A 275,214-nucleotide genomic window follows, 5' to 3' on the forward strand; every position below is an offset into this window, starting at 1 on the left:
GTGCTGGCACTGGAAGGGAAGCGCCCTGGTGAGAGCCGTGGGGAAGAGGCTGGGACTGGAGAGCCTGGGTTTCCCAGCAGATTTAGGCAGCAGGATCTGGGCAGCCTCAGGCTGGTGGAAGCAGAAAACCTTATTGCCCTTATGACTGCTGTTCCATTGTTCCTAGTTTTGCTTTGCATTGATGGTCACAGGCTTACTCGTTTTAACTGAGATGCTGGAAACTGCTCCAGTGATAAGAAGTCTGTCAGGGCAGGAATGTATACGTTCATGCTGTGATTTCCCCACTTTGCCCTTCCCAAAGGCCTCAGGAATAAGAAAGGCAGGAAAATGAAGTACCACAAATTCACACTTTGAAAAACTTCTCTGTTCACCTAAAATAAGGGGCAAAGGAGCCTGAGTGTGTTTTCCCATCCTCCCCAGGGCAGCCCACAAGAGTGAGGCTGCCTTGAAGCTGCCCAAGCAGAGATGCAGGATTTGGGACAGTGCAGGGGATTAAGGAAAAGTCTCCTGGATGGGTACCTGCACGTGACACAGGTGCTCTGTCTGTGATGTTGATTGGCTGTGGATTGGTTCTGTGGCACCAACCATGGCAGGGTGGCACAAGCTGTGCTCCAAAAACCTTTGGACAGGGCAAATAGGACTGGAGCTGCTCCGAGAGGGCTGCAGCCATGGCCGAGCCACACAAACTGTGTCCCTGTGGGGTGACAGTGATAAGAGGTGACAACAATCCCTGCCAGTTGTCAGCAGAGGTGTGCCACAGGCTTCACAAGCAAGCATGAAGTGAGCCTCTTGTCAACATCCCAATGATGGGAAAGCCAGCGCCAGCCCCTTCGTCTCCCTGTGGCTCCCAGCACGTGTGCAGGCCACCAGCCTTGTGCCTCCCCACTGGCACAGAGCCAAGCCACTTGCAAGGAGGGAACCAAAACACAGCAGCCAGGAGGATTTTGCAGGCTCTTTCATTAACCTTGGCCCAGATACAGTTTGGTTTAATAATCCCTGCACAGATTGCCCAGATCAGGGCAGCATTTGCCTCATCTCTGAGATGAGAGACAGAGAAAATCATCAGGAATATTTTTTTCAGAAAACTTCATCTCCGTGACCCATCTGACAGATTGGCCTAGGAAGTGGGGCAGCTGCCCTGCTCCGTGCCAGACACAGCTCACATTCCTCCCATCTCAGGCATGGCTGCGGTGCTCACTCAGCTTATGAAGCCTGCCCTACTTTGGATCAGCCCACAGCATCTTTGATTTTGAGGTCAGTGTCAGCTGCTGGCAAGCCTGCATGCTCTTATGCCATGTTTACTTTTTAAGCAGCTCAATGTAAATACAGAACTAACAGCTTCCTTGGGCTGCTTTAACTGTTTCAGTATTCCTGCAGAGGAACTCCGTATGAATTGGGATGGGGCTCACAGCCTTCATACAGCTGTGGTTTTGCACTGATGAGGCTTCAGTTCTTCTGCTTAATTCTGCGTTTGATTATTGAGCCCTCACTAACAAGTGAAGAGGAGACTGGGGGGACTTCATTGTGATCTACAGCTTCCTCTCGGGGGGAAGCAGAGGGGCAGGCACTGATCTCTTCTCTGTGATGACCAGTGACAGAACCCAAGGGAATGGCATGGAACTGTGTCAGGTGAGGTTTAGGCTGGATATTAGGAAAAGGTTCTTCACCCAGAGGGTGGTTGGGCACTGGAATAGGGTCTCCAGGGAAGTGATAATGGCACCACAACTGCCAGAGATCACAAAGTGCCCAGTGCTCTTGGGCACATGGTGTGACTTTCTGGAGTTGTCCTGTGCAGGATCAGGAATTGGACTCAATGGTCCTTGTGGGTCCCTTTCTCAGGGATATTCTATTACTCTATGAATTTGTGATAATAGCTTTATGCTGGGCTCACCCATAATCTGTAATCTCCTGTTACTCCTTTTCCTTTGGGAGATGGAGAGGATCTTTGCAATTTGCTGATGACTGTCCATAGCCTCTCCCCTTTGGGGGATGCTGAGCTGTTCTGGTGAGGTGTTTGCCCCATGCTGCCAACAATGTACCCCTTGCCAGCCCTTCCCTGGGCAGAGGGACCATGATATACCCTCCAGTCCTTCTCCATTGGCCAACTCCTCCTGCTGCCTCACTGGGAGAGCCTTAGCCCTGTGGTGACAGGCAGCTGGAGAGCAGCAGGAGGCCAGCAAGATATCATCTGTGTTCTGGGAGAACATGCTGTTCCCTTCTGCAAATGACTCAGGAGGAAGAAATTTAATTCCTTCCTTAAGAGCTCCAGCCCTTGTTCTGGCCAGATGCTGCTGGGAGAGGGATTTTGGCCAGCTGGGATGCAGGAGGAAGGCAGAGGGTGACTTTAAGGATGGGATGCCCCTGGGTAAGGGTGCTGAGAGCTTGGGTGCCCTTATTTCCTAATTTCTGCTCATGGCTCTGGCACAGATTTCTGTAGCTGGCTGCCAGGGAAGTTCTGAGATGGAGAGGTGGGGAGGAGAGAGTTTAAAACCCGTTGTGGCTCAGGCAGCCCCTGCAGGGCCCCAGAGGTACTAGTACACATGGTGACAGCGTCAGCATGCCTGGGAAGGCACGCCAAGCATTTGCAGCCTCTCTGGCATGCCGAGGGCTTGATGGAGATCCCTTGGCCCTCCTTGCTGTTCCAGGTCTGTATCACTTGCCCTGGGCAAGCTGCCCATAGCTGTCCAGCCAGGGGCTGCAGGGACCCCCATGTCCTCTTTGCAAAGAGCTGCCAGGTGAAGCTTCCTCTTTGTCATGTGGCTGCTTGTGCCATCTTACAAGCTGAGCCACCCTTCCACGTGGCTGGTCAGCACATGACCTGCCCAAAAGCACGTGTCAGTTGCCAGGCTGGAAATCATGACTTCCCTGCCATAGCAGCTCTCTCTTTCACTTGCTCCAGAGCCATGATGTTCTTGTTTTGGCTCAGCGGTGGTCTGGGTTCTGGGTGAACAGCTGGCATAATTAGTGCTTGTGATGCCACTTGCTCATCACGGGCATTGAAACCCTTTGCAATTTTCTCTGTAAGAAGTAGGTCAGCATAACCACTCTCTTTGGAAAGAGGAGAAGCACAGAGGATTAATTAACTTGCTTGGTATTGCACAGCTAGGCAATGGCAGTGCTGTCAGAAAGCATCCCCCGGTCCTGAGGGCAGAGGGGGCTCCTGCAGCAGGGTGCTTCTCCTCCCCGCTGGACATGATTGAGAGGCTCCATCCAGCAGCTGGCTGGTGCAGCCTGCGTGTCTGCTGGCTGAGTGATAAAGCTCCCATCCTCACAGCCTTACAGCTCAAGGTTGCTGATGCCTGGATGTTTGTAGCCACTGTCTGTTTCAAAGCAGCAGACGTTGGCAGTGATGTAACCAGGTACTAAAAATAGCCTGAGGAAGAGTTCCTGAAGCAGCATGAGAAACTGCAGGAAAGGGATAGATGGGAGGACTGAATTCACAAGAAATTACATTCTCAATCAGTGCTGATTCAGTCTATCCACTTGGCATTGCCTGGAGTGCTGCTGCTGCAGGGGCAATGGGCCAGGAGCCCTTGCTGCTGCCAGCTCCCTGCGTCCTGGAGACCTGATGGAGCATGTTCATCGCTGTTGGGAGACAGCTCTGCTCATCCCCATCCTTCCCAGCTCTTGTGTGGGTCTTCTGGTTTGCATTCTTATCCATGGAGAGCTGACGGGGAAAGCCCGTGGAAAAAACCATAAGTGGGTGGTAGGGAAGGGCTGAGAGCCTTCAGCAAGGGCCAGGAGGGTGCAAGTCACAGCCATGGACACGCACGTTACAGCATTTTTTTGGAACTGGTCTGCTAGTGAGTGAAACAATCTGCTTGGGAAGCCCCCATGAATTAACTGTGGAATCTGCAGCACTTCAGCCCATTCCTCCATGGTGCCCATCACATGAGACTGAGCTTCCCCCGTGATCATGGCCTCATAGTCCTGGAGCTCAAAGCCACTGCCAGCCTGCCCTGGAGTACTGTGGGCTCTGCCTTCAGCACCATCAGCTCTTCAGGGGGAACAAATCCATTGAAGGGAAGGATTTTGCTCTTCCATGACTAAAGATATTTAGATTTATTTTCCTGTAAGCTAGATCTCCTTGTTTAGGACATCCTGGCAGAGTTTTCCCCTTCAAGGTGGGATGAAAATGCTTATCTGCAAACCTAAAAGGTACATGGGGTTGTGTTCTGACTTCAACAGCATCATCTCACCCTTGATGGCTGCAGTAATGTGCATGACTGCCCAGGGGGAAACCAACAGGAGAAGCAGGCAAGGGGAAGGAACAGGAGGAAACCCACATCCAAGCACCTCGACAGGAGATAAAAAGGGAGCAATGGGGGACTGCCTCTGGGAGCACACTGAAGGGTGAAAGGGAAAAGGAGGGAGGCTTTGGTTCCTGCAATGGGGCATTAGTGCTGGAGCATCTGCAGCCTGAGCCTGCGCTTATTCGGTTTCTGCAGGCTTGGCAGGCAGGGGTTAGTGCTGCTGGTGAGTCTGTGCTGTCACAAGCTGGAGCCAAGCTTGATTTCTGTGAGGAAGGAGGTATTGCAGACAACACCTGCCCATCTGCAGCAAGATGGATTGTGGTGAGTGAGACATCAGAAGCCCTTTCCTTCCTGCACAAAAGGCACCCTGTGACGTGTGAAATACAGACAATCCCCTCTCAATTGCTATTTCTGCCAGCTTTTATTTCTCTCATTTGACTTACTGGTGTAAAATCTTGCAAGCATTGTCTGTTGAATGGGGATGAGAAGTTTTAACCTGTTCTTTGCCTGAGGGACTCAATGAGGGATGTCTGCAGCTGCTGAGACAAAGCTTTCCGACCTTCTCTTGCCTGCAGACACCTCCCAAAAGGTCTGCTGAGACCGGCCCTAATCCCACAAAAGTGGGAGCAGGATTTGTGGTGTATCTCTGGGCAAAACCAGGCTGTGCAAAGTGGCTGCAGGAGTGAAGATGGTATTCAAAGGCCAGGGGTGGCAGGTTTAAAGCAACTGAAGGACAAGCTTATTTTGACTGATGTTTATATCTGAACTAACTTACCCCTGCCCTATATAGTCTGCACTGCTGGGCTGCACTGAGCAGTGCTGGTGACATTTTGGCAGTACCAGGTGGGTAGGTGTGGCGGGGCATGCGTCTGCGGGACATCAGCCAAAGCCCATCACCCAGCTTGGGAAGTTCCCAAAATATTCACTGAAGGAGTTTCAGCTCTTAGTCATGCTACTGTGCATGCTGGGGAGGTGGGCCTGTTTTGCTGAAGGCAAAATCATGGAATTGTGCCCATATAGAAGGTAGAGGGGTGAGGTCTGGGTGCCCCAACCAAGACCGAGGTCTCTGGCCAGAGCCTGGAGCAGAGAGCACAATCTCAGACACAGGGATCTGGCCCTAGGCACCCCCATGATAAACGTAAGTATTCCACAAATAATAATACAAATGGAGATAATTAGTCCAGCCTGCTGGAACAGCCATTGTACCACTGCCTGGCCCTGTGGGATGGACAAAGGAGCAGAGGGACTTATTCACCAAGGAGTGCCTAAGGGAGGCTCAGAAAAAGGATAATCAGCCAGGGAAGCTGAAGGAGATCAGGCACTGGGGGACAGGGCTGCCTCAGCCTACAGGCACAAGAGGAAACTGAAACTGCCAGGTCTTCCTGGCTGCAGCTGCAGCTGAGATGGTCGCTCATGAAGCACCACAGCACTGACATGGGAGGCAGGAGTAAGGAGCTGAACCAAACCTTTGTGTATTTGGGGTTTCACTCTGGCTGCAGTCTGCTGCCCCAAACACAGCCCACCAGGCTGACAGATTCCCAGTACAGCCTGCCAATAGTGCTGGAGGACCACGTGTGGGTGATGTCACTGTGCCAGGGTGGCCACGGCTGTGTACCTCCAGTGTTACCAGTGCCCACCAGGAGCTGGGGTCCTGTCTGTGCATTTGAAGGCCTTGCATTTCCTGCCTTGCCCAGCAGGAAAACTTAGAAAAGATTGTATGGAAAAAAACCCTCTGGCCTCTCCTAACCTTTGGGAACTTGCTATCTCTGTATTGGGTTTTTTTGTGTGTTTTTTGGCAAGTTGTTTCATCCTACAATAGCACATGAATTCTGTCATGACAGCAGATCACTGTAAGAGTCCCACTGCAGAGTTACAGCCTGGGCAGACAGGACTGGTGAAGGGAGGGCAGTGAGGGGACACAGCATTTTGTTGTCAGGAGACCAAGCTGGATTTCTTTTAGTAGCCTGTGGACACTGTTTCCAGAGTGCTGCATGGCAGATGGGCAAGACAAGCTTTTTGAGGCTGGGCATCTCATCTGAAACCCACAGGAATGGATTTGGGAGTCGGTTTGTCAAGAGTCCTTGTTCTCTCAAGAGGCTGGAGATCTCCTGTGTTGGGCCAGGTAGTGGTTTGCATGTGTCACTGGCTCAGAGGCAGCTCTTTGTTGCTGCCCTCTTTTCTGATTGCACTCCTTTCTCTTCCCCAGGCAGCAGAGCAGGCTGCAGCAGGACGTGGGCACAAACAGCCAGTTCAGACTGCTGCAGAAACCCAACAAGCACAGGCAGCTGGGCTATGACAGTCCTTCCAGCTGGGCACTGCTGCTGGCCCCATTACCAACTCAGGTGGCTCACAGGTGCTCCCTGCTTGCCTGAAGCACAGCAAACAAATTAAACCTTAAACCATAAATTACAGATGGGTTTTTGTCTGTGGTTCCTGGGTCTGGTCAGATCAGCTGAAAGGGACCTGGAGTGGAGAAAAAGCTTTCCGTTAATCACAGCCTTTTCCAGGAAAGCACTGATCTTTCACCTGAAATCCCTCACACCTTGCCTGGTGGAGCAGCAGCTGCCAGCTCTCCATCCCTGTAGCTCTTGAGAAATTGCAGAGCTGTACTCCTATCCAGTAAACAAAGTCCAGTTGTGCTTTTCTTATGTCACCCATCTATCAATATGTAACTGCTCAGGAGTAATAGGAAGTGCCTGGCAAGGGACAGCGCTGCCCAGGGGATGACTGATGCTGGGGTTTTGCTGGCTTTGATGCGGCCCCACGCCAAAAAAACCAACCAATTGCCATCCTCCTTCTCCTAGCTCCATCCTCATAATTACTATTTTTGACATTGGGAGGCCTGAGGATAGAGCATGGAATCTATTTCCGTGCGAGACACCTTGAAAGCATGACGTTTCCCTGCTACTTCATTAAGCACTGTCCTGCTTTAGTGGCCTGGCTTTTTTAGTCCTGAATCAGACACATCCTCTGATGAAATGTTTTGCAAGTAAGTAATAACTAGAACCATGTGCATTAATTTGAGCTACCACAGGCACGCAAAAATCGTACAGACCACACCATGCAGACAAAGCATGGGATTAAGATTGTTGGTGAGGAATATGCAGTTAGAACATTGTATTGGGTGGAAACTGGGTTGGTGAGAAGTGGTTGAATTTTGTGAGGTTTATAATTATTTGATTCAGGGTCTCAGTTTCCAAATAAATGAAATTTTGTAACCCTCACATGGTAAGAATAATACTGAATTAGGGAACTTTATAACAGTCCACTGCTCCCTGTAAAAGGTTCAATTCTTAGATCCTTAGGAAGGGAGATGAAAAAATAAAAATGCATTAACTTTATGCTTGAAGGTGTGTCCTCTGGATTCTGGATTTGACAGCCCAAGAGGGAGAAGCTTACTCTGCTGCTTCCTGTATTGTACAGTTTGGTAAACAACAGGAAGTGCTTGTTCTTTTAAACTGTCGGTCTGGCACTTAATTGTACACATGTGTATATTTACACAGTGTACACAAGGGAGAGTAAGGTGTTTGTGGAATTGGAATGTTTGTTGCCTAATTGTTTTGTGAATGCTTTTGGCAGCGGGAAAAAGTGCCTGCATGAGCAGATCCTCAGTGGCTTAAATGCATCTCCTTAGTCTTGGTGAGGAGGAGGAGGGTTGAGTTGCGTTGCTATTGCAGTGACTCCTGCGTCTCAAGCTCCTTACATTGGCCTCACGCCATTGCTCAGGGGAAAATGCTCTCGGGAAGTGCTGCAGGGTCACCTGGACTGTCATGCAGCGAAAGGATCAGCCTTCCTTGTGTATCTGGGAGCACAGCTAGCCGCAGGTTCATTCTGGACCTGATGGGATGGGGGGCTGGAAATTTAGGAAGTGACTCTAGGAGGTAGGCAGGAAGAGCAGTGTGGGAATGAAAGGCTTGCCAAGCTAAACTCGATGCTGACATCCTATTACAGGCATGAACTGCATCAGGGAAGCTGATTGTGGGGGAGGTAGGAGATGCCAAGCAACTGGAATAGCCTGGAATTACTCCCCCGCTAATTAAGAGGAACGCAAAGAAGTGCAGTGAGGAGTGAGGCTTGAGGAAACCTATTGCTGCTGTGAGCATGTGGGAGTAATCCCAGCCTCTGGAGGGATCATGCAGCCACTCACTGGGGAAGGGTACTATGGTGACCTCAGATCCCCTCTCCCTGTGGCAAGGGAACATAAATCAGATATGAGCCCTGGGCTAGCTCTGGACTTGTAAACACAGATTAAAACAAGCTGCATGTGTCAATAACCTCCAGTCATAACTGCCAGTCAGATTTCTTCAGTAAATTATAGACCTGCCCTCTCAAGACCACCTTCAGCCCAATGAGGCATAGATTTGAAACAAAAATTTTAAATATCCAAGGGAAGTCACAGGTTTAAATGGTGAGAGACACACAAAACCAGATTTTATATCAAGGTAATCATGATGGCACCAGCCAGATAAACGAGAACACTCTCAGCAAGCAGGCCTGCTTGGCTCTGACCATCAGCCTGATGAACAAGAGGTGTATTTTATGCAGTGAGAACCAAGGGATATAATTGTCTTTTACACAAGACTCTAGTCATGCTTTTACTTTAGAACAATTAAAAACCAGAGATCTCTTGCCCTCTAAACCTCTTTGGTGAACCAATGCTCACCTCTCCAAACCAAGGAACTATTCCTGAGCCAGAGAAGCCTGAGGCCCACACCCAGGCTGACAGTTGGGAAGCAGAAGTGGGAGGTTTGAGCAAGATGCCCTATGCAGCCCTGCCTTGGCAACTCAAAGCCAGAAAGGCTGGGTCCCTTCTAGAAAAAAAGGATGCCTGTTGCTGAGTGTGCTGTGCAGAAGAAGCGTGTTGGCTCCTATGGCTTTTAGCTCTGACCTTTATTTAAATGAAATGCAGATTAATTTGTATCTGAGTGGAGCGGTTCTGTCTCATTAGTGTGATTAAATAGATGGCAGAGAGTTAGTAAGTTCATTGTCAGAGAGACTGTTGCTTAGTAATTTAAACTGCAATTATCTCATTATTCTTTTTTCCTTACAATGATGGTGGCTCTTTTGTTACCCGTAGTTCACGGCCTTGCATTCAAACCTTGACGACTGTGATTGCATTTTGAACATCAGGCACTGGCCGGAAAAAGGTCATCAAGGGTAAAGCTGAGCGGGGGGAAGCCTCTAGGACTTACAGCTGCGTTTGCCTGAGATTTTTGGTGTATAGGAACAGAAGCAGAGGATGTGCAGTGAGCTCAGGCACACAGCCCTACGAGCCCCCTCTGCCTGCTCTGCGGGCGAGCTGTGACGGAGCCCTGCAGCCACGCCCTGGGCACGTCCGAGCTGACGACGTGTCGCACACCAAGGGACAAACGGTTTTCAAGCAGGCACCGAGGGGAAGTTACGGAGAGCCCTGCCCACGGCTGCTGCGGCCTGCGGAGGTGGAACCCACAGGTCGGGGAGGTGAACGGGACAGGCCCCAGCGTGCGCGTCCCTGGGTGGTCCCTCCAAGCCTGGGGCCACCGCCAGCTGCCCAGCGCTGTCCGCTCGGGCGGAGGCTGTCCCCTGCGTTTGCCTGGCGGAGCGGAGGCAGGGCCCGCGGGGAGACCCGGAGGGGCCGCTCGTCCCCGCGGCCCCGCTCCCCGCCGGCCGCTGCCGCGTTTCCCGGGGGTGCGGCGGGAGGCCGGGGCCGCCCCTGCCCCGCTCCCCTAGCAACAGCGGCGCGGGCGGCGCCCAATCAGCGCGCGGCGGTGCGCGCCCAGCCAATCGAGGGGCGGGCGGGAGGGCGGGGCGCGCCGGAGCGAGGAGGGCCGGCCACGCGCCGCGCCGCCATCTTGGCGTCTGAGGAACAAAAGCGCTGGGGCCGGCGCCGGCCCAGCACCAGGTAACGGGCGCGCCCCCGTCCCCCCGGTCCCCGCTCCTGTCCCCGGGGACAGCCGCCGCTGAGGGGACTCAGCCCCGCCCGCCCGCAGATCGCTGTCTGGCCCGGCGAGGTGGGAGTTGGCGGCTGCCCGCAGAGGATGCTCGGTGGCGGCTCGGGGTATTGCCGGGCTCAGCGGGCGGGGAGGGGGCCCGGCCTGGAGTCACCCGGGGGATGCGGGTACGGCCGGGCCGGGGACAGCGGTGACGGCGTTGGCGGAACATCCCGCTCCGCACGGCCCTTCCTGCGCTCCCCGCGGGGCCGGGGCTGCCGGCCGGGCTCGGCGCGGGGGGGGCCGCACGGTGTGTGTGTCTGCGCGGCTGTGACCCCGGGGCTGGCCGTCCCCTCTCGCTGTTACTCAGCGCTTCTGGGAATCGTCAGACGGTGTCTGTCTGTTTTGCCCGTGTTGATGGGTGTGCTGCTGCTCCGGCTTGCTACGCTCGGTAATAGTTCTAAATGAAAAACGGGTGCTGCGGGGTATATTGCATAAGCGGATGTGATGCTCAAGAATCCCCTTTTTCTCCGTAAACTGAGAGTTCTGGGTGATGCCTCCTTAAGAACTGGTTTGAGGATCACGATTTTTTATGCCTTGTTAACGTGGCTTGGGAGCTGCAGATGGTTTTAACAAAAACACGGTTGAGGCTTTGGAAATAGGCACCCAGATTCAGAAAATAAATGTTATCTTTGTTGATAGAGTAACAACTTCAGGGTAGTTACACCCTGATATGTCCTTGGCCTTAATTCCACTGCGAAAAGTACGCAGGTTTAACGCTGATATCTTTCCTGATATATGCTGGCATTTAATTGCCTTCTGCTTCTAGGCGGTTTTTTTTAATTTTTTTTTTTTTTTTTTTTTTAACATAGTGTCTTATGTGTCCCGTATACTCAGGTGCTTTTAGAAATGCATCCAGTGTCCATGTGCTTTTCGTGAACATCTGAGGGGACAGTTCTGTTTCAAGTACTGTAATTAGAATTTTGCCTTAAGATTTGGTTCTGGAGTATTAATGTTTGGTTTAACTTGTTAGTCAAGTGATGTATTATTGGTCATTACTCAACATGCAGCACTGTAATGGTAGTAGAGCAGTTCAGATCTGACGCTTGAGGATAACAAGGTCAGGGTTGTTTTGGCCAAAAATTTGCCTTTTTGCTCATGATTTTTCTCATATATAAGACAAAACTGACTTGCAGAATTTTCTTTAAGTTGAATTCAGTTGTGTGTTTTCAGGGCTTACTGGTAACATCAAGCAATGGAAAGTGGGTTTACGTGCAGGTGCATCCACACATAAATATGTGTGATTTAAAAATGAACTGATTAATTTGTTTACTTTTGCTGATTTCCAGATTGTTGTTCATTTTTTTTCTGTAGTAAGTAAGGAAGAATCCAGTGATTTAATTGCCAGAATTCAGGAAAAATTAATTTTTAAGTGTTCAGAAGTGTCTCCTGGTTAAGGACCATGGGAAGGTTTACAGCCATTCACATGTACTTGTTTGTCACAAATTCCAGACATTAAACTTGGTCGTGTAGCTTTTCATAGAGTTACATTCATTTAATTGAAAAACTGTATTTCTGCTTTTTCTCTCTTTGATATTTATACCTTTCTGAAGTAGCAGTCTGTTATCTTGTCTATGGTACTTCAGTTACACAAGCAATGGGAGCTTTCTGTTGCTGTTTCTTTTGGAGGAAAGGTAGATGAGAACTGTCATAACCATGTGGTTATGGAAAACTGGACGCTGGTCAGTCATGTGGATCCTGGGCTTTGTACTCTCCAAGATTCTTTCCCTACCAGTTGCTTTGAATGAAGATTTAACATTTGTCTGTCGTGAGGTTTTGAAAAACCAGCATGAGAAATTTTGTTAAAGAACCTCTTTGCTGCCTGTCAGTGGTTGGGCTTCCATCCACATCAGTGGTATTGGTGTTGCTTTAGTTGTTCTCCAGTCAGCTGGGGAGTGTGAGGCTATTTTGGGGATGTTTTTTCTTTGGAAGGGGTAGGGGAAGTGTGCAAACCTCGAGGCACTGGGGGTGTCTCAGTCTGTCAGCAGTGGTGACACACAAGTGTCTGCCCTTTTGGTTTAGCTGGAGGTGGGGAGATGTGTGCTGTCATAGTGGTGGGGAAAGATCTGCTTTGTTGATGATGTACACTGTCCTTGTGGAATTTACCTGCAGGGAAAAATTAAATAGAAACCATTCTTTAGAAATCTCTAGTTCTTTACTCTCTGCGTATTTTGGGTGATTTGGATTAGATAAGATCTAGGGAAATTCTGGAGTAACTGGTATTAAATATCAATTATTTTCAGCGATGTTTAATTTGGTGGTCTTTAGAAATTGGGAGGTAGCTGAGGTGTTTCTTTGAGAGGTCAGGAGTGCTGCTCCTGCAGCTGGGTTAATGCTTGCCTGAGCTCCAGAGCAGATCCAGGACCAGGATAGGTGAAACAAGTGTCTCCTCTCTAACATACATGATGGTGTGCTTCCAGTGGGAAAGGCTGGGGGCAAAGGCTGGTTTTTGAAGTGAAACAAGATTTGATGTGGTTTTTGATGCAAAGTCGAGGTCTAGGCTCATCCTTTTTGATGTAATTCATTGTTTGCCTTAATGTTTCTGCACACTTGCTTGAGCACAGGACTTGTTTAATGAGTAGGACCATATCCCAAAAGTTCATATTCATATCACATACCTCATGCAAAGATTGAAAGGGCAGAAACTGAGGTGCAGCTAAAGTTTTTATCTTGTGTGTGGTATTTACTGCTCTAGTTGTACCCAGAGTGTGGGGTAAGAGCCAAATATAGAGCAGTTTGAAGCTTTCTTAAGCTGACATTTTACATTCATAATAATTCTTGTTTATCTAGTGAGCATGGGCTAGAACCATTATCTGAAAGCTGTCAGGTTTTCACACTGACATGTGGAAAAACCTTGCTGCCTCTCATTCAGTTCATCTACTTCTCAGCTGTTGAATTTGCTGATGCTCGGCTCCTCCCTGTTGGCAAGAAGCTGCTGTTGGTCTCCAGGCAACGCAGGTCCGGCTCAGCATCTCTGCCTTGCTCGAAGAGATGAAAATTTTCCATTGCGGGGAGAGGATTTTTCCTCTTGCTAATTCTTCTATCTGCCTCCCTGTCTTGCCCAAGGTCATTACATCTTTGAAACAATACAGGGATGCTTCACAAATATCAAGAGGTTATATCTTTAGAGTTTTAAGATATAACTGCACATATGTGTTTGTGTAACTTTTGTTAGAAGTATTTCATTAGAATGTTAATTTTGGGCCTTTCATAAAACTTATTTTATTGCAAAATAGTTCTTTCTTTCCCCCTTCTGCAAAAAGCTGTATGACATTGTACCACTTGTTGCCAGCTGCTAGAAATTTCTCCTGCAAAATCTGAAGTACTGGAAGGCACAATGGAAACAAAATTGTTTGTTCAAATGAAGGTCTGTCATTGGTTGTGTTTAATCAGGTGTTCAGGACTTGAAATCTGAAATCTTGTGCAAATTCTTGGCTTGTGTGGCACAAAGCCATTGCAGCCCTGAGTGTGTCTCCGAAAGAGAATAAGGGAATGATAATCTTCATAGCAGGTACAGAACATTCCACTCTGCTGGTATCAGCTGTCAATGTGCAGCCTTTGACCCTCTCTCTGGATTGCTCTTGCGTCTGGAGGGCTCTCTATTAGAGGCAGCTGGAACCAGTTACTGCTCAGTTTTGCATTTTTACTGGAAAAAGAAAGGATTACTCATGAAATGTGTTTGACCACTGAGAGTCTTGCTTTGTGTGTGTGCTGGGATGGATGGGAGGGCAAGAGGTGGCACAGGCAGTGCCTGGTTTGGAGCTGGGCACATGCTCATCAGCCAGTTCAGAGCCCAAACAGACCAGGGAACTGCTGAATTCACACAGTGGCCAGTCAGCTATACTGCCTCTCCTGGTCCCTGTCCTCTGTTCTGCTGTGTTGGCATCCAGAAGGTTGGAAGGAACTGAAAAAAAAAAATTTCATTTGGATGACTTGTTTGAGCTGGTTAATAGTGCACCAGGTTGTTGAGACTTAAAATGAACAGAATCAAGGATGGAAGGTACAATTAATGAGGTTGTTTTTCATTAGTAAAAGCAAGGGTTTGGGGAGTTTATTCCCAAGTCTCTATGCGAATGAGCACAGCAAAAATGGTTTTATTTTCTTGAAGCACAGAGGGCTTTAATGATACCCAAATAGCTGTGCAGTGCTGTGATGCAGAAATTTCCTACACTGCCTGAAACCTTACCAGGAATTTTGTGTGCTGCTTAATTTCATGCTTATTGAAGATGACCTCTTTTCTTTTTATTTTGTTCTTTTCCTTTTTCATATCTTTTTCCAGAAAAATGGCAATTTATTTGCCATGTGCTTTGGATGTATGAAGACAGTGTGATGGCAATTGATTTTTTTTATGACATAATTTAGTTTAATGAGGTTAGAGAAACGAGAAGTGAAACTGCCTGACATGATAGGCATCATCTTGATCTTTCTAAGGTGTTAGCACTTTCAGAAGGTTGATTCAATTTCAGGAGAGGTACGAGGTTAAATTGATGGGTAGGTGTGTTCATACCAACATAACTGTCATTGCAACTGGGAATCTGTTCCAGATACCTTAGGAAAATTGGTTCTGGCTGAATAGAACCAGTCAGTTTTTTGAAGAGACATCTGTGAGTATTAAAGTTGATGGTACAGTTCTAGATAACCCTGAGCAATGTTACATAAGAAAAATTTAAAAGTTGTATTATTTCCAACTGGGAAGGAACAGAATGATTGGGGGTGTAATTCGGAGTTTGTGGAGATAGATGAGTAGTCTCTTGAGGATGAAGGTAGATCAAGTAAATGCTGATGAAGCTGCAGTGAATTGCCTGGTGAGAGGATGACTGACTTCAATTTGTTCCATTTAAACAAAGCATTTGACGTATTTAAACCTAAGTGCTGAACCGTGATTATGTTTCAAAGTGCAGATAAGGTTTTAACATCACTATGTGCAAGATTTGCTTCCAAAAAATAAAGTGCTTTTTTCACAAGCTTGACTTCTTGAAATATTTCCCCCTCCCCTCTCTTAGTGTGCTGTTTTTGGGAAATGCAGAATTGGAACATCAGCACACTGTGGATGGTGGTGCTGTGTTGTGGAATTTTGAAGAGAAAATAGGTTTTTGGCAATCATCCTGTCTGATTCTTCCCTTTTTGGTGAGTAATGGTTTTAAATTAATGTCTTTTAATCGTCTCTTTAAAGACAGTGGTGTAGTGCACACTTGCTGGCTGCTATAAAAATTGCCTTTAAAGCAACAGATATTTTTAAGGGAATAAGACATATTCCAGCTGTGTCCATTGCCTGGGCTATTTAAACTAGCTATTTCATATCATTAAATATATTTCAGCCTGCTGCAAGGATAAGGGCAGTACAACTAAGCTCCTGATGAAGCTTCCTTTTCTAGATTACTGAAATTGATAAGATTTTTTTCAAGTGGTTTTGTGTTGCTATTTGAATATGTAAGCTGTGTGAGGTTTGAATAGATTAATTCTTTGGCAGTGATTATTATGCTAAGCCTGTAATTGGCCCCAGATGGTGTAAGAAGAGATGACTGAACAATGAAACATTAAATACATAAATAATTTTTTAAAGCATTTTTTAAGTACTGTGCAGGTGTACTTGCAGAAAAGGTCCTTTTCCTGGGAGGAAACTGTTTTTGAAGTGAGTTGCATTTACCAGGGGAAGCAGTCTAGATTTTTTCCCTTGGTTTTGTTGTGCCACGTGAGAGTCTGTCCTGTAAGACTTCTCTCTTGTCCTTACTTGCTCTCATCCAAACTGCTGCAGTTAAACAAGAAGCACCTGGGAATTATTCTACTGTATCTTTTGCATTTGAACTTCTATAATTGCAGCAACCCTGCAGGGAGCTATGTGCTCAAGGTCTTAGGTCTCAGTTACTTTCAGCTCTTCAGGGAAAGAACCTATAGAGGTCACTGAGTCATACAAACTCTTCCCTTTGAGATACAAATCTGGGTTGTATTATCTGAATTGAGATGTGTTTGCGGTAGTTTGAGATGTTTTGAAATGTAAATACAGTTCTAAAATATAGATTAAATGCATCTCATTAATGTGAGCTGTTCTGGAGCAAAAACTCCATTTACCTCAGGCATCAGAAGTATTGTTGGGGCCTACATTTGTAGAATTACACTTAAAAATGGGGATAGGCATTCCAAAACGTGATGACTGTCTCCTTCTGGGCACTGTCTCCTTCAATCATTTTTCCACATGAAGGGACTAAACTTCTTTTGAGGGGTATTGATGGTATATGTGAGTATACACATAAATGAGAGGCATGAAATAGGTAACTGTGCATTTAGGGTACTATTCTTCCTGTAATTATTTCTTTGTTAATGATCTTTGCTGTGTGTTCCTTTGGAAGTTTTTGCTCAAGGAGTTAGCTTGGATTGCTGGATCTGGGCATCAAAGCTTTAATTGAACAATCTTGTCCTTTGGGTGCCTAGTGCTTATGGTATAAAAAGCATTAGAGGTTGGGATTGCTAAAGGAATTACACAGAGAGAGAATCTTAGTGTCGTTAGATGAGGGTGGACTTTGAAAGGGGCTTGACACTTGTCCTATATGAGCATTATTCTTCTGATCATATCCAATGGATCACAGCTGAAGGGCTGGTCACAAAGATTCCATGTTCTTTCATTGGGTGACTGAAAATACAGTTCCCAGACTGCTAAATTCATGGTAAAGAGAAAAAGGCATAGCTATGGATTTATTTTAATCTTAATGCTGGAATTTCTTGAGGGTGTTGGTGCCTTGAATAACTTTCATGTGTGTAATCCACACAATTTAGCTCTTGCTGTCATATTATCAGAAGATTAAAGGCTGCGTGCTATTTTGGTTTCTCCACGACTAAGTGTGGTACTGTCTTTTTGTAGCAACTGGTGATTTTGGCTGCTGATGCCAGAATACCGTTTTAAGATGGATCAGTTTCTAAATAGGAAGTTTAAGTAGCTTAGTTTTGGTGGTTCAGGTTTCCTTAGTTTCCATGGCATTTTTTTTTTCCTGGAAAAGAGACTGGTTCTTAAATTACACAATCCCTGAAAAAACTACATGGGTCAGAATTGCATGCTCTTTTCTGTCTGAATATGCCTAGTAACTTGCAACTTGGCTTTATTTTAGTTCCAGGGAGGTAAAATAGCTTTACTTGAGAGGTAAAACTGGCATTTTTCCAGAACTTTGTGGATGTAGGTGTTAAGATTACAGATAACAAATGGTGTAGGGGAAAGCTGAAAGCTCTTGCTTTTTTTAGATGTTGAATGATCAATTGCACTGGGCACAGAACCTCCCTGCTGAATTTTAAGAAATTGCAGCTGAGGGGCTGCTGTGCACACTTATGTAAAAAAGCTGAAAGTTCTTGGTGACTTGCCTTGCTTTCCTAGACAAAAGGATTGGGGAACTGAGTTTCTCAAAATAATATAGACCTGGTTTAAGGAAGATAGGAATAATAATTGTGCATGAGGAATAATAGTCGTAGAACATTATGCAACTTCAGGTTGGTTTGTGTATCATTTGCTCTCTTAATATGTCATGCCTAATGTTTCATAGTTCTTAGTTTTGTCAGTTAAAGCCGTATTTAAAATTGTTTTTGGTATAGGAGGTGGCTCTGCAGCTATTGTGTTAAATATACAGGTGTAAATATATGTCTTCACCTCTGTGGCAGTGTTTATGTCTGTGTTTGGGTTATATTTAAAGGAAGACTAAACTAGAACTCCATGTTTGGGGACTAAAAGGAGATAGGATAAACATGTTGCTAGTTAAAAAATGTTTTGCATTGAAAGAGGGCATCTTTGTCCATTTTTCAACATCTCAGTGTCCTTCATTTCTGTATTACAGGCAAAATTCTTAGTGGATAGAGAAGGCTTGATGCTCTGGTTACAAGGAAGGATATCTCAGGGTGCTGTCTTACACTCCTGAGAAACAGCAGAGCAGGACTTTGATGTAGCACTTGGGAGTCCTTTGCCTTTGCAGCTGCTGTTGGACTGTCCCTTTCAGAGTGGAAGAAATACCCAGAGGACTGGTACCTTTAGGTGTGATAGAGCAGACATCCTCAGAAGGAGCTAGGGCACTACAAGGTATTTTTTGGCAGTTTGAAAGCAGAAAAATGTGTTCTTCCTTGGTGGGAATCTTTTGTTTGCTAATGTTAAGTGTTTGCTAATGTTTTGAAAGCTAATGTTGAAAACAGGATTGGCTTTCTGTCTTGATGGGCCAAGACTGCTGTGGAGTCATCGTGTTCCCAAAGGGTTTTGCAGACGTGTTTTGTAGGAACTTTGTGCACGAGTTCACATGTAATTCTGGATTTCTAGAATCCATCTGTTATGCATGATTAAGTAAATTATGATACTTGTGGGTCCCTTCCAACTCAGACTTTTCTGTGGACAGCTAGAATGCTTCTGCAGTACATAGCCCTTAATTTGTGAAATTCATCCAAGGCATTTGTTTCCTTATTTATCTTGAGACATTACTTGATTTTTCTAAACTGCAGCAATGTAGTGCTGCAATTACCAGCCATTTAGTAAAGATAAGTTTAAAAAAAAGACATTATATCAATATTTTTAAGAAGCATGTGGCTTCTTTCATTGGTCTAGCCGAAGCACACGACATGAAACAAGAAAAATTTGTTCTTCCTTGGCTTTTTGTGTCTGTAGGTGGTTATGATAGATGTGCCACTACAGTGTCTGACTCCCAGCACCCTCATGATTTACTACTAAAAGCTACAGTAAAAGCATTTCTGCTTCTGAAGGGAAAGCATACATAGACAGAATATGTTTGAAGGAGTTGGTTCCTCTTGACTTTGCAAGTGTTCTGCTGAGTGTTTTTACCAAGCATCATGCTTACTCATCCCTGAGTTCAAGTTGTGTAACTTAATGGTCATTATATTGATTGATTTGCTGCAAAAGAGCCTAAATAACCTTGACTTGCATAGGTAGATACAGCTCAGCATCTTTTCGTCATCACAATCACCTGTTTCAAGTTATACTTAAGGAAAAAGAAGAGGGTTTTCCTCCCCTCGTCTTCCTTTTGAAGAAAGACTCTAGTTCCTCCCCCATGATGCTGTCACACTGTCCCTGTACCCCCATGATGTTGAAAACCATTGTATGCTTTGTTAAATTTGAATTTTTTTGTTGCTTATAATACTTTTTTTCTGTTTATAAATAAAAGAATTCTGAGAACGGACAATGTCAGTGCACTTTTCTACCAAAGATAAACTTTCTCCTTCAAACTGGTTACCAGAAAAAAGGTTTGGCTTTTGTAATCATGCAGAATTTAGGGCTGCTCTTAAGATTTTTCCCAAAACTGTAGGATTCATACAAGCACATTATTATGTGGGCTCTGCATTTCTGTCTCAACGAGTTAAAAACTATAAACTAAAGCTTTTACTCTTTAGATATGGTAATTGTATTGCAGGGACAGACGGCTTCAAAAAGTATCGTAGTGTAGGATTTGCATTATATGTAGAGGTATAATACATCCTCAAAATCAGGAATAGATTAAAACAATTACGATAAATGAATGCAGAGCTCATTTTTCTGTTAAGAATTAGAAACGTTTATTTTAAAATGTTTGCTCCCTTATCTGATGCAGTTAATTTTTAAAGTGTGTTTCTGATACTGTTCTAAGGCAGCTGACTGGACACTAGAGGATATGAGTGTCTACATTCTAATCTTAAGAACTTCTGAAAACAGAACACATCAGAGTAACTTCAGTTCCTGAGCCGTGCAATAGCTAGAGTGAATGTTAGAAGCAAATCATTACTAATGTTACTCTGGGCATGTTTGCTAGTAAAACAGTGTTTTGTGTGGAGGAATGGCATTGATTTTCATCAGAATTATTCAGAAGCTGTGCAAGACCTTTGAACCTGAGCATGCTTAACATAGGTAATGCCTTGAATACTCTAAAGTTGCATCCTCTGCTTTCTTTGATTTAAGGAATGTCCCTTGCTATTTGTAAAGTACCACATTACAAGTAGTTCAGTCACATGAGGACTTGTAAAATTCCTGTAACTGTTCTTCGTTTACACATGTATTATTGTAGGCTCTTATGATGTGTTTATCCTGCTTCAATTGTGAAGGGTCATTCTCTTTGGGCAATATAATGACTTGCCAACTCAGACCTCAAGTACCTTTTCAATGTTGTGCATGAAAGAAATGAAACATGTTGTGCATGTTTTTGTGCTCTCGAAAACATACCATGTGTTTTGTTGTTTCTTCATGAATGTTCTTTGGCCTGAAGCAGCTTTCTCTTTGGCTGATGGAATAGGTCACTGATCCTCTTCTCTCCTGTTGGCTGACTGTGCCATTCCTCTCTCTCCTTGTATTGATTTTGCACAGCCTGGTTTTTGGTAGCAGGGGGACCAGAAAGATGGCTCCTGTGAGGAGCTGCTGGAAGCTTCCACGGCGTCCAGCAGAGCCAGTCTTATGGCTTTGAAGATGGACACGCTGCTGGCCAAAACTGGGCCAATTAGAGAGGGTGGTAACGCCTCTGTGGTGACATATTTAAGAAGGAAATCAAAACAAAGTCACAGAATTTTGCTCCTAGTCAGAGAAGAGGTGGAGGTGAGAACATGTATGAGGAGCAACATGGAGACACCAAGGTTAGTGGCACAGGAGGGGAGGAGCTGCTCCAGGCGCCAGAGGTGAGAGTCCTCTGCAGGCCACAGTGAAGCAGCTGTGCCCCTGCAGCCCGTGGGGATCCACGGGGGATCCAGAGATCCACCCACAGCCCATGGGGGAGCTGCCCATGCTGGAGCAGGTGGATGCCTGGAGGAGGCTGTGATCCCATGGGAGACCTGGTGGAGAGAGAGGGCCCTGCTCCCACGCTGGAGCAGCCTGTCCTTGGAGGACTGCACCCCTTGGAAAGAGAGGCCCACGTCACAGCAGTTTTGGGAGGGCTGTCTACCCGTGGGGAGAATTCATGTCACAGCAGGTAGACCTGCTGCATGTGAGATTGGACCCACGCTGGAGAAGTTCAGGGAGAACTGTCACCTGTGGGAGGGACCCCACGGTCTCACAGGGGAAGGACTCCTCCCCTGGAGCAGTGGGAGAAAATCTCGGTGATGAACTGACCCAAAATCCCCCCCTGCGCCCTGTCTCCCTACGTTGTTGGTGGGAAGGAGGGAGGGTCTGAGAAGGTGTTTTAAGGGCTTATTTTACTTCTCATTATCCTCCTCTGATCCTGTTAGTAATAAATTCATTTTGCAACTTTATGTTGAGCCTGTTTTGCCCTTGAAGTCTTTCTCCCAGCATTTAACATGTGAACCCTTCATTAATTTTTGTTTTCTCTCCTCTGCCCAGCTGTGGCAGGGGAGGCTGAGTGAGCGACTCTTGGACTCTTGTGGGTGCCTGGCGTTGTGCTAGTGTCAAACCATGACACCTTGGAACCTTGGGAAGGGGTTTTGCTTTGTCTGCTTCAGCACCCTGCAACAGCTCTGCTCTGCAGATCTCTACCGTGTCGGCTTCCTCTGCACTCCTCAGTGAACTGAGAAAAAAGAACAGGCAGAAAGCTTTGCTGCCTTGCTATTTCTGTCCCTGTAAAGCTGATTTTATGGCTATGTGGAGTTGAAGATGCTAACCATCCAAAATAAAAAGCCTGCACTAGAGAGTGCCCAGTTTAACAGATTTAGCAGAAGGGCAGCTCTGCATCAATAGTTCTACCATTACAAAGTTTTGGCAGGAGGTGTATTATTTTTGAGATTGTTATGAAGGAAGAAGCTGGTGCTTAATTGAGAGCTGTGCTCTCCAGAGGATGTGTTCATTAATGCAATTATGTGTGGGACTAAGTTGAGAATCTGTAATGATACGAAGTACCTTCCAAAGAATGCCATCATCTGAGGTCAATATTAAAAGCCTGAAAACATGAATTCATTGTGGTATTCTTTTGATGGTCATTGTCACACATGACGGGGATAGGATGTCTATAAATGTCACTTCTGGTTTACAGGCTTGGGTTTTAAACATCTTTTGCTGCTTACTGTAGGGATGACATTGCTCAAGCTAATGTTACTTTGTCTAGGCACATTTATTTGCTCCTTCAAGTTATGTCAGATTTTTCTCTTAAAATGCTTGACATGTGAAGGGTTTTTTTAATGTGCTTTTTTGGCTGATGTGGTTTTCGAACAAAAACTCTCAGTCAAAGGCACTTACAAGCATGTAGGAGGAAAAGGGCAGGGTACAGTGAGCCTGCATTTGCTGTCTGGGAAGATTGCCTAAAGACAGCTGTTCTGGGATCTTTCTTCCCCGGAGAGCATTGAGAACAAACTGGGTGTAGAATCAGAGGAAAGGCAGTGAAGAACTGCATTGTGCTTGTGGTCAGTGCCACTTGAAACTGTTGGTCTTGGGTCAAAGCTTTTATTTGTGAGGAGCTGCAACCGGTTTGGCATATTGTGAGGCTGTTTATGGAATTAAGGTATTTATAAATGAAACAGTTAAAAGCGTTTCTGATGGGCATTACAGTTGTGCTCTAGGCCCTGTTAATCTGAGTGGCAAAATTCCAAATATTAAGGAGAGCCAAAATGACAAACAAATCCTGATGGTTAGTAATGGTAACGTTAAGGCATGCAGCAGAAAAAAAAGTAAGATCTTACTCAAAACCTTTTTGCGAGTGAGAAGAATTTCATTGGGTGGAAACAGTCTGAATTTGTTAGGTAAACAGTACTTCTTGAATGGCTAAAATATATTAATTGGTCAAAGTGAAAACTAAAGCCTCATTGAAGCCTAAATTGTTGACAAGATTATATGGTCTTGCTGCTACCTTCTTGAGCACTGTTACTATGTTCAAATCATATCTGTTTCAGGTTCACAAAAAGGCACGACGTTGCCTTGCACAGTTAAGGAGCTTGGCTAAGGGCTTTAGAGCAAGGAGCTCCTTGCTGACGCTCTGTTCAGCAGTCCCTGCACACAGTTTCTGCTGCAGAGCTGTGTTAATAGAGCTTTTTCAGCCAGGATATGTACTACAAAAATTCAGTCGTAGAAATGGAACATGGGGGAGTTATGCTGTAGTTTTTGGAAGATAAAAACAGAAGGAGAGCTTACTAATACAAGCACAGTAAACTCATCTTCATTTGTGTGAGCCTGCCCCTTTATTTCTGGGAGATTCACATTTGTCTTGTGGTAGTGCTGACTGGGTACACTGTGTTTGACTACAAAGAAATGTTTCTAACATTTCCCAAAAAACCATCACCCCATCTAAATACTGTGTCATTTATAATAACTTATAAAATAATTTGTATAATATCAGAGCACTAAAAAAACTTGCTTTCTTTTTCCTTGAATGGGAGGTTACACTGTGTGATGTGCTGCCAGATCTGAATTGTTCAGGAAAGGGTGAAGTGGAATGAGTAGTCCTGTCCAATTCTGTGCTTGGCAGTTCCATTGCTGAGTGCGTGGTGTGATCTGTGTGCAAGTATTGTCCAGACCACTTGGGCATCCATGAAAGCAAACAAGTTGAGCTGCTACTGATGAGCTCCCTAAAGATGTGTTGGGTAAACAAGGTGTATGTTATCTGTGTTGGAGGTGATGTTTGCTAGAGTCATTTATATGGCATAAATATCCTCAAGACTTAACTCCTGATGCAGCTGTAACGCAGGAGGACTGGGACAGATTTAAGTGTTTGAGGTTGAAGGATGTTGCAGGGTACTTTCTCAGTGTGAATGCTGCAGTTGGCAGTCAGTGTCTCTGTATCGGGGTGATTAGGAAGGCAGCCACAGAATGGTGATGCTGTCTTGGAACAAGTGGCTCTGGTACCGCTGCTGTTGGGCGGGGTTGTGAAGTGTGGCTGTGTCATGTAAAGCTCTGGCACTGCAAGATCATGTTCATGTGTTACCACACCTCTAGTGAAACCTGGCACACTTCTGGCTTTCCCTCGGAAATTCCACAAGACTGGAGGCATTATTGGCTCTAGAAAATCCTAATCAAAACTCAAGGGTTGTAAAATTACTCATGCGGTATACAGATTGATACTTATAATTTCTGTAGGAGAAAATGGGAAAGTCTCAGTTTTACTCAGGAGCTCATGTGGCTTATCAAGTGTGTTTGGAGACAGCTTCAAGTGTGTTACATATATTGTGGTAAGTCAGCTTTCAGATGAGCCTTAGTGATGAGCAGTGCGGCTCTGCATGGAGTGGGTGCTGCTGTGGGGAACTGTGGAGAAATAAATCTGTGACTCTGGAGCAGTAACAGTGCTCCTTTCTGACTGCAGCAGCTGAAGAGATACAGTGGACTGTCCCGGACTGGGAGACAGGCCGTGTTTACGTGGCTTTTCTGCACTGTCTGGCCACTTCAGGCTTGCTCAGCTTGGTGCAGTTTGGGAGGTTTTTTTGAAGTGGCTTGTGTTTGGGGTGTAACTGAGACGTTTTTATATGTGTCTCTCTGAGTTGTCAAATTGTTGATGCTGAGGTACGTGAGAAAATTCTGTGGTGATGCAGTAGCTGCATTAGAAAAAGAATACTAGGAAATTAAAAGTAGTACAAAGAGAAATGAAAGTTAATTTATATTGCTCTAATCTTAATAATATAAGTTGTCAGAAGACAGTATTATTTCTGGGGAGTACTATTCCAGATTAAAGGGGGGAAAAAAGAAAAAAAAAAGTCAAATAAGGTGCTTGGAAGAAAGGAGGGGAAAAAAAAACCAACACCAGAAAGCCCCACCAACAAAAACACATTCAGCTCTTATTGACCTGTTAACCTTAGGTGCAGGTAAACATTCTGGAACCTGGAGTTCGTTCAGTTGATCGATCTGTTGTTTCTTTAAGCAGTTTAGTTGTTTAATTCAATTAATGCTCTTATGTCCAGGACATGCTGTAGGCGTCTGTGGTTTTGGTAGCACCGCTGCTTTAAGCCTGCAGGTCTCTGCTTTTCCAGTTAATGTAAAGCTGTTAAATATCTAAGGAGGACAAATAAAAATAGACCTGTGACCTAGAACACTTCGTAGTCTCTTTGAATTAAGTGCATTATTGTTCGTGTAACTATCTTCAGGCAAAAGGAGTATGAGGTTGTTTTTAGCCGCAAAAAGTTAATCATTAAAGCTTTAGTCTAAAATTAGAGTAACTCGACTTAAAAATTTACTGGAAGGCAGAGAACAAGACAGTCATGTTTTGGCTTTCAGGGTCGCTCCTTTAATTGCTTTCTGAAGTGCAGGTTGCATGAAACTGGAGTCTGGCCAGAACCGAGCAGCGTGCGGTCACAGGGTACAGAAGCACCTCCTTTGAATGCAGCTGGCACAGAGCACTTCCTTCTGCTGAATGCCTGAAAAAAGAACGTTCTCGGAACATGGCACATTAGCATTATGGCATGCCTGTGAAGAGCTGACATCCATGTAATATTTTCGGTATCTGACACGTTGTTGTGAACGAACCGGTGGAATAAACGTCCCACCCTGGGCGTCGGTCGGCTGCTGTCCTTGCCTGGCAGGGAGGAATTGTACGTTCGGTGTTAATTCCGGCTTCTGGGGCTGCCGGCGCGGGGCTGTCGTTGGGGGGCGCTGCAGCGCGGCCGGCAGCGGGAGGCGCTGGGCGGCCGCGGGCGGGTTCCGTGGCGCTGCTCCTGCCGCTTCGCGCCTGCGCGAGGCGCGTGGCCGCCCCGCCCCGCGGAGCTTCTCATTGGCTGCGGCTGCGCGGGGGCGTGGCCGCCAGAGGCTCCCGGGCTGCGCCCCGCGCCCGCCCGCAGTCGGCCGCGTCCGGAGCGAGGGCGACGCACGCTCGGCTGTGCTCGGCCCCGCTGCGCTCTCGTCGTGCTGCCCAGGCCACAGCGTGCGCGGACACTGACGGCCGCCGCTCTCTTGTGTTTGCCTTAACAGACTTTTGAATCGGAGTAAACATCTGCGAGTCTCGGAGGCTTCAGGCTCTGAACTGCCTTCACTATTGCTGCCGCCTTTCTGTCTAATGTGCTACAAGGATGAGCCCAGCATTTGGAGCAATGGAAGTGGAGCACTATTCCAAAGGAGTCCTGCTCGAGCCTTTTGTCCACCAAGTTGGGGGACACTCCTGTGTCCTCCGGTTTAATGACACGACCATCTGTAAACCTCTTATTCAGAGAGAGCACCAGTTCTATGAGACTCTCCCAACAGAAATGCGTAAATTCACTCCACAATACGAGGGTAAGTTACCAAACCTTTGAATGGGATTGGGCTTTTTGTGTCTGTTAATGCAAGTGTGCTGTGCTCTCTGTTCTCTCTGAAATCTCTTCTGTGTGGAAGAGATTTTAGGGGTTTTTTTTCATGTATTTTGATGTTGTCTGAGGCAGGCTGTGGAGATGCAGGGTGGAAATGCTTGCCAAGTTGGTGTTTGGGCTGACTAACAGCATTAGAGTAGAGCAACTCTGCTGGTGATAGCCCATATACCTCCCTTAGGCACAGGTAAGTAGCTAACAGCTTGAGAAAATTGCTGTGCCTTTTTTTTTTTTTGTTTTGTTTTGCCACTTGTTTAATGTTTACAAAGGATTTGGTAAGGATAGATAATAGTGTTTTGTGTCAGCTTAGTAGTGGTCTCTTTTGTGCTTTGATTTCTTCTCTGACTTTCATTTTGATTGCAGTTAAGTACATGCCAGTATGGTGTCTTATTGAATACTTGGAGTGTTATTTCTGCCATTAAGGAAATGAAAATTCATGGCGTTTAGGTAGGCAAGGATCAAGTAGCTGTAATGAGGCTGAGTCAGAAGTTATGTAGGAGTGGAAATTCCAGTTCTCCTAAGAATTGCACTGGTTAGCAGGAATACTTCTTTTTCTTTTACCTGTTTCATCAACTGCTGCCTGATGATTAATAAAAAAATATGTCTGAAGCACTTTTTAAAAATGGAATTGCTTTTTAAAGTACATTGATTTTAACAGCCATCATGGTGATGAAGTTTTGTGTTCTGTTTGTGAAAGTGATGGAAGACTTCAGTGGTGTTTCAGAGTTAATATTGTCTGCTGATTAACAGACTTTTTGCCATGTCTAATTATAAGTTCTGTTGGACTGGAAGAAAATCTGATGTTTGAATGATACTTTTCAAAATGTAATATAACAATTGTGCTAGTGTATGTGGCTTTCTGGGAAGTATGGGGAGGGATTTAGAGGGAAGCAGCCTCGCTTGGTCCACCTCTGTTTTTTATTTCCAGAGTAAAGGCAAAGAAGCCATTTGCTAGCTGGCTCGCCCAGCCTTTTTCACATCGTCCTTTCCTTTGTGACAGTGGCACAGTCGGAGTTTCTGCACTCCCTGCCCCAGCCACTGCAGGTCTGGGAGCTGCCTGCCCAGCTTGGAAATTTCAGTCTCTCACTGTTACCTCTCCCCTAGCTGGTGATGAGCTGCAAGGACTGTGCAGACTGATCTGAAATAGAGGACTGGAAAACAAAAAAAAAAACAATTCAGATAATTGTTGCAGCTTCTCCATTAACCCCTGAGACTTATTCATGTAGCACTGAGCGCATGTGTCAGTGTTCCACTGAGACTCTTAAGATGCAATGCAGTGCTCTAGAGACTCCTGAGGGGAGGATGAAGAGAAAAAATGCTTTTGAGGTTCACCATGCTTCTGTACCACAAACAGATTTGCTTTGTATTGCATTTTTGTTACTTATTCCATAACATTTTTGCATAACCAGTATCAATAAAATATATTCCAAAAAATAGGAGAAAACGTATAATTAAACATGGTGATTCTAAGTGGAAGCTTTTGGACTAGTTTCTGTTGAAATGTGACACTTCCCTTGTTTTGCTCTCCTTGCACATCTTTCCTTTCCCTTGGGGATCTATAAACCAAGTATTGTTTGGATAAGTGCTTTTTGCTTAGCTGTCATGCAAAATTAAAAAAAGTTTTTGGTATGATTTTTTTTTTTTTTTTTTTTTTTTTTGTGCAGGTCACTTTTCACTGCAAGATGTTAACAAATGCTTTACATCTCACTTAGAATCAGACCAGTCAGATTTTTTTTTCATTAATAAAAAATTTTATTAATTGAAATTGTGTCCTGTTATTATTTGATTGTTACTTTACTGCCTCAGAGAGAGAAAATGATCTTTTGTATCATTGTCGTGCCAATATGATAAATTGTCTTGTGAGGTGTCATTTTTGTCTAGCTCTTTTGATATTTGTTAGGTTGGCAGATGAGGTTTGGCCTGTGGCAAGATAGAAACTAAGGACTGGGGTAAGAGAAAAAATAAAGTTGCTGTATTTTTAGTGTCAAAGAATGCATTCTAAAAGGCTTGCTTGTCACTTGAGCAATTCATAACTGTCTGGGTCCTTTTTATCTTCAGGTGTGGTATCAGTGAGCTTTGAAGAGGATGAAGATGGAAACTTATGTCTAATAGCATATCCATTAAATGGGGACCACGATAACTTAGAGAACTTAGATAACTCTGACTGTGAACCCAAAAGTAAGCTATTGCGGTGGACTAACAAAAAGACAATGTTGTTAGAAAATGAGAAGATATCTAAGGAATGGGTCCGGCAGCACAGGAAAGAGGAGAAAATGAAAAGGTAAGTTGGACTTTTAGCTGTCAAATTCTGGTCTCGAGAATTCCAGAGAATTTTCTAGAACTCTTTTGCTTTAATTTTCTTTTCTGCTCTTGTTTCTTTTGTTTTTTTTTCCTGACCTCTTCAGTGCAGACAGGTTCACTAGAGAAACTAGGATATCCTTAGCCCTCAGTAAAGGCTAAGTTTAGTCTTTTCATTTTTTTCTGCTGTGGTCAGTTGAAACAGGTTTCCCAAAGTTATTTTTGAAGCTTCAGAAAGAGCAGCAAAACACAAAATAAACAAACGAAGCCACAAAAAGGCACCGCTACAAACAAACAGTAAACATTCACTCACTTGCAGGAGAATAATAGTTTAAAAAAAAAGAACATATTTAAGTGCTACTACGTATGGCATACCTTGTTAGCAATCCTGCTTTATCCCTGCTAGTGACATTTTCACCCTTGTTCATTCCTATTATTTGTGCCCACCATAAATTGTGAGCTGTGATGTGTTGTGCTAAAAACAGTGACCTTAGCAAAGGATAAACCTTAAGGTTCATTGCTACCTTCTACATTTCTTCATAGAAGTCATGCTCACAGGTGGAGGATATATAAGTGGCATTACTACATATTATGAAACATTTGGCTACGTGCTCATTTATATTAGTATGGAAGTGGCTTTGTAATGGTTAAAATACTACGCATGGGCACCTGGTTCACATGTATAGAGAGGAAAATAAAGCTTTTGCTTGCTGTTAATGAAGGTGAGCAAAACTGCTTGTAAAGTTAAATCCATTGACAATCCCTCTTCAAGAGCTTATTTTTCCTTCTGACCTGTAATTTGCTACTTTGTTCTGTTTTTCTAGTCACAAACTGGAGGAAGAATTTGAGTGGCTGAAGAAATCTGAAGTCTTGTATTATACTGTAGAGAAAAAAGGAAATGTCAGTTCTCAATTTAAACATCATAATCCTTGGAGCATGAAATGTCACCAGCAGCAGTTACAGCGAATGAAGGAAAACGCGAAGCACCGAAATCAATATAGTATCCTTTTCCTAAAAGTGCCTCATAACAATGGAATGAGTAGGGCTCTGCCTTTTATTTCTTGAACATTCCAGATAAGAGTATAGAGCAGCTGAACTGCAGTTCCAAGAGACTCTCTGAAGATGTGATTTATCTGGCATCTTTGAAGCATATGCCAGCACTTTCTAGAAGTGGGCTTTTCTAGCACGTAACAAACTACCTAAGCTAGGAAATTCAGAGAACTGAATTAAAATCTTCACATTGTGGGTCAGTGGACAGGTTTTACAGCATAGTGTGTTTGGTGTCTTCTACAAGAACAGTTTCTAGTGAGAGTTTTCAAAGGAGATGAGTTCTGACACTTTTTATTACTGTTTTGATTTTGGTGATCTTAAAAACCAATGTCCTCTTCCTCTTTTCATTAGTTTCTTAAATACAGAGGATGTTCCAGTGCCTGAAGTTCCTGCTTCTTTTTAATGAGCTTTAAGAAAAGTTGAATATTAACAGTCATGTAGGATTGGAGCATGCGAAACAAAAAAATGACTGAATCCATGAAGGCTGAAGCACATTGCTTTTGTGCTGTGGAACCACAGGAACTCATCCCCACCCTGAGCATTCTATCAAAGAGTGATCTTGGTGTAGGTTTGGATGTAACTGATGCATCCTGCAAAAGTAGTAGTATCTGACTGCTGAGGTAGACAAATTTCTCATATGTGAGGAATTTTGGTGATGGTTTACTGAAACATCTGTGACTAATAAGTGATCAAATTGATAGGATTTTTTGTCTGTTACCCTCACCATTTCACTGTAGATAATTATTCAGTTGCCTAAGAAGTGTGTGGTATTTTTGGCACAGCATAATACAGATGTTTTAAAGTTGTAAAGATGGAATGGAAATGCTTCACTCGTTTTGAATGATAATACAAACACAAAATCTTCACTTACCACAGAAAAAAAAGTCTCTTGCTAGACAGGAAATACTTCATAATTCAAACCAAGTTATATTTCTGTATAACCCTGATTGCTTTTCGTTTTCACTTAATGTGGAAATTCAGTAGTCTCTTGAGACCAGTAAAACTGGAACTGGCTTAAAACAGAGTGAGCATCTTAAGTTTATGTAACTCTTAATTTTTCTAGATTACTTTATACTAGGCATGTTTTGGATATGCTTAAAGTTAAGAGTGAGGCACTATAAAATCTCTGGTAATGTTTTTAAAAGCTGTATTCCTCATTTTGAGGCTTGTTCCTTAACGGGTCAGAATTCATTTTGCTAGAGAACCTGACGTCCCGCTATGAGGTCCCGTGTGTGCTGGACCTGAAGATGGGCACACGGCAGCACGGTGACGACGCCTCCGAGGAGAAGAAGGCGAATCAGATCCGCAAGTGTCAGCAGAGCACCTCGGCCGTGATCGGAGTGCGAGTCTGCGGCATGCAGGTGCGAGGGGACCCCATCGTGTTTGGCCAGCAGTCTTGCACCTGTTTCTGTTTAGAGTGAAGTTTTGGGTTTGTGTAGCCATCTCACAAGTTGTTGCCGTTGAGCTGCTGTGCTTTGTTTCCTTCGCAGAGGGGAGTGAAGATTTTGGGTATCACTGATCAGTTGGAGGTGACAGCATCTGCAGGAGCAACCTGCAGCCCAAGCTCTGCATCAGTGAGTGCAGGCTCTGAACACACTAACAGCCTCCTGCACCGTATCAGCAGTTCAAAACTGTTAAAACTTCTGATTCAATTAACATTTCAGGATAGCACAGGGAACAGCTACAGGGGGCTGGTCCTATACATTTCGAATTAAGCATGTGGAAATTTGTCAAAATATTTAGAAGCAATCAGTTTTGTTCTGTAACTTTGAAAAGCCACAGATCTTTCACTGCTTGAAGTAGACTTGTTGCAAAGTGCAGGCAAAAAGTGCTTGGTAAATGTGATAAGACTTGTTGCCAGATGAGGAGACATTGTATGGACTTTCACCTGAATTTTTTTGTTTACTTGTTTCTGTGTTCCTAGAGTGACAAATGGAAAACAACATATTTGTGTTCGAGTTTTTTTTCTGAAGCTTCTCTCTTCCTATCCAATAGATTCCAGGAATGCTAGCAGTGTTTGCTAGAACTTGTTCCACAGCAGGACTGTTGGCATGCGTAGTGTTCAGCTCACTGTTCAACTTCAGAGAAAAACATGAGGCAGAAATGAAAGTGTGGGAGCTGCATTTCTAGCCACAGTGTGCTGGGATTTGAGCAGGGCATGGCCACTGTTGACCTGTGCTGGAAAAAAAAAGGGAACTTTAGAAGCACCTGCCATCCTTTCTTGACCCAGATGTTCAGGCATTATTGAACTACTGGTTGTATAGACCACTCTCTTATGCCTTCCTGCAGGAGGGCATTTTCCTGCAGGAGCACCTCTGACTTCTTCAAATACAGATGATTATGGGGTACATCTTAGTTTTGTATAGGAATGTTTGCTGTCATTCAGATCTCAGCATGCTGAGAATCACTGGTGCATCCTAGAGCAGAGGCAGCTGAATGAGTGGCTGTGGTACAAGTTGTAGCTTGACTTTGGAGATCTTGGCTGCAGCTTTCCTAGTCTCACTTAAAGTGCTTGTTCTTACATTCTGGGTGGAAAAGCTCAAATCTAAACTGAAGGAATTTTCCACTTCCTCTAAGTTGCATGCACCCTCCTGCATCTGTTGATAGTAATTTCTATAATTGTGCAAGAGCAGTTTTAGAGAATAGTATGTCATCTTGTAAAAGCTTTAAAGAGCGTGCTTTTTTAGTTTAAATTTTTTTTGTGTGTGTCCCCTCAAGGCTTTGGTGTCAATGTACCAGCAATTTTTAACTATTCCTTTTTTCTTGTCTTGTGTTTGTATATGCAGGTGTACCAGGCAGGCACTGGCCAGCTGATGTTCATGAATAAATACCATGGAAGAAAACTCTCAGTCCAAGGATTCAAAGAAGCACTTTACCAGTTCTTTCATAATGGCAAATACCTGCGCAGGGAACTCTTTGAGTCCGTTATTAAAAAGCTTACTGAACTTAAGTCTGTGCTGGAGAAACAGGAGTCCTATCGCTTCTATTCAAGCTCCTTGCTGATCATCTATGATGGGAAGGAAAGGCAGGAAGTTGCTGTTGACTCAGATCCAGAGGACCTAGAGGATCTTTCAGAAGAATCTTCTGATGAATCAGCAGGAGCCTATGCCTACAAACCAACTGCCAGTACTGTCGATGTCCGCATGATAGACTTTGCCCACACAACCTGCAAGTACTATGGAGAAGACAGTGTGGTGCATGAGGGCCAAGACACGGGTTACGTTTTTGGACTCCAGAATTTAATAGATATTATTAAAGAAATAAGAGACGAAAGTAGTGAATAAACAGTGTGAATGCACATCAGTAGAAAGCACTATTGTGACTCTTTGTATTCCAAAATTATTGGCCACTTTCTGGTGGTAGGATTCTTCACAGGCTCTGCAGAGATGGTCCTGTCCGAGTCAGCCTGTCAGAGTCAGATTTGTTCAGAGGGCATTTACTTACATTGGTGCTGGACCTAGCACTGGCAAAACTTGGTATCCTTATTTATTTTAACTTTCTTAAACATTCCATGTTTGATTACTCAGATACCTCTGTTACCCCTGTGTGTATATGTTCCAATAAAATTCTTTTTGTTCATTGTAAGTGATGCTTCTGTTGTTGCTGGTGACTGAGGAGGAGAGGAAGCTCAGATCTCTGATCTCTGGTGTAATGCAGAAGCAGCATATGAACAGCAAGGCTTACCTGCCTCATGAGACCACCTGTGGGATAGCATGTCAGTCCTGGGCCTCCTGTCAAGAGTGATGAGCAAGCCCCAGCAGAGCCACTGAGCTGGCAGGGCCCAGCACCTGCTTTTTGAGGAGAGGCTGAGACAACAGGGCCTGCACAGATGGGGTAAAGAAGCTACCGAGAGGCCTCCAGAGGTCCCTTCCAGCCAGAATGAGGACTGTTCAGTGAGAACCTGCTCTTGAAATCAACAACCTATTTCTAGTTCCTAGGTCTTGTAACTAGATCTTATGCTGTGTAACCTATTTCTAGAGAGTTATAGATGTTATTTAATCTAAGCTGAGGCAAAACGTGTAAAACTTGTACAGGAATAGCTGCAACAGCAGCAACCAGGGCAGAGCTGCCAAGCCTGAAAAGTACCTTAAGCAGCTTAAAATCTTACTTGGGACAAACTGACAGGAAGGGAAGCAATCAGAAAGTGAGAGGGTTGTGAGTAGCTGAAATAACAGAGTAACTAAACCAACGGTTCTGTTAAGACAAGCATTTATCTAGCCCTTTTTAGATACAGGTCTTCTCCCCTTGAGAGGTTTTACGTCATCATGATAGTGCAGGAGAAAAATGGGTGTGGAAGTGCTGAGGTAAGTGTGGAGAAGTTCTTTGTACAGATAATCAGAATGAAGGAGTCAGTTTGTGCAGAAGAGTCAGGTGAATCATCTCCCTGGCCCATACTTTGCCTGCAGGCTTGCTTAGGAGAGGGGAGGTGGGGTGTGATAGGAAGGCTGCAGATCTTGTGGAACGTCAATCCTCTTCAGGTGGCTGTAGCCTTGTAGATTCAGTTTCGTATTCCCCAGCAGTTGCTATCAAGTTCTCCTGATCAAAGTCTGACGGCTCTCCTGTGCTCCTTTATACTTTTTAAAGACATTTTTTACCTTTGCTTTTACGTAGGTTTGTGGGTGGGGTTTTTTATTTGTTTTTTGTTTGGGTTTGTGTTGTTCCACAGTGTTCAGGCACCACTGATGTTGATTTTAAACAGGTGTTTTTATATCTTGCAGTCACCTCAGTATTTCATGCCAGTATATAGGCTGTTGTCTCTGGAGATGGGCTTGTCCAGCCTGAACAGACCATGTGTTGCTTCTGGGTGAGACTCCCGGTGGTGAGTGCAGCTAACAGGGCCCTGGGAACCACTCCTGGCACTGGCTGCCAAAAGCCTTGGGTAAGAGGGGAGGATGGGGCTACTTATTCTTGGCATCTCAACTGCAAAATGCCTTCAACATTGATGAGCAGCACTCCTGCCTGTTGTTCCCAAGATGTGCCCAGCACAAGGAGAGGGGCCAAGGCTGCAAGGTGATACTTCCTTTTCAGTTCTCCATTTTAGGATGTGATGTCCTCTTCTAATGAGCTAATGAGTCTCCTGGCAGGCACTGTAGTTACCTATCATTGCTGGTACTTAGGAATAAGTACCTGTGCAGATTCATCTGATAGGTGCTGTGACTTTGTAGTCTGAAATTAGCAGGGATAAAGTCCCCTAACGTGTTACATAGGAACTCTGGAGGGAATTCATAAAATCTAATGAGAACAATTGCATTTACTCTGATGTAAGCTGCCTCCAGAACAGGCCTGCAGGCACGGCCCTGGGTACAGGCAGGGAGCTGCAGAAACACTGCCAGCAGGGTAAGCTCAGTCTAGACATGGTTTCAGCAGTATGGTGTCAGCAGGCAGACCTGGAGCACTGGGGGGTCCATGTAGAACAATAGCGAACCCTCAGGTGCAGTTGATGCTGCTGCAGGAACGTGGAGGGACCTGCCCCTGTGGGCTCAAGCCAGCGTTGTTAAAATCCTTTTGCCAATATTGTCTGAGGATTAAGAGATGCTGTGCCAGGGCTCCAAAGCAACAAGTGGTTGGGAGCTTTCTGTGCTGCAGCAGCTGGGAGTGGGGGAGCAGGAACAGAGAAGACCTTTTTCATTAGTTACTTTAAGGTATGTAACAGCAAAACATCAGGAGGAAAAATCCCTTCCTTGCGCCACATCCTTGAGGGTTAAATAAGGGGCAACCCGTGTCCAAGTACCTCTAAAGTGCATACTATCTTGCAAAGTTCAAGACAAGGTTTCTTTTCCTTCCATGCTGTTCTCCACACATCCCTCCCAGCAATTCCTTGTTTGTGGAAAGGCAACTGTGTAACTGCCTACATGCTGGGGTGGGAATGGGGCTCCCGCAGTCCCAGTGAATGGGCCCCAGCCCTGTGCCTGGCCTTCTTGGAGGACAGAAATGAGATGAACAGGGGTTGGGGATGGTGTTTGTGGTCACCTGCCTGTTGGACCATGGCAAAGGACAGAGTGATTGAATAATGGGAAAGCAGCAGTTGCACTCAGGAACAGACTTGAGGGCTTTTTATGTTTCTGTGCATGCCCTGAGCATGGCTCCCCACAGCTCTGGTCCTCCCTGGACTGTGAGCTTTCCTCCATGCAAGTTGTGCCAGCAGGAGCACTGGGAAGGGGCAGCTGGGCTGGTCCCCTCGTGTCCTGGGGCGCCCTGCCCCATGGGAGAGGCACCTCCACAGAGCAGCCCTGCAGCTGGGATGAGGGACGGGAGCTGGGACAGCCTGTGCCCTGGCAGGGAGCCCCCATTCTGTAATTGCTGCCTCTGCTCCATGGAGGACAATGCTGAGTGCACGTCCCTGTTCCTCAAGGCTCCCCTGTGTCTGGTCTCCTCCCTGTCTGCTTCCTGATGCTTGGAGAAGACCCACCTTTTCCTGCCAGCCCTGCCCTAGCAGGACCATTGCCCAGGGTGGCTGCATTGTGCTGGGCCTGACCCTGCACCAGTGGCTTTGCAGGGGCTAGGTGAGAGATAGCACGTGGTCCAGCCTGGCTGGGTCCAGGCCCCTAGGCACCTGCTCCTTCTTTCCTATGGCTGTCCCTGGAGGATACTGCAGCAGCCCCAGGCTTGTGGGGAGCTTGCCTTACATAAATAGGTCACTTCTAGCCAAAAACTGGGGTGGCTGATGGGAACTGCCATGCATCAGCTGGCTAGAGATGAAACACATTCCTGCAGCTGGCACCAGTTTCTCCACTGAACTGAGCTCTGATTTGCAGGCAGGGCACTGGGGACTGAGATGGGGGCTGAGTGGTGCTCTGTGTACCTGCCAGGATGTTTTGGTAGGTGGCCTCTCTGGCACTGGGGCTGGGCAGAGCAGAAGCAAGAGGCAGGGGAAAGCCCCTGGCCTTGCTGAAGAAGAGGGCAGCTTTGTCCCTGAACTGTCCCCATCCTCTGCTGCTGCCTCTTGCGTAGCTGCTGGACTTCTTCCCCTGAGCTGGGTCTGTGCCAGTGGGGAGAGACACAAAAATGCCTTTTATGGAGTGAGGACAAAGTATTTCCTTGTGGCCAAGCAGTGACATGTCACAGGGCAGCAGCCCGAACTTGCTGTGTTCCCTGTCCAGGGGTGAATGGTTCACTCTGTGGCCCTGGGCCTGCAAAGGACTCAGACCCGAGCCACTGAGGACACGGTGGTTCTCAGTGCACAGGGGCAGAGGGACCCTGTGCCCTGATGCCTCTGCAGCACACAGTACTGGAGACAGCAGGCGCAGTGTGTGGCCCAGCCACCGTACCTTCCCTGTTTCTAATAGTGGTGGGCTTAAGTTTGCGTAACTGGAGGCTAACAAAACTGGTGATGCTGTAGTGGGGCTAGGGGCCACTGTCTGTCCATCCTGTGCATGGATCCATCCTTGGCACAGAGTGAGGGTCCTGCACTGCCCTCTCCAATGGCACCCAAGCCTTGGAGTCATGTAGGGCAGGGCAGAAGGGGCAGGAAATGAATGGCTTGTGTCCCTGGCTGGAAGCAAAGCCACCTTCCTGCAATTGTATGGAAATGAGGGCTGGCTAATGGGCCTCCCCCAGCCCTCTGTTGCCTGGCCTTTGTTCGAAGCTTGTAACTCAGACACCTGAATGAGAGCAGAGCAAACCCTGGTGACAGCCCCCACCAGGCTGAGCACCCTGTTCTGTCAGTGGGGACCCCCGTCCCAGTACCCCTCACCTGCTCACCAGGGCCTGCTGCACGCACTCACCAGCCCAGAACTCCCTCTCAGAGAAAGGATGTAAGCAGGGTCCCTGTCCCTCCTGCCTCACAAACCATATGGGCCACAAAGAGTGACACTGGCAGCAGCCTCACATGATGGAGGCTGGTGCCTGCTGTGCTGGGCTGCCAGCTCCAGGAGAGGTGATGGGCTCTGTCTTCTCTTCCTTGGGTTTTTACCACAGCAGTGTCCCCACCAGCTGAGCTGTGACAGGCTGCATTAGCCCCGTGGAATCTTTTCAATTTCTCTTTGAAAGAGAACCAGAGGAGCTCCTGCAGCCCCGAGAGGCGGGATCCACTGCTGCACCCCAGGCAACCCCTTGTTTTGCAGCTCTTCCCACATGCAATGGGGAAAGGACATGAGCAGGGTGGTGTTGGGCAATGCAGCATTGGCCTGCTTGGAGACAGATGTGAATCAGAAAGTGTCCTTCACCCGGCGGGCCTGTGGCTGGAAGGACAGTGTGGGGAGCCCAGGGGGTGGTGCTCCCACAGCATGGCACTGGAGTCTGCAGAGCTGCCCGGGCGGGGAGAGCTGCGAAGGGGCCGTGCCAGCCCACAGAGTGCATGGGCTGGCAAGGGGCTCATCAGCTCTGGACGCGAGCAGAGTTTAACAAAGAACAGGGAGCTGTTGTGTGAAGCCAAAGAGCTTGTTTTCCTGAAGAGAAGCTACAGGGCACAGGCTGGGCTGTGTGCTGCTCGCCTTGTAACCTGCAGTGCCTCAATCCTTCCCGCAGCATCCCCCGGCCCCCCCTCCACCATCCCTCAACTCTCCCGACCTTCTGTCTTCTTCATTTCTAGGAAGTGCAGCTGTTGGCAGGCACTGGCTGCTCCTTCCTCCGGCCACCGGAGGGGTCTGGGTCGCAGCCAGCCCCGGCTTTGTTCAGGACGGGTTGCGCAAAGAGCTCGGCGGGCACCTCGGCCCCGCAGGCAGGCGGAACAGAGCGGTCCCAGAGCCACCCACTGTCCCGGCAGCTTCGGCTTCTCCACGTGTTGTGCTCTACGTGGAAGCGGCCGCCAAAAGAGCAGCCCCTTGCTGGTGTTTCCGGGCTCAGCATGGATCATCACTGTGTTCCTTGCAAGAGACAGGAGCAGGGCTTGCTCCTGATGGCCAGAGCACCCTTCCCAGCTTGCTGGCAGACAGCACTGGTTTAGGGGCTTCTCCCGTAAGGCAGCAGATGTAGTTGGAGAGGTGAGATCTTCTGGAAGTGATACTGATGTATGCAATTGGGGGTCCTATCTACAGCTTTTTCACGTGGTTTTCCAGAAGGCAGGGCTGTCAGGACACTGGAAAATAGGGACATGCCCAAGAGGTATTTCAATGCCTGGCCATCCTGACCATGGACACCCCTAGCCACTGCAGGATGCACTAAAGACACTGTCCCCGGAGCTGTGGGCCTGGGGTCCTCACAACATCTCACATCCCTATGACTTTTCACCCAGAGAGAGCTGGTGGGAACGTAATAATATTTGTATACCTAAAAGTAGAGCGATTGATCCCACTGCTGTTTTGCAACGTGTTGACGAGCAGACAGTGCAGACTTATATAAGTGTATGTGGAGCTGGCAAGTTTGTGTTCCAATCATATGAGTGCTGTTGTGCAATGCTTCCCCTCCGCAGCTCTGGAAGAAAACAGGAGTGTGGGGGCTGCCATGCATGCACTGAGCCCTTCAGTGATCCCAGTCCCCAAGGATCTTAGGGCAAGGGATGCAATTGTTATGTCCCGAGGTCTCAAGTTCAGCTTCAAAAGTCACCTGCAAGTGACGCATCAGGGTCCTTGTTCATTGCCCCTCCCTGTCCAATACAAATCACCTGGCACTTGCAATTCAAAGCTGATTCATCAGCAGCAGGAGTATGTCCTGGGCTCTGCATTCTACCCAGATGCAGAAGGATTTGCAGGGGCCTTTACAGAGGAGATCCTTCCAAGCCACTGTCTGACAGACCTGGGATGCTGTGCTGAGCACAAGAAGAGAATGGGTGCTGCTGCTGCTGTGCACGTGGGAGGTGGGTGATGAGTGCCTGCATCCCCCTCAGCTGCCTCTGCCTGCCAGCACAGCCTGTGCTGCCGACTTCGTGGAAGCAAAGCTCTGTTATTCCAGCACAAACAGCTGGGTTCATGCCAGGGAGTGGCCAGGACTTACCTGGAGTGGGGACAGAGAGGCAGGGTGACCACTGCAGCCAAACCGGGCAAGGGACTGCCAAGCAGAGAATCCTGTTCCCGTGGGATATGAGTGATGCCAAGAATAATGACTCCACAAGCGGGAAGGTTCTCTCCTGCAGTGGCAATCCCTGGCTGCCCAGCCCTTGCCCATCCACGTGCTGTTCCCTGCTGGGCATCTGGAAGGGACTGTGACCACGCAGGAAGTCCAGATCTGAAAGGCTCCTGAAGGATTCAGTCCCAATTACATCTCACAGTTCCAAATCAAAGCACTGTGCTATTTTTCCAGCCTGAGTGTGCCCAACTTCAGCTCACCGCAGTGATTCCCAGTAGCCACTGCAGTGAGGGAGTTTAGGCAGCCACTCACTCCCACTCCATCCTCCTTAACCAGGATCAGCCACAATTATCTCACTGCCAGTGCTGGGAAAACTGCGGGCCTGAGTGGGCTGTGCTGGGAGCAGGCAGGGAGCTGTGGTCGCCACAAGCCTGGTTTTTATTGTGTTACCACCGGTTGGATTGGGTTGCGAATGGTTTCTGGATGAATTAAACTCCCCTATAACTGAGTGGGGATCTGTGGACTATTCCATCTCTGCATCCCTGCATCCAGGCAGGATGGCAGGGGTGGGCAGGATGGGTGAGGGGCGTCTTTGTGGTGGACTTGGCTGCAGAGTGTGTACTAGTCCCACTGGGGTGCTGTAACCAGGTCCCCACCCACCCTGCTCCTAGGCTGTCTGTGCTGGCTTTGCCAGGTGGAAAATTTGTCTTGTTCCTAGGTCAGCAAGGAGAAAGCCCTGGCTGGGGAAGAGGAGGGGGGGACCATGCACTGCAGGTCTGCCACCCACTTCCCCGGGACAGCAAGAAGGGCTCAGATCACTGGGCAGCAGGGACCAAGGGAAGCTGCTGATGTCTTGGGGTTGGGGGGCAGGGGGCTTGCAGGGGTCTTGGGCTACTTGGGGTAGTGTCCCAAAGGGTTGTTCTCTTGGAATGGGGCAAGGAGATGAACGGGGCTGGGGGCTGCTGTGTCTTCTTGGAGAGTTCCAGGCCTGATGGGCCATGGCCCACGTCCCCACGGCCACGTGCCAGGTCACTGTGCCCGCTGCGGCTCAGAGCCAGCCCTGGTTGTGCCCTGATCCCATGCTGGGAGAGTGGTGGGGAAGGGGACTGGCCCAGGGGGGCTCTCTGGGGGAAGCCCTCATGACACCCAGGGTGGGGCTGGCGGGCACACAAGGACTTTGGGGACACAGTGGTGCCGGGTGATCCAATACAGGATTCCCAGAGGAGGGGCTGCTTGGGGACACTCACCGGGATGGGCAGATTTAGGGGGGAAGCGATGTGCCTGCGGCCCAGCGAGGCCCAGAGGGACCAGGCGGGGGTGCGCGATGAGCGGTCGGCGGGAGCAGTGACCCCAGAAGCCGGCAGTGACCCAGGCAACTGCGTGATTGAGGACCGACACAAATGGGCCGGTGCCGGGGAAGCGTCCGTGCTTCATGGATCCTGCCAATGGACCCATCGGGGTTGCTGCGGGGGGTCAGTCCCGGGGGTCAGTTCGGGGGGTCGGTGCCGGGGGTCAGTCCCGGGTGTCGGTGCCGGGGGTCAGTCCCGGGGATCAGTTCTGGGGGTCAGTCCCGGGGATCAGTCCCGGGGGTCAGTCCCGGGGTCAGTCCCGTGGATCAGTCCCGGGGGTCAGTTCCGGGTGTCGGTGCCGGGGATCAGTCCCGGGGGTCAGTCCCGGGGGTCAGTCCCGGGGGTCAGTCCCGGGGTCAGTCCCGGGGATCAGTCCCGGGTTCAGTCCCGGAGTCATTCCCGAGGTCAGTCCCGTGGATCAGTCCCGGGGGTCGGTGCCGTCTTGCCGCCTCAGAGCCGCTGCGCGAGCCGCTGGCGCCCCCTGCCGGCGTGGGCGGGGGAGCGGCGTCCCCGCGCCGCCAGGGGGCGGTACCGCGCGGGGGGCGGGGCGCGGCGGCGCCGTGGGGGCGGGACGTGAGGGGCGGGGCGGGGCGGGACGTGAGGGGCGGGGCCAGTCCGGTCCGTGTGGGCGGAGGTGCCGGTGCTGCTGGTGCCGGTGCCGCCGCCATGTACCGGGCCCTGTACAGCTTCCGTTCGGCTGAGCCCAATTCGCTGCCCTTCACTGCCGGAGAGACCTTTCTGCTCCTGGAGCGCAGCAACCAGCACTGGTGGCTCGTCACCCGCGCCGGCTCTGGCGAGACGGGCTACGCGCCGGCCTCATACCTCCAGCGGCTGCAGGTGGGCCGGGCCGAGCGCGGGCGGCTCTGCCGGGGGTCCCGGGGCCGGGCGGCTCTGCCCTGGCCCCTCGCAGGCAGCGGGGCTTTCCTGGCTGTCCCCGGCTGGGTTCGTGCCGGCGCGGTGGTAGAGCACAGTCCGGGTGCTGGGCCACCTGCTCCGTGCTCTGAGCAGCCCGGGCACAGCCGCTCTTGGTTCCTCTCTGGGAGCCGCTGGCCTAGCTAGGGAGACGGGTGTGCCATTTCTGTGGCCGTGACCGCCCCTGCAGTGTCTCCGGCGGGCGGGAACAGTCTGGGACACTGTGGCATAGGTATCCCGTGGTTGCAGGGAGGCAGGAGACATCTCCGGTGATGTCGAGGTTGGGGAGCACCAGCCCCGCGGGTCCGGGACAAAGTGAGAGCTCAGCAGGCTCGTCCGGAGGAAGGGGGCTGGGTATGGATCCCTAGGGTGCCATCTCCAGGGCCTGAAAGTCTGGCGGGCTCTTCGCTCCTGCAGAACTGGGACAGGAAGATAGGAAAATTCCTGGGAGATGCTGCGGGGGATTCTCCTCCCTGGAGTAAACACGATTACAGGTGAACTGGAATCTCCTGGCGACCAGCCGTGGTTGGTGTAAGTTAGTGGCAGTCCTACGGCCATCTCTGTGCCGGCTGTTCAGACTGAGGGCTCCGTGTGTGTGGTACCCTCACACTGAGAGGATAGTGAGGGGTGATTATCCTCCTTCCCTTAACACACCATGACACCCACAGCTCGCCCCTGCTGTCCCGGGGCCTGGGAGAAGCCATGGCAGCTGCCTGCAGTGGCAACACTTACAGCCAAGTTGATGGGACCGGGAATTACAGAAGGTCCGAGCACCAGCTGCGGCCCTAACTGGAGTCCGAGGATGGAGTTCACCTTTTGCTGCTGGGGTGTAAGCACTGTGCCCTTGCAAATGTCATGGGAAACAGGTTGCATGTGGCTTGGACAGTGCAGGGGCTGCTTAGTGGAGGCTTAAGAGGGAAAACATGGCTTCTAAAATTATAATAGGCATTTCATGAAGAACTGATTGATAGGGGCTTTTGTACTTTTGGGCCTCGGGATAGCTGTGGGACCAGGATGCTGAAGAATCTGCATCAGTGAATGGGTAGCTGCAGAGAAAAATGCATATGAATGTTACAAATGGGCCTTTTGGCGTCTGTCTGAAAATGGTGACAACCCCCTTTATTTTAATGTGCTTCTGCTGCTCCTTCAGATGCCATTGAATTTCTGATTAGCAGTAAATCAGGCTGTAAGTAAGTGTGGGTGTGGGCTTTGCAGAACACTCCAGTGAAACAAGCATTAACAGGAGAGTGTGTATGTGTGTTAGGGCAACACCAGGTCCCTTTGATGGCTGCTCGATCTGTCCATCCTGTGAAGCTGGGGCTCTTCTGCAACCTGGCAGGATGGCCTGATGGAACAAGGACATCTTGTGTATCAATAAGCCCTTAATAAGCTATTTACAGAAGCTATTTAGTTACAGAGCAAAGACCTTATTAACTGCTAGATTTTAAAACCCCACAGTGGCATAGCTCCAGGTTGCTGCTCATGAGTTTCCTGTCTGCAGTCTCTTGCTTCATTTGCTTGTGTGGCATGACGTCTTCTTACTGCTGTGGGTGCAGGAGCCTTCTCCTAGGCTGCTCACTCATACCAGTTTTTTTCTTGCAGGTACCTTGCTAGTATGCATCTCAAAATCTTACAGGAAAAGTATTTATTCTATGACTTTACAGTCATTTCTAACATTATATTTTGCTACAGCCTCAACACAGCTTGCAGCCTGCCAGGCTAACTCCTGACATGTTAGTAATGCACTGATATTAAAGCAGCATTGCTGGTGACTGTGTGAGCATTCCCTCTAGGTCAGCCGTAACTTTCCCAAATACCTTTGGACCTTGTTGCAGGAAACAGTCTTCCCTGCATCTGCTCATCTGTGTTTTGGCTATTAAATTTCCAGCACCTGAATTTGTTGATGATGTGTGAAGCAGCAGGATCTAATTTGCTGCTCTGCAGTTGCAGTCATCCTGTGTGTCTGTTACTGACTTTCTGTTGCATCCTGCCAGCTCTGAAGAGCTGATGTGAAGTCAAAATGTGTGTTTATTCATGGCAGAAAGCATCTGCTCGCTGGGAGTGTGCTTGAGACTGTTTGCTCAGTGTCCAGGAGGAGTGCAAACAATTTGTCACCCAGTTTTGGTTTAATAAGGGCACTGAGACCAATTAGTGACAGCGGTTTGGGAGGCAAATTAACGCTGCCCCAATCACAGCAGGGAAACAACACTGCTAATGATTAGTGTTAGCAGGGAGAGAGAGTGGCCAACAGGAGTCACCATTGTAAAGGTAAGCCTGGCCTTCCTTTGCAGTGCAGTTAGGTTCCAGGTGAGCAATAGGTTGGAGAACAGTCACGGCCCCTCATGGCAACCTGCTGAGAGGATGCTCACGGGGGAGACTTGGGCTGCTGTTGCTGCTTTGCACTATTAGGAGCATTTGTTTTCTTCTGAGCTCCTCTTGAGTTTCAGGGGTTGTTTTTTTTCTCAGCTTTCACAGATATGGGATATTGATGCCTTGACTTCTCTAAAAGAAAAAATAATCCCCAGTTATTGTTTAATGCCTATTTTTGTCTGATGTCTTTTTGCAGGATTTTATACTGAAATCCTTGTGCCTCAGTACTGCTGTTAAAGGAGAGTTAGTTGTAGGGGAGAGAAAGCTCCACCAACAAATCCTTCTTAGAATGCCTTTAAGAAACAAGCTGGGGCCCAGCCAGAGCACCAGAAGGTACAGATGATGTAAAATTAATTTGAGTCAATTAGAAACGGCCAACTTCAGCTGATATTCCTGCTGATTTTACTCTTCTGTAGTTCCCTTTTAGCTCCTGTTTGGGTTATTAAGAGTCATTTCAAGCCAAGTGCCATTCTGGGGATAGATGCTGAGGCTGTCAAGCAGCAAGAGAGGAGATCGGGCTGTGCTGCTGAATGGGGCAGCTTGTGGAGCACACAGAAAGAGTTGCTTGTTGAAACAGTGGCAGTACAGGTGGCTTAGCCCTGGCTCTGCATGGCCATGGTGGAGATCTTGGGAGGCCATGACAGCAGCAGGTGTGACATTGCCCAGCAAAGTCGTGTACTCAGGGGCTGTGGGTGCTGGTGCCAGACCAGTGAAAGCATGCACCTAGCACTGTTCCCGTGACAGCACAAGAGTAGTTGCCTCCAGCTCCTGGTGGAGCAAGAAATGTGCTCATATCTAATGCCAGGTGAATACTGCTGCAGCAAAACTGTCCTCTCAAGTGCCAGGCCTTCCTATTGAATGGCAAAGTGCCCATCAGCATAAGACTGGTCTTTTGTCTCCAGCTGTGTGCTGATGCTTAAGTGATGTATGAGTGGCAGAAAAATGTGGGGATTAAAATGGAGCTTAGGGTCTCTGGAGTCAGACAGTCACTCCAGAAGATAAGCTTTCAAAGCTTTATATGCAGCTATAAACGATTCAGTTTGGAAAGCTTACTTAGGTGCAAGAGGTTCACTTAGTGTCAGGGAGGGACAAGTGCCAAATCTAACAAATAATAAGGTTCCTTTCTGTGGGATAAATAGCTCTATGTTGCTATGAATATGATGGGACCTGGAATTTTGTGATGGGAACCTGGAGTTATTCCAGCTCTGGATGAAGATTTCAGGCTGTAGCACCAGGAGCACAGAGGGAGTAGCTGTCCTGGAGGATGCTGAGCTGTGGGTGACACTTGGCCTGCCAGGAAAGCTGATCTGCTCCTGGCAGGACAGGGGCTGGCTGTGGTGGTTTGGCACCCACGTCCAGGAGCAGCAGGGCTGCTCCAGCTCTCGGCTACACAACTGATCTTCTCTTGTCTCATGTCTGCACTAGCCCAGGCTGCATTCCCTGCTGATGAAAGTGTTAACATTAAATGCTGGGCAGGGGAGTGGCAGCTTTAAAATGCTACATTGGTAAATGTCAGGGGTGCAAAAATACATGCTAAGTCACAGGGAAATGTTTCCTCATGAAGTGGGATGGTTTAGCCTGCTGGCTGTTACAAATCAGCTGCTCAGCTGTGTAATCCATTAGGAAACACCTTTGAAATTATTATTAATATCCTTTTCAAAATTACCTTAAATTTATTTGGAATGACTGAAAAATTTGTTTGTTATGTGGATTTTGAGTCTCTGTTCATGATTTCACATTGTACCGCTTGAGGAGCAAGGGAAGGTCTGTCTGGGTGCAAAGGTGTGTATGCTGATGGCCAAGAAGCTTTGGACTGTCTGGTGAGAAAATGGAGCCAAGCAAAGAGTATAACAAGCATTTTGAGCGTGCCTTGGATTGCTGTTTGCTGTATCTTTTTCTACAAGAATAAACAGGCATGTGATAAAAATAAGAGACTGCTTTGTGCAGCCTAGCAACAACTTAAAATTCTCCTGCAGCATGAGCAAGTGCATAGCAGCAGAGTACAGGTAGTCCTGACCAGGCAGGCACAGGAGTGGTGTGTCACCTCCCCAGCTGCAAAGAAGACAGGTTTCTGTGAGGGAGTGAAATTTGAGCACTCTCTGTTTGCTCAAACCTTCTGTCCTGTTTTGTGTTCTAGCATTGACCTGGGTTCAGGACTGGAATTTTGTGGTGTAGAGTGAGGTAGGAGCTGCCTTTCCTTGCAGACCTGGGCATGCCAGGGCTCAGTGTGTGGGTCTCACAGCTCATGGTCACTCCTCCAGCCTGATCCCACATCCTACACCCGGCTGTGCTGTCTAGCCTTCTCTTAAGCTGCCTCTGCTCTTGTCAACCCCACTCTCAGTTAATTCAGTTCACCACCTTGCTGGAAAACTCCTTGTTTCTAATCGTGTTGCTTCTCTGCCAGGATCCCATGTGCATTGGTTCAGGGATGGAGCAGCATGTGCCAAGGTTGGTGCTGTGTAGGATCACTGTGGCAGCTCAGGTACTGTCAAGCCTTCCACACTGCCATGGAGACAGTGATGGTTGTGGAACACAGTTAGAATCATAGAATAGCTTGAATTGGGAGGAGTTTTAAAGATCATCGAGTTCCAACTCCGCAGTTGGTTGTACATTGTCAATCACAGAATAGTTTGGGTTGGAAGGGACCTCTGGAGATCGTCCACTCCAATGCCCTGCCACGGCAAGGCCACCTGGAGCAGGTGACACAGGAATGTGTCAGGTGGGTTTTGAATGTCTCCAGAGAGGGAGATACTGCAACCTCCCTGGGCTTGCTGGAAACTGAGTTTTGGCAATTGTTTGCTGTAAGAGTTTCTCCCTCCATCTGCTTAAAACCAGCTTTAAACTTGGTGCTCCTGACCCTTGGCAGAGTTGCTCTCATTGTTCCTGAACACTGTACAGGCTGTCCCCTGCACTGGAGCCTGCAGCGTTGTTTGTCATCTGCTGCAGGTTTGACATAGCTTTCAATGGGCATGAGAGCTTAATTGCAATACTCACACAGATCCTGAGTAAGTGCTTAGGCTAAAAATAAAGATTTATTTTGGAGAATAAGCAGCTGGTAGTGCTTTGTAGCTGAGGCTGCATTTCTTGACACATGCAAGAAAGTGAAAGAACGAAGCATTTTTTTCTGGGCTCTCACCACAGAAGAGATGCTGTTGTGTCAGAGCTGCTCATGCTTTGAGATGAAGTTTCATTCTTTTCCCCTTTACAGTCAGGGGAATTATAACAATTTCTAATTACTGTAGCTAAACACTTGAAATTTTAGCCAGAAGTTCTACAATCTTTATGGTCCAGAATGATTAAAGTAGAGCTATGGTAATGGTTTTTAGTCTTGGCTGTGAAGCCATGTTCTCACTTTTACTCCAATTAAAAATAATTCAGCTTTTGATACCACATAAAATTTGTCTTTGTGGCCTGGACACCCACGTATGAGCAGCATTGGTGGTGTGGTCTTATCACTCCTGTGCCATGAGTGGAGTCACACTGGTGCTTGCATGGATGGCTCCATTGGGCTGGAAATATTAAGCCTGTTTCAGGGTTCAACAACATGAAGGCTGCTTTGGTCAGAAGTGAGCAGGCAGTAGGGACAGGTCTGAGAGTCCATGTCCACTCTTGAGCAATGTGGCTGCAGCTCTCTTTGCCTTGGAGGAAGGGCAAGGTGAGGGGGCAGACTGGAAAGAAGATGTGACATTTTCTTCCCAGCCTTTGAAGAAGCACTTGCCCAGAGGAGACAGACACAGATTGGTTCCCAACTTCCCTGCAGGGTCACAGTGTCTGCCAGGTCATTGCACTCCTGCTTTCTAGTGCTGGGCTGTGAGCATTTCAGACTGTTGCCAGGTGATCGATCCCCTACTGTTACCTTGCAATTTTACTGATCCAGTCTGTGATTTTTTTTTTGCCTACTGTATGGTTTTTGAATGCTTTTCATCAGGAGAAAGAGGCTAGACTTTTTCTCCTTGTTTACATCTAGATGATGATGAGCTTCTTATTGCAAAGGGAAGAACTGCCAGCTTTGAACTAGGAACATCCTGCTCTGTATGTGCTTCTGCATCACTTCTCACAATGCCACGTTTGCGTTTCCTTTGAGGATTTCCAGCATCCAGTCAGGTGAACTCTTGTTAGAAAAAACAACAAACCCAAACCACAAAAAAACAAAGGAGGAGAGATTTGTATTGAAAGAAATATGAACCCAATAAACTGGAAAGTTCATGCAAATTGATTTCCCTGTGTTTATTGCTCTGTGTGAAGTACAGAGGGAGCAAGACACTGAAGAGCAGGGAGGAATTTATATTGCTTGTCCTTGGAGAAAAATGGGCTCTGTTAGTGATGATGGGAAAGCAATGTGAAGAGTCCTCCTCCTTGCAAGAGAGGATTAACTTCTGTGCTGGGGGCAGCCTGTAAACTAGGAAAGGCTTTGACAAAAGCAGACTATAATATGGTCGCTGGCTGACCTAAGAAGATCCCTTGCAAGGCCTTGGGCATATTTATACCCATGGGGAAGGTCAAATCCCATGGTGTAAAGTGGGTATTTACATCTGTCAGTGGTTGAAACATGCAAAACAGCTGAACCTCTCTGTTGAGGAGGGCTCTGGTTCTGGAACAGAAGCAGCCTCCTTTTTATTCTGTTCCTTTTGTATTTCAGATGTATATAAAACCAAAGAGAGTTTATAAGAGCATCTCAGATTTACTCCCTCATGAACAATTTAAACTTTGTCATTTCTAGACAGGATTATGTATTCAGTGTGTGAGCTGTCAGCCTGGGTATTGGAAGAAGGACGAATTCCAGAAGGGTTTTTTAAGGAGGGAAGTACAAGCAACCTTAGTATGCAACTGTAGCATTAGATGGTCTGCAAGAAAATTAGACTTCACAGATACTAACATTCTACATGGCCACTGCCATAACCAAAATTTTTCAAGCCACGGGTTCTAACAGAGCTTTGTGTGCAGAGATTTTCAAATTAAAATGCACGTGCATTGTGTTTCTTCCTGAGACAAAACTTAAGTTGAGGATTTCATCTTAGGTGTATCAGTAAGACTTGGCTCAATTTATTTCACTGAAGAATTGTATTTGTGTGCAGGCTTACAGGGGCTGTGAGGGTTGGAAGTGTTTGGTGTTGGACTGAGGAATCAGCTGGTCCTGCAGGGCTGGTAATCTCTGCCTCCCAGAGTTGCTGTTGCTGTGAGATGTGATGGTGCCAGCTTCTGGTGCGAAGAAGGTCTTGTTTCCAGGGCTGACACTCTCCAGAGAGAAGTGGGTGGTGGCACTCTTGGAGGACACCAGTTTGTGCTTTTTCTGTGAGTTGGCACCTGGATCTAAAAAATCCTTATTGCATTTAGAGGAAAAGATCTCATTTGAAATGGCAGTCCACTGGAAGTTCTTTCTGTGGACCCCAACTGACCTCATCGCCTCAGGTCTGAGTTGCAGCAGGAATTGTGGGTTCTGGTCCTGCTTCTGGAGGAGCATCACTGCTTCTCCAGCCAGTGGCTCACAAATCAAATTTTGACCTTTAAAAGAGGGTCTTGTCAAACCTTATTTGTTTTGACTTTTATCACATGGCAAAACCTTTGATTTTAAAACCAGGGTTTTGAAGCTTGTCATGTGAGAAGCGGAACAGAGGACACGATTCATGACTGCTTCTGTCTCTGTTCCCCTTTGGCCCCCATTGCATTCTCACCACAGGGATATTGAATGCTGTTTTGGAGAAAGCTCTGTCAGTGCTAAATAGACATCGGGGCAAATAGAGTTGTCCAAAAGACAAGACCCACCACCTTGGGACAGGAGGCTCAGCTTCATGTGAGATTATCTCCCTTCATGCCCTGCAATGAGCTTGTGTGGCAGAGCTGTTTGCTTCCCTTTCAAGGGAGCAAAGAGCTAAAACTTGTCCTCTTATAGCATGAGGCTTAGGCAAGAAGGGGAAGTAAGATTTTTGTCTGCTTTTTAGAGTGAGGTGGGAAGTCCATGGGTTTGTTTTTCCTGGTTATTTGCTTGCCTGTTGAAGTTGTTTAGAAGAAGTTGTCACTCCTTTCCTCCTTGGAAGCTGCTTGCTTCTTGTGACGCCCGTGTCCTTCCTCCTGTCCATCTGGACTAGCTAAAAGGGCAGTGTCACCCAGCTGCAAGTGCGGTGAGCCCATTCCTCTGACTCAGGCTGCCTTTCATACTAGTGGGATGTGCTTTTGAACAGGGATCTCCTGTCGTGCCAGTGGTGGGGGAGGGGAACCATCTGTGCCTCTTTGTCCCCCTTCACTGCTCAGGCTGGCGTGGTGTGTGTGAAAGTGGTCTGCAAGGTGTTGATTTTTTTCTGTGATCTGGAAATGCCACCATAGGCTGATATTTTAGGTTGTTCAGCTGCTCAAGAGTTATAATTAAAAAAAATAAATTAAAAAATCAAGCTGTTGGACTAGGCATGCTAGATAATTCCAGGCTGTGGGTTGTTTCTTGCTAAATCACTGGTTTCAAGTTCAGATTAGATCTTTTCTAAGTAATAACTATTAATTATTTCTTGGGGTTTTTTGTAGTACAAATAGGGACAGTGCCTTGTAGTATGGAAACCTTAGGGCAGGCCTAAACTCCAAACCTTCTATTGTATTGAACAAAAACCAAAGGGTTGGGGGAGAAGATGAGGCGAGAGCTGCAAAAACAGACACCCACAAGGAGGCAGGAATTGCTGGGCTGATGTCTTGATGAAAAGGTCTTTGAATGCCTGTCCATGAGGTTTGTGCCTGGGGCCATACCTCCTCAGCTTCTGATGTAATTAGGGTGTCATCTCCCCCTGTTCCTGCTGCCTGCTCCCCCTCCACTGCTCTTGAGCTCACTGGCCGGCAGGCTGAGCTCAGCCTCTGTTTCATCCTCTTTCTCTGGAGGTAGGAAGAAAGCCTTGGTGGACCACACAGGTGCCTTTCACCCATTTGCACCTGGGGAATGGAAGTGGTTGGGCAGGTTTTTGGGGTGGAGGGCTCTCTGTCAGCAGAGTTTAGTCGGTGTCAGTGTGCTGCAATGAGAACCAGGGCAGCTCCTGTGGAAACCAGATGGCCACCTAGAGACATCAAGTTGAAGCTCTCCACTGAGCAGACAAATGCAAACCTTCGTGGCCTCTGAATCTGATGTGGTGACAATTCCTTTTTGTGTAAACTTTGTGAATTCAGTGTCTTTCCAGATTTCCCTTTTCCTTTTCCTGAGGACAGGATGCGTGTTTGCAGGGGGATGGATGGACCATTGTTTGAACAATGATTTGCATGCAACTGACCAACCAGAAGGCAGGTCCATGGGCCCTTTCCCTCTATGTTCAGGCTTAGCTATCCCTAGGGAATATCTGGGGAGAAGTTCAAGTATCAGGAAAGTCCACATTTTTAGCATGCTAAAAGAATAACTGGATGAAATCCCAGCACCTCAAATAAGAATGATGATCATAAATAATTCATTGCCTAGTTACTGCAGAAGTTTAGGGACTTCCCTAAGGCTGGCCAAATCAAAGTGTTTATAGATGAAGACTTTTTCCATTTGACATCAAACAAAACAATGTCCCTTGATGTGCCAAATTCTAAGTAATGAAGTTTTTGCCCTAGAATCACCTTTATTGACTTAAACTGGAAAGTGCATCCCCTTTAGTTTATTTCTTTTTAATTGATTTCATGTGTCTGTCTTCCATTAGCTTGATGACAAGAGACAGCAGCAGCATTGAAATAATTGTGCAGTTGTTATCAAGAGACCTGTGGAGCATAATTTTTTATATCAGGGATGGAAAGAAACCCCTCCAACATCCACTTTTGGGAAGCGTCATCTTGCCTGTGGTCTTGGGCACTGCCTTAGAAGCGTTGCCCAGTGATGTGGGACAGCATCTGAGCCTTCTACATGCATGAACACATGTGAACTGGCTGTATTTTTGAGCTTGAGGTCTCAAAATCAAATTAAACTCTGGTCACTTTAAAACCTTTTAAATACTTATTATTTTGTTAATGATTCAGCATAAATGCTTTCTCAGCAAAATCTCCTGTTGGTAATGTTTGGTCTTACGAGACTGTGGATGGATGTGGAAGACCGCACAAACCTCATAGCTGGGCTGAAGGGAGTTAGGAGTGGTGAAGGGTGATCAGCCCTGACCTGGAACAGTTTAGAGGGATGGGAGAGAGAAAACATGCACATGAACTGTGCGAACCATGCAGCTTCAGAGTTACTGTCACCCTTCGCTTGCTGTTAGGCAGCTCCAAACCTGCATGCAGGAGGTGAGCTGAGTCCTGGCCATCTCCATTCCTGCAGCATTTGTCCTGCGTGATATGGGCTGGGAAGATTTCCTGAAATACAGTGGTTTGCTCTCACTGATGGGTGCTGACACAGGTGAACGTGGCACGAGAAGAATCAGATGCAAGAAATCAATCCTATAATGAGCCATGGGAGCTGGGAGCAACTTTTGCACATGGGAATTGAACAGTCTGACAAAGGCAGGTTTTTTGTTCACTGCCTCGGAAAGTGTGGAAAACAGGATCATGGCTGTTTTGCTCCCTGAAGCACAATGTCCTATGAGGACATTCTCCTCCTGTCCCCATTTCTTTGTGTTTTCTGGGAAGCCTGTGCCACTCTAAGCTGTGAAAGGAGATGGGATTATAAATTGCAGCTAAAGCAGAGGCTGTTTTTCTCCTGCAGATAGTGTGGGACACTAATAAATTGCTTTTCTTCCATGACTCACCTCTTACTTCCTTATAGGTGAAATGTCAGCAAATCTAGTTGAACCCTTTAATTTTTTTTTAGGTAAAAAACACCTCTGAACAAACCCCAGAATTTGTTCTTAAACTGAATCTGGAGATAACAGCAAGTTATCCTCATTCCTTTGATAAACAGAGCTAAACTTGCAATTCTCAAGATAGTTTTCTAGGTCAATGGAAACTGACAGTCTGTTGAAGTTTTGCAGCACAGAAAAATAGTGTTCTGCTGTCTGCTAGTCAAAAACAACTGCAGGATCTTTAATTCAAAATTTTCTGGGTTTTTTTTTGGCTTGTGCTGTTGTCTTTGTTATCACACATGTAGCAGTGTAAGACACTGCTGCAGATCTCAGTAGTATCTTTATTGGGTTTGGGGTATGAATTAGGTTTAGTTTTATCACTGTCCCAATAAACCTTGATTGCATTTACTTGCTGAATTTGGTGAGTCAGGAACAGAAACATCAGCAGAAACATCCACTTTACAAAGAATAGATGTGCGTGCTGGAGCAGCTCTCAGCTAACAAGGATGTGTGTGCACTTGGGTATTTTGTCTGTGACCAATTAGCAGGATCTCCCTCTTGACAGTGCAGCATGTATGGAGTATTTCAGTCCCTCTGATACCTTCTCCATTGCTGCCCTACACCTCCATATATACAGTGTGGGGTTAAAGCTACCTATAAATTTTACAGCTAGTAAAGAAATAATATAACTTAGGATTCAATTTATCTTACCATCCAGTTGTTCCTGGGGCACACAGTGAGATCCTTCCTCTCAATTCCCAGGACAGTAACCATAGAATCTGCATCCAAACTCCAGGGAGAGGTCTAGAATGCTTGTCAGGGTGTGTGTAAGAGGCCTCTGCCTCTGTGATAACTTGTGTGTCTTCTATAGTTGGTAAAACAGTGTTTTTCAGTCAAGAATATTTCTTTTATCTCTTCCTACATCTGCTCTCCTGACTAAGGTGTTGATTCTTATCTGGGGTCTGAGCCCTTTTGATGCCAGAGGTGACCCCTTGCTGGGCCTTTCAGCCCATTTATGCACCAACTCTCTGTGGCAGAGAAGAGGGGAGGGGTGGTAGATATCCTGCCACAGTGTGCAGGGGAAGCAGTGCTTATTCTGCATGTAGAGTCCAAAACACAGAAAAATTTTTTTCTATCCAGACTTTCAACTGATCCTGCAGCAGCAAGCTGCCTTTGATCCTCCCGACTAGAATGATCTTAGGGGAGAACTTTCCAGGGCCTCTCTCAGGTTTGCTCACAGTATACAAGACAGTTTTTCATCTCACAGTGACAGCTTAGCAGGAAAGAGCCTAGGCTGTGCCAGGCCTGGCAGTTCTGATCCTGGTGCTACTCGAAAGATCCTGGGGTTTCATGTCTGCTTTACTCTTTTGTGCAATTTACAACTGTCCAGGACTATAACCAGCTGATGACTTTTCTGTGGTTGCCCCCTAAAGATGGAATCTGTTTTCCCTCGTTAATGGCTTTAATGAAGTACATACTGCTGTTCATCCAGTGGATACCAGAAAGTGGCACTTGTTCTCCATGTGGCAGACTCAAATCTTTCATGCCAAGCCCACAGGCTCTGCACTTCCTTGGATGGTGGCCTGTGCACCCTCCTTGCCCCTTCTCCTTCTTGCCTGGCCAATGTTCCTGGGTGGTACACCTCTGTTTGCTGCCTATCTTCCCATGTTCGCTGGAACTGAGACAGCAGGTCTAATTAATTTTGCATTCCCCCATTTTTTGTCTGTATAAGAGACACTTTATAATTTGCCCATGGTTTTAGGTTTGGGCAACGCAGTTATTATGCCCAAAGCGCATCATAACTCCAGTGTGCTGCCTTCTGACTCTTGCCAGAGTGCTGGTCATGTAACAGGGAGGATTTGGGAAGAAAAGCTGCTAAATCATAAATTCCTGTTCAAGATGAATCACAAGTTATTACCTCTTTCTCAAACACATAACTGCAAGCTATTACATCAGTACCAATCTGTGGCATGCAGGAGGAAAATCCCTTTCAGTTAATATGTACGTACAGGCTCCTTTGCATCTGTCTTTGGGCATCAGATGAATTGACAATGTAATTGCATATTTTTCCTACTTGACCCCTGGGGACTTTACTTAACTTGACCCTCATGTAGTGGAATGTGCTCCAAGGCAGGGGTGAATGGGAAGGGAAAGACTTCTCTTAATTGTGGTAGAAATTAGATTTTTTTTCATCCTACATTTTATATAACTTTCACCTTTCTGGCATTTTGCTACAATCTCTGCTGTGGAAATAAACTGTGGGGGGAAACTGAGCCTTCCTCTTTGAATGCCAGAAGAAGAGCCAGGACTTGCAGAGTTTTCCAGTCTTCTTCTTTCCTCTGGGCTCTGACCTTGCTTCTTGTTCTGGCAGCTCTTGACAAACCTGATTAACTGCAAAGAGAGTTTCTGTGGCTGGATCTTCATCCCACATCCATGTTTTGCCAACTCAATCAAAACAAAGATGGGCCGAGATTAGCACCTTGCACTCTTCGCAGCACTCTGGGAACTTAGAAATTAGTTGCATTTTTGACCATAATTAGTATAGGGGATTTCTTATAGACGTGTGAATTTTGTGCAAGTGATCTTGGAACTGTCGTGAATCTCAGTGAGGAAACAACATCTGTAGCAGTTTTTTGGGCTACCAAACTGAAGACTACACAAAGTCTGGCAAAACCCCTTCTGTTGGGATTTTTTTTTCACTTCAAATGCTAATATGTCAAAAGTCTTGGTATACTTCTAGTGCTGCCCTGCAGTATGTTTCCTTCCTCCTTGATACATAATCCTGAGTTTTCATCAACACAGAGGCTACCTACTGTTTTCTTTTTCACTGTAGATGATAATTCTAGTATGTGTAAGTATATACGTTTTGTATTTATGTATGTGTCAGTAGAAATGTAAATTTTCCTGCACAGATGCCACGTTGATCATGTCAGATACTGCCTTGACAACTGTGTGCAAAAATGATGCTGAACAGGCGATCCTAAAGAGAGGGATAGGTCTGTTGTCTGGCAGCTGTTCCCCTGGGGCAGGCTTGAGCCAGGGCAGTCCCCTGAAGGATTGGGAGCAGTAACAATTAAGGCAGCAGGGAATAGCAAGGTATGTAAGTATGTGTTGATCGTTTTATTTTAAAAATTTCTGTCTCTGCTTTTATCCTCTTAGATTGTTTTGGCATGAGATACGTGTTCTCGTGTTCTCGTTACTGGAGAATGCAAAATTATGCGGAGAAGGAATCAGTGGCTGATTGTGGTCATCGTGGCCAGTAAACAGGGTCTGAGCATGGCGGGAGAGACCTAGGATGAAGCATTTCCACCTCAGGAAGTACAAGCATGCAGTGGTGGGTTGCATGCGTTCTGTTGTCCCTCAGCCTGTCTCTGCCCCCTTCTCCCTGACTCGGGGGCTTCCTGCTCTTGGGAGAGAAACTGGTTGAGGTTCGGTTGCTGTGCATCCCTCTGCTGCCTTCAGGGTTCTGTTTGTTCCTAATGCCTCTTGTGCCTGTACTGTCCCTAGTTAGTGTATCTCTTTGCCAGGAGCTGTGGCTTTTGCTTGAGTGTGAATTGCACAGCTTAAGCCCTTTCCCTGGCCATCCTTTCTTTTCATTTCCCGTTTGTGCTGGCTGTCCGCTCCAGCGGCTGCTGTCAGCACACAGTGGAAAAACACCGATCCATGAGAAACGCACTAGCATAGCAGCAGGAATTCCTGGGCTGCTTCTGGGCTGCCTCTTTGTCAGAAGAGCTCAGCCATGTCTTTGTTTTCCTGCTAGCGAGTCAGAGATACTGCAGGTTTGTTTGGAGCTTTTCTCGTCTTATTTATTCAGTAACCAGGGCAGTTGCCCTTTGTTTTACATGTGTTTTTGTTGTGTGTTTTTAAGTGCTGCGAGGCACAATATCTTCGTGCCGCCAAGAATCAGTTAATGCAACTCTCTTAGCCAACAGCCTGGGGACTAAAAAATTCTGATTTGGGCTGCAAAAAGGAAAGGGAGGGGAGCTGAATTTTCCCCAGCAATGCAAAAACCCCGAAATTCAGCCCATTTGTGTGAGCTGTGTGGTGTCAGAGGGGAAACTCTGATCTGGCACAGCGCTCTGCCACAAAGGAGAGTTGATTTTTGTAAATTGGTGCCGCGATCATCAATCTGGAAGGAATAAATATGCAGACAGTCTGGTGGTGACTGGGGGTGAAGGGCATGTGACCTAAGAGGCGGCATCCCTCACTTGATTTGTGTAACAAAGGACCAGCCTGTGCCTGTGTATGCCAGCAGGATAAATATATTAATTTCTCCAGTGGTCCATGTCAGTGCAGCTGCATGAAAACTGAGCTGTCACTGGAGACAAAACTTTGTCTGTCCTTTGTTGTCATGTTGTGAAAGCTGGGGCAATGAGATGAGAGTGAAGATGAGCAGCCCTGCCTGGGCACCCCTCTGGCTGCAGAGGTAGCTGCAGGCATGAGGGCACCGATTCCTGCACATGGAGAAGATCAAATGCCCTTGATCACTAAAAGATGGGGAGCCAGGAGGGGAAAAAAGAAATACGTTTTCTTGGATCAGCCCCTTGTGGAGGCAAAGAAAAGCCTGCCATAAGTTAATGGGCCACTTTCGTAAATGTGGGAGCCTTGTGCACGCAGAGTGGCTCAGCCTGTCTGAGCTAATGCAGCTGTCAGCTTGCTTGTCTTAGAAAATGCTTTTCTGAAAGGTATGATTATTCTAGACTGTTGAGCAAGTTCTTCTGTGTGAGTGCATTTAAACAACACCAGTGGTACATGTGGAAAGATTACAAACAAAGAGAGAGGGGGCAACATTTTCAATAGCCTGGGGAGGGCAGGAGAGGACATTGTGCTGCCTGTACAACAAGGACACCTGTAGTGTCTTCTGAATTGCTCATGTCTCTCACCAGCCTGTGAGACACATGCTGTGCAGGTGTGCTCTTTTTGGGGAGACTGCTCCTGGGGCAGTGAGGATGAGAGCAGTGTGAGGCATGGGGGTAGGCATGCATTCCTGCCTCTGCAAGGCCATGCCCTGTGTTGACTGTGCTCATTTACTCACAAGACATTCTGGAACGGTACTTCTTAAAAGCTTGTCTTTGGCCCTGGGAAAGGCATCCTTCCACAACCACCCTGGGGTGTGCAAAGCACACCAGGGCAGTGCTGAGGTCTGGCTCTGTCCTCATCAGGTGGGGAGGAAATTGGCAAAAGGCTCTGGGGAGACTCTTTATTAGCTTGTGTTATTAGCAAGGAGCGAGGAAATAATGATTTATTGATGCCTTTGTGATTCTCCTACACCAGGCTATGAAGGAAGAAATTCCATTTCCTGGCTGATAATCACGGTTCTAATTGAGCAGTACCATGTTCCTTGCAGAGCAGCTGGCCTGTGGGGTGCTGGTGGTACCCCTGGTTCTCTGGTACAGTGCCCCATAGCCAGTATGGCCTGTCACCACCAAGGGTCACTTCTCTGCTCTTCCCCTGCTGCTGGCCATCGCCAGGCTGGTGGAGACAGGCTTCTTATAGAGCCCAGCATTTCTCTGCTGCAGCATTGTTTGATTAAAACAGAAATATCTGACAGAGAGGGTGTAGCCACTCCTTTCTGGGGGGAGGCACCAGTGGGAATGTGTTATCAATACCTCAGCAAATACTCCTTTATCTCTGTGGTATGTTGGGCAGAAGGTTGATACCTCTTGGCCACGGCCTGGGCACGATCCCTCCGTGCTAACCAAGGAGACGCCTGCGCTCACCCCGTGAGGGCTGGTGCCTTCTACTGCCATCACTGCCCTGTCCCTGCCACCTTCTCTGCCTTCCCAGAGTGGCTGGCATGGCTGTGCCTGTGCCTGGTGAGCCGGTAGCTGGTGAAGGACACAGTTAACGGCTTGCATGCTGCAGTGGTTGCCTAGAGGTCTGCCAACCTCCACTGTGCAGCCTCATTAAAACCAGCTGAATTCCTGGGCTTTGCTTGGTATGTCTCCTCTGATAGCCCTTTGTAAAGCAATGCCCTTTGTGTGCATTCCCTTGCTTCCATGTGAGCCTTAGCTTATGAACAGGATATCTCTGTAGCCCAGAGCATAGGATGGGGCAGGACTGCAGTGCAGGACTCTGCAGGACTTTGGAGCTTCCTGCCTGCACTCCAGGGCTCTGCTTTTGTTGCCGCTTTGTGGCCTCTCTCCTTTGCAGGCCCTAGAGCCATGCATGGCCAGGGCTGCCTGTGAATGCAGGAGCTGGATGTCATGCTCAGAACCCCTGCCTGCCTGTGTCCCAGCTGCCAGCATCCTCAGCAATAAGTGCTGGATGCAAGCAGGATTCCCCTGTCCTGCAAAGTGATTGATCTCCCTAGGTTGCATGGGGAGAGCAGTGAGGCACTGCCCAGAACTGCTGTGAGCATGTGATCCCTTGAATCCTAGGGAGGAAGAGATCATAGGTGAGACCTTGGCAAACCAGACATTTGCTCCCTTGCAATCTGTGCTCATTTCAACTGCAATGTGCTTGTTCATACATCCCCCTTTAAATAAAGCAGTACCATTTCGGTTAACCTGAGGAGCATGCAGATTCCTTTGAATCACATGATCTATCCAGGATACTGATACATGTTTTTAAACTTTATGACTACAACACAGGGGATCCCTGATGCTGCGTGTCCTATGAACCCAGAATGAGAGGAAGACCCTGCCATTTTCCCCCCACCCACCCAACACGCACCCTCCCAACTCAGCTGAGCAAGGGAGATGGTTTATGAGCAGCATCAACAATGTCATTGCAAGTGGCAAGTTTGTGCTGCTTTTTATTCCAGCCTGTTGACAGGGCCTTGTTAATAGACAGTTGGGAACAGAAACGAAAGGAAGGGGCACAGCAGCTAAAAGCCAGTTGTCACAGCACTGCTGCATTAGTGTGAAAATGCTGTGTTTTATCAGAAAGGAAGCACCCTCTCCATAATAAATGGCATTGCACAGCCAGGAGCAGCTTCATAGGAGCACCTCTCCTGTGGAGGCAGGCTGAGAGAGTGGGATTGTTCAGCCTGGAGAAGGGAGGGGAAACCTCATTGCCTCCAGTACTTAAAGGGAGCTTGTAAAAAGATAGACAATGACTTTTTACATTGGCAAGTAGTGCTAAGACTAAGGGGGTATGGTTTTTAACTGAATGAGGCAAGGATTACATTGGATGTTAGGGGGAAATTCTTTAACTGGAGAGTGGTGAGGCACTGGAAGAGCTTGCCCAGAGAAGCTGTGAATGCCCCATCCCTGGAAGTGTTCAAGGCCAGGTTGGATGGGACCCTGGGCAATCTGGTCAGTGAGTGACATTCCTACTCATGGTAGGGGGTTGGAAGTAGAAGATTTAAAAGATCCCTTCCAACCCAAACCATTCTGTGATTCCAGCCTGTGGATGGATTCCTATGGACTGTGCTGATGTGCCCTCTGGAAGAGGGCAGAGATGCTGAGCTGTTCAGTAGGATTCAGTGCTCTGTACTGCTATCTTCCCTGGGATGATCAGACTGAGAAAGGATTTAAACCCATGTGAGTGAAAGTGTGGAACACTAGGGAGGGTGGGACTGGGGGAGACTCATGTGGGAGTGCAGGAGGGCAGGTAGGGTGTGCAGAGGGCGTGGGCCTGTGGCACTCAGAGCAATACTGGCATTCCCCTGGAGACAGCAGTGCTGGAGACTTCTGCACTGCTCCTCTTTCCCAGAGGGAGGATGCAGCTTGCTGTAATTTTCTCTTCTCAGAAAATGAGGTGAATTCGCTGAAATAACTTGCTCTTTCTTCCAACTCTCCTTGGAATGTGTTCAAATACACTTTGCTCCGTTTCCTTAGTTCTGTAGTTAGAGGTGGTGAAATTCTCCCCTAGGCTGCATCCCTAGGTCACATGGGGCTGCTTGGAGGTTTCAGCCCAAAGTTGAGTTCTGAGTGTTGGTTTCGTTCTTGACCTGATACTTTAACAAATTTGGTTTTATTTTTAAAGTTTTCCCCAGTTGCTTTCTTCCCTACCAGTCTTTCTTGGAAAAGCAAACCAACAACAAAAAAAAATACCTTCCTAAATTTTTCAAAGCTGAGTATTGCAAAAGAGGCCTCTCATCCACACCTTGTTTTTTTCCCCACAGTCTTCTGTAGCTGTTAATGCAGATTTGGTTAAGCAATTAACCAGGATATAAATAATACATAACATGTTATCAGAATACTGCATGCCAGTGTTATGGAGGCAGGCACTTTTGACTCTGGCTGGGAGGGCCTCCCTTCTGTGCTCTGCAGCCCCCTAAGGCCAATTAAGGTGCATCCTTGATGAAAATCCAGCTGCTGCTTGGCTGGATAAATAGTTGCTCTGATGCAGGGAGTGAGGGCCAAAGCAAGTGAAAGAAGGGTTTAGTGTTCAAACAGCTGCAGTGAGCACTGGAGTCTGAGCATTCACCTCCTCCCCTCGTGCATGGGCTGAGGCTGGAGCAGTGGGACCGAAGGGATGGTGCTGGCACCAGTGGCAGCTTATGGGAGACCTGTGAGTCTGAAACTCAGTAGTGTGTCCTTTGCTTTCTGCCTTGTACTGTAAAGGTCTTTTCTCTTGAAGGCATGTCAGCTGTTGGTAAGCAGCCTTTTAGAGCGTCACAAGTGTAGAAACCTGCTTTATCTTCCTGTTCCCCTTCCAGCCTCCTCTGTGAGCCCAGGGAGGGGCGTCTTTGGTGCTTCTTCTTTCAAGGCTGTTGTTTTTTTTAACTGCAGTAATGTCTGCTGAACCAGCTGGTGGGAGGAATAAATGTTGCTGTGACAGCTTGGGTGGAGAGTTAATAAGTCCAAGTGCCTAGTCCTGCATTTTGGCCACAATAACCCCTACAGTGCTGTAGCCTGGGGATGGTGTGGCTGGACAGTGCCCAGGCAGAAAAGGACCTGGGGGTGCTGGTGACAGCTGACTGAACATGAGACAGCAGTGTGCCCAGGTGGCCAAGAAGGCCGATGCTACCCTGGCCTGTGTCAGGAATAGTGACCAGCAGGTCTGGGGAGGTCATTCTTGCCTTGTACTTGGCACTGCTGAGGCTGCACCTTTAGTGCTGTGTCCAGTTCTGGGGGCCTTAGTTTAGGAAGGACGTTGAGACGCTTGAGCACATCCAGAGGAGGCAACAAGGCTGGTGAACGACTGAGGGAGCTGGGGTTGTTTAGCCTGGAGAAAAGGAGACTCGGGGGTGACCTTATCACACTCTGCAACTGCCTGAAAGGTGGATGTAGTCAGGTGGGGGCTGGTCTCTCAACTGACAGAATGTTAGGGGACGGCCTTAAGCTGCGCCACGGGAAGTCCAGGTTGGATATTAGGAAAAAGTTTTTTACGAAAGAGTGGAATGGTCTGCCTGAGGAGATGGTGGAGTCACCATCCCTGGATGTGTTTAAAAAAAGACTGGATGTGGCACTTGGTACCATGGTTTAGTTGAGGTGTTAGGGCATGGCTTGGACTCAGTGATCTTGAAGATCTCTTCCAACTTAGTGATTTGGAAAGGATGCTTCAAGTTACAAAGCAAATATAAAGACCACCAAGAAAAAAGTGAGCAAAAATCCCAAAACATCCAGAGCAGATAGACTCTGGAGACCACCAGATTTCAACTGTCACATTCACAGTTGTGAATTTGCTTCACAGTAAGGCAGCAAGAGCAGGAATAATTTGACTTGGGATAATCTTGGCTTTGCAATGGGATCTCCAAACCTCCCTGCAGCAGGCTAAATATTCAAGGCTGCTGCATGGTCCTGAAGCTTTGTCTCTGGTCTCCCTGTAGGGGTCACTGGACTTTGGTGCTTGTAACAGTGACTTTCTTTCCCAGACATAAACTCTGGGAGTTTACTGTACTGTGGTCTCTCCTGCCATAACGTGTGGTGCAGAAGAACCTCAGCTGAAGGGCACAGTAACATGTTGGATTTTGTTTCTTAGGTGCTGGAGCAGGATGTGGTTCTCCAGTCCATTGACCGTGCCATTGAGGCTGTGCACAATGCAGCCATGAAGAATGGGGGGAAATACAACCTGGAACAGAGAGATGTCCTGCAGTAAGTATGATGGGCATCTGGAAGAGCTGGCAGATGGAGGGTGGTCACATTGTCATTCTGTCCTTGGGGAGGATGTTGGATGTCGTTGGTTTGAGCCCCTGTGCTGCAAAGTGCTCCTGCACTCAGAGAACTTCCCAGTGCTTGAGCTGGTGCCACTCCTCCTTTTGCTGTGTCCAGCAAAGCAGAGCTTTGGCCTTGCTCCTCTAGCTCTCTGCATGCCAAGAAGAGGAGATTCTCAGCCACACTGTAGGCTTGGAAGAGAAATCCAAAACCTTTCTGGCTGCATTTTCTCTGCTTTACCAGCCAGGAATTGTAGAGGTTTTTGGCATGTGACACAAAGTCTTTAATATGTTCTCAAATAATTGCTTGTGAGGAGAATTTTTGTTTTCTCTGACACCTCAGACTCTGTGCTGAGGCATGCTGGTTTAATCTCGGTTGAACAGCAATTCTAAAGTGCAGGCAATTTCTGAAGCTTGCAATGCAATATGTGACTCTCCCCCGAGGAAGAGGTATTCTTCTCCAGTGAACTGATGAATAAATTATGAGCTCTTGCAAAGCCTCTTCCTTCCTTCCTCCCCCAGAAGTGCTTCCTTAGTTGTTAATGAAACTGGAGTTGGTGTTCAGAGTAATGTAGCCCATTCTTGTATTTATAGCCCAAATGCAATAAATCATTAAAGAATAATCTAAATGTTGCAGCATGGTCACTCCCTTGAGCTTTGCTCTTCCTGATGTCATCATTCTGTTCCAGAAAACTGATCCATCACCGGAAGGAGACCGTGTCCCGTAAAAGCCACTCTCCCACCCCGCAGGGGACAGTTATGACTCAGTCCTCTAGTGATCACCACCTGGATGTGTCCCGGCAGCCCAACGGGGTGTGCCGGACAGGGTACGAGCGACACCACAGCCTTCCCAACACTGAGTTTGAGGAGGAGGATGACGGTCTCTATCAGGTAACAGTGGCGGGACACTTTGTAGGTTCCTCCTTTGGTGGTGTGACATTTCTTGTCCTGTTGAAAAAAATGCCTTTGCAGCTGAAGTTACAAATAAGGTGTTTGTGCTGCTGGCCCGGGATTACTGCAGTGTCAAGTGCTGGTGTCTCTAAGAAATCTGGGACAGTCCCTCTGCCGTTTATACTTGTCATGCTTTTTGGAATCCTTGAGGGTCCATGGTTTTATGGTAACATGTGAAATCCAATCTATATGCTGCGTGACTATCTCTTGGCAACTTTCTAAAAGAGTGGCAGGCTCCCTGAGAATGCTTTGAAAAGCAGTTTTGACATGAGCAGTAGAGCTCCCTCCAAGCACTCAGAACTGCTTCATTTCCCCGTTGTTATGTCTGCACAAAATCATTGGTCCTTAAGCATTTTATCTGTTGTGGTTGCCTATTTGTACTATTCAAAGCAAAACAAAAAGCCAAAAACCCCCAAAGATCCTGCTTTGTCTGAAGGTTGCTTATCGTGATGAATTAAAGGCAAATTGCAGGAAATAAGATTTAGAGCAGATCTTTTTTTATCTCAGTGACACGCAGTTCCAAGGTTACAGTGCAGCATCAGTGAGACTTCAAAATAGCAGCCCAGGATGAGGCTGTGGCTGTTGGGGATGGATGGATGATGTGCCAGATTTCCCTGTGTAGGTGTAGTGGATGTTAGGGCTAAAGGTGCCAAGCAAGGATGAGCATAGAGATTTTTTATTTCTCCTACAGATGAACACATGCACTGTAATTTTTCTTCATCCCTCTGTGCTGAATGCTTGGAGATATTGTGTTTATAAGGCACTGATCTGCTGTCACCCCTAGAAGATAGGCTTGTTTTATACTTGAACTGTGAGTTTGGGGAGATAAAAGGTAGCTCTGGCTCATTCTGACTGAACACAGCAATTCCTACAAACTGCATTTTTCTCCTCAGTATTCATTTTTGTTCTTTGGCAGTCAAACTAGCTCCATTCTCAAGCCTGTACATTATGGGCTGAGCAAATGAGGCACCTTACAGGCCATTCTCCATGCTGATTCCCTGTCTTTATCTGGTCTGTGGTTTGGTTGCTTGCCAAAAAGGAGAAGACGAATTTCCTTGGCTGACAAAGAACTGTTTCTGTCTGGGTGGCACTGAGGATGCAGTTGAAGGGCTTCCAGTTTAGCCCTGTGCTGAAAGGGCTCCTTGACATTTTAACAGCTCAGTGGATTTCCTGAGTGCTTTGAAAATACAAAGTGGAGGAAGCAGAATTGCTTTCTTCCACTGGTTACGCAGGAGCCTAAGAGGAGACCTACTGAAATCTAAACTTTCTCACTAGCTCCAGAGGAGCAGAGGTCTTGACCTGTGCTTTTCATTGCTTGGGATTTTTTGGTGCATTCAGTGTTTGCATCTGAAAACCTAAGCAAAATTTGAGGTTTCCTCTCAGTGGTTTTGCTCCCAGGACTTAACTGGCTGCAGTAGTTGGTGAGGGCATTTGGCTTCAGCTCCTCCACAGTCAGCATAAGGTGGGAGGCTGGGGCTGCTGCCATACCAGCTGTCAAGGGTGGAGGTTGGGCTCTTGGAATATTTTAGTCAGTCTGCTGCATTTGTGCATGCTCAGTGAGTTTGTGGTGCTCATCTCCAGAAACCTTTGCTACAGGCCAGCGTGTCTGGTTTGGCAGAGTTTGCCTGGAGGAGGTAGTGGATGGGAGATTGTTCATTTGGTTTACTGTTTTATTATTTTGTTTAAAGGGTACTACTATAATAACATTGTTCCCAGGAATCAGAGTAGTGATGTTCTCTGGCTACAAAGGGAATGGGAGTGTTGTGTTTGAGTCAGCTCATGTCTTTGAGCAGCACAGGGAGCACAGCCTGCTATCAGTCCTTGCAAAAGAGTAAAGGACAGGCAGGTGTGTAAAATCTGTGGCTCTGAGGAACTTCACAGTGCCCTAATAGAGGTCTGGGGAAAGGGAGGCTTTCAACACAAGTACAGTTGCATCTCTCTAAATCTTTGGTAAGGTTCCTCATCTTTTCCCCCCTGGACAGGTGGGATTTGAACTTCAAGGACTCCTGCATGGTCACCTTGTGCATGGACACTGCACAGAGGTGGGGGGTTTCCCTTTGGGGGTTTGGGTGTTGTACATCCTCCTGTTGGCCCCAAGCAGTGGCTAGGATGTGGGGTGGAGGGAGGGGTTGGCCAGTGGTTACACCTCACAGCTCCTGACCATGAGGCTTGGGCAAGCACAGGGAAATGCCTGTGATGCTTCATGTTCTTCTCACAGCCACTTGTACTGTGGTGTGTGGCTGTCTAAATTGGTAGGGGCTGAGCTAGCATTATCTGTATACCTATTAATTTAAGCACTAGCCTGTAATAATTGTGTTAAACTGGTGTGGTAAATTTGGAAGGGCTAATGAAGCCGTGGAAATACTCCAGAGTGACCCAACCCTCGCTATCTCCACACAATGTCATGCGTCTGCACTAAGCTCTGAGCCTGCCTGTGTACTAAGTCCCACTGCCTCAGTAATCGTGGCTGTGCTGTGCCAAGCAGCTCCAACTTGTGCTGTCAGCTCCAGCACTCTGCAGACAGGGCTCTGCTTTAAGCACAGCTGAGCTTTCTGGATTTGGGGCCAGCCTGCCAACCATGCAATGCAGGGATCCCTCCTGATCTGCTTGACCTCTCTCAGCTGTGCAGTCTCTTTTTGGACCAACATGGATAATTTTTGAAGCTGTATGCAAGTATCAGATAGCATTCCACTGAGAGAACTATGTGGGGTGGATTGACAAGAGCCCAGAGTGCAGGCACGGAGTCTGCAGCAGTGTCTTGTGCTAATTCACCAGCTGAAGGCACTTGTAAAGAAGTGACTTTTTATATGACATGGTATAAGGTTGGATGTATTTGGTGTTGGGTGGGAATGGGACTAAGAGAACCTTTTTAAAATCTCTTTGTGCAGACTGCTGGGTCTTCACTTGTCTAGTGGATCTAGATGTGGGTTGTGAACACATTGTCAGCTTTTCGCTTCAAGTCTTGAATGTTTGAGGTGGCTTTTGAAGGTGTTTTATTTACAGAAATATCTTTGCTTCCATTTCAGATGAAGTTTTTGCCCTTCCTGGGTCTGGGGGAAAAAAATACATTTTTCATTCTCCTTCTACTGAGCTATGTAAGATAGAGACCCTTCAGGCGCCTGTCTCAGATTTTCACTGTGGGGTGGCAGAGCTCTGTGCCCTGTGTAGTGTTTATATAGGTCTATTTAGCAATGGCAGGGCACAGGCAAACTTCTCTTCCAGGGCTAAACAAACCTGGAAGATTTTCACTTGTGATGGACTGAATGTCACTGTAGATTCCAAACGGTTGAAAGCCGGGTTACCCAAGACATTCAGACCATCACCTCCTTTCCCCTCCTGTGCTCCCCTGAGAGGTTTGGCCACAAACAGTGATTGCAATGTCCCTTAAAAGCACAGGCACATTTGAGGCAGCAGGCTGTAAATCCCAGCAGTCCTAAGAGGTCCCAAGCAAAGTCTCCTGGCCCTGAGCTGCTGGGCTGTGGGGACTGGCATATTAATGCAATGTGCTTCCACCTAGCTTGGCTGCTGTGTTAAGTGATGCCCTACAGATTAGAGGTTAACCCTGAGGCTGCACCTCGCTGGAGTAATTGTGGGTGAATGTGATATTCATGATCATGGTCTTTAGATTTGACAGGAAAAGATGAGTGTAGGAGTCTGGCTTTGGGGCTTGTGCACTGCTGGCTTGGCAATCCTAGAAGAAGAGACTTGCATGAGAAACCCCAGATGTGGAGAGTAATGCAACTCCCTGGCAGTTTTTCCCAGTGCATCTTGCTATAGGTAGCACAGTATTGCACAGAGGGTCAAAGCCTATTTTCTCCCTGCATGAGCAGAAATAGCTTTAAAAGCATGGTAAAGGCATTTACATGTTTCCAGTCCTTGGCTTTGTCTTTCTGCAAGGGTATTTGTAGCTGATGTAATAGATCTCTCCAGAAGAGTGTGTAAATAGGCACTCTTTGTGCAGCCTCTGTGGAGCTATTGAGAGTAATGTGGAGACATGGTAAGTGTGTAGGATTGCGTTTGGAATAAAGGAGGAGTAAATGCCTGACAGGTCTACACGACATACGTGCCATGTGCTGCTGAACACAGCAATTAAACAAGGACTCCTTTGCCTGTCACAGGGAGGGGATGAAGTCAGTTTGAGCTCTCCTTTGTTTTTCTAGGAGGCCGCCTATTAGCATCTGTCCTCCTGAGGAAACTGCCCCAACTGATGAGAGAGATGTAAGGACTAATCTACACATGCACATGAGAAAGAAGTCTTCATAAAAGAGAATATCTTTATTGTCAACCTCCTTTGATTGCTCTTTTCTTATAGATCCAACCACAGGCTCGTCATGCTGCTCCTGTCACCCCCCCACCTCCAGAGAAGCGCAAGAACCCACAGATTGCTGCTCCCATTAAAAGTAAGGACAAACTGCTCTCCAGGTCTTGGGCATGAAATAGACACTGGGTGATGTAACAACCATGGGGCCTGAATGCATCTGCTTTGTGCTTAGCTGAGCATCCTTATCCATTCCCCGAATTCCTATATGGTTTATATCCTTACAAATATATCTATAAAATATATATAGCCTAGATTCCTGTAAGTTTTAATGCTAGTGGCCCTGAGCTGTTGACCACTGCTACTTCAAGCCTGTTCTATTTGGGAGGGTCTGAGCAACTTGTGGATGGGTGCCAGCTACAGCATCCCCCCTCTCCTTCAGTGCCTGTGGCCCTGGGAATCATAGTGCTCTCCAAGGAGCAACTCTGCCTGCTCACGAGGCTAGTCTGGCTAGTGCACAACATCAGTGGTTTAAGATCCTTTTTACTCCTACAGATACCACGGCTGTCTCCCAACAAGGCAGAGGGAGCATTTCCTTGCAATGCAGAGTGTGATACTTCACCAGGGGAACTCACTGGCTTTTGATGCAGTCTCAAGTCTTGTTTTTGACTCCAAATCTGTTGAGCGCTTTCATTGTACAGTGGTTGGATTTTCATGAATTCAGTGGCAAGTGCCTGTAAGGAGCAGTAATACTACCAGGGACACATCTGCCTATGTGCTGCCCATAGGCAGAGGAGCAGCTAGTGAGGAACACTTGAGAGCAGGACCATGGGGTCAAGGCAGGAGTTTCTTCAGCACGAGTGGGCTGACAGAGCAGTGCTTATCCTTGTGACTTGCTGCCAGCTTGCCCAAGTGCTCTGCTGTGCTGTGACAGTGATGCTGTTGGTGACACTCAGCCCATCTCAAGCCTGCTCCTGTCTTCTTGTGTGGAGCAGGGCAGAGCCATTGACTTGCAGGTAATTGAGTCCTGGGACTGGCACCAGCTTCCTTAATGGTACTTAATGGTATTGAGCCATTTTTCACTGGAGTAGTGGGAGTTTGCAAAGGTCAGTTTCCTTCAACTCATTAATTTGATTTAATGAAGCATAGGGGGAGTTATGATTCATGAATGATCATGAGGAGGAGGAAAAAGAGGGATGCTGAACCTGTGTGGAAGTGAAGGGCCTAGTTTTTCTATCTAGCTGGTGTTTGCTTTGGGAGGAGTGGTGGATGGACTAGTGGAGGGCTCCAAGCACTGATAGAGCGGGAAGGGTTGGAGTTGCCTGCAGAAGGGCAGCAAAGGCATTTCACATTAGTCCCACTGTTCCTTCCTTTGGGCATGTGTGTATGTGAGTAACTGCCTTCTGTGAGAGCTGAGCTCCCCATGGGGTGCAGCTCCTTCTCTTCCAGCACTAGCACGAGCTGCTCTTGGAAAGCTCCCGCAAGCCCACTGTCCAAGTAATTGTTTTCATAGTCAGGGAAGAGCTCAGATACATTTCTGCCCACTAGAAACTAATGGATAAGATCTACCAAAACTATATATAAGACCAAGGTAAAGGAAAGAAAAATCTTCATATCTCTTTGCTTGTTGTGGATTTTTTCCCTTGGAAGGTGGGACTTCCACTGCTAGAGCTGGTCAAAACTAGAGGTGGGGGAGAAATACAGTAGAGCAGATAGTGTGGAGGCTAATGACATCAGTGGGTGCTAGCAGGGCTGCAGGGCTCGTGATCAAATGTTGAAGAGTGCTGAAAGGGAGGGACTAAAGAGGTTGTCAGTCAAGTGTTTCCTCCATTGTCAGTGCTGTGACCTCTGTGCAAGAGGGAGGTGCGGGCTTGTGTGTGAAGCCCTCTGTGTCTTGCAATTCGGAGGCACCGTCTTTCAAAAGTGAGGGCTTACGTCCTTAACGCAGAAAAAGCCTAACCCGGGGGGGGGGAAAGACTTTTCTGGCCCTTAATTCTGTCCATCTCTCCCTCCCTTCCCCTGTGTAAAACACTAAGCCCTTTGAAGGGTATTCATCTCAGCAGAGTAGCTTTCGCCTTTCTAAAGAGGTGATTGTGTGGGAATGTTCCAGAGAGAGCTGGTACAATTTTGCTTTGAGATAAGTGAAGCAGGAAGAGGAGTTAAACTGCTCTGGTCAAATGCACAATGAGCCTTTTAATGGACTGCATTGTAGCAATTTGGGTTTTTTCTCTTTTCCTTTGATGCTGTTGCTAAGGCATGTTTAATTGTTCCCTTTCAGATGCTGTTGAAATTATTCCTGGGTCAGCTTCTAGTGCCGCCTCTATAAGCACAACATCCCTGGATACCTTGTACACTGCTTCTTCTGTATCTGAGACCGCTCTCCCAACAGCCACCTCCAGTCCTGCCAACACTCCACCCCCTGTCCCAAGCCGGAGTGTCCATACCACAATCACACGCAATTTGGACAGCGGCTCTGTGACCCATTCCCGCTACGGGACTTCCCCAAAGGATACCAGCAAATCTCCCCAGTCCAAGAGGGCTGCCCCAGCACCGCCAGCTGAAGGGGGGACCCAGAGGTCCCACAATGTGGATGGGGAGAAGACTTCTCAGGTAAAGAAAACTGCCCCGCCCACTCCTGCAAGCCTGGATGCCTTCAGCAACCTCTGCCTGGAGGATAAGAAGGCAGCTGGGGTGGAATCGCTGTCAGCAGAACCCGGTGGCCTGGTGGCCTCCGTGCCCAAGACAATTGGTGCCGAACTGATTGAGCTGGTGCGCAGGAACACCCACCTCAGCTACGAGCTGTCCCGCGTGGCCATTGGCATTGTCATTGGCCACATCCAGACCTCCGTCCCCACAACCAGCAGCATTATGGAGCAGATCCTCATCTCCGTGGTGGAAAGTAAGGTAATGTGTGTGAGGCTGGAGTGGGGACTGCTGCACACCATCTCCAAGCATCAAGGATAAGGTGCTGTGAGCTCAATAAGCTCCTGATGTTTGGGATGAGAAATGCAGTGAGATCCCAAGTGGAAAGGTGCTAGGTAGGGGTAAATGTCCTGCCAGGGGAAGTGGGGGTTTAAGAGGTTTAAGCCAGGTCATAGTACAGTTAGCAGAGAAGTGGAAAACAGGTGAGTTTATTCACCAGATGAGTTGCAGATGTACAACATAACCTTGAGTTGGAGTGTTATCTTGAGCTTGTTCTAAATAAACGTTATGTCAAAATAATCCTATATTTCTCCTTCTGCATCAGTCATTGAAATGTAAGTGCACCTGGGCAGCCCTCTGCTTTAGCTGAAAGGATAATAAATTTCAGCTTCCACTTGCTCAGTGCAGCCCTGAGGAGTGCCCATCATATAAACTTCTAAGATTGGAATTCCGTTGCTAATGGCAAGATTATAATGAACTGTTCAGAGGCATTTGAATATGGAGAACTAATGGCATTCAAATATTACATCAAATGGTAATCTGTTTGACTGTTTGCACTGAATAGAGGGCCCTGTAAGCAATCATCAAGTCTGTTTGTGGCCGTAACCCAGTGGTTAATTGCTTCCTTCTCCAATAACAATGCCCTGTCAATGTGTGATCTAGATTCAGCAAAAAAATTTAGCTGTTTCAAGCAAATGTTTGGCTCTGTCTTGCATGCTGAGAAGTTCAGTTTTCTGATATTTGCACCTTGTCCAAGATTTGAATATTATTTTTATCATTAATACCTGTACTCAGGATACAATAAGCTTAATTCCACTGAAGTTATTAAGTGCCAGGTTTCTGCGGAGGGGATTTGAAAGCCTCAATTTCATGGCCATTGCTGCAGACCAACATGAAAAGGATGGGCAGAAAGTGATGCTGGTGCAGGGAGGAGTATGGATCTTCTGGTAACTGATACGATATCTGTCATCTAGGACATCTGTGGGATTTTAAAATGACCAGTAATGTGTGGAGACACAGCAGAAGATTCTGTCCCATCTCATAATATCTCGTCATACCTGTCTTGAGCAGTACTGCTTTCAGAAGGAGAGCCTGGATGGGCTTGCACAGTGCTCAGGTGTAAATGTTGTGGATCTCGTGTGCATTTTTTCTCAGTGTCCCACACAGATGATATGTGGGGGCCTGGTCCCAGGTGAGGTTGTTCACCTGGTGTAGAAGACCAGCTCTAACAGCTGGAAGGGTGGTCATGTGTACTTGTGGGGTGGCTGCACTGCTGTAGCTTCACTAGTGTGATTTAGTGGTACAAATTATTATTGTTGACTTTGTGTTGCTCATTATACCAAATCATTCCACAGTCTCAGGGGTTTCTGTGTAGAATTGTTGCTGAGTTGTCAGTTCTAGGTCAAGGACTTTTTTTCTTTAATTTGTAGCTTCTGAAATCCCTCTACTCCCCAGTCCATGCAAATACATGGGCAACTCATCTCTTGCATATTTTTCCAGGTTTTTCTTTGACTCCCTAAACCAGAGTGAGATATCAGCTTTGATTTAAAGCTTTGGTCTGCTCATAGTAGATACCATACCTGCTTCAACCTTTTGTATCATGTTCTTTAATTAGTTATATCCTTTCTATTCCTATTCCAGTCTTAATTTAAAGTCAGCTCACTGGTTTACTAAATCAATTCCAGAATCCATTACCTTGCTTCTATCCCCAGTGCCTTCTGAAGGTTGAATAGTACTTCCATCTTATTTACCTTGCTGCTCCTCCAGCGTGGAGTCTGTACAGGCATGTTTTTTAGAGAATAAAAGATGCTGGGATAGCATCCTGCTGCTGCTTTTTGAGAAGTAATGTAAGACTAAGTTGGGGGAACAGCAAAGACAAGGAGGGTGCTGAGAAGCTCACACCTTAGGAAAGATAATTCAGAGGTACCATACTGTTTGGGGAACCCTGATCTGCAGGAGCAAACCTGCCAGGTTGGCTTCCCTGTGTCAGCATTTTGCCCACCCCTGGAAATGGTCCCTCTTCTTGTCCAGGAGCTAGCTCCTGATAAATGTCACAGTGTCTGGGAAAGGTGCACAAAGGGACTGAAACCTCTTTTCAAAGGCAGCACTGCAGTGACTGTCTAAACTGGAGCTGGCTTTCATGGGAACTCATTGCAAGTTTGGACACACGTAAAGATGCTCCCTGATCTTTGGGCTGCTAGAGAATCACTTGTATTAGTAGGTTTTGGTGATACGTGATTGCCTTCAGCTCTGTTGGATTATCTCCCATCTGAGAGGAGGGGATGTCATGTTCTGTAGATGTCATGTCTAAGGAGGTTGAGTTTTGTAGATTTATTAAACTTAGTGTGAGACAACCAGAAGTGCCCAATGCTCAAGCTAGTTGCACCTTGAGAGGAAGAACTCAGAAACCACTTACCTGCTTTTTATTAAAATCACATTGCTGTGTTGTAGTTGTGCCTCAGACCCATCTTCTGATTGCCTTAAATTTAAGCTTGAGAACTGCTGACAAAGATGTGTAATGTAGATTGGTCTTCCAGTTGAGCTCAGGCTGCTGAGTGGGGTCAAACTATTCTTGGATGTTTTGGAGATGGAGGAACAAGTCAGAAAGTTGATGTGGCAGGTGATTTTCTGGAGGGGGTTTCCCTCGTAGTGCTGGGCTGTGACCTGCTCCCAGCTGCCCAAAACCAGCACCTGTTGTCCTCAACAAGCTCTGACAAACCTCATGGCTAATGTGGCTGAAACCTTCTCCTTCCCCTGAAGCTGCCTTCCTTTTCATTCATTTATTCAGCTTTGCTTAAGGGAGACTTGCATTTGACAAGACACGAGGGCTGCTCTGGGGCTCAGCTTCTCCGCAGTGGCGCTCTGTCCCCACACTCACCAGAGACAAGGCAAGGTCAGCACAGTGAGCGCTTTCAAGGCCCAGTGCTTTGGCGGGGCTGTTAGGAGGACAACTCAGTGAAACAGTGAAACAAAAGGGAATGTGGAGGGCGGGAGGAATGCATTAGTGCCTAGGCAGGCCTCTTCCTAGGTAATTTCTGGTAGAGCCTTGATGAAGGTCTGCAGCTGAGGCTTTGCATGCTGCCATCCCAGCTCAGCTGTAGATGGTCCCACTCCTCCAGAGAGCTACTGAGGACATGGGTGGAGCCGTGAACAGTGAAGGCTGCAGAGATCTTCCTGAGGCACAGCTAACTTGAAAACCAAGTGCTGCTCTCTCCCTGTGGCACTACAGGTCTGTGCATGGCTGACATTGCCTCCCTGCAGAGCTGACCTGCCCTGGACTGGGCTGTGTCAGCTGAGGTAAGACCTGCTGCTGCTGAAAGAGCGTGTGTGAAAGGCCTGCTCTGGGATATTTGGCTCAGCTGAAGTCGGGCATCTCTCTTGCAACATGTTTCATCTCATTTAACAGCTGCAGAAGAGCCTGGCAGTCTGCATGTGTTGGGACCACTGTTAGCTGTCTGGTTTCTGTAGATAATGTGGGAATGGTTTGCAGCCCAGAGGATGGAGGAATTCCCAGAGCAGTCCCCATGAAATGTGTCTGAAAGCCTGCTATATGATTTTGAGGCTCATCTGGAGGGAAGATGTGTGTGCCCATGGTGCTGGTGATCCACTGCACTTGCTGGTGGGGTCTGGGGGAGAGATGCATGGGAGTGGGAAAAGAAGAAAAGGCCAGGACAGCGGCTGGGTTTGCATGACAGGTGTGGCCACCTCTGAGCAGTGTGGGTATGATGAAGTTCTCAAAGTGGTTTTGAGCTGCTCAGGAAGAATGAAATCCCTGTAGCAGCTTGTTCTCCTGGGCTGGGGTCAGGGAATTATTTGAAGCAGCAAGACAATGCAAAGTGGCATTGTTAGAAATACTGAAACCTCCTTCTGCTTATGTGGTCTCTAGCAGATTCCTGGAAATTACCATATATGATGCTGCAGGTTGTATAGCTGCCAAAATGTTTAATAAGCAGAGACCTGACCCTGGTGAGGGGAGGGCTGAGAATGGTGCTGAAAGTGCACTAAGACAGTGTGAGGTGTCGTTCCATGGTCAGATGGAAGAGCTTGCTAATGGATTGATCTCATCCAAGTCCATCTAAGCTTGATGCTCAGTGGAGTCATTAAGGGCTGCAGATGAAGGATTGGAGAAAATAGATTAGGGGTAAGAGGCTGAATAGAGTGATCATTAAAATGAATACTCATTAAAATGATCATCCTAGAAGAGTCCCAGCAGTGGACTGAGGTAGGACTGACCCTGCAGTGCTCTGGAGAGGAGGATGTGAGTAAGGCACATAATGGAGAACCCTCTCCCAAGCAGCTGGGATGCTTGAGGGACAGGCAGGTGACACTGCAGTGCTGTAAGTCCTCCTAAGGAGAAGGAGGGGCCTGGCAAGATGAAGTGAATCTCTTGATGTATTTGCTTCTGATGAATCACCTTTCAGAGAGAAATTCTCATGCTTGTACTCAGCTCTTGAAAGCTGTTGTGCTCTCTCACAGCTGGCTACCTGCTTTTCTGCTACGCCACCAACAGCTTCCCAAAATTTCAGGAGTGTACAGAGGCTTGTGCTAAACCTGCATGCTTCTTCCTTCATCACCTGCCTGACAAAAATTGTGTAAGAAACAGCAACAAGAAAACTTCTCTATTTTATAACTGAAGCATGGACTTGAAGTCCTAAGTAAATTCTTACCCCGAAGCAAATGACTGTCAATTCTGTCTCTAATAAAGCAGGCAAGATGTTACTGTTAAATGTGGAGTGGTTTCCCCAGAGAGGGCTGGAGGGTGGGAGATAGGCAGGAAGGGTGCACCTCCTGCACTTGGCCATCCACATGTGGGTGTCACAACTGACACAAGACATGGGCTTGTGTTTCCATACAAAACCTATTTGCTCTGCTCACAAAGTGAAGTCTGCCTAAAGGCTTGCTGCCCCTGCCTGCACAACCAGCCTGTTGGAAGGACTAAGTCTTCTCTGAGATTCCAGGAGATATCCTGGCTGGTAAGTTGTAAAGGCCATTTATCACTGAGTGATCATGACTTGTTGCTGCATGTGGTAAGACAGCTTCATCCAAAAATTTTTAGGAATTTGGTCTCAGTGAGTGGGTTTTCCCTGTTGTTTGAATTTCTCAGCTTGATTCTCTTCCACCTCACTGATCTCCTGCTGCTTGTTGTCACTGCTGCCAAACTCTTGTGTAATAATTAAAGCTCTTTCACAAATTAGTCCTTACCTCTCTTAATGGTGCCTGGACTCACCACCTGTGATCAACTTAGTTCCATGTACTGAATGCCCCCTTCTTGCCTTGCTTTCAGGAAACCAAGTGATTCGTGTGATACACTTAGGTCCTAGAGTCTTATCCTAAATCCCAGAGCACAGCAGCTGTTCGGGTGTGTTAAATACTACTTCACTACTCCTCTCTTCCTTGAAGGAGAGGAAGAGCAAAGGAAAGGCAACTGAAGAGTGAGACCTTCATGGCAAGGATTGTGTATGAGGCAGAAGTGGTGGGGATGCAGTTGACAGCAGTTTGAGAAAGGAATGTGTGCAGTAAGATTTATTGAGTGACTACACACTTCAGAGCTGTGGTGAACAGTGGAGCTCTGCTGTTTAGAATGAAGCAAAACCAAAGCAGCTCATGATGGATTGGTTCCTGTTCTTGCTGCAGAGGATCCAGGCCTAGAGCAGCTGGCATGGAGAGCACCATATAAGTCCCTGCTCTTGAGAGAAGAATTCAAGACAGATTTGTCCCTTTCAGGCTGGAGGGAGTGGGCAGCAGAGGGAACTTCTCCTGCCTGTAGGCAGCTGTGCAGTGTGGTGGTGTGCTGTCCAGGACATGTCTGTTTTACTGGGGGTGCCCAGCTGCTGCCTGGCAGTGGTCCTCAGTCATACTAGGCTGGTTTGGCTTTTCCCATTCTCAGTATGATTTCCAGAATAGAGAGGGTAGAGGCTCCAAAAGTATGAGAACTGAAATAACATGTGTCATAAACGTACTGGTTTTGTACTGCCAGCTCTTGACTGAATGAGGTCAGCTGCCAGTTGTGAGACAAGATTGCAGGAAACAGGCACCCAAACAACAGCCAGCTGTCAGGGTCCCACTAACCAGTGGTTTTGCTGTCGTGCAGAACCTGAGTGCGGGGCTGCCCTCAGGCCAGATCTGCCACGACGAGCAGCGGCTGGAGGTGATCTTTGCAGATCTGGCCAGGCACAAGGATGATGCTCAGCAGCGCAGCTGGGCACTCTACGAGGATGAGAATGTCATCTGCTGCTACCTGGAGGAGCTGCTTCACATCCTGGTGAGTAAAGTCCTCTCTTTATGAGCAGAGCAGACAGTGCTGGTGAAGTTCCTTTTTTTGACTTCCTTCACCCCTGTATTGCCACTGGATCTGCTATTTCAGGGGCACAGGTTTCTTGTGCATCCTTTACTATCAGTAAGCCCTGCCCCTCTCTATGGGCTCTGCAGTGCTTTTGAGCTGCCTTTACTCTCCATTCCATGTTATAAAGCTCTTCTGAAAAGTGTTACTGAGCTGTTTGTGGTAGTTTTGGTATTTACCTATCACAAGAAGATATAAACCTTCACCTCCAAAAAACCTAACCTCCCACGGAAAACCTGGATGTCTCTGGTGAGGCCCATTTAAAACATCTTCCACTTAAGATATCCTCTGTTGGTGGGAGGTACCTGTGGGGTTAAGCTCATTAAATGCAAAGAACATTATTTGGTTGCCTTGAAAGTGAGCCTTAAAGCTGTTTTAGTGAAAAGCATAAATCATCTCACACATCTCTGCATACAGGAGAGGAACATGCCCATAGTGAGCAGCAGTGGAATTACTGTCCCAGCGCTCTCACTAGTATGTACAAGGCTGTCTGTGTCCAGGGATGACTTGGGAACTGCCCTCAGTCCAGTGACATGGTCTGTTAGGGGTACTGGTGTGGGCTTTGCTCTGGCACTATTTTATAGTCCTCTCCAGTTCTGACATAAACAGAACAGGTAAATTTTCTGTAATAAATGCCAGGGTCTTTGTCACTCCACATGAAGCCTGTGCTGCCGCTGTGGGCCTGCAGGGAAAGGCTGAGTGGGGTTTTGTGCAACTATTTCCTCATAACTTAGGGGTGGGAGGAGATGTACTTCTCAGGATGGTAGCAGTGCTGAAGCTGCCCCATGTAACTGTGTGATGCTCTCAATCAGGGGCTGTTCAGGTCACGTTGTAGATATTTTCAGCCCAAGACGTGCTCTATGGCAGAGGTGTTTGTCAAGAATCCACTTTGATGATGAAAGGTGATGGTTTTTCACCTGTTTCTGTGCTCTGCCTTCAGTTTCTGTGTGAGATGTTGGGGGTCCTGAGATCTGAAAGCAAGTGGACTCCCTCGAGGTCCCTGGAGCAGGCACCTACTGCTTTGATGTGTCATTGGGTTACCTGTCCATTCCTTCTTCCAGACAGATGCAGACCCAGAAGTTTGCAAGAAAATGTGCAAGAAGAATGAGTTTGAATCTGTCCTGTCCCTTGTGGCATACTATCAGATGGTAAGGTGGCAGAATGCACCAAATTTCTTTTCAAGATTTCCCTGTAGATGCAAAAGAGCAGGATTGGTACAATGAATGTATATAAGATGTTTCTCTTGGATAGGACAGTTCTGTGGTCTCACTGAAATTTCAGCATATCCCTTTTGAGTGCTGGCTAATGTCAGTGCTATGCATGAAAGTTGTGTGAAGGAGTAGAGCGTGCTGTAGACTTTGAAGCAGTAGCTAGCACTTGGCAAGGGTAAAGCTTGCTGGTTTTACTGGTCTGTTGACGGACAGCATTGACATCACTGGAATCTGGAGAAAGAATTTCAGAGGATGCCTTGGGAGATCTGACAGTCTGTGATTGCTCTTCTACTTGATGCACTCCTGTGCATTAGTAAATAACTTTGCTTAGGAAAGTAAGTAGTGAGTAGAAGCCTTGGGAGTGAGGAAGGAAATCAGTATCTAGAGGAAGAAATTAAAGTTTTGCCATAAACACCTACGTAGTGTTGCTTTGCCCCTCTCCTTCCTGGAATGTTCTGTTGTAGGACCCTGTGGGAGTAAAAAATTGTCCCCATCTTATCCCTAAGTCCCCAGCTACAGCACATCAAGTCTTGTGGCATTTTGCTTTCATCTGGCACTTCTGTGTCTGAACCCAGATCTCAGCATCAGGAGGCTCTAGCGTAGCTGAGAGCAGCAGGAAGGCAGGCTGGCCATAGCAGAGCCTGCTGACTTTCACTGCCTGCTCTTCTCTGACCACAATCTCAAGGAAGCCTGGCCAGGTAGGGAGCAGTTGGGTGTCCTGTCCTGGCTGCTGTCATGTCCAGTGCCAGGCCTTGGCTCAAGCTGTGTTCTCAGTTGTTGGCTGAGAGTGGATTATGCAGCATTCCTCAGCATCAGAGCTCCTGCACGGGAGGTGGAGGCTGAGCATCACCTTTGATGGAATCCTTGCATGTCCCAAAACTTTCTGAAGAGAGCTTGCAAATGTTACCTTATGAGGAAACCTTAATCAGAACAGTGTTCACAAAACCTTAGTATGCTCAGAGAATTGTGGCTACCTGGCACATTCAGTCTGTGTGCTGGGGACAGGTATGGGTTGTTGGTGAGTTACCAGATTTAGTGGATGATGTGGAACATCTCAGATCTGAGCTCTGGCTGCCGTATGCCCTCTGTTCACATGTGCCAACAACCCATGGCCAGCCCAGTTGGGAACGTTATTGTAAAGTGATTCCTGTACTGTTGTTAAAAGCTTTTAAAGCTTCTGGGTGCATGTCACCCTGGGAAGGTCTGTGGCTTCCCAGCTACAGGAACTTCCAGAAACTGTGTCTGTGCCTCAGTGTGAGCCCTCCTCTAGGACATGGTTTGATCTAACAAATTGGTTTTGCAGGAACACAGGGTGCCATTGCGCCTGCTGCTGTTGAAGTGCTTTGGAGCCATGTGCAACTTGGATGCTGCCGTTATCTCAACACTTGTGAATTCTGTGCTGCCGATGGAGCTGGCCCGGGACATGCAAACTCACACACAGGGTGAGCCAGAGCTGCTGTTCCCATGGCCCTGGAAATATGTCTTTCCATTACACGATTTGCAGCAGCAGCAGTGGCCCCCCATTGCCTGGCTGCTCTGTGTGCCCAGTGCTCCAGGGGGAATGGTGTCTGGTTTTGAAATTATTCAGGTTATTACAGCTGTAACTGGGGAATGAGCAGGAAGGGATGTTTCAGTCCAATGGTGTGAGGCCCTCCAGCTCTTAAACTTGCCATCAATGATCTGTGTCACTTCTTGTAGATGTCTTAAAACACATTTTGAGTTGTTCCAGTTTTGTTTCATAATGCTGACATGAGACACCTGCAGATCTCAAGGAAGATCTCTGCAGTTTCTTAAAGAGTTTTTTGCAGCGTTCTATACCCAGTTTTGGTTGAGTTTCGTTGTGGTGAATGAGATGTGTGCTGGTTAAGGGAAAAGGCCCTCTCTCCACCACTGTGCCAAGAGAGATGGTAGTGCTAATGTTAGCATTGCAGTCCTGGTCCTCTACAGGATAATGCCATGGCCCAGGTTCTCCCAGCTCTTTGCTTTCCATACTCGGGCTTTGCCCTCATGTTCCTTCTACTTGACTCTCCTCCATTTGTTAGGATGACCTGTCCCTGCTACTAATAGGAATGTTCTTCATGCCCTAGAGCTCCTGCTTAGCCCAGTGTCCTTTTATTTCTAAGCAGCCAGAAGTAGATGCTGGGAAAAAGCCTAAGAGTAAGGTGAACAGGTAGCAATACTCCTCTGGCATTACCTCCCAGCTTCCCACACATGGCCTGGTCCTGGACAATCACAGCTTTGCTCCCCAGTTTGAAGCCAACCTGTAGGCCACCAGTGCTGGGAATGGCATATTTCTCTTAAAAGGACATTGAAAATCTATTGTCTTGTGCTAACTGTGACCCACAATTAGAGTAGTGTTGAGTGACCATGTGGATCAAATCAGAAGAGCCTGGTGTTTGCAGCCTTGCTGCCCTGGTTGCAGTCCTTTAGTTTGTTGGGTGTCATGAAGCTGTGGAGGGGTATAATTTGGTGATGCGATTGTGTAGGGGTTGACAGGTCTGCAGAGAAGAGGTACTGTCCCATCCATTTCCAGTGAACCGAGTAAATGTCCTAGATAACCACTTTGAACCTGCAAAATAGACTTTCCTGTCCCCAACATCCCACCAGACTGCCAACCTGACTGTGGTGGGCAGTATTAACAGGGCTCATCTCGTGTCTGGAAAGGGCTATGGGAGATGAAAGAAGATGTTGCACAAGACTTTGCACTTGTATCTGCTTAGACACTTTGAAGTGCAGGCATTTCAGAGGTGAAGAGGGTGGCATTTCAGGGCAGGGCAAAGGGCTGGTGGGACTGCAAGTATTACTCCTGTGTTGGCTACGTTTCCTCTTTTGTTACTGCTGCTTATAAATTCTGTGCTGTGAACTTACCACACTCTTGCTGTTTAATCTGGTTGTGCCTGAGAAGCATCTTCTGCAGGCTGAGGTTTTACTGCTCAAGAAGCAAATGCTACTTGGTTATGGGACTGTGACTGTGCTCCTGTGGCAACATTTCTCCTGATTTTGTACTGCCAGAAATAAACTTTACTGTGCCTCCATCATTCATTCACAAAGACTGTCTCCAAGGGAGCATCCTGCGCACCTTCCCTAAAAGGGTTCTGTCTCTTGCCCTGTTCCTGAGCTGTCTTTGTGCAGGCAGAGTGGGCTGGTCACCCTTCTTGCTCCTTGCCTGGTTGCAGTGATGCTGTGTTTTGTCTGGGGTTGTGTTGTCCCAGACTGCACAGCTGATTCAGCCTCTTGGTGGGTCTGGAGCTTTGAGCTCTGAGCTATGTGACTTCTGCACACCTCTGCTGATCTCCAAGTAGTACTTAGGCTGGAGCAGGCCTGTCTCTCAGCAAGTCTTAGCTCTGCTTTGGGGTCCTAAAAGTATGGCAGTGGAAGTGGGTGAGAAATGGCTCTACTGTGTCCTCTGAGCTGCCGATGTGCAGCTCTGCAGCATCTCCCTTTCCCTAGCATCATGTCAAGGTGAGGATTGTTTCCCTCCTTGCCCTAAGGTGGTCCAGTTGGAGGGTGAAAAGCTACTTCTCCTTTGCTGACAGACCACTGTGTGGATACAGGAGCCTCACAAATCAGTGTCCTCATCCTGTGCTGCTTTCCTTGTGCTAAGCTTTAATGGTAGGCACTTGTGCAATGGCATCTGTGCGTTATCCAGTCCTCTCAGCCTTCACAGTGGGGCTGCAGGGGGGTAACCATCCTTGGCCCAAATGTCTCTGTGCTTCAGAGGTATTTCAGGGCATTAATAGTTCCCTCCTGCCATTCTGATGCTTTACTGCTTCATCTGCTGCCAGCAAATGGCAAGCTTGTGTGAAAACATGACCTTGAATCCTAGAACGACTTGAGCTTATTTCGGTTCTAGAAACTGGGAAATAGCAGCTGATCTGTGACATGCTGTGGAATAGCTAATCCCTTCTGTGAGTGACTGGAGCCAGAGCAGTCAGTGCCAACACTACACAACTGGGGAGTGTGGAACTGGCTGCATCAGCTCTGTGGGATCCCTCCTGGCTTATTATTGAGGAGCAGCTGAGGCAGAAGCTCTGTGAATGTTGGGTGCCTTTGGTGAGAAGGACTTTACCCTGGGACTGATGCAAGCATGTTGGCTGCTGGCCAGTTCTTCTGCAGATGTTTGGGTCTTACTGCTTCTGGACAGCTCCTTCCCTCTGCTGCAGCTGGCCTGCACATCTGTCCATCTTAGAACACCTTATAATAAGTCACAGCAAAACAGAATTAGCCAGAACAATTCCAAAGAAAACAGACAGGGATAATCCAGTTTGTAATCATGACTTTCTCCCTGGTTGTAGGACAGTTTACATGCAAGTCAGTTGTCAGGCTCTTCTCCCTTCAGTCACAGACAATTGTGTCTGCTCCCAGTGCCTACATTTCACACTGCTGTGTTTAGAAGGTGGAAGCAAGGTTTCCAAAGGCATGTGAGAAATGCTTTTCATGCATGATTGCAGTTTCTCACCATCTCAGCAGACTTCAGCAATGCAGGCCGGTAAACAAACAGCTGTATCTCTCCTGCCTGTCATGGCTACTTCAGTGATACTTACCAGCCGTCAGCAGTCCCTCTGCTTCAGGAGAGCTGCGTTGATAATATTTAATTTCTGACAGCCACTGGTGCTGCTACTCTGTAAGGTTATTAAAAAAAAAAACAACAAAAAACGCTGTCTTTTGACTGACAGTTACTCTGTTCTTCAGCATGGTGAGTCTTGGAGTCTTGTCCTGCTGCAGCTGGGACAGTTCCAAAGACTTGTAGAGAATGTGCAGAGTGAGTGTCCTGGGTTGATCTGGATTTGCCCCAAGTTCAGGTTTCTAGCTGGTTTCACCATTCTTTGATTTGTCGTCTTTAGGGAAATGCAGCAAGATTTGCCTCCTAATCATGTAGACTACTATCAACCAAGATGAATGGACATCAGTTAATGGCAGATGGACCAAGGAGGTATAAAACTAGTCTCTTCACTTCCATCCCCAGTTCATCACTGGCTTCTGGCTCTCACTTAATTTCATTGCTCCTGATGTATTGAGAGAAAATGTTTTGTTGACAAAAGAAAGCCTTTCTAGGAACATGAGAACAGCAGCTCCCTGTGTCTACCTACTGCAGTGTCCTGCCTCTTGAGACCCAGCTCCTGCAGCCATGGAGGAAAGAATGAAGAAATCATGTGGGAACCAGTTTGTCAGATCCCTTTTCTGCTACAGTGTGCTTTGGCATCACTGTCACCTTCCAGCTGAGAACTTCTTATATAAGAAGTATGAATTATATTTAAGTCATTAAATATCCTCCTTCTCTGTTTACGGAGAGTAAACTGCAGTTTTCAGGATTCCTTTGCTGCCACATGGTCTACAAACTCTTAATCTTGTTCATACTGTAGTATCTGGTTAAGCTGCAAATTATCTATTTTTACTCAAAGTACTTGCTGATTGAAAACCGAGGCATTGTGTGGAATTGTGACTGTGTGTGTGTGCTTTGAGTGGAGAGGCTTTGCTGACAGAGCTGACTTTCCAGGGGGCATGGGGCTGGTGTGTATTGTGCAGGGCAGCCGTATGGCCAGGAAAAGCATCATAGATTGAAGGGGCCTTTTTCTCCTCTGATGAAAAGTAGTTTTGGTCAGTTTTTCATAATTACCCCTTCAGTTTCCTTGTGCCCCAAAGCTCGTTCTGGCAGATGTAGCTGAACTTTATTTAGCCAATATGTGTGGTAACCTATATATAATACTAATTTTCCTGTTGCCTTCAGATTTGCTGAACTGGACAGAAGCTACATTTGATGAGGGCACAGATCCTCTTCTATGACTTTTTTTTTGTTCTACAAATATCTGTTGAGAGGTATTAATTAATTAAAATTCAAGAAAGACACTGGCAGGTGTTCTTTGGAGCATTCACATATAGCTACTGCCAGTGAAAATTGTGTTGGACTAGCAGGCTGTGGGGTGTATCAGTGCTGGAGATGTGTGGCCTGGGAGATGGGCAGATGCACAGCCTGAGCAGTGATCTGCTCTCCCCAGGGACCTTTCATACCTTCAGGCAGAGCTGAAGTAGCAAAAGTAGAGCAGTACAGAGATGGTAACAAGCAGTATGGCTGTCTGGGGGTGGTGTTGGTTGGAACAGGCAGTATTTTGAGCTGGCCAGATGGATGCTTTTTCTGGGTTCAATAATTACATAACTATGGGATATGTCCTGGGAACTGTGCAGGGGAGGTTTTTGATTATTCAGATCAAGTTTGCCCAGATGCTCTGAAGTGGAGGGGAAAAAATAGAGGACTCTTGTTGTAATTATTTTTAAATTGCTTTGGAAACACACGGCCCAGAAGGTGTGTGGTGTGCTAAAACGGGGAAAAACACCCTTACTGCTCAGTCAATACAGGAGTGAGGAGCAGGCTAATCAGTGTTAAATGCCTTTATTAAATGTGTGACTTCCCAGCTGCAGCTGAGGAAAGGTTTCACATCCTCAGAAGAACTAATGACAGGACCTTTGTCTTGCAGACCATCAAAAGATGTGTTACTCTGCACTGGTGCTGGCCATGATGTTCTCCATGGGGGAGCCCCTGCCATATCACCACTATGGTAAGAGTGAGTTGTGCTCATTGCAGAGCTGGGGCTGGGATGTCTGGGGCATGCTGGCAGACTTGGGGAAGGGACTTTTCCTGATGGTCAAGGCGGGGAACAGCTCAGTGGAAGGCCCAGCAAGAGTAGGGTCTGTTCTTTATCAATAGAGCCTGGCAGCTGAAGCACTGGGCTGAGATGCCAGATTTCCAAAGAGCAGCATAAATCTGGGTTGGAGCAGTGGATGACGGAATACCACGCTGCAGGTGACATTGATTTGCCCATCTCTGTGACTAAATGGCATTTTGTTTTACCTCTGTCCTGTGTGAAAGCACACACCTCTTACTTGCTTTGAGGAGTGTCTGCTGATGAGGCTGAGATCCCAGATCTCTGCACAAACACCCACTAAGGCTGTCAGCTGCATAATGTGGCCTCTTTATGGTCTCTCTTCTAGTAGGATCGTGCAGCCCTCTATAGTTCAGGCTCTTAGGGAAAGTGGAGATGATTAAGGGTATTGCAGTCAATAACGAAGTGCAAATATTTTCCCTGGTTTATCCTCTGTCCTTTCATTTCAGCCAGAAAGCCCTGCCTACTTCCCAAGGCTGTGTTATAGCTGGGAAATTCTGGGCTTAATTTTCCTAGAAATGCAGTAGAGATTTTTATAAGTATCTTGTCAGCAGCTTTACCTTAGCACTGGGTAAACCTGTACAAGATTTAAAGTGGTGCAGTAGAGACTGGAATGAGCCTCTACACCTCCTGTTTTTCTCTCCTTGTGTAACCCTGACAGTTATTTCCTGCAGGTGGACTTATTTGCATGAGCTCCTGAGCTTTCCTAATGGCTGAATTGAAAACTGGGTTATTACTAATGATCTAGATTATTAGGGTTTTTTAAAACGAGATTATTTAAACCAGTGGTCAAGAATACCAATCTCTTCCTACCTTGAAGCCTTCAGTGGTGGCATTGGTTCTGCAAGAGCTAGAGCAGGATTTGGTGTTTTGTTTACCCAAAAAAAATTGCCAGTTGGGGTACCAAATTTCAGCATCTCCTGCACTGTGTCTCATACAAAAGATGCTTCAGTGGTCTGTCTACTCCACTTGAAGAGCCCTTTATTCCCTGGAGGCTGACACTAGCACTCCACTTATGATTTTTAAGCATAAGTGAACAGATAAGTGGCTTGGATGGACCCTTCTTGCTTGGTTTATTTTCACTGTGCTGTAAATGCCCCTTTCTCCTTGTGCAGAACATCTCAACTCTCAGTTTGTGCAGTTCCTGCTGGATGTGATTGAGGACGGGCTGCCCTCGGACACCACTGACCAGCTGCCTGACTTATTTGTCAACGTCCTTCTGGCCTTCAATCTCCACATTCCAGGTTAAACTGGTGCTGCTCTGCCTTGGCAGGATTTCGGTGGTCTGGAATGAGAGTGTGAAAAATGGGGAGGGAGAATCTCACTGGGTCTTGATGGTGCTATAACCACCAACCAGCTCTTCTAGTCTCTGGCACCGTATTACACTGTGTTTAAATATGGTGAAAAACCATATGGAGGAAAAATGGTCTGAGAGCCGCTGCCCAGCAGCTCTGGGCAGCTCAGTGGATTTGTCACTGGGCTTCCACGGTGCTTGCAGAGCATGAATGGGGTGAATTTATAGGCACAGGTGACTTGGGAGAGAAGATGCTTCAGTGGGCATTTCTCAATACCAATTCAGAACAGAAGTCCTCTCTGCCTTCTGCAGGTCTTGGCAAAGCTTCTGCTTCCCTGTCCACACTGTGTGAAGCTTATTCAGTGCCAAGTTGTTGAGGCCAGGCCCTTCAGCATTGACCTGAACTGTGCTGTCCTCTCTTTTCCCTTATTCTCTGTCCTCCCTGCCCTGCTGAGCTCCATGAGGACAGACAGCAGATCAGGTCCTTAAGGAAGAGCATCTTTCTTCTCTCTGTCTGCACATTTTGAAGCCTGTTGGAAGACTGGAGCTTAGTTCCAGGTCCTGCTAAGAGAGGCCATTCCTTAACCCAGTCTCCTGTTGCTCCAGTTGTCTTAAGACAATTACTTACCCTTGATCTGCTTCATAACATTATCCTTGATTTTTTTTGGAGAGAGGGGAGGATAAAGCAGCAGTGATATGTCCAGTAATTTACCTCTTATTTTGGGTTGTGCCATTAAAATTTATGCAAAAGTTTCTAATTTCATGTGAAAGTTGATTGCACAGACTGATTAAGTGTATCTCTGCTGCTTTCATTTATTACCCCTTCCCACACTTGCCCAGATCCTTGCTGGCTGCAATAATTAGGCAGTAATGCATAACAGGCAGTGTGTTTCTGGGGATTATTGCCCACCTGGGGCATAGCCAAGAGCAGTGACTTGTTTTCTGATGCTAAGAACACGTTAAATGATGTTCACATTGCTTATTGGTGAATTTTTTATCCCTGTGTCTGCAAGATTCATCTATCCTGCAGTTCAGTGGTACAGCATTAGTTCAAAAACTCTCCTAAATGCATATTATATTGATGCCCTTCAGGATCCTGAAACACTTTGCAGCCTGTGAAATAGCCACACTCTGATGCTTATGTGAATGAGTGTGCACATGCACAAAAAAAAAACCCCTAGGGTAAAATGTATTTAACAGCAAATCACTCCCAGAGCAGGTAAGGAGACTGTACCTAGAAGTCTTCAGCCTGTACCCTTGCACAGCAAGGTATACACTGAGTGCTGGGAAAAACTTTTCTCTTCTGGGATGCTCCCAGGACCCTTCTTAAGAGACCTTGTAGGACTCTAAGTTCCAGAAGGGTACTGCTGATAGGAAGTAAGAAGGTGCCAAAGAATGGAGCCCTTGGCTGCAGAGGGTTGTGAGCAGAGGTAACATTTGACAACATAAAGCCTTTGCAAGGTATTTTCCCAGTGTTTGGCTGGCAAGGTGGGAACCCACACATGAGTCAGATATACGGAGAAAGCACCAAGTCCCAAGTGTTTCATGTGCTGTTTCCAGTTTTATTTCACCGCCTCTCTCCCTGGCAACCCACTCTGTGGCCTGAAACGTTTTGTAGCCCTGATAGACTGTGGTTTCCCAAAGCTCCCCAGAGTACTGATGTGAAATAGGAGCCACCCATCATGTGTTTTTATCACCATGGTCTTCAGGAGACAAAGGGAGATGCTGAACAGGTTTCTTCCTTAGTTCCAGAACACAGTGTGATCATGACTACAATAGGCAAGCACTCCAACATCAAGACTTTCACAGAGAAGCTGCTGCTGCTGCTGAACAGAGGAGGTGAGTGTGTGTGGCACTGTTACATGCCTGGCAGGGGTTGCACATAGATGCTTGGGGAGACAAGCCCCATGCTCGTTATGGGACAGGATGTCAGGGATGCAGGTAGCTGAGGAGCTGTCTGCTCAGGCTGTGCTGTGCTGCTTCCTGGTGAGTTTGTGAGGGTGACAGTCTGCATAGCTGAGGATGGAGCTGCACAAGGAATAAGGTAATTGGCTAATGGCATCTAGGGAGAGAGGAGTGGCTGCCATTCCCATACTTCTGGGTCAGATCAGCTCCATCTCAGAGCATGGACCAACTGCCATAGGCAAGCTCTCTTCTGGGAGGAAAGCTGGTTCTGAGCCACTTCTGTCCTTGGGCAGGCAGAGGACTCAGTGTGTGCTGGAAACAAACCTCTGCCCTTGCTGGCTAACATCTGCCCTGAGAGACAGATGCAGAGAGTTTTTGTCTTCTGAAATGCTGCTTAGAATGAAACTTTCCATTTCTGAACTGCTAGCAGAGGGTTAACCTTGTGTCTGCTTCAGGCATGGAGTGAAATCCAGCGTACTTGTAGAGCTGTTGCAGAGCAGATTGCTGGAATGCTGGAGATCTCTGCAGGAAAAGTGGTGCCAGATCTTTCAGCCTGTGCTGCAGGCCACTATTGTGCTTTCTAATACCTTTCTAAAGCACACGGGCTTTGCTGCCTGAGAGAACTCATTTTGTTGAGTTGCTGGAAATAACCCATCCTGTGATGCATGCAGCTCATCTTACTCTGGCTTTATTCTTTTTGGGGCTGCAAATCACCGTCTACACACTATATCAGCTTGAGGGCAGCAGGCACATTGGTGCTCTTCTGTCTGGCCTCCTCCCAAGGCCTTTGTTTAGCCCTTTCCCTGCCAGATTCCCTGCAGAGATCACCTTACAGTGAGGAGCTGGGAGAAGAAAGAGGGGGGCCACAACCTAATGAAGATGCTTCTCTTTTGCCCACCTTCCTGACAACTGCTGGGGGAGCTGCCATGGCCCAGAGCCCCCATTGGAGTCTGCAGGGATGTGTTTTGCAAGAAAACAGGGTGTGGTGCCTGGTTTAAACTTGGCAGTGTTTCTTTTCTTGCTTCTGGGACAGTACTAGCCTACCCTCTGGTGAAAGTTTGTTTTTGGTACAGGCTCTGATGGGCTTTTCAGAGGGGTTCTTGGACCCCTCTTAATAAACCAGGGAGAAAATGAGTGGTGGCTGTTGAGCAAAAGCAGGTAGATACTGAGAGGAGATGTGCAAATGCGCTCTCACCTGGGATGGTCAGTGAAACATAAACAGTGATTAATGCTAATCATCATGAGTTTGGTCTCATCTTGGTAGCCTGCAGAGCTGCCATTCTGATTACACACCAATAAGCAAGGCACTGAGGTCTTTGGGCACAAAAGCTGTCCATGGGCAAGGAGCGGCTGGCCGAGGGCAGGGCAGCCTCCTCTCCAAAGGGTCTAATGAAGGGAATTGCACTGAAGATGGAGCCGAGGGGCAAAGGGGAAATGTATGGCTCAGCACAGTCTCTCTGCCTTCCCCAGATGATCCAGTTTGCATCTTCAAGCATCAGCCTCAGCCACCACACTCAGTGCTCAAGTTTCTGCAGGACATCTTTGCCAGCAAGGATACAGCCAGCATCTTCTATCACACAGACATGATGGTCCTGATAGACATCCTGGTGCGGCAGATTGCTGATCTCTCCCCTGGAGACAAGGTGCTCACAGTAACCCATGGGCACTGGGGAAGGGAGCACAGTCCCAAAGCAATGCTGTTTATCCTGGCTCCTCATGGTGCCTGCTGGTGCAGGCAAGAGTGGAGTTCTGGGGTGAGCACAGCATTTCTGGGTGCTTAAATCAACCTTGGGAGCTGAGGAGGAAGGGAGGATTTATCCTGCCCAGCACACCAGCATATTTGAAGAAAGATCTGCCAGGCTTCTGGTGGTCTGCACACTTCTGACCAGGGAGCTTTGGGAAGAGAGACCCTCTGTGAGTTGTAGTAGGAGGAATCTCTCTTGTTTGGTGTTGCAAGAGGCAGGGGATGTGCATGTGTTCAAGGGCAGGGGAGGAGCAGACTCTTGCTGTGGGAAAAGCAGAGTTTTCCATAGTTACTAATGATACTTAAGGAAAAGCAGGTGCCTCTGGAGTTGTGCTCTGATTGATGGTGCAGCAGCAGCAGCTGTTCCTGTGCTCATGCTGTAATGGAGGCTGGCATGTTTATCTCACTTCAAATCTTTCACTGTGCTCTGTGGTTTGTCTCCCCTCCCACTTGGCAGCTGAGGATGGAGTATCTGTCCCTGATGCATGCCATCATCCGCTCCACGCCCTATCTGCAGCACCAGCACCGCCTCGCTGACCTGCAGGGCATCCTGCAGCGCATCCTGGGTGAGGAGGAGGAGGACCAGCAGTGCCAGATGGAGAAACTGATCATCTTGGAGATTTATAAGGAGTTTCCAGAAATCTCTTCTGGTACCAGCTAATGCTCCTCAGCTTGGACTGGAGTTTGAACCACTTGGATCGACTATGTCTTTTGTTGACACTTTCTCCCCATTCCCTCCCAGTACAGCTCATACCTTATATCCCTCTGTGTGAGGCCTAAGGTTGGGACAGTGTTCACCGGCCCTTTGGAAGCACCAGCAGCAGAGAGGGTGTGGGGTGCCCCCAGGGCCAGGTGCCCGGGGCAGGCATAGCAGGGTGGGCACTGGCGTGTGGTTTGCCTGCAAGACTCAGCAGGAGCTATTTGGGCAGCTGGTGTTAGTGGGAAGGGCAGAGAGCTTGAGGGGGTTTAGCAGCCAGCATGGGGGGATGTTTAGCTCCACTGGTGTCCCGAGGTCCTCAAGAGAAAGGCCTTTGCCTTAGAGTATCACTTCTTTTCCATGTGCGTCTCTCTCCCTGCAGTGACCAAGTGGAGTCTGCTGGTGCTTGGAAGAAGCTTTTGTAACATCTGTTTTGTTTCCTGCTCCTAGTGCCAATGTGCTGCAGCTCTGCCAAGGGAAAGTAGCTGCTCGCTGTCTAACGCCTCGTCTAGTGAGCCTTTCACTCCCTCCTAGCCTTCAGCTTTGCCTCTGGGCAGCAGCTCACCTTGGGTCATGGAGGTCTTACCCCAGCAGCTGCTTTTCAATCCGCTTTCTATAGTGATGTTTAAATCTGAATTTCTTGCGCACTATGGCAGCCTAGAAGTAAGAGCCACGTGGGTGGCACTGCCCCTTGGAAGCCCTTGGCCGGACACAGCACAAAGACGTGTCCTGCCAAGTGAAGCTGCCACTTGCCACCTCTGTTGCAGCATTTCCTTGAGCAGAGGGGCTGCCCTTGGGCAGGCACGCTCTGATCGTGAAGCGCGTGCATTTCTTGCCTTGAGCTTCGTAGTAGCTCTGCCTCACTGCCCTCCCTGTCCCCACCCAGAGGCAGCGTGAGCCTGGTGTCCAGTAGCTGTTTGTGACTACGCTAATTGTGGGGAACCCTTATTTTTATTTCCTTTAGGTTTCTAGCAAACAGGATTAACTTGCTTCCCTGGTCCAGATAATCACACGCACTAACGTGGGTCTCTTAGATATTTGTGTGCACAGTGTGGTCACTCCCTGTCCCCAGGTCTTCATTTGCAGTAGCCAGTGTGGGAGCTATGAAACTGGAAATACTGGGCACTGTATTCACTCTTTTTTATTAAATTTGGTGAGGGGTTTTGGTTTTTTGGTTTGTTTTTTTTTTTGGGGGGGGGGGGGGTGTTGGGTTTTTTGTTCTGTTGTTTGGTTTAGTTTGGTTTGTTGTTTTTGTGTTGGCTTGAGGGGGTGACACAAGCTCTGCATGCCTGGACTGGCCACTGGGGTAGTGATGCTTTGAGAACAGAGGGGGTTGGTCTGGCAGACAAGGGGGGCAAGGAAGTCAGCCTGGGAATGCCCAAGCTTCATAACCACCCTAGTAGAGAAACCTATTTTTTCCCTTTAAAAATGTATGAATGTCCAAAGGGATCCTGTATTTTCTTAAACACTAAGTGTAACCTGCAGAAGAATAAAAATGTCTTAAACTGGACTTCTGTGAGTGTAGCCCTGCCTGCCCAGTCCTGTTGTGGGGGCACCAAAGCATCAGGGGTGGTTGGGTGCCTGCTGCCCACGGAGGCAAAGCAGTGGGTGCTGATCTCCAAGTGGGGGTAATGCAGTAGTTTTCCTTCATTCAGCTTCTTGCCTTGTCTTTTTCTACCCTGTTGCTGGCTGACAAGGAAGGGCGGAGGGCGGTAGCCCTTGCTAGGGGCACAGCCATCCTTCCTGGGGCCTGCCCAGCATCGCTGCCTCACATTAAGGGCTTGGCAGAGCTGGACTCAGTTTGCTTCCCATAAGGTACGTGCAAACTCAGCTGGCTCCCAGCAGAGCTGCCAAGGCAGTGAGCCTGGGCAAGAAAGGGTTTAATGGTCTGTATCGAGTGTAATGAATTGCGCTTTGGCTGCGGATGTGTGCTCCCAAACCTCAGCCTATGCCTGCAGCTCGGGGGTGCCTGGGATGGCAGGGGTTCTGTGGTGGGAGGACAGCGGGCACTGCACAGAGAACTGTGTTGGCAGCAGGAAGCTGGTCTCTGCTCCTGGCTCTGTGCCAAGGGAGCCAGCCAGGCCATGGACACAGCCCTGCCAGGGCAGGGGTGTAAATGCCGGGTGCAAGCCATGCCACTCCAAACATAGGGATGGCATCAGACACAGCTACCTGCAGAATCAGGGCCAGGACTGTCCCAGCTCCTGCCTCTTTGGCCTGTGTCTCCAAAGTCCCCAGGCATGTGGCCTTGAAGTGTGCAATTTGCACATTGGGGGTCAATCATGACAAATAAGGGGTGCCAGTGCTCACTGGTGTGTCCCCCGTGCTGGCTCTCCTGTGCCCCATTGCTCTGTGCTGCACATGATTGCACGTGTTTCTGAGGGTGCAGCTGGGGCTTGTTGGTCCGTGACCTGCTGCTGTGGTGAGATGTTCATGTGGCACTTGCCCTCAGTGACGCAGCACAGGCTTTCCTGTGCCAGGCAAACACAGCAGTGGTAGGACCTGTGTCTCTGCTTGCCAGGAGCCCAGACTGCAGAGCTGGTGGCTCCCATTGGCATGCCCGAGCCATTGCTATTCATGGGGTTGCTCACCCTATCCCAGCTGCACAGTAGCATAACAACCTCTGCCCCACCACCCTGCTGCCACCGCAGGCAAGGGCTGGAAGAGCTGGGGGGGCAGCTGGCTGTGGGGTCCAGGAGAGCAGGTCCAGGTCCTGCTGCCCAGGGAAGGCCTTCCTACATCACAGGGAATCAAACTGCAGCATGTAAACTCACTGTCCCCCACCTGCCCAGCAGGTCCTGCACTCCATGTAGGTAAGACACTCAATATTGTTTGCTGTAATATGGTACAGTTAGAGCAGTGTCTCCTTGTATTGGTGTTTTTTATTGTGGTGCAACAATGAGGGGTATTGGGGGCTGGCACGGGGGGAGTGATACGTTGCCTGTGACCTGCGCTTTTGCTTTATTGTCTGGAATGATTCAATTATACAGCTATTTTGTGGCAGTAATACCCTGATAATTTTCTTTTCCTTCCCTGAGCTGTCAGCTGGGTAATTAGAACAAATAAACTTGAAAGCCTTCATTACTTTTAAAAAGTATTGCCTCTCTCCTGATTTGGTTTCCTGATGGCACATCCCCAGTTTGAGGAGATGTGATGTATGATCCAGGCAGCGTGTTCCTGTTGCACGTGAGTGATGAGCTGCCCTATGTTAAATGAGGTTTCTTGAGTGAGCTGTGTGCAGGGCCAGGGCTGCTCTGGCAATATCCTAATGGCACTGGGAGGGCTCAAGTGGATGCTTAAGGGTCTGTAGGGGAGAACGTAAATCCTGCCAGAGCAGAGTATGCCCATGGCTGGTGTGGCCACAGCCCTGTCAGTGCTGGTGCTGAACCACTTGAGGCAGAGGTGTTGGTGGTTGAGGAGTTAATCACAGCAGATTACCCATCCTATGGAGTTCATAAAGTAACATGTTGGCTTCTCCAGGGACTTAGACATCCACACTCACCGAGTGTCAGCCCTGAGCATCGTGTAAGCACCAGGGGAATTTCTCTCTGGCACATGCTGAGCTGCACTGGCCACTATAGGGCCTGCCTGGTACTTGCCGTAGTGGTCCCAAAACACGTGCTCAGCACAAACAACAGGGCAAGGACAAGCCCTGCCTGCTCTGCTCACCCTGTGGATTCCCCAGTGGCGGCCAGGCCTAGCTTCTGCAGGGGTGATAGTGGTGGGAGGGAATTACCAGCCCTGCATGAGGCTAGCCAGTGGTTTGTGAACATACTGGGTATGCTGCAGACCCCATGGTGTGTTTCCTTGGTTTCCACCCTAGGAATGGGAGCCTGCTTGCTGTCAAACCCCTGATCAGTGGGCAGCATGTGCTCTTCCCACCCCCTTGTTTACACTAACAATAATTGCTAGGGGACCATTTGTCATCCTTGGTGGAATCAAAGTTGGGTGAGAGCTAGTAGTGGCCATGGTTAGTGGGGGAGCACTGGAATATGGAGCACAGAGGCAAAGCACTGGTGATACCAGGATTCAGCGTTGTGGCAGCAGCATGTGGGATGCCATGTGCCCAGCCACAGCTGGAACAGAGGGCACCACCAGGACAGTGGCAGCTGGACCCCTTTGAGGTCCCCAGACCTGCTGTGCCATGGGGCCAACACATCTCCTGTGACCCCTCTTTGCTGTGCAGATGGCCTTTGCTGTCCAAAGCAGTGGGCAGCTCCCAAGCAGCTTCTGCAAAGGGACGGTGGGGCCTTGCACAGCCCTGTGATGTTTCCTGTGGGGTGGGAATATATTGGAGAGTGAGCATGGCTCCTGCAGTGCTGGGAGTGACAGCTGAGCAGTGGAGTACCACCTCCAGTGTGCATCCATTCCACTGGTAATTTGTGAGTTTGTTTTGGAAGCTACACAGAGCCCAAACAAAGGCTGCCAATGCCTAGCCTGGCTGTGGTGTGGATATGGGGGTCATCCTGCTCTCCAGCCTACACACCCTGAGGAAGAGTCCATCCAGCACAGCAGCACAAGAGGCTCTTGTAGCCCCTTTGGAGCTGGGATGTGCATGGAGGCACATGTCCCATGTATACCCTGCCCTTTCCTACCCCATCCTAAACTCCCCCAATCTCCCAGATATGCTGTATTTTCCTCCCTGACATGGTTCTTTCTTCCCTAGCATTTGCCCCAGTGTGCCTTCTCCTTCAGCAGGACATGGCCAAGGATGTCACTCTACCGTGGCATGCGAATGAGGACCTAAACCCTGTTAATCCTAAACCTGTTACAAGCTCCAGTGGATTAGGATATTAGTTGATTGAATCAAACCAACAACTAAATTACGAGGGTGATTCATTAATGAATCAGCATAATGCAAGGGCCTCAAACTGAATTTTCCTTTGAAAATAGGGTTGTTTTGTTGTTTTTTTTTTTTTTAATCAGGGATGCAGGAAGCAAAATCTGCAATTTTCCCTCTGGCGAACGGGATACACATTGTGGGTGTTGGCAGCTGTGGTCTGTGTCGGGGAAGCAGAGTGGGATAGATAGCTAAGTTGTGCCATGCACTTGGGTTCCCATGGGTGGGGAGCCGGATGGCAGGGGCTGTGACAACGGTTGCATCACCTGGACGAGCAGGACATAGGGAAGCCCGTCCTCATTCACACACTAAAACCCATCCTTGTAGATGCCCAGCGCCGGTGCTGCTTCCAGATGGACTTCCGTGAGGCTGCCAAGGCATGGCAGTGCGTCCTTGCCCATCGCTGGCAGCCTCCTGCCCTGCCCTTTGTGTCGGCGGCAGAGCAGCTGTCCCCGCGGGCTCTCCTCGGGTACCGGAGCACCGCCTGGCCCTGGCGGTGACACTGGCGGTGGCCCGAGGCCCGTTCTGGCGCCTTGTGCACCCGCAGCAGCGGGTCGGCGGGCTCAGCAGGCCCGTGCTGTGTGCACGGTGTCCCGGTGTCGGCGGGCCCTGCGGTTCGAGCAGGGAGCCTCCGGGAGCCCCTCACCCGGGGCCGGCCGGTGCAGCCCCCGGCAAAGACCCGGCCGCCGGCGCTGAGCCGGCGGGGCTTACTTGCGGGCGGCACATCCCGCCGCAGGGCCGGCAGCGACCACCCCGCAGCGCCCCGTGCAGCCGGCCCGGGGGACGCGCGCTCCGCGGAGCGCCCGGCGCGGCCCGCCCGCCCGCGCTCAAGATGGCGGCGCGGGGCGGGCGGGGAGGCGGCGGGGCGGGGCGGCGGGAGCCATGTTGGGGCTGCGGGAGGAGCCGCCGCCACCCCCAGCAGCAGCCGCGGCGGCGGCGGGGCAGGGGGCGGCCATCGCCGGCGCGAGCGGGGGCAGCGCCGAGCCCGCCGCCGTGCGCTCGGCCCGGGCGGCGGCCGCCGAGGCACCATGGCGGCGGCGGAGGAGCCGGTGGCCGCTCCGAGCCGCTCCTGTTGCCGCCGCCACCGGGAGCCGCCGCCGCCGCCGCCGCTGCTGGTGCTGCTACCGCTCCTGCTGCTCCCTTTGTTCCCCTCCGGGCTGGGGGCCGCCGCGCCGCCGCCGGCAGGCTGGGGGCCGCCGGCCCGCTGGGGCTGTCCCGCCGCCGTACCGTGCCGGACGGCGGCCGTGCCCCCGGGGCTGCCCCCGGCGCCGCGCCGCCGGTCCCCGCCGCGCTGCCCGCCCCGCGCCGCTCAGCCGCGCCCGCTGCCCTTGGTCCCGGCCCCGGGGCGGCGGGGCCCGCGGGCGGCCCCGAACCGCCACCCGCTGTTCCCCCAGTACAACTACCAGGCAGAGGTGGCGGAGAACCAGCCGGCGGGGACGGCGGTGGTGGCGGTGGCGGCCCAGGACCCCGACGGGGGCGAGGCGGGGCGGCTGGTGTACTCCATGGACGCGCTGATGAACAGCCGCTCGCGGGATCTGTTCAGCATCGACCCGCAGGCTGGGCTCATCTCCACCACCCAGGCCCTGGACCGCGAGAGCATGGACCTGCACTACTTCCGAGTGACGGCCACTGACCACGGGGCACCGCGGCTCTCCGCCACCACCATGGTGGCCATCACTGTGGCTGACCGCAACGACCACGACCCCGTCTTCGAGCAGGGCGAGTACCGGGAGACCATCCGGGAGAACGTTGAGGAGGGATACCCCATTCTGCAGCTGCGGGCCACCGACGTCGACTCCCTGCCCAATGCCAACATCCGCTACCGCTTTGTCAATGAACGGGCTGCCTACGACGTCTTTGAGATCGATCCCCGCTCTGGCCTCATCACCACCAGCGGGCCAGTGGACAGGGAGAAGATGGAGAAGTACTCCCTGGTGGTGGAAGCCAACGACCAGGGTAGGGAGCCGGGGCCCCGCTCCGCCACTGTCAAGGTCTACATCACGGTCCTTGATGAGAATGACAACATCCCTCAGTTCAGCGAGAAGCGCTACATTGTCCAAGTGAGGGAGGACATACGGCCCCACACCGAGATCCTGCGTGTCACCGCCACGGACCTGGATAAGGACAACAACGCGCTGGTACACTACAACATCATCAGTGGGAACAGCCGTGGCCAGTTCTCCATTGACAGCGTCACTGGGGAAATACAGGTGGTGGCCCCCCTGGATTTTGAGGTGGAGCGAGAGTACGCCCTGAGGATTCGGGCTCAGGATGCGGGGCGTCCTCCTCTTTCTAACAACACTGGCATGGCGAGCATCCAGGTGGTGGACATCAATGACCATGCCCCCATTTTTGTTAGCACCCCTTTTCAAATCTCCGTCCTGGAGAATGCTCCCGTTGGCCACTCTGTCATCCACATCCAGGCCGTGGATGCAGACTACGGTGAGAACTCACGCCTGGAGTACAAACTGACAGGGGTCTCGGCTGACACACCTTTTGTGGTGAACAGTGCCACGGGGTGGATCACAGTCAGTGGGCCCTTGGACCGGGAATCGGTCGAGCACTATTTTTTTGGGGTAGAGGCTCGTGACCATGGCTCTCCATCTTTATCCGCCTCGGCCAGCGTCACCATTACTGTCATGGATGTCAACGACAACCGCCCTGAGTTCACCCAGAAGGAATACTTCATCCGCCTGAATGAGGACGCAGCTGTGGGGACCAGTGTCCTCAGCGTCACGGCAGTAGACCGGGATGTGAACAGTGCCATCACGTACCAGATCACAGGAGGCAATACACGGAACCGCTTCTCCATCAGCACGCAGGGTGGGCTGGGGCTCATCACTCTGTCTCTGCCACTGGACTACAAGCAGGAGAGGCGCTATGTGCTCACCGTGACAGCCTCTGATCGCACCCTGCGTGACAACTGCCACGTTCACATCAACATCACTGACGCCAACACGCACCGACCTGTGTTCCAGAGTGCCCACTACTCTGTGAGCATCAACGAGGACCGGCCTGTGGGCAGCACCGTGGTGGTGATCAGTGCCACAGACGATGACGTGGGGGAAAACGCCCGCATCACGTACTACCTGGAAGACAATGTCCCTCAATTTCGTATTGATCCAGACTCTGGGGCCATCACTCTCCAGGGAGAACTGGACTATGAGGACCAGGTCACATACACATTGGCTATCACTGCCAAGGACAATGGGATCCCCCAGAAGGCGGACACCACATATGTTGAAATCATGGTGAATGATGTTAATGACAATGCCCCCCAGTTTGTCAGCCCTCTTTACCAGGGCATGATCTCTGAGGATGCACCTCCCTTCACCAGCGTGCTCCAGATCTCTGCCACCGACCGGGATGCCCACACCAATGGGCGAGTGCAGTACACCTTCCAGAATGGGGAGGATGGGGATGGGGACTTCACCATAGAGCCCACCTCAGGGATCATTCGCACGGTGCGCAGGCTGGACCGCGAGAACGTTCCTGTCTATGAGCTGACTGCCTACGCTGTGGACAGGGGCATCCCTCCTCAGCGAACTCCTGTCCACATCCAGGTTACCATTCAGGATGTGAATGACAATGCCCCTGTCTTTCCTGCTGAAGAGTTTGAGGTCTTGGTTAAGGAGAACAGCATCGTAGGCTCTGTGGTGGCCCAAATCACAGCTGTTGACCCAGATGAGGGACCCAATGCCCAGATCATGTACCAAATCGTGGAAGGCAACATCCCTGAGATATTCCAGATGGACATCTTTTCTGGGGAGCTCACAGCCTTGATAGACTTGGATTATGAGACAAAATCCGAATATGTGATTGTAGTGCAGGCCACCTCTGCCCCTCTGGTCAGCAGAGCTACAGTCCACATCAAACTCATTGACCAGAATGACAACAGCCCTGTTCTGAAGAACTTCCAAATTCTGTTTAATAACTACGTGTCCAATAAGTCCAACACCTTCCCCTTGGGGGTCATAGGGAAGGTCCCGGCATATGACCCAGACGCATCGGACCACCTCTTCTACACCTTTGAGCGGGGAAATGAACTGCACTTGTTGATTGTAAATCAATCGAGCGGGGAGCTGAGGCTGAGCCGTAAGCTGGACAACAACCGTCCGCTTGTGGCCTCCATGCTGGTGACTGTCACAGGTAGGGGGTGAAAATCATTAAATCTGTTGTACAGTACCTTTGGGGGGGGCTCTGTGAGGTCCCTCTGGGGCAGCCCATTGTGCGCTGGGGGTTGGGTTGAGGACTGCCAACAAGATTTGGATTGGAAGTCCATTCCAGTCAGAGAATACTGCTGGCATGGTGTGAAGGGTAACATGGGAGGCAGGCTGTTAAGCAGCGCTCTGTAAAGGGGGCAAGGCTGGAAATGGTCTGCAAGAACAAAGCGTTATTATTGAGCTGTGAGATCACTTCTGGCTGCTAGTGAGGCACCTTTGGAGGTGCTGTGGCCAGCCAGTCTGTGTTGTGTGCCGCAGGGTGCTGGCCCAGGGAAGCGGCGGTTCCCAGGATGGATGGCCCAGGGGCTGGTACACTGCTGTGCTCCCAAGCCCAGGTGGCTCTTCTCTCTGCCGGGACTGAGTGCTTCCCTGGCTCTGTACAGGAGGGAGGGATTCAGCTCAGTGCAGGAGCCCTCTTAAACATCGATCTGCTAGTAGCAAACAGTTCAGTCTGAATTCTGGCTGTGGCACCTGCCAACCCTTGCTTTGCAGGGTGGCTTCTAAAGCCTAGTACCACCTTTCTGCAGCCAGCTTAGTGTTGCAGGGGACAGCTGTGACAAACCTGAGTGCAGTGCCTGGAACTCTTGCATAGTGTGTTTTGTTGGAGTATCCAAATGCAGATGCTAGGTGTAACTAGGGGTGGTGGCTTTGTGAGTTGTTGGGGTGCCCTCTAGCCCAGCTGAGGACAGGACAAAGATAGACCTAGGGGCTTGCCTATGGGCAAGCAGGGTTTGGACCTGGAGCTCCCAGAGCCTGAGCTTTGCCTTCCCCACTAGCCTTTCTTAGCTGGTAGGATGCATGTTCTGAAATGGAGGCATCTGTCCATTGCTGAACCATGGAGTGGCTGCGGGAGGAAGGGCAGGAGCCCTCTCTGGAGGGGCCAAGCACTGAATTGCCAGGAGTTCCTGGGGAGCTGTACTGAAAATTGTGATGCTCCGCTGATCGTCGGCTACCAGCTGCCTTCCCTTTTAGCTCTCTCGATCTGCCTTATTCTTTGAGAGGAGGATCTCTTTCAAAAGATGGAGCGAGGGCTTTAAAAAAAGATCCGTACATGAGCAGCACCAGCCTGGCAGTGGGCTGGGGCTTTGTGGGGGCTAATTGTAGCCACAGGGCTGGCCGAGAGCGGCTGCAGGCAAACACATGCCCGTTGCTGGAGGTGGGGGTTTTGACCTTTCCAGCTTCTGCCCCAGTATGTTAATGCAAGCCCCGTCTCCTCACACTTAACCCTGCACAAAGGCAGGAGACAATCGCATCCTGAAGTCCTGTATCGAGCCGCCTCATGGCAAGGGGGCCCTTGCAATTAGAATGTCGTCATCTTCCAGCGGGAAGGGAGAATGGGAGAGGTGTGCTCATGAAGGAGGGGAGAAGATGGAAGGGGAAGAGCTGTTCTGGCGAGGGAAGTGAGATGCTGGAAAATAGACCTTTTGTTGGCTTTTATAGTGGCTGTGGAGGTGGAAGTGTAGTTTGGTTTCTCAGTCTTTGTTGTTGGAAGCCCCCCGCCCAGCTGGCAGCTCCGCTGGCCCCATGCTGTCGCTGTGTGCAGAGAGAGGATGGGTTTGCGGAGCTGGCAGCCAGGACATTCAGACGTGGCTGCATTGTCTGCCCCGGACACTGTGCCGTGACAGAGCCCCTTCCTGCTGCTGCAAGGCAGCAGTAGCTCCTATGTGAGTGCCCCAAGGGTCAACATCCTGGGAGGGAGTGGCTTCCCTGCCTTTATGGTGCATTTTAGGGAGGCTGAATCCCCAAAAAACACAGGGCAAGGGACAGTTTTGCCTGCCCGTGAGCTGTGTCTCTTCTTAGCTCAGCCCCTTGTAGGGGGCAGAAGAATTGGGCCATCACAAACCAGTGCCTTTCCAGTGGGGCTGATAGCCTCAAAACTGACCTCAGCTTCTCAGAGGTGTGTGGACGCCTCTGGCTGCTAAAATCTGCTCTTGGCTACTGAGGATGCAGGACAGTGGGGTGGAGGGGCTGTCCATGGCAAGCAGCACTGTGAAATTGGGGCAGTGTAAGGGACTGACACCACGTTGACTTTAAACCATTTCGGACTGGTTTCTGTGGGCTTGGTGGCAAGTGCGGAGGCTCAGCTGCAGGAGAATGACATTCATCTTCTGTGCTGGGTGATGGGAGCTTGATTTACTTTCACGATCTCTTAACTGGTAAAGTGTTATCAAAATGTTGGAAGGTCTGCCAAAGCCCTTCAGCAGCGGTGAGGAAGGCTCACCGTACCGATACCCGTCTCTTTTCCTGACTTCTCTGGAAATGTTTTACTGTTCCTCACCTGCAAACATGAAAGTCATCCTGTCTGTCCCCAGAGCACCTTTGCTGTCTCTGGGTGGCCACTGCAGTCATAACACTGGCTTTTGCTCTCTTGGACACTGTTGCTACCACTCAGAAGAGGACATGGAGCTGTTCTTGAGCTTTTGAAGGTGGTAATTGTCAGTCTTGGAATTGCAAACACAATGGCCCAATGCTGTCCAGCACAAGGGTTAGAGCCCCTTGTCCCTTTTCCTTGCTCCATTCCCTGTAGCTGTGTTTCTAGGACTCCTCACTCTGCTGCATGAATATTCACCAGGCACCAGCTCTCCAGCCACAGGATTTAATCAGAAAGGCTGAGCGTTTGTGATTAAAATGCCTCCCATGGGGGGTCAGTGCCTCCAGCCAGCTTTGGGCTTTCTTCTGGTAGCTTTATTTTTTTTTCTTTCTCCATTTGCAGTGGGTCATTCTCTTAACCATCTGCTTCCCTCTGCATAGCGGGGGAGGCAGCCTTGGGTGTGATGGTGAGGTGGGACAGTGTTAGAGGGGGGCGTACTGAGGAGGGCTCTTGGGCCAGACCTGGCTCCACATTGCTATGAGGAACTGGGAAAGGGATGCTTGGCTTTCCTGCCGTGGGATGAGCAATGCCAAAGGCATCAGGTTCACCCCAGCTCACTTTCTTCCCCAGGCACAGGCTCCTTGCTCCTGTGAGGCATTACTGGCCTACAGCCTGCCCTAGGATGCCCTCAGCATCGTGTCAGCCAAGGCCTAATAGCAGCCATAAATTAGGCAGATGTCTGCTGGACACTGAGCAGCCCCCGGGGAGAGCGAGAGCTGTCCCCAGGCCTTGTGGCTGCTTCTGGGTGAGCTGTGAGCTGGAGAGGAGAGGGGAGGGAGCTGGGCTCCTGTGGACCTCGTGCTTGCCTTGATAAGAGGAGAGGAGAGGAGAGGAGAGGAGAGGAGAGGAGAGGAGAGGAGAGGAGAGGAGAGGAGAGGAGAGGAGAGGAGAGGAGAGGAGAGGAGAGGAGAGGAGAGGAGAGGAGAGGAGAGGAGAGGAGAGCTGTGTGCTGAGAAGAGAGCTGGTGTCAAAGTGATGGCATCCTGGGATACTGTCTCACCAGGTGATTCCTCAGGGAGAGCTACCAGGCTGATGGTGGCTTGGGGAGCATCTTATGCCAAGTGTTACTTGTGGCTTTCCTCATACTCCTGCCTCCCAAGGTGTGGGTGGTGTCAGTACCCCATGAGCCTCTTGCAGAGAGAATCTCCCTTGGCAAATGCAGGTGATGATGCCAGTTCCTTGCCCTGGGCCCAGCCAGATCTAGATACCCTGCCATGCCCAGCCAGATGCTGAATGGAGCTGTTTAGTTGCTGCTGCTCATGCTGCCCTCTGTGCCAGAGCAGGCAGGGTGTCACACAGAGGGGTGCTATCTCATCTTGCTTCCATATGGGGTGGGAGGAGTTTGACTTCAGAGAGAAGCAACCCCCCTTTCCTCCAGGAGATTAGCTCCTGGGTGACTATACTGGCATGCTGCTCCCCCAGCTTGGAGCCAGCCTTATCTCCAGAGCAGCAGCCCCGGTGCATAGGCTGCTGCTTGCGCAGGAATTTGCAGGGTCACTAGAAAGCTTTCACCTTTTGAAGAGTAGAAGAGAGAGGTGGAGGAAGAAAGGGAGATGTTTCAATTTGTAAATCTTCCTGCACTGCAAACTTCAAACAGGGCTAAGGGAAATCAAAAGGCTTTACAGCACAGCAGCTGTGGGAAGAGAAGAACAGTAAAGGCAGCTTTGTACGAGAGGCTTGGGGCTGGGGCACGGATGAGGGACGAGTGGCTGGCATTTGCACACCTGATCCTCATCAGGGATGGGACTGACTGGGGTGCCTGGAATCCTGGTGCTCCTCGTGCCTCTTGCACTGGGTTGGAGGAGGTGAAGCACGTAGGGGAGGTTACAGCAAGGCTTGGGATCCAGGATTAGTCATGGGAGTCACTGTTGTGATGTGCTAATGTAACTCTTGTCTTGGTATGATGATGGAGAGCCAGTTTTCCAAGGAAATGTGGGGGTTTGAGGCTCTCAGGTGAATGTGGGGTGGGAGATGGGAACAACAGGTGACAGCTGTGTGCTGCTAATGCCCATGGGGCACCAGTGTTGGGGTGCTAGCAATGGGCTGGAAGATGGATTGCTTCATTTCAAGAGCAGTAAGGGTCTTGATGAGCCCCATCGAGCATTTCTGGGGCCGCCAAGGTTGGCACAGTCTTGTCTTGCCGTGCTGAAGTCCGGGTCTGCCTGCTGGAGCCTGTGCTGGAGGCCCAGAAGGAGGGGACCAGGTGATAGGAGGCATCCTCCTGGGGATCAGCAGACAGGCTTCTCCCAGATGGTTGCCCTGGCCAAAGCTGCTAGCAGGGGTGTCTGGAGTATCCTGGGGTATCAGGATCCATTGTGTCCCTGGGAGTTGAGTAGGTGAGCCAGGGGCCCATGATCACAGGTCTGCCAGGGTGGAAGCTGCACCATTGCCCATCTGGGCTTTGCTGTGCTGCCTGTGCCCCTTGCAGCCTGAGCCACTGGCTGGGAGTGCACCTGATGTGAACTGGGTGAGCTGCTGCTGCTGGCCAAGGTCTGGGAGAGGGCAGGCAGGCATGCTTCGAGTGTCCCTGCGTGCTCCTCTGCTCCTGCTTGGGAGATTGCTCATGTGGTGTGGCATCCCAAAGGGAAGGAGTTTGTTTCCAAGGAAAATAGAGATTAAAGAGAATTAAACAAACCAGAGATGGGTTGAGAGAGGAAGAGATGCAGAGCAGATGGTGAGAAGGGGGGAAGCAGGGAAACCAGCACAAAAGCTTGGGAGAGCCTGGAGGAGAGAGGAAGGAAATGGCAGGAGCGAGCACAGGAAAAGGCAGCATGGGGAAGGCAGACAGGGCACAGCAGGGAAGCAAAACACCCCAGGCCCTGGCATCAGCTCCTGTGTTTGCCAAACCTCCTGCTGGGACTTCCTTCTGTTCCTGAGCACCTTTGTTCCTGAGAGCTGTTTGCTGCTGAGATCCAGGACAAGGAGAAAACCTGAGAGTTCTTTCAGTGGAGAGCCTGATGGGGGGTAGAAGTCGCAGCCACACCGGCCACTTCCCCTCCATCCCAGGTGGCCCCCTGCTAGCCTCTGGGGCTGTGGCTCCAAGCTTCCTTACCAAGGACTGTCCTCCTGGGGGCTACACTGGGGTGCAGGGCTCTGCCCTGGGAGGGAGGAGACCCTCCAAGCAGCAGGCAGAGACCTGCAGTGTGTTCCTGTTCCCTCTAACAGACGGGATCCACAGCGTGACAGCTCAGTGCGTCCTGCGGGTCATCATCATCACGGAGGACATGCTGGCCAACAGCATTACGGTGCGGCTGGAGAACATGTGGCAGGAGCGGTTCCTCTCCCCGCTGCTCTCCACCTTTCTGGAAGGAGTGGCCACTGTGCTTGCAACACCCAAGGAGGACATCTTCATCTTCAACATCCAGAACGACACAGACGTGGGTGGCACGGTACTCAATGTCAGTTTCTCAGCCCTGGCACCATGGGGCAGGCGCTACTTCAGCTCGGAGGAGCTGCAGGAGCAGCTGTACATGAAGCGCATGGTGCTGACGGGCACCTCCATGCTGGAGGTGCTGCCCTTCGACGACAACGTGTGCCTGCGGGAGCCCTGCCAGAACTACATGAAGTGCATCTCCGTCCTCAAGTTCGACAGCTCCGCCCCCTTCATCGCCTCTCACTCCACCCTCTTTCGGCCCATCCACCCCATCGCCGGCCTGCGGTGCCGCTGTCCCCAGGGCTTCACCGGGGACTACTGCGAGACGGAGATCAACCTGTGCTACTCCAACCCCTGCCTGAATGGGGGGATCTGCACCCGCAAGGAGGGGGGATACACCTGCGTTTGCCGCCAGCACTTCAGCGGTGGGTGCTGGGGCCCTGGGGGAGGGTGGGTGGCGCCCCTGGCATTGCTGTCACCCTGGCGGGTGCTCTTCCCACCAGGGCGGTGGGTGTCAGAGCCTCTCTGTGCCTGCAGAGGTCCATCTCTGCTCCCAGCTCTGTGTTTCCATGGTGCTGCATGTGCAGGGCTGAGGTTGCCATAGAAATCTGTTTTGTAGGGAGTTGGCATGCAGGACTCTTGGGGACTCTGGCCATCACTTTCCACCCCTTCCTACAGAGCAGGAGGACTAAGCTAGACTATGCTAGACTGGGGCACTGGAGGTTTCTGGGCTGTGCGCCATGCTAGGAGGGTGATGGGCTCTGGGGCCGTCTGCTGGTTTCAGGCTGTGCCAGTCTTCAGCTGGTCTGGGAGAGGTGTGGAGCCACACGGGCCCCATGTGCAGTGGCTAAGCTGCAACCCACCCGGAACAGAAGGAGAGGCTGGGCCTAGGTGCCCCACCAGGCAGATCTGGTCCTAGCTGGGGGGGCTGGCAGGGGAGTTCACAGTCCAGACAATGTCTTGTTGCCACAAGTTCGCAACAGGCTGTGGAGAACTGGCAACTGGGGGGTGAGGGGAGGTGGCCTCTGGCTACTGAGGAGGGATCCCCTGCCTTGCTCTCGCTGCCTGGAGGGAGCGTGGCAGCAGATGGCTGCCTGGAGCTCTTCTGTAGGTGGCTCCTGGTGAGATAAGCAGAGTCAGTGGTAATTAACCTCTGGCATTTGAAGCGTGAACAGCCATTAGTAGAAGGGTTAATGAGCTCATTTGCCTGTCACTTCAAGCTGTCTCCTCATCCTCCATGTGTATCACAGAGCAAGTAAAGGGAGCAGGGCCTGGGTGTAGGACTTCAGCTGAGTAGTTCCTTGGGTTCTGCGGGGATAGCTAGCACGGGAAAATGGCCTGACAGATGCCCTGGACCGCACTGTTAGGGTGGTGTGGGGCATCCATGTTACCCATGCCAGCAAGGTGCCAGGGTTTTCGTTGTTCCCCATGTTGCTCCCACTTGCATGCAGTGTTTGGAAGCTCCCGGTGCCATGGGTGATACTTCTATAGCTATTAACAGGAGCTAAGTGGCACTGGGCTGTCCCCACACCCCAGAGTCAGAACTGAGATGCCTGTCCCAGGTTTGTGGGGGGGCAGGGCCCCAGGAGGCGCTCTCAGCATTACCAGGACTTCCCTGGCTTGCTTCTCTATTCTTAGGACTTGCAGCCCAGCTGTGGCCAGTGCCCTCCTGTCACTTTCCCATGCTGTACTGGATCCAAAGTTGCCCCTTCAGCAGGACCTGGCATCACATCCAGCCCAGTGGCTTGTGCCGGGCTGGCTGTGGTTGCTAGCTCACTGGCTACTGTGGGGAACACTTGGGTAACTCTTGGGTGTCGTATCCTTCACTGGCCCTCAGCTGCACCACAGACTCCTTCCCCTCAGCTGCCCTGTCCTGAATCCAGGCTGAGGTCTGCATTCCCAAGACAAGGAGCACATGGGTGGCTGCCGGGTACACGTCCCAAGCCCGTGGCCTTGTTTGTGCAGGCGAGAACTGTGAAGTGGACAGCCGCGCGGGGCGGTGCGTGCCCGGCGTCTGCCGCAACGGGGGCACCTGCACCAACAGCGCCGACGGCGGCTTCCGCTGCCAGTGCCCAGCGGGCGGCTTCGAGATGCCCTTCTGCGAGGTGTCCACACGCTCCTTCCCGCCACGCTCCTTCATCATGTTCCGGGGCCTGCGCCAGCGCTTCCACCTCACCCTTGCCCTCTCGTGAGTTCTCTCTTTCCTCCATTGCACACCAGCGTCCTTGGTTCACCTGGCCCTGCTCTGGTGGCTCTTTATGCACGGCACACTGGGCCAATCCAAGGACTGCCTAATGCTCTCCAGATCCCTGTGTTACTGGCTTTGCTTCCCCATGGGGCTGCCCTGGCATCTTTAGCCAAAGGGCTCTGAATCTGCACTGGCATCAGCTCATCCATTCCTGCTGTGCCTCTGTTCTTTGCTGCTGCCGGCTCTCTGCCTCCATACCAGGTCCCCGTGCTCAGGTCTTAGTGTCCCTGTGCTGGGATGCTGGTGCACAGAAAGAGGGTCTCCACGTGCTCCTTGCACACATCCTGCCCTCCTTCTTCCTACCCTGCCCCAGGTTCAGCACCGTGGAGCCCGGCGGCCTCCTGCTTTACAATGGGCGTTTGAATGAGAGGCATGACTTCCTGGCAGTGGAGATCATCCAGGGGCAGATCCAGCTGAAATACTCCACAGGTACACTTGGCCCTGCCTGTTGTGGGATTTGTGTCATGGGGGCTGTGAGAAGGCCTGTGCTGAGTGGGGAGAGAAGAGTGCTGCCCTGGATGGAACCTGTGCTAAGGGAAGCAGGGTTAAGAAGTGTTGGTGAGCTTCAGTGGACAGCACAGGGGATGAGCTCTATGTATTAGGACTCTCCCTGGGCTTAAGAGTGCAGTTTGTGAGCACAAACCAGGACAAACCCTTTTGGTGTCTCTGCTGCTATTCTGTCCTGTTGTGTCTCTATGAGCTTCACAAGTCCATCAGTAGCACAGTGGGTTTGGTGCCTTAGGAAGGGTGGGAACATCTGAAGGCTGTCTGGCTTCCCTCAGCGTGCCATCATCCCTGTCTCCTCAGGAGAGTCCAGCACTGTAGTGAGCCCCTACCTGCCGGGGGGTGTGAGTGATGGGCAGTGGCACACGCTGCAGCTCCGCTACTACAACAAGGTACGTGTGCCCCAGCTGTCCCCAACACGCATGGCTCTCTCTCGCCACAAGTGGCTCTGGGTCTCCTGTTCTCTGGCTCTGTCACACGGCAGGGACTCTGGAGAGAAGGTAGAGGAGGTTTTCAGCCCTTAGGGATGGATGCAGTGGAACAGACAGCTGGATACAGGGACAGACTGACACTCAGGACCTCACTTGGAGGCTGCAGGGATGTGCTCCATGCAGTGTCCTTGCCCATGTCCCTCTCTGGTGCTGCTTGCTGGGCTCGGCTGGAGGTTTCCTTCCTGCATTGTTCACACCTCCAGGAGCACAGCTGAGCCTGGGCCATGCTCAGGCCTTTCCTTGCTGTTGTCTGAACCCTTGGGTGCTTGGGTCTGGGGCATGTGTGCTGCTGACACCCTTCATTTGCTTTCAGCCCAAGGTCAGCACCCTGGGGGTGGTGCAGGGCCCCTCCAAGGACAAAGTGGCCATCTTGACAATAGATGAATGTGATGCTTCGGTGGCCCTGCAGTTTGGCAGTGAGATTGGAAACTATTCCTGTGCTGCAGAAGGTGTGCAGACCAGCTCGAAAAAGTGAGTTCCTTGGAACTGCTGTGGTGAGGAGAGGTGGTTCCCTGAGGAGCCAGGCCTTCGCATCCAGACCTCGGCTGTGTGTGCCTGTCCCTGAGGATGTCTGCTTCCCAGCCCTGTGCACTGGGGGAGCCGGCTGGCCTAGTGTGAGGTCACTGTACCACTTAAAGCCCTGGGCTTCTGATCCTGCAGGTCCCTGGACCTCACAGGTCCCTTGCTCCTTGGAGGGGTCCCCAACCTGCCAGAAAACTTCCCCATCACTCACCGGGACTTTGTGGGATGCATGAGAGATCTGTTCATCGACAGCAAACGCATCGACCTGGCCTCCTACATTGCCAACAACGGAACTGCTGCAGGTACCAGTGCCTCTGCTCCTGCCAGCCCCTGCCCAGGGAATGGCTTCTCCTTCTCACACAGCAGTGCTGCTGGGCTGTAACAGCATCGTGGCACCACAGCTGGGCCTGAGCAGATTCTCACTGGAGAACAAGACCTTCAGGTCCCCCTAAATGATCCAATGCCCACCTCAGCTAATGTTCTGGAAATGTCCCCTGATCCCCAATGCAGAGCCTGCTCAGCTGGCTGACCTGGGAGTGGCTTGATCATCAATCCAGCTTTACAGTATCTTTGTTCTGGCATAAGGAGCACCAACAGCCTTAACCCTCATCCCTGAGCAGGCAGGGTCTGTGTGGAGACACTGAGCAGCAGGACTTGCCCCTCTGCCAGTGGGGAAAAAGGAAAAGGCTAGCAGGCAGGGGTGCCTTTCCATGTGGGCTGGGAGGAGGTGGTGAACTGGTTGAGGCTGATACAAGTGACTGATACCTCCAGGTTGTCATGCCAAGCACGCGTTCTGTGACTCCAGCCCCTGCAAGAATGGTGGCACCTGCTCTGTCAGCTGGGGGACCTACTCCTGCCTCTGTCCTGTTGGCTTTGGGGGCAAAGACTGCCGCCATGGTGAGTGAGTGGACACTGCTGGGCACGGTGTGCAAGGCTGTGCTGGGGTTGTTGTGGAAGCAGAGTAATGGATCCATGTGAGATGAACTAACTCTGCTGTCCCTGCATCTAGTGCTCCCTGTGGAGTGCCCTTCCCTTCTCCTCACCTCCACTTTCCTTTCCAGCCATGCACCATGCCCACTATTTTCAGGGCAACAGTGTCCTGACCTGGGACTTCAAGGCAGATGTGAAGATCTCGGTGCCATGGTACCTGGGGCTGGCGTTTCGGACGCGCCAGCAGGATGGGGTGCTTCTGCAGGCCCACGCAGGCCAGTACACCACCCTGCTCTGCCAGGTATAGCCATGGCCTCAACCACAGCACCATGGCCCAGCCTCTGCTGCTGTCTGCCCCAGGAGAGCATGGGGACCTTGTTCTCCATGCTGGCTCCATCCCAAGCAGAGGGTAGTTGAGGGGAGAGGCATTTAGCAGGGCTGGGTTTCCCTCCCCATGCTTTGATGGAGGGTAGGCTGGAAGCAGCCAGAGTTGATGAGGTCTTCGCTCACTGCTGGTGGTGTTGTTCCCTTTCTGCAGCTGGCTGGAGGTCTGCTCTCCTTCATGGTGAGCAGGGGTTCAGGGCGCAGCACCAGCCTCATCCTGGACCAGCTGCAGCTTAGTGATGGGAAATGGCATGACCTCCAGCTGGAGCTGCGGGACGTCCACAGTGGGCGAGAGTCACGCTATGTCATCACCCTCACCCTGGACTTTGGGCTCTACCAGGTAGGTGCTGCTTAAGACCCTGGCACCAGGACAGGAACTGTGGGGGATGCTTGGCAAACACAGGCGGAGCTGTGCCTCTGCACCCCCTGAGAGAGCTGGGACAGGGCTGCTGCCCATTGCCTCATGTTATTCCCTTCTGCAGGACACGGTGGTTGTGGGAAATGAACTGCATGGCCTGAAGGTGAAACACCTGCATGTGGGGGGAGTCCTGGGATCTGGCGAGGTGCAGAATGGGCTGAGGGGCTGCATACAGGTGAGTCCATTGCTCTGAGCCTTCCTTTTCAGCAGATCTGTTTACATGGAGAGTTGGAAACACAAGTCTAGCAACTGCTGCCAGCATCCATCCTGCTGGTGTCACTCTCCCTCTGGGCATTCAAGGCTCTGAGGTGCCATGGGGTAGTGTTACATAGGGAGGATGGGGAGTGGCTGCTGCTGGGGGTTTGTGGAAGGCAGGAGAACTGGAGCCTCATATGTCTGTCCTAGCTTCACTGTGAGTTTGTCACCTGCACTGCAGGGTGTGCGACTGGGTGGCAGCATCACCGGGATCGTGCTGCCCAAACCCAGTCATGCCCTGCGGGTGGAGGCTGGCTGCAGTGTACCAAGCCCCTGCGACTCCAACCCCTGCCCAGCCAACAGCATCTGCAAGGATGAGTGGCAGAGCTACTCCTGTGTCTGCCAGCCAGGTAGGACCTCCAGCACCCTGCCACTCCTCTGCTCTCTGTGCCTGCTTATCTTCTCCTCTCTCCCTGTGACTCCCTCCTGGCGTGTGACTGCTTTCCTGTCCATGCCTTGGGCAAGTCACACCCCTGTCAGACACTAATCTGTTTTTCTGGAGGGCATAATCCCTCCTGAGCCCCCTGAATTCGCTCCTTGGTACTCCAGCACCTCTCAGGGAGAAGGTATTTGCTTTTCATGGTAGTCTCTGTCCACACCTCAGGGTACTACGGAGGGGACTGTGTGGACGTGTGTCACCTCAACCCCTGCAAGAACAAGTCGGTGTGTCGCCGCAAGCCAGGCTCACGCCTGGGCTACGTGTGCGAGTGCAGTGGGAACTTCTTTGGGCAGTACTGTGAGCACAGGTGAGATATAGGGCAGGACCATGGCCTTTGGGCCTGGCTCCATGCTGGTCTCTCATCCTGGATATGTAACCAGGGACTTCTTAGTGCCATCTTCCTCCTTGGAGCTGCTGAGCAGTTGGACTGGTGGCAGAACAAGGCCTGGGGAATTTGGTTGTTGTAATATCAAAGGTATTTCTCTCCCTAGGATAGACCAGCAGTGTCCGAAGGGCTGGTGGGGAAATCCCACCTGTGGGCCCTGTAACTGTGATGTGAACAAGGGCTTTGACCCCGACTGCAATAAAACCAATGGGCAGTGCCACTGCAAGGTGAGGGGCGGCTCTGCCAATGGGGACATGCACCATGGCTTGTCTGAAACCCTGCTTGTTCTTGATTCTGTTCCTTGTCCCCCCACAAAGGCCTGGCAGTTGCCCAGGCCCTGCTTTGTGTGCCCAAATCTGGGCTGGATCCCTGCTCAGCTCCTCTGTACAGCCTTCCTGGCCCAGCATGGTGATGGTGGGGGCAGTGGGGTGCTTGAAAATCAGGAAGCCTTGACCTTCTCTGGCTCCAGAGGCTCCCCGGCCAGCCTGTGCTGCTGTCCCAGTGGGCTCTCTGATGACTGCCCCCATCTCCTCCCAGGACTTCCACTACCGCCCCAGAGGCAGTGACACCTGCCTGCCCTGTGACTGCTACCCCGTGGGCTCCACCTCGCGCTCCTGTGACAGGGAGACTGGCCGGTGCCACTGCCGGCCCGGGGTCATTGGCCGCCAGTGCAACAGCTGTGACAGCCCTTTTGCCGAGGTGACGCCCAGCGGCTGCGAGGGTGAGTGTGGGCACAGGAGTGTGGGCAGCTGGTGCCATGGGGCTTGGTGTCAGTGGCCTGGCCCTGTGACCAGTTGTGTCTCCACAGTGCTCTATGACGGCTGCCCCAAAAGCCTGAAGGCAGGTGTGTGGTGGCCCCAGACCAAGTTTGGCTTCTCGGCTGCAGTGCTGTGTCCCAAAGGCTCCTTGGGTGAGTGGAAGACGTGATGGAGAGGGGAGGGGGCAGCCTGGCTGTCCTGTAGCAGCCCTGACAATATCACTCTGTTCTTGCACTACCCCAGTTCCATTCAGCTGGGCTCGAAGTTTGGGAGAAGGAAGTTGGAAGACAAAATGCCACAGCCTGGGGAAGAGCAGAGAGCAAAGGGTGCTGGCCATAGGACTGGGGTTGGGTAAAAGCTATGGAGTGTAAGACCCATCACTCAGCCACGGGGCTGTGCTGTTCCCTCAGTCTTGGTCCCCATCTTCTTCCTGCTGCTTTTGGGTTCACCAGGCTTGAGGCTGAGGTCAGGCCTGGCACAGCACCCCCAGTGCCTTCCTGTGGCTCCGCCAGCCCCATCCCCGTGTGCCCTGCAAGGGAAGCGGGGCACAATGTGCTGTCACGTGAATGTTGGGTAGGAGTCAGCATCCTGAGCTGGAGGAGGCAAAGCTGTCCTCTGTGACAGAAGAGGTGTCAGCAGGGTGTCTGGGAGTGTAGGGCAGTGCGAGCTCCAGGGGACAATACAAACCCTGTCCTTCCCCAGCCGTTCGCCCCCGGAGGAGGCAGGTTCAGCTCCTAACTGTTGTCGCTTCTCTCCCCGGTTCTCTCGCCCTCCGTGCACAGGCTTGAGGGGTGCAGGTAAGGTTGTTCCCGTCTCCTTCCCCCTGTGCTGTAACGGCTGCACCACACAGCTTTCCCTCCCTGCTCCCTGCCTGACACCCTGCACACCCCTGCGCTTTCCCCACTGCTTCTGGAGCTGCCAAGGGTCTTCCCAATGCTTTGCCTGGTCTCACTGCTCCTACACAGTGTTCCCTGCTCTCAGCTTGCTAACCAGCACAAGCCCAGCTGCAGCTGCACGCAGCCCTTGCCACCCTCTGTGCTGAGCCTGCAGTGTTGGTTCTGGGCAGGTCTGTGCTCTGCTTGCCAGCTGGGATGGATGCTGCCTCTCCTGGATGGCACTTGCTTAGGCTGGGCAGGGAAGGAGCTGGTGGTGAACAATGGGTGGTGAGACCAGGGAGGAGTGGCTGTGGGGTGAAAGAAGGGGAAACTGTTTGAGTGGGGGGTGGTAGCATGGGAGCAGGAACTGATGGGCAGGCACAGCACAAGGTCCTGCATCCTTTTGCCCGGCTGGCAGGGGAAGGCACAGGGTCCTGGGGGTCAGATTCTGCCCAGATCTGCATCTGAGTCAATCTCTGTTCTGGGCAAGGGGAATGCCATCAGTATGGAAACTTTTGTTCTTCCTGCTCCCTGCTGCAATGGCACTCGTCCCTGTGCTTCTGCAGCTGGGAGAAGGGTGGCTGGAAGGACTGCTAGGAGCTGGAGGTGGTGGAAGGGGGTGCGCTTGTCCCTGGGGCTTTTCTGAGCAACAACTGGAGTCTGCTCTAAGCTTCCTCTCCCTGCCCTCCCCTGCTATCCTCTCCCAGCCATAGGCACCTGGGTGGGCTCCTGTGCCCTGATGCTGTCCCCAGGAGAACCTGCTCCACAGTCCTGCTGGGTACACTGAGGTTGCCTGGTTTCTCCTGCTCAAAGTGTTTGTGGTGGCACACCCAGCTGAGAACACTTTTCTTCATGTTGCCTTTAGCAGCTTTTTTGGTGGTGGTCAGCATCTCATCCCATCCAGTCTTGGAAACTCCCTTGCTGTACTCAGGTGCTTGGGCTCCAACCAGGGGCTGGGGGCTAGATACTGAACCCACATTGCTGGATCCTCCACACTGGGGTCCATCGTCCCACTCCTCCATCCCCCTTGGCTGAAGGGGCTCATCTCAGGGGCTGGTTTTCCAGCCCAACAGCAGGGCTGTTGTGTTCTTGGGGTGGTTTTGCCCTGTAGAGAGAGCAGGACCTCAGCAAGCATTGCAGGCTGTCAGCTGGGGGATGCTTGGAGCTGCTTGGGCTTCTGTAGCTTGGGGTTAGATGTGCCTACGGACACAGTCATGTCCCCTTGGGCTTTTCCAGCCTGGGTCCTGCCAAGTCAATCCTTTTTGCAATCCTGTGTGGTGGCACCTGGTGTGATGCAGGCCCAAAGCACACATAGACACCCAGCTCCTGGAGGGAGGGGATGGCAGCAGCTTGCTGAGTAGAAACCAAGAGTAGAATGGGTTGCACTGGTGCAAAATAGGACCATGGCCCTGGGGTGTTACAAGCCCTCCCCATCATTTGTGAGTGCCACTCTTTGGGATTAGCTGGTGCAGAGGATCCCTGCTGGGAGGATGCAGCAGGGCAGCTATGTCTCTTACACTGAATTTCCAGCAAGCCCTTCCTCCTTGTTTTAGGTGCAGCCATCAGACACTGTGATGAGGAGAAGGGGTGGCTGGAGCCAGATCTCTTCAACTGCACTTCACCTGCCTTCAAGGAGCTGTCCGTGCTGGTAATCCTCTCAGTTCTGCAGCCCTGACAGAACAGGAGCCCTCTGAACAAGGGCTCACAGCCAGAATTCAAAGCACTCAGCTCTCCAGGGGTGCCTGGAGTACGAGAGGGCATTGTCACAGTGCTCAGTGCCTTTCTGTTCTCATCTCCTTCCCCCAAATCCCTCCTGTGGGAGCAGTGATCTGAGCTTAAGTTCATATGACCTCTTTTAATCTGTGTCCCCCTCAGAAATGACTTGAGTCCTGCCAGAGTATTTGAGGGGAAAATAAATAACCCTGAGCAGGGCTGAGTGGTTTGAAGCTGGTGGGATGTCTGCTCCATGAGACCTCTTCCCCCCCCCCCCATTTTGCCAGGGACAAATCCCTTTGAAATATCCAGGCAAGTGTATTCAACCCTTACATGTCATCTTGGCTGAATTGAAACTGAAGCCAGGAGAGTTTCCAGGGAAGTATTGCCAGGGCCTTGCCCTGTCCTTTCATCTCCTTGGCCTCTGTTGAGTGTAGCACTGGGTTAGCCGGGCCAGTGCAGACCCTAGTGTCTTGCTGGAGGCTGGTTGTCTGCCAGATGTTCTCCCTCTCCTAGTGACCACCACTGTGAGTGTCCATAGCTTCTGCCATGGCTTCAAAAATAATCTCTGTGTCCAGCAGGGCCTGCAGCATCCCAGTCTCCTGGTAAGGAACCTGCTGAGTTGTTTAACCCTCTCTTTTCTTCCCATTGACAGCTGGAGGGTTTGGAGAGGAACAAGACTGAGCTCAACACGATTGAAGCCAAGAAGCTGGCGCACCGGCTCCGGGCTGTGACAGACCACATGGACCACTACTTTGGCAACGATGTGCACATTGCTTTCCGCCTGCTGTCCCGGCTCATGGCCTTCGAGAGCCAGCAGCGGGGCTTTGGCCTGACAGCCACACAGGACGCCCACTTCAACGAGGTGAGTCCTTCCCCCAGATCAGAGTGGCTTCTGTTGCTGCTTCTCTTAGCAGCCACCCTGTGTTTCTGAGGGGATTGAGGATTTGGTGGGACCCTATGAGAAGCACTGGGCTCCTCAGTCCGCACCAGCAGTGTGGGAACAAAGACCTGTGTGGTCAGGGCTGGAGCAAAGAGTGGTTGAGGAAAGGCAGAGAACTGGGTTTGCTCAGCCTGGGAACAGAAAGGGTGGCCTTACTGCTGGTGGCAGGGCCCCATGGCAAAGGTGCAGGAACAATGTCTCCATAGGGCACTGGTTGATGAGAATTGAGGGTGGAGGCCCATCATAGTAGAATGTACCTCTCTTCCCAGAGCCCTTGTGCTGAGAGCACAGTGCTGCAGTCTGGGGGTGGTCAGGAGAGGCCCAAAGGCCATGCTCACCCTCTGTCCTCATGTCTCTCCCATTCAGAATCTGCTGCACGCAGGCAGCTCTGTGCTGGCACCTGAGAACCGGGAGCACTGGGCCATGCTGCCACATGGAGAGCACGGCAGCGCCAGCCTCATGGAGCAGCTGCGGGACTACTCAGGCACACTGGCCAGCAACATGAAACTCACCTACCTCAACCCTGTTGGTGTCATCACCCCCAACATCAGTGAGTAGGAGCTGGCTGGGGTGGTGCAGCGACACTCTGCCATCACACCTTGTTCCCTTCTCACCTCACTGCATCTCAGGGAGTGTGCATGTAATGTCCTTCATGGCTCTCTCAAACATGGGGAGGCATTTGTGAGAAATGTCCTGGTCCGATCCCAGCCTGGACTAGCTGACCTTCAAGAGCTAGCAGAGCCAGGAGTGTGCTGCCTGCTCCCAGTTCCTTTCCAGTTTCTAGTGAAAAAGTAGCTGCCCTTGGTGGCAGGAGTAGTCTGCCCTATGGCAAAGAAAGGATCTGGGCTGGGAAGGAGCACAGTGGGTACTGAGATTTTGTGTCATGCCCAAATTAAGGTCATAGCCCCAACCCAGCCTGTGGCTCATACGGTCTCTTTGCCAGGGACAGGAATCCTGGGGTGCCCTGGAGCACAGTTGCTCTCCGGGTGTCCATCCTAGAGCTGATTCTCACTGCCTTGCTCCTCCGCAGTGCTGAGCATTGATCGCATGGAGAACCACTCCCACATCCGCCGGCGTTATCCTCGCTACCACAGCAGCCTCTTCCGAGGCCAGCCCGCCTGGGACCCCCACACCCACGTTGTGCTGCCACTGTCGGTGCTGAGCCCTGCGAAGGCTGAAGGTGAGCATGTGAGCATCACTCAAGAAACAACAGGAGCGGGTACAGCTGGCAGGAAAGATGTAGAATCATAGGAAGGTTTGGGTTGGAATGGACCTTTAAAAGCCGTTTAGTTTGCATATACACTACTGAGACATGGCTCTGTCAGAGGTCCAAGAGCCAACCCTGAGAGCCTGAGCTTTACACTTCACCACATCCCAAAGGCTCCTGATGGCCTTGCAAATTGTCTTCAGAGCAGCATGTACTCACGTGCGTGTGTGCGTGTGTGTGTGTTCTCATCACCCCCTTGTGTGCCCCAGCTGTCCCCACAGCAGTGCCTACGCTGGCTGGGGGTGAAGGGAACTACACTGTGGAGAACTCCTCCCCGAAGCAGGCACTGCCAGAGCCTGAGCCTACTCTCACTGTGGTCATCCTCATCATGTACCGCACCCTTGGGGGGCTGCTGCCTGCACGCTACCAAGTGGATCGCCGCAGCGTCAGGTACATCCTCCTCCCCTTTGCCCCCACAAGCACCAGTGGACAGGGGCCAGCTGGACTCTGTTCTGTTGCCTCTGGCAGTTGCCAAGTCTGTCTGCAATGGCAAGAGTTTGATTCCCGGCCTTGGTGCTGCTCTGTGCCACATTTCCCAGCCCCATGTTGTAGACTGGCAGAGCTCTTCCTTCTGAGATGTCAGAGCAGGACACCTGAGAAGTCTCTGGGGGTCTGCAGCTGCCAGACACAGTGATAGCGATGGTAAAGCTCTGTTGCTCCTTGCAGGCTCCCCAAGAATCCGGTGATGAACTCCCCCATTGTGAGTGTGTCTGTGTTCAGCAATCACACCTTCCTGCAAGGACCCCTGGACACCCCTCTTGTGCTGGAATTTTACCTGCTGGAGACAGCCAACAGGAGCAAACCTCTCTGTGTCCAGTGGAACCACTCCAACCTGTGAGTTGAGCATGACCAGGCTACTCTCTGAGCTGCTTTCCCCACATGCCTCCTTGTTCCCCAGGTTTACCTGAGCAACACTGGGATGTGGAGATTTCCAGCCTCTCCCATGGGATTTGTTTCTTCTGGAAGGACACAGCAGGGTCATAAAACCATTTCATTTGGAAAGGACCTTTAAGATTATTGAGTCCAACCATTAACCCAGCACTGCCAAGTCCACCACTAACCCATTTCCCTCAGTGCCATGTCCACACTCTGGCTCCAGTATTTCAGCTTCAGGAGTGCAGTTGTATCTGCTGGCAGAAGAGCCCTGTCAGTCACCCCTCTTCTCTGTGGTTCCTGCTCCCCACATGCATTTGTGTGTCTTTTCTCCTAAGTGCACTCTGCTTTTTGGTGGCTGTAGGACCAACCCCTCTGGCTTCTGGACAGCTAGGGACTGCGAGCTTGTGTACCGAAACACCACCCATGTCCACTGCCAGTGCTCCCAGTTTGGCACCTTTGGGGTTTTGATGGACAGCTCACACCGAGAGGTAACCTCAGCCTGTGGGACTGTGGGTGATGGTGGGGACTGTTAGCAGCTGGGTCCCAGCACAGGCAGAAAATGTCCTGGGGGCAGGCAAAAAATTTCTTGTGGGACACAAATACAATCTGAGAGTTCCACATGTTTCCTGTTTTTGCCCCTAACACTGCTATTTGCCTTTGGTTCTCTGCTGCTGCAGCAACTGGAAGGTGATCTGGAGACATTGGCAATTGTCACCTATTCCTTGGTGTCTCTCTCCTTGGTGTCTCTGCTGCTGACCTTCTCCTTTCTGACCTGCCTCAAAGGCCTCAAGTCCAACACACGTGGCATCCACTCCAATATATCAGTCACCCTCTTCTTCTCTGAGCTGCTCTTTCTCCTGGGTATCAACCGCACTGAGAACCAGGTCTGTGGGCTTCAACAAGCTTGCCCATGGGGGTGAGGGTGAGGTGTGGATGATGCCGTTAGCATTGGTACAGTGGGACCATCTCTAAGTCACTTTTGTCTCCCCAGTTTCTCTGCACTGTGATTGCCATCCTCCTCCATTGCTTCTTCCTCTCTACCTTCGCCTGGCTCTTCGTCCAGGGCCTCCACATCTACCGCATGCAGACTGAAGCCCGCAACGTCAACTTCGGGGCCATGCGCTTCTACTATGCCATAGGCTGGGGAGTGCCTGCCATCATCACTGGTAAGAGCTGCTTGTGCCACAGCTGTGCCCAAACCAGCCATGCTGCTTCCAGCAGTCTCCTGACTACCTCATGTTGCCCAGCCCATCCAGTGCGGAGAGCTGAGGGTGGGCTTGCCATGGCCAGCAGTGCTGTGGTGGTCAGGGGACCATGTATCAGGGGCTGTCATCTTGCCTCCTAAGGAGAAGTAATTTCTCAGCACATCCCCTCAGGTCTTCTAATTGAAGTCTCTTGGTTTCCCAAGCCTCCATACTTGGGTCACCTCTTGCTGGCAGAGAATGCCTCCCGGACTGGGCTGTGTCAGGGACACCTGTGGAAAATGAAATAAAGTCCCTGTTGCTGAGTCTCAAAGTCCCGACCCCTTCCGCCTGTGATGGGGAAGCCTATGCACAGGGCAAGGAACAGGGAGAAAGCCCCTTCACTGCTGACTGTGTTGGCGTGGGATTGACATGCTTTGGACAAGTCCAAGGCTTCTGGGTCTAGACCTGACCTCTCCCTTCCTCCTGCAGGGCTGGCTGTTGGCCTGGATCCTGAGGGCTACGGGAACCCTGACTTCTGCTGGATTTCCATTCATGATAAGCTGGTCTGGAGCTTTGCAGGCCCCATTACTGTCGTCATTGTGGTAAAACCCTGTCCTGTTTAACCCACAACCCTCTCCTGCCTCCCTTCTCTGCACCGTGGGCACTTGCCCCTCCTTGGCTGCCCACTGCCTGTCCCATTCTCTGTGTCCCTCTCCCTCAGTCAGAGGTCCTCTTCTTGTCCCTCCTCACTCTAGCCAAACCTGGGGGAGGCCACGGCTCAGGCATGAAGGGGAAAGGAGGGTATGTTTGCAGGGCCTGGTGAACCTGGAGTCTGCACTGGGGAGGTTAGGTCAGAGTCAGCCCTTGGCACAGCTTCTAATCAGTGCCAACGCTTTCAGATGAATGGGGTCATGTTCCTGCTTGTGGCCAAGATGTCCTGTTCCCCAGGCCAAAAGGAGACCAAGAAGAAATCGGTTCTGTGAGTATTAGTGGCCAAACTCCCAGCAGTGCTCTGGCAGCTAGTGGTTTGTAGCATTTTCAGTGACCATCCTCCTCCTTCTACCATCTCAGAGGGCCCTTCTGTGCATCAGTGTCAGCCTTGCAGCCACTCTCCTCTCCCATACCTGCCAGCCACATTAACCCTTCCTAAACTTTATCCTTTCTTGTTCCTATGTCGCCATCTCCACACTGACCTCCCAACTGGTCCCCTTTCACCACCTGCCCTCACAGCCACCTCTTGTGTCTGCTTGGATTCAGCATTCAGCCCTTGTCAGTATGAGCACCTGCTGCTTCCTCCTCTACATGCTCCTGAGACCTTTCCCCATTCCCTCCTGAGCCAGCCCTGGAGCATGGCTGAGCTCTATGTGGCTCGAAATGACCTGTGTCATTTGGGCCCCTGTGTTGCTATATGTGATCCAGAAGGGAAGGCCTGGGAGTCAGGGGGAGCTGGGCCACTGTGTAGGGATGTGCGTGCAGTGCAGGGTGCAGCAGGGAGGTCTCTGCAGGAGCTTTCCCCTCTGGATCTTCGTGAGCACTAGACTGCAGATTAATAGTATACTCTAACCTCTCAGTGTGTGTCTATGTCCCTGTCTGTCTCTCTCTCTCCAGCATGACGTTACGGAGCTCCTTTGTTCTGCTTCTAGTTATTAGCACTACCTGGCTCTTTGGCCTCTTGGCTGTCAACAACAGTGTCCTGGCTTTCCACTACTTCTACACTGTCCTCTGCAGCCTCCAGGTAACTGCCTGGCCTCTGCTGGGGTGGGCACGGGTCAGCCCAGGAAAGCATCCACGTGGTCACCACGGCCATCTGTGGAGAGTGGGTGCCCTGTGCTGAGCTCCCAACTTGTCACTGAGCTCTTTGTCCCTTCTGCTGCCACCTCTGTGGCATTGAATGACTCCTGCCACTCCTTGCTGCTGTGCCTGTGGTGAGCAGTCACACAGAGCAGGAGGTGGCTGCAAGGCATTTGGTTCAGAGGTAACGTCCAAGGGATAGCAAGTACCATCTGGAGGGAAGGCGCTTCCATGTCCTGAGAGGGCAGAGTAAGAGAATTTGACAGAGGTGTTGGACACCCAAAATATGATCCATGGCAGCACCCTGCCAACCTTCTCCTACCACTGGGGCTGATGTTGCTGTAGGGGGCCCTGCCATTTGCTCTTTGGCCACTGCCAGACAAGTGGACACCCCACCCGTTCCTCCCTCATCCATGGCTGCTATGGGTGTTGGCTCTCATTGGTATTGAGGGATTTTCGGTGCATCCCAGTCCAGTGGCCACACTGGACTCTGGAGGAGCCAGGGACTGTCCTGCTGCTGGCATTGTGGGCAAGCAGGTCAGCTGGCAATGAAGGGCTGCTTCTCATGGCATCTCTCCCCACAGGGCCTGGCAGTGCTGGTCCTGTTCTGTGTACTGAATGAGGAGGTGCGGGCAGCGTGGAAGCTGGCCTGCCTCAACAAGAAGGGGCAGAGTGAGGAGGCCACAAGGAGCACACAGGTGGGTGAGAGCAGGGCGTCCCTGGGTGCTGGCCTCCAGCTGCATGTCTGGGACAAGAGCTGACAGGGATATCCCCACTCTCCCTGGGCTGCCGTGGCAACTCCTTAACAGGGCACATGCCCTCTCCCTGCTCCCCAGGGCCCCAACGCCTACAACAACACAGCACTGTTTGAGGAGAGCGGGCTCATCCGCATCACCCTGGGGGCCTCCACAGTGTCCTCAGTGAGCAGCGTGCGCTCTGCCCGCACCCACTCCAGCCAGCGAGCTTACCTCAGGTAGGGAGCAGCAGGGTTCTGGCGGCCAGTAGTGCCTGGGCAGAGCCGGACGCTCCTGCCACTGTGACAGTTTGAGCCTCCTCTCTTTCAGAGACAATGTGGCAGCACGTCAGGGCTCAGCCCTGGATCACAGCCTGTTGGCTCACACCGGCCCCACGGACATCGACATGGCAATGTTCCACCGTGATGCTGGGGGAGGTAAGGCTCAGCCCTGTTCCTGGGTTTGGGAAGTTCTTCCTGGTGCAGGCTCTGGCTGTATTGTTGCATCTTCCATTCCATGTTCAGCTGCAACTTCCAAACACATGGTAGATAGGAGAGAGAGGCAGCCATTGTGACATTTAGCACAGCCTCCTCCTGGACAGATGGCGAAGAGCATAGCCAGTCCCCAAGGGGGTAGAAATGGGGGAGGCAACAGAGGGGACTTTGGCTGTTGTGGGATCTCTGGGGACACTGGGCTGTCCAGTGCAGCACAGACATTTGACTCACTGGAGCTAGACTAGCTGGGACTGGGGTGTGGGACAGGCAAGCAGAGGCTAAGGGACGTGGGTCTGCTCAACCTGGAAGAAGAGGCAGAGGGGATCTTAGGGCTATTTGCAGCTGCCTTGCAGGAAGGTGCAATGAGATGAAGCTGGGCTCCTCTCACAGGTACCTGGTGATAGGGCACGGGGAGCTGGCACAGGCTGCTGCTGAGGGAGGGGCAACAAGGGGTAAGGCACTCTCACAAGTATGGTCAGCCTAAGGTGGTTCTGCCTTCCTGGTACTGTCAGCAGGAACCTCTCCCACCTTTATTCCAAATGTCTCCCCGACACCCCATGTTCCTACAGACCAGGACTCAGACTCAGACAGTGACCTGTCTCTGGATGAAGAGCGCAGCCTCTCCATCCCGTCCTCAGAGAGCGAGGAGAATGTACGCCTGCGGGGCCGCTTCCAGCGACAGCTCAAGCGGGCGGCACACAGCGAACGCCTCCTCACTAACCCTGCCAACACCACTCCCAAAGGCAAGTCCCGGGGTTCTGGCAGGGAAAAGAATGAGCTCAGCTCCCTGGGGGTCAAGCCATGTCTTGTAGTGGCTCAATTGCTGCTCATGGAAGTATTCTCTCCCTCTTCTTTGGGGCCTGGTTTGCTGTGTCCTTCATCAGATGTGGATGGCAATGACCTCATGTCATACTGGCCAACTGTGGGCGAGTGTGAGGTTCACCCCTGCTCCCTGCAGAAGTGGGGCTCCGAGCGGAAACTGGGATTTGACATCAATAAGGATGCAGCCAACAATAATCAGCCAGACCTGGCTTTGACCAGTGGGGATGAGAACTCCCTCAACCAGACCCAACGGCAGAGAAAAGGTAACAATCTAGAGCAAGCGGACAAGGGTGGCCTTGCCTGTCTCAGGTTGACATGACACTGAAAGCTCAGCATCAGATCTGTGTGGCCATGCCCTTGGGGAGGCATGGCTAATCTCCCTGGTTTTCCTGCTCTTCTTGCTGTTGTGCAAACATTTGACTTCTCTTTCTGTCCGGTGCAGGGATTTTGAAGAACCGCCTCCAGTACCCTCCGACCCTCCAGGGCTTGCCATCTGTTGGCAGAATGCCCAACGAGCTGACGTGGTACAAGACATCCACTCTGGGTCACAGGGCTGTCCCCGCTGCCTCCTATGGCAGGATCTACTCTGGGGCCGGCAGCCTGTCACAGCCAGCCAGCCGGTACTCGTCCCGGGAGCGCCTTGACATGCTGATGAGGAGACAGATGTCCCGGGAGCAGCTGAGCAGGCACAACTCAGGAGAGTGCATGGAAGCTGTGCCCAGTCGGCATGGGTCCAGAGAGGAGCTGGACACTATCCCCAGCAGGCATGGGTCTACTGAACACCTGGAAAGTATCCCAAGCAGACATGCATCTAGGGAAAACTTGGATCTACTTGCTGCTAGGCCCAGTCAGAGAGATCATGGGAACACGCTGCCCCGGAGGCAGGGCTCCAGAGACTGCCTTGACTCTTTACCCTGCAGATTTGGATCAAGAGAGCGGCTAGACTGTGGGCCAGTGGGAGAAGTCTCTAGAGAGTGGCTAAACACATTGCCAAGTAGGCAAGTGTCCAGAGACCGAATAGACATGTTGCCAAGTCGAGATACTTCTCGAGAGCAATTGGATTTGCTTTCTAGAAAACAGCCTTCAAGGGACCTGCTAGCATCAGCTAGACAAGCTTCAAGGGAGCAGCTGGACTTCCTGTCCAGAAGATCTAATTCCAGAGAGCCTCTGGACACAGTGCCTAGCAGGCAGCCCTCGCAGGACAACCTGGGGAATCTCTCTCGGAGGCAGCTGTCTAGGGAAAGCCTAGAACCACTGTCAAGGAGACAGCATTCTAGGGAGAACCTGGAGGCCATTCCCAGCCAACATCCTTCCACTGAACAGTTAGATATACTTTCTTCCATCCTTGCTTCTTTTAACTCCTCCATCCTGTCCTCAGTGCAATCTTCCAGCACACCTTCAGGCCCCCAGACCACCGCCACCCCCTCTGCCATGCAGACCTCAACGCCCTCTGCAGTGTGTCCCTCAACACCTCACTCTGCCACGTCCCACAGCATTTCAGAGCTGTCACCAGACTCAGAGTAAGTGTGTTCCTTCCTTCCTCAGCCAGATCTTGTTCAGTTGATCTTGTGCATTGTCCACCTGCCTGGCTTCTTCCCAAAGGGGTTTAGTTTGGAGGGAGCGGGCTGTGTAAGGGTGAGCTCCCCGGGTGAGTGGCAGGTGTCTCCTGGTCCTGAATAGTGACTGAGCAGGGAGAAGCCTCAGGTGTGACAGCTCCAGATGGTTGTAGTGCAGCAAAAGCAGAAACCTCTGTGTATGTGAGCCTGTCCTCTCTGCCCAAGAGATGATGGCCCTTGCTTGTGGCCTTTGGGAAGGCCATGAGGAAAGATGCTCTGTGCAGCTAGGCTGGTTGGAGAGGAGGAAGCCAAATTCCTAAGGAAGCCCTGCCTTCCCCAGCCAGATTTCTCCCCAGGCACCCTGTTCCAGTGTGTCACTTCTTTCCCCCTAGCTCTGCTCCCTGCTGGTACTGCTCCCACTCCACCCCACCCTGTCCCTCCTTCCCTCTTCCCTAATCTCAGGGACTCAGAGACAGTTGTTCCTGCCTTGACACAGGAGAGCTTTTCTGCCCTGTCCCCATCTGGCATAGTGGGGAAAGGATGCTGGAGCCCAGGAGAGATGCCATGGCTTAACACTGTTTTTCTTTCCTCTGAGAAGAATAATGAGAAACGATGGCCATTCCTGAGGGGCTGAAACTGTCCACAAGAGAGACGGAAGAAGCAGGGCCCTTCGCCAGGCACTTCCAGCTGAGGTTTGGTATCCCCATGGAGCAGGGGCCAGAACTGATGCTTGTCAGTGGCCCAAAACCAACCCTGCTTTCCCCTACCCTGTGGGCTGAGGGGCCAGCAGCCCACACCACCCACTGCCAGGAGCCTCCAGGCTCTGAGCTGCCACCATGCTCTCCATCACCTGCCTGGTGTGACAGGTAGTACTGGGTGAGGGTGGCATCTCCGATGCCCTGGGACCAAGCTCTTTCTCTGCAAGCTGTTTGTGTGTGGGGTGTGCCTCTGTGTGTGTGAAGGGTGGGCCGTGGCAGGGGGACAGAAATGGAGCCTAGGATATGGGGGCAAGGGAGGGTTTTCTATCCTTTTGTATCTTTGTAATCAGAGAGAAGAAAAATTTCTATGGTTATTTTTACGGATGGTCTGTTCCCAGGACCTGGAGCATTTGTTTCACCAACAGCCCCTTGCCAGTTTTCCTGGGGCTACTAAAACCACAATCCCAGTGGACTGGAAAATCAGTGCCAGGCAGTCCTTAAGGCTTTGCTGGCACTGCTTTGTCCCATCCCCACTGCAGGGCAGTCGGCCCTGTTTCCCCCCGGCCCTCCCACTGTGCAGCTCCAAACATCTCGGTGCCACCTTCCTGCCTGGTGTCCCTCAGCTCCCTGCAGCCAGGCTTCCCTCTGCCCTGCCATGGGACCACCTCTTGGGGCTGCCCCTGTCTGTGAGCTGGGGCTGTGTGCCAGCGAGAGCACATGTGAATGGGGCAGCAAATTCGACACCAGGAACCTGCTGAGAAGGAGACAAGGTCTGCTGTGCAGTCCTGCCCTGTACCAGGATGGTCCAACTCTTATCAGTGCTGGTTTCCTCAGCTCAGCAAGTGAGCGGTGTGTTTTTATCCAGTGGGTGTTGTGCTCTTTAACCTGCATGTTACAGAACAAACCTCTGTTGGTTTGTGGGTCTGGTAAAGGAGCTGGACGGCCCTTGCCCTGCTTAGCAGCAGGCTTGGCTTTTCCCAGAGCCAATCCTACCTCTGCAGAGGACTAACATCCACAGGAGCATGATGTGGCTCCAGTTTCAGGGTCCACCATTGCCCACAAAAGTTCTATCTAGCTGGTTCCCTGGGGGCTCTGTGTACACCTGCTCTCCCCTGAGTAGCAGAGGACCCCAGCTCTGAGTGGCCTGAATTCTGAGAGATGAACAGCACTTTGCCCTCTCTGGAAATCCAGGCTACCTAGATGGCATCTCTGCTCAGGCTGGGGCCTGACCCCTGGCTGTGCTGGGAGGTGGCATCCCTCTGTGCCTAGCCCAGCCTCAGGCCAGGACATTTGCCTCAGCTGGGCCAGCATGTTCCCTTTCCACCCCCATGGTATTCTCAGGGCTGTGTGACCATGTGCTCTTTACTGCTTTACTACCACACTGCCGTGGCATCTTACTGTAGCCCAGCCTGACATGTTTACAGGAGAGGACTCGTGCTGCTGTCCTCATGCCTCTAGGGAGGCCAAGGCCTCTTGGCTGCCTCCACGAGTCAGTGGGGAGAGTATGGAGGGAACAGAAGGGCTGGTGACTGGGGGTGCTCTGGGTCCCCAGCACAGCCCTGATGAGGCAGGCTCACTATCGTCCTTTTCCCAGGGATGAGGAGAGAAAGGCCTGCTGACATGTTTACATGCCATTTGGGACCAGTGTGCAGAGGGAAAGCCTGCTGGCCCCACATGCTGGGAGCAGCCAGGCACCTCCATGCTGCCCATCTTTGCCTTTGGAAACAAGCTCGTTTACAAGTTTCTCTCCGGCTGTGCAGTGCCAGCACCAGAGTCCTGGGATCCTGTCCCTGCTGCGCTGTAGGGCCCATGTTTCTGCCAAGTTGGGCATGGGGCTCTTTGTGCTGCTGCCAAATGGAGAGCAAGTGTCAAGTGCCAAAAAGAAGAGAGCAGCAGTGCTGATGGCCATCCCTGCAGAACTGGTGGCCATCCCTGCAGAGCTGGGCCAGTCAAGAAGCAGTAATCTGCTTCTTGCAGACCAGTCTACAGCTTGGTTCCTGATTGTAGTGCTGTGACCTGGGCTCTGGGGAGCATCCTCCTTGAGTTTGGATTTTTTCCTTTGGGGGATTTGGTGGGCGGTTTTTGTCCTTTCTCTGTCTCCTGATTCTGTTGGCAGGGAGTGGGGAGATGCCCACACCCCCCCTTTTGGCTGTGTAAAAGTGTACAATGGAAGTGCCAGATTTGGAAATAAAAGTCTATAAAATGGTGCTGGCCTCTGTGCCGTCTCTCCCTCTGCTGGGGATCCATGGCTGGGGCTGTGAATGCAGCACCTGAGGTGATGACGTTGGGAGGGGGATTGAGCAGGAGCTCACAGCCAGTTCCTAGGCTGCCTGGGAGTGACTGTGGCCTGGAGCAAGGTGACCAGGGGATGGGGACTTCAAGTGAAGTGATTGAACTGCGATGTGTCCAGGCAGATTCGCCCAGAGATGGAACTGGCTGTGGTGGTGTGCAGTGGCTCCAGGCCTGGCTGGCAGGGCTGCAGTGCCACACTGGCTGTGGTGAACTGTGGGGCTCGTGCCTGGCAGCGCCAGCACCGCCTCCCTGACCTAGGCTAAGGGAAGAAGATCCAATTTCCAAAGGCAGCATGACCTCAGCAGCGTCAAGCTGGCTGCCAGCAAGAAGGAAGTGTGGGGAGGGGAGGCTGAGTGTGATCCTGGTGCCCTCCATCCCTCCCCTTTTGCTGAAGAGGAGATAGCATGTGAGCAAAGAGCAGCACTGATCCTCAGCGCCCTGAGCAAGGGTCACCATCAGTTGTTACCCCACTGTCCCTTACGGGCTCTGTCACCTGAGCTGCTGGGGGCTGAGTTCAGGGCAGCCTTCAGGAATCACACTGGCAGTGCCAGCAGCTGTCCTGCAGCCCTTCCAGAGGCTGGCTGGGGGGTGAGGGCCGGGGAGAGCTGGTGGGGGCCTGGAGTGGCAAGGGGGGGCCACAGGCAGAGTGACCAGCCTGGGGTGCAGGTGGGGGACTGGAGGCTGGAGTGCGGGAAGGAATAGCATGGGCGGGGACAGGGAGCAGTGATAAGGAGGCAATAAATGACACCAAGTGCTATCTGCTTCCAATCAGGAGCCCTGTGATGGCTTCTCATTCCATGCTGGGGAAATGAATTAATGATGGGGAGTGGATAAATGAGAAGGCAGCAGTGGTATGTGGGTGCCTGTGTTAGACATGTCTTTACCTGACAACTGATGGGCATGAGGGTGCACAGGGAAGGCCAAGGATGGGTTGAGGGAAGAGGCTCAGCCTCACTGAAAGCTGTGGGAGCTTTGTTGTGCTCACCACAGAGAGCGCCAAGGTGGCCACAGGCTGATCCCACCAGGCACCAGGGATGGAGACAAGTTGCTCCAACTCCAGAGATTGTGATCCTGGATGTCACCACTCCTGCTACTTCTCAGCCCCATCCCACCATCCAGAGGACCCAGGATTCTCTAATGCCTGGCCCTACCCACTGCCTTCACAACACACCTTGCTACCAGTCAGAGATTAGAACCTGGATTTCCACTGCCTTGTCCCCATGGGCCTGGGCCAAATGTGACTCAGAAATTCCCTGCAACCAATTCTAGCTTCTGATAAAGCCCAGGAAGGTATGATGGGTTCAGTGGGTCTATAGTGCCCGCGGGGGACCTTTGGAACAAGATAACAGCAGGGTCTGTGTGAATTGTGTGAGACCAGGGTAGTCCACAGAGCATCGCACACCTGTTTCCAGCAGGTAAGCAAGGGTCTGAGGAAAATACCATGGATGCCATGACCAGAGGCTGCGGGTAACCCTCCTTGTCCTGGTCACAACTCCTGCTCCAGGACGTGGGTTGGAGAGTGGACATCCATGGGAGCCGTGGGGGCACAGCAGTGCCCTGGGGAGGCAGCTCTTGGCAGGAGGTTGGCACCAGGTTGTGCCCAGTGGCAAGAAGCCCCCTGCCTTGCATGGGTGGCATGGGTGGTCAGGCATGGTAGCATCCTGGATATGGCTGGAGACCAGGAGCTGAGACTGTAGTAGACAGAATGGGATGGCTCTGGGCACAGTGGTGACAGTGCTGGGTCTGCCACAGCTGGGGAACCCAGCAGACCAGGGCACCAAGGGGAGCACGGTGGGTGCTATGCATCCATGGGCTGGGAAGTGGGGCAGCTTCTCAGCAGGGCAGGAGGCAGCAAACAGTGTCTCAAAGATCACTGGCTGGTTTTAATAAATAGGAGGAAGCAGAGCATGCACCTGACTAGTGGCTCCTGACCAGTTTGAGCGCAGCAGGTAGGAGGGCTGGGGGTAACACAGGGACTCAGGCTGGCACAGCCCCAGGCACCCAGCGAGGGGATCATGGGTTCAGCTGCAAGTGGATGAGCACCTGAAGACTGAGCAGGCCACCAGCTGGGTGGTGCAGCTCTCAGAGTGAGCCCTAAATAAGGACAAGCTGCAGATTTGTACAGGGATTCCTCAGTCTCACCACCCCCCAGCCCTGTGAAGGGTGAGACCTCAGCCCAGTCCAGCTCCTCTGCTCACAGACTCGTCCTGCTCTGCACTGCAGGGGTCAAGGGAAGGCACTGTTGGAGGGATGGTGACGTGTGACATTAGCCAGGGTTTCACATTCCTGCTCCCCTCATGTGTAAAGGGACAAAGTCTGCGGATGGGGCTGTGGAATGGCTGGGGTTCTGTTCAGCAGCTGTGCTGGCCCACTGCCCTTCCTTGTTGGAGTACATGGAGGGGAAGGTGGTTGGCACGGAGGTGGGTCTGGCGTGGGCAGGTGGAGGGGGAGACCCCCCCAAGGCGGCTCTGCTGGCAGACCCCACCTGTGCATTCCAGTGGGGTGGATGGATGGGGCTGCTGTGGGGCAGGAGTGGGCAGCGCTGATTGCCGAAGCCTCCGTTCCCTCCCTGCCTGCTTGCTGACTGCCTACTGCTCTCCATTTTGAGCCACTGCTGCTGCTTCGGGACTCCCAAAACTCGGCTCGTGCCTATCTTCAGGGCTGTTCCTGCCCACCTGGCCAGATTGGGATGGTCCCGTGGGCAAGTGGAGCTGGAGGAGGGGCTTCAGGGTGGATGGGATACTGGCTACCCCTGCCCACGGAAATGTGGCTGAGCTGTCCCTTGTGTCCTTGCAGTGGACTGGCATTCCGGAGAGCCAGGTGGGCATGGCAGCAGAGATGGCCCTGACCCACCGAGCGCCCCGCGAGGTGCTGAGTGAGGCTGAACTGGAGGAGATGGCACAGAGGAAACCTCCCACCAAGCCCTCTCTGCATGGCTGTCTCCACAAGACCAGGTAAGACCATGTGGCCAGTGGGACGTGCCTGGACCTTGCCAGGCATTCTGCACCCCAGCCCCACCACCACAGGAAGCTGCAGACCTGGGGGTTCATTTCCCTATGCCCAAATACCCATGTCCCCACGCTGTTCTCCTCCTGGAGGGACATCAGGCTCCAGTGGATGGAGCCGATGGTCCCACAGATCCCATTGCTTCCCATGGGGCCCCATCCACCCTCACTGATGTCCCCAAGCCCGCTGCACTTGTGCTGAACTTCAGCTCCTGCTCCCTCCCTGTCAGATGCTCGGGCTCTGCTGCCAAGTCCCTGCTGTTCCGCTTCCTGCCCTTCCTGCGCTGGTTGCCCCGCTACCCCATCAAGGACTGGCTCCTGGGGGACATTGTTTCTGGCTTCAGTGTGGGCATCATGCACCTGCCCCAGGGTGAGTGATGCCATGCCCAGGCTACCAGGGCCTCTCCACAGGTGGGGTGGCCAGGGATTGGCTGTTGGTGACATTTCTCCCTGCTCCACCTTTTAGGGCTTGCCTACGCGCTGCTGGCTGGGCTGCCGCCAGTCACGGGTCTCTACTCCTCCTTTTACCCCGTCTTCCTCTACTTCTTCTTTGGAACATCAAGGCACAACTCCGTGGGTGAGCTGAGGGACCATGTGCTTGCACGGCAATGGTGGTGAGGGAGCAAGGATGTCCATGGCACAGCATTACCACATAAGCAACTGGGGGAATCTTTCTTGCTTTTACTTTACTCCACCAAGAAGGGGGTTGGCCAAGCCAGAGCCAAAGTATAATGTGTGTGCTTTGGGCCTGGCCTAAGGAGAAAGGAGCTGACCCCTTAAGAGGTCCTCCCAGTGAGGTCCTGGTGCCCACCTTGGGCTCCCTGCCCACACTCTACCTGTTCTCAGGTCCCTTTGCCGTCATCTCTGTCATGATTGGGAGCTTGACAGACTCCCTGGCTCCCAGCGAGAACTTCCTGGAGTCCGTCAATGGCAGCAACGCAACAGTCAATGAGGAACTGCGCGACGCTACCAGGGTGGAGCTGGTGGCCACCATCACTGTCCTGACAGGTATCTTCCAGGTAAGGTGGTCCCAGCCTAGTCTAGCAGAGAACAGGAGACTGTAACCTGTGGGTCATTTCTGCCATCTCTTCTTCCAGGTGGCCTTGGGCCTCCTGCAGTTTGGATTTGTGGTGACCTACCTCTCGGACCCACTGGTGCGTGGCTACACTACTGCTGCCTCTGTGCACGTCCTTGTCTCCCAGCTCAAAAATGTTTTCGGAGTCTCCCAGGGAGAGCACTCAGGGCCGCTCTCACTGTTTGTGGTGAGTGGGGGCTTGCTGGCACCCAAGGACCCCTGGTGCTCACCTTTGGGGCACACAGAGGCCTCCAAAAACCTGCCGGGAAGGCATCTGCTTTCCTGAGCACATTCCCTCCTCCTGTGTTCTCTAGACCATCATCGATCTCTGCAAGAAGCTGCCAGACACCAATGTTGGCACCCTGGTGACTTCCATCATTGCCATGGTGGCCATCTTGATTGTGAAAGAGCTCAATCACAAGTTTGCCAAAAAATTGCCCATGCCCATCCCCATCGAGCTTATCACGGTACCCAGAGCTGCCCCAGCCTCCTGTGGGGATGCAGCCAGGAATCCCTGGTGTACCCCTGTCCCCTTTAGGGTGGGGAGAAGTGGGATGGGGTTCCTTGGCAAGTGCAGCTCCAGGGCATGTGCCGTGCCCTCCTCCTCTTCCTCCACCACAGTCCCTGTGCAGGAAGACCCTGCCTCACTCCAGTCATTCTCCCCCAGATCATCGTTTCCACCGGTATCTCCTATGGGGTCAACCTGAATGACAAGTTTGGCATCTCTGTGGTGGGCAACATCCCCAGCGGGTGAGCAGGGCCTGATGGTGCAGGGGGCTGTGCCAGGGCACCGTGCTGCCCACAGCACCCTTGTTTGAGCCCCATCTCTCTCTTGAATGTAGGCTGAAGCCACCTGTGGCCCCTAACGTCAGCTACTTTGGGAAGGTGGTGGGCAATGCCTTTGCCATTGCTGTGGTAGGCTACGCCATCTGCATCTCCCTGGGCAAAATCTTTGCCCTGAAACATGGCTACAAAGTGGACAGCAACCAGGTGATGCTCTGAGGCACAGGGCCCCCACCCTGGGTGAAAGCTAATCTTGCCTTCTTGCAGCCACATGAAAGCATGGTGCTCCCCTGCCACTGCTCTGTCCCTGCAGGAGCTGATTGCACTGGGTCTCTGCAACTTCCTGGGAGGCTTCTTCCAGTGTTTTGCCATCAGCTGCTCCATGTCGAGGAGCCTGGTACAGGAGAGCACAGGGGGCAACAGCCAGGTGGGTCTGGGCAGTGCTGCTTTCCTCTCCAGGGCTGAGCCAGGGGCAGGAAGCACAGGGAGCAGTGGGGGCTCACCCCTCACCTCCTACTCTCCTTCTGCTCAGGTAGCTGGTGTCATCGCATCCCTGGTCATCCTGGTGACCATTCTGAAGATTGGAGAGCTCTTCCGGGACCTGCCCAAGGTACATCTAGTCCCACAGCCTCTGTGTCACGTCCCACACCTGTGCCTGTCCCATGTCATGGTGATATGGTAGGGGAAGAGCAAAGAGCTACCCCCAGATTTGCCCTCAGCTTCCTCATAGCTCCAGAGATTTCTCTCCTAGGCCATCTTAGCTGCCATCATCATTGTCAACCTCAAGGGCATGTTCAAGCAGTTCAGAGACCTCAGCACTCTCTGGAAGTCCAACCGGGTGGACCTGGTAAGGTGCTGGCCAGCCCTGGGGCTGTGCTCTTGCTCCTGGAGAGGATTTCTCCACCCTCCCTGAGGCGTGCGGGTGCCAGTGGGGAGGTTATGCTGAAGCTGACTGTGTCCCCTTTCCAGCTGGTTTGGATTGTGACATTCATAGCCACCCTTCTGCTGAACTTGGACATCGGCCTGGCAGCCTCGGTGGCCTTTGGGTTGCTCACGGTCATCTTCCGTACTCAGCTGTAAGTACCCTGGGGCTGGGGCTGGTGCCACATCTCAAGGGCAGGAGGAGCCTGTGGTGACCTCAGACCCTTGCTCTGCTCCTTGCAGGCCCCACTACTCCATCCTGGGGCGTATCTCCAACACCGATATCTACAGGGATGTGGTGGAATACGAGATGGTAACAGTACCAGGGGTGGGGGAAGAGCTGCCTGCAATGAAGGGGCAGTTCAAAGCATCCCCAGTGGTGGCTCGCTGGAAAAAGGGGATTGGGGCATTTTGATGTGGGGGAGAGAAGTGGGGTAGGTGGCTCCATCCCTGGGGGAACACCCTCCCCATCTGCCCCCAGGCACAGGAGGTTCCTGGCGTGAAGATTTTCCGCTCTTCCTCCACTGTCTATTTTGCCAATGTGGAGCTGTATGCTGAGGCCCTGAAGCGAAAGGTAGGAGAGCCACCAGCCTCAGAGTGCTTCCTGTATCTCATGCCTGCCAGCAGCAGGGTGGTGTTGGGGCAACTGGGGACACAAGGCCACATTGCTTTGCAGAGTGGTATTGATGTGGACCGCCTGATTGAGAAGAAGAAGAAGGCCCTCAAGAAGCTGAAGAAACAGCAGAAGAAACTGGAGAAGGAAAAGGCAAAGACGAAAAAGGTGCTTCCTTGATGCAGGGGACCACCCCTCCAGTGACATCCTGCACCTCTTCCCTCCCTGGCTCTGACACTTCTGTCAGTGCACTGATGGGGCTTGACGGTCCATGCAGTTCCCGGTTCAGTTAAGGCCAATGGGTCAGAAAGGCACTGGGATTGAACTGGATCACAGAGTCACACCCAAGGTCGGTGGGAAAGCCAGGCTGTTAATGATTATGTGTTGGAGCTGCAAAGTCATTAACCTTTTGGCAAGTTAATCGGAATTAAGAACCAGAGCAAAGGCTGGCCTGGTGCCAACTAATAAGCCTGGCTCTACAGAGTGGTGCTGGGGAGAGGGGTGGATTTTGTCACATCTGAAAAAGAGCCCAAAAGTGAATGAAGATGTGAGAGGGGCACCCACTCCTGGGGCCACCCACTGCCTGTGCCCTCATACAGCCAAAGACCCTCACCAAGGTGAGCCCAGGGGAGCACTGCCATGACCAGGGTGCTGCCAGCCCTGGAGCAATGACGCCAGGTCTCCTTCCCTTCCCCAGAACACAGAGGATGGTCCAGGCCTGGCGGTGATTGAGTTGAATGTGGGAGAGAGCAGTGTGCCCTCAGAGCCCACACTGCACAGCCTAGGGCTGCCTCAGCCCAGCTTCCATGCTGTCATCTTGGACTTCAGCCCCGTCAGCTTTGTGGACACTGTCTCCATCAAGATCCTGAAGAATGTAAGGAGCTGGGGAGCAGGCAGGACAGCAGCCTCACAGAGGGTGTCTCTGGGGCCCTACGGGATACCCTGATGGCTGCTGCCCATCACTCTTTCTGGGTAAAATGTTTTTTCCCATTTGCAGATTTTCAGGGATTTCCGTGAGATAGAAGTGGACGTCTTCATTGCCAGCTGCCCAGGTGAGGAGGATCTGCAGAGTCATGAGCCCTGGTCAGGCATGGCCAGCCCTTTGACACACAGCTGATAGCCTGGGGGGTCCCTCGAGGGTGCTCCCTTCCCCAGGGTTTCCCCAGGGGACAAGTGCTGCAGGTTGTCCCGTGGATCCAATGTGAGCCTCAAAGCTGGTCCCTGGTGGTGACCCTGGTGTCCCCCACAACAAAGGAGGCAGGAGGAGGCTGCTCCGGGTGGGTGGCAGGGGGCTCAGCTAGGTGCCGTCACTTCAGATACTTATTCCTCCACACAGTATCCGTCCTGGCCCAGCTGGAGCGGGGCAACTTCTTCAGCTCAGCCATCACCAAGCACTCCTTCTTCCCCTCGGTGCATGATGCCGTAGTGCACATCAGCAGGGAGCGGCACCAGGCCTCGGTGAGCACCTAGCCTTGCTGTCCCCAACATGGGGATGGAGAGGGCAGCCACACCAACCTCTCCCTATCTGACCCCCTTAGGTGGACCACAGCACCAGAATGTAGCCCCTCAAGAGGAAGACGTCTCCCACAGGAGCTGGGCAGGGAAGGAAGGCTTTGCCACCCTGATGGCACCAACTCGCCTACCCTGGGGCCCAGATGCCCGGATCCCCACCAGCCCCTCTGGACACTTAGTGCTGGGGCCCTGCCCTGCCCATGAGACCTGCTGTGATGGGGCTGCTGCTGGACGGAGCTGCTGCCGGCTGTCATGCCGAGGGGCCGCCTGCAGCCCCCACACTGCCCCAGCACGGGCCTGCCCCAGCAGGCCAGGCTGTGGTTTGGGGGGCAGTGGAGGGGTAAAAGGGTTCCCACTCCCAGCAGCGCGCTGGCATCGTGAATAAAGCTATGTGGTGTTTCTCAGGGTTGATTTCAATGCCCTTTCCTCAATAACGGCACTTTTGGGCCAGAGCACCCGGCTGCACCCCGCCACTGCTGGGAAGGTGAGCTCCCCAGCACCCTCCTCCTGGCGCTTTCCTGCCACTTCTCCCCATTCCCTGCTCGGGGCCCATGGGGCTGCGGCCGAGGGAACATTATGGGAGGGACCCCCGTACTCGGGAGTCACAGCACCCGCCCGGCCCGACTGCGGAGCCACCGAGCGCCGGCTGGCTGCAATCATAGCTACACCAAAGGGAAAGTGCTCGCGGCCAAGAGAGGGCTCTGATCGGGTTTTGGGGGCCGGGGGGGGTGTGTGAAGGTTGGTTCCACAGTTGCAATATCTAGTGTGGTTGTAGGTGTGGGGGGTTTGTTTGTTTGTTTTTTGCTGGGTTTTTTTTGGTTTGTTTTTTGTTTTTTTTAATAAACAGAGGGTTTTTTCCCACGTTCACCCCCTGGTATCCCTTTCTCTCACTGGCAGAAGGGAGTTATTGAAGCCCATTCTCTTTAGAGGAGACGCTGACTCCAAGGGCATTTTCTCCTGAAATTTGTCTCAAAACCAAGACAACTACATTCCTTGTTTGCAGCTAATAGAAGCTTAGATGTCTGCCTGTTTGACCAGGCTACAGTTTGAGGGCTTTCTAGTCTCAGTCCTTCATTTATAATAGCATTTGGTAGGTTTCAAAAGGCCTTGCAATTCTTTGAAGACTGACTCTTTTCTGAAACTGTAGGCAAGGGTTCCACTAGGCTTTGAAAATGAGCTGATTTTTGAAATTGTCTTGTCTTCACGCCTCAGTGATTCTGGAGGGATTAGTTTGTGGTTTTATTTTTTGTGTGTGTTTTGGGGGGATTTTTTCCATCAAATTGTTGCTTTTAAATTATTTTCTGAAATATTTAGTTCACATTATGCTTAGACAGAGCATATATGGACAGAGTATATGTGCTCTGGAATCAGTGGTTTAAATATGAATCCTTAGAGAGGTCAATGGAAAGGTGAAAGAAATGAGGGATTTGTCTTTCTAAACAAACTGTGTGTCTGCTGATAAAGTTAGATACTGAGAGATGAAGGAAACAATGGGAAGAACCATAAATTCCATAGGAATTCCACTGATTGATACAAGGAAAGAAGAAGGTGGGGGGTATGCATTACAAGGGGGTCTTAGGTATTAGGCATTTTGGGAAGTCTGTACCTCTCAAGTACCTCAGCCAGTGGGGAAAGAGAGAGGGAAATGTGGCTGGAAAATTAGGAAGAAAAGGAGGCTGTATCCTCTGAAAATTTAAGAATTTTAAGAAATAGGTTTAATAGAAAATAAGACAATTAGGAGATAGAAAAACAAAACAAAGTACAGCCGGCCAGGTGACTTGGCATTCAGCCAAGTCCACACTCTGCTATATCAGAGTCATTCTTTAAATACCTTTTCTATTGTATCAATCTGTTGAATATTCATATTTTTCCATAAACTAGTTTCCATATTCCAGGAACTGTTTTGCATGGTCCCTCCTTGGGTCCGCCTTTTTAGAGCATGCGTGTTTCTCGGCTGTGTCTTCACTATCACCTCCACTTTGGACCTTGGTCCGTACTTTCTTTAGATGGTAGATGCTGATAGTTGGTATATCAATAGCAGAGTCTTCTTTACATGTTCACTGGATGTTATCCCGACCAAACAGACAGTTTAAGCATACTATATCAACTACTACCACTATGCCTAATTTTCTTTACTAATAGCAGAAATAAAAAACTTTTATCCTTAGCACAATGTTATTAATCATATAGCACACATCTTGCGAAAAGCCAACTTTATAATATACACTTATAACAGTATCATACACTCGTGAGAAGGGTTGTATTGAAGATAGTGATAGAGAGTAGCAGTACTTGCAAGATTGCATTTAGGCTGATGTGTATCTGTCAGCAGTTTTGGGGGATTTGAACTGCATAACCTTTTTCTCAGTAACATTTTGCATCAGACGCTATAATAAGAGATTGCTAATCTGAGATGCCTTTGCCTAGTGATCCAAAAGCTTGTGAGCAGGTATTGAAAGTGATTACTGTACATTTGGTAAGTGTTGTGATAGAGGCCGTCAGCAAGTAACTGAAAACTAGTTTGTACTGCAGAACATCATCTGCACTTATTTGCATTACCTTGGTGTCTGGATGTCCCTAAATATATTGCAGGGGTATTATATTAGGTATTGCACAACTTTGTAGAAAGTGCGGTTACATTTGTAAATGAGTTGATTTTCCAAAGCTAAATATTCCAGGCCTTTGAACACAAAAGGAAGCCTTTGTCTTTTTCAAGAATTACCCTTTGGAGGATTTGTGTTAATTTTTATTTTTAAGGAGTTAGCCCTGTTGCTGGTTTCACTTGTGCTTTAGAATCAAAAAAAGATTGTATCCTCCTGTGCTCTCATTCCCCCATTATAAATGTATATTATAAAGTTGGCTTTTCGCAAATATTAGAATGAATACTATGATGTATAATTGTACTGTATTATGTTTTATTAATAGAGTTCAGAAAAGTGATGAATGTATTTTCTGATTGTGGCATAATGTAAATAGTAAAAAGACTATTTTTTTTCTTCTTTGTAACATCTCAACTGACCAAGCCAGAAGGTATGGGGGAAGGGTCGTCACCTTGTAACCCTGCATAAAGACTGCTAACTTTCTGGTATTTTTATCAAAATGAAAACAACCAAAACCTGAAGAGAAAGATTTGTAAGACCCATGTCACCAGACAGAGTGAAGCCACCCACAAATAAATCTATCAGATAAGATGGTTTGGGATACTTGAAACAGATAAAAACTCGAAAAGAATGCATTAATATCCATTGAATATATAAAACAGCAATCCTTAAAACACAGTAATTGAAAGAGAAGTGCGTGCTCCCCATTCCCGGCTCCCCATTCCCGGGTTCCCCATTCCCGGCTCCCCATTCCCGGGTTCCCCATTCCCGGGTTCCCCATTCCCGGCTCCCCATTCCCGGGTTCCCCATTCCCGGGTCCCCATTCCCGGTTCCCCATTCCCGGCTCCCCATTCCCGGCTCCCCATTCCCGGGTTCCCCATTCCCGGCTCCCCATTCCCGGTTCCCCATTCCCGGGTCCCCATTCCCGGGTCCCCATTACCGGGTTCCCCATTCCCGGGTCCCCATTCCCGGCTCCCCATTCCCGGGTTCCCCATTCCCGGTTCCCCATTCCCGGGTCCCCATTCCCGGTTCCCCATTCCCGGCTCCCCATTCCCGGCTCCCCATTCCCGGGTTCCCCATTCCCGGTTCCCCATTCCCGGGTCCCCATTCCCGGGTCCCCATTCCCGGGTCCCCATTACCGGGTTCCCCATTCCCGGGTCCCCATTCCCGGCTCCCCATTCCCGGCTCCCCATTTCCGGCTCCCCATTCCCGGGTTCCCCATTCCCGGCTCCCCATTCCCGGGTTCCCCATTCCCGGGTCCCCATTCCCGGTTCCCCATTCCCGGCTCCCCATTCCCGGGTCCCCATTACCGGGTTCCCCATTCCCGGGTCCCCATTCCCGGCTCCCCATTCCCGGGTTCCCCATTCCCGGTTCCCCATTCCCGGGTCCCCATTCCCGGTTCCCCATTCCCGGCTCCCCATTCCCGGTTCCCCATTCCCGGCTCCCCATTCCCGGGTTCCCCATTCCCGGGTCCCCATTCCCGGGTCCCCATTCCCGGGTCCCCATTCCCGGGTCCCCATTACCGGGTTCCCCATTCCCGGGTCCCCATTCCCGGCTCCCCATTCCCGGCTCCCCATTTCCGGGTTCCCCATTCCCGGCTCCCCATTCCCGGGTCCCCATTCCCGGGTCCCCATTCCCGGGTTCCCCATTCCCCGTTCCCCATTCCCGGCTCCCCATTCCCGGGTTCCCCATTCCCGGGTTCCCCATTCCCCGTTCCCCATTCCCGGGTCCCCATTCCCGGGTTCCCCATTCCCGGGTTCCCCATTCCCGGCTCCCCATTCCCCGTTCCCCATTCCCGGCTCCCCATTCCCGGCTCCCCATTCCCGGGTCCCCATTCCCGGGTCCCCATTCCCGGGTTCCCCATTCCCCGTTCCCCATTCCCGGCTCCCCATTCCCGGGTTCCCCATTCCCGGGTTCCCCATTCCCCGTTCCCCATTCCCGGGTCCCCATTCCCGGGTTCCCCATTCCCGGGTTCCCCATTCCCGGCTCCCCATTCCCCGTTCCCCATTCCCGGCTCCCCATTCCCGGCTCCCCATTCCCGGTTCCCCATTCCCCGTTCCACATTCCCGGTTCCCCATTCCCGGCTCCCCATTCCCGGGTTCCCCGTTTCCGCTAGGGGCCCTCACCGCCGCGCCCTCCCGCCACCAGGGGGCGCGGCCGCCCGCCCTGCGCGCGCTCATGGCCGCCGCGCGGACCGCCCCCGCGCAGGCGCGCCGCCGTCCCTCTGTCTCAGTCTGCGGAAGGAGAAGATGGCGGCGCGCTCAGTGTGCCGGGCGGGCAGCGCGGCGGCGCGGGGGCTGCTGTGGGGCCCGCGGCCCTCCGTGAGTCACCGCGCCCCGCGGGGGCAGCGCGGGGGGGGAGCCCGGCCGGGCCGCGGGCGGCCCCGTCGTGCGGAGCGGCTGCCGGGCCCCGCCCGCGCCCCGCCGGGAAGGTCATGGGGGCGCGGCGGGCGGTGCGGACCGGGCGGTGGCTGTGGGAGCCCCCGGGCCCCGGAGCGCGGCCGGGCGGGCGCGGGGCAGCGGCGACTGTCGCTGTCACCCAGTGCGGGGCTTGCCACCGAGCGCTGTCCGCTCTCCGCCCCGGTACTGGAGTGTGACCGGTTCGTGTGGCTTTTCCCTGGGTTTTCTCACCTCTTCAAGCCTCTGAGTTCCCGGCCTTCCCGAGGGGAACGGTCTGTTAGTAGTGATGACAGCCTTTATCTTTACAGGCAGCTTTATTGACTTTGACGAGGAAGCGAGGTGCTGCCACCTATGCCCAGACACTCCAGAATATCCCTGAGACCGAGGTCACCACCCTGGAGAACGGCCTCCGTGTAGCCTCGGTGGAGTCCAATCAGCCAACCTTCACGGTAAGTTTAACATAAGTTAGGGGCTTATTTGAAAAAATCAGCCTTGCCTAGCCTGCAGCTGGTCTTCCAAAAGGGGCAGGCCCTTCTCTAAACCAGTGCTTTTGACAGAGACCCCACTGCTTCTCTTTGTGAGCAGATGGGATTAATGCAACAGTAGGAGGCCCAGGCTGGTGTTGTATTGTCTTTAGACAAGTTTTCGTGCTCTGCAAATTTGCTCAGCCTTACAGATTTGTATGAGCAGTAAGTGATCAGTAAAAGTTATCACTCTGGCAAAACCAGATTTGGTGAGGCTGAGAGAGAAAAAGCCAAAATATTTGCAGGAAGCAGTCGCTAGTTTGTTCTAATTTTGGTTCTTCTAGTGTAGTGTCTGTGGACCAGACTTCTTGTCCCTGCTGTTACGTTTATGTAATTTGGATGCTGATTGTTTTCTTCTCTGATGTTGGTACTCGGTGGTTTTGCTGCCAGGTGGGTTTGTGGATCGAGGCTGGGAGCCGCTATGAGGACCCGAAGACCAATGGGGCTGGTTTCTTTATGGAACACATGGCCTTTAAGGTAAGGATGTGTGCTAGGTGTGCACAGAGCTGCCCTGAGTGTTCTGTCTGTACATTGTCATCTCATTTCAGAGGCTGTGGCTGTTGAAAGAGGGTGTAAATCAGGTCATCTGAGTCCTAGAGTCTTTGCAGACAGTATAAAAATAAGTCTAAAAAGGCATCTAGTCCGTGTGGTGCTTGTTGGTTGAATGTGCAGCAACTTCCAAGCATGCATGAATTAAAAATAACTCTTAATTACTATTTTCTGATTTTTCCTCTTAAACGAAAAGTGTTGTAATTAACACGTGTAACACACGTAGAGCATTGTGTTAGGAAGCGTGTTTCTTCAGGTTAGCACAGAGAATTCAAAGCAGCATTTCCTGTAGCTGTTTTTTATTCTTTGCTTTTTTTACTGGTCCAACAAAGTTCAGAGGCTACAGTTCTTGCTTTTCAAATTATGTAGGTGTCTGCTGAACAGGGCAGAAGACATCTAAGCGTGGGAATTGCTGACTCATGTTCAGCCTGTGTCTTTATAAGCAACTACAACATCTGGCTTAAGAGATGGGTCCTGTATTAGAAGTAGTCTTCTGCTTCTGTTTGTCTTCTGTATATCACTGCTTGGATAGGTAGAAACCTGCTTATTTTTGGTTTGGGCTTGTTCTTGGTTTACTTCCAGGGGTGTGCTGTTCCAACACTGTTGTCTCAGCATAGGTTGTCCCTTCCCTGCTGAGTTTTTGTTGGTTAGTGGTGATGACAGCCTTTATTTTTTCAAACAGCTTTATTGTGTTGCAATAAACACAAGCTTTCTTGGAAGTTTGTGTTGGTCTTTCAAAATACAGCTCAGCTATCCTTTAACTACAGGAAATAAGCCAAGTATTAAATCTCTTGCCTTGTGCACCTGCCTTTGGCTTTTATGAATCACATGACAGATGTTTCTCTTTAGATTTTTTTTATTCCTTTAATTCTGACCTAAAGGGGAGTTTATTCATTTTGTAATTGAGTTTATTTGGTTTCCTTTAGGGCACAAAGAAGCGTCCTGGCTCAGCCTTTGAGAAGGAAGTGGAGAGTCTGGGTGCTCACCTGAATGGGTACACCTCCCGTGAGCAAACTGCCTTCTACATAAAAGCCTTGTCCAAGGACATGCCCAAAGGTAGGATGGCCAGGGGCAAAGTCTGATTGGGAGGTTAAGTAAGTGCATGTGCTTCTATTTCTCACTGCCAAGCATCTTTTCTACCAACGTACCAGGGACTGAAGTTGAAGCTGAGCAGTAAATGGGAGGTTCTGGTTGGTAGTTGAAGAGAGCAGTGCAGTGATGTGGTGCTTCAAGGCTGTATGTTTGTGTGCCCTTAAACCAAGAATTCTACTTATGTCAGGCTGCACATGTTCCCGGCAGGGAAGGTGGGAGGGATTCACTAGTTTGTGGTTGTTTTATGGAGCCTAGCAACTGACGTTAGTGACAACTGCTGTGTGAGGAGTCCTCAGTGCAGCTCTTGCAGGTGTCCCCTGTGGTCTGTACTGTCATGTGCTGCCTTCTGGGTCAGTTTTGGGCAGAGGCAGTGATTTGAGTAGAGGCCTTACTGCAGGCATCACAAACTCTCTGTAAGGATTCACTGTGTGTCTGGAAGGGTACCTGCTTCTGACATCCTTTACCTTCTGCAGATGTTGCCTGCACTGCTGGCAGGGGTGCTTGGCAAACTTGGTTTCTTGCTAAACCAGTGTTGTTTGTTCTTCCCATATGCTTTGGGAATGGGTAGCACTCAGCTCTGTTATGTCACATGCCTTCCCCCAGCATGGTTTTGCTCACTCCTGTGTGTCTCCTTTCAGCAGCACTGGGCAGCAGTCAGGCAGTAGGATGCTAACGTAGGAATTGTGTTGCAGTTGTAGAGCTCCTGAGTGACCTCGTGCAGAACTGTGCGCTGGAGGATTCTCAGATTGAGAAGGAGCGTGCCATCATCCTTCAGGAGTTGAAGGAGATGGACAGCAACCTGACAGATGTCACCTTTGATTACCTTCATGCCACTGCTTACCAGGGGACTGCGCTGGCCCACACTGTTGAAGGGACCACAGAGAACATCAGGTGAGCAACAGGCTGGATGTGTTGCACAGCCCAGGGGTGCAGTCTGTTGGAAGCATGACTGCTGCTTCCTGGGCGTGATGACTGCACAGTGTGTACATGGAGGTGATCTGAGCCCAGAGGCTTCTCCTCGTGCTCTGACTGTGTTTTCCCCACTGGCGGTGGTGAAAGTGCAGTGCTGCATGCATTTCTTAGAACCACCTCATGCAAGCCCTTCCTGAGGCTGGAAGGAACAGGTTGAACCTTTTTCCATACTTCTCAGTCCGTTAAGAAAATTAGAGAGCTAGGGGTGCTCATTAAAGCAGTGGCCTTGTGTTAGCTCAGTGACTGGGTTCAGTACCCTCCAGTCTGTATTGAAGTGTACCTTTAGCTCTCCATCTTGGCTGCTAGTTCCTGTTCTTTGTGTTCTAAAGTTAGAGCACAGGGCAAATACAGTACACAGTGCAGTCTTGCTTCTAAAAAGCATTGTTACCCCACAACCAAGACAGTCACTGCTGTCTCTGCACTGTGAACTTGCTTTTCCTAAGCCTCTCATTCCTCCAGAGTTGGAGATGCTGATGTTCCTGGTCTCTATGTTCTTTCCAGGAGGCTGACTCGAGCAGATCTGTCTTCATATATTGATACTCACTTCAAGGCACCTCGTATGGTCCTGGCAGCTGCTGGAGGTAAGTTCTAGATCTTCTAGGTCCTTGTAATCCTGGGAAGCCTCAGTATTTTCAAATGTGTGATCAGACTTGTCTCACATCACTAATGTAAAATCAGATAATTTTGTAAATTAGTCTGTTTTAAGGCTGGAAATCTTTCTCTTTATCATTGCCAGGTATTTCCCACAGAGAACTGGTAGATGCAGCTAAGCAACACTTCACTGGGGCACCTTTTGCATACAAGGGGGATTCTATGCCTGCCCTCCCACGCTGTCGCTTCACAGGGAGTGAGGTAAAGTTGTTTTGGTTCCCATCAAAACAAGCAGCTGTTGCTCATCTGTGGAATGAATGTGAAACCAATTACAGCTGCTTCTCAGTGGAAAAGCTGTTTGTGTGTCTTGGAGAAGCTGATGATGCACCATCTTGGTAGTGCTCCCATGTTCTGTTCTTGGGGCTTATTGCCACGTATTGGGTTTTACATGGGACCCAAATCCATTAGGAGTGTGAGGCTCTTGCTCATATGATCTGCTGCAAAACTCACACCAGAACAGCTGGGTTGTGCTTGGTTCTGCCTGGGATTCTTTCATTTCACTGGAATAACATCAAGTGCCCTAGTTTGTCAGCGTGGCATTGCAGCAGGCTGCAGACAGATCACACTGTTCATGCAGTTCTCCCCCACTCCTTGATTTTCCAGATCCGTGCCAGAGATGATGCTCTGCCCCTTGCCCATATTGCTCTTGCTGTGGAGGGGCCAGGATGGGCTGATCCAGACAACGTGGTCCTCAATGTGGCTAATGCTATCATAGGGCGCTACGACCGCACTTTTGGAGGTGGGAAGGTAAGAGTCTTGGGAGTGCAACAGGGAGAGCCTGGAGCCTTTTCATGTGAAGTGTTACAGAGACCGTAGGTGGATGTGCTTTAGGGGAGACTGTTGTGGTTAACTTCCAACTGTGAAGGGGTTAGGAGCCTGGAAAGTAGAATAGAAATGTAATCAAGGCTAATCCAGGACAGTTCTTGAGAGGTGGTGCTGGCAAATTAACTGAACCTTCTATGGATAAGGTGTAGCTGGTGAATTCTCAGTAGCTTATTCCCACCCTCACAACTAACCACTCAGTGAGGGTGGTGATGGAAGCAGGAGAGAATAATCTCTCATGATGCAAGCTTGTCTTACCCCTGCGGAATAAATGGAATTTAGTATTGCATCCATTATTGTCTGAAATCTGTCTGGCCTGTATAGCTGTGCTAATCCCTGCTGCTGGGAGACCTTGTCCTTCCCATTTTTTTCCTACTCCTATGGTGGCGTGCATACCAGCTTTTCATCTGCAGCTGGGGAAAGAAATGGTTCTGCTGGATGGACTCATAGGCCATTGTCTGTGGTTTTTCCAGCAGTGATTCTCATCTGTTGACCACATGAAGGCTCTAAATTAAGCTCTCCTTCAGCAAAGTGTTCCACTCTGTCCTGTCTATGATCTTCATGGAAACAGCTCAGTGGGAAAGAATTTGAGCTGTGAGGAAGCTGAAAGTGCAATGGCTGATAGCATCTCCTTATTTACAGAATCAGTCTAGCAGGCTGGCTGCGCTTGCTGTAGAGCATAATCTCTGCCACAGTTTTGAGCCATTCAACACCACCTACTCTGACACGGGCCTCTTCGGTTTCCATTTTGTTTCTGACCCTCTGTCCGTAGATGATATGATGTTCTGTGCTCAGAGAGAGTGGTAAGTACAACTTCGGGACAAGATGCTGTTCAAGATCTGAACCTTTTGTGGGAGACTGAGCTGCTGGGGAAGCATATTACGTTTAAAGAGAGCTGTGTCTCTTTATGAACTTCTTGGTAACTTGCATTCTGGTTAAGTGATCCTGTAAGTAGTTTCTGTAAATCTCTAAGGATGTGGCTTTTGAGGAGCTGTTTTAATCCCTTAGAGCTCCTCAGGTCTTTTGTTCACGCTTTCAAGTATTAGCACTAAGGCTTTGGGGGTTTTTATGTACAAGTGAGATCATTCCTTAGACAAGGCTTTTCTAGGTGCCCAAGAGACTTACCTCCATTGTCTTGTTAAGCCTGAGCAAAGCAGGCAAAGTTCCTGCTGCTCAGGCTCTTGTGTTGTGATTGATGGATGATCTGCTGCTACAATCATGCCAATGTTTGGGAGCCTTCTGGCTGTCCATCTTACTGTGTCCATGAACCAGTAATGGTTCAACGCTACCTCTGAGCTACAAGTCATTCTGTGTGGAGCAGGTGGAGTGAGCCCTTGCCCCAGAGATGTGGCCATTGGCAGGAGACGAAAGGATGTAGCAGCTGGAGTCCAAACAGACTGTGGAGCTGTCTTGTTCTTTCAGCATCAGTTTCCATAGCAGCTTGCTATGCGTGGGAATGGCTGACATGCCTTCCTTCCCCTCTGATAGGGCAATGCACGGCATGTGCTGCTGGGCAAGCCAGAACCAGCACCAGGGCTGCTGAACCTCAGAGTGTAACTCAGCATGTATCCTGCTGGCTGAGTCCCCTGCCTTTGTGCTGCCTCCTGCTGCTCAGTGCTCCCCTGTTCTTGGCTGCTCTATGGAGATCAAGGATGAATGTCAGCCTGCAAGACAAGCGGTGTTGATAACGGCTTATTTTTGAGGAGGCTGGGGAAAGGGAGGAATTCACTTTCTGTCTGAGCAGACAAACATCTTTAAGAGCTTTTGTGGTCTTTCCATGTCTTCTCCAGGATGCGTTTGTGCACTAGTGCCACAGAGTCAGAGGTGACAAGAGCCAAGAACAGTCTCCGAAATGCCATGGTGGCTCAGCTGGATGGTATGTTCTGACCGCCCTGCAGCTTTCAGAGAGTTTCTGCTTGGGGTTCTCCTGGGGAACAGGACCTTTGCTAGAGATTGCAGTTCTGCTGGCGGGCACTGGGCAAAACTTCCTTTTCCTGCTCCACGCTCCTCTTTCCATGTTGTCAAAGCAGCTGACCCCAGCCTGCTGTGCTCCCAGGAGTGACATACTGCCTGGTGACCTAAGAACTGAGGTCCTCAAACTGGTCGGCATTGCCTGTAATACTTCAGGGATGAGTAAAGCAATCTGTGTATCCTGTAGCTCCTGCTGGAGCTGCATAGAGTGGGATTTAGGACTATGCTTCGTTTAGCAGAGGGTTTGATGCTTAGAGTTTCTACTCTGTGCTTTGGCTGATGATCAGGCTGTGCAATTCTGCAAGGCTTCTTGGTGCACTGACCATGCAATATCTTCAACATCCAGGTACCACACGAGTGTGTGAGAATATTGGAAGCCATCTCCTGCACTATGGACGCTATATACCTCTGGAGGAGTGGGAGGCCAGGATTTCTGTAGGTATCTGTTTTGGTTGGGATACCTGAGCGTGGTTGGTGTCATCATTGTCTGGCCTTAGTCTGCTGCAGTAACACATGACCTACTTACCCCTTAATCAGACTGTCTGGATCCAGGTGGTTATCCTGCTGACACTGATGTCAGAAACTTTGGCTTAGACGCAGCCTGTCCTGTGTTCCTGTGACTGGAGTCAGTCCATCCCAGAAAGAGGGCATACTATTGTGTTGAGTGGCACAACCTGAAATTCCTGTAACAGTTTTCCTAGTGGTGTCCCCCACCTAGTTTGTGTAGTTTCTGCAGCCACTCTATCCCTTGGAAGACTTCCAATTTTGGCCTTGTCTTCTGTACCCATGGGAGCAGGCACTGTGTAGGGCCATTAGCCATCCTTACAGGCAAAGCTGGGCAGTTGGTGCAGATGGCCCCAAGGGTCTAATTTTGTCTTTTAATGATCTTGATGTGTAATGGCAGCTGTAACTTGCAACTTTGAGAAGTGTAGATCTGCTGGCAGAGTCTTTAATTGTTTGTTTGATCTTTATTAGGCTGTTGATGCAAGAATGGTGAGAGAAGTCTGCAGTAAATACATTTATGACAAATGCCCAGCAATTGCAGCAGTTGGTGAGTAGTAGGTGACAATCAGTACACACTTAAAAAATAAGGTGGGGCCAAGAGCTGAGTGGAGGTGAGTTGCAGGCAGTCCTCATGTGTTTGTCCTGACTCCTTAAGCCACTATGTGGTGTCCTCCTGCCTCTGCACATGAGGTGTGCCAAGGCACATCTGCCATGAGATCAGACTTGCAGGTGATGGAGATGCAGCGCCAGTGAGCTGCTGGCTGTCCTCCCACCTCTGCCTGTTGTGGAGCTGTGACTAAGACTGGGAGTCCTGTAGCTGGGTGTGGGCCCAGCATGTCTGCCAGGTGTCCTTACCCTGGGGTCAGGGTGGTTTATGTAAGTTAAGTGAAGGAGCCTGATTCTCCTGTGCTGCTCTGGCATGTCTGTCTGGCCAAGGACAAATTCCTCTCAGAAAACCTGCCTAAGCAGCTCAGCTCTGCTGCCTCCTTCCTGTATGTTGAGAATTCCCCTCCTCCTTGCAGCTGTTTCCTCTGGCCTTCTAAGTGGAGCAGCTTGGAAAAGGAGACAGTGTTTGAACAGGAAGTTGAAATGTTGAAATAACTTGGTGGCTCCCTGTATTTGATACCTGTATGGGGAGCTGTACTGAGCATTGTGGACTAGTGTGAGAAAACACCTTATTCTGCTAGTTTTCTTGATGCAGGTTTGAGCTGTAGTTGCCTGGTTTTGTGCAGAGCTGCTATGGATTGCAAGCACAGACTACTCTGCCACCGTCTGTTTTAAAGACCATGAGAAACTGTACAGGGATTTTTAACTATGTCTCCAAGTGACTTTACTCCTATTCACTCAGGTCCCATTGAACAGCTCTTGGATTACAACCGCATCCGCAGTTCCATGTACTGGATCCGTCTCTAGGATGTGTTGCCTGCAGGTTGGAAATAAAGAAGCTGTGGACTATGACAGGTTCCCTCTGGCACTGAATGTCTTGGGCACCACAGGCAAGCTGAGTCCATTCAAAGCAGCTGTCTTCTCTGTGTTGAATGTATAAAAATAAATACATCCTATGTGAAGTTGGTTCTGCTGGTAGTCAACTGTGTCTTCCTGGGTGGTGTGTGTAGATATTGTTAATCTTGCCAAATTGGGGAGATACGATGTGAGGAGATGGAGCTGTTGATAGTCAAACATCTTTCCAGAGGGGCTATATTATAATAACCCATAAGTTTCTATATGGAGATATGTAACTTTTCATCTTAAGATTCCTGGTTATCTGTAAACCAGCTCAGTAATGAGCAGAGATTATTGTGCGGTGGTGGTGTTGGTCTACACATTCCTCTTTAACTCTTCTGCAGTCAGGCTCAGCTGTGCAATAACTGTGAAGCTTCTGACTGGCCTATACCCATAAGATAATCTCTAGGTCTGAGTAGTTTGAAGAGCCACCCTGCCCATTCTGCCTTTTTGGTGTTAAACTGGTTGTTGATCCCTTGTCTTGCCTCTGGGAAGGTGGAACATGGAACAGAAAGCTGAGCAAGGGGGATGGCAAAAAGTTTCCCACCAGGTGGCACTAGCCTGTCACAGCTACCCTTGGAAGCTGCAAGGTATTCCTGTTTGATTTTTCTCATAGGGATAAATGTCTCTGAGGTTCTCATTTAATTTCCAGGTTCTGCCCTGACAAGGGAGATTTTAAAATAGTGTAAAAGTTTCTCAGAGTTAGTCATTACACTTGAGATTCATCCAGTGTACTAAATCATTTGTGCTGAATCTGAATTCTTGATCAGAGAGTCAGTGTGTCTGAACCCATTGCGTATACTAGGCAAGTTTGAAACTGTTAAATGCTCTTGATGCAATTTGCGTTTAACTATGGTCACAAGCTCTGGCTCGTTACAAGTGCACTGAGGGCTGAAAAACTAAACAAGCTCACTTATTCCTCCAGCCTTGTGGAACCAATAAATGATTCTGTCTTGGTTTTGTGACTGCAGTCAGGACTATAATCCTCTTTTGTCTTCCATTGCTATATATTTTCCCGTCTGGTTTGATTTTCCAAAGTGTTACGCAGTTGGTGAGAAATACAAGGAAAGAGATCCTTGCTTAGCATTTCCTACAAGTTTTCTTCTTTGGAGGTATCTCTTTGGGAATGTTTGTTTTCCTTAGCTAATTAATTCCTCAGGCTCTTCTCTCCTAGTTTATTCTAGGAACACAGTCATACCCTTCAGCAACAGATGCTTTCCAGGTTGCTCTGTTACTCTGCAAAAGCAGCTGGCTGTGCTGAGCCTTGCTCCAGCACTTCAGCAAGGAACAACTCCCCACCAAAGGCTGCAGCTCTGGTAGGCTGCCTTGCTTACGCAGCCTTAAATGGATTTTGTAGATGCTTTTTCCATGTAGAACGCTGAGTATTTGGGCTGATCCAGTCTAGGAGCCATGCCCTGGTGACACTGGATGCAGAGGACTGTTGGGGGCCTGTTAGGAGTCAAGGCTGAGCTGTGCCCAGGATGTTGCCACTTTCAGGCTGCAGTTGAGGTGGCACTCTGCCTTGTAGTGCCTGTTGTGTTTGTGTTCTGTGGCAGTCCGTGCCTTCAGAAGCATGAGTGTGTCACCAGCTCCAAGGGTTGAGAGGTTTGCCATAATATTTTTTTCTTTGTTAAACAACAACTGAGGTTGTAAAAGGTGGGGAGGGGAAGCCCATTCAGGAGTCAAGTGTTCCTGCTTGGCAAAGACCCCCATGCTGTGAGCCTTATCAGGGGCTTGGGAAGTGTAACTTGGAATTGGTGCAGTCATTAAGCATTTGGCAGCCAAATGCTTTGATACTGGAGGAACTGAAGCTCTAATCTCATTGGCTGGTCTCTTGCTGTTTGAGCTGTGTGGGGGTGTTTCTGTTCCTCCACCAGAGCAGCCTCAGTCCAAGTGAATCCAAACTGGGAAATGTCTGGCATGACAAAGTGTCCTATCTCAGCTTTTCCTGAACCTTGAAAAAGAGATCTTTTGCTGGCCTCTCCCCTCTCTGCAGTTTCCGCTGCCCAGTGAAGGACAGTGCCAGAGGAGGGAGTTGGAACCATCCCTAGAAGCATCCCAAGTTCACTGTAACTGGAGATGGCCTGGGTGACCTAATAAATCTGTTTCCTGGCTCCATGGACAATGCGGGATTGTTCAGTGGGGCTCTTTGACCAGTTTAGTTTTCAATGGCTTAAGTGTTTTATTTTGCTACTTGGAAGGTTACTTGGGATCCCATTAGTGTGTGCTGATAAATTTAGCCTGGTATATGGATTGGCCTTTGCTCCCTCCCCTTCTGCATGGTCTTACCCTTCCCAATTAAGTCCCCACTTTCAAGCTATTGTCATTACTTCTACTCCATGGCACCTTGGCATTCATCTGTTGCCTGCTAAAAGAGAGGATTTGGAAAGGAGGATACTGTGCATTGCTGTGTGCCTGCTGTGCAAGGCTCTGCAGTTTCCTGCACAGCACTTCAGTGGCTTGTCTGCACTACACAGAACTATTCCAGGAATGTAAACTCTAGCAGTGAAAATGGGGAGCACTCACTAGAGCCCTGTGCTGAGTGCTCCATGTTGTGCTGGCCTCTGCAGGGAGAGCTGCTGGTGCCCCCAGTGCAGGGCTGCAGGGCCCGGCAGATGTACTGGGTGGATCTACCTGTGGAGCAGGCAGCCCCTTTGATATGTGAGATGCTTGTTTGTGATTCGGGTGCTTGCCAAGAGAGGGGCCACGGCAGCCAATTGTCAGAGTTGCCTCACCTGAACTAATTATCCACCCTGGAAAGTACAGTTGATACTCATCATGGGTGCTGAGCCAAGCCTGTCCTGGGGAAGCAGGGAGCTGCAGGGAGGCTTTCACCAAAATGAGAGGCTTGGAGCTGTGCCACTGTTTGGTGCCAGAGGGCTTTTGGGAGGAGACCCCACAGCCCTCTGAGCCTGCTTCTCTTCCTGCTGTCCTCCCAAGGCTGGTGAAAAATGTCAGTGGGAACCATAGTTGAGTGGGGTTTAGAAGACAGGGCAGGAGTGCAGCTCTGTGGTGTGTTGTGTTGCTGGAGCCTTGCTCTGCTCAGACCTCTGGCACAGGGATTTACTGAGGTGTTGGCATGGCTGTGACCAGGGACTTTTTCCCCCATCCAGCCCCTTTGTAGTGTGGTTTGCTCAGGAAAGGGATGGGTTCTCCCTGAGGGGCTGAATGACACTCAGTGGAGCTGCAGGATTGCCAGGCTGAGGGAGGTACCTGGTGCTCGGTAGTCCTGACCAGGACTCCTGCTCTTCACTTCGCCCTTCTGTGCACTGCTGAGACTTTGTACACCAGGAGGGAGGAACTGTGAGCAGTGGTATATGGACACATATCCAGCAATCCTGTTTCCTATTTGGAAAAGGAAATGGCTTGTGTAAAGCTTTAGTGTATTCATTGCGTGGAAAAGCAGTGGACAAAAGGCCCATCCAGGCCTGACTGCCAGCAACAGACATCCCAGGCTGCTGTGAGGCATGAGGCATGGCGGCAGGAGCTGTCTTTGTCTGCAGTGGTGTGCCTGGAAGGGGGTGAGTTGGAGCCCTGAACACCCTCATTAAAAGCTGCTTTACCCCACACGCCATCCAAAGAGGTTGGATGGTTCTCACTTTTCCATGCAAGTCTCTGCTTTCCCGTCCTTTCCCCTTACACATTTTCCTTCCTCGGGGCTGTAAAATTTTAAGTGGGGCTGCCAGGCTGAGGTTTGGCTTCGTCGCCCATTCAGACCATCACTGGGGATGCCCAGAAAAGCTCTTTGAAGTGTGGGGTGTGGAGAAGGGTCTGCCCAGGAATGGAAAATGGAGCTGCTGGGATGGCAGCCCGGGGAGGTCCCAGCCCTGATCTGTGAGAGCGAGAGGGACTTTTTTCTGTACAAAGAGGTGTCAGTAGTACCTGTGCTGGATCACCTGCCAGGTGCCCTGGAGACACTGCTCCTGCTCAGTGTCCCACCATCCATTGCAGAGCCTCTGCCATGATCTGGGGTTATTTAAGGCTCCATATCCTGCTTTAGTGTGAGAGCGGCATTGCAGAGGCAGCATGAGGACAGCAAAGGAAGCTGGATTAAATGCCTGAAGCAAGATTTGACGAAGGCTTAAGATCCTGAAAGAGGAGCCTGAATATCTGAGTGCTGTTCCTGGTCCACCAAGAGCCTGCAGCGTGACATCAAGCATTCAGCTTTCCGGAGCACTGTGTCAAGGTGGGTACTGACACCAGGTGCGAATGCACAGTAATAAAGCTTCTCCCCGTGCACTGCCCTCAGCACACAGCGACTCAGGTGTGCAAAGCATTTAGTAGACTAGCCCCAGTACTGTGCAATGCTTTCTGCTTTGCATGTGACTTTTATTCAGAGTAAGAACTTGGATAATACTATAAAGCAACATACTGCTTATCTTTGATTTGTTATATTTAGGGAAGAATGAGTTGACTCTTCTGGAGGGGATTTTTTTCTTCCTCATTTGAATGTTTAATCTAGGGAACTACAGTGATATTGCTTCAAGATTTAGCAGTGGATGTATTTCAGCTTCAGGAGAGTACACTCTGAGTTTCTCCAGGTGAACTGTAGAGCTCAGCATTGTACAGATTCCTGTGTACCAAACCCATGGGCCCCAATTCAGGTCATGTCACTCCTGAGCAAAGCTTGATCGAGAAACAGGCTCAGTGCTACCCATGAAACATCAAGGGTGGGAATTCCGGGTAGGGATAACTGCCCATGCCCTGGGGTTTCTCACCGGAAGCTTGGTGAAGAGTGACTCTAGGAACTGGAGCAGCATGTGTCTCTGGCAAGTTCCTGCCTCTGCTCCCCTGGCACAAAGGATGCCCCAGCATATCAAGAGGCTGTCAGGAGGAGAAGATGGCAGGTGAGTGTTCTTGAGTCTTGGGCATCCCAAGTCCACGTGGCAGTTCTGCTTTTTCCATCCCTTCCCCCCGCTGGCTACTGCGAGGCTGGAGGTCCCTGCTGCGCCTGGCTGCGGTCCGCTCTGGTTCTCCACTTCCCCTGCTTTGTTTACTGCTGTTCCAGATGTGCAGCACTTGGCAGGAGCCCCTATGACGTGGGAACACAAGTATCTCCTGTTTCTGCCTCGCACGCGCAGCAGTGACCTCACAGGTGACCTTGCCCCAGCTCTGCTGAGGGGGATGGAGGATGAAGTTCTCATGGTTCAAGGTGAGTCCTGAAGGTGGTGAGGGGCCAGAGACAGGATGCTCTGCTCTTCCTTTCTTGGTGGCAACAGAGAGGTGCAAGGGTGCTGGTGGATGTGGTTTCTGCAAGGACTTGGAGCTCTTGAGAGCCCCTAATTATCACTGCTCTGGGGATGCACTATGTGGATGAAGATTGTACCCTCATTCCCATTGGGACCCCCAGCTGTGCTGCTCAGCCTTCCCCCTGGAGCTCCACAGCATCCTCCTGCCCCACAGCTGCGGGGTCTTTGTGTGGGATGTATGTGTCCACTCACCCCATGCCATCCTGGTGACGCACCCTCCTGCTTGACAGAGATGTGAAATCATCCTGGGGAGGTCTAGGGAGGGAGGAGTTCCCATGGTGACAGACAGCGATTCACCCGACAGGGCAGGGCGGATACTTAGTCCTTTTTATTCCTTTCTTCTGGAGTTGGGCACCCAGCCAAAGAGCTGAAGGAGCAATGGCACAGCCTCGCAGGGGAGAGACACAGACAAGTCTGGTCTCGTGAACTGCATTAATCCCTCAGTTTTCCCTGCAGTTTTCCTTGCAGCCTGATACCCCACAAGTAAGGGTGAGCTTGACCGTTCCTGCAGCATTGGTGCTGGCTCCCTGCAGTTTCCTCACCATCCTAACAGATCTTAATCCTCCATCCCATGGATAATCAGCCAAGTGTGAAACATTCAGGGCAGTATCCTGCAGCTGCTGGGGATCCAACGCTGTTAGACAACAAACCCCTGGCATGGGAAAATGTGGGTAAAAGAGCTTTCTGCTATCCACATGCCTTTATCAGTGCCCAAGACCTGCAAAAGCCCCTTACCCAGAGACAGCAGCATGGCCCAAACCCTCTAGTGGTAAGAACCCCTTCCTGAGCCCCTGCCTGTCCCAGGCAAGGCCCCTGCCACGCCTGGGTTTGAGCTGTGCCGTCCCCTCCCTGGCAGAACACGTGCCTACAGGTCCTTGCTGGGCTGCACGTCTCCCACCAGCCCTGCAGCTCTGGGTGATGCTCCCCACGGCTCTGCCGGGCTCCCCTTGCACAAGGAGCAGCCAAGCCCCAGGAAGAGTGGGATAGGGGCTCTTTCATGTGTCCTGCCAGAAATTTATATAGAGCTGCAGGTAGTTTTTAGGTGGGTCGGTACAGGTTGTGAAACACTTGAATAGAGGCAGAGAGGAAGCATTGAGCAACCACCCTGTCCTCCCAGCCATCAGGCCTGCAGATGCAGAAGTGGGGAAGTGAGAGCAGGATCATACAAAAGAGGAGCGAGAGAGGGACAGCCTTTCCCTGCACAGGGGCTGTGAGAAATCTGGATTTGGAGAGATGAGGTGGGCAAACTCCTTCTTGTGCAGCTCCAGAGTGTGAGCCTCTTGCTGTCACTTGTGAGCACAAGCTGGCATGCTGCTCTGCCAGGGCCAGTGGTACCAGTGCCTGTGGGCTGTCAGCAGGAGGGAATGAGCACAAGGCATTAGCAACCCATGTCTTGGGAAAGCAGTGTCATTCCACTGTGAGCTGTGGTGCAGAAGCAGGGTCCTAGGACAATGGTCCAGCATGTACATCCTTGGGGGCTGGGATAGAGGCCCCTGAGGACTGGCTCCTCAGACTCATGAGGAATAGCCAAAGTATTCCTCATGGCAACACTCCTTCCCCCAGAATACAGCTATCCTGAGCCCCTGCAGCCAGGGAGGTGTCTGTTGTTGCCTTTGAAAGGAGGAACAAATATATCCAGCCCCATCAAGCTGTGCAAAGCCCCGGCAAGGAGCAGCTTCTTGCAGCACAGCTGGTAGCATCCCTGGGACAGCTTCAGCTTCCTAGTCATGCATGCTGCCTCTCTGCCTTTCCTCCTCACTGCTTGGCAGTTGCTATGAGCCTCTGTCACCACCCTGCTCCCCGCCAGCACCCCACACCACGCTGCTGCCTTCTCCTGCAGGTTCTCCAGGGTCCATTGGTTGGGTTAGCCTGCAGCTGGCCTTGCGTCTTTGGGTGCTGTGCTGGGAGCTAGGCAGCTGTGGTTTCCCAGAAAAGTTCAGCATCAGGGAGCAGAACAGGTTCTGTGTGCAGGGAAATTGTTGCTGCCTTGCCCATCTACCCCTGTAACATCTCCCAGCATGGGTTGGGAAGGAGGGATGGGTCAGCCATGGCTTCATGGTGCTTGTCCCACTCTTATGGGGAATGGAGGTGGTGCAGGGTTTGGGATCTGATGGGTAGCTTGTCCCCACATGCGACAGGGGCTGCTGTGTTGCTCCTGCAAGTGCCCTGGCTCTGTAGGTCTGGGCTCTGCCTGGCTGATCCTGTGTGTCCCTCCAGTCCCCTGAAGCCACGATGCCCCTGGAAGCCAAATTTGGGGCAGAGAACCTTGCAAGACCAGGAGCAGCCTCTGCTGTGGCAGCTCCCCAGCACCCAGCAGGGCCACACACCTTCTTGGAGGGATTCTAGCGAGGTCTCGAGGTGGCCAGAGGCATGGCACCTTGGTGTTTGCAGGTAAGATGATTTCCTTGCTTTCCCCAGTACTGCAGGGAAGCACCAGTGATGCGGCCTTGCCCCAAGCTGCTCTCCCAGGGGCTGGCCGCTGGAATGTCACCTTTTGCCTCTGCAGGTCTCACCTGGCCGGGCCACTGGGCTGCCGACAATACTGGTCCCTGGGGGGCCCCACGGAGGGTTGGGCAGGCAGGCTGGGCAGCACTGCTGGGTGCAGGATGGCACGGGCTGGCTCAGCCGCCCAGCGTGTAGAGTCACGCTCTGCGCACTTCGACCCAGCCCACACATGCCCGGAGTGTGTGCGACGTGGGCTGGCAGCTCTCCCTCGGCTTCCCTTCATCTCCTCCTTCCTGCAGGCATTCGAGAAGAAACCACTCCCTCTACTCTGCCAGTCCCCGCTCTTGCGTTTCAATGGTTCCCTGGGTCTCCCTTCGTGCACCCCAAGCCCGGCTGTGCCCCAGGCACTGCCAGCCACTGCCTGCTGCTGCCTGCAAATCCTGCAGCCAGGACTGGGCTGGGTGTACCTCAATCCTCTTAACCCCAAGGCAGGGAATTTTTATCTGCCCCTACAAAGAAGCAGGAGTTTCCTTTCTATAGCTGTGTGTGCTGGGCTGGCTGGGGCATAGCACCCCATGGGACTGTCAGCTTGAGAAAAAGCAGCACTGGCCCCATGCAGAGGGGCTGGGGAAGCTTTGCTGCATCTGGTCCCTGCATTTCTACCATCTCCAATGTGTCCATTCTCAAGGGCAAGGCAGGCTGATTTTACTGAGCCTGGACCCAGCTGCAAGTGGGGACTGCAGACCAGGAGCTAAGGGGAGCAGCTCATCCCTCAGTCAGCTGAGAAACTGGATTCCTGCAGGAGAGCTAGGCTGTGTGTGTGGCCACCTGCAGCATGGGGCACTTCAGCCCCTGCCTGCATTCTGCTTATGCCTTCCTCCTGCCTCCCTCTGGGTCCCTGACACCCAGCCCCAGCCACTGTGCAGCCTCTCTCGGTATCCCCAGCATCACCCAAAGCCCAGCCACAGGATGCAGCTGAGGGCAGCTTTTTAACAAGGGACTCTAGAACCCCATTCAGTGCTGCTGGCTCCTTATCCTGCTTCCATCATCCCTGTTGTCACCTTCCCTTTCTGGCATGCTGGCCCTACGCCCTTGCAAAGCACTGCCAGCCCTTGGCAGAGCCCTGGTGGTGCCTGACTCTCCTCTCACTTGCTGTCCCTGAGAAGCAGTCTGGCCTCTGCAGTCACACTGACTGGGGCTGCTTTCTCCTGCACTACTTGGCCAAGGGGAGGGTCACATCCCTGTGGTGTCACTGTTCCCTCCTGAGCCCATTTTGCATGGCCAGTGGGACCTGGTTCAGCACAGGTTCATGAGATGCTGATGTGTTGCTGTGCTGGTAGCAGCCTCCAGACACAATAGTTTACTGGCAGGAAAAGGTTTCTGTCCTTCCACATCAGTTGTGGGAGAGCCGGGACATGCACCCACCCCATGGGGAGCCCTGGTGTGGGGGCACAGCAGGCTCAGCCTGACCCCAAACTTGGCTGCCGTGGGACCACTTGCCTCCATCATCCTTCAGTCACCAGACTGCTGCTCCCTCCACAGCAGCTAAGATCCCCCACAACCAAGAGCATCCCCTTCACCATGGGCATCCCAAGAGCTGCTGGGCAGAGCAGGCAGCTTGTTGGTCATGACTTGATCCTGATGTCATACTTTGATTCCTTTAGCCACAGGGATGTGGCCTTGGGCAGTAGCAGGATGGGGGGTGCTCTAAGCTGTCCCCTCTGGCACAGAGGAGCTGGGGGGGCTACTGTCTCTTTCTCTTGTGAAGTGCAACCTGGAGGGCTGGCATGGCTTCTTCCCACCCCAGACCCATCAGGGTAGGTCAGCAGGTGGGAAGGGCTGACCACTTCCCACCCTGGTCTATTTTGTGGTCTCTCAGGCTGCTGGGTTGTCCTGTGGGGTGGCACAAGTGTTCCCCAAGGCTGCACTGTGAGTGTCACCCTGTCCCTTTGGGCTCTTCCTGAGCTGACTGGTGATAATTGCCAGGGACCACAGGCTCCTTTCCTGGGATGCTGGGCTGGGTGCCACATCACGGAACTGTCGGTGGCTGGTGTTGGAAGGCATTCCTGGAGCGTGTCCCAACTGGCCCCTGTGGCAGACAAGGTTCCCCCTCCAGGCTCTGGCCAGCTCCTCTGCTCCTCACCCGCCTCAGCACCAGCCCCCTCCTGCTCCTCTCCCAGTGTGGAAGTGCTGGGAGAGGTGGCTCCTCCCTCCCAGCAGCCCCAGAGCTGCCCCATGCAACCCCACTGGCTGGAGATGCTTATGTTGTGCTGGAGTGAGGAACTCTGCAGGGCCACAGTAGGGCCAGAAAACTAAAATCCTGTACGGGTTGTGCTGTATCCTGCCCTTGTCAGATCAGCACCAGAGGCAGTGGCTGTAGTGGCTGGAGAGGATGGGCAGATGATGGGGGCAACATCCAAGCCCCACAGCACCATGAGTGCAGCAGGCTCTGTATCTCACCATGATGCATGACTCATCCCAGTCCAGAGAGCTGAAACCTCACCTGGGGCTGAAGATTTTCTTGTTTCTCACTAAGGCAGCAGTGAGGCCTCATGCCTGGCAAACATGGGCAGGGAGAAGCTCAGCTTCCATGCTCACTCTCAGACCAGGGGGCTCCCTTCCGTGGGGGTGGCATGACCCCTGTGAGGCTCAAGGGTTAGTGCTTTCCTGGGCAGTGCCCTGCAAAGGCCAGGGTTGTTGGGACCCTGTGGGGGTGTCCTGGAATATCTTAGGATCTGGACAGCTGTTGAGTATCATTTGAGAACTAGGTTCACATGCACAGGTGAGGAGCTGGGGTCAGCCCTACAAATTTTGATCAGTGTCAGTGTAGAGGAATCAGCATGATCTGGGGCCAAGCCAGGTGGGAGATGGGGAACCCCAAGTCTGGGCTGTGGGGATGACTAGTGGCTGGGCTGCCAGCCTTACAGGCTTTGAGAAGGGTTTACAGCCTTTCGGGATCTTCCCGGAGGGACTGGCGTGCAGCGGCGCGGGGGTGCCCGTGAGTCACTCACACCTGGTGCTCTCCATCTGCAGAGGCAGGACCGTCCCGCGCCGGGGGCCGCAGATTCCTTCTCTGGTACTGGTATGCGGAGGGAAGCTGGGAAACACCGTGGAGGCGGAGACACTGGCTTTGGGGACTCAGCACCCCTGCGTGCCCCACTCCAGTGCACATGTAAAGGGAATACTGCTGGCAAGATGGTCATGATACTGCCGGGCTCTTCGTGGGGGATTGGGGCTTGGGGACCACCCCAAACCTGTGCCTGCCCTAGTCCTGGGGGCCGAGGTGATGGGCAGAGCCCCTGGCATGGCTGTGAAATGTCGCTGCCCCCGGTGCCGCTGCCTATGGTGCCCGCTGGCCGATGCCCGCCCCGACTCTGCCCCCGTTGGCCGGTGTGACCCTCGGCCACCCGTGCCCTGTCGCCGGCACCGTGCCGTGGGGCTGCTGTACCAGCTCCGGGCCCGGGGCCAGCCACAGAGCCCTTGGCAGGCCCCTCCGCTCCCTGTCTAATTGGGACAGGCCGACCTGTTTTCATTAAACGGGCTCTGGCGGGAGGAGGGTTTAGGGATGGTCCTGACATGAGGATACTGGACTCACGGCCGGACCCAGAGGGCTGGAGCAGGCAGGGGGAAACCTGTGGCCGCGGAGAACTTCGGAACCTGCCCGCCAGGTTTGGGGGCCGGGGCTGGGGTCTAAGGAGTGGAAGGCTAATGAAGAGGAGGGGATGCACTGCTTGCTGTGCCTTTAAGAAGAGTGAGGGCATCGCCGCTCCTCCCCTGCCTGGGAACAGCTTGTGCCTGGGAAAGTTGCTTGCAGCCGACCCTGGAGCATCTTTGCTTGGTGGCCGGTGGCCCTGCCCTGGGCCGCCATCTGTGAGGTGGCCCTGGGCCCTAGAGATCCCACTATTGCTCCCCTTGCTGCCCACAAGAAGATGCCCCTGGACCTGTCCATTGCCCTGCCAGGAGCAGGAGGTGAGCCCCTGGGCCAGTGGCCAGGAGGGCACAGGTACGTGGGGTGCTGGGGACAGGGGAATGCAGGCTGGCCAAGGGGTCAGAGGATAGGTGGCATGGGGTGCATGGCAGGTTCCTTGAGCCAGGGTCAACCCCAGGGGAGCACAGGGACCACTGGGGAGGATGAGGTGCTGTGTGATGTGCCCCCAGGAGCAGTGTGTTCCCACAGGGGCCCTGGGGGTGAGGAGCACTCTGAGGGTCAAGGGTGCACTCTGGACTGAGGAGAAGCTCAGGGGACTGTTCCACCAGTCACATGTTGGGCAGGAAGTGAGACCAGGGCAACATGAGGTCCCTGCCTGCCTTGCTGGGCATCTTCTCCCTTCTGCCTCCTCCCAGCAATTGCAGACAGATCTCCAGTGGCTTTCCGACAAGTTTCTCCAGCTCTAGGGTAGGTCTCAGCCACAAGTCTGCTGTGAGATGATGTTTTGAGCAGGGCAGGATGATGTTCCCACAGCTGACTCCAGTGCAGTCCCTGTACTAGAACCATGGGTGCTAGGGTCTCACATGATGGGTTCCCCTGATCCCTGTATGCAGGAAAGATCCTGGATGAGGCCTGGCTGTCCTGCGGCCTCATGGGAGCTGCGCTGGCATAGGGAGCAGCCCTTCACCACCAGTGTCCTTCCCAGGGCTAGTGGTCCGAGCCAAGCTTTAACCCAGATGGGGCCAGGGGCTCAGGTCCGTGTGGCAGCTCCATCCAGCTCTGCCTGGGGCCAGGCCCCAGGTCTCGAGGACACATTCCCCTGACATGGATGGATGGATGGATGGATGGATGGATGGATGGATGGATGGATGGATGGATGGATGGATGGAAAGAAATGGGTGGAAGTGCGGCCAGCTCCTGGCTGGGAGATGCCGGAGCTGCTCACCTTCCTGGAAGATGCAGATGCTGGAGGGAAAACCGCCTTGAGCCTTACTGGAGCCCACTCAGCCCCTCACGGAGTGGCAAATCCCGCGGCAACCATTCCCGGGTATCCAGCCCTCTCCTGCTTCATCCCCATCCCCGAGCCGCTGCGCGTCGTGCAGCCTCGGGGCAGCCCGGGGTGGCACTCGAGCGGGAAGAGCCTGAGGAGCTGCTTTCTTTCCTTCTTTCCTTCCCTCTCGGGGAGCGGGTGGGAAAAGCCCTTTGGGAGGCCGGGCTGGGCGGGGGCCGCTCCGCTTCGCTCCCCCCCGGACCGTGCTCCGGGCCGCCCTCCATAAAGGGGCGGGAGCGGCGGGGTCCGGTGCGCGCCGGCACCGCCTGCGCTCGGCACGGAACGGCTCGGAGCGGTGCGGGACGGAGCGGCCCCGCGGGGGCGGTGGGTGAGTGCGGAGCTGCGGGTGGGGAGTCCTGCCGGGCAGGACCGAGCCTCCCCGCGGGCACCTGTGGGCACTCGCCCGCTCTCCCGCGCCGGGGCTCGCATCGCTTGGGCCGGGCTGTGCTTGGGCTGGAACCCGGCATTGCCGTCGCGGGGGTATCGGGCCAGGTGCCCTTCGCCGCCGCGTGCGTGGAAGCGGCGGGCGAGGGGGGGGTATTGGCAGGCAGGGCTGCCCACGCTGGCTCCCCGCTGCCCGAGAGCACCTTCCTGGGGCGGGAGGAGCCCCTGCGGGCGGGGGCCCAGGTGAAGCAGCGGCCGGGGTGCGCCGCTGCCGATGCCGTGGCGTGGGGCAGGGGAGGGGGTGGCCGAGGCAGAATCCGGGTTGTAGTCGGGCCAGGCGCTCCCCGTATCCCCCGCACCGTGGACAGCCCCACCGTCTGTTCTCGGGCCAGCTGCTGCCCGCTTGCCCCGGCCCGAAGCCGGGCTCTCCCTGCCCCGTGGGGTGCCTGGGACGGTACTGGCACCCTGCCCTCTCAACGCTACCAGGTGTTCTGGCACGGGTGGTGCTGGGAACTTCCCGGACTGCTGTCCCTAAGGCTTGGGGCTGGTGTGAGACTGTGATGGCAGCATCCTATCCTGCAGGCTTCCACGATGAGCAGCCAGTTCCTACTCCTGGCTGTGCTCCCGGCGCTCCTGAGTGCTCCAGCTGCCATGGCACAGAAGAGGAGCCAAGGTGGGCGCTAAGCACTGTGTGCACACGGTGGGTGGGAAATAAGAGGGCTTCAATACCAATGTGCCACAGTGCCAGTCTGTGGCCTGAGTGCTGTCACTGCTCCGCAGCAGTGTGCGAGGATGTGCTGGAGGCTGACATCGCCTTCCTGGTGGATGGTTCATCCAGCATCGGAAGGAACAACTTCCGTGCTGTCTGCACCTTCATGGACGAGCTGGTGGCGCCCTTTGTGCAGGCGGTGGGTGAGAAGGCAGTGCGCTTTGCCATGGCACAGTACAGTGATGACCCACGGTGAGCCCAAGGGGAGGGGGCATGTGGGGTGCACAGTGGCAGGGCTGGGAAGTGACAGTGTCCCCTGCACTCCCCAGGGTGGAGTTCTCATTCTCCCAGCACACTGATGGCACAAGTGTCCGGAGGGCCATCCAGCAGCTGAGCTACAAGGGTGGCAACACGCGGACCGGTGCTGGCTTCCGCTACATTGCTGACAACTTCTTTGGTCCCACGCAGCGCCGGCCTGGGGTCCCCCAGGTATGTGCAGAGCAGTGGCCCTGGCAACATCGGGAGAAGTGTCAGGTCCATGGGCCCCATGCTGGGTCCCACAGTTCTTTCCTGGCCCTGCAGATCTGCATTCTCATCACGGATGGCAAGTCACAGGATGATGCCGAGGGGCCGGCAGCGAAGCTGAAGAGCCAGGGCATCAAGGTCTTTGCCGTGGGTGAGTGAGGCTTCTGTACCATGTGGAAGAGTCTTCTGCTTGGTTCAGGTTCTTCCCTCACCCATCATCTCCCTCTGTCCCAGGCATTAAGAATGCTGACCACAAGGAGCTGATCCGTGTGGCCTCAATGCCTACTGATGCCTTCTTCTTCTACGTTGGTGATTTCAAGCTGCTGGACACGCTGGTGCCACTGATGACACGCAGGGTGTGCACGAGTGTTGGGGGCACCCTACGCCTTCTGGGTATGGGCCTTCATCCTCCTCCCTGAGGGGCACAGGTGCTGACATTGCTGGGTACCAGACAGTGCACCCTTAGCATCCATCCTTCCACCAAAATAACCTCCTGGCTATCCCATCCCATTGGGCACACATCTGTGCTGCCCCAGCAAGATCTCCCCTCTGCTTCATGCACTGTGGAGCCAACAGCCCCTGTGATACCCCACAGATGGACCAGGCCACACTGGCCCCTCCAACCTGGAGATCCCAGAGCGGGGCCTCGACCATCTGCAGATCCGCTGGAGAGCAGCCAGCGGTCCCATCACTGGCTACCGGGTGCAGTACATGCCACTGACCGGGCTAGGGCAGCGGATCATGGCAGAGAGGCAGGAGGTGAGTGCCCCCACCTGACTGCTCAGAGTTCCTGGAGGTTCCTGGTGCCTCCATGTGTGACCTGGGGAAGATGAAGGGGTGACATTGTTCCTGCCCAGGTGAGTGTGGGGCCACGGGAGACAAGCACTGTGCTTCGGGGGCTGCATGCTGGGACAGAGTACCTGGTCACTGTCACTGCCCAGTACACCAACAGCATTGGCGAGTCAGTGTCTGGCCGAGCAAGAACCCGTGAGTGTCCATGTCCATAGGGACAGGGGTGAGTGCAGGCATTGGGTGCCCACAGCACATGGGGCTGGGGACTCATCCCTGCTTCTGCGTGCCTCCAGAAAGCCGTGCTGGCTCCCCTGTGGATTTTCGTGTGGTGGAGGCAGGACCAACCTTTCTGCGGCTGGCCTGGCGGCCTGGCCCTGAGCCCCCCCAGGGCTACAGCCTCATTTATGCTGTGCGAGGTGAGGAGATGGTCCCTGCGAGGGTCGGTGCTGCCTGGGCACCCTGCCTTTGTGCAGCCCCCTGGGCAGAGGGAGGTATGGATGAGAGTAAGTGCAGGGATATATGCCCAGAGTGCTGTGGGTGTGTACCCGCCCACCTTCCCCGGCATGTGTGCGCTGGGTGTGGGGCGCGTGTGTGTGCAGAGGCGTGGACGCAACCTCTGTATTCCTACACCCGGAGGCTTCATGCGCAAGGCTCAGGGTGTGTTCTTGGGTGTGCACAATGGCTGGGGGTGTGGCGTGTGCCCCCATGGCTGCTGCACATGGGGAGAGCAGGCAGCAGACCCCTGTCCCAGCCAGGGACCAGGCTGGAGCCACACACCTGGCAGCCCCACCCTGGTCTCAGGTATTCCAGAGGGTGCTCCTTCCTTGGCCCATGTCCCAGCCTCTTCCCGGTGCTCCCTACCCCTGGCACTGACTGGCATCCTTAGGGCAGGGTGCAGGCCCATAAACACCCCTTCCCTCCTGGGCCTGGTGTGTGCCATGTCCCTGCGTCCCCCCCACACCCCTCCAGGAGAACCTCAAAGGGAGAAGAGCCTGACGGCCAGCGCACAGTCAGCCACACTCAGCAACCTGCAGCCTGACACTGAGTATGTGGTGATGCTCCGGCCCCGCTATGCACAGCAGCCCAGTGTCCCTGCCACCCTCACTGCCCGGACACGTAAGTCCTGTGCCCAGCCCTGGGCCCAGCAGGGGTTAGGAATGGGTTCCCAGCACAGGGATGCCTTCCTCCAATCACTGTGCCCCATTGGGATGAGGCTGCCTGGCCCATTGCTGCCTGTGGGAGTGGGATGGGGATGCAGGTGATGCTCTGAGCCCCAGAAGTTGCTCCCAGGGCAGGATGCAGCACTGTGTGCTCCCAATTTCCTTTGCAGCCTTCTGGGAATGTCTCCACCAGAGCTTTCCTCCCATGACGTAAAAAATGTTGACTGAAAAAATGCAGGGTTTGAGTACAGTGCTCTGGGCAAGGAAAGTGTGGTTTCCACCCGGGCAGAGGCTGTTGGAAAGCATCTCTGGATAGGAGTGGGGATGAGGCCCCAGGGCAACACCTTTGCAAGCATCAGATTTTGGTAAACCAATTCCTTCAGCTGCCCAAGGCAGTCTTAACCCACAGAAAATATTTAAGGCATTAAGAGGAAGACATTTGCACTCCATTTTGCATGAATTTGATGCTTTGAAGGAGCTGCCTGACTGTGGGCTGCACTCAGTGACCTCAGTGTGGTTAGCATCTGTGAGCAGGGGAAAGGGGGCTTCCTGGAGACAGTGGTTTTCAGGTGAAGGTGCTTCCTGCTGCCCTCTGCCCCATCCTCATGTGGGAGATGGACAGTCACCTCACTTCCACAGGGCACCTGGTGGGCGTAAAGCACTTGACTGTCCACAACGTCTCAGCACAGAGCATGATGCTTGCCTGGCAGTCTGTTGATGGTGCTACTGGCTACCGGATCTCCTGGGCAACCCGCACAGGTAGGTGCCACTTCCAGAGCTTGTGCCCCTTCTGCTGTGGCCCCTATGAGGGAGGACAGGAGGGAGCTGGTGGCACCTGCTGCCTTAACTCCCCAAGGGCCTGCTGCACTGGCTCCCACAGGGCAGGACAGGCACAGGGTGGACCTGGATGCTGGGCAGATGTCACATGCATTGGTGGGGCTGCAACCCAACACCGACTATGTGGTGACGGTGGCCCCACTCTTCAGGCAGCTGGAGGGGCCCGCAGCCACTGTGCGGCAGAGGACAGGTAGGCGTTGGGTACAGGTGATGCCATCCTGCTGCAGTGCATGGGAGGGGGCAGGGACCAGCCCTCAAAGCCCCTATCCTTGCCATGTGTGGGGACCAGAGGACATGGGCTGGTGGCTGGCAGCAGAGTGGCACAAAGTACCCTAGGTCATGGAGTCCCTCTTGCAGAGGCAGGTACAGACCAGATGCTGCAGACCAAAATCCTGGGCCCCACATCCATCCAGGTGCTCTGGACCAGTGCCCGTGATGCTCATGGCTACCGTCTGGAGTGGAAGAGAGCCACAGGTGGGCTTGGAGTGCCTGTTGGCCCTGTGGGCCCTCCATGCCAGCAGCTGGCTGTGATCCTTTCCTTCCTGCAGGACCAGAGCCCCCCAGAACGGTCTCTCTCCCCAGCAGCGCCAATACCTACCAGCTGATGGGGCTGAAGCCGGGCACTGAGTACCGCATCACCCTCTACACGCTCTATGAAGGCCGGGAGGTGGCCACCCCCGTCACCACCTTTCAGACAAGTGAGTGCTGCTGTGGATCCCCTGAGTTGTCCCCCACCATTCCTTTGGCATGGAGGGCTGTCCCACTGGGCATTGCTCAGCCTGAGGACTGCCTTGGCCATGAGACGCCTCAGCTGTCTGGTCACAGCCCAGGATGAGTATGGGGGCCACGCTGTCCAGGCTGTGCCTCTCCAGCTGTGCCTCCCATGTCCCCTCACAGGCGTGGAGGCACCTGTGGCTGCTGTGTCAGACCTGCGGCTTGTTGAGGAATCGGGCAGGCGGGCACGGCTGAGCTGGACCGGTGTCCCTGGTGCCACCGAGTACAAAGTGACGGTGCGCAACAACCAGGGTGAGTCTGTGGGCAGGGGCATGGGTGGCACCTGGGAGATCCTGACCAGCTGACACTGAGCAACTGCATTGCCCCACTCCTGGCAGATGGCACGGAGAGGACAAGGCACATCCCAGGCAGCCAGACAGGGCTGGAGCTTGGTGACCTCCGGGAAGGCATCACCTACCTGGTGCGTGTCTCGGCACTAGCAGGCAGTCAGGAGGGCAATGCTGCCACACTCACCATCCGCCTCAGTGAGTCCACATCAGGATTTGGTGGCAGGAGTTCTGTACTGCATGTTCCCACTCTGGATTGCATCTGTCCTCTATCCCCCTGCAACCCCTTGGGGTGGCAGCTTGGCTGTGGGGTCCCATTGGACTCCCCAAGGTGACGCTGTGGTGCTATGGGGTGGTGCAGAGTATCCGGAGGTGGGCAGCATTTCAGAGCTGCGGGTGATGGAGGCCGGTCCCAGCCAGCTGCGGGTCACCTGGAGAGGGCTACCAGGTGCTGGAGGCTACCTGCTGACATGGCAAGGCAGTGATGGTGAGTGTATGGACCCTGGGTTGCTGTGGCAGCAGTGCTGGAGCCCTTCCTACCCCAGACATCTCTTAGGTCTGAAGAAATCCCGCTTCCTCCCTGCTGACCCCACCACCTTCACCATTGAGGGGCTGCACACCAACATCGTCTACACTGTTGGTGTCTCAGCCATTGTGGATGGCCGTGAGGGCAGCCCTGTCACTGCTACAGGACGGATAGGTGAGCTAACCCCTGCCTGTCAGTGCTGTCTGGTGCTATTTGCTGTGAACCTGGGTGACAGTGGCCCTCTTGGTGTCACAGTGCCGGAGCAGGTGGGGAAGGTGACCCAGCTGGAGGCGCAGGCGTCCAGGAGCAATGTTGCCCGTGTCACTTGGGTCGGTGTGCCAGGAGCCACTGCCTACCATGTGGTGTGGAGCCGCAGGGATGGTACTGTGGGACGGGGATGGGGGCGGGCTGTGAGGGCAGCAGGGTGGGGGGCCTGATGCCACAGTCCTTGGCAGGGAGTTTGGAGAATAGCCAGCGCGTTCCTGGCCACATCAACTCCTTTGACATCCCCAACCTGGAGGGAGGCGTCTCCTACACTGTGAAGGTGACGGCACTCATTGGCAACCGGGAAGGCAATCCTGTCTCCATTGTCGTCACCACTCGTGAGTGCTGGGGCTGGGGGCATCATCCCAGAGTGGCACTGGGCACTCCTGCCCCTAATATCTGCCCCTCTGCTCCACAGCGGAGGCAGTCCCCCTACGCCCTGTTAGTGGCTTCCAGGTGACTGAGGCCTCGGAGCACCGCCTGCGCCTGACCTGGCTGCCAGTGGCTGGCAGCACCGGGTACCGTCTGTTCTGGCGCCTGGCTGAAGGTGAGCATAGCTGGCTGGCACCCCTGCATCCCTGCCAGCCCCCACCTGCACCCCCTCACCCCTCTCTGCCCCTGCCAGGGGGGCCCCAGCATAGCCAGCAGCTCCCAGCCACCTTCAGCGGATCTTACGATCTGTCGGGACTGGAACCAGGCCGGCGCTACCAAATCAGCATCACCAGCCTGGCTGGCAGCCGAGAGAGTGAGCCAGCCACCATCAGTGCCATCACCAGTAAGGGACTGCCTGGGGCCAAGGCAGCATAAGCCCCCTGACACATGACTTGAGCCCAGAGGGGCACTCAAGGGGCTGGTTGGGGGGTTGGGAGCTGCCCCATGAAGCTGGGACGCCCTTTCCTCCCCCTTGGTAGCTGCCCCAAGCCACATCACCAGCCTGCGGGTGACAGAGGTGCAGAGAGATTCGGTGACTCTCACCTGGACCCCAGTCCCTGGTGCCTCTGGCTATGTCCTCTCCTGGAGCCCTCCCGCAGGTGAGACGAGTGGGTGGCCCCAGGATGGTGGGCAGCATCCCCACAGGGGCTTGCTGATCCCTCTGACTGTCCCCTGGGTGGCAGCTGGTGGGGAGAAGGGGCGGACATTGCCCAGCACTGCCAGCTCCCAGCAGGTCTCTGGGCTGCGCCTCGGCCAGCGCTACACCTTCACCCTCCGCCCACTCCTGGGGAGTGCACCAGGTGCCGAGGTGTCTGTCAGTGAGCGCACAGGTACTGTGGGGTCACTGCAGGAGTGGTGCAGTGCAAGTGCTGGGCTTGTCTCCACTCTGGTGGTGGCTTCACCCCTTCCCGGCCCGCAGTCTGCAGGGATGCCCTCGGTGACGTGGTCTTTCTAGTACACGGCACCCGCAACAGCTCCTCTAGTGCCAACGCTGTCCGCACCCTCCTCTCCAACACCGTGTCCGCCCTGGGGCGCCTGGGCCCTGAGGGCACTCAGGTAGGCTGCTGCCACAGCACTGGGGACACAAAGAGGGGTGGGGCACAGGTGGGCCATGGTGCCCACTGCTCCCCTTCACCCTTGCAGGTGGCCCTGGCCACATACAGCTACCGCAGCCTCCCCTGGCTGCTCCTCAACCGCTCCAGTGACCTGCCCACTGTGCTGGAACAGATCCGCACCATGCGCTATGAGGAGCCCAGCGGCAACACCATCGGTGAGGGGTGGCACTAGGAGCTGGGGCAGTGGTTTTGAGGATCCTGCTGACTGTTCCTTCTTCCTTCTACTTCTCTAGGGGCAGCTATCACCTTTGCCAGAACCTACCTGCTGAGTCCTGGCGCAGGGCGTCGTCCTGGGGTACCAGCAGTGCTGGTGGTTCTGGCTGACAGCCCTTCTGGGGATGATGCCATCACTGTGGCCAGGGATGCCAAGGCTGGGGGTGAGGATGAATAGGGTCTCATCAGGGTGTGCAGGGACTTCTGTGGGGTGCTGAGAGTGCTCTTGGTTCAGGGGTACACGTGCTGGCAGTGGGTATGGAGGGCGCAGACAAGGAGCAGCTCCGGCACATGGTCACCAGTGAGGATCCACGATACATCTACCATGGCAGTGACCTGGCAGAGCTGGAGGGAGAGCTAATGGATGACCTCTGCACCATCATCTCCACCATGGTAAGGGCCAGAGTACCTCGAGGGGTGTGGAGGGGGAACAGCCCCATGTAAGCTGGGGGGACTCCTATCCCTGGGTTCACACAGGCTTGTCTTTTCTTGCCAGCCAGCGCAGAAGCCGAAGCCCTGCACTGTGCAGTGCCCCAAGGTGAGCTTCTCGAGGCTGTGCCATGCCACAGGCACTCAGCATGGGTCAGGGACCCCTAGCTGCCAATGGCAGAAGCCCAGTGGGGAGTTAAGTACAGGGGTAGCACAAGGGTGCCAGCCCCTAACTCCTTTCCTCTGTCCCCTTGCAGGGCGAGAAGGGAGATCGCGGTGAGGCAGTGAGTGCTTTGGTGACACCCTGCCACCAGCTGGTGGCTCTGCGGGGTTTGCATCTCCCAAACCATGCTAACATCAGCTCACAGGGGATGCTCACTACTGGCTTTGTCTCTGCAGGGACTGCAAGGACGTATGGGACTACCAGGTCTCCCTGGTCAGCCGGTAATAACCTGATGGAGGGGGGCATAAAAGGGGCAGCTCCCTGGAGAGGGCGGTGTCATGGTCCCCTTGTCCTCATGTTCCCTTGTCCCTTTGTCCTGCCAGTGGGTGGGTGTGGGGCAAGGACATGTCCAGCCCTTGCAACAGGGGTAGACAGGCAACACCTCTTAACCACTACCTGCCAGCCAGGCTGTCCTGTCCACTGTATCTCTAGGGTCGCCATGGGCTTCCTGGCCCTCCAGGACCACCAGGGCCACAGGGTCCACCAGGAGAGAGTGCCGAGAGTCCGGGCAAGAAGGGGGACAGGGTGAGTACCTCTGCCCCCCCACTTAGGCACCCCAGGATCCCTGGACACAGTGACCTAGCTCCATGGGGGCTCTCACTGCCCCTTCGGTCTTCACACCTACGCTGGAGGGGAAATCCTGCTGAAGAGCCCCAGTCCAGCTCCACACTGCACCCTCACACCCCAGCTCAGCACATGGGGGAAAGGCACCCTGAAATCCAGCTCTGCCTTGGGGCTGTCCTGAGCTCCCGGTGCTGGGACCAGCACTACCTGGAGCGCTTAAGGTGTCTGTCAGTGCTGGGGTACACCAGATGCTGGCATGATGCTCCTCTGTCCTGCAGGGATTTCCTGGAGCCAGTGGGATACCAGGAAGCCCTGGACGCCCTGGGAATCCTGGATCACCTGGGCAGCCAGTGAGTAAGGGTGTCCCTTGGCTTTACTGCTGGACAATGGGCTCTTCCCATTGCGCTGCCTGTTCCCTGAGCCATCCTCTGCTTCCCTGTTCCCTGTGCTGGGTGACTCTCAGCAGCTGGCAGGGTCATTGCTGTCTCCTGTGTGTATATCCCAGGCAAAGTGTACTGTCTATCCTTGCTTTGGCTGGAAATGCCATGCCATGTCACTCCACTCCACCCCATTCCATCTCATCCCATCCTCACTCCCCTGGCTGGCAGGGATGTTTTCACCTCTTGAGCTGTTATTTTCTAGGGCATCCCTGGTCCTCAAGGCGATCCTGTAAGTATGGCCCCAGCCCTCCCCAACCCTTCTCACACCCAACACCCCCTCTCATTCTCATCTTTCCTTTCCAGGGGACAAGGGGGCCCATGGGACTTACTGGCCCAAAGGGGGAGAAAGGTGAACCGGTAGGTGATGGACAGGGGTCTGTCCCACAGGGGTACCTGGGGAGCATTGGGGACCCTGGTGGGCACATCTTGGCACCTGGCATCTCCTGGCCCCAGGGTCTCCCAGTCTCCCTGCCAGACTCCTGGCCTTGTGACACTGTGGCCACAACAGGGCACATGTAGTCACTGATTTTTCCTCCTCCTCGTGCAGGGAGAGCCCAGGGTGATCATGGATGGAGAACAGGGACTACCAGGCCAGAAAGGGGAGCCAGGTGTGCCGGTAGGTGTGGGAATACAGATGTGAAAGGGTCTTTGCCAGCACCCCCAGTCCACACCACAGCCTCAGCTGATGGAGCACCTCTGTCCTCCAGGGCACCCCTGGCTCACCTGGGATCCCTGGCCCACGGGGGCCCCTTGGTAATCCAGGCTCACCTGGTCCACTCGGACCCATGGGGCTACCAGGACCTCCTGGAGAGTTTGTGAAGGTACCTCCCTCCGATGCTGCATGGGAATGGCTGGGGGATGTGTGGGCAGATGGATGGGGGGAGCAGCCAGCTGCTTGGAGCTGCTCCCTGTGGACGCCTCCTGGCCCTGCTCATGGGCTGTGCCCTCCACCAGCTGTGCCTGCACACATATCCACGTGCCTGAGCTGTTGCTGGCACTGGGCAGTGTGGAAAGAGGCACATGCCATGCACATACCCTAATGCCACTGATGGTGGACTCTACCCAGCATGTTCCTCTTCTATTCAAGGGCATGGGGACAGCCCAGAACTGCCCTTATTTGCTTTTTTTGCTCTTGCAGGGAGAAAAGGGTGACCGAGGGGAAAGGGTGAGTGGCTGTGCATTTCCCTGACTCCCCTGCCCTACTGGATGGAGGTCCCTTGAGTGTCCCAGGGCACAGCCCCTCAGGGTGCTGGGGAGGACTGAACCCTCAGGGCAACCACACAGGAGCTGACCCTTCTCTCTGCAGGGCCCCCCTGGATTCATAGATGGGGCAGTACCTCGAGGGGATCCTGGACCCCCAGTGAGTCGAGCCCCTAGGCCAACAGGCTTGGCAGAGCAGATCAGGGCTGCAGTGGCTATGTGTGCCCAGGGCTGATTTGCATCCCCAGGGGCTGAGGTTTTATCTCTTGCAGGGTCTGCCTGGGGACCCCGGGCCTCGGGGACCTGCTGGGCCCCCTGGCCTGAAGGGAGAGAAGGTAAGAATGTGGCAGGGATGCTCCCCACTGGGGCTGGACCTCACACTGCTCTCCAGCGGGGATTCCCATCTGATGGACATCCCCATGTCATAAGCATGGCTATTGCCTTTCCAAATCCCTAGGGTGATGGCACAGAAGGTTTCCCAGGGTCACCTGGCCGCCCTGGGGACCCAGGAGACAGGGTGAGTTTTCTGAGAGAAGGTAAGGCAGGCAGGGGCTGGCCATGCCAAGAGCCAAGCCCCAAGGGCACACCTGAGGGCTCCTGCTTTGGACAGCCTGGGCATTTGCCTTGTCACACCAAAGGTGACACCATCTCCATTCTCCTCTGCAGGGTCCTCGGGGACCACCAGGGGAGCAGGGCAGGAAGGTGAGTGGTGCAGGGACTGAAGGAACACTCTTGCCATGCCTTTAGCAGGGAGAAAAGGGTTTTGGCTTCTGTGCCAGGACCCAGGATGTCCCCCAAAGGTGCTGCTGCCCCTGACCCTGTGTTTCTCCTACACCAGGGAGACCGTGGGGCCCCAGGCGAGCTGGGAGAGACAGGCAAGAAGGTGAGATGGTGCCAAAGCAGATCAGCATTGGCCTGTCCTGGTGTCCCTGAGACCTGGAGGTGGCTGTGCCTGGAGATTGCTGTCACAACCCAGTGGTCTTGGATGGGATTCAGGGCTGAATTGTGAAGAGCTCTGGGGCAGTGTATGGGGTGGGGGCAGTGGGATGAAGAGGGAGGAAGGCTCCCTGAAACCCTCCTCTGCTTTGCTCTGCAGGGAGACCGTGGTGTGCCTGGCCCAGAGGGTGAGAAGGTAGGTGTGCTGGGGCAACCGGCATGGTGGAGTGATGCCTACTCTGGCCTGGAGCAGCCACCCTGGCAGGATGCCCACACATCTTCCTCTCCCTCCTCTCCTGCAGGGTGAGACAGGAGCCCCAGGGCACCCAGGGCCATCAGGCAGAGACGTGAGTCAGGGCAGTGGGTGTGGTGCTGTGGAGCCAGGAGCTGCCATGCCCTGGGTGCGTGTTCCCAGGCACTGCCAACTCCCTGAGGTCTCTAATCTTGTCATAGGGAGCTCCAGGACCGGCTGGCCCCCGTGGGGAGAAGGTGAGGGCAAAGTGGGGTCCCAGTGGGGTGGCAGAGGTCTGTTGGGGAAGGGGCTGGCAGTGACAGCTGTCTCTCTGCAGGGTGATCCAGGACCACCTGGCAAGCCAGTAAGTGATGCTGCCCAGCAGGTCCTCCTCTACCTGCCCCAGCCCCAAGACAGGGAGCCATGGGCAGTGCCCAGCATGGTCTCCTCTGCTTCCCCTCCAGGCTCCCAGTGTGGCTGGTGTTGGAGAGAAGGTAACCCTGGCCCAGTTGTGCCCTCCACCCTCTGGGAATGGCTGTGGGCTGGGGAGGAGGATTGCGCAGTTGGGCTCATCCTGGTCCCAGGCCTGGTTGCCCACAGCAGCAGTGGGGAAAAAAATGGGTGGTTTGGGGTGCTGATTTTGTCTGCTCCAGGGTGACAGAGGTTTCCCAGGACCAGAAGGACCTCCTGGCCCCAAGGGTGACACAGGAGATAAAGGAGCCCGTGTGAGTACTGCCTTGAGGATAGCAAGCACAGGGCACATGGCACAGCCCTCCCCAGACTCATGATGCCTGTGCTGTTGCTCCATGCTATGTCCTTTCTTGTCTAGGGTCCCCCTGGCCTGAGCATCCCAGGGCCTGCTGGCCCCAAAGGCGAGCAGGGCGATCGGGTGAGTCTGGGTGCACCCTGGGGGTACCAGCTCATGGGTCTGGTCCCTCCCCTGTCAAGGGGTCACTGAGGATCCCAGTGACACATGCTCTTCCTCTCCAACAACTAGGGTATTGTTGGCCTCACAGGCAGGAGTGGCCCAAAGGTAATGTCACTGCCCTTCCACTCATCTGTCCATCCATCTGTCTGTCTGCCCAGCTCTAGAGGGGCTATTCCTGCAGGCTGTGCCCCTTCTCTCCCCAGCTGCCCACACTCTGCCTTGACTGTAGCCCCTTGTCTTGCCTAGGGTGACCCAGGAGAACCAGGGGAGAAGGGGGAGCCGGGCCGAGCAGGCATTCCTGGGCAGATCGGGATGCGAGGCAAGGAGGTAGTGTGGGACAGGGGGCTGTGGGGCACTGTGGCCCTGAGGAGAGGGGGGCCTGGCAGGGAGCAGGGGGATGCTGGTGACTTGTAGTTTTCTCTTCTGGCTGGTGCTCACTGATTTGTGCCGCAGGGAGAGCGAGGAGAGAAAGGTGACGAAGGCACCCCGGTAAGTGAGGGTCCCCAAGACCACTGCCCCTTTTCCCACTGCCCCTGTTCCTACTGCCCCCCCACTCACCCCCTCTTTCCCCACAGGGCGAAGCAGGTCTGCCTGGCAAACCTGGAGACAGGGGTCCCCGGGTAAGTGCAGGGCTGCTGGGTACCTGGGGAGAGAGACCCATGGCCTCGGGGTGGCTCCTGCCAATGCACATCTTCACTTTGTCCTCCACCCAGGGCCTTCCTGGCTACCGTGGCCCTCCTGGAGAGAAAGGTGACTTGGGGGACCCAGGACCTGAAGGCAGGAATGTGAGTTCCTCCTTGTATGTACCCACTGCCCCATGGACACCCACCACCTCCCACACCTCATTACCGCACACCCACCCTTACCCCACAGGACCCACACTCCATTCTCTCCCCCTCTGACTCCATCCCTCTTTCCTGCAGGGCAGCCCTGGAGCACCAGGGAGCAAGGGTGACCGTGGGGACCCAGTGAGTGATGGCGTGGCCATGTGGGGCCCCCCACCCCCAAGCCAGCAGTGCCCTAGTCAGGGCTGCGCCAGCTCCGCTTAATTTGCTTCCCTTGTCCTTCTTTCAGGGGCTTCCTGGACCCCCAGGACGAACTGTGAGTTTTGCCTCTCTCTTCTCCCTGCCCATGGGCTGGTGTTCAGCCCCATGTGCTCCAACAGCTCCTCTCTGCCCCACAGGTCGACGTTGGACTGGGAGGAGTGGGGGGGAAGGGTGAGAAGGTAATGAATGAGTCCTTGGGTTGCTGGTGGTGGGATACCCTCTGCTGTCCTCTTGGCCCTGCCTGGCCACTGGGATCATTGTTCATCAAGCCCTCCCTGCCCAAAACAGCCTCTGCCATGTGCAGCTGATGTGCACCATGACTGAGAGGCACATGGAACCTGGGGGCACATGGGCTGACACTCCTGCCCTGTGTTGGGAAGGAAGCCCTGTAGGGCTGAGGTTTCCAAAGGAACTGGTGTGCTCCAGGCTTCCCAGCCCCACAGGGGTCCCATGGCAGCACCCAACACTCTGGACGTTCTGTTTTTACAACCCAGCTTAGGCTCAGGACAGTTTTGGCCACAGGTTGTGCTCTGTGCTGGGTGAGATTGTGGTCCCCAGCTGTGGCTGAGCTGGCTCCTGGCTCAGCAGTGCTGCTTGGTGCCCTTCTTCTGCAATCACACTCTGGCCTTCACTCCCCCAGTGGGAGCTGCATTGAGCCCAGCCACCTCTTTTTCAGCCTGTGCCTCTTATTTTGAGACCTTTCCTCTCATCCCACCCCTAAATCACACAGCACCAGCACTGTGTACTCTGGTGCAGGCTTGGTCCAGTACAGTACCCTCTGACCACTGTGCCCTTCCCTGGCAGGGGGACCCTGGGGACCCAGGCAAGAACGGCGCAAAGGGTGCCCGGGGTGATGCTGGCTCCCCTGGAGTGCCTGGAGAGAGGGTAGGTGCTGAGTCCCTGGTGTGGGAGGCACTGGGACAGCATGGTGGGTAGTGTTCTGCAGGAGAGCTGGGGGTCCTGGTGTGCAGGGGCTGCCTGCTGAGCACCCAGGATCCCCCCCTTTCCTCCATGCCCCACTGCTGAGCATGTCTCTTTCTTGCAGGGTGCGGAGGGCCCCCGTGGCCCTGCTGGCACACGGGTAAGTGTCCCCTTTCCCATGGGAGTCTGGATGAGGGACCCCTGCCCTGTGCAGCTCCTGTTAATGGGAGATGATGCTCACTTCTCTTCCGGCCCCGTAGGGTGACCCTGGGGACCGAGGCCTGCCAGGAGAGAAGGTGAGGGGACTGGGGCCTGAGGGCTGCCCCACACCACTCCCATCCCACCCCAAAGCTCCGACTGTCCTGCCCTGCTCTCTTACAGGGGGACCGTGGCCCACCAGGGCTGGATGGCCGCAATGGGCTGGAAGGCAAACCTGGGCCCCCAGGGTCTGCTGGGCTGCGGGTGAGTGTGGTCCAAGGTGGGGGGAATGTCTGTGCCTGGGTGCCACAGCTGGGAGCTGTGGGATAGAGGGATGATGATGTGGGAGGAGCTGTTCCCCTGGATGCTCCAGGCTGGGGGTGCTCTGGAGGGGGGGCCTTTGGTAGGATGGGAATGTCCCTGTCCTCATCTCCTCCTTGTCTGCAGGGGGACCCGGGAAAGCAGGGAGATCCTGGCCGGGATGTAAGTACCTCTGGAGAGGGCGGGTTTAGGTTGTGTTCCTGCTGGTGCCATCAGTCTTGCACGGACCAGTGTCCTGTCCCATGCTTCTTGATCCAGGGCAGTGCAGCAAGACCCTTCCCTGTCCCTAGCAGAATGCCACTGCCAGTCACACTCTCTTGTCCCAGGGCTGGCTGTGGCAGATGGGTGCCCTGCTGCCTTGTGCTCCCACCATCTCCTTTCCCTACAGGGGCTGCCTGGGCTGCGTGGGGAGCAGGGACCACCTGGCCCTGTGGGTCCCCAGGGACTACCCGGCGTGCCTGTAAGTACCAGCCACCCTGCAGCCTAGGGACACATCCTGTCCCATGGCCTCTGTGGATCCCAGTTGGATCCATCTGGTGGGGCTTGCCCTGTGCCCAGCTCCCATGCACCTTGAGGCTTCAGTGGGGCCCAGGCACCCCTGGCTGCTGGTGCCCCTGGCTGGTGGAGAGCCTGGGGAGCTCCATCACTGCCTTTTTTTTTCCTGCCAGGGCAAACCCGGTGAGGATGGCAAACCTGGCCTGAATGGGAAGAATGTGAGTAGGGGGAAACAGGGCTTGACTCTGGGGCTCTCCCAGGATGCTGAGGGATAGTGATCCCTGTACAACATAAGGCAAGGGGAGGATGTGGCAAAGAACCTCCATGCTCTGAGCCATCCTCTGGTTTGTACCCATGTGGAGATAGTTGAGTGGGGTGCTGACAGGCAGCCTTTGTTCCCAGGGAGAAGATGGGACACCAGGAGAGGATGGGAGAAAGGTAAGGAGATGATCCATGGGTGGTTCCTGTGTGGTCCCTGAATGATCCTCATGTGATCCCCAAAGCCAGTGGCTCCACCCTGGCTGGACCAGGAACACCATTTTGGGGCAGCATCCCTCCAACATCTTTCTCTCCTGGTTAGGGAGACAAAGGTGATACAGGACTACCTGGGAGAGAGGTGAGTACTCCCCAAAGAGGACTGTGTGATGTGGGGTGCTGGGTACATGCCCCCATCAGGGACAGACCTGGCTCCCAGATTCTGGAAGTGATACTGCTTTCTCGGCAGGGCCACAGCGGTGCCAAGGGCGAGCAGGGTGACAGAGGCTTGCCAGGCCCCCTCGGCCCCCCTGGTCTTCCTGGTGTCCCAGGGCAGGTTGGCCCCCCAGGCCAGGTGTGTAGTTCTCGACCCCATGATGCCACTCAGCACCAGACCCTGAAGTCCAGAGTGCTCTGAGGCAGGCAGGACCCCCATCCATGGCTCCCTCAGGGCACTGCCCTTTGTCCATGGAGGCTGGGTGCTATTGTGTCACCTCCATGTCTTCTAGGGCTCCCCAGGCCTCCGTGGGGTGGCTGGACCAAAGGTAAGTGTGCTCCAGTCCCCCAAGGCAAAGTTATGGGGGGACCACATGGCAGAGGGAAAAAGTCCCTGGCAGGAGGCCCTGTCCCCAAGAGTACAGGGCTGGACCCTAGTGCTGCAGTTGGTGCTGGGAAGCCTGACTGCTCCTCTTGATCCATTTGCTGTGTTTCAGGGGGACCCGGGGGAGCCTGGACTGCGAGGGGAGCCGGTGAGTACCCAGCACTGAGCCTGACAGGCTGCGAGCGCCTCAATCACAGCTACAGCCCCTGCCCAGGCAGCACCAAAGTGCTAACTCTGAAACCTACTAAGGGTGAGCACTGCTCACCCCTCTTGCTGCACCTCTGTACATCTTCTCATTCCCTCTTTTCCTGTAAACCTAGGGGCGACCTGGCAACCCTGGAGCACGTGGAGATCCTGGGACTACAGTGGTGAGTCCCTACCCTGACTTGCTGTGCTGGGACAGCAGCATCAGCCCTGGGGGACAGAACCGTCCACACCCTCTGTGGTGGGAACCTACTTTGTTTTTAATGTCTTTTTATTGCAGAACATTGAACGTAGCCTGGAAGCACTTGGCATCAAGGTATGTATTTCCCGACTGTCAGGCTGGGGCTTTTTCCTGCCACATGGCAGGAGGAAGAGGGCATGGGTGGTGGTGGGAGGACCGAGCAATTTAGCACGGGTTAGCAGGACTGTGGGGTGCTGCTGCAGTTGGGTTCCACTTATGCCTTGTCTGGTGGCTCTCTCCTCCCTCCCAGGTTTCATCCCTGAAGGAGCTCACAGGTGCCTATGATGGGAGCTCAGACTCGTCTCTGCTGGTGTCCGAGCGGCTGCGGGGCCAGAAGGGCAGTCGGGGGGATCCAGGAGAAAGGGGGCCCCCAGGCCGAGAGGTGAGTGGAGCCAGGCTCGATGCCAAGCCCCAACACTCTGCCCCACTCCTGCTTTCTGGGCTGGCTGGGGGTTAATGCAGCAAACTCAGCCCTGGGGTGCTCGGGGTAGGCTCACAGCCCCCTCAGAGCTGGCTCTGGCAGTGCAGCTTATGTTTTGCAGGGCTCCTTAGGCTTCCCCGGCGAGCGAGGACCCAAAGGTGACAAGGGGGACCCAGGTACCCCCGGCCCCCAGGGCCCCATGGGCCGGGCCATGGGTGAGCGGGGTCCCGAGGGCCCGCCTGGGCAGCCAGGGGAGCCTGGCAAGCCAGGCATTCCTGGGGTGCCAGGCCGGGCTGGGGAGCTGGGGGAATCCGGGAGGTCCGGCGAGAAGGTGAGTGTGTGTGAAGGTGTGAAGTCTGGGGGCCTGGTCTAGGGGCCTGGGGATAGCCCCGTGACAGCCACCATGGTGTTTTCACAGGGTGACCGAGGCGAGAAGGGTGACCGAGGTGAGCAGGTGAGCTGGGATTGGGACACGGTGCCCTCCATTCCCTCTTGCGCTGTGCCCCTGTTGAGGGGATGCAGGGCTCTCTGTGGGGCAGGCAGGTGCCCTATGCAGGCCAGGAGTGGCCATACCAGGAAAACTCTGCTCCCCCATGCCCTTTGACACTCAACCTATTTCTCTGCCCTTCTCAGGGAAGGGATGGCTTGCCTGGACCCCCAGGGCCCCCAGGGCCCAAGGTAGGTGATGGCTGCTGCTGGGGATCATCGTCAAGGTGCCAGCCTGCCCCTCTGGGGATGGATGGCCACATCCAGTGCCTCGGCACAGGGGCATGGGGAGGGCTTTGCCCCTGAGGGGTCCTTCCTGAGGTTCCCTGGGTGCTGGCCCTGACTGTGCTGTGCCCACAGGTGGACATGGTGGAGGGCAGCCTGATGGGCCTCCCAGGCGAACGCGGCCCCGTCGGACCCAAAGGATCGAAGGTGTGTGGCTGGTCTGAGAGGAGAAGGGCAGCTGGGACAACCAAGCTGGGGAAACATCACGAGCTGGGGCTGAGGATGGTGGTGGGGCAGAGGGGCAGCAAGGGCTGATGGCATCTGTCTTCTTCCCAACACAGGGTGAGCCAGGAGCTGAGGGTGAGCGGGGACCCAAAGGAGATAAGGTCTGAGGTTATAAGTCTCCAGTGTCAAAAGGGAGCAAAGCCCTGGGTGAGGGCACTGCTGGGCACATCCCTCTTTGGGTGTCAGCAGGCCCTGGGAGGTCATGGGAAGGTCTCTGCCTATCCTGTGACCCTGTGCTTGTCCCTACTGCAGGGTGAAGGTGGCATGAGGGGTGACCAAGGGGAGCCTGGCGAGAAGGGCAGGGACGGTGCCCCGGTGAGTCTGGCACTGTTCCCCTACCTGACACTGACCCCGGACTCTGGCTGGCACTGACCCCATCCCTGTCTCCATCCTTTGCTCCAGGGTCTCCGGGGTGAGAGAGGGCTGGCAGGCCCTGAGGGGAAGCCGGTGAGTAGGGACATGGTGGAGACATGCAGGCTGGGACTGGGGGAGGTCCTGTGGTCTCACACCAGCCAACACCAGCACAAGCAGGAGCATTTATGCTTCATTCACCTCCTTCTACCCCCAAATCCCATGCAGGGCCTGCAGAGCTTTAGGGGCCCTCTCCCTATTCCTACACCTCCTAAGTGCCCTGGCTGGGAACCACACACTGGGAATGGGGAACATCCCTGCGGGGCAGGCAGGGCTGTGTGGAGGTGGTGGCTTTCCACTTGTCCACTGACTCTGATGTGGTTCTTTGCAGGGCTTGCCAGGCTTTCCTGGTGTGCTGGGACGCCCGGTAGGTGTCTGTGTGTCCCCCGTGTCCCTCTGCCCCACCACCTCAGCACACAGCCGGGGGCTTCTGGCTGTGAATACTGGGTGAAACCATGTGAAATAATGAGGGTGAAACTCCCCTCATTAACCCTGCTGGGGCTGGGTCTTGGTCCCCCTGCATCTTAGCAGGACCTGTCCAGGCTTGTCTTACTTGGTGCTTACAAGAGCCACTGGCACTGCCTGGGTCTGCTCTCCCTGGGGACACCCCCTGCTCCCACTGGGGAAAACCCACTTCTGCAGTGATCCCATTTCTTCCTCCCTTCAGGGCAATCAGGGAGACCCAGGACCCCCAGGACCTCCGGTAAGGGGCCACCTTGCACCACGTGCAGGGGACTGTCATGCAAGGGTGATGTCAGCCAGGGTGGGCATTCCCCCAGGGAGTGGAGGTGGGGTGGCAGTGCTGGGACTGAGTGGTCCTGCTGCCCCCTCCCTGTCCTGTGCCACCATCAAGCACCACGCCAATAATGTCCCCTTGTCCCCTGCAGGGCAGCACTGGCCCACCAGGGACCCAGGGCCCAGCTGGTGCCAAGGTAAGGCAGTGGCATTGGTATCTGCATCAGTATTGCCATGTCCAGCTTGGCAGAGGGAAAATGGTGCATTGCCAGATTGGAGGACTGGAGGGAGGACCACATTTCAGGAAATTTTGGGGTGGAGGGGGGGACATTTCAGCTGGACAACCTCCTGGCTCCAGGTATGAAGATCTGCCTGTGACCAAAATTGGTTGGAGTGGTTGGGCTGATGCAGCATGTTCTTCACAGGGTGATCCAGGGGAACCTGGCTCCAGCATCCGTGTGAGTACTCATACCCTCTCCGCCAGTACCCACCTGGCTGCCCAAAACCATCCAGCCTCCCCAAAATCAGCCAGTCCCACCCCAACACACCTTCCCACAGGGGCAGCCAAGGTCCTGGCTGTGCCATCCCCTCTGACGTGGCTGTTTCCATTGCAGGGCTTGCCTGGCCCCCAGGGCAACATGGGCCTGCCAGGACCCCTTGGCCCCCCCGGCCCAGGGGTAGGTATTTGCAACACCCTAAACCGGCCCCTTGGCTGTTCCTGGTGCCTGGGATGCTGCTTGATTTCTGCTCATGTCTCCATTGCAGGGCCCACCGGGTGTCCCTGGGCTGCCAGGACAAGTGGTGAGTGTGTTGCCCCCCACATCTGGCTGCCATCAGTGTGGGTGCTTGGGGCTGCCTGGGGGGCTGTAGGACCCCCCATGCCCCACACCCACTCTTACTGCCTGCAGGGGGAGAGTGGGAAGCCAGGTGTGCCAGGCAGGGATGGTGTGCCAGGGAAGGATGGTGAGGCAGGAGTGCCTGGGAAGATGGTACGTTGATGCTCACCCTGCCCCATCCCAGAGGGACCCCCACTCAGCTCAGCCTGGGTTGTTTGCAGCTAAGGCTGAGGGCTGTACCACTTGTGCCAGGGCTTACCAGGACCCTCGGGGCCTGCTGGTGCCAAGGGAGAGCCAGGGGATGCTGGAGCTCCAGGACAGGTGAGTGCAGAGCCTTGTCCAGTGTTCCTGGCCAGGATAAGGGAGAGTCATCCCTGTGCAGCCTGCTCACTTGCCCCCTCTGTCCTGTCCCCCAGGCCATCGCTGGCCCCCCTGGAGCCAAGGGAGAGAAGGTAAGGAGCCAGGGTGTGAGGGCTGGGGTGGGCAAGGGCCTGCTGGACTCTGGCATCCGCAGCGGATACATCTGAGCCCCTGTGTGTCCCCTGCAGGGCGAGCCGGCACTGCTGGAGGGTGTGCTGCTGGGAGAGCCCGTGAGTCCCCCCCATAAACCTTGGCACTCCCATTACCCTCATCTCCCCTAATTAGCCTTTCCCTACCATTAACCTCATCCTCTCCCACCATCCTTGCCTTCTGAGGGGCAAGCCAGCCCTGTGGCTGCCCTCTCCCCTAACACTGCTGGCCCTGACAGGGCTCCAAGGGTGACCGAGGCTTGCCAGGCCCCAAGGGTGAGAAGGTAAGCGCTGCCCTGGGGCTTGGTTGGGAGGGGGTTGTGTGGTCCCCAGCTCCCTTGCTGCTTGGCCACAGTGTGGGGATTCAGCTGCAGCTGCTCCCCCAGTTCAAAATATCACACATCTGCTTTTTCCTTGTTTTTCCCTGCCAGGGGGAGGCAGGAAGATTTGGAGAGCCAGGAGATCCTGGGGAAGATGTGAGTAGGAGGCATACAGGGGACAGTGGATGCTGGCAGGGGCTGGGATCTGTGCCCCTGCCCCCTACTGCCCAGGTCTTCCTGGGGGCTTGGTGTCTTCACAGGGAGCCAAGGGATCCTCTGGAGCCAAAGGGGAGAAGGTACGTGTCCCCTGCCCCCAGGGGAATCCCCCACCCTGGGGGATGCTCTGGGTGGCATGGTGGCCCTGGCACCCCTATGCCCACCAGCCAGGTGACGTGCCACACGCTCTCTGCCACCTTGCAGGGATCACCAGGTGTGGGTGCACGGGGACCACCAGGACAGGACGGGCCTCCAGGTTTGAAGGTAAGCCCCTGTCCCTATGTCACCCTGGCTCTGATCACGTTCCTAATGCTCCAATGATGCTGTAGCGTGGCTGGCTGAGGGAAAAGCACACTACTGAGGAGCTGTTTTTGTGGGCCTCATCTTTTACTTCCCTACTTCAGGGTGACACCGGCTTGCCAGGATTACCAGGACCCCCAGGCTCAGCAGGCATTGCTGGGATGCCAGGACAGCCAGGCCTGAGAGGGGACAATGGACAGCCTGGCCCTCCAGGTCCCCCAGGAGAAAGGGTAAAGACTACAACCAGAACGCGGTATCACTGTTCCTGGCAGCCCTGGACCCCTGTGCAGTTTCAGTGAGGTCTTTGCAAGCCACATTGCTTCCCAGCCACAGCCCCTGGGCATTTCCTGCTTTTTCTCTGCCAGGGTTTGATCGGCTTTCCAGGCAGGGATGGCACCGCTGGACCGCCGGGACCTGTGGGGCCCCCAGGGCCAGCTGTGAGTATGGTGCCACAGCATTTCTGGGGCTGTAGGCTCTGTCCCGGCTTCCCCGCTATCTCACACAGGCTGACAAGGACCCAGCCGGCCTTGCCCTGGCCCCTGGGGCAGGGCGTCGCTGGAGTCCCCAGTACCGCAGTGGGACTCTCAGCGATGTTTTGCAGGGTGTCTGGCATTGCTTTCCTCCCGTGGCTTGCTCACCCTTCTCCTTTCTTTTAGGGCATACAAGGGGCCCCTGGCCTGAAGGGTGACAAGGTAGGACCAGGGGCAGCCCTATAGCATGACAGGTGGGAGGCTGCTTCTCTTGTGGAGTGTCCCTGCAGTCACCTCACCCCCGAGGGTGCTAAGCCCACTCTGGGTGGTGGCACATGGGAGCCTCCTGTGTGCCAGGCAGCCAGAGAGGTGGTGGGGACTGTGGGGTGACCCCTGGCATGGGGGTGGTACCTGGCAGGACTGGGAGGAGCTGTGGGCAGTGAGGATGGGGATGAGTTCTTGCCTTCCTCTGGCAGGGCGCTCTGGGCGTGGGGTTGCCAGGAGCCAGAGGTGAACGTGGTGACCCGGGACCACGGGTAGGTACTGCCTACCATACCCCACCATGTCCTCATAGCCAGGGACAGTGAGGCTCATGGTGCCAGCCCTGACAGGTCGCTGAACCAGAGCTGCAGCTGTCCCTGGGGTGGGGTGATGCTGAGGTGCCCCCAAACTAAACACCCTTCTCACATCCCTTCCCTCTTTCAGGGTGAAGATGGGCACCCAGGGCCAGAAGGGGATCGTGGGCCAGCAGTAAGTACCCCCCTTCCTCAGCTGCACCCTGATCCAGGCCCCTTCCTGACCACACCTCTCTTCTCCCCCACAGGGCTTGCCTGGGAACCGTGGAGAGCGTGGGGACAAGGTAAGGGACTCTGGGGGATGAGGAGCTGGGAAGAGAATGATGCACCTCCAGGTATAGGGGTGCCCAAGGAGGTGCTGCCTCCCTGCTGTGCATCTTTGCAGCATCTCACCTTCCTCACAGGGAGACGTTGGGGCCCCAGGACCCAAAGGAGATAAGGTGAGTCCTTGGGGCAGGGGGCAATGGGAAGGCAGGCAGCAGCCCTGGCCCCCCTTCTCACCCCCACCTCTCTTTCTGCTTTGGGTGTACAGGGTGATACTGTGGTGGTGGAGGGGCCACCTGGAGCACGGGGCAGCAAGGGGGAGCCGGTAAGAGCTGTCCCCATCCTCCCCCTCCCCATCCTTCCTGTCCCTATGGGAAGAGCTGGAGGAGCTTTTTCCTGCTGAGGGACCCTCCCTTGCAGAGCATATTGTCCCCTCTTCTTCAGCCACCCTACAGACCCTCAAGTTCCTGCCCCCACGAGATTCTGTCCTCCCCACCCTGATGTGTGTCTGAGCTCCTCATTCCCTGACGCCTCCCTGTGTTTCCTCCTTTGCAGGGAGAGCGTGGCCTGAAGGGCACAGAAGGGGACAAGGGGGACAAAGGGGAGCAAGGCATGCTTGGAGAGAAGGTACAGGGCTGATGGGAACTTGTGCAGGGCTGGGAGCTGCTGGGTTGGGGATCACAGAGAGCTGTTGACAGAGGAATAGACAGAGCAATGGACAGAGGAAGCAGGGCATGACAGCATCCCTGTGCCCTATGTGCTGGTGCTAGTAGGCACCAGGGACATGGTGCAAGGGGAGCTGCCAGACCTGACCTCGGAGGTGGCCATGGCTGTGCTGTGGAGCTCTCCCTCCAGCCCCGTGCTGATCTGGGTTTCTGCTTGCAGGGCACAAGGGGTGAACAAGGAGAGAAGGGCTCCACGGGCTTCCCTGGAGCACGTGGCCCTAGCGGGCAGAAGGTATGAAGCTGGGCAGCCCCTCTGCTGGGGGATCATCCCCCTCACCTGCCCTGACTGATGCCTTTGCCTTCCCCAGGGAGAGGTTGGAGCACCAGGAGAGCCTGGTGAGCCGGTGAGTTGTTGTGTCTTTGTGCCTCTGCCACCTCACTGCAGGGTAGGAGCAGAGCCTTGTCACACTGTGTGCTCTCTCACAGGGTCAGCCTGGCCGCAATGGGATCCCTGGGGCCCGGGGAGAGAAGGGGGACATGGGACCCCTGGGCATGCGTGGCCTCAAGGTGGGTTGGCTTCTCTGGCTGCCAGTGCTCTTCTGGCCAGGACTAGTGCTGGCTTGGTATGGCTCTGACTTCCCTTCCTTGCAGGGTGACCGGGGCATGAAAGGTGCCTGTGGCCTCAATGGGGACAAGGGCGAGAAGGTGAGTGGGTGCCTGTAGGGTGCTGCAGGAGCCTGGATGTTGCCTGGAGGCTGTGGCCCTTTGGATCCCCTCCATCAGCCAGCGGGAGTGGGGAAATGGCTGAGGCCAGACCTTGACCCCGTGACAGGGTCATGGGGCCCTCCTCTGCCTGTGGCTCTGGGTGAGCACTAAGGGGTGAAGGACTGACTGCCCTGTCTCTCTCCTGCCTGCTGTAGGGAGAGCCAGGGATCCCGGGGCGCTCGGGACTGTCAGGGAGGAAAGGCGAGCCGGTAAGCACCACACTGACACCAGGGTGGGGCAGGAAAGCATGGCTGCTGGCTGATGGACATCTGTTCTGTCCCCCAGGGAGATCTGGGTCTGTCAGGACCACCAGGAATTCCTGGAAAGGAAGGGCTCATGGGACCCAAGGTAGATTAGAGCAGTGCTGAGAAAAGCTGTGCTGGCACTTCATCCTCTCACTGCTTGCCCCCCACTGTCCGTCCCCTGCTGCCTGTCCCTTCCTCTTTCCAGGGTGACCGGGGATTTGACGGGCAGCAGGGAGCCAAAGGAGACCAGGGGGAGAAAGGAGACCGGGTGAGCAGGCTGGAAAGGGATGGGATGCATTGCACCACGTTGCTTGTACCAGGATACAGCCTTGGTTGGAAGCCTATCAGAGCCTGATGCTCCCAGAAGAGTCATTCAGCACTGCTCTAAGTTACGTCACTAAACAATGAATGACAACAATTCCCTGCTCTTCATAAGAAGGCACCAGTGCTGGTTCTTCTGGGATGCCCAGCTGTGGGGTCGGAGGATGTCCATGGCATCTGCTCTGAAGTCGGGGGCTCTGACACCCCTGGCCTCACCCTCTGCTCTCCTCCAGGGTGCCCCAGGTGTTATGGGTAGCCCTGGTCCCCGAGGCAGTGACGGTGCTCCTGGCCCGCCTGGGCCCTCAGGGAGCGTTGGCCCACGAGGTCCTGAGGGCATGCAGGGCCAGAAGGTAAGTCCTCACCACAGGCGACTGGTCCCCCTCGGGCTGTGAGGATGTCCCCTTAGTGGGTGAGGGGTGGGTGGCACCTGGAGTCATGTCCCAACTCTGTCCTTCCCTGCCACCTCACTGGCTTTGGGCTCCTCCCTTGTGTCCCCCTGCCCAGGGGATGGAGTCTGAGAGGAGCAGCCTGTAACCCTGCTTGTCCTTGAGTTGAGCTGGACCCATCCCCATCCCCACCTGCACTGGCATCCCTGGGGTGCAAGCACAGGGAAAGCTGTACATCCGTGTTGCTGGGGAGAGCAGAGAGACTCCAGCACCCACCAGCCAGATCCTGAGCATGTGTCCTTTGCAGGGGGAGAGAGGCCCCCCTGGACAGTCAGTGCCAGGTGCACGTGGCGCGCCTGGCATCCCTGGCGAGAGAGGAGAGCAGGTAAGTGTGCAGGTGCCTGGCCCTGCCTGGATCAGCTCCAGGCACGGCTAGCTTCCCACCTCCTTTCTGCTCTCCCCAGGGCAGTCCTGGCACCCATGGGCTCCGTGGGGAGAAGGGGGAGCCAGGCATGACGGTAAGGAGCCAGAAGGGAGCCGGCATAGGCTCATTGCACTCAGGTCACTGGGCTGGGAAGGCATGCTGGATCCATCCCACTGCCACTGCTATAGAGGCTGCCCTCACCTCTGGGCTCTGCTAGACCCTGGGAAAGGGTTTTTCCTCCTCTTCAATTGCACCATCCCCCACCTTTGCCCCTTCCTGTGCCTGGCAGGAGGAGGAGATCCGTGGCTTCGTCAGGCAGGAGATGAGCCAGCACTGTGGTGAGCATCCCTCACTGCTGCCCTGGGGCTGGGGGTCTGGACCCACTGCCCCTGACCCCCACCCTATCTCTCCCACAGCCTGTGGTGGCCACTTTCCACGGCACCAGGATTCACGTGAGCACTCAGGTTGCAGCTCTTCTTTCCTATCCCCCTGCCCCACACACGTGGCACCAAAGGGGCCCTGGCACTCAGGTGTGCCACTGGTTTTGGGGAGCTGGGTGTGGCTGGCACCCTCCATGACTCCTTCAGTCAGGATTAGCATCAGTGTAGGACCCTGCCCAGGGAGAAGGGATGGTGTGTGGCAGAAGTGATGGGGCAACAGGGGTCCTCAGGGGCAGCTGGCTCAGGATGGTGCCAATGGGGTCTGGGTGCTGCCAGGGTTTGCCCAGCTGAAGGGATCACAGGAACTGCACCCCATCTATTCTTGGGTGTCAGAACTGGGGCAGGGGTCAGCAGTGCTGGAGGGAAGGGTAGGCTGGAGGAGTGGGATTGGAGGGATGGAGGCAAGGAGTGGGCTGGGATGAGGTGGGTGCTTTCTCTCCAAGGAGGCTGGGGGGCTCAGGCCAGGAGCAGCTTCCACACTGCCCAGGGAGTAGGAAGAATCGTCCGCCAGGAGAGAGAACATGACCAAACAGGTGATGGAGAGTCTGGAAGACCTATGAGATCTGGTGACATGGGCATGTGTGCCTCCCTGTGCCCTCCCCTGTCCCTATCCTGCTGGGCTCCAAGTGGGTGCTGTCTCCCTGGGCTTCCCCTGCCTCTCTCTGCTCTAGAAGCCCCCATGGCAGCCCTGGTCTGTGGTGCAGAGAGGAGGGGGTCTCTCCAGGTCCACCATCCCTATCCATGTACCCTGTCAGGCTGCAGCAGGGTTGTGGCAGTGCTGGACTGGCCCTAAAAGGGGTGGTTTTCCCTCGGGAAATAAGGGGAAAGCACTCCTTTGCCTCCTCCCTGATGCTTGTGTCCCCTTGACAGAGTCCTTCTCCACGCAGCCATTCCCTGCTGGCAGTGCTCACATAGTCCCTGTGCTCAAGTTGTCACACACTGAGGAGGATGAGGGTGTGTCATCCCTGTGCTTTTTAGTCCTTGTCCCCCTTTTTCTGTGCTCCATGTGTGTAGTGAGGACTGCTCATGCGTGGTGCTGTCTCCCAGGGCAGGACAGGCAGATCATGCTCAACAATGATGACCTTGAGTATGACGGCATGGATGGAGAGGAGGAGGAGGATTACGATGAAGTCCCAGAGATGGATAGCTTGGAGCAGCCTGCAGTGGATGGTGAGCTTCCCTGCACTCACCTGGCACTGAGAGCTAAGCTGCTGGGGGAAACCATGAAGCTGCCCCAGCTTTTGCTGGGGTGGTGTCTTCGCAGATGGGCCCCTGTGCCATCTCTCTGGGGGGGATTTGGGATTTCCTGCTCTCTTGCTGGTACTTTAGGAGGGCTGCACCTTCTCTATCACTGTGCTGCCCACACCCTGCAGACCTTGTACTCTATCCCCCTCATGGAAGCCATCACCAGCAGTGATGGGTGGTGTGCTGGGCTGGTGGGACCTGCTGCCGTGGCAGGTTTCCTCTGCTCTGGTCATGAGCCACAGGATGGATCCCAAAGGGCCCAGGAGATCAGGGAAGCCCCAGTGGCAGCAACCTTTGGAGAGTCCCTCTATAACCTTTTCAAGCGGTGCTGTGGCCATCATGTCCCCACACCACCTACTTCCAGCTCTTTGCTGGGAGCTGTTCCAGGAGACACCATGCTCAGAGTGGTGTCTCCTGTCCTCAATTCCAGCACTTGGGCAGAGCACAGAGATGTCTCCTCCAGCCAAACCCTTCCCATGCCTAGCCTTCCCCTTCTGGGGTTTCCCCTCCTCTGCCAAGTGTGTCTGGCAGCCTCCACCGCTGGTGTGTTGCCAGCCCCTGGCTGCCCTCACCAGCAGCGTTTGCCCCGCAGCTGAGTCCTGCAGGCTGCCGCTGGACGAGGGGGAGTGCCAGCGCTACACCCTGCGGTGGTACTACAACCAAAGAGTCGCCGAGTGCCGGCCCTTTGTCTACAGCGGCTGCCACGGCAACCTCAACCGCTTCGACAGCAAGGAGGAGTGTGAGCTGCACTGTGGGCAGCGCCCAGGGGCAGGTAGGCAGAACTTGGCACAGCTACCGGCACTAGCTGGTCCAGCAGCATCTCAGCCTTGTGCCACGGGCTCAGCAATGCAGAGCCGGGGGGACAGTGCTGGTCCCCCACCTCAGCTCTGACAGTGCCTTGCTTCTCTCCACAGACTCTCGTGGCAGTGCCGGCAACAAGGTGGGAGGGCAGCCAAAGGTGTAGGTGCAGGCATCTCTCAGCAGGCAGGGCTGCCTGGAAGTGGGGCCCAGCTGCCGCCCTGGCCGGGGCTGGGCTGCCCGTGGTGGCAGTGGCCATGTACCCACCAGCCCCAGCAGGAACCTGGTGCTATTTCTAACCTGTCTTTATGCTGCTCATGGGTTTTTCATTTCATATCAATTTATTGTCATTAAGGTGAAATTTGTATCACATGGGAAACTGCCTCCCACCAAGGCTCTGAACCCCCTTTCCCACTGGGCTGTTCTCAGTTTGATTTTTAAATTATTTGTTGCCAACAGAATGGTTCTGAGCCCTGCTCCCTCTCTCTCGAAGGAGAGCTGGGACTTGGCATAGTTGGGCTCCCTCCCCTCCCATAATACCCTTGTACCCTTTCCTGCCCCACGCAGACCCCCAAACTCCCTCCCTCTCTGCTCCCCGCTCTCTGCTGGGAGAGCTGCCCACGTCCTTGTGCCAGGCAGTGCCTCCCTGCACAACAGCCCCCACCCCCACCCTGAAATGAGCTCCATCTAAATAAATTTCACCTTAACCTCAACTAGGGCCCAGTTCCCCTTTTGCGGCTGCAATGGTTTGGCAATGACCTGTGCGGAGACTGGAGGCTCTTGCCATGTGCTACGCTCCAGCTCCCACGCCTGCCAGTAGCACATGTGTCTTTAATCTGGGGGATCTCACCTCCACCCCCAGGCCTGTCAGGGAAACCCTGAGGATGGTGCTATGTTAGAAGAGGTTCTGCTCACCCACAGTTATTCTCAAAGGCTTTGTGAAAGTGATTTTGGCTGCCAGGGTTGCAGCCCCTGCTTGCCCCCATCCCCAGGGCTGAGTAGGGATATGCCCAGGGGCTGCCGGGTGAGCTTTGTGGCCCCCACATGTACTGCCGTTTTCTGTGTATATCTATGTACAGCAAAGGTATATGTGTACCAATGCAGGGGCGATGTGTATTAAAGCTGTGCTCACAGGGAGATGTCACACTTCTTGGCACATTGCTGGAGATGTCTGTGGAATTTGGGGACAGCTCTTGACTCAGGCATGCCCCCTGTTCACCCCAGCTGGGCTGCCCTTTCCAGCTGCCCACTGCTGGCAGTGCTGACCGGGGTTCCTCACCCCTTGCAGGGAGCCCAGTGCCCCATCCCTGTGCCCAGCACGTGCCCAGCTGATGCAAGCCAGGCCATGACCCCCTGTCCAGGCCCTGACGTGTCAGCACGTGAGTCTGTGGTGCTGCATGATGTACTGTGTGAATCAGTGCTGCCAGTTAATTTTGGCTACTGGGTGCGAGTTCCTGGCTGTCCCTGGGAGAAGGAACAAAGCTGTCATTATTTCCGTTCCCTGCCATCCTGGGGTGGCAGGGACACGGCCCCCTGGTGACTCAGTCACCCATCGGTTCAAACCGATCGGGTGGGCAGACCCCTAATGGTCTTGAACCCTGGGCACCCTGACTCCTGGCCCTGGCCAGCCCATGGGGCTGAGCACCCACAACTCACCTCATGCAGGTGCCCACCCAGCCTAAGAGCCTTGGGATGCTCCCACAGTCCCTAAGGGGGGAACATTGGAGCAACACCCTTGTATATGGGGCTCACCCCACAGCAATGCCTACAGGCTACCCACCTTGGGCAGCTGGCGGAGGGGCTGGGCCAGGCTGGACTGGTACAGGTGCCTGCAAACCAGTGGTGTCCCAGTTAGAATGCATTAAGGTGATCTGCGAGCCACGGGTGTCCTGCAAACCAGCGGCCCAAGCAGTGCTTGGGTTTGGCACAGCAGGGAAGTGACCTGTCTCTGGAAACGTCCTCCATGTGGCGTGGGAGTCTGTCAGGACACAGTGCCAAACTGGTACCAGGAGCTGTCCAGAGGCCTTGTGAGGCACAGTGCCCACAGGGCTGCCCATGATCCCTGGCTGGCAGCAATATGCATGTTTTCTCCCTTCCTTAATGGATTCCCAAGTCTGACAGGAGCAGAGAGGCCTAATTAGATGGAGAAAAAACATCTTGCAAGTAAAACATGAAACAATTGCAACTGAGGTGTCCCAGGTTCCCAGAATCCCCTCCAAATGCAGCTGGTGGAGCTGCAAGGGGACACACACTCACCACATCCCAGGATGACTTCATCTGCTATTAATGTATTAAAATGTATTAAAAACATTTCCACACTCCGCCCCCCACCACCTTCCCCCCATCAGCGTCACCCCCTCTGTGGGTTAGAGGTGGAGCTGGGACAGGATAAGAGCCAGGGCTTGGTAGGGAGCAGAGCACATCCCCAGTTTGTGGTCCCTGCACCCTGGGAGCACTGCGTGAACATCGAGGAGACGAGGACCTGGTGCAAATGGTGAGCCTGTCCCCTCAGTGGTGATTTTCAGGGGCTTTTAGCTGGGAAATAGTTTGCAGAGGGTTAGATGTTTTTCATTGCTCACTTTGCAGCAAGTTAACTGCCTCTGGCTGCCTACTCCGGTACTTTCCAAAGGATTTCACCCCAGAGATACCCTGCTGGGTGACTGATTTTGGGGAGAGGCAACTATATAGCAGGATTTGTGCAGCAGTGTCCCTGTACCTGCTCTGACACCCACCCCATATCCCAACACCCTGGCTTCCATCTGGTAGCACAGCATCCTGCAGTCCCTGGGGCCCTCCCTGTGACCAGCGTGAGGGATGGGGTGGAGAAAGTTGTGGAGGCTTGACACAACTCAGGACTTGTGGCCAGTCTCCTGCCCTTGTCACCCAACTGCAAGCAATATGCTGTGTATTTTAGTCCAAGTGGCTGGTGTCCCTCCTTGGTGGGTGGCTTTTGCCCCAAAGAGCCCAGCAACACAGTGAGGAATAGCATCTGCCAGGGAAGGTGTGGGACGAAGAAAGCCCCACAGCCCACCCAGCCCTGAAACCCAGGCATTTCCCTGGCCAAAGGGCAGGAATGGGTTGGGGAGCAGCCACAGTCCCCTGGCAGCCACCCTCCTGAGCAGGATTGTCTCCTTCCCTGGGTGACAAAGGGCTGAAGGGTGTGCAATTTAAGGCACAGCTAGAATCTGGCCAGGGGCTGTGTGAAAGGACAAGGACAGCAGGTGATTTGCTTCCCCTGTCTCCTTCAGCCTCCCCCAAACTCCCCACCCTGTTCAAGAGCGTTAAAATCAGGGTGGAATAATGAAGGGTTCCTGAAAGGAGGGTGAAAGCCCCATCAGCTGGTGCAGGGAGTGGAGGGCTTTTGTGGGTGACACCCTGGCGCAGATGTGTCCGGGCTGTGGGGCCATGACAGGGTGATGGGGATGATGCTCAGTGCCAGCCATGTGCTCCCTGCAGGCACTCCCGAGGATGCTGCTCACCTTCCTGCTGCTCCTCCGGGCACCAACAAGAGCCTGGAAGGGACCGAGCTGTGAGTGGCTCCTGCCAGTCCCCCGAGCTGATGCTGGAGGAAAGCTGATGAGGCAGGAAACCACCAGTGGTAGCAAGATGCTGCCAGGCCTCTCCAGAATGAGGAGGGCTGACAATGGGACATGGTCTCATCCGGACAAAGCTATTCTGCCACTGCTAGAGGGATCAGAAAGACAAGCTCTGCCCTGGCTGATGAGCCCAGCCACCAAGAGAGCTGCTCCCAGGAAAAAGGGGAGGAAGGTGTCCCTGTCACTCGATGTCGACACTCACTTACTGAAAATCCTATTTGACCTGGCCAGAGAGAAGGAACTGCAGGCCAAGGCAGCTGCCAATGCTGAGCTGATGGCCCGCATCGGGAGATAAACTGTCCTGGCTGGGATAAAACAGGCTGGAGAGGGCAGCGGGGCTGCCTGGGGCACAGGCAGAGGGAAGCATGGAGCAGCATCGGTGTGTCTGCAGGGGACTGTGGACATGGCACCTCATCCACCCCGGGTCCCAGGGCTCATGGCACAGGCAGAAGCCATGGGAGGATTTGGTTTAATAACTATCACCTCAGCATCACTGGAGAAGATACAGCTGGGTTTTACCTTGGTCAGTGCTTGAGCACAGCTGGTCCCAGCCCCAGGCACTATAGGGATTTCTATGTTTGGCTTCGCTCCCTGCTCATCCACCACCGAGATGTCTCCAAAGGGGCTGCATCCAGTCAGGCAGCTTTTCCTGGGGGCTTCTTCTCTCTGAGTGACTGAAGCACACAAAATCCTCCACAAAACTTGGCCAAGACTCAAAACTGGAGTTTTGAGTGAGCGTGCACAATAAAATGTGGCATCAAATACAACTTGTTGTGCTTTACATCTGTTCTCCATGCCTTTACACTCTCATTTTGTGTTCCCTTTCCCCAGAGAGGCTGTGAGGGCACGCACTTGGCTGGGGCCAGCACGGGAGGTCATTAATTTCCAAATGAGGGGTGTCAGTCCTTGCACCAACAGCGGAACCAGCCCCTGGCTCAGGAAGCCCACAGCAGCTCTGGTCCGACAGGGCAATCGTGTTGTGCCATTGGAACTGCCGCTTCCAGCACAGCTGGGAGATAAGAGCAGTGCAGAGCAGAGTGCGGCTGCCCCGTGCAAAGTACAGGGTGGTGCAAGCCAGGCAGAGGCCGGGGAGGCCTGCAGGGGGGCCACTGGAGCTGGTGGGGGACACGGCCATGCTCTTCGAAGACTACCTGCTGCAGGGTGAGTGAGCCCTTTCACTGTGGAGTGGGCACTGGCTTCGGGAAAGGGGCAGAAGCAATTGGGGTGACCTCATATCCCACGGGAGGAACAGATTTCAGGAAGGGATGTGCCAACAGATGGTGGGTTGGGGTGAGGTGGGAAGGTGGGCAAAAAGGTCCTTTTCTATCCCTGCCTGACCTGAGGCTCAGGTGATGCCCGGGCAGTGCTTGGCCCCTTGAGATAGCCCCCTGCACCCCGTGGGTGTGTGCTGTGGAGCTGAGCCTGGAATTTGTGGTCCGGGTTAGAGAGGTGCCAGCAGCAGTGGAAGACAGGGGTCATAGGAAGACCTGCCAGTGCTGGTGCATCGAAGTGGGACACCCCAGGGCAGGCAGCCTGAGTGGCAACTGTCAATCCCCCAGAAGGGGGATTTCCCCTGTCACCCCCAATTGTTCCTGGGACGCTGAGCCTGCCAGGATCTCCTCCTTTCCATGTCCTGCCCCAGTGTCTCACCCGCCCTCCCCGAATCCCAGTGTGGTCCCATGCTTCAGCCCCCTCTACCCCTAGTGTCTCCTTATCTCCCCAGTGCCCTTCCCCTGCCCAGCTCAGGGATCCCAGTGACACCCCATATCACCACTGTTTCCCCTGGTATCGGTGCCTCCTGCCCCAGGCCCTGCGCTCTCCCCAGCCCCACCGTACCCAGTGGTGTTCCAATGTCCCCCCCAGCCCCTGTGCCCCCAGCGCTACCCCTGCCCCAGAGTCCCTCCAGCGCAGACCCCAACCCAAGACCCCCGCCAGCCCCGCCCCCGCCCCTCCGCCAATCAGACGGCGCCGCTGCCGATTGGCCCCGCCCCTGCCCTGTCAGTCACGACTCCGCGCCACGCCCCGGACACGCCCCCAGGGGCGGCCCCGTGGCTGCGCAGTGCGGCGGCCGCAGTGACAGTGACAGGCTGGCAGGAAAGGGCGGGTCAGGAAGGGGCGGGGGCGGTGCCGGGATCGGGACCGGGATCGGGATCGGGATCGGGATCGGGATCGGAACCGGGATCTAGGCTGGGATTGCCACTGCCACCGGACGGGAGGGCTGCAGCGACGGGCCGCTTGATAGCACCATGCTGAAGAAGTTCGACAAGAAGGACGAGGAGTCGGGTGAGGGGAGGCCGGGGGTGCTGTGGGGGAAGAGACTTCTCTGTGGGTAGGGAGGGCATTGGTGAGGGGGGGACCCCTTCGTGGCTACGGGGAGAGCTGTGAGGGAAGACTCCTGCTGTGGAGATGAGGGGATCTGTGGGGGGGTACCCCCAAGGGAACGGGTAGGGGAGGCTCAGTGCCAGTTTGGCAGGGGGGCTTGCTGGTGTGCCTAGAACGCAGTGGGAAGCACCCTGGGAGCACTATGGAAGCACTGTGGGAGCACTAGAGCAGTCTGCTGCCTCCTTCCCACAGCTGTGCCCAGAGGCTAAACTGGTTGCATCGGCACAGCACACCGAGGTTGCCTGCCACATCACCAGGTGCAGAGCCAGAGACTGAATATTGACTATATTAGCCCAGTTCACAGTTGCCCAGCTCTCGAACCAGCTGCTATAGCCAGGTAGAATCAATTCATAGTTTCTGGCCCCACAATCACTGCTACTTTCAAAGGATCGGAAAATCTGAGAGCACCAAGGAAACATGAAGTGATTGCCTGACTTCTCAAAACTTTAGGCCAGTTAGTAAGGAAGAGGTCGATATTTTATGTGGTTTGTCATTCAGGTGGAAGCGATGCATCGTAAGACAGTGTTTCCTTTCATGGTTAGGCTTTGTATTCTCTTTTTCATCTCCCTATGAAGCTTTCTACACAGCTTGGTCTGCGTTACAAATCAGTGTGTCCTGAAGCAAATTGATTCAGCTTACATCTTGGTGATCGTTCTGTGTGACTCTGCTTGCTTTTTATCTTAATGTGCATTAAATGCTTTGCCCTTGTTTCCCTTTTCCAAGGCCTCCAGTGACATCTTGATAAGCAGAGAATTTAGCAAGGCAGCTGTTAGAGGGGAATTGCTCTTTGCTTTAATTTTGGGGGCTGTTGTTCATTTGTACCTGCCACACCCATCAAGGTATTGACATTACCTGTAGCTCAGGCTGGCAGAAGATGCAAGTATCCAGTTAATTGGCTTCTGTGTCTTTGCTTTCCATGAATGGTTTAGCTGGCCTTGGATGACCTGCTCCCACTCCCTTTGATGTGTTATTTTGGCCACAAAATTAAGTTTCTCTACCAATCAGAATAAATTGTTGTTAGTTATTCAAAATTAGGAACTTTATGAACACACAACCTCTGCCCTCCCTGCATCTTTCTCCCTCTCTATGGAAGCAAACTGATGCAGGGTGCTGTGAGGACTGCAACCCCATGTACAAAGTATTTCAAGACAATTAGTGTTATGAAAGATAAAGAGATGATGGTGTGTTGTTCATGGCTGATTTAAGGATTATAGACATGCTGGACCATGGAAGTACTGGGCTACTGGGCTGCTGGATAGGTTTTTTGAAACACATTTGCATACTTATACTAGAACTGGTTCATACTCACACCAGAGACATTTTTGCACTTTCCTCATGTTTTGTCCTACCTTTTCAACCTCACATAAGTGTTTTGTTCAGCCAGCTGCTTCCTTTGCAAACTTGTCCTGAGCCAGAGGAGGGCATTTTATGAACCAGGAAGGAGCCAGACTGCAGATGTGTTTGCTTTTGTATGTATGCTTACTCTAGAAAGGGCTCCTGGCACTAGCCTAGGATGCTTCAAGCTTGGGTCAGGTCAGATTTTGGCCCAGAAGATGTTCTCTCTAGTGGATCAGGCTTTGGAACAAACACTGGAACAACCCTGAAGAAGGCTACATTTTGTCCCAGGGCTAGGCTGAACCTAGGTTCTAATTAAAACCTGCTTATCTAGCAGGTTTTGATAGATAGATAGATAGATAGATAGATAGATAGATACATACATACATACATACATACATACATAACTAGCAGCTTTTGAAAAGCTGCAGTTCACCAGTGCTTGGGAGGCAATCTAATAGAGACCATGCAGAATGAGAATGCTCTTCCCTCTGATTATTTCATCCTTAATTGCTGGGGGGTTTAATTATTTAGTATAATTTACTTTGTTAAGTGGAACAATGAAAGTTAATTTGTGTCCAGCCTAGCTAGCCTGCTGTCTTGTTCTCTTAATTAGTGATAGAGCCAAAAATACTTTACTGATGGATTCTTGACTGGTTTATATGGGAGGGATAAAACACTCCTGACTCACCAGTCTGGCAAGCTTTCTGTCTAAGCATTTGTTTCTAGGCCTGTCCTATTGATGCTCTAACTGCCAGCAAGCTCCCAGCCCAGGGGTGGAAATAGGACTTAGAGGATACAGTGGAGCACAGTTATTTTACAGCTAGTCAGTCTACCTCAGCTCATAGTCAATTACTTCTGAAGGGGAACGCAAACTGAAGAATGTCCTGTCTGCTCTTCCTTCCCTGACTGCCATGAAGACGTCCAATTAATACTTCTTCAAAGAGGGTGCTCTGATTGCTTGATGTTCATTAAAAAAATCACCTAAAAATGCTCAGACTGTTTTTAAAGTATGGGCATGGTTAAAAAGTTGCTTTCCTATGGCACTGTCCTTGGAGAGACTTTCACTCTCTTTGTTTTGCAGGTGGGAGTTCCAACCCATTCCAGCACCTGGAGAAGAGTGCAGTCTTGCAAGAGGTAAATCTTCAGACCATCTCCTTGCTCTGAAAGAAATGAGCAACAGTTCTTATTTTATTATTGGACAGATGAAGGGAGAAGGTTGAAATGGTCTCTGTAACAAATTAAGTACTGTGAACTATATATAGTAATAAAAGGAATAAAATTATCTGGGAAAGCTCACCCCAAACCAGTGAGATTGAGAAATTGGCCTTGGACACCCCAAATCTCTTGTGGATGACAAAATTAATGAGAGGGGTGTGAGTAGTTATTAAATAGTTTTATGAATTTTCTCTGAAGAAATTCCTTTCTTTTCAAGAGCAGGTGAACATCCGAATCAATCCCCAGCCCCTGCTGTTTCAGCATTCTCTGTTTGCTTGTGAGGTTGGGAGTGGTGTTGGCTCAGGGAGCTCAAGTTTGTCTGTCGGAAGAGTGGTGTTTTAGCTAGCACACAGTGCAGACATGTGTGAGTTAAAGTGTGATGAGAATTTAGCCTTTAAAACTTTATTGCTCTTGGATTTGTAATCCCAGGCTACAAAATCAGCTGTTTAAAGGGGTTCATGTTTAACAGGAATTAAAGGAAAATCTGATCCAAAGTCATTAAATATCTTGCCATACCTCACTCAAGATGTGTTGTTGGGACAGGCAAGACAATGTTTGCAAGGGGGTGTCGGTGTCAGTCCTTGTCTGTGCTTTGTTTCCAGGCTCGAGTGTTTAATGAGACTCCCATAAACCCACGAAAATGTGCTCATATTCTCACCAAGATCCTGTATCTCATAAACCAGGTAAGAGAGAGAAAATATACATCTATACAGACACATGCATCACGCCCAAAGCTGGTTGTGATGATTGTGATTTCCTTCTTTCTGAATGACTAGGGGGAGCACCTTGGTGTCATGGAAGCTACCGAATCCTTCTTTGCTATGACCAAGCTGTTTCAGTCCAATGATGTAAGTATGCCTTTTGTTTTCTGTATTTACCTGGTGGGACAAGCTGTCCCTTGAGATGCACATTTTTATACAATCAGCTTTTCTGCCCTCTCTGAAGCTACCTGATCTGAATGGGAAGATAGGGTGAAAGTTTAGAAATGGTGTTCAGCTTCCTAGCCCTTCCCAGTTCTTGTAGCAGCTTAACTGGAGTATGCACTGCTCTTGAGGCAGAGATTCCTCTCTCTAAACTGCCATTTAACTCATGAGATTGTGGTAGACAGCTGGATTTTACTGTGCTTTGTGCCCAGCATTAAATTATCCTGCTGAGTCAACAGTTGTGTGTTTGGAGGAGGCTGGGAGTTGGTGCCTACCCACTGCAGTAGCACTGTCATTAGTTGTCCCCCAAACTGCAAGGCATTAAAATCATGAGACCAGTGTAGAAATCCCCAGACTCAGGAATATAAATTGTTTGCTTTCTTGCTTTTGAAGCAACACAAGGCTTTCAACCAGCAAACCAGCAAATAGTTTCAAGGCTTTCTTTTTGTTCATGTGAATGACAAGTGGAAGATGAAACTAGATCCAGCTAAATCTGGTATCTCTATGGCCTTCCCCTAAGACTGAGGGATTTAGAAGAGGAGGAGGTGTTTTGTTTATCAATGTGGATTTTGTACATCTTTTACACTGAGGGAGTGAGGCACTCTGAAGGTATCAGGTTTTTGTGATTTTCAAGATTAAATTATGTAAGCAGGGAAAACTGAGATCCCTTCCTATCTGGGATCATCTCAGCTGATGTTGTTCTTGCTTATTTGCTTGCCAGCCAACTCTTCGCAGGATGTGTTACCTCACTATCAAAGAGATGTCTTCTATTGCAGAAGATGTGATCATTGTTACTAGCAGGTCAGTTACTTCACTTTTCTTGCTGTAATATTGACATGCCCTTCAGTAGTGTCTGTCCAACTTGAAGATAATTGAAGTTCCCAAGCAGGGTGATGACAGGGAATGCCCTTGGTGAGGGGAAAGTTTTCCTTTATAAAAGACCATTAAAATACAGCCATTGAACTCATAATGATGTATGCACAATGTGCTGTGTCCCCATATCCCATGCCCATGGATGTTTGGAGTGTCTCTTGGTTACATGATATGTAGCACTGCTGTTTTTTCCCCTTTTGCAAAGGCTTTTTCATTAACTCCTGTCTGAATGCCTTGAAATGTTTTGAAGAATTCTGGCATAAATCTCGAGGCTTTCAACAGGTAGACAAGGATTCGCTTCTCCTGGAGCCGCACAGAGTATGACTTCACCAGGGAACAAAGTTCCCTCTGTGAGTCATTCCTGAATTGCTGATCATCCCAGTGAAGTGCCCTGTTGGGGAGTCGGAAGCCTGACAGTATAGGGTCTGTAAAGGGCGGAGGCAGAAGCCAGTCTCAGGTGCTGCGATATGAACTCTCAGCCCTTCAGAGATGGTCTCACACTGACCAGGACCCTGGGAAAAGGGCAGCAATGAGTGTTCAGTAGGAAGGACAAATGCCTCAGGGGTATATGTATGTGCTGCAGCCTCACTCGGTGAACAGGAGCCCATGCAACTTGTTGATGGGCTTGGGACCCGAGTACTGATCTTTTCCTCCTGCCTTCCCACCCCAGCGGGATTTGCCTGAGACCTGCAGCTGCCTGCTTGGCATTCAGCCGTGATGCTGGCTGCCTGCTGCTCTGTGTGCACTGTGTGTGCACTTGAGAGCTGCTGGCTCAGGAGTGCCATATTGAGAGCTTCCTGTTTTCCCAGCTTAACCAAAGACATGACTGGGAAGGATGACAATTACCGAGGCCCCGCTGTGAGAGCACTCTGTCAGATCACTGATGTAAGTGCTGCTTTTCCCATGGGGCAGCTCTGTGCCCTTCACTTTTTTCTACTTTGCCCCATCCCACTTTCCACTCTGCTTCTCATGCCTTGGCATCCCCTTTCACACTCCGAACAGCTTTCCCATATCAGTTGTTGTTTCCCTCTCCCTGCAGAGTACCATGTTGCAGGCCATTGAGCGCTATATGAAGCAGGCGATTGTTGACAAAGTGCCAAGTGTGTCCAGCTCTGCTCTCGTGTCTTCCTTGGTATGTACTTCCTGCAGCACGGGCCTGAGGGATAGTCAAGCAGGGAACCAGTCATCTGTGGTAGGACTGGACATCTTCGGAGTTTCAGGATTTTGTTGCTATTCCTGTCTTTGTGAACTGAGGGACTGGTGCTGACTTTGCTAGAGATCATCAACCTCCTGAGGCTGCAGCTGTCATGGCCAGGTCTCTACATGCTGATCCCTTGTTCTTCTATAAGTTGCTGCTGCCAGAACACTCATGGGGAAGGTTTATTGCTTCTTAATATAAGCTGAAGTTCCCAAAGCTTCCTCCATCCTTATCTCATGGGTTGTTGTGGTTTCATCTCCTTCCAGCACTTGCTGAAGACCAGTTATGATGTAGTAAAGCGCTGGGTGAATGAGGCTCAGGAGGCAGCTTCCAGTGACAATATCATGGTGCAGGTAGGACACCCACCTCCACCAGGGGAATACCCAGCAGCAGCTGGGCATGGAGCAAATTGCTGGAGCTCAGCCAGGCACCTCTGGACAACAGAGGGGACTGAAGGGAAAAGAACCCACCGTGGGTTTGTGACGTTCTCTTTCTCTGCACAGTATCACGCTCTGGGCCTGCTGTACCACGTGCGGAAGAATGACCGCCTGGCAGTCAACAAGATGCTCAGCAAGTTCACACGCCATGGCCTCAAGTCCCCATTTGCCTACTGCATGATGATCCGAATAGCTAGCAAGCTGCTGGAGGAGGAGGCTGGCAGGTGAGTGGGCTCATTTTCCTTGTTGAAAGAATTTCCTGGTCCTGCTTCCATCTCCTATTGCAGGCTCACTTGCCATCTCGTTATTTCTGTCTTTGAAGAGCAGCATGCAGCTTCTACCCTCTTATTGTTGGATAAAAGCAGAGAAAATATAGGATGTCTTCATGGTTGTTTTGAAATTACTTCTGTGAGTCTTGCTTGCACTTTAAATACTATCTTGTTTCTCTGGACTGTTTTGCACAGCTGTTCTTTGTTCTACTTCATTTTCTCTGTCTTCTGTAATTGTTTATCCAATATGTATGCAGTGTGGCTTCCTGGTGGATAAGAGTTGTGGTGTGTACAGTCATTTCTTACTGTATGAGAGTTGAGGGAGATTCCCTTTAGCCTGTATGACAGAGGGTGTCTTCTCAGAAGGGAGGCTGACTTTCAAGCATGCTGGAAGTACAGTATAATTACCACTGCAAAATCTGGGCACAAAGTGGGTTTATGGCTGCTTTTACCTTTCCATGGGCTGTGAGACCTGGCCATTTCTGCTGCTGAATTCTTAATTTCTTTTAGTGCCTTTGCTTTAATTCAATCTTGTGGGGGGTTTTTGTTCCATAGCCGCGATAGCCCTCTGTTTGATTTCATTGAGAGCTGCCTAAGAAACAAGCATGAGATGGTGGTGTATGAAGCTGCATCTGCCATCGTTAACCTGCCCAACTGCACTGCCAAGGAGTTGGCTCCAGCTGTCTCAGGTAAGTGTGGTGCTCATGGCCATGGTGAGGGAATTATGAGCCTCCAGTGGTGACATCTGCTGATTGCCCCAAGAAACAAGGACCTTGTGTAGTTTCAGGCTTGTTATGCTGCTCTGTCTTTTGTTGCTTTATGCTGATGCTGAGAGCCTGTGGTGTCTGTGAATAGCTTTGTCCTTGTAAAGGTATTTTCTGGTGTGTTCAAATGTTGGTTACTTCATGGGTCAGTTCTGGGAAAGGAGCAGAGTTTGCATAAAATGGAGAACAGCAGTGCAAATTAACTTAATAGAAAAGATGACAAGGTGATGAATTTGGCTTTCACAAGGAGCAGAGGATAGCAGTGCTGTGGAAGAAGAGGGAGGCAGGTAAGAATTAGTTGTCAGCAGGGATGTGACAAAGGCAAAGGGGACAAGAAGAAGGGAGAATCTCCTAAAGGTATAATTGCTTAAGCATTTTTCTAGTTACCTTATGTTTGCAACTGCCTCTTCACTGAAGCTCTTGCTTTAGGTATGAAATGCTTCTCAATAATAGAGTGCCTAAACATCTGCCTTTGTTGGTTTTCCCACCTTGCAGTTCTGCAGCTGTTCTGCAGCTCCCCGAAAGCAGCACTAAGATATGCAGCCGTGCGTACCCTCAACAAGGTAGGAGCCAGTCTCTTGGGAGCTCCAATAGTGTCTCGTGCAGGGAGGTGCAGACTTCAGAAGGTGGCGGTGGTCAGATTATGTGATGATTTTGTGTGAATAACCTCTGTCTTATGCTGCAGCCTTACATTTCATTGCTTTTTGTCTGGAATAAAACCTCAAAGAGCACTCTGCAGAAGGAAAAAAGCTGATAATTTTCACTGGTCTCTTAGAATGTCACTGGTATTTGTGTTACTGCTTTCCCGTCAGAGCTTCCCATGGTGAGGAAGCTCCTTGTAAAACAAGGATCAAACCTTGATGATGGTTCTTGCCTGCTTTTGTGGTAGTCTTTGCTCCAGCTCTTCCCTTCTCTTTTCCTCTGTGAAAGAAAAAGAGAGAATGGCAGTGTCTGGTAACTGCTGTGCTTCTGCTTACAGAGCTGTTTTGCACAGCTAGTCTGGCTGAATTTTTGTTGGGAGTTCCTACCTTTCTTTTCTTATTTTATAGAGGAAAATGAGAGAGTTAAAAATAATAAACGATAGTTTATTACTACTGCTTCTCTTCCAGCAAGGGGTGCAATTCTGCAGGAAACAACAGCTTGTTACCTTAACTCCAGATTAGCTGTTTGTCTGAGATATCCCTCATGTGCAGTCTGTACCACTTATTTCTGTGGGAAGGAGTGAGTTTTGCTGGGTTTTTCCAGCTGGGCCTTTTGCATCTGTTGAAGGATTTTCATTCTTCCTTCGCTGCTGCAGGTGGCCATGAAGCACCCATCTGCTGTGACTGCCTGTAACCTGGACCTGGAGAACCTTGTGACAGACTCCAACCGCAGCATAGCCACCCTGGCCATCACCACGCTGCTGAAAACCGGCAGTGAGAGCAGCATTGACCGGCTCATGAAGCAGATCTCCTCTTTCATGTCAGAAATCTCAGATGAGTTCAAAGTAAGGAAGTGAGAAGAGGAGGGACACCCAGATTCCTGAAGAAACCTCGTGGTGTTTGTCCCTTTTTGTATGTGTGCTCTAAACCTGCATGGAGCTGCTTCCAGAAGCAGCAGAATATTGGAAGGAAAGAGAAAGTATTTGAGGCTGTCTGCCTCAGTCCTACATCTTCAGTCACATGCTCTCTTCTGGGGATATGCCTTCTGAGAATCAAATCTCGTTCTTCTTCCCAGTGGGTGTAGGCTTTCTTTAGGGGCTGGCCAGTGCATAAAGATCTAGCTCTTCCAATTCTTAGGATTGTACCTCCTGCAACTGCATTTGTTGAACAAAAAAAGAAAAAAACACGATTTCCAGGCTAGGGAGGCCAGCACAAAATTTATATAATCGAGCTATTTTTTTCCGCATGGTGAAACAGAATTGTTTCTTACTTGCCTTCTTTTCCTGCAGGTGGTAGTGGTGCAGGCCATCAACGCTCTGTGTCAGAAGTACCCTCGCAAACACGCCGTTCTCATGAACTTCCTCTTCACTATGCTTCGGGAGGAGGTCAGTTTGCAGGCAACTATCTCTGCCTTGCTTGTGTACATTAACAGTACTCTCTCTGTGAGTGTCAAGCTTTTACTGAAAAGGCTGTGCAGTGAAAGCCTCTCTCTAAAAGGCTTGCGGTCTAACTGCAGAAATGCCCAGCTGTGCACAACAGTTATAAGCATACTGTCAGGCATATTTTTAATGTGGTTTTCAGTCTGTGATTTTTTTTCTGGGGGTTTATTAACTCTCAAAGCAAATGCAAGCAACAGCAGATCTGTTGGCAGTCCATGTGTGTTTCACATTTGAACCAGCTTTCTTTTATACTTCGTGTACAAGACAAAACTTCTTGGAATTTGCTGTGAAAGATTCAATAACAACCTATCCATTGATGACACGGGATCATTTTTGTTCTAGTATCTGTGCTGTGGCAGTGCAGGGATCAGTATATGCACCTATAACCATTCTCTGCATTCAGTCAGACAAAAATTGCAGAAAGAGCTTTACAGAGGTTTGCTGAGGCTGTTTCTAAAAGAGCAAACATGCCTGCAGCACAGCTGGCACCACTGCTTGCTCTAACATTGCTTCCTGCCAATTACAGCCTCTCAGTTGGGAACAAACCAGAGCATCTTACTTTGCTCCTGTGAAAAATGGACCATTCTCCTTTCCCAGATTTTCTGTGGGTGGATTTGTGTTGTGTCCAAATCTGGTTTTTTTCTGGCTCTGTGATACGTCTTAGTCGTGTGGATTCTGAAGAAAGTTTTCCACTTTCTTCTCAGGTGTGTGACGGATGATGACAATTAAGTGAGAGACAGAGCCACCTTCTACCCGAATGTATCATTCTGAATGTGGTTCTGTACTTCAAACCATTCTGTTTTAAAGCTTTTTTAATCCGAAGTAGCTCCAGAAAGATCCAAATGTCCGGTGCTGTGCATGTAATTGGCAGAGGGTAGTATGCAGTTTAATCCCCTGGTGTGTATTGAGGACATTAGTAAATAATGTCTGAAGATAACCAAGCATTACTGGCATGTCAGGTTGTGGCTGTACCTGGGGAGGTATTGATTGCCTATCATCTCACACTAATGGAGCTATTTGCTGTGTCCTGCTGTGGCAGATATGATCCTTCATACATTTCTCTTGTGATTCATCCTCAGATGTCTAGTGCTAAAGGGGAGAGGGTTGGGTTTTTTCTCCTCCCATATGGCTGTTTTTAAGCACTAATTCTGGCAGCAGAGGATTTTGATGGAGATAAAAGCCCTTCAGCCAGATTAATCCTTTTACTCATGGGTTAGAACTTGGGTTTTTGTCTCCAGTGCAGCCATTCTGAAGGGAGCTGGCAAGAGGGCTTGAATATTAGCTGGCCCTCTGGGTGTAAAAAGGGTCAGAAGTGAGGGCAGAAATACTGCCCTCTTCCTTTCAAACACACATTAAAAATTGCTGAGTGTGAGTGACCTTTCAAAGGAATGTTCCTCCTGTCTGGCTAGCTCAGTCTATAAAATATTCTGAGATTTCCAGCTGAGCAGTTCCCTTTTGCTCCTCAGGGCGGCTTTGAATACAAGAGAGCCATTGTGGACTGCATCATCAGCATTATTGAGGAGAACTCAGAGAGCAAAGAGACAGGCCTGTCTCACCTCTGCGAATTCATCGAGGACTGCGAGTTCACTGTGCTGGCTACTCGTATCCTCCACCTCTTGGGGCAGGAAGGGCCCAAAACCAACAATCCCTCCAAATATATTCGCTTCATCTACAACAGGGTTGTTCTGGAGCATGAAGAAGTCCGGGCAGGTAAGTGACAGACCTGAAGAGCTCTCTGCCCTTGGACAGATCTTCAGGGAACCATAGTGTATGAATGCCTCTGCTTTTGAGAGCTGTGATTTGCTCTAGGTCTGAGCAAATAGTTTTATACAGCAAAGATCCTGCAGTAGTATTGATGGAAGAGGCAGCCTGTGGCTGAGAAATGGGAAGGAATATGCACTGGTTCTGAAACTAGACAAAGGCTTGCAGGCACTTCACCTCTGCTTCTTTCTAGTCACAGTTTTACTAGTGTACACAGCTTACTAGTGTAGCATCTCTGACATGGCATTTGTTCAAAGCCAAGAAATGGAGGAAACTTCAGCTGATTCCTTTGCTTTCTAATTCTGTTTTCATGGCTTTTGCTGCAGGTGCTGTAAGTGCCCTGGCCAAGTTCGGAGCTCAGAATGAGGAGATGTTACCCAGTATCTTGGTGTTGCTTAGAAGGTCAGTTGTGCCTCAGAGTTTTTCAACGTCCTGGGTGAAAAACACTGTTTGCTTGAGAGCTTGTCTAGTCTCTCCTACTTGTGGGTCTGAGAAGGTGCAGGGGGTACCTGTGATCCTGTGATAGGATCACCTCTGCATTCAGCACCCCAAAGTGGACAGAAGCCATGTGTGGCAGATTACTGCTTTTCTAATACAATTACTAGGAGATTACTGGATCTCTCCTATGGCATGTTTTTTTCTGGCCCTGTGATGTGTCTTAGTCATGTCGATTCTGAAGAAAGTTTTCCACTTTCCTTTCAGGTGTGTGATGGATGATGACAATGAAGTGAGAGACAGAGCCACCTTCTACCTGAATGTTCTGGAGCAGAAGCAGAAGGCCCTCAATGCTGGCTACATCCTGAATGGTACTGCAGGAAGGCCTTAAAACAAGTCTGCGCCTCCTTCCTGGTTTAACTAGAGTTAAACTAAAGACCTGGCAGTGTTGTGGTTTCAGTGACCTGTCCCTTCTGTCCCCAGGGTTGACGGTGTCCATCCCTGGCCTGGAGAGGGCTCTGCATCAGTACACCTTGGAGCCCTCTGAGAAACCCTTTGACTTGAAATCTGTTCCTTTGGCAACAGCTCCCATCATCGAGCAAAGAGCAGGTGAGGAATCAGGTCCCGTGAATGCTAGTGGTTCCCTGCATTGGGCTTGCTGGGAATTGCTGAGCTCTATCCTATTTGAATTTTGTGGGATTGCATCTCCTGGAAAGACCAAGGCCTGCAGATCTGGTTGCTCCCACATTAATGTTTCACTTTAGTCCAACTGCTAATAATAGTAGTAGCTGGCAATCCTCACTGGAGCTGCTGCAGTTCTAAAGCTGCTTAGGAAGCCAAATATGGGTGTCTAGTCTATATCAAATGAGAAATGAGCTCCCTTGCTTTCCTTAATCAAATCCTTCTCCAGGCATTGATCTGTTCTCTGATTTAGTCATATCTTACTCTTCACCTTCAAATCTTTAGGGTTTGTTTTCGTTTGATTGTTTTCTTTTTCATTTGCAGAAAATGCCCCTGTTGCTGTAGTGAAACAGCCAGAGAAAATGGCAGCAACACGGCAAGAAATATTCCAAGGTAAATTGATGCAAGGCCTCTCCTCAGTTCATGTGTGAGAACTCTGTAGCCACCTCTTGCTGAGCCTGCCCTAGCCCCTTTGGCTTCTCACCTTGCAGGGAGTGACAGGGGCTCCCAACTGAAGGTCAACTGTTTACTCCTAGAGGGTAGGGGAGCCTGCAGTCCTATTTTTTCTGTCTTGCAATAGATATGAGCAAAGGATGACTCTTTTTCATTTTAAAAGTCTAGGGAATGTTTATGAGTATTTGATGGATACTTCCTTGCTATAGCAGCTTCTGGCAGCTGAAACAAGGGGTTTGAAACTGCTAACACCTCCTTGTGTCTTGAGGAAGGCAGTAACTTGTGTCTTCTGTTTCAGAGCAACTGGGGGCCATCCCAGAGTTTCGGGAGCTGGGCCTACTCTTTAAGTCTTCCCCAGAGCCTGTGGCCCTGACAGAGCTGGAGACAGAGTACGTGGTTCGTTGCACCAAGCATACCTTTGTCAACCACATGGTGTTCCAGGTGGGTAGCTGTGGGGTGTGGTGCTGAAGACTCTTAGAATATAAACTCCTGATTGACTAAAAGCTTCATTGTGAAGACATGTCTAAGGGATATCACAGATTCATAGAATGGCCTGAGTTGGAAGTGACTTGACAGATAATCTAGTTTCAACCCCCCTACCATGGACAGGGACACCTTTCACTAGACCAGGTTTCTCAGAGCTCCATCCAACCTGGCCTTGAACACTTCCAGAAGATGCAGCACACACAGTCTGTGTTCAGAGCACGACACTGCAATGAGTAGACCTTAATTTCTTATGGTGGCAGAACCCCAAAGAAAATTAATAAAGGTGGTGGAGTGTGTCTGAGCAATGCTTACAAGTACAGTCAAATTCAACAAGCACCAGGTGGGGCTGTTCTCACTGAGGAGTTGGCAAGGGGGTCTGTGTTCTTTCTTCAAAGTCCCCAAGCACATAGTTTGGGCATGAAAGAGTGAAGCTTACTGTATCTGAGAAGCTGAAAAGGGTACCCAAGAAATGGACCCAGTATGGGAGAGCTCTTCATCTGCTATGTTTTGTTTTAGCCTGTAGTACAGGTGCTTTCTTCTGTACATCCTAGATTTGGCTGTACCACCCTGCTGCTACATGTGAAATGTTAGGATTGATGTGCCAGTCCCCTTGCCTGGGCTTCAGGGAGTCAGAGGCACAGCAAGTCCTTTGCTAGCTTGTGAGCAGCAGTGTTTTGTCCTTAGCCAGCTCCTTTCTCAAAGCTCAGAACTGCTTACACAGCCCTCACGGGGTTGACCTTTGTTGTCCATCCACCTGATGCAATTGTATGAGCTTAAGAGATTGGGCATTGCAGCTGGAATGAAGTCTAATCAGCAAGTTTAGACTTGCTGAAAACATCAAGCTTGCTGAAACTTGCTCAAACTGTACCTTGTTTGAGCCATGCAAAGGATCATCTTTCCATCTGCTGTGAAGGTACTGTGTCCCTGTAGCTTCAAGTGGAATGATGTAGACAACACAGTACTTGCATTTCCGTAGAGCAAAGAATTAACCCAGGAATGACTGGAAATTGGAGGAAAAAGTTCCATAGTAACTGGTGGAACTGAAACAGGCAAAATCTGACACATCCCTGCCATTTTAAGTCTTGTTTCCTTAAAAAAAAAAAAAAAAAAAGAAGTTTGCTGAAGCACTGGACTCCTCAGCAGGGTTTTAATTTCTCCCCTAAAGCATTTAAATGAGCACTCTCTAGTCAAGTTGCTCTGTCAGCTGATAGTGAGGTGCACCATGGAAACACAGAGAACTGTGGGTTCACGGGCTGACACCAGGCTCCCACTGTGCCTAAGCTGTCTGCTCTTCAATGAGTAGTGAGCAGCTTCAAGCTGTTGCTGCTTTCCCTTTACCTGTTTAGTTTGACTGCACGAACACCCTGAACGATCAGATCCTGGAGAATGTCACAGTGCAGATGGAGCCAACAGAGGGCTATGAGGTCATTGGCTACGTACCTGCCAAAACCCTGGTGTACAACCAGCCGGGTACCTGCTACACGCTGGTGGCACTGTCTGAAGAGGATCCCACAGCAGGTAAACAATCTGCACTCCTTTTTCCTGTATTACTTATCCCCCACACATTCTACCTTACATCCCAGTGAGATATTTATAGCCTGTGTGTGGGTGCAGCCCTGAGTGATGCTGAGCATGATTCGTCTTTGCTGTTTTGGGAGCTGTCAAGCCTTCCTTCTCCTCTGCTGGTTTCCTTGTGCTGTAGTACTGCCAAGCTGGGCTGTGAGAGCTGGCAGAAGAGTTGTCTTTTGTGCACCCTGGCATGTCCTTCAGCCTTTCTTTGTGTTAGACATGGGGAGACTGATGCTTGTAAAGTGCTGAGAGTGCCCAGATGCTCTGAGTAGCAAAGCGATATTTCAGACAAACTGCTAGAATTTATGGGATGTCTGACTTGAACATCCCCCTCCCTGTTTGCCGCTATCCAGAACATGAATCAGGCTTTACTTGTGCTTTGCTCTCCCTGGTTTGTGCACTGGAACTACTCTCCTGTTGTGTTGCTGCTGTTCACTCAGCAGTATCCATTTTCTCCGGATGAGTCATCGCTTCCTCTCCCAGCTGAGTGGTATTAATGAGCTGCAGCATTGCAGTGCAAGGGGCTTTCATTTCAGAGGCGCATGAACTGATCCCTGGATGTGGATCTTGCCTCTTCACAAGGTACTGGTGGGACGCGTTTAGTTAGTATTCCCAATACAGTGAGGTTCATTAGTAATAGCACTTGATCTGAGGATTATGGTCTTGTACAACCATCATAAGCCTGTCTTTATCACTGTTTGCTTAATATTATAAATAAATAGCCTGTCCTTGAGAGACAGAAACTGTTGGAGAGCTCTCTCTAGGTGGCTAAGCCTGTGCTGCAGACTGTAATGGGGAGAGCCTGGCTGCCCCAAAACTCCCAGCCGTGTTCTCCATCAGGGGAGTGTGGCTGTGGTGGTAATGTGAGCTTTGCCTTTGCTTTCTTGTCTCCAGTGGCCTGCACGTTCAGCTGCATGATGAAGTTCACTGTCAAGGACTGTGATCCCAACACGGGTGAGACGGACGACGAGGGTTATGAGGATGAGTATGTGGTAAGAAGCTGGGCATGTACCTGACCATGGAAACTGCTGTCATGTTGTGGGGTTTTGTGATCTGAGCTCAGATCCCTGCAAGCAATGATGTGACCACCAACACTGAGGCAGAGGGAGCTCTTGCTGTCCCTGATGCAAATGGGAGTTTCCAGAGTTTGCTTTGTCTCATTTGGAGTATTCTCCTGTTGCACTGTAGATGGACACCTGACTGTGCAGGATATGTATGTTTTGGGAGGCCATGGTGCATCCTCCAGGTTTGGCTGCCTGTACTCTATGGGCTCCAGCAATGGCACACTCACAGCTGTGGAGACAGAGAGCTGTTGGGCATCTTTCATTCTCCACAAGTTGCTCCTGTGGTGGCACGGTTAATTGTCTAGAGGCTTGCCTGGTACAGGAAAGTTGCCATCCTTCTTATTCTGGGGAAGGTGGAACTCTTCCCACACTGACACTGCTGAAAGCAGTGGTGCTGCAGAAGCACTTCTCCTCTTTGGAGAGGAAGGGATGTTGTTCACAGCCTCAGCTTGGCCCATTAGCTCCAGAGACTGTTTTCTGTGTGTTGCCTGTCACTGCTGTGAATCTGATTAGAGGCACTGCTGTGCAGTGAGTCACTGTCTTCCCAGGAGTGGGGAGAGTTTTTCACGATGGAACATGCAAGGTTAACGCTTCTTTCAGCTTCCTACCAGTCGGCAAGGCAATTGGGTGATACTTAAACAAACTCTTCCATGTGTTTAAACTAGAATCAGAAGATTCTTTTTTGCAGCAATTGTTGGAATTAATGCAGGCTGGTGTCCTGCAGTGCACTGCCTGCCCTCCATCACACACTCTGGAGGGACAAGCCTGGTTCTGCCTTGCACAGGTGCAGTCACAGCAGCTGCTCAGCTACCCTGGTGCTAGTGTTAGGTGATCGCACACGTCTGAGAGTGTCTCACTTTACCAGCCTACAAAATGATAAGCCAGAAAGGCAAAACACAGGCTTACATGCATTTCAGGGAAACAAATGATCAAGCAACTATTTCTAAGCTTTTGTTTTTCCCTCTGTTTTGGCCATTTGTCCAGTACTTTGATCTCTATCAGGCCAAGGGCTGTACTTAGAGCAGGAACCTGGTTTGTAGAAATGGCATCACTGTGCCTTTCTCAGGTGTAGCAAACCAGAAGTGGAAGTGGAGGCAGTCTCCTGCATTCATCTGATCTCAGGGAATCCAGACTAAAGTTCACTCTGAGGATAACAGGGTTAAGAACAACCATGTTTCACTTGAACCTCGTCTACCACCAGCTTGAAGACCTGGAGGTCACAGTGGCTGATCACATCCAGCGAGTGCTGAAGCCAAACTTTGGAGCAGCCTGGGATGAAGTGAGTGATGAGTTTGAAAAGGAAGAAACCTTTACTTTATCTGCTATTAAAACCCTTGAAGGTAAGAAAGGGCGTGTGAGCAGAGCTCCTATTTTCCCTCTAGCAGGCAGAGTCCAGAGGCCCAGTCTGGTTCACTTTAAATCTGTCACAGAAAGACTAATGGGGCAAAACCCTTCACAAGCTTTACCCTACAGCTGTTGAATAGGGAGCTGCAGTTACTGTGATAATAAGTTTGTTCAGATTTCAAAAAACTAATGAGTGTTTTGTGACCAGTGGAGACCAGGCTGGATTGTGCAGGCAAGCGAATATCTTGCTTTGCTCTTGTACTTAACCCTTCCAAGCAGACAGACCATAGTTTAGTCATGAACTCCCACCATTCTTCTTGAGACTAGTAAGAAAAAACAGCAGAAGACATGAGGTTGGTGAGCAGGCTGGTGGGGTAAACCCTCTTCTCTTCTGTCATGTATTAAAGAGTCCTTCTATTTTATTCACAAATAAAACTATGAAAACTCAGTTCTTGTGATCCCTTACAGAGTGTCCTTGTCCTGTAGCCATTTCTGTGCTCCCTTGAACAGTCCCTCGGGGTTTGAAATAGTCTCCCTGAGGTCTTTTCATATTTCTCCTGAAGGCCTGTGTCTCCTGCAAGACATCTCCTTGCTTTGCAAGTCCAGAGAAGCGAGCAGGCTGACAGGGCTGTGCAATAAGTGCAGCCAGCTGCATTCTCCTTCTCCCCCTGTCTGACTCATTCCCCCTCTTCTTTCTGTTCCACATTTGCTACATCAGATAACAGACTTCTCCCAGGTTGGTGGGGGTTTTTTGTGTGTTGTCTTTGCAATCCTTGTAGCCTCCAAAACCACAATTCTGACCAGTTGTGTGTGTCCATCAGGACAAGGAATGTGAACTCTAACACGTAGGGAGAGCTTGAGTCACTTTTAGGTGCTCTTTATGTGCCCTTGTTATGATATCTCTGACACAGAGCCCATTTTGTTTACTTTTTCTAACAGAGGCAGTGAACAATATTGTGAAGTTCCTGGGGATGCAGCCCTGTGAGCGGTCAGATAAAGTGCCAGATAACAAGAACTCTCACACACTGTACCTGGCAGGTGAGCTGTGGGGTGAGGTTCTGCTTGAGGAGCAGCTCTGGGAGGTTGCACAGAGCTGCCTGTTGAAAATCAGGGCAGGAGTTACTGATGGAGCCCACTGCACTCTGGGTTGTATTTTGAGGTTTGCTCCTGCCATGATTTCTGTCTCTGCAGTGCAGAACAACTGATCTTGGGATCAAGGAGGGTGTTGTCATGGAGGGGATGTTGGGATCAGGCCCAGGCTCAGTTGGGTGGAATTTGCTGTCTTCCTGATCTGTGGCATCCTGCTTTGGAGTGAGCCTGGTGTGGGAAAGACAGCAGCCTTAGCCAGCAGAACAAATGAGTACCGGAGCTCTTAGACACGCCTGGATCTCTTCTCACCTGGAGTTTATTTTACACTTCGGTTTCATGGGTTTTACAGTAGCAGGAGTCCTAGGTACGTTATTTATGGATGGGAACTGAGCTGCTTTAGGGTCTCTCCTGGCTCTGTACTAGGATTTGCCAGACTTCTAGTGGGAAACCTGCCTGTGCCAAACAGCAGTGTTCACCTTCAGACTTGCAGGAGCGAGCAGCCTGCAACATGCTCACCCTTCCTCCCCTTCGCCTCTCCAGGTGTGTTCCGGGGTGGCCATGACCTCCTGGTGCGGTCTCGTCTTGTTCTCACTGACACGGTGACCATGCAGGTCACGGCCCGCAGCGCAGAGGAGCTCCCTGTGGATGTGATCATGGCCTCCGTCGGATAAACCCCCCTTTCCAGGACTGTCCCGATTCTGAGCTCCCACTGGCAGCAGAATAAGGATCACGGTCACTACAGCAGCTTTTTTGTTTTCTGCAGTACCGCTGTACTTGGGCCTTTGTCTATAAAATTACCAGGTTCTTAATCTCTGGCTACGCCGCGCTCTGTCCCGGCACCGGACCGTCGTAGCCGCCACTGTGTCCTCCTGCCGCTGTTGCAATTATGTTCCAATAAAACGGTGTTGTGGCTGTCCGTGGCTGTGTCGGGGGCGGGACCGGCGTTTCCGCGGCGCGGGCCGGCCCTGCCCCCGGCTGCAGCCCCTCCCCGCGGGCGGGCGGGAGCCGAGCGCGGCGCCCGGCGCTCCGCAGAGTCGGCGGGATGTGCGGGCGCACCGCCTGCTCCCTGGCCGCCGACAACCTCCGCCGGGCCTGCGCCTACCGCGACCGCCGGGGCCAGCACCGGCAGCCCGAGTGGGTGCGGCAGGAGCGGTACCAGCCCTCCTACAACAAGGGCCCGCAGTCCAGCGGCCCCGTGCTGCTCTCTCGCCGCCACCTCCACCAGGTACCTCCTCCCTCTCTCCGCGGAGCGGCCAGGCGGGCGGCAGGGCCCCATCCCGGCTCCCGTTTGCGGCGGGGGGCGGCTCAAATCGGAGCGGAGGGGAGGAGGCCGTGCCTCCCCGGGGGGTTGGGGACTCGCTCTGATCGGCCGTGGTTTGTTTCGTTTCGCTTTGCTGTACGTGATAGATACTGAATTTTCTAATTGCTAAAATGTCGCTCCTTAATATGTACGTGTTCAGAAGGAGGAGAGGAATCGCTACCGTGCTTCCACCACAGTGTTTATGTTTTCTGCAAATCGGGTATAAGTGCTTAAAGTGCTTAATCTTGATAAAGTTTTTTTCGCAAATGCCTGCAATTGCTCTGCTGGTTTTAACTGGCTTTCCTGAGGCACTTTTTTTTTTTTTTTTGTTGGTTAATTATTTCATAACTCTGCGGCTGTGTCCAGGTCACATTGGTAGTAGGAGAGAGTAGAGAGAAAAATATCTCAGCTCCGGAGCGGGGCAGTAGCTGTACACCTGTGGTGACTGTTGTCCCGCCTAATTTAAACCTCACGCGACCTGCCCTGGACAACCTGGGCAGCCTCTATGGCTGTTGGGGCCGCTCGTGTGGTTTCACACAAAAAGGGTGCCCAGCCAACTGCTGCTCTTTGGCGTTCAGCTGGGTGAAACGGGGTGTGCTCAATTGGAACACCCCGATTTGGACCCGTTCTGCTCTCCCTGCCCAGCTGGTGGGGCAGCTGCACTTCGCAGCCGTTACAGGCACAGGTGGTCAGGTGGGACCTTCAGTGGGACCACTCAGGAGTGCCGTGGGCAATGCCATCAGGCATCCCACATGCCCTCCTTTCCTGCTTTAGGGGTCACGCATTACCCTGAGAGTAGGCAATGGACCTGATGGAGCAGAGGCGTGTGGGGCAGGGTGTGTGGTACAGGTCACAGGCAGACACTTGCTTAGTTGTCCATCACTGTTCAAGTTGTTGGGATGCTGGTGCGCGCTGTAGGGTGTCCCTTTTTGTCACTCCTGCCCTGGGGGAGGCTCTGAAAGACTTCTCAAACTGCACACATACATGTCCCTGCATACACACACCTATAGTAAGTGTGTATGTCTGTCTATCTACTGCAATCCCTTGGGAGCAAATGACCCAGCAGGCACTGCTAGGCCGGAAGCTGTGGGCAGAAAGTGAGAGCAAGCTGGGGGAGAATCGAAAGCCACAAACTGTTTCTGTTGTCCAAAGGCAGGTAATATGCAAAGCACAGGCAGTGAAAGTGCACCAGGTCAGCAGAAATCACAGTATTAAAATGAAAGTGAGTCTTATGCCCCTTGGGGATGTTCAGTGTCACCAGGGGAGGTTTTGAGGGCTTTGACACCAGCCTGACATGGCTGTTTACTTGAGAGCTTGCGAGTTCATGTCTCCAGCCATTTCCACTAAAAAAGAAGCTGTGTTAATTCTTCCAGAGAGTTGGGTGAGCCTCACAGAGACAGTTCTTTATTCCTGCTAAATATTCATGTGCTTTCTGCTGAAGATTAATTCTTACATGAAGCCTGTTAAGAATATGCAAAGGGCTGTAATTAGTGGCTATTTCTGCATGGCTTGTGAGGGAGGGGCAGTGAGCTCCAGCTTGTCTCTTGGCAGAGATGCTGATCAGATCCCCTGTTTTAGGGGGCAAAGCCACTTCCACAGGACTTCCCAAAACACCTCTCTCAAACTGTGGGGATGCTTGTGGTCCCTGTGGCGTTGCTCTGACCTGAGGTGTTTCTCTGTTCATTCGAAAAGGATGCTGACTCCTCTGAGCGGGTCCTCATGGACATGCGCTGGGGCCTGGTGCCCTCCTGGTTCAAACAGGACAACCCCTCCAAGCTGCAGTTCAACACCTCAAATTGCCGCAGTGATACCATGCTGAGCAAGTCCTCCTACAAGGTGAGCTGCTGCCACCCTTGTGTCCTGCTTGAAGAAATCTTGCAGTCAGCAAACCCAGGGACGAAACATCTGCTGGGCTGAATGAAACTGGTCGCTGCTTGCCATTGCACAGAGGAGCAAGTCCCTGTACTGCAAAGCTGGGGGTTTCACTAAAATGGAAGAGCTGAAAAGGCAGTTACTGGTAAAGCTCAACATAACACTAGGCATTTGTGCATCCCAGGGCAATTTAAGAAAGTCCTTAAATTGGAGGGAGCAAGAAGGGCTGGGTGATTGCAGGAGCCCCTCTGCCACTGCAGGCTGCCTGAGGCTGCTGTTGACCACTCACTTGTGCTGTCTCTCCCCAGGGTGCTCTACTGAAGGGCAGGCGCTGCGTGATCCTGGCAGATGGCTTCTACGAGTGGCAGCAGCAGAGTGGGGGGAAGCAACCATATTTCATTTACTTCCCCCAGAACAAGGATGCCATGGTATGGAGTTCCTTGCTGTGTCTGAACACTTGCACCCAGCTCTGGGCCCCTGCTTCCACCAGCTGCCTGAGGAAAAGTCCACTTCCCTCCTCTTCCCCTCTCTGGGGGTCTATTTCCCAGTAGGGCTGTGTTCTGTGCTGGGCTTGACACTCTGTCATCCCTCTGTGGCTGGTGGTTCCCATCACAGCGGTCTCCAGGCTGTAAAAGGTGATGCAGCGCCCCTGCCGTCATGGTCACTGCTCCCCGCATGCTGGATATTTGCATGAGTGGGCAATGTGGCTCACAGGGGACTGGGCCGGGAGTTTCACTACCTCTTTCATTTGGCTGAACCAGTGGCTAGGATGTTCAGAAGGGGAGGAGACCACTGGCTTGCCGGTGGGAAGATGAGGGCCCTGATACCTCTCCTGGAGTTCCCTCAAATCAGTAGAAAGACTCCTGGAGAGCCTCGGATTAATTCTGTTCATCACTCAGATCTGAGTCACTGACCTGCCTCAGCACTGGCAAATCTGTGCTGCTTTGGCTGTCCATTGGCCAGCACTGACCAGGACAATGGGGCCTCTCTCCTGCAGGACAAGGAGACAGAGGGAGACCAAGAATGGAAAGGATGGAGATTGCTCACTATGGCTGGGATTTTTGACTGCTGGACGCCACCAGGGGAAGGAGAAATGCTGTACACCTACACCATCATCACTGTGAATGCCTCTAAGGATGTGAGCTTCATCCATCACAGGCAAGTGAGACCAGGCAAGGGGGTTGCAGGGTGGAGGGGGATGAAGTAGGAGAACTGCACCTCTAGACACCAGTCTGGCAGCATGCAGGCACAGAGTGCAGCCTCCTCCTGCTCTCGGAGAGAAGTACTGCAACATTACTGACTCATTTTGGGTCACCTGCTCATGCCCTTTCCATAAATCACCATCTTTGTGCTCTGTGGATGGAGGTTGGAATTGGATCACTTTCTGGAATTGGTCTCCCTGCCTGACCAGGGCCTGGCAGTCAACCCCTCTGCCTCTTCCAGCAAATCGGCTACCTGCGTGAAGTGAATGTGCACTCTGCCTTGCAGAAGGGCATCCTGCTGCTTCAGTTTTCCCTGTTTCCCCCAAGATACCAGCTCCTTGCTAGCTTACAAGTCTGGCTTTTGCCACCACACTGACATACCACTGCTGAGCTTTGGCTCTAACTGTCTTATCCACTAGGATGCCAGCCATCCTGGATGGGGACGAAGCCATCAGGAAATGGCTGGACTTTGCTGAAGTGCCAACCCAAGAAGCTGTTAAACTCATCCAGCCCACGGAGAACATTGTTTTCCACCCAGTGTCCACCTTTGTCAACAACATCCGCAACAACACACCTGAGTGTGTTGCACCCATTGAGCTGGGAGCCAAGAAGGTGGGTGCTGGTGGGGGCTTAGCAGCGGGGAGCTCAGGCACGAGGATGTCTCTGAGCTGGGTCAGAGCTGCCAGGCGGCAGGGAGTGACAGTAGGCAATGTCTGCAGAGCATGCCTGTGCTTGATGTTGGAGTGCTGAGCCCTAGACAGATTCCCTTCCCTCTGCTTCCAGAAATAAAACTGTCAGCCCATGCCAGGATTTTGCTGCCAAATGAGGCAAATTCCATGTGAAATGGGTCTTGGAACAAGCCTGTTTGTAGCAGTCTGGGGAACCTCCCACAGATGTGCCTGATTGCAGGCAGAGCCATTACTCCAGCCTTCACATCCAGCTCTGGGCCAGCTCTTGCAGCTGGGCGGCTGCCCTGCTCTCTCTGTGCTTCTAACTTCTCTCACGCTGTCTTTTGTCTATCCAGGAGGTCAAAGCCACCCCAAGCAACAAAGTGATGCTGGGCTGGTTAAAAAGCTCCCAAGAAGGCTCTCCCCAGAAGAAAGAAAACGATTTGCCCAAGTGGACTAGTCAGTTCATCCACACCCCTTTGCCCAAGAAAACCAGCGCAGATGTCCTGCAGCAGTGGCTGGGGAAGCAGGGACAGCCAGCTGCGAAGAAGCACAAGGCTTAGGCACCAGCTGGGATGGCTGGCCATCCCTTTTACCCCTGATTTTCCTAAGCAGAGTAAGAAAGATATTTTTGGAAGGCTTTGCAGACTGGTGTTGAAATTGTCCAAGCTTCTCAGGTGTTGATCTGTTGCTCTAGGTTGTTGTCTCTCTTCTTTGTGTTTTGTTAAAGGTTGATGTCTGTAAAGATTTTGGCTTTGTCTTGTGCTGATGGAATGAAAATAATATGTTGGCCACCCTCCCTGCCAGTCATGCCAAACGAAGATAAAGCCCTGAGAAACATCTCAGCCTGCTAGGGAGGAATAGCTTCTGCCTCCTGACAATGTTCACAGTTCATGTCTCTTTCTGTTTGGTTTTCTCTTCCCTTTTCTTGGTGTTAAACTGATACATCTTTTCCACCCAGTTCCACAGTAATTCTGTACAAATTCCTTTCCAATACTCTTGCCCTCAAAAGATGGCTGCAGTACTGAGGAACAAGCAGTCAATATTATAAGGAAACCTCAGGCTGAGAAGATCTGCCAGATCCACCCTGCTCTGCACCAGCATTGCTACGTGCACTCATGGCTCCTAAACAGAGATGTTCAAGTGGCGCCTGGGAGGAACTGGACTTGGCTTAGTTTTCCCTGCTGGCATCAGGGTGGAACAATGTGTCTGTCACGTTGTTTGTACAGTCATTTTGTTAATGAGATTTGAAGACTTAAGAGAGGATTTCCTTGATCTGGGGAGGGATGCACTCTGCCTTATTCGAAAAGGCCAGTCATTGAAGCCCAGATAACCTAAGTGCCATTACAGAACAGCATTGGGCCGTTGTTTTTGAGGTCAGGGATTTTGTAAACAGAGCCAGATGTTACAGACCGAAAGCCTTACATGGTGAAATCCTTGCTAGAAATCAGTACTTCCTCTGTGTTGGAAACAATAAAATAGGCTTCACTGGCTGGCTGCTCTGTGCCCTTGTCCATGTGCATGTCTGTGTCCCTCTTGCTCACTGCAGCCCCACTGCTCCTGTTCTGCAGGCAGAGCTTGTACCTCCTCTCCATCTGCTGAGGAGCAAACCACCTACCCGCTGCTCAGCTCTCAGGGTCTGAGCTCTGCATGGGCATATTGGTGGAGCATGTCCATTTGCCAGTGGTAAATATTCCCTGGGGATTGATTCTGGGGCTCCTCTAGAGTCACCTGTCCCTGGAGAGCGGCAGGGGTGGCTGTAGCTGAGGCTTGTCACTGGGGAGGGACAGCAGAGCCAGGGCAGGAGCCACAGGATGGACACCTGGGGAGACCCTAGTGCTCTTGGCATGTAATCTGCCTCTGAATCCCTTGCGTGCTACAGAGGCTGCTGAGCACAGGTTTCATGACTTACAGGAAGCTGGTGTGGGATTAGGATTTCTGTCCAGAAAGCCTGTTGCTAGCTGGCTCCTCATTGTTGTCACCATGACTTGAGGCAAGAGAATCACTGTATTAGCAGGTCCTGGCAGAATAGATACTCAGCTGCTGGCACTGCAGCCTTGATGCCTGTCCTTGCAGGAGCCACAACGGGAGGTTTCTCTCCCTGCCTGCCCATCACTTTCAGGATGAGCTGCTCAGCTATCACCCCAGCCTAGTCCGTGCTAACTGCAGATGAAGCTTTTCTAAAGGTCACCAGCTCATCTCGAATTCATTTCAGGTCTCCAGTTGCTGTGGAGGGAGTGAAGATGCTGAGCACGAGTGGGGGATGCTCAACTTTCCCGGCTCTGGAGAACATTATCCTTCCCCTGGGGACGCAGGGGTGATGCAAAGGCACAAGGGTACAGGTTATGTCCCTCTAGACTGCCAAAAAAAGACCCCAAACCCAAAAAACTCTACGCTGAGTGTTTAATGAGGAGGTGTTATTGCTGAGCTACATCACCCTTAAACTGGAGACTGGCTGCTCACCCGAGGCTATTTGAGGCAGTTCCTCTAACCTGGTGCGGAAACGACCACAGTCAACCTGGTCTGTCCACAGAAACTGATTTGGGAGAAACTTTCCCCTTTGAGGAGACAAGGGAGGGCAGTACTCGCTGCGGGTTGCCCACCTTATCGGGGGTTGTTTTCCCCATAGCATCGCCCTCAGACTTTGGCATCCTTCCGCGAGAGACATGCCGCTGGCCGAGGAAGGGGCCGTAGGTTTGGGCAAAGCAGACGGGCAGAGCGCTGGGGGACACCCACGGGCGCTCGGGCCAACCTCCCTCCCGATATCCGCGGCCCCGATGCAGGCACGAAGCAGCCAGCGGGCTGCAGGGAGCGCGGCCGGGATCCAGGACCGGCCGGAGGGCGGGCGGAGCTGCGCCGCTGCCCTCCCTGGGCGCCGGCCCGCGGCGGAGCCGGGGCGCTGGGAGCCCTATGCAAATCAGGGATTGGCACGATGACCAATCAGCGTCGTGGCGGCAGCGGCGGCAGCCAATGGGGCGAGGCGTGCGGCGGGCGGGCGGCGATATCCGCGGCGCGGCGGCAGCGGCGCGGGCAGTGCGGCGGCGGGCGGCGCGCAGGGCGCAGCTGAGGTGGCTCCTGCGGGTAAGGGCGGCGCGGGGCGGCGCGGGCGGGGACGGCGCGGCCCCCGCGCGGTGTAACGGCGTTTGTCTTCCCGCAGGCGCCGGGACCCTCTGTGCGCGGCGCTGCTTGAGAGGCGGGGGCGAGGGGTCGTTGCCTGCCGGCCATGTCGGGCCGGGGAAAGTCCGGCGGAAAGGCGCGGGCCAAGGCCAAGTCGCGCTCGTCGCGGGCCGGGCTCCAGTTCCCCGTGGGGCGGGTGCACCGGCTGCTGCGGAAGGGTAACTACGCGGAGCGGGTGGGCGCCGGGGCGCCGGTGTACCTGGCGGCCGTGCTGGAGTACCTGTCGGCTGAGATCCTGGAGCTGGCGGGCAACGCGGCTCGCGACAACAAGAAGACGCGCATCATCCCGCGGCACCTGCAGCTCGCCATCCGCAACGACGAGGAGCTCAACAAGCTGCTGGGCGGCGTGACCATCGCCCAGGGCGGCGTCCTGCCCAACATCCAGGCCGTGCTGCTGCCCAAGAAGACGCAGAGCTCCAAGAAGTGAGCGCTGCCCCCCCGTCCCCCTGCCCCCAGCTCCCTTCTCACCACTGCCTCATCTCTCCTCCCAGTGGGGCTGGGGTTCCCCGTCCTGCCCCTCAGCCCGGGCTGGGTGGTGAGCCCTGGCAGCACCCCACCAGCCCTTCACTAGCCCCCCTGGTCTGGGCTGTGGTAGGGTGCTAGGCTAGCAATGATTGAGGTCAGGCCCTGCTTGTGCCCCCACTCTGCCTCACTTCCCTCTGGAAGAAGTGGTTTTGGAGGAGGCAGCTGGATCACAGCTGTTGGCAGTGGTGTCATCGGGAGTCGTGTGGTTAGGTCATGGTGCAGAGCTGCTGGTAGCTGCTGAGGATTGCTGGCAAAGGATGGACACAGGTACCCCTGGCTGCCTCTCCTCTCCGCCAGCCCTGGGACTGTGCAGGGCCCCCCCCGGCTGGCCCTGCCTGCCCTGGTGTGTACTTGCTGCTGTTGTTCCCCTGCCTCCATCCTCAGCAATGCCATCCTGGCCGCACTGCAGCTGTGAGGGCAGGGGGCTGGAAAACGTGAAGAGGAGAAAAAGTTTCTCCATTGGCAAGAAGTGGCTGTTAGTCTTAGTTTCGTTCATGGTAAAACTAGTGCATTGCCTACTGTAAAGAAGCTTTGCTCCTATTTATTTCAAGGTCTCTATTTTTGGGTACATCCCTGTAAAGTCACCTCCTTGCAGCTCCCTGGCTCGGTGGCTGCTGGGGTACTTGTGTTCCCACGTGGTGTGGGTCCTGGTAGCAGGGTGGGGTGGAGGCTGCAGTGACAAATCCCTTTGGAGAAGCGTCGCAAGGTCAGGTGCCCACCGGGAGCGGGAGCTGCCATCTTCTGCCACGGCTCCCCTCCTCTCCCAGCTGCAGAAGCCCTTCGTCTCGCTGAGAGCTACCCTGTACCCTAGTTGCACTTCTGGAAATGACATACTCTGTCTCTTTTTTTGTTGTTTGTTTGTTTGTTCAGCACTATTTCTGTCTCTGAGAAATAAAGTGATGATGATATCTGTTAACTGTAACCCTTTATGGATGAATATTTCTTTTGAAAACCACTAGAGTTTGTATTAAGGCCCAGTCCTGGCTAGTGCCATATTTATTTCCTGGCTGTGTGGCTAATGTCGAGCATGGGGGCAGGATAGCTGTCCCTTGACCCCTGGAATAGGTGATGCAGAGACAGCTTTCCTGCTGCCCAGCGCAGCCGCTTCTGTGAGGCCGATAGTTGTGTGCATGCAGCAGTGTCGAGGCAATCGGACCTAGACCTTCATCACACGTTTTTTAAATAAAGAGTATCTTCTATTTATGTGCTGTAAGTAGCATGTGTTCAACCTATGGAATCAGCTGTTAATCTTGTGGATGAAGTAACTTACCCTGGATCTGAGTTTAATGTTATCTGGAGCAGATGAACCTGGCCGCTTGTCAGCTGGCTTTGTGCAGGGCTTTCTCATTCTGGTATGTTGGAGCCGTGTGTTCATTGGTGTTGTGCTGGTGGGGGTGTGGAGGTGTCCTATGATTCCACTGGGGTATCCTGACCTTGGTGGGTGGGGACAGCAGGGCACAGCCCTGCTGCAGTAGCATAGACCCCCTGGGATCTCTCTGCCTCCTGCAAAGGGGCTGTTACCATCAGTGAGGTGGGGATGAGCAGTTTCCTTTCTGCTGCCCAGTGTGGTGGTCAGTTTCTGTACCTTAGTGTCTTGTTCTCTCGCTCTTGTTTTCTCCAGGACCAGCATTCTGTAAACCTGAGAGTGCTTTGTATTTCTTAGAAAAATGCAGAACTTGTGATTTTGAAAAGAATGGTGCAAACCTGATACCTGATTAAACTGGTTCCCTGTTGAATGCTCTTAAATGTGCTGTGTCTTGTCACCTCACCAAACTCACAGAATCTGGCAGGGTCTCTGGTGTCTGGGCTCTGTGTTCTCCAAGGGAAAGGACTAGTAAAACACCAGACAGGACCACTGCTAGACTGTGTGTTTGCCCTTCACTCAGACAGAGAGTCTTTTCCTACCCTGGGAGCAGATAATACTGTTGTCTGTCTCTTTTCCCTGCTATGGGAATGCCACACGGCCCGCTTGCTCTGTCATGAGTGCCAGGAAGCTTCAGCCTGCTCCTGGCTGGGTGCAGTGGAGGAGTGAGGCTGGACCCAGGACCCTCCCCCAGTGCTGAAGGTGCCCCATGGTCTGCTCCAGGAGCTTCTGGGTGACCTTGCAGGCAAGTAGGCAGCAATGAGAAAAGCTGATCTTGAAGGGAAGAGCTTGAAGATGCAAGGCTGTTTGCTACTCTCACACACTCTCCTTTGTTGGACATTCCCAGATGGCTGTCCTGGAGGCTACTCTACAAACCAGTATTGCACCATTTGGGTTTTAGGGAGGAAGGGTTGTGGGAAGCTTGGACACTCCCAGTGGTGTTAGGGTTTGCTGCTGGTTGGTCTGTGCAGGGCTGTAGGATGTGTGGGGCTGGGCTGGGGCTGCTGGGCTGGTTCCTGTGGGGCAGTGTGACCTGCTGGCCGTGCTGCCAGCACAGGGCAGCAACCAGCACAGGGGGACTGTTCCCCAGGAGCTTGCAGCCACCCTGGGTGTTGTGTGGCTCTGCTGGGGCTGGTGGAGGTGAGGGTGCTATGACTGCGTGCTGGTGACACACGTAGTGCCCTCGACACTGAGCTCCAGCTGGGTTCTGAACTTCCTCTGCTGGCATGTGACAGACCAGCTGGGAAAGCTGGGATGTTACAAGACACGGCAAAGAAAATCCTGTCTGTCACAGCAACCATTGCTGAAGTGCGTGGCCTTTATCACCTCATAAACTTCACAGCTGAACATTGTTGTGACCAGGAGATTTGGAAGCCTTGGTCTTTACTATGAAGCCAGAATAAATGTGGTCATTGTCAAGTCTGCAGCTTCAGGGACAGGTCTTGTGCTTTCTGGAGGGGTATTACTGGTCCTGCTTCTTCTGAATGCTTCATAGCACCAGAGCAGCTGAGCTCATAAAATGTGAAAGACTTGGCTGAGTAGAGCCTTCTCCAGAGGTCAAGTGAGCTTGGTCTGTGCTTCCCTTGAGAGGGCTGGGAAGCTGGAGGATTCTTCCCTTGCCTCTTGGGTACCTGAAGATGAGATGAGCACAGACTGGGAGCTGAGAGCTGCCTGCTCTGGGAGGCTGCTGTGCAACTCACCACGTGCGGCAGAGTCTGTGCCAGCTGTGTCCCTCAGCTCTGGAAGTTTGATGAGATGAGTCACTGGCTCTTGTAAGTCCCCAGGGCTTGGGTCTCTCTCCAGTGCCTGGTCCTCATGGTTGGCAGCACCCAAGGGAGCTCACTGGGGGATGCCCCAGCATCGTGGCTCCTGGCAGGCTCAGCCTGGGAGGTAAGAGCTCCAGCTGGACTGGCACAGTGTGTCACCCTGCTGCCTTCCCTATGCTGGGCAGCTGCAGGGTCACTGCCTTCCCTCTGCTTTTATCTGCCCACAGGAATGTACCTGCTGGTCTGCCTGGAGAGGTGGTTACAGTTTGCCGTGCAGATGAGTGCCAAGGAGACCACTGAGATAGGGTTGGTTTGACCTCCCCTCCTGGGGAGCAGGGTGACCCCTCTGCCTCCTATGTCCCAGCCCTTGGTGAGGACATCACCTCTGATCCTGCCAAACCTGCACTATCAGCTATTGACTAAGGACACAACTGCAGGTCAGTGCCAGAATGCAGCAGATCTCTCCCAGGCTTGATGTGGGGCAGGCAGGATCGTGGCTGCTTCTAAATACAGACCTGGAGGGAGGCTGCAGCCTCCTGTAGCAGACCACTGCTGGTCTCTTCCAGGAGCATGGCTGGCTTCTCTTGCTGGATGTAGCAAAAGGACGTTTCTTCAGGGAGTAAAACTTGCTTCTCTTCTCTCTGCTTTTTCTCCAGAGGACAAAGGGATAAAGCAGCTGCCCCAGGGCTGACTGGGGCCCTGGAGGAAAGGGCTGTTCCTTTCCCAGGAGTGCTGAAAGGCCCTGCCATCACCTGGTGTGGCAGCCCCTAGGCCCCACTGGCTGCTGTCCCTGTCACCGCCTCCTGGGGGATGTAGGGAATGGGCCTGATGCTTGCTGTGTTCCCTAGGCACGGGGATCATGTTGATGCTCCAGCACAGCAGCTCGTCAGGGCTGGAGCAGCTCTCGGGCAATGCTTAAACTCTCCCTGGCTGGTAGAGGCACTGGGGCAGGGCCCTGGTGTGGAGCTGAGAGTTGGGGTGATGGCAGCGCTGTCAGGGGCTTGCTTACAGCCGGCCTGGGAGCACCGCGCACCTCCACTTGCTCCTGTCCTCCGTGCCCTGCTGCAAGGGAGCTGGGCTGCCACTTCTTGTCCCCTCCTGCAGCCCCGGTGACGCTGCGGGTCCCCGGGACCCGCAGGGCGATGAGTCGGGGCTCATCCCTCGCCCCGCGGTCCCTCCCGCAGCGAGCAGAACAAGATGGCCCAGATCCCTGCCGGGATTTACGCAACCTCGCCGGGTGCGCTATAAATAGACAGCGCCGGGGGGGGCTCCGGCTCTCCCCCCGCTGCCGCTCCTGCCTCGGGGGATGGGGCACGCTCCCGGCCGGAGGCGGCTCGGGATGTGCCCTGGGAGCTGCCCCTGTCCGACCCTGGGGCTGCAGGGAATCGACGCCGAGCGGGGCGGGGGGTCTGTGCTGCGGGGGGGCGCCGGGGGTACCCCCGCCCCCGCTGCTCAAGGAGCTCAGCCGAGCGCAGCTGCGGAAGGATCGCGCTCCTCCCCTGCCTCCATGGCGAGGGAGCCTTCTCCCTCTGCTCCTGGTCTCCACTCGGAGGAGGATGCGGACTCTTGGCATCAGCACCCGGACGGACCCCGACCAGCAGGGAAGCCCCCCCCTAGGATAGCCCCCTTCCTGCACGGTCCCCGACGCCTGCAGGGAGCACACGGGAGAGGCGTTTTGTACCAATTTATTTGAAACGACGATAAATGAAAAGGAAAAAAAAAAAAGAAAGAAACCAAAAAAGACCCCACTAACCCAAACCCTCCCCAACCCACCCATCCCCATCCCCATAAAAAAACATTAAAGGCCATTGCAGGTGCGGTCGGCGACCGCCAGGGGGCGCCCACTCCCGCGCGCCGGGCCGTTGCCATGGCGGCGGGGCCGCGGGCCGCCAGGGGGCGCCGTGCGGCCGAGAGCGGGCAGCGCGCGCGGCGGGGGGGGGCGGAGCCGGGCGGGGCGCGCGCGGGCGGCGGGAGCGGCCCACGTGGCGCGGGGGGAGGGGCGAGGGGGGGGCTCCGTGCAAAATGGCTGCCATGGAAACCGAGCGGGAAATGTCCCTGCGAAGAACCGGGGGGACTCGGGAGGGGGTGGGGGCCGGGAACCGTCTACAGGCGGGGAGGGGCGCGGCCGAAAACAAAAGGGCGCGATCGGGGAAAAGCCGCGGAGTAGGATGGGGGAAAAACGGATGGAAAGAATAAGGCGGCAGAGGAGGGGAAGGGGGGCTGGGGCAGCCGCAGCCCCGCTCACCGCGCACGGCGGTGGCTGCAGAGGCGAGTCAGCAACACAAAGACAAAGCGGGTCCCCTGGGGTCTGTCCTCAGAGCAGTCTGTGCCGCGGGGCTCTCAGTCCGGGGGGCGGCGGGAGGCTCCCTGCGCCTCCATCTCATGCTTTCCGGCTCTTGAGCGCCTTGGGCTTTGCCGACTTCTTCACCTTCTTGCCCCCGGGGGACGCAGCTCCCTTCTTGGTGGCCTTCTTAGCTTTGCCCTTGTCCTTCTTGGCCGCCGCGCCGCCGGCTCCCTTCTTGTGCGATTTCTTCTCGGGCTTCTTGCTCTTGGCCGCCGGCTTCTCGGCCCGCCGGGTCGAGGAAACCGTCGCCTTCTTGAGGGTCTTGTGGGCGCTGTTGCCCGCGCCACCCTCACTGCCGCCTTCCAGCTTCTTCCTGTTGAGCTTGAAGGAGCCGTTGGCGCCGGTGCCCTTGACCTGGAGCAGCGTGTCGTTCTGTACCAGTGCCTTTATTGAGTACTTCAGGTAAGTCCTGCCGTTCTGCTGGTCGAACCAGGCCACCTTCTTGGCCTCGTTATAGATTTTGGCCAGCGAGGAGCCATTGCGCTCGCCCAGCTTGCGGATCGTCTCCACCACTAGCTGGCTGTATTTACCCGGCTGATTCTTCTTCTTGTTGTTCTTCTTTTTCTTCGATGGAGACGAGGCGCCGCCGCCTCCTTTCGCCTTCTTAGCAGCCGATTTCTTCTCCGAGGAGAGCGGCGCCTCCTCTGCCTCGGCCATGGGCAGATCCGTCTCTTCCAGTTCTACCGACATGGTGCGGGGAGTGGCGGAGCGGGCAGGGGCAGCGGCGGCGTGGCGGGGCCGGGCGAGCGCGCTCTGCCGACTCCGCTCGCTGTACGTTCTGCAGGGGCGGGCGCCGCCGCCGCCCTTTATATGGGTACGGGGCGGACCACGTTGAGAACAACAACAGCCTGGTCCGCCGCCAGCCCCAATTTGTGTTTCTCGGGGCTTTTTCGCAGGGCTCCGGAGCCGCCGCCGCGCCCGCCCCGCGCCCCCCGCCCCTCCCGCCCGGGCCTGCCGCCGCCCCCGCGCCCCCCGCCCAGATTTTGGGGGCGCGGCCGGCGCGGCGGCGGCGGCAGCGAAGAGAAGGGCGCCCGGAGCGGCGGCGACTGGAGCCTCAGCTCGGCCCGCCCCCGTCCATCGCCGTCGTCCGCCGCCCAAGAGGGGCCGCCGCGGGCGGGCGGAGGAGGCGGGGGGCGGGGGGCGGGGGTGGTGGCCCTGGGTTCTCCGGAGGGAACTAACACAGGCGACGCCCTCCCGCGGCCGCCGGCAGCAGCGCGGAGATGCCCCGCCGAGGCCGGGGGGTCCCCGCCCCGGCGACTGTAGGGCCGCCCCTCCACCGACCCTCACCCTCGTGGTCAACGGGGGGGGCCCCCGGGGGAGCCCTCCGTGTGCGGTGCGACCCCCCCCCCCCCCCCCTTCCCGGCGGCCATCGCCCCGCAGGGGAGGATGCGAAAAGCGCGGTGGGGCCGGGGTAGGGCTGGGGAGGGGCCAAGAAGCCTCCCGACCGGGCTCAGTGCCGTGGGTGTGGGGGGGATTGTGTGAATCGTGGCCGCCCCTGCAGGCTCTGCGTGCCGTGGTAGCGGATTGGGGGGCTCGAGCCCCGCTGCATGCACAGCTCTGTATGGCTGGGGCGGGAGCAGCGATGCTCTGAACCTCCCCTCCCAATTCAACACATCTCCCAAATCCCACCGGGGAAATGCGGCTTCGTGGGGAGAGGTCAAGGGAGTGCACGACGCCTCCCTGGCCGAGCAACGGGGGGCTGGGCCAGGAGGGTGTCGTCTCTGTCCCCTCCTGGGAGTGACACACGCGTGTGCTGGGACTCTGGGCACAGGCACGGGGGTGCGCCCGGCTGTGCACGCACCCCTACACATGCACACACGCACATACATGCACACACCACACGGTCACACCCGCATACACTGTCGCACCCCCGCCCCCTGCCCATGCACGCCGAGCCCGCACAGCCTCGCCGCCTTCCCTTTCTCCTCCTCCTCCCCCTCTCCCCATCCCCCGACTCTCCGCCATTTCCCTCGCCCAGCCCCCGCCGCCGGAGGCGACGAGCCCTGACTGCCCGCGGCGTTGGGGCCCCGTGGGGTACCGGGATTCTGCCCAGCCGCGTGTGTGACCCCATCCCGAACGGGGTGCTCTGTCCCGCCCCCTGCTCCCCCACCCCGAGGAGAAAGCTCCCCAGAACAGCACAGGGGGTTCTGCCCCTCCAGGCACCCCTGTGGTGAGTTCTGCCCGCCCTCTGGGGCCTGCGAGGCTCTCGGGCACGAAGAGGGGGCGCAGCCCCAGCAGCGCGGGGGTGGCCCCGGGATCCCCCATCCGGAGCCCCTCGGAGCATCGGGAGCATCGAGCACCAACCCCTGGGACACGGCAGGCACCGCCTGCACAGCTGTCACCGGGTGGGGGTGTAGGATGTGTACGTGTAACACGCACACCTGTACACGCGTAAATGTAACACTGTAGCCTGGTGGAGCTGGCTTACCTTACATCTAAGCCGGCTATAGAGTGTAGTTGGTGTGTATGGTGTGTCTATTATAGATATGTGATATATAATAGTTGTTATTTATTGTAATAGCTACATGTAAATTTAAAAGAAATAGAAGTGCATGCATACACATAAAGACCTAGCTATATATTTTAAACTATTGAAATAAATACATGAAAATTTAAGAACAATACATGTGTATAGGTGGGGGGGGGGGGGGTGTGAGCAGGGCTGGGCAATGAGTACACTGATCTCACCCCGGCAGTGTGGCTGGGAGCAGCACAGGAATCCAGCACCAATCCCCAGCCAACAGAGAGCCAGGGCTGACAGTGAGGGCTCCTCTCCCTCCCCTCCAAGGACAGGGTAAGGAATGGAACACACACCTGGAAATATATGCAGGCATAAATATGTGAATAGAATGTGTGGGGGAGGCTGCTTGTGTGTGTGAGAGAGAAACACAGAGAATGTGAGAAAATGGCCCCCCCCCCCCCCCCCCCCACACACACACACACATTCTGTTCCCTTATGAACACACACACGTGTATGGACACAGCCAGTCTAGTTCACACATACGTCTCTCCTATACATACACATACATACACATATGTATCTACAGAGAGTGTGAGAGGCTCACAGGCAGTTCTCTCTTGCTGTATATACACACTTTGGCAAATATAGAAATGGGGGATGAGAGAGTGAACATGCTGTTCAAACATTCTCACTGTGCAAACGCAGACATACATGCATAATGTATGCAATATATATTGATGTGGGGATAACCTCTCACACTCTTTTCTCCTGACCTCTCTGTATGCACACAAATACATGCACGCTATTCTCTCTATCTACATCCATATATGCACAGAGACACAGACACAGAGTGAAAGAGTTCACACACATTATTCTCTCTTGTATGCTGTCTATACATCCATGTTCATATACACTTAGGAAAAGAGCAAGATCTATTGTCTCACACACACACATTTTCTATCACTCTCTCGCTGCTCTATATAATTGTATAATCTCTGTATAATTCTTTCTGTGATACATTTTGGAGAGCAAGGGAGAGTTTTTCTCACACACACAGTACTGACCCTGTATAGATCCATGTGTGTACATGTGTACAGAAAGTGTTCACTCATAATTATCTATATATGAATTTATGCATACATAATGTAGAAAGAGCACTGCTTATACATATTGTTCTCTGTCCATAAATATGCATATATACCTATATACTGAGCTGTTATCACATGACAGTCCTTTCTGTTCCTGAATAGATATGTACATATGCATATACACATATGTACTCTTATATACACAGTTGTTCACACATAATTCTAAGAGAACACGTAGAGTTAGGGGAGAGCTGTTCACACACTCAGTTCTCTTGCTATATACACATATATACATGTGTTCTCTCATATAATTATCTACATATATATACATGTATAATTAGGGAGACAGCTGTTTGCACACACACAGAATTCTCTTTTGTTATATATAACTAAATGCACACATGCGCACACAAAGATCTTCACACAGCAATAGTCTGTGTGAATAGTTCACACTAACCATTGTCTCTGTTCACATATAGCCTCTCTCTTGCCATATTGATAAATTTAGACATATACAAATAACAAAATGAGTGAGAGAAATTCATACATACAAACACAGTTTCCATGACTCTCTCTCTTCACCCCCCCACCTCCATATATACTCTCTGGGATGCATAAATATATGCATATCTATGGATACATGTTGATATATTCTCTCTCCATATGTACACACATGAGTAGAGATAGTAAGAGCCATTCTCACACACAGTGCTCTCTCTTGCCTTGTATATGAGAATATATATGCATATATACATACATGTACAGATTGTTCATGCACAGTTCTCACTCTATATATACATAGGTAATTAAAGCACATAGTGTTTACACAGAACCACTATTTTCTCTGCATCGTACACATGCATATGTATGGTTAGTGAACTGTTTTCACACGTGAAACTCCTCTCTCCTTCAACACAAAAAACATGTATGTATATAAACACACATATATATGCTGTACATATTGAGAGCCTGCTTGCCCCTCACACACACTTCTCTCCCTACAGATACAGGGATGTACTATAAAGAGCAGTTAACACTTACAATTCTCTTCCTATACATGCATACAGATATACATTTTTATATACACACATCTATACAGAGGGACAGTTGTTCTTTCATACAATTACACAACTCTTTCTTGCTACACACACGTGCACATACTCCATGTGTGCATACACATATATACATATATACTTAGATATGAGGGGGATGAAGTAGCAGGTATGGTATATATAATATATGTATATAAAGTATACTTATATATTATATAGACTATATATTTATAGATGTGCATATATACACACACTGAGGTGTTCAGAGAACTGTTTTCACATACAACACTTTCTGATGTATTTTCTCTCTGTATGTCTCACCCATGAAATGCTATATACATACATATATTTGTATATATATATATAGATAAACTTCACACAGAAAAATCTCTTTATATATAACTGGAGAAAGCACAGTTTGTACGCTTACAAATATATAGAGATAGAGCACGAACATGTGAGCTGTTCACAGATGTGCATAATTCTCTCAATACATGTATATACATAGATCTGTGCTTAGAAAGGGATGAGAGCTCTTTGCATACAAGTTCGCCTGAAATATATATATATATATATATATATATATATTTATATATACACACACATAGGTATATATGCATCTACAGGGAGAGAGAGTTGTTCTCACACACACTTTTCCTTTCTATAAATATACACACATCTATGCATATATACTATATATGGAGGGCAGAGAGATTGACCTGTTCATTCACCTCTCCTTGCAGGTATATGGATATATATATGTATATGTACATGGATACTTGCCAAGTGTTCACACTAACACACAATATGCTTTGCTATATATCCACATACATAGGAATACATAATTCTGTATATTATTACACATATAATTAGAGATACTCACACATAAACACTGTATCCTTAAAAACACACAATGCCCTTTCCTTGCATGCACGTATACATATATGTGCAATGAGATTGTGAGCTCCAAGTCTTTCTCTTGCTACACACACACACACATATGTGCATGTATACAAATATGAAGCACACATGCACTATTCAGACACAGACAGAGCATGCCCCCTATCTCCAGCCACACACACTTTAAACATTTACTTATATATGGAACTAACTGTGTGTGTGTCTATTTTCTACCATTCTTCCCATCTTTTCCTTTTCCCCCCAAGAGGGAGAGAAAGACCTATGCAGAGCATGGTAAAAAATATTCCCATCATATCCCTCCCCCTGTAAAAATGCATGTGGGGTGTCTGTGTGTGTGAGAGAGGTTGTGATCTCTCCTACCCTCTCTTCTGCCCCCACATATAAAATCTGGGATGCATATAGTGTGTATGTATGTATTGATCTGCACGTATATTCTCTGTCTGCATGCATGTGTATATGGAGAGCAAGCATGCATATATGGGAGCCAGTCATTCCCCCTCTCAACTCACACCCGAATGTTCCCATATCCACCTCTACATTCAATTTATTTATGTGTCTGTATTTTCTTTCATTTTCTTTCTCTCCCTCCCCCTCTTCTCTTTCTCAAAGAAACACAGAAATAGCTAAACTACACACACAGAGCTGCATGTAAATGACCCTTTTATATAAAACCCAAACAGAAATAAATAAATAATATACAACTATATAAAAATGTTTAAAAATATATAAAATAGACACAGAGAAGTGTCTAAATAGTAAGAAAAATCTCTGCATGTAGACAAAGAGAAAAAACCCACACCCATAAAAATACAAGCATATATGTATAAAATAATTTAAAATGTGTCTGAATGCGTGTGATCATCTCTGTCTCTCTGTGTACGGGGGCAGTAATATACGTAGACATACACACCTTTGTATATGTGTATATTCTTGTAATTAATATTTACTTTTTCCTATATAAATATATAAATAAAGTATATATGGGTGTAGCCATATCTGTGTGTGAGGTATTTTTTTCCCGAGTATATATATATATATGAAGAAAGAAATACTTTATGCTACCTGTGTGTACATGGGTAAGGCTGCAGCCACATATGTCTCATAAATAGAAACCTGTAACTGACACGTGCTCTGTCTCTGAGCCTTGGGAGATTTGCCTATGTAACATAGCAATTCACACAAACACAACTTCATGCCTGTGCTTCTTTGTGCTCTCGTGCTTCCCCTGCTGATCTGCTCTCCAAAAGATGTGTCCTGGTAAATCAATCCATACACACATTCCTGCTGGTGTAAATGTGTTTGAATATGTAAACAGCAAACACACCCATATTTGCCTAAAAACATTTGGTGTACCTATAGAAACTGGAGCATGTTTTTGTGTTTGTATGACACGTTTCCCTCCGGGCCCCCAGGCTGTGTGCCGGGTGGGGGTCCCTGCACACCTGGGGCTGGGGCACTGGCAACCGTTTGGGGCTCCAGGTGTGCGGGGATGGGGCTGGCACTGAGCCAACTGAAGTGGCTGCGGCTGCAGGTGCTGGGCTGGCAGGAGGGCTCCTGCTGGGGTCAGGCCAGGATGCAGTGCAGGACAGGTCCAGCCCCAGAGCCCAGCCAGGTGCCACTGCCAAGGCACGCAGGAGCATTCCTGCCCCGGGCTTCGCACCTCGGCATCTCCGGGCACCTTCCATGTGCCAATGCCGGCAGTTGGCCTGGAACTCCTTTGACACCGCTCCCCCCACACAGCCCCTGCAGCACAGATGTAGTTGTGTGATTTCCCAGCTTTCGTATTTGTACATCTCACAACACAGCTGCCACCACCAGGCCCCACACCTGCCTGCCCTGCCACAACAACCGTGCTTGGCTTCACCTACTTCACCAATCCTGAGCTGATTGTAGCTTTTCCTGTTACACTTCAGAATGGTGGACTCGGGAATGATCCCCTCCCCTCATCCTGCCAGGCTTCTTCTTTGGGCCTCTTCCTCCTGCCCTGCTAGGACCTGGGCAAAGAGCAAAACCACACCTGAGCTCAGCTGCCTCCATGAACCAGCTGAATGCCTCTGCCTCTTCCAGGGACGGGTTTCCTCTAGGAATCACCCAACAACAAGTCACCCTTGCACCCGTTGTCATTGCACCAGCAACAGAGGCGATCACAAAAGTAAAAGCCATGAGACTCCACTGGTGCAGGAAGTGGTTTTAAGTGTGGTGTTCCCTGCAGCAAGTCAGTCCATCTGGCTTCTCCAGTCCCAGGATTCTCCAGACCACAGTGATGACAGTGATTCTTGCACAACACCAGTCTCCATCTGTGACACCACCACCCCTCTGAGTGTAAGAGCAGGTACCAATTCCCATGCTGCGTGCTTGCTGCACTGTTTTTTGTACACTTGTGTGTATTCCCATCTGTAAAAACATTGATATCTAGATGTCAAATGGAATCCCCCCCTCCCCTTTAGCATCCTGTTGGGGGTTAGGTTTGTTCTTTCTTTACTCTAAAGAATTTTTCCCCATAAGTTGCTAGAAGACTAAGTACTGTGTGCTTAAGGGTGCCTGACCAAAACAAAGAGGTGGCCAAATGCTGGGGTGGGGGTGTGTGTGTGTGTGTGTGTGTAGATAATGCGAGTTTTGGGGGAGGTAAAGGACAGAGCTGGAGCTTCTCTGCTGCTTGCTGCAGGACAAGTTCACTGTCACCAGAAAGTCCAGTCCTGGGAAATCGACCATCATCCACTCGCGTGTCCTGGAATTCTGAGCTCCTCTGCCTGCCCTGCTGGAGCTGGGCCAGCCCTGCTACGCGCCGTCGTGATTTCTTCGGCGCTGCTCTTTTTGCTACAGTGTGACCCTGCACCCCGCCCTGCCCTGCCAGGACATCCTGCCGTTCCCAGCCACCAGCCCGGGACTCTTCCACTGCTCCAGCTCTCGGAGTCCTGCACTGAGACCAAAGTGCCCTGGGTTTTGCGAAGCAAAGGCCTCAAGGTTCTTGGTACTGTTTTGTTATTAATGCCGCAGTTGTTGGTTTTGTTATACACAGTAGTAGAGAACTGCTTTTTCTAACCCCAACTCCTTGCCTGAAAGCCTCTTACTGCAAATTTATAATTGGAAAAGGGGGGGTGTGTGGTTTAGATTCTCCATTCCAAGGGAAACTCCAGCTTTTCCCTGGCAGATACCTGTCTTTCCAAACCAAGACCCATCCATAGCGTCCTGTGGCAAGGAGTCCCACAGCTGTCCTACCCCATCTGGAGCACTCTCCCTCTGCCTTGGGTTATTGCCAGTTTATCTGACTGGAAAGACATTAAACACAGGTCACTTGACAGCTCAGCCACAGCCCTTGCAGCCTCAGCTCCACCACCCAAGAAGAAAGCAGGCAGAGGGCTGCAAAGTTCAGACCACCCCCTTTCCCCAAAAACATCAGGGTTATTTTTCCTCCCACCTCCAGCTTGGCTTTCTCCACATTCCAGCTGTGTGCATAGAAAACAAGTGCAGAGCAGCACTTTAAATGGAGATGAGCAGAAGGTCAAAGTCTTTCAAAAAGGATGCAGATAGAAAAGTGGTCATACCAGGACACACTGCTAGTGCAGTTATTTGAGATTGATGTGGACAGCAAAAGCCCAGTCAAGTGAGAAAAGTGTGATGGGATAGCATCATAAAATAGGATATGGAGCACAAAAACTGTTAGAAAGCTCTTGAAATAACTGCCCTCATTTCACTAAATTCTGTTTTCCATCTTCCTCTGGGTACAGTTGTGTCTGTTCAGCCTTAGTGAGTGCAAGCAGAGGGTCATACCCACACAGAAATTAAAGGCTTAACTTTGACTAGTCTGGACCATAGAAAGGGCCTCAACTCACAGCAAGGAACCCCAGACCAGCCTTGCTGGTGAACAGGAAGGGCTGAGCCTGCTCTGCTCACACAACCCCTCGAAGGGGAGGGCAGCAAGAGCTTTAACAGCCTGGCCCAGAACACAAAGGCTGGCCAGGACATACACCCAGAACAGGGCTGAAGGACTATGCTCACTTAGGGATCTGATCCAGCATTATTCCTTCCCCTGCAATCAGCTTCCAGAGAACTCTCTAGCAGTGCCCCAGCCAGGCAAGCACGGTTGGCTCACCCCAATCAAAAACCAAGCTGGAAGGCACAAACTTCATAGTAAGGAAGAAGCACAAATGTCCTTGATAGCAGGCACTGGCTTTCTGGAATGGTGACTAGACAGAGGAATGAAAGCATGTTAGTGGAGAGAAAAAAAAAAGAGTCAGAAACAGGAGTAAACAAGAAGGTTTGTTCTTGTTAAGTTTATTGGCATCATGTTTGTTTCTTTACATAAGAGCTCAGCCTACGTACTAGAATGTAGACCTCTGGAAAACAGGTAGAAGGGCTCCATTTAAGCAAGCTACAAACGCAAGAACAAATACCAGGAAGAAAGGAAGAGAGGAAAGGGACTAGATTGCCAAGTTTTTCCATACCAAACATCCAGATTAGCAGTCAGTAAGAAGAAAGGGAAGATTCATAGTCCAGGTCATTCATCAAGAAACAGCTACCACACCCCAAGTGGGAAAGGAGCTGCTTCCACAGCACAAAGAGCCACAGGGACACCTCAGCTCTGGCTCCTCATGCTCGCTCCAGGATGTCAGGAGTTAAGCAGTAGGGGAGGTGAACAAATGAGGTCATTTCATAGCTGTATTTAATTTTAAATCCAATAATCCAGTGTGCATATCAATGCTGTTATGCAAATCTGAGAATTTAAATACAAGGAAGCCAGACAGATTTTTCCAGAAGATGAAGCCTTTTTGGCCTCAAAACAAGAAGGCTTACATAGTTCATCTCTACTGTACAGAATACTGCCTCTATCTGGACTCTGTGTTGCTAGCACACCGCAGGTCACAAGTGTCCTCCTCACTTTCTACACAACCTGTGTTTCAGTACTTGAACATGTAATTCAGGAATTTTACACTAATTTGTACATTTTTAATTGGTTGCATATATTAACATGTACTATAAGATTTTTCCTAAAGAAGCATTACATAATACATGGATACTGTAAAAAGATCTGATTAGTTAAAAGTAACAAGCATTAACAGAGATACATACAAAACTCAACCTAGTCGGACTGAGTGCTGAGCTTGCAATGAACTATGGGTAATCAGCCTTTCCAGTTGCAGCCTTCACAGGGGAAAACACCAGACAGTTAAAAATGTATGTAACTTGTTACACAGATTACCTGTAAACAGTTTCTCTCCATTGGACACCTGGAATTAGATTCAGTTCCAAACATACATAAGAGTTTCCATTTTAAACTAAGAGAAAGGTCTGTTACCAAGAAGTGTGATGTGGATGGTGTGGGGACGTGAGCTCTGAAGTGCAGGACTCAGATGCTCATGAGAGAAGAGTGGATTTTGGCAGCTGGAGATGCAATTTTTTTTTTTTTTGTAATTTCATTTTAAACACAGAAGAGGGGCTGTGTGTTTGAAGGCCTAAGTGTGATATTCATTTGTGAAGGACTGTGCTCAACCCCTCCCTCTCCCCTCAGCAGCTGCAGCTCTCCGCAGAAGCCTTCGCTCGGTCAGTCTTGTCTAGTTTGATGGGTTCGGGGAATTCATTGTAAAGTTCCACTTCGGTTTCCTAGTGGGAGAGAATGAGTTAATGGCACGGCTCTGCAGACAGCTCCGAGCATGCAAGGAGCTGGGGAAGGCTGGGGGTGAGCCCCAGGCTGCCCACAGCACAGGCACAGGGATGCACACTGGCCCCCTTCCTACCTGTTTAAGTGCATTTCGTGCAATCGTTTGGAAAGCTTGTTCCACATTAATGGCCTCCTTGGCACTGGTTTCAAAATAGGGGATGTTGTTTTTACTGTAGCACCAGGCTTGTGCCCGTTTTGTGGTGACCTGGGTGAACAGACAGCAGCATCACTACCTTCTGCTATGCAGGGAGGGGTTTTATTTCATGGCAAAGCCAGAGATCCCTCATATCCAACCTGAGCAGCTCTGACCTCATCAAAGCTGCAGCCTTGAAACAGAACACAGGAGACCACCTCCCACCACCTGACAAACCCAGCCGCAGGGTAAGGAGGACCATGCCCAAGGGCAATGAGATCACAGAGCACTGGCTTGCTCCCATAGGAACTGTTCAGCACATCTGTGGGAGGAGAAGCAGCTCCTCTACTTGCACCTGCTCAGGAAGCTGCTGCAATCCTTCCACCAGTGGGCAGGAGCATGCTGCGCACAGGGCTCTGACCTCTCCAGGAATGAGAAGCCCTTCTCAGGTGGCAGACAACATCTGAGCCACTCTCAGGCACCTCCCACTCCCACTTCTCAGGTAACCCTCCTGTGTTTCTACAAGGTCCCCCACTCCAGCAATTTCATAAGAGGAGGTTAGTAAGTTGCAGTACTCACTTGTCTGTTTTCTAGGTCAATCTTGTTTCCCAGCACAACAAAAGGAAAATTTTCAGGATCCCTTGGACTGGCCTGAATGAGGAATTCGTCCCTCCAGCTGTCTAGGGTTTTGAACGTGTTGGGAGCCGTGACATCAAAAACCAGCACACAGCAATCTGCTCCTCTGTAGAAGGCAACTCCCAGAGACTGAAACCGTTCCTGGCCTGCTGTATCCCATATCTGGAGCAAAAGACAGGGCAGATAAGCCAGCTCTACTCTGATAGAGTCAGTCTGCAATTAGGGCATTATTCCAAAACTTCCCACCAGGCATATATAGACCCCAGCTAGGCAGATAGCAGCACCTGAAGGCTTGGGGATTTCTGTAGGCACTAAGCATTAAGTGCCAGAAACATCTTCTAAAGATAGTTGACCCTTTTTGTGTATAGCCTCAGCCAGCAACATATCCCTTGTCCTGGGCAAGCAGGACTTGGGTATTAGGGTCAGCAGGTGACCTGCCTGCAGTGCTTGGATGTACCTGGATACCAACAGAGTCCAGACACTCCTCTGATGGCTGCAGCTTTTTCTGCCTTACAGTCAATTTTACCATGGAGAGATGAAAGCTTCAGATACCAGAGACACTAGCAGGCTGGCAGGTTAACACTACACCCACATGGCTTGGGGTGACACGAATGGTTGATCTAGGGAGTCCTTTCCCAGCCCTTTCCAGTTGAACTTTAATGAAGTTAATCTTTCTAACAAGATCTAGTTTACTTGACAATACCAAATCTAGTTTTTTAAACAGGGCCTAGCAACACTGCTATTAGCTGAACCCAGATTAATCTTTGCATTCCTTTGTTTAGCCCATGGAAAAATTTGTAGAGAAGCCCGGAAGTATAGTGCAAACAAGATTCACACCCAGTACACTGACCCCTACACCAGTCTGGGCTACATCAGAGCAGATGCTCCCACACAAGTGGGGTGATGGCACCCCTTGCAGCAGGGAGCAGAGTACCTCCTTACCTGCATTGTCACTAGCCTGTCATCCACCATCACCTCTTTTGTCAGGAAGTCTGCGCCTATCGTAGCCTTGTACTGGTTACTGAATTTCTTATTCACATACTGGTTCATGAGTGATGTCTTTCCCACCCTGCACAGGGACAAAAAAAAAAAAAAAAAAAAAAAAAAAAAAAAAAAAAAAAAAGAAAGAAAGAGACTTGGTGGGCTGTTTCTACAACAATGTTTGAGTTAATCACCCTGAAGAGAACATTCCAGTGCTCTTCCCTGCCCATAACCTCCTGGCTTTACAGCAAGGGTAAAAGCACCCACCTCTGCAAGAAGGCGCTTGAACACCAAGGGATGCTGAGGCACTAGCTGAGTAAGAGCATTGGCTACCCAAGGATCCAAAGGATTACATCCTAAGAAACATCACTTCCCCATCACTAATCTGATCCTTGGTAAGGAACAGGTATCACATCATGACCATGAAGGCAATTTTGGAAGATGAAGTGCTTCAAAGAAACCCATCACAAAAAGTAATCTTCACCCTCTGCAGAATGAGGAGGTGGAAAAACAGACAATCTCAGATGGCAACAGCTCACAAACACATATGCTAGGCACCCAGAGGTGAAGATCCTCCTGAGAGCAAGCTTAGAGGCTCAAATGCCCTTCTGTGTGGCTGAGAAACACTCCCTGAACAACAGTTTGCTGGGTACAGCGGTATAAATAAACCTTATGTCACGGGAATCAGGTTACAGCCTGCAGAGCAAATAACCTCTGACAACGGAGCAGACTCCTCGCTGAGAGCACAGAGCAAAGCCTTTCACTCCAAGGGGCAAGCTCCAGCTAGCCCAGAGAGGCAAAGCAGATGGCTCAGTACGGACTATGTCTCCAACAGAGACAGAATTTTAGGAAGGGACCTAAGAATGCTTACTGGTGGTTTGGGGTTTTATTTTATTTTTTTTTTTAAAGTGAAATACTCATTCCAACAACACATGTTCTCTCCTTGCAGAAGGCTATTCCACTCTGCTACTCCAGTGGTCTGCCCACCACATTTTTCCCCATTTAATATTGTGGCAGGCCCTCAAGATACTAAACTGCAGGGACACATTCAAGACAGAGGGTGGTGAAGAGTTCTTAGACCTGTGAGGCTGTAAAACCTCTCCTCCCAGCACTGCTGATATCTTACAGTGCATCCAGGCTCCCACTAGTCAAGAGCACTGCTCTAACCAGACACAGATTAGCAGCTTAAAGGCTCTTCCACTTACCCAGAGTCTCCCAGGATGATGACTTTCAGTAACACTTTCTTCCTAGAAGTCATCTTTCACACTAGAAAGGAAAAACAATCCCATCACAAACCATTAGTATGTCATTCCTCCAAGAAAGCAAGCAGCAAACTCGGAGTCTGAGAAACCTGACTCCCAGCAAGGAGCCAAGCACTCCTAAAACCAGACTCCAATTCATGACTACACTCAGCACTGACCATGCATCTGCCCACTGCACAGGCTGGGCCATGTCAGACCAGTAGCAGCAATTTAACACCAAAAGGCAGATGAGCCGAGCACTTGCCATCCACTGTACCAAGACCCTTCTGGATCCTATTTCCAGGCCATTTGGTAGATATACTACCCCAAGCCATCTCCCTTGACTTGAGGTAGTGCAGTAAATCATACCAGTTCCCAACACAGACTAATAATTCTTACACATGCTACACAGTGAGGAGTAAACAGGCACGTCCCTAATATCACACTCAAGCTTTTTTGTGCTGCTCAGTAGTTTCCCAGGAAAAAAAAAAAAAAAAAAAGAAAAACCCCACAGCATTTCTTCCATCATGAGCTTGGAGAAGTGGTAGCTTTCTCTAGAGCTGTGTTTTCTGAAAGAACCAAATCCCAAGAACATGCAGGGGTTGAAGCAGCTGCAACAGCCACACAGGGCAGCTGAATTACAAAGCAAACCGCTACCAGACTGTGGCTTCTCTGAGGGCACAGGAAGCTGACTGTCACCTCAGCTTTGGTGTAATAAGGTTACAGTGATAAACCTCAACGTTCAGCCTACTGATGGTGATCTACTCCATGGCTTGTTTGCTCAGTTGCATCCTGCAACTGAAAAACTTCATAGGTAGGAGGCTCTAAACTGGCCACTAATGGTCCATCCAATTAGCAAGAGAGCTGAACTTGAGAGTTCCACACTTATTTGCTCCCCAGTCTCCTTCAGAGCAGTGAGGCAGTTACAAGTTCATCAGCTGCAGCAAGCCTAGATACACTTCTGGATATACTTCAGCATGGTGAGAACAAGTACAAGGTCTTGCCAGTGACTGAGCACATCCTTCCTGCCATGAGGCCCTTCTCCACACCTCTGGAATGGGCCAGCCACTCATATTCTGGATCAGATCACAGACCCTGCTTTGGCAGTGACCTGCTCCACAACACAAGGACTTCTTGGCTTTCCTGAAGGAGCCCTGCAGGTTCAGTCCAGCAAGAGGAGCCGCAAGATGGCTACAGCTGTGCTACTTGACTTCAAAGACCCTTGACAACAGGCCTTAGCCCTTACACATGGGGCTTGGTAGCCTAAAATTCCCATCCTGCTATACCACATTCATTACGGCAAATAACTCATACTCTTCAGAAGTTATTCCTGATTTTCACAGCTAAGAAGGCCTTTGCTTCTACAACAGGGACTTATGTCTTCCAAGCAGCTTGATCCTGTGTGCTTCCTGGGATAAACAACAGCCTAATTTGCTAGATAACTACATCCATTTCACCCCACTACTACAGGAGGCTTCAAGCTGTAAAAGCCTCTCACTAGAAGCAGTACAGTTGCAAAAGATCTTAATCATCTCAAGCTTTGAGGGTTAGAAGACATGAAGCGCTTTAGCCTCTGCTGCCAGTGAATGCTGCAGAAGCTGAAGGAGCACCCCTGCAGCTACTGTAGTGATGCACCTACAGCTACACCTTTATGGACTGCACCCACCTCAGTCACAGGGTTGTTTAGGTTGGGAAAGGCCACTAGGATCATCCAATGGGTCCAACCATTAGCCCGGTACTGCCAAGCCACCACTAACTCAGTGGTCCCTCAGTGCCACAACTACACAGCTTTTGAACACCCCCAGGGGTGGTGATTCCACCACCGACCTTGGCAGCCCATTCCAGTGTTGGACAGTGCTTTTAGTGAAGAAAATTTCCTTAATAGCCAATCTAAACCTCCCTGGCATAACTTGGGGCTGTTTCCTCATCTTGTCACTTGTTACCTGGGAGAAGAGTCCAACCCCCATCTGGCTATATCTTTGTTTCAGGTGTTGTAGAGCCACAAGGTCCCCCCGAGCCTCCTCACCAGGCTAAACACCCCCAGCTACTCCCAAGGAGACTCGTGCTCCAGTCCCTTCCCCAGCTCCGTTGCCCTTCTCTGGACACACTCCAGCACCTCAATGTCTTTTGTGTAGTGAGGGGCCCAACACTGAACCCAGGATTTGAGCTGCGGCCTCAACAGTGCCCAGTACAGGGGGACAATCCCTGCCCTGGTCCTGCTGGCCACACTATTGCTGACACAGCCAGCATGCCACCGGCCTTCTTGGCCACCCGGGCACACCTGGGCTCATGTTCAGCCACTGTCAACCAGCACCCCCAGATCTTTTCCTGGCAGCAGCTTTCCAGCCACTCTGCCCCCAGCCTGGAGATGCAGGGGTTGTGACCCAAAGGCAGGATCTACCTTTACCTTGTTGAACCTCAAACCACAGGCCTTGGCCCATTGATCCAGCCTGTCCAGATCCCTCTGCAGAGCCCTCCTACCCTGCAAGCAGATCAACACTCCCATCTAACTTGGAGTCATCTGCAAATTTACTGAGAGTGCCCTTGATCCCCTAACCCAGAGCATTGATAAAGACATTAAACAAGACTGGCCCTAGTACTGATCCCAGGGGAACAGCACTGGTGACCGGCTGCCAGCTGGATGTAACTCCATTCCCCACCACTGTCTGGGCCCAGTCATCCAGACAGATTTTTACCCAGAAAACAGAGCACTTGTCTAAGCCATGAGCAGCCAGCTCCTCCAAGAGAAATGGTGTGAGAAATAGTGTCAAAGGCTGTACTAAAATCCAGACAGACCACATCCACAACCTTTCACTGATACATTAAGAGGGTACTTTGTCATAGGAGACAAGGTTGGTCAAGAAGAACCTGTCTTTCCTAAACCCATGCTCACTGGGCCTGATCCCCAGTTGTCCTGTACATGTTGTGTGATGGCATTCAAGATCTCTGCTCCATAACCTTCTCAGGCACCAAGGTCAGACTAACAGGCCTTTCGCAGATGCTCCTTCTTACCCTTCTTGTAGATGGACATTTCATTTGCTAACTTCCAGCCCACTGGGACCTCCCAAGGGAGCCACAACTGCTGGATTGAAAGGGGCTCAGGAAGCACTTCCACCTGTTCCCTCAGTGCCCACCCACACAGCCACAGAGTCTGGAGTGTGTGTCTAAGTCATGTAGCAGGCCTTTTCCTCATCCTTTATCACTATGTTTCCCTCCACATCCAATTAAGGATGGGGACTCCCCTTAGCTCTCCTTTTGTTGCTAAGGTATAAAAACATTTTTATTGTCTTTTCCAGCAGTAGCCACATTAAGTTCTAGCTGGGCTTTGGCCCTTCTGTTTTTTTTTTCATGCATAACTTCACGAGATCCTTGAGATACATCTAACAGGACTCAGTGCTAAGGACATAACAGCCAGGGGCTGTGGAATGAGCAGCAGTGACAGGTCACCCACAGGGCTCATGACACGCTTAGATTGGTGTTCACAGATGCCAAAGAGCATGTGGAGGACAGTTTCTCCAACTGCCAACACCTCTCTTTTCCAGTGGACTGCATTGTTCACTGATCCAACTGACAGCCCAGCTATGCTCACAAAGATAAAGCCAGTCGAAAGTTGTCAACAACACCAACATTTAGCTCTGTTCCTGCTCTTGCCAGGATCCACAATATCCATGGGGAGAACAGACCACAGGAGCTCCTTCAAGCCTGCATCTCCTGTGTTCGCAAACACATAACAAGTGACTTTTGCCAGCCAAGCCAGAGACTTGTGCAGCACAAGCAGCCCAGATGGAGCAAGAAGCAAGTGAACAGAGCTTTAAAACAGCTTAAAGACAGCTGTGTACACTGAACTGTCATGAAAAACATCTGCATAGGTTCAGGTCCAGCGCAAGTCACCTGATTTCCTCAGGACAGAGGAAAACAACTCACCCAGAAGTGGCTGTGCCAGAACCCAGCATGCTTCTGGGAACTGCTTCTATTTTCCTCAGAGTGTTTCCAGTATCACTTGCTGCTGCAGCTCACTGCCTCCTGGTATTCGAAGCAGCTTTGGACAAGCTGGCATTATTTCTCATGCTTAGGGAGGGATTTGCAGGGCCCTAAATTGCAACACTAAATCACATTGGATGCTTATCTCCCAAGTTCAACATAGCCTGAAGTGCCACTATGAGGGGAGGGAAAACTGCTCTGTCAAGATTCATTACCTTAGAAGTACCTCAGCTGAGCAGTCACCTGCAGACACAGGAAGTCAGGCTGAGTCAGAGCTGACACTGACTTCTTGTCATAGCTGACAGGCTACCCAGCAGAGTGAAGGGCTGTCACTGCCCCATCAACACCAGGCAGCTGAGACACTCAGCTTCCACCCCAGGTGATGCAACGGATGTGAGCCATAGCACAGGAGAGGCTGCCACAGATTCCTATTTGGTGTGGGCGATGGACAGTGAGGAACTCCAGCCCTGCCAGGGACTAGCAGTGGACACTGCCTTGTCTCACACCCTTGTCCCACCAGGCTTGACTGATGCTGCCTTGAAGCCCAGTCAGTTGATGGGCCAAGCCCTCTTTAATATCATTGCAGGCATAAACAGACCAACACTTCAGAGTAATTCCTTGCCCAGTACAACAAGGAAACACACCTTCAGGTCCTGCAGAAAATGGCTGAGTTGAGATAGGCTGGAGTCCCACTGACTCAGCACTAAGACTATTTTGCACTATATAATGCAGCATGTCTTGCCTTATGGTATTTGACACAATTACTCCAGAGCAGCACCCTGTTGAGGCACACGCCCTTCAGATGGCAGTGTGAGAGCTCACATGGGGCTTGTGTCCAGTCCCAGGAGCACTTACGAATAAACACTTCCTTTTTCAGAGGCATCACAAAGAAAAACTTGTTAGTTAAGACTTGATCCAAGACTCAGCTCTGTTTTACACTGCATGAAATCTTTTTGATTTTGTGAGGTCATCTGCATGACTGCTCAGAGCACAGTTCACAGCAGCACACCCAACCAGCCCTGCTCAAGAGCCACCAGACACTCCACATCAGGCAAGAGATCAATCACCATCATTCCTCCTCCTGGATTAACTGGTGCCAAAGAAATGACACAGCTGCCTCTAATACAGGAGAAGAGATCTTTCATTCCATTTTTAATGCTATTCTCTAAGCAAACAAGCCATTAATGATAAGCTGACGCTCAGGAAACTAACTGGTACAACACACTCTCCCACAATACTGTTATTGCTGCCTTTAACACTCACCTGCAGGAGCTGCAAGGGGAGAAGTCCCTAACACCCAACCTGCAAGTGTCACTGGCTTTCACTGACCTGAAAGAAAGAGTCAAAACCCATCCTATGAAGCTTCATAGCACTACAGCTCAGATGCAAGAGCAAATAAAGCCTATGCCAAGTCTAATTAGGTTTCCCTTCTTGCTTCAGAGTACATTACAACTGTCCTTTCCCTGCTATATTAAGATAGCTGCTTTAACTCAAAGCAGAAATGGAGGGTTACAAATTCCTTAGAGATGTTCACGTGTCAAGTCACAAAGTAGGCATTTTAATATTAACTGGGTTGGTATAAGCAAGGAACAGTAGCAGCTTGCACTGATGGCTCACCAGACCTCAGATTAGCTATGCTTTAACAGAAGCAGGCCTCACAAAAGGAATATTCTAAGTGGTTCATGGACAGTTTTAGCATGAAAGCATCCAGCCCTAGGGGAATCTCACCTTAGGAAGACAAGGCTCCCTAAGCAGCAGCATAGCCATACCACTCTGGAAGCTGCTGAGCAGTCTTTACTGTTTCAGCTTTGCTATTGAACAGTTGGAGTCACAATCCTAATGTGTCTATAGAGGCTGGAATGTTTGACCAGGAGTTCCCTGTTACGACCGCTATCAGCCTGCCACTTGCACCTTCCACTGGAAACCAGCTTGGTGCTGAAGTGAGGATGTTGGACAGTACATCTTCCCTTCTGTCCGCTACCAGAAATATTTACCGCCACACCAAGGAATGAAGTGGTAGGGCAGCAGGCATCGAGCAGAGCTAAACTCAGAGTTATAGATGCCTGGTTTTGCTCCCTGTCCCTGCAAGCAGCACAGGAGTAAGAAGGTATCCTGCAAAAAGGTGTATTTGAACCTGAAGCACTGCAGCTCTGTTCTAGGTGCTCTGGCTGATGAGCAGAGCTTCCACTTTCCACTACACCACAGGATCTTTAGCAAAAACACCCACCATAAACAAGCTGATGTGGACAGATCAAGTCTCCATTAGAGGCTACCACATACAGCAGCATACTCACCACAGTGACCAGACAAAAGCTACCCTTGTGTTCTGGAAGAATCTTCTGTCCTGAAATGCAGGAAAAGTGTCCCAAAAAGCAGCTAACTGCACTTTTGACACAGAAACAGCACCTCTACTCACTGTTCTCTTGCATGGATGTCTCTGTACTACAGAGAGCTATTTTTATTCCCTCCTCCCTCCCTCACCGGGTTCGGCATTTCTTCAAGGAAACTGAAGCTAGAAATATGATTCAGGACTAGCTCAGTCAGATTGAACCAGTTCCCTCTCAAAAGTAGCAAGTTCCCTAGCACATTTGGCATCTCAAGGGCTTATGTCTGCTTAGATCTTCAGCCACTGAAATGAGATGGTCGCTGAACATCTGTCCTGTTTTCAGTGGACCAAGCACACCAAACAGCCTGACAGATACCACCTGCTGGATGGTTACATTGTACTTTATCATGCTTTAGCTAAACCTTTGAGTAGATACATGAATTTGCTCCAATTTTTCAGCTACTCTGAAAAAGCAAGGCCTCATCCTGAGGAAAGGCATAGCCTGTTACTGCCATTAGTTAACCAGAGTCACAGTTCCTGGTTGCAGACCGTCTGAGCAGACCAGATACCCTTTGTATTGAAGCCTCCAACCCCAACTGCAGCAGAGCCCCAGATGGAGCTGAACAAGCTTTACCAGTTACAATTCAACAACAGATTGGTTCCCACCAGCCCCTCAGACAGACATTGCTAACAAGATGTCAGTCAATGCAAAGCTACAAGTGACTGCCTGAACAGTTCAACACAAATTTGAGACCAAGAGACACCAACATTTAACATGCCACTTGCATTCTCCCAAGAGTGACACAATAGCCCCCAAGGAGGACAGAAGTCCTGCCTTTTCAGTTGGGCAAAAGCACAGCAGTAGCCACAAGACAATCAGCAGGGGCTATTAATTTTGTATCAACATGGCTTAAGAGATGCTAAGTTGCCTTCAAGGAATAAACTAGAAATACATCTGCCTTGGATATTTTTGAGTGCTACAGAGCCTTCATACCAAACCGGGGTGCTCTACGGGTGGAATGCGTATGCAGCATCCTCACACTGAGGACTACTACAGAAGCATAGGAAGTTGTAACAGCAGGTTGAGTCTTGCACTTACAAAGGCTGCACAAGCAGGACAGTACTCTTCCACTCCCATGACAGGACTCAGCTTCCCCAGCTCACTGGAAAATACCATCCAGAAAAGCCTCACATTTAGTGGGGACACATGCTGTGTCTAAAAAGGAAATCAGGAACATCTTGTCATTTGGGCTGACAACTTGCAAGAGCTGCTCCCTGTAAACAGGTTGTTTTTGACAGCAATGGGCTCCTATGGTCCACACAATCCAAGGTGCCTTCAGGCCTTGCAGAGGCAACACAAAGCAGCAGTCAGTTCAAGTGCAGCCCACACCAAAAGCAGCTGGCAAGATATTCCTGTGACAGCTCCACTGGAAGGGTACACTATCGGCTGTTCTATCAGGAGCATCTCAAAACTGATTTCCACCTCCTTCTTCCCAGCACATTTATGTTGCTGCTCTAACCAATATATTCCCTCCTGCTGGTACCCAGCCAAAAGCTCAAGCACAGCTCCTCATTCCCTCCTCAGGAGGAACAGCTCAGCTGCCTGCTGCTTACTGCTCCACCAAGAGCAGGCTTCTGTCCAGTTGGTACCTTTCCCAGACTGCCCTGTGAGACAGAAATTACCTCTGTTCATGGAGCTGGAAGCCTCAGCTACAACTTAACTTTCAATACCTTGTGTAAAACATTATATTGCAAGCTGTCAGGTGTATGTCCAGTATATCTCCCCATCTGAGAGTCCTATGCCAAAAGCTTCACCTTCTTGAAGAACAGCCTAGAGTTTTAGATGCCTGCTAGCACACTGACATGGCTCAAATCAAAATCAAATCTTGGAACGTGGTTCAGCATCCCAGAGGAATTAGCTTTTTAGACTACAGCTGTTTGCAGTAAGTTTTCACCTCCTTTTGAGGGTGGAGTTGCAGCCTCCAATGCTGGAGCAGCTGCTCTAAAACTGAGTGAAGCTTAGGAACCAGCAACAGCAGCTCAGTCACATGGCTTCAAGTTCTGGTCATCGTCTGCTTCAATGTGGGCACCAAACTGGTGTGACACAGTGCTAAAAGGCAGCTGACATGGTCTGAAGTAGCTCCCAGATGAAGCTGACACCAGGCCTACACAAATATTCTGCTGTGTCCTGTTCATGGGTAACATGTTCTTAAGACAGTTCAGTGCTAAAGGAAGAGAATGATGGGGCAACATGCAGCTTGGAGAAACAGACAGAAAACCCAGCTGGGAAACAGAAGCTTTGGAACAGTTTTGAGCATAATAGATTCTTGGTGTGATCAAAGAAGCTCCAGAGCCTGTGCTGGGTAAGACATTCCTGTCAGTGGTAGTAAGGTTTTTGGTTGCCTCAGACATCCCCTCAGTCCTCAGGTGAAGGCCCTATCACACATCCCTGATGTGGGCAAGGACTCAGAGCTCACTGAAAGGAGTCATACCAGAGTCCAGACAACACAGGGAAGGCAGAAGCAATGCCACTGGTAGGAGCCATGTCTGCAATGAAATCACAGGACTTGCACATGAGAAGGGGTCTGCCCTGCCTGAGGTCTCAGCTCAGCTGTGGCTCCCTTGGGGCTGAGATTTGGAGAGTGCTGCATTCCTGAGAGGCACTGATGCATATGATCAGTTAGGCTCAAAGCCCAAGTTCTCAAAGCCAAGCTCTTCAGTCCAAGCCTCACTGATTCACGGGCCTGTTATACCTCTTGGCATTTCTGCCTCACTGATTCACAGGCCTGTTACACCTCCTGGCAGATGAGAGTTGTTTTATGCTGCACAAAGTTTAAATACTAGCTGTGGAACTGAACAAGTTTTTGGCTGTAAAGCTGCCATAATAAATTACCCTAGAAAGTCCAAACTACTTAGGACTAGACCCCCCCCCCAATGCCAAAAACTGATCTCTGATTTCTACTGGTTTAGATATCACAACAGCCACCATCTTCTGACAAGACATGTTAATATGACTACATGGTTTGCAAGTGGGAGCAAAACAACCATGAAAATGCTTTTGCTTACAGTACCACAGCAGATGTTTCTCCATGTTCAATCAGACCAACAGTGTGCTTAGGAGCAGTGTGAAAGGTCTGGAGGACATTTTTTGCTGTCTACAGGAACAGTACTTTGCCCAGACTGCTGCTAAGCCTAACATCACAGGAGCACATGTAGGATCTTCCAGGTGATAATCACACTAAGCCAAAGCAATGGAAGGAAGGGAGTGAAGGAAATGCCACCAGGGATGCAGCCAGCTATGCTGGGCAGCCAGCTTGGGTGAATCATTTTGCACCTCGACAACCTGAGGATGATTCCCATCATCTCCACAGTGGGTAGCAGGTATGAGAGACTGCAGCTGTGGCAGGAGAGGAGTCCAGGAAGATCCTTTTGAAGCTAAGGCTACACACTATAGTAAGACCAGGATTCCCAGAAAGAAAGTCAGGGCTGCTGAAGTAGAAGTCTTCAGCTTATAGGAAGACATCTTTACAAGAAAGCCAAACGCAGTAGTTTCACTGAAAGCTAGATGTTTCTAGTCATGAAGTTTTAGTCCACTGATTCCTCCAGCAGCTAAATGGCCCTTACACCACAAAATATCCTCTCAGGATTGGGCAGACATACCCTAACAGACTCATAGCAGGTGTCTCAAGATCTTCTGCTACCCTTCTCTTGGAGGCTCGAATCATGTCAAGAATGGCATGTCATTCAAGAATCAGTATTGCTGTGCCCCTACCTTCCAGGAAGAAGCAGTTCCCCCGTCAAATCCTACAGGATTTCAGGTAGCTCCCAGCACATTTCCACCAACGATGTAGCTGCTACAAGAAGAGGCATGCTTGCTTTAACACCCCTCCCCCTTTATCAGAGCAAGCTTAACTTCCCCTATTCTGCCCTGGGGGAGACAATCTCAGGATGTGGGAGGAGAGTTGAGCACATAGCTGGCTGCTGGGAGACACTAGGCAACAAGCCACGTGTCTTGACTAAGGGCCTTGCCTACGCAAAGCACTGCAGCTACACCAGCACAGTTTCCATGATGCCACTACCACGACGGCCTCCTTGGTGGACAGCTTTCCAATCAGTAAAATGAATCTTGAGCTAAATGGAACACAGATACAGTGCTCATACAGCCCAGTTTATACAGTGGCCTCTGTCAGCATTTTAGCACTTACACACCCAGCCAGTGGAGCCACCCAACAGTTTTAGTAACCCTGACATGAATATCAAGAGCCTGGCACAGTTCTCACACCAGGCCATACCCTGAGACACAATTCCCTTTATGCTTTCTGTAAAACAAACACAGTGCCAGAGGCAGCTGGGTCTTAATCTATGTGTCCAGAAGATAAGGCTGTCCAATTCAAAACATTCTAAGTTAGCCAGGCCACTAACAAACAGTTGAGTTGTTAGATAGTTACCACATGTGACAGTATTTTTTAAGTGCTCAGATTAATTTCTAGTTTTGATTACAGTTTAAGTTTTCACACATTCCTGTCATGTTTTCAGTTTCAGAAACACAAATAGATAACTTCTGCAGCGGTAAGCAAAATACAGATCTTAGACCTTGTCAGTGGTAAACAAGCTTTGTTTATCCACTCCTGGCTGCCAGAGTTCCTAGAGGCTGGGCAGGAAACAAGAGACTAAAAGGAGACTTTGACCAAGCCAAATGACAGCCCTGAGGAGGTCTGCCAGAGGCTGTAACTTATACCTGATACTCAGATCAGAGAGTGAATATTGTGCCTCCTACAGCATAAGAAGCTTGATAGAGGAGAAAGGACAAGTAATGATGGGACAGCCTATTAGCAGAACAGCAGATGTACAGAAGCACCAGATCAACACTAATGGCAAAAGCATTACTCCTCCTTCCAGGAGGTCCTGTTGTCAGTAATGAGTCTTCCAGAGAGGAAGCTTTCTGCAGGGACAGGTTGTAATCTAAGAACTACACCTTGATCTGCGAGCAGAACTCTTGATCCTACAAACACTCAATACCTCTTACTATGCTAATGTGGTTTGCAGAGCAGGAGGGACAAGTATTTCAGTACCAGGATGGGAGTGCAACAGGTAGCTTGCCATGACAGCTGAGTCAGTGACTAACAAGGAATCTGTACTGTGGATACTCAGTTTCACACTCATACCTCCTACCCTCATACCTCTTGCATAGATCCTACATCAATACTTTACCACTTCACCTGTTCTCTTGATGAAGCTCCACAAAGGTCCAATAAACACCCCACTTGCATGGTGAGGTTAAGAGACCTCTGTGCGCAATTGGCTTCTTGTTAGGCAGAGGGGAAGGGTCAAGCCTAGGTATATCTCAGCTAAAACCTTCTCTCTGCTCATGCTCGAGACAATGTCACCACTGTGCCAGTTTGGACTCCAGATATCTTTGCCCATGTCTGGGAGCTGAGTGACTCAGCCTACTTGAGGGAGACAAGCACCAGACAGGTTACTTTGAAGATGATTCTGCATCCAGCTGGAAAGAGTTCAAGGGCTCAGCACAGACTTGTTAGATAAACTGGTCGCCCCAGTAACCAAGGTCCAGGTACTCCAGGCAGGTCGGCTCTGAAGGCAGCTCCAGTTGCTGGCCTCCACTTTTGTCCACCACTTCACTAGTCCACCTTATCTCTCAAGTGGCCAAAGTTACAGTATACAGGACAGACTCAAGAAAAATACAGGGTTTTTTAACTGACATTAAGATGCACTAAATTTCATTTAACAGTTTCTGCTTGAAACTCATCCAAGTACAGTTAGACACAATTAGTCACCTCAAATTGTCATTTAAAGTGGTTATGCAGTAGAAAAAGCAAATCACTCACTATATCAAGTGCCCTTAAATCACAGGGATAGAAATCAGTGCCGCAGGTTTACACTTCAATCCTATCTCAAACAGCACACCCCATCCTGAAGCTTCACTGCCCTATGAAGACAGTCATGGCCTCAATACCCGGTTTCCTGGCAAAAGAAGTCAAGGCTATTTGAGATAAGCTGCAAATCAACACATTTCAGTGGCCTTGATGAGCTTTCTTCCCTTCTCAGGGTCATTGACCATGAGGTAGCAACAGCAGTGTTGACAAAGCTTCCCCCACAGACAGAGTGCTGGCTGCTGGCACCGGAGGAGAGGAGGAGCAGCCTCGAAGGAGCAGCGCTGACAGCAACGATGACATCACCAGGGCAGAGCTCTGCCAGCACAAAATGCAGCAGCACGCTGGGATTGAGAACTGCATCCCCACCAACAGAGAGCAAAAGCAACAAGCACACCGGGAGCCAGAGGGGAACCAAGTGACACAGGGGTATCCCTCCATCGCCTGCTATTTCTGAGCAGCACACGTGCAGCTCCTGACCTTGGACGCTCATTTGCAAGCTTTATTCAAGGTGCATTTAAAGAGAAATGCGACCTTCAATCAAGCCCCTCACTGCAGAAATAAGCACGGTATATTAACTATTGTCATTCAATTAATTATCCATACCGAATTCAGTTTTGAGATGCACAGCTCGTGTTTGGATTGATGCTGCAGATACTGACATTTTTATCCTCACAATCTGTGGCCACAGCTATATCTGAAGGCAGACTGTTACACAGCAACTACAAAAGATCATTTTAGGAAGCTGCAGAGGGAAGCCAACTCAACTGTAACTCATCAGGCAATTAAACTGCAATTATCAAGACAAAGCTGTGCAAGAATGAAGCATCTGAAGGATGCAAGACTGGTGTCAGACAAGCAGCACATGTTAGTGCCCAACCAACTTCAGCATTTAGGTAAGGTTTTAGCTGGACTCTCTTCTACGGAAGCAACAATCTTTAAATTACTCTACAGCTCTGCAAGAGAATCTTAGGTCCATCAGACCCAGGTAACAGGGACTTGAGAGCAGGTCAGGTCACAGCCAAGGAGAAGTCCAGAAGACATAAGGAAACACTGGACACATGCAAGGTGAGGGTTCTGTACTTGCTTCACAAAGGTTCAATTTACTTCAGTTACTAACAAAATCACTGTATTCTAAAGGCAGGGATATGCAACAATAAGTACCTGTGACCACAAATCCACCAGTTTCAGAGAATGCAAACATCCAAGTGCCCTATTTCATAGCCCTTATTTTCAAGACAGGTACCTGCAAATCCTCTCTCACAACGCAGCATTTAAAAACACATCCTAATCAAGCACAGGCAATTTTGTTTATAGCCAAATGTTAAGTTCTGCATAAAGTAGTCTCATTTTAACACAGAAGTGAGACCAAAATCCCATACATGTTAGAGACAGAGCTATTTATGGTTTTGCATAGACAGTTTGATGGTAACTGTCATGTTTCCTCAAGGACAAGCTTCGCCAGAGATTTGCTCCAACAGGTAATTCTCACAATCTTCCAACACAAATATCTTAAAACACAGGCTTTAAGAAGGTGCTGCAGAAAATAAATCTGGTAACCCTCCTGATCACAAGCCTTCATTTTGATTAGCAAACTAAGCAAAGTCTTATCTTCCCCAGGTCACTTCAGAGCAGAGTTTGTACATTTTACACTTTCAGTTAAGGATTTATCAATGTTGTAACATCTGTGCTCCTCCAAGAGTTTGATTCCCTGGCTTCAGCAGGAGGGCCAGGATGCCTATAGTGCAGACTCTGCAACACAATTATTTAAATTCTTGTCACCCTGAGGGCACAACTCAGGGTGTCCTGTTCCCCACCTCTTCATAGTCACAACCAGTGACAGGACCACAAGAACAGCATGACACTTTGTCAGAGCAGCTTCAGGTTGGATATAGGGAAAAAGTTCTTTACCCAAAGGGTGGCTGGGCACTGGAACAGGCTCCCCAGAGAAGTGGCCTTAGCCCCAAGCCTGCCAGAGCTCAAGAGCACTTGAACACTCTTAGGCACATGTGGGGGTGTCCTGTACAGGGCCAGGAATTAAACTTCTATTATCCTTGTGTGTCCCTTCCAGCTCGGAATATTCTGTGCTGCCATGCTGAGCTGTTATCAGGGTATTTCAGTTTGAGGACAGGGACCACTGCATGACATCACAGGGAAGAAGAATGTTTAGCACAGCTACTCCCTTCCATCTTCTCAGCTATACTTCACACTACAGATTGGGAGAGCAAGAAATGGCTATCAGATTTCAAAAGTCTTCCTCATTAACGGGTCAGATTAGCCTCATCTAGGGTATTAACATAATAGCACAGAGTAAAGAAAAAACAACAAAACAAAACAAAACCAAACAACCAAAAAAGGCCGTGCTTGAAAGTTAACAGTATTAGAACTGCTTTATTTCTGAGGACTAAGGCCAGGCAGTCATGGTGGGTCCACTCATTAGTGCATGGAGGGCAAGTCATGTGTTCAGTCAGCTGTTGGGAGTCACAAGGGAGAGGGGGAAAGACAAGTATACTTGTTCTTCCTGGGTAAGTACAGCAACGAAACCTTGGTTATTCAACATAGAATATTCAAATTACTCCACCCACTTTAACCTCAAATTCAGCTCCTGAGAGAGCAGGGTACACTGACTCCAGCAGCCTGGTTCTACTGGAACCACAGCCGGGCTGCAGCTGCAATTCACATGCCACTGGTACCACCACGGCCTACAAGCCACAGCCAGCCAAACACTGTGGCATAGCTACTTATGTACCAGTCCCCTAAAAAGAGAATTCTCCAGTTCCCCAGATGAAATTCCCACACAGATACACAAACGGCTGGGCACAGGCCAGAGCTGGCCAGCCAGTGACAAGTACTGACAGCTTTAAAGGTTCCATGCTGGCAAGTGTCAAACAAAGAACAGCTTGCTTACAGTTGGAGGATCTTCATTCTATCACGTGCTCTCAGTTTACACATAAAAACCTCATCCACACAGATCATACCAGCTCTGCTTATCAGCAAACATTTGTACCTTTCCAGGAGATAATGTTGAAATTTCCAGCTTTGAGAACAAAAGGCCCAGAATTACTAAGTGAGACATACTCATTTTGATGTCGAGGTTACCTACCCTACTTCAGATTAAGACAGCCTTTTTAGTACTAAAATAATCCCTCTATTTACAGGGAGTGCAACTGTCTTAAGTACAACCAACAGGCATTTCCATATTTATTAGTCTCTCTCTATATATGGAAACTAATAACGCATCTATCACTTAATTTACCTTATTATACACTCAGAGACAAAAGCACTTCTAACATCTACTCTAATAGTTCTCAGAGCTGACCCAGGCTTTACACACACCGCCAGCCACTTTCGCAATAACTGCCAGTCTCCTCGGCCGCCTCTCTGGTCGGATTAATTGCTCCCGGTTCATGTCAAGAGCGATCCCCGCCGACCCCCAGAGCAGCGCTTCACCGTCCCGACCTCAGCGCCCCGGCCCCTGTTCGGCCATCAGCCACCCCGAAGGCCTCCTCAGGCTCCGCGAGGAGCTCCAGCAGCTCCACACGCACAGACAAAGCGCTCCCTCCCCGGGAGGCACAACTCGGGCCTCCACCGGCCTCTCGGCACAGGAGGCTCCACAAAGGCCCGGCAAAAGGCGCATCCCGGGAAAGGTCCTCGGGGAGGAGCCCTTCCCGGGGAGACCCCCCTGTTCTGTACCGAGGGCAGCGCCGGGCCCGGAGCCAGGGAGCCGGGCCAGCAGCGCGGCCGCCCGGGCCCGCCTCGGGGCGGGCAAACGAGCCGGGCCCCAGTGCAGAGCCGGCCCGGAGCACCGAGACAGCGCCGCCTTCCCGCCGCGGGCCCCCCGGCACCGGGGAGGGGCCGCCGGCGGCTCCCCGCCCGGGACGAGGCCGCCCCCCATCCCCGCCAGCAGCAGGCGAGGCCCGCCGAGCTCACCTGGTGCTGCCGCCGCGGCCCGACCCGATCGCTGCGACCCCCGCCCGCCTCGTCGGCTTTAATGGGCCCCGCCACCTCCCGCGCTCGCTTCCGCCTCCCCGACAACTTCCGCTCACGGGGCCCTGACGTCACCCGCGCCGGCCCCACGTGACCGCGGGGGCCGCCCGCCATGTTGGGCGGCCGAGGCCGAGGCCGAGGCCGGGCCCTGTGCGCGGCGGGCGGGCCCATGGCCGCGCTCGTCGGAGAAGAAATGTGCTGGTACCACCGGAGCCCACACAGAGGGCACGGCTGGGACGGGACCTGCCTTCCCCGCGGGCTTCCATCACACCGGCGGAGTGAACACCGCGCCCTGGGCTGAGGGCAAGAGGAAAGGGCCAAAGAAACCTTCATGCTTTCAGAAATAAAGGATGGGGACCCGCAGGGACAAATCTGTTCTTTGGCGTGTTCTAAAATATATTGAAGGACTTACACGGAGTCCTCTAGAGTTAAATTTGTATATGAAAAAACACCTGAGTTATTGCTATTAGAAATAAAGAGGCTACATTTTAGATGATACATACTTAATATTTATAATTTTTTTACTGGCAGTTAAATCTGAAGTAAGAAAATAGCAACAGCTTGAAGCAGATGAATGATGCCAGTTAAATATACACTCAGATTGATTAACAAGGTTGTTAGCAATTGACAGAGAAGCACAAGATCAATAGTGCAGGCAGGTAAAATGGGACCCTCTCAAGTCTCTGGGGTAACAACTATCCTGGTGATACAAGTGAATTTCGTATTTTCTACTCTATTGACAGCAAGTTTGTTACTCAGCAATTACTTGAATGTTAGTCATCCAAGTCATGTGACTGCTGTGGGTTTAGTTAGCTTGTGAACTCAGGAATGCAATCCTGGGGGAAAAAGTGTTTTTTAAAACTAAGGAAAGACAATAAAGGACCGAGGCTACTTCCAGTAATATTAAAAAGAAAACCACACAATCACAGACTTGTTGGGGTTGGAAGAGACCTCTGGAGATCAGCCAAGCCCTGCTGCCAAGGATCACCCAGAGCAGGTGACACAGGAACACCTCCAGGTGGGATTTGAATGTCTCCTGAGACTCCACGCCCTTCCTTGGCAGCTGTCAGTGCTCTTCCACCCTCAGCCTAAAGAAATTCTTTCTCACGTTCCGGTAGAATTTCTTTCATTTTCATTTATGGCCTTTGCTCCTCATCCTGTCACTGGGCACCATGAAGAGTCTGGCACCATCCTCTTGACACCTATCTTTGAGATATTTGTAGGGGTTAGAGACCCCCTCTCAGTCTCTCCTCATCAGAGAGATGCTCCAGACTCCAGAGAAGCGTTTAGGGTACCCCCATTACATGCAAAGAGGTGCAGAAAAACCTGGTACCAGTTAAAATGCAGACTGGACAAAAGAGGAAAAGCCCTCAGCACATCAGCAGTTGGTGGAGCAGAGCACTGGCTTGTCCCAGTCCACTGTCTTTAACAGGAGATCACATGCTGGGTTGTAACGGGCAGGCATTAATGGCAAACTACTGGGTGTTCCTCAGCTCTCTTTTCCTAAAAGTTTCCTTTTTAAATTTTTCTTATTTTTTTTACACAACAGGAAAAGCAAACAAAAACTGTGAGTGAAATTTCCTCCTGTACTGCAGAGAGCAATCCTGGCACCACCTATGACGTACCTTTGTTATGCAGAAGTTCCCGTGCCACTTGCTCTTGACATAACCAACAGATGCTTTCCAATCCTTGGTGGGAACACAGCATTTTCTTAAACTGATGAGGCAAGATCCTGCTTGCCTCAAAGAACATACAGATCCTGGCACTCTGGAGGACCAGGGGCAGCAGACAGGTCCCTGCTGTCTAGGATGGGAGCTACATTCATAGTGGCAGAGTGAAAGTAGAAGGGTGGTGGTAACGAGGCAGCAAATGGAAGTATTGAGCTATGGCTCTTGACATGCCCTCCCCTCCCCTCCCCATCAAAATAAACCCTGGGGGACACCAGGGCGTGCTGCAGCAAGCAGCCCAGCACACTGAGTTTTAGCAGCCTATGAAGGAAACTATGAAATATCAAGCCCCAGTGAAATCCCATAAAAACGAATCAGTTTGAAACCAAATGCTAGTCGTTCCCAATCACTAACTCTGCTATGAAGAAATCTATTCTCCATCCTTGAGGGGCATTCACACAGCTGAGTAGATCTCTGAGGTTACAGTAACAGGTCTTTAGACTTTTACTGGGGCAGAAACCTCAACCACTTTCATGCACTCATTCTTCTAAACCAGGAAGTGAGATTGTCTCCGGCTCTGATTTTCTTCCTTTTGTGTCATCTAATCTCTATTTATTAATCTTCCTGATCCAATTAAAGACATTAAAACATTATATGTCTTATACCACCTCTATGCTTTTGTCCTTAGACCAAAAGAGCCCCTCCCTTTCCCTTCTCATCCATGAGATGATTGAGTGAACAGTGGTACAAAAACACCTGCAGAGAGTCCTCCTGCCCAGGGAGGACATCACCTCAGCTGTGGCACCTACAGATCCCTGACATGAGCTGAGAGCATCTGAGATTCCCCACAGTGCTTAATGTATTCACCCTCCTCTGTGGACACACAGCTACCCCACACCTGTGACATTAAAAGCTTGGGGAGAGTCCCCTTATTCCCCTGATATTTGTTCAGCATATCTCAGCTCTTCAAAGTCCTGCAGTCCCTCCTCCTTATCACTGGGAACAGCCCTGGGACTCTTCTTTGCCTCTGTGCACAGAAAGATGTAGCACCAACCTAAGGATGGCTGTGCCTCAGTGAAAACTGGCTGTCCAGAACTTCCTATGTGTAGCTGCCCTCTCTCAGCCGGCTCTGCAATGCTTTCCCTTATCACCTTTGGCCTTCCACACCAGCTTCCTCAAATTCTCATTATAATGATCTAACTGACATATGAAAATTAAAAAAGGGAACTAAAATGCAGTAAACACACAAAATGCTGCTTTGGTACTCCAAGCTTTGTCATGCTTTGATTTGATCTTGTCTAAAGCAGATTCTCCCTGCTTCTTCTGGCATTTTTTAAAATCAGAAATCTGTTATTGCATGACCACCTATGTATTTCCACTGGCCAAGAGCACAGTCCCAGTCTTTTGCCTGCCCTGTCCCCTAATCCATGCCAGAAGTACAAATACTCCTCTGGTAATCTACTACTGCTTTCCCATTTGCAATCCTCTGATAGTTTCCAAATCATAGAGCAGCATCACATGAAAACAAAAAAGTAGCTCTGGACAAGACTTGATCACCAGATACCAACTATAGGAAGCTACTGCAATCACTTTATCTTATGGCAGATCTCCAATCAATGGTACAGAAGACATTGAACACAGTGCAGGGATTATATCTGTGCTCACTGAGAAAATGCATCTGCTGGAGGATGAACATCTTAGAGACAAAGCACTGGTACAGGGTCTAAATGCAGCCACTGAGCCTGAGCCCCACAGGGAGGGTGGGGCCTGTGGGAAGACAGAAGTAATGCTAAAGGCAATCCTACCTCTGATACATTGCAGCTCTGTTAATTATCAAAGAGTGGGAACAGCCTTGCCCTCCCAGCTATGGGTGTGATAAAAGAGTGAGTTAGCTGGGTGGGGCTTTAGTTGGAGTTAGATGGAGTCTGTTGGATATGCTGTGAGGAGGAAGGGATGGGAGGTCGTGCAAGGGATAGACAGGGTTAGGTGGCTGTGATAGAGACAGGAAGGAGTGAGCCAGAGCTGCAGAACAAAGAGAAGAAGAGCTGAAGCATTGAGTCTACAGACTAGCTGCTAGCATAAATGGACAGACCCTGAGAGCTGTATGGAGCTGCCTCTAAAAGGCTATAGAGAAAAGGTACGAAAGACTTCTGAATAACAAGATGCTGATGCTTGGAGCCCCCCTGAAGTTTTAAAAGAAGCACTCTGAGTTTAGTGTCTGTCTTAACTTCCACAGGGGCCAACCTACAGTGATGCAAAACCTGACTGTGCCAAGTCCCCTCACACCAGACACAAGAGACATGTAAAAGACATGGCTTTGAATTCTTTTGATAGCTTTCCCCTGTTCAATAGCAACAGCCACAAGACCACTGCAGAGTTGTCATGTCTTTGATACTGGGAGGTGGCAATACTAGCACCTTCCTTTAGATGCCACCTCACTCCCTGAGATGAGAAGGTGCCAACACCTGCTCTGCCTTTGAATCAGCCTCCTACAGAAGCTGTGGACAACACGCTGAGCACAGGGGACATCCTTGTACAAGTATCTATGTTGGCCCTGGCAAGACAGGCACGGAGAAACAACCCCATGCTGCTGGTTGTGATGTAAGGGGGGCACCACACGGCTTTATGCTTGCCGTAGTTATTGAGGTCTAAACTGGTGGAAACCAAAGCTCATGGAAAAGTCAAGTGTCACAGGGAAAAGGATGTTTCCATGGCCCAGGCTTTGTGCTTGGGGCCAGAGAGGCATCCATATCCTATTTATAACCATAAACCCATGAGGCTGTCACACAAATAGTGATAATCACCTGAGCCTCCTGCAGGTCTCCCAGCTGCCCTGCCTCCCCAGCTAGAGCAATTTGCCAACACCACCACCACCTTCCCATTTTTACAGCCAGTCCTAAATACCAGATAATTATTTTTTTACAGCTGCATTGGGAGGTATGCCAGATAATTTCATACGATTGTTCTCATACTCAATTGGAGAAGATGATCCAGAGAGTGAAGTAACTTCCCTGAGGCCAGAGTGAGTCAGTTACTGTGTCAGATCCGTGGCCCTCTAAACATAGACATTTCTGAAAGGCTTTTTAAACCATAGGAATGTTATAAAAATAGGTACAGAGAGAGGGCAACAGCCAGCACAGAACTGCAAAGGCTTTTGCAGAACTGGCCTTCTTTCAGGGATCAAGGTTTTGTATGAGGAGTATGTTACCAAAGCAGCAGGTTCTATGAGCTATTACTGAAGCCTTTACAGAGAAGATTTGGTGAGCCTAAGAGCTCTCAGCTCATGCCATTAGTGGCTTTTATGCCGTGAGGGCAGGCAGGACAGGCCAATGGCTGGTAGGGCCTGGAAGACTTTGCTGGACCCACAGTTGGTACGACTGCTCTTCTCTGCATGGGACGTTGTGCGATGGGGTGGACCAGCCACGTGAGCTCTGCATCCAGGCATTTTGTGGCAAAGGTGGCCATGCCATGCTGTTGTTGCACCCAGAATGTGTCATGGGACAGGAGCCTGGTGCCACATGACCTCTGTGAGCGGGACACTGTGGGACAGGTGACTTGTATGTCGCTTCTTCCTTAACAATGAGTCAGTGCCAAAAGATGTCCCAAAGACAGCTCTCTGTGGGTAGGAATCAAACTAGCTGCAATGCAGCACACCCTCTGGGATCTGCAGGTCCATCCTGGATCCTAAGAGACAGGGGTTGTCTGCGGAGACTTAGGAAGTTCCTCTGGGACCCTCCATGGGAAGGACACAGAGCTGTCCCACAGCAGGATTCCCACCTCAAATGCGAGGCACCTCTCTGCAAGCACAGGGTGCTTATTTGTTTCAGATCTATCTGCTTCAACTCTTTTCAAGTGACAGATTTTCGCAATGCCCTCTTGTCTGCTCTAAAAGGAGAAGCAAATCCTGTATCAATGGTAACCACAAGAAGCTGGTATAATTTTGAGTGCATGTCATCAAAGACTGTGACAAAGGTACTCAGCCTTAAAGGATGAGGGCGTGTGGGCAGTGAGGTTTGCTTTGCTTTTATCTTGGACAACACTTCTCAATGCCTGGTACCTCAGCAGCTGCATTTCTGATCCCAGGGAGTTATGACTCACTGTTTGCAAATCTCTGAGCCACCAAATTGAAGGTATGCCTTGCAAAGCATGATCCTAAACTGAAATGCTTATAAGTGGGTGTTACAGCTTCAGTTATTCTGTTCCAGCACTCAGGGCTAGCTCCATATCACTGCCTAAATTTCTGGCAAATAGAAATCAGCACCTCTTACTTTGTTTAGATAAACAGGTTCACTTTGGGTTTGTCTTCTTCAGTGAAGTTCTCAACCAACCTGTGAGCAATGAGGCTACAGAAGATGCATTATCCCACCTACCTCAGCACAACACCAGCCTGAGGAATATCTGTTCTGCCCAGTTGCATCAGAGCTGGGGCTGGCCTTCTGGGGGCTAAGGCTGCCTTTTAGTTGCTTTCTGGGTGACCTGTGTAGGGTTAAGTGAGTCACTGGCTGCCACACTTTCTGTTGGAGTGGATCAATTTGCTGACTCAGGGAAAAATAACACAAATGTCTTATCAAACGTTTCTTAGCAGGCAGGCAGGCTATGTGTGAGGAGCCCAAGGTCTTCAGAGAAATGAATAAGAACAAAGGATCTAAAGATCCTCACATTTCTTTTTTCCTTGATCATTGATGTTTTTCTTATTAGGAAAGTGACTGCATACACTGCTGCAGGCCAATGCTGTTCACAAGGCATTAATGCTTCCTCTCTTTGGGAGACCTGTGATGGGAAGGAATCACCACCACCCATCTGGCAGGGCATGATGAGGTTGTCTCTTGGTAAGGGGCCACTGCTGACCACCACATCCGCACATGCCGAGGTCCATGAACAGCTGGGCTTGGGTCAGGGGTTTTGATTCAGCCAGGCAGGGGCTCAGGGGTGCCTTTGCTAGAGATTACATTTCCCAGCTGGCACTTCACAGAGCATTATCCAGGAAGGTCCCTGCCAGTGGATTCCAAAATTTAGTAACCTGGTGAGAAATCTGCGTTATCTCACTGCTTGAACTCAGGTTCTTGGAGGGAGCAACAGAGACGCCAATCTGTAAATGACCCCCTCATTTGCTGTCAGGGGGATCCTCAACTTCCTGATTTGTGCAGCAGATCCTGCAAAACCGAAGCGTTAAAATCCAGGTTTAAACTCTACATGAACAACAGGCTCCAAAGTAGGTATATCAGCATGTACTTCCCTTTCCAAAAACAAGCTGAGAAAGAGGAATTGCTCCATGTGAAGATGGCAACTCCCTTATTGTGTGGAGTGGCCAGTGACAATTCTTTGCCAGACTTCATTGCCACTGAGGACAACATCATGGACCACAGAGCTGTACTGTTCTCAGAGGGGTCCTGGCACCACATTTGCCAGACCTTAAAGGGTCAGAAGGAAAAATGCAGCACTTATCAGAGAGACGGGCGCTAAATCCCACGGCAATCCCGTGGCACCCGAGCACTGCATCACTGCACAGCCTTTCCCTCACCTTCCGTCCTTTACCCCGGGGACAAACCGCCTTCTGAAGTGACCCCAGCAGAGGCACTGCACGCCTCAGAGCGCGGCAGGCAGCGGGAAGACACAATGAAACCAGCAGCTCCCTGCAGCGCGAAGTGCCCGCTACCGCCGCCGGTCCGGGCGGCTCTTGCCCGTCACGAACAGCCTCAGCGGGGGCTGCAGCCGGGATCCTGCGGGAGGGAGCCGGGCCCTGCCCGGCTTTGTTGTCGTTGCCAAGGTGAGGCGGTAGTGATCGGGGCGGGGCGGTCACCGCGGGGCGGGGCCGGAGCTAAGGAGCGGGGCGGGGCTAAGGAGCGGCTCCGCCCCGCCGCGCCCCCTCCGGCGCGCCACGGGCGCCCCCTAGGGGCGACGGAAAGGACCTGGCGGGGGCGCCGCGGGGACAGGCCAAGGGGAGGGACATGGCTGGTGAGGCTTTTTGTCACCCCTCACTGCTGGGAACCGGCTCCATCGCCCAGTCTGGACGGGGCAGAAGTGTCATCGCTGCCTGCAGCTGCCGGCCAGGACCCCGGCACGCCCAGCCAGGTCAGGGATCTCAGCACCAGCCTCTCAGGTGCTCCTACCTTGATTCTACTGTGGGCTCTTTCGATGTATTTATTTCTGTGATTTCAGCCAAACGCGGGTGCTGGTGCCTCCATCACTGGCCCTGGGAGGCTGCAGCCCTGGGGCAAACAAGCAGACGGAGAGGTGTGATTCTGTGTCAGGCCGTGAAAGGATTTGCCCCAGGAGCCAGCAGGTCTCCCCTCTGCCCAGAGCTAGGAGTCCCAGCCTCCTCCTCTGCAGCCTGGAAGGACAGAAGGTTCCCTGCCTCCTTGGTTCTCAGTGACAGGCAGCATCTCTCTTTTCCAAGATACACACTTGTGCTCCTTCTCTGGCTGTGCAGATGCCAGTCTACCAAAGGCATTTTCAAGCTGTGGGTGTACCCAGGTCCTGTGTGAACTCTGAAGTACTTGAAGTACTTGTGGCAGTCCTGATCACACCCTCATATTTTTATATAGTTAAAAAAACAGCATTGTTTCCTCTATCCAAAACATGCTCTGATCCTGTGACAAAATCCAGACCTACCCAGCCCAAAGGAGCTCTCTTTGTGTGGACCACATACCTTGCTCTGATTTTGCATTTTAATTGTACACATGTAGCTGATCTTTTTCATTCACAGCCTATGTGCCTGCCTATGGCTATTTGCATTACATTTTTACTAAGCTTTAAGAAGAGTTAAAAGTGCTTTTTAAAGAGATGAAGTGTCCTCTTTTCCACATTTTTTTCTCCTTATTTCAACATCACTCAAGACACAGTGGCCTCCCCCCTTGCAGGACTCACAGATACTCTCCAATATTCTTCCAGGAGGTGTTCCCTGTGTGTTTCCCAATGGTTCGTACAATTGCTGTGCACAGGCAGGTTTTTTCGTTATTTTTTCCTAAGTCTTGTGGTCTGAAAAGGAGAGAAAACCAGATTTTTTTTAACCAGGAAAAAATTATTTTAAAGAAAGTTGAACACTATAAGAAGTGGGGAGGGAGGGCCTACTGCAGATAACTAAATTAACATGAAAAAATCCAGAGGAGCAGCTGCTGGACACGAACGATGGCCCTTTTCCATGGGAAGCAAAACTCCCCAACTCCCCCCCCCCCCCTCCCCCCCCCAGGTTCCTGATGTCACTTTGGAGCAGGTGTTTCACACTCCAAGGGCAGTCAGAGTCTTAGGTTTTGACAGCTTTGGTCTGGGAGAAATCCTGCAATGTTTGGAATTTTAGGAGGCAGAAGCCCACTCCCAGCCACAGGCCCCTGGACACTAAGGTGGCCCTTTTCCATGGGAAACAAAACTCACACCCCCGCGTTCCTGATGTCACTTTAGGGGAGACATTTGGCACTCCAAGGGCAGTCAGAGTCTTAGCTTTTGACAGCTTTGGTCTGGGAGAAATTCTGTCTAGGAGGACAGGCAGTGCCCTATCACCATTGTTTCTCTGTGAAGGCAGGATGTGTTTCCAGAGCAGCTGAACAAAGAATAGGACCCAAGCTTCAACCAGCCCCTTAAGTCTACCAGTTCATGGAAATCTCAGGCAAACCCCAAATGAGAATAATGGCATGTTTTTCTTGGCAGAGGCTCAGTATGAGTTGTGGTGATGAGCTAAAAAATGAGGTTTTAAAAATAATGAAACTGGAAGACTTTTGTTCTTCTTTTTCTCCAGCTGTTTTTTAAGGGCCTTAGCAAGGCTAAGGAAACTGCCATCACTCAGCCACCTCATACCTGTGCTCTCATGGCTGGCAACCACAGCCCCTTGCTCAGGAGTGAATAAAGAGAGAGAAGTGCCCTCTGTGTCCTACTGGCAGCCAAATGGCTGATATTCTATACACATGGTTAAACAGTGAAACACCAATAAAATCTGAAGCAGGGAGGTTTTTTCAGGATCACTGATAGATTTGTATTAAAATCTTCAAGGTGTTGCCAGGATGACTTCTGCTACGCATGCACAGCCCTTTTTACTCTCTCCTGTCCCTGACCTGGGATCCTCAGAGAGCAGCACATTGTATCATAGTCCCTGCATATTCCTGGTGCAAGCTCCCCACTGGTATGAGGATCACACCAGAATAAATCCTGTTCCCTGCTGCTACAGGCTTTAGTCTGCTTCTGTGGTCACAGCCAACCTGCTCCTTCTAGAAAACAACTCCTCCTTCCCTCCTTGAGAACAAATTGCTCTGACAGATGACACAGCTCTGAGTTTGGCATCAGCCCTGTAAAAACAGAGGAACGCAGGGCTTTTCCTGGGATGCAGTTCTGTTAATGGCCTATGCTGCCAAAGGCATTTATTAGACCACGATGGTCCCTTAGCCCTGGCAGGTGACTGGGCTGACACTAGCTCCATCGTGGCTGTTCCCCTCCCACTGCTCCCAGGCGCTGGGGGTGACACACTCTCTCCACAGCACATGGGGGCTGGGACACTGCCAGTACCTGGATGGCAGCAGGGTGTAGTAACCTCTCTCATGCTGCTTCCTGTCCTGCAGGTCTCTGTCTCCCTCTATTGGAGGGGGACATTTCTTGCAATGAGAGAACAAAAAAAGTAACATATAAAGAAAGAAAAAGCAGTTCTGAGCTCCTGTCTCTGTCTGTTACTTGACACCAGGCCTCAGTAGCCAGATCTGCACCGAGGCATTGCACCCTATCCCTGCTGAACACCGCCTGCAAGCTGTCCCTGAGCTGTCCCCAGAGCTATCCCTGGAGCTGTCCCAGCCACCATCACACCCAGCCAGGGGCCACGAGCAGCTGTGACTGACCCCATGCATGAAGAACAGCCTGGCACTGCTCACAGGTTAGTGGCAAGAGGGGCCTGCAGAGCCAAACTCAGCCTTGAACAAGCCCAAAGGCAGCACCTTTTCAACCCAAAGACAAATTCAGCCTATGTGGTAGGGCTGAAGTCTTGAAACAGATGATGCACAGGCTCAGTATGACTGAATAGTCACAATTAGAAATGGATCCAAACACAGGGTTAGTGTACAACAGTCTGGTTCAGAGCTCACCAGGGTCTGGGAAGGGTCACGTATGGAAACGCATGCGCCAGTGAGGTCAAATCCAGCCTCTGGGATGAACCCATTGGAGAACAACTTTTGGCCCAGGATGTAACAACTGAAGCCAAATCATTTCCAGACATTAGGGACATGTGCATTTATTTCTTTCCCTCCCTTTACTAGGATAAATTGCCCTAAGGGAGAGAGGGAAATAAGAGCTGGAGCTGTGTGTGTTATTAAAGAGGCAAACTGGAGTTCATTTATTCCATGTGACACACGGAAGGACAGTGACAGCCACTCCTAGCAGAGGAACTTGCAAACCCAACCTGGACAACTGGAGGTAGTCCCCAGATGCAGCACCACTGGCCAGCCCTTAATTAGAGGCTGCTGTTCTGCTCAGCCCCTCATGTTTCACAGTTGCTTCCCCCTGAATGTGCCTACCCAGTTCCAGGCCCCAAAGCCCAACTCTTTGGAGAAGGCCAAGATAAACAGGCTTTTCCTGGAGAGCAGAGGGACCTGGAACATTTCCCTGATTGGAAACATGAGGCTGAGGAGGTGGAACCTGCCCCTGCAGGCATCTCCTGCTGTGCTGCTGGAAGAGAACACCACTGTCACCCCAAACACAGTGACAAAACTACTTGCTTGTGCTAGGATATGCTTACAGGGCGAGATGCCAAAGTCACAGGGCTGGTTCCTACATAAATCAAAGAGAAACTGAAGTAATTTGCCAAGAAAATTTCCATGACAGGAATTTGGGGGGTGATGGGGTGGTAAGGGAAGAAAAGGAAGGCTAGCTGAAAAATTATGCTGTTTTGAACACAGCACACCAGGAGACATCCCATTCTATTTAGCCTTTGCCAAGGGGCTATTTGACTCCTTATCTAAACATATAATTTAGGAAATCCTCTTCCAATACATGGGAATCTCAGGCCAAATCAAAGCATTATCTCTGTGACTCGTATTAGGATCTTAAAGAAAGATTGAGTCCTGGATCACATTATGCAAACATGAAAGGTCTGTTGTCCCACAGGGCTCACAGGCAAAAGCCCTGCTCCAGCAATCACAGCAGATAACATCCGTTCCTTGCTTTTATCTGCCTCAGATGTTTGGGAATAAAATGTCAATCACCTCTTCCCCAGTCACGTGTTAAACCACTAACATTTTCCTTTCCCCAGCTGCCTTAAGTCAGTGAAGGGCTGGTTACCATGCCTTGGCTACCTGCAGCACTTCTACTCTGGCATTACGTAGCTGTTAGTTATCTGTGGTTTTTTTAGCAGAAAATTAGGGTTCATCTTAAATTCTATTTGTGTTAAACCTTGCCTTCCAGAGAACAACGTGTGCCAGGCCAGCGAGATAAACTGTCCCAGTCTGAGGCTTATTAATTCAACAGCATAAACAAAAGCACCAAAGTCCATCCCTTTGCAGTGCCCGGTGCTACATCCCAGTGCCATCCACACGGGCAGCTCCACTGGGCCATCCTGTGCCCAACACTTCCACCAGGAGTGACACCTCTGGCCCCTCAAAGCCCTGACAGGAACCCGCCACTGCTAAAAATATGGAGAAACTGCTGCTTTGTGCCGCGGCAGGAGAGGAGGCTAAGGAGCACATAAAGGCCCTGAGCATCCTGTAGCATTTGCTGTAGTGGTTTTTTCGCTCTTTTTCGGGTAGAAAAAGTGGGAAACGCCAGTCGGGCCAAACAAGCAGGCGCCTCACCGGCCCCGAGGCCTGCCCAGGCCTGGGGGATCAGCAAAGGCGCGGGCCCAGCGCCCCGCGGGAACACCCAAAACCACCGACAGGCCCGGGGCGCCGGGAAGCGCCGGAACCGTCCCCAAGCCACGGGAAAAGCCCGCCCACTTTCTCTCCTCCGGCACCGCGGAAGTGGGCAGGAGAGGGGCCGGGCCTCCAGCCCCGCTGGGCGCCGCCATCGCCAGCCTCCTCCCCCAGCGGGCGCCGCCATCTTGTGCCGTGGCCTTACAGCGCGGGCGCCGCCATCTTGTGCCCTCCCCGCGCAGAGTGCCGGCCATGGCGGGGCTGCTGTGCCGCCTTCTGCTCCTCTGCCTGGCGGCCGCCGGCGCCGGCGCCGATCTGGTGCTGGACGAGGTGCGGCGCTCGCTGGACCTCAGCACGCACCTGGCCAAGATCTCGGCCGAGCTCAGCCTCGCCAACGCGCCGGGCGGCGTGGCCGCCTCCGCCTTCCTGCTGGCGCTGGAGCCCGGGCTGGAGCCCCGCCTGGCCCACCTGGGCGTGCAGGTGAGCGTGGGGAGCGGGCAGCGAGCGCCGCGCCCGGGGCTGCTGCGGGCGCTGCCCGGCCCTGTGCCCCAAGGGACACGTCGGCACTGGCGGGCCTGCAGTGCCGCTCCCGGATGCCGCGGCCGGCCGGGAGTGGGGGGTGTGTCGCGGGGTGAGGGTGGAGGTGGGAGGCCTGGCAGGCGATGAGGGGAGCGATCCGCGCCGCCACGGCCGGGCGGGGGTCGCCGCCAGCACGGTTGGCAGCCCCAGGCAGCGCCGGCATGGGGGAACCCGGCCCTTACCCACAGGAGGGTCGGAGGAGCAGTAGGGACAGTACTTCCGTCCTGGCCCCAGAAGTACTCTCACTTTAGATAAATGCTACATACAGCAGAGAGAGGTACACACAGTGCTCTATGGTATATCTATATACAGAGTTCAGTAGTATACGTCAGCTGGTCAAGCCATGTTCCCCGTGGCCTGCTCACTCCCCAGTCACAACGGAAATCACAAAAGCATTTGATCAATATTCTCATTTGTGCAAGTTACGGTGGTAACTGTGCCAGCTTGGGAACCAGGCTGAGGGAACACGAGAGTTAACAGCAATCTCCGGGATCTGTTCTTGCACACTGACCACACTGCAGTTTGTATTGATGAACGACATTATGAAAGGGCCTTTAAATTTTTTTTCTTGCTATATTTGTTATATATAAGCTTGTACTCTCTGGGACATCCTCCCTAAAATCTTCTTACAGGGACTGTACAGACTTTGCCCTGGATGTGTTAAGTCTTTTAAATAGCAGCACACTGATCCCATATGTTGTTTGGGAACAGGTGAAAGGTGAGGAAGAGGAGGAGAACACCTTGGAAGTGAAAGAGACTAAAGTTAAGGGCAAAAGGTGAGTATCACCCTCTAAGGTCAACACCTAGAGCTGTGGGGGGGGGTTCATAATTGTCCTCACAGTGAAGCAGAGATACTACCCTAGTTCCACATACCTAGAGATCATGAGTGTTTTCTTTCTCAGCTGTGCTCAGTCTCTTGTACTCAGTGCCCTGGCCCCCTAGGACTCCAGTTGAGGAGAAGCATTTGGTCATGCTCTTACCCATTACTCCATTTTAGGCTCTCAGACAGTTGGCAGTGGTGACTGCAGAGAGTTTAGTGCCCTGTGGCTGTGTGTAGAGCACCACAGAGCGTTGGGTACTGTGGCCCAGTACAGGCTCTTCTGCTACTGGGAGAGAGGATGCTACTGTTTGCATCAGGCTCTGTACTGCCAAGCTTGGAATATTATGTAGGTGCTGCAGGCAGGTGTTTTCTGAGCCATAAGAGCTGAAAGATGAGCAGTGCCTGTAAAGTGGCTCAAAAGCACAGTGCAGCTAGGTTTCAAGAGTACAGTAGCTGTGGAGTTAAATTGCCAGGGTAGACCTTGGCTTCTGACATGCCTGGATGTCTCGTGATCCTGCCCTTGGGCCACCAGGCATGACATGAAGTATGTTTGTTCCGGCATCACCTCAGTCTGTCCAGTGAATTCTTACAGATTTGGTGGAGTCTCAATCCATTCTGTAGAACCTCAGTCCAAAACCTTGCTCCCATTCTGGCCATTCCTTACTCTCAGATCCTATGGGCAAAAATCTGAGAATGAATAGACTTTGTGGGAATAGGTGCTTAAAATGTTTGTGATTTGTCTTCCGGACTTGTGCCCATGCTTCCTGTGATGAAGATCATTCCTGTCATCTTGAGAAGAATGGAAAAAATCTTGCTGAAGCTTTATAAATGCAGGATTAGGAAGGGGCCACCATTCCTCTTCCAAAAAGGGAACTAGGTGTTTTTTTGTGAAGCAAAGACTGTAACTGTGCCTAGACATACTTCAGCCTGTGCTGTTTCCCCAGCACAGTAATCACACCTGCTGGGACAAGACATCTCTGTATCTCGGAGGAGCATGTAAAATACCTGCCCAAATCACACACACGTGATACATGGTCGCCTGTCCACAGGGGATGTTGCAGTGGGTGGATCTGAATGCTCTCTGAAGGGAGATCCCACATAACTTACCTGTTCTTCTCCCTTCTAGTGGGAAATTCTTCTCGGTGAAGCTGCCGTCTCCTTTGGCCCCAGGAGCCAAGGTCCGTGTCTCTGTTGAAATGGTTTTCACGCACGTCTTGCAGCCCTATCCCACCCACATCACCCAAAGTGAGAAGCAGTTTGTGGTCTTTGAAGGAAATCACTATTTTTACTCACCATATGTCACCAAAACCCAAACAACCCGTGTCAAACTGGCCTCCAGGAACGTGGAGAGTTACACCAAGCTGGGAAACCCTTCCCGCACTGAGGACATGATTGAATATGGCCCCTTCAAG

General features: G+C 51.7%; 12 protein-coding genes across 16 annotated transcripts in view; 10 read left to right on the forward strand and 2 right to left on the reverse strand.

Annotated features, from left to right (window-relative positions):
• Positions 1 to 9,605: 9,605 nt before the first annotated feature.
• On the forward strand, positions 9,606 to 33,295 carry IP6K2 (inositol hexakisphosphate kinase 2). 4 transcript variants are annotated; one of them, XM_066195159.1, is made up of 6 exons: positions 9,606 to 9,704; positions 25,992 to 26,291; positions 28,421 to 28,643; positions 29,485 to 29,660; positions 30,896 to 31,071; positions 32,497 to 33,295. In XM_066195159.1, exons 2-6 carry the CDS (start codon positions 26,090 to 26,092, stop codon positions 32,992 to 32,994), a joined length of 1,275 nt encoding a protein of 424 aa, XP_066051256.1. In that variant the 5' UTR covers positions 9,606 to 9,704; positions 25,992 to 26,089; the 3' UTR covers positions 32,995 to 33,295. The 4 variants fall into 4 exon arrangements, with proteins under 4 accessions (XP_066051256.1, XP_066051253.1, XP_066051255.1 ...); XM_066195156.1 differs by lacking the exon at positions 9,606 to 9,704 and adding an exon at positions 10,049 to 10,134; XM_066195158.1 differs by lacking the exon at positions 9,606 to 9,704 and adding an exon at positions 10,149 to 10,243.
• Positions 33,296 to 41,629: 8,334 nt separating this feature from the next.
• On the forward strand, positions 41,630 to 92,530 carry NCKIPSD (NCK interacting protein with SH3 domain). The gene is made up of 13 exons (XM_066195323.1): positions 41,630 to 41,838; positions 62,868 to 62,980; positions 63,729 to 63,930; positions 68,303 to 68,390; positions 70,527 to 71,152; positions 77,262 to 77,432; positions 78,572 to 78,658; positions 80,025 to 80,163; positions 85,195 to 85,275; positions 86,496 to 86,624; positions 88,421 to 88,513; positions 90,050 to 90,222; positions 90,781 to 92,530. The coding sequence occupies exons 1-13, from the start codon at positions 41,668 to 41,670 to the stop codon at positions 90,982 to 90,984; spliced, it is 2,277 nt and encodes a 758-aa protein (XP_066051420.1). The 5' UTR covers positions 41,630 to 41,667; the 3' UTR covers positions 90,985 to 92,530.
• Positions 92,531 to 97,317: 4,787 nt separating this feature from the next.
• CELSR3 (cadherin EGF LAG seven-pass G-type receptor 3) lies at positions 97,318 to 128,321 on the forward strand. Its single transcript, XM_066195229.1, has 35 exons — positions 97,318 to 100,009; positions 105,620 to 106,252; positions 107,793 to 108,015; positions 108,389 to 108,504; positions 108,883 to 108,971; positions 109,384 to 109,541; positions 109,731 to 109,894; positions 110,364 to 110,489; positions 110,654 to 110,823; positions 111,061 to 111,246; positions 111,389 to 111,499; positions 111,761 to 111,929; positions 112,184 to 112,325; positions 112,510 to 112,630; positions 112,941 to 113,124; positions 113,212 to 113,313; positions 115,590 to 115,684; positions 116,405 to 116,614; positions 117,059 to 117,242; positions 117,723 to 117,872; positions 118,169 to 118,349; positions 118,626 to 118,793; positions 119,197 to 119,323; positions 119,513 to 119,719; positions 119,827 to 120,001; positions 120,509 to 120,621; positions 120,919 to 120,998; positions 121,628 to 121,754; positions 122,395 to 122,508; positions 122,647 to 122,783; positions 122,875 to 122,981; positions 123,608 to 123,781; positions 123,923 to 124,123; positions 124,303 to 125,380; positions 126,015 to 128,321. The coding sequence occupies exons 1-35, from the start codon at positions 97,363 to 97,365 to the stop codon at positions 126,040 to 126,042; spliced, it is 8,997 nt and encodes a 2,998-aa protein (XP_066051326.1). The 5' UTR covers positions 97,318 to 97,362; the 3' UTR covers positions 126,043 to 128,321.
• A 2,430-nt stretch (positions 128,322 to 130,751) lies between these two features.
• Positions 130,752 to 136,714, forward strand: SLC26A6 (solute carrier family 26 member 6). The gene is made up of 20 exons (XM_066195230.1): positions 130,752 to 130,826; positions 131,203 to 131,360; positions 131,642 to 131,781; positions 131,878 to 131,988; positions 132,258 to 132,430; positions 132,509 to 132,673; positions 132,801 to 132,953; positions 133,154 to 133,236; positions 133,329 to 133,476; positions 133,583 to 133,696; positions 133,802 to 133,879; positions 134,021 to 134,116; positions 134,239 to 134,345; positions 134,434 to 134,503; positions 134,672 to 134,764; positions 134,867 to 134,971; positions 135,501 to 135,677; positions 135,801 to 135,855; positions 136,140 to 136,261; positions 136,342 to 136,714. The coding sequence occupies exons 1-20, from the start codon at positions 130,800 to 130,802 to the stop codon at positions 136,363 to 136,365; spliced, it is 2,199 nt and encodes a 732-aa protein (XP_066051327.1). The 5' UTR covers positions 130,752 to 130,799; the 3' UTR covers positions 136,366 to 136,714.
• Positions 136,715 to 141,128: 4,414 nt separating this feature from the next.
• UQCRC1 (ubiquinol-cytochrome c reductase core protein 1) lies at positions 141,129 to 149,967 on the forward strand. Its single transcript, XM_066195231.1, has 13 exons — positions 141,129 to 141,236; positions 141,623 to 141,763; positions 142,229 to 142,315; positions 143,314 to 143,443; positions 144,172 to 144,370; positions 144,953 to 145,032; positions 145,188 to 145,303; positions 145,706 to 145,849; positions 146,567 to 146,727; positions 147,715 to 147,800; positions 148,242 to 148,330; positions 148,871 to 148,946; positions 149,748 to 149,967. Exons 1-13 carry the CDS (start codon positions 141,165 to 141,167, stop codon positions 149,810 to 149,812), a joined length of 1,446 nt encoding a protein of 481 aa, XP_066051328.1. The 5' UTR covers positions 141,129 to 141,164; the 3' UTR covers positions 149,813 to 149,967.
• An 11,215-nt stretch (positions 149,968 to 161,182) lies between these two features.
• Positions 161,183 to 195,006, forward strand: COL7A1 (collagen type VII alpha 1 chain). Its single transcript, XM_066195228.1, has 120 exons — positions 161,183 to 161,264; positions 163,542 to 163,632; positions 163,740 to 163,920; positions 163,998 to 164,157; positions 164,251 to 164,344; positions 164,428 to 164,586; positions 164,789 to 164,952; positions 165,051 to 165,180; positions 165,279 to 165,401; positions 165,955 to 166,101; positions 166,785 to 166,904; positions 167,026 to 167,172; positions 167,340 to 167,456; positions 167,531 to 167,680; positions 167,880 to 168,008; positions 168,095 to 168,241; positions 168,405 to 168,530; positions 168,600 to 168,743; positions 168,825 to 168,950; positions 169,025 to 169,171; positions 169,252 to 169,380; positions 169,459 to 169,608; positions 169,745 to 169,864; positions 169,949 to 170,095; positions 170,185 to 170,321; positions 170,409 to 170,535; positions 170,614 to 170,757; positions 170,829 to 170,986; positions 171,090 to 171,131; positions 171,280 to 171,306; positions 171,422 to 171,466; positions 171,678 to 171,770; positions 172,088 to 172,159; positions 172,452 to 172,478; positions 172,553 to 172,606; positions 172,797 to 172,865; positions 172,957 to 173,070; positions 173,388 to 173,414; positions 173,556 to 173,609; positions 173,722 to 173,784; positions 173,907 to 173,966; positions 174,116 to 174,151; positions 174,288 to 174,332; positions 174,546 to 174,581; positions 174,688 to 174,732; positions 174,839 to 174,874; positions 174,955 to 174,981; positions 175,082 to 175,111; positions 175,271 to 175,342; positions 175,447 to 175,506; positions 175,615 to 175,650; positions 175,792 to 175,872; positions 175,999 to 176,034; positions 176,121 to 176,165; positions 176,259 to 176,330; positions 176,469 to 176,513; positions 176,620 to 176,646; positions 176,729 to 176,770; positions 177,396 to 177,476; positions 177,637 to 177,672; positions 177,773 to 177,808; positions 177,894 to 177,974; positions 178,158 to 178,193; positions 178,420 to 178,491; positions 178,700 to 178,744; positions 178,929 to 178,964; positions 179,107 to 179,142; positions 179,251 to 179,355; positions 179,510 to 179,545; positions 179,714 to 179,749; positions 179,922 to 179,969; positions 180,086 to 180,121; positions 180,297 to 180,428; positions 180,589 to 180,798; positions 180,886 to 180,921; positions 181,101 to 181,145; positions 181,314 to 181,385; positions 181,520 to 181,564; positions 181,716 to 181,778; positions 181,866 to 181,910; positions 182,206 to 182,241; positions 182,542 to 182,577; positions 182,762 to 182,806; positions 183,035 to 183,067; positions 183,224 to 183,286; positions 183,375 to 183,410; positions 183,518 to 183,598; positions 183,698 to 183,766; positions 183,862 to 183,897; positions 183,994 to 184,035; positions 184,194 to 184,238; positions 184,386 to 184,430; positions 184,535 to 184,570; positions 184,695 to 184,754; positions 184,895 to 185,020; positions 185,156 to 185,227; positions 185,447 to 185,482; positions 185,737 to 185,796; positions 185,966 to 186,010; positions 186,084 to 186,119; positions 186,240 to 186,275; positions 186,368 to 186,424; positions 186,655 to 186,726; positions 186,985 to 187,056; positions 187,133 to 187,168; positions 187,251 to 187,331; positions 187,416 to 187,469; positions 187,685 to 187,738; positions 187,815 to 187,877; positions 187,980 to 188,042; positions 188,329 to 188,445; positions 188,789 to 188,866; positions 188,946 to 188,999; positions 189,195 to 189,243; positions 189,322 to 189,357; positions 189,789 to 189,878; positions 190,216 to 190,299; positions 190,393 to 190,515; positions 191,183 to 191,362; positions 194,845 to 195,006. Exons 2-120 carry the CDS (start codon positions 163,551 to 163,553, stop codon positions 194,919 to 194,921), a joined length of 9,105 nt encoding a protein of 3,034 aa, XP_066051325.1. The 5' UTR covers positions 161,183 to 161,264; positions 163,542 to 163,550; the 3' UTR covers positions 194,922 to 195,006.
• A 2,103-nt stretch (positions 195,007 to 197,109) lies between these two features.
• Positions 197,110 to 216,154, forward strand: COPG1 (COPI coat complex subunit gamma 1). Its single transcript, XM_066195692.1, has 24 exons — positions 197,110 to 197,267; positions 199,786 to 199,838; positions 200,522 to 200,602; positions 200,696 to 200,767; positions 201,564 to 201,643; positions 202,525 to 202,600; positions 202,755 to 202,847; positions 203,180 to 203,266; positions 203,417 to 203,574; positions 204,175 to 204,308; positions 204,879 to 204,946; positions 205,681 to 205,869; positions 206,314 to 206,409; positions 207,930 to 208,173; positions 208,551 to 208,626; positions 208,927 to 209,030; positions 209,143 to 209,268; positions 209,665 to 209,733; positions 210,092 to 210,234; positions 211,626 to 211,797; positions 212,743 to 212,840; positions 214,114 to 214,252; positions 215,196 to 215,294; positions 215,886 to 216,154. Exons 1-24 carry the CDS (start codon positions 197,231 to 197,233, stop codon positions 216,014 to 216,016), a joined length of 2,625 nt encoding a protein of 874 aa, XP_066051789.1. The 5' UTR covers positions 197,110 to 197,230; the 3' UTR covers positions 216,017 to 216,154.
• Positions 216,155 to 216,357: 203 nt separating this feature from the next.
• Positions 216,358 to 221,884, forward strand: HMCES (5-hydroxymethylcytosine binding, ES cell specific). The gene is made up of 6 exons (XM_066195693.1): positions 216,358 to 216,570; positions 218,338 to 218,481; positions 218,826 to 218,945; positions 219,515 to 219,675; positions 220,139 to 220,331; positions 220,744 to 221,884. Exons 1-6 carry the CDS (start codon positions 216,388 to 216,390, stop codon positions 220,948 to 220,950), a joined length of 1,008 nt encoding a protein of 335 aa, XP_066051790.1. The 5' UTR covers positions 216,358 to 216,387; the 3' UTR covers positions 220,951 to 221,884.
• Positions 221,885 to 223,425: 1,541 nt separating this feature from the next.
• Positions 223,426 to 225,011, forward strand: LOC136296550 (histone H2A type 2-B). Its single transcript, XM_066195694.1, has 2 exons — positions 223,426 to 223,468; positions 223,545 to 225,011. The coding sequence occupies exon 2, from the start codon at positions 223,611 to 223,613 to the stop codon at positions 223,989 to 223,991; it is 381 nt and encodes a 126-aa protein (XP_066051791.1). The 5' UTR covers positions 223,426 to 223,468; positions 223,545 to 223,610; the 3' UTR covers positions 223,992 to 225,011.
• Positions 225,012 to 228,986: 3,975 nt separating this feature from the next.
• On the reverse strand, positions 228,987 to 230,462 carry H1-10 (H1.10 linker histone). Its single transcript, XM_066195360.1, has one exon. It carries the CDS (start codon positions 230,250 to 230,252, stop codon positions 229,599 to 229,601), a length of 654 nt encoding a protein of 217 aa, XP_066051457.1. The 5' UTR covers positions 230,253 to 230,462; the 3' UTR covers positions 228,987 to 229,598.
• An 8,868-nt stretch (positions 230,463 to 239,330) lies between these two features.
• RAB7A (RAB7A, member RAS oncogene family) lies at positions 239,331 to 259,963 on the reverse strand. Of its 2 annotated transcripts, none has more exons than XM_066195237.1 (6): positions 259,863 to 259,963; positions 243,699 to 243,759; positions 242,455 to 242,581; positions 241,456 to 241,674; positions 240,820 to 240,948; positions 239,331 to 240,685 (listed from the first exon to the last, which is right to left on the reverse strand). In XM_066195237.1, exons 2-6 carry the CDS (start codon positions 243,749 to 243,751, stop codon positions 240,590 to 240,592), a joined length of 624 nt encoding a protein of 207 aa, XP_066051334.1. In that variant the 5' UTR covers positions 243,752 to 243,759; positions 259,863 to 259,963; the 3' UTR covers positions 239,331 to 240,589. The 2 variants fall into 2 exon arrangements, with proteins under 2 accessions (XP_066051334.1, XP_066051335.1); XM_066195238.1 differs by lacking the exon at positions 259,863 to 259,963 and adding an exon at positions 253,814 to 253,887.
• A 12,651-nt stretch (positions 259,964 to 272,614) lies between these two features.
• RPN1 (ribophorin I) overlaps positions 272,615 to 275,214 on the forward strand; it is a 7,582-nt gene continuing 4,982 nt past the window's right edge. Inside the window, exons 1-3 of the mRNA XM_066195315.1 lie at positions 272,615 to 272,883; positions 273,694 to 273,758; positions 274,929 to 275,214. The exon at positions 274,929 to 275,214 is cut by the window's right edge and continues 21 nt beyond it. Of these exons, the coding sequence (XP_066051412.1) occupies positions 272,656 to 272,883; positions 273,694 to 273,758; positions 274,929 to 275,214 (579 nt within the window). The 5' untranslated portion in view covers positions 272,615 to 272,655. The remainder of the gene's footprint in view (positions 272,884 to 273,693; positions 273,759 to 274,928) is intronic.

The sequence above is a fragment of the Chamaea fasciata genome, unplaced genomic scaffold (genome assembly GCF_029207755.1).
Source record: "Chamaea fasciata isolate MVZ Bird 193981 ecotype frontalis unplaced genomic scaffold, bChaFas1.0.hap1 SCAF_13, whole genome shotgun sequence".
In the NCBI taxonomy this organism is placed as follows: domain Eukaryota; kingdom Metazoa; phylum Chordata; class Aves; order Passeriformes; family Sylviidae; genus Chamaea; species Chamaea fasciata.

What these genes read in the sequence shown, in the direction of transcription:
- IP6K2 (XM_066195159.1), top strand. Translation starts at nt 26,090, where the DNA reads ATGAGCCCAGCATTTGGAGCAATGGAAGTGGAGCACTATTCCAAAGGA. An exon ending in ATTCACTCCACAATACGAGG is followed by an intron (nt 26,292 to 28,420) that starts GTAAGTTACCAA and finishes TTTTATCTTCAG; the next exon opens with GTGTGGTATCAGTGAGCTTT. An exon ending in AAAGAGGAGAAAATGAAAAG is followed by an intron (nt 28,644 to 29,484) that starts GTAAGTTGGACT and finishes CTGTTTTTCTAG; the next exon opens with TCACAAACTGGAGGAAGAAT.
- NCKIPSD (XM_066195323.1), top strand. Translation starts at nt 41,668, where the DNA reads ATGTACCGGGCCCTGTACAGCTTCCGTTCGGCTGAGCCCAATTCGCTG. An exon ending in CATACCTCCAGCGGCTGCAG is followed by an intron (nt 41,839 to 62,867) that starts GTGGGCCGGGCC and finishes TTTGTTTCTTAG; the next exon opens with GTGCTGGAGCAGGATGTGGT. An exon ending in CCTGCCATATCACCACTATG is followed by an intron (nt 85,276 to 86,495) that starts GTAAGAGTGAGT and finishes CTCCTTGTGCAG; the next exon opens with AACATCTCAACTCTCAGTTT.
- CELSR3 (XM_066195229.1), top strand. Translation starts at nt 97,363, where the DNA reads ATGGACGCGCTGATGAACAGCCGCTCGCGGGATCTGTTCAGCATCGAC. An exon ending in TGGACTTTGGGCTCTACCAG is followed by an intron (nt 111,247 to 111,388) that starts GTAGGTGCTGCT and finishes TCCCTTCTGCAG; the next exon opens with GACACGGTGGTTGTGGGAAA. An exon ending in CCATTACTGTCGTCATTGTG is followed by an intron (nt 120,622 to 120,918) that starts GTAAAACCCTGT and finishes CAACGCTTTCAG; the next exon opens with ATGAATGGGGTCATGTTCCT.
- SLC26A6 (XM_066195230.1), top strand. Translation starts at nt 130,800, where the DNA reads ATGGAGGGGAAGGTGGTTGGCACGGAG. An exon ending in TCCCCATCGAGCTTATCACG is followed by an intron (nt 132,954 to 133,153) that starts GTACCCAGAGCT and finishes ATTCTCCCCCAG; the next exon opens with ATCATCGTTTCCACCGGTAT. An exon ending in ATGTGGTGGAATACGAGATG is followed by an intron (nt 134,504 to 134,671) that starts GTAACAGTACCA and finishes ATCTGCCCCCAG; the next exon opens with GCACAGGAGGTTCCTGGCGT.
- UQCRC1 (XM_066195231.1), top strand. Translation starts at nt 141,165, where the DNA reads ATGGCGGCGCGCTCAGTGTGCCGGGCGGGCAGCGCGGCGGCGCGGGGG. An exon ending in TGTGGGGCCCGCGGCCCTCC is followed by an intron (nt 141,237 to 141,622) that starts GTGAGTCACCGC and finishes TTATCTTTACAG; the next exon opens with GCAGCTTTATTGACTTTGAC. An exon ending in CATGGTGGCTCAGCTGGATG is followed by an intron (nt 147,801 to 148,241) that starts GTATGTTCTGAC and finishes TTCAACATCCAG; the next exon opens with GTACCACACGAGTGTGTGAG.
- COL7A1 (XM_066195228.1), top strand. Translation starts at nt 163,551, where the DNA reads ATGAGCAGCCAGTTCCTACTCCTGGCTGTGCTCCCGGCGCTCCTGAGT. An exon ending in CTGGTCCTCAAGGCGATCCT is followed by an intron (nt 172,479 to 172,552) that starts GTAAGTATGGCC and finishes TTTCCTTTCCAG; the next exon opens with GGGACAAGGGGGCCCATGGG. An exon ending in AAGGCATGCTTGGAGAGAAG is followed by an intron (nt 186,727 to 186,984) that starts GTACAGGGCTGA and finishes TTCTGCTTGCAG; the next exon opens with GGCACAAGGGGTGAACAAGG.
- COPG1 (XM_066195692.1), top strand. Translation starts at nt 197,231, where the DNA reads ATGCTGAAGAAGTTCGACAAGAAGGACGAGGAGTCGG. An exon ending in GTGATCATTGTTACTAGCAG is followed by an intron (nt 201,644 to 202,524) that starts GTCAGTTACTTC and finishes CTGTTTTCCCAG; the next exon opens with CTTAACCAAAGACATGACTG. An exon ending in AAATCTCAGATGAGTTCAAA is followed by an intron (nt 205,870 to 206,313) that starts GTAAGGAAGTGA and finishes CTTTTCCTGCAG; the next exon opens with GTGGTAGTGGTGCAGGCCAT.
- HMCES (XM_066195693.1), top strand. Translation starts at nt 216,388, where the DNA reads ATGTGCGGGCGCACCGCCTGCTCCCTGGCCGCCGACAACCTCCGCCGG. An exon ending in TGAGCAAGTCCTCCTACAAG is followed by an intron (nt 218,482 to 218,825) that starts GTGAGCTGCTGC and finishes GTCTCTCCCCAG; the next exon opens with GGTGCTCTACTGAAGGGCAG. An exon ending in CCCAGAACAAGGATGCCATG is followed by an intron (nt 218,946 to 219,514) that starts GTATGGAGTTCC and finishes TCTCTCCTGCAG; the next exon opens with GACAAGGAGACAGAGGGAGA.
- LOC136296550 (XM_066195694.1), top strand. Translation starts at nt 223,611, where the DNA reads ATGTCGGGCCGGGGAAAGTCCGGCGGAAAGGCGCGGGCCAAGGCCAAG.
- H1-10 (XM_066195360.1), bottom strand. Translation starts at nt 230,252, where the DNA reads ATGTCGGTAGAACTGGAAGAGACGGATCTGCCCATGGCCGAGGCAGAG.
- RAB7A (XM_066195237.1), bottom strand. Translation starts at nt 243,751, where the DNA reads ATGACTTCTAGGAAGAAAGTGTTACTGAAAGTCATCATCCTGGGAGAC. An exon ending in ATCATCCTGGGAGACTCTGG is followed by an intron (nt 242,582 to 243,698) that starts GTAAGTGGAAGA and finishes GTCCCTGTGCAG; the next exon opens with GGTGGGAAAGACATCACTCA. An exon ending in ACAGGCTAGTGACAATGCAG is followed by an intron (nt 241,675 to 242,454) that starts GTAAGGAGGTAC and finishes CTTTTGCTCCAG; the next exon opens with ATATGGGATACAGCAGGCCA.